Raw genomic sequence first — 283228 nt, forward strand, 5'->3', positions numbered from 1 at the left:
GAAGACTGATGTGTAGTAAGGCAAATAGATGAAAATGTTAGCTGTAGAATCTATGTAATGGGTATATGCATGTTTACAATTCTCTCAACTCTTGAATGTTTGAAAATTTTTATGGTCAAATATTGTTGGAGAGAGCTCTTCAAACCACTAAGACTGCTAGGTGCCTTTACACCTGTCACATTCTATCTCAGACTACCCTGTGACGTTGCCAATAGCCCCATTAAACTAAGGCTCAGAAATGTTCATAGGCTTAAGGCCATACAGCTTGTGGAGTGTAAGTTGAGCCTGGACTCCAGGTCTGCCAATTTGGAAGAGACTGTGTTGTAAAGTAAAAATAACACCCAGTTCCCAATGAACACTTGGCTCTCAAGGATTCAGAGAAGCAGTGATAGATTTGGGTTCCCAGTAACAGTCTTGGACTACAGATGTGTTCAGTCCCACCCACCAAACTGTTTATTCCTTCAGTTTTCTATCCAAAAGTAGGGCTTCCAGTTCTAAATGGGCCAGAAAGACCTCTTTTTATTGTTGACATATACAAGCATTACAATAAAAATTAGGAGATACTATATCTTGATTTCAACTCTAATCACAAATAATTAGAATAAATTATTTAAATCTTAAATTTATTTATTAGAACAATAAATTATAAATAATAAATATTTATTTATTAGAATACATTTTAAGAAAGAATAGTCTTAAAAAATAAAAGTCCCCAGCATTAGATTTCCAGCTGCTGTGGCCCCCCAAACACATCTTTATTCAAAAGATGCAAAATCCAGGGAACATGCAAATATCTAGGAAGGAAAACATTATAACCACTCATCCAAACAATAAAGGCAGCCCAGTCCTACAGTTCACTAGGTCTGATACTGTTTGTTGTGTACAGGGTAACCCTGGGGCAGGAAAGATCTTTGCAAGAGCCACTGTCCTCTCTGGCCACCTCTAGGGTTTCAGGACCCCAGAATGCCAGCAATGACTGGATACCACGTGTCTCCTGCCTCATGGTTCACCTGCATTGGCTAAAAATTCTGGGATGAATTTCTCCCATGGAGACAGGCCCAACATATGTCCTCCATTCTAGGGGACCCAGAGTGGGCCCAGGTTCCTTTAATATGCTCTGACATCTCAGGAACCTTCTCTCTGAGGAGCAGGAGGGATACAAGCCAGAAAGCACAGCATGGGAGAGAACAGTCCAAAAAGAAAAGCCAGTTAGTTGAATGATTTGCAGTGAAGTAACCCCAAGTGTAACTTAGAATTACAGGCTCTGTGAGCAGGAACCACCTAAAATAGGTTCAGCTCTTAGATGGCTTTTCAGACTTCTGCCTCGTTCATTTTTTAGTATAAAAGTTTCATTTTGGGCTGGGGAGATGGCTCAGTTGGTAAAGTGCTTGCCTTGCAAGCACAGGACCCTGGGTTTGATCCCCAGCACCGCAAAAAAAAAAAAAAAAAAAAAAAGTTTCATTTTTAGCACCGTACAGTTTAGGAATACACACTCTTGAAATATATCTGGAAAGTACCGGAAATGGATTGGGGAATCCTGGCCTCCAAAGGCAGAGCCATGCTCAGAACACCCTGCTGCAGCCTGCTGCCATGTCAGCCTTTTGCCACCAGGGCGATGCACTCACTGGTGTGCTTCCAGGGTGTACTTGCGCTTGAAGCTTTTGCCACCCTCAGGGCAGGGGAAGGGCTGGCTGTCAGAGGGAATGTGCCTGTGACAGGCGCAGGGAAGAGCAGGTGAAGCGGGGCCCGCAGTTGGGGCAGGGGTAGGGTTTCTCGCATGTGTGCGCCTATGGATGGCCAGCAGGGAGGTGTAGGCAAACCCGAGGCCACAGTCGGGGCATCCATAGGGCCTTTTTTTTTTTTTTTTTTTTTTTTTTTTTTGCGGTACTGGGGATCGAACTCAGGGCCTTGTGCTTGCAAGGCAAGCATTCTACCAGCTGAGCTAACTCCCCAGCCCCCAGAGGGCTTTTTGCCTGTGTGCTTGTGCTGGTGGATGGCCAGCAGCAGCAGGTAAGGGTAAGTGAAGCGACTCTTGCAGTCTGGGCAGGGGTGGGGCTTCTACCCAGTGTGGGCCCGTCTGTGGATGGCCAGGGAACCCCTTTGGCGGAAGCAGTGCCCACGGTCAAGGCATGGATAGGACTTTCCACCTTTGTAGATGAACTGATGCTGGAGCAGGTACTTGCGGGAGAAAGGGGCCTGGCATTGGTCACAGGGGAAAGGCCTCTCCCTCCGCTGATGGCTGCCAGCAGGGAAGGGTAGCTGTAGTTTCAGCCACAGTCTGAACAAGAGTAGGGTGGTCTGTATGTTGGCGTGTCCTTGGGCCAAGGCTTGATGGGGCTCTGCCTGGGGCTCCAGCGAAGATGTGAGCAGGCACCTTTGGAGGGAATAGACAGGTGACATGTTGGCTGGCAACCACTCCTTGAAAGACACTTCATTTTCCATTTCTTTTTGTTTTGGACTCTTGGCCAGCCCTTCTTTCTCCTCATTCCCATACCTGGATCCTGAGACGGGGAAAAAATAAAACCTGAAGTGTAAGTAGCATGTTCCAAATCGTCCTGCCTGGAAAGGCAGCAGGAAAGGGCGTATATGGCCTCTGGGGAGCCTGGCTCAATAGGGCCTCATGAAGCCCTAAAAATTTGCCAGGAGTGGGTTGGGGTATATAGCTCAGTGGCAGAGCACTTACTTGCCTAGCATGTGTAAAGCCCTGGGTTGGATCCTGGCACGGGATGAGGGTGGAGCCTAGAGTAAGAAAAATATCCATTTTCTGAGCACTGGAGATAGTGAAAGAAGTTGACAATTTTGAACACCTACTCATGTCTGTCACTGAGGACACGATAGTCCCACCCCTCATGGAACCACAGGATTTTTTGTTTGTTTTTTCACATCAGATGGGTAATGTGCCAATGACATAAGAAGGTTTTAGAGGGAGGCACACCTCACAACAGCGTGAACCCCCAGTCAGCACACTTATGAACGGAAAAGAATCGTGGAACTTAGAATCTTACGATCTTTGCAATACAGCCATTAAATGAACTTCCTTGGTGCCATTTGAGGTCATCTGCAAAATGTCTACACTTGGACCGAACCCTAGGATCCATGGGAAAACCTAGGAACAAACATTTACTGTGGTGTCATGTCTGCTGGGGGGAAAATTTTGCCTTCATTTTAAGATCTGATGAGGGATTCTCTACCACACTATGATCCATGTAACAACTTCCCTGGAGTAGCGTTTGCCTTCATTTTCAACACACCCAAAATCAAGTTGAATTGTTTTCTCTATTCCTTGACTTCCTGGGAAGCTCAAGATGTATTTCACGTTAAACTGGGTTTTTCCAATATGATTAATTGGTTCTCTTGGTCATTCTGCATTGAGATAACCTTTCAGGTAAGGTGAAGGGAGATACCGAAGGATCTTGGTGCTGGCGGTGAGCCCTGAGGATCTGGGTCGGGTACGGGGTGGGTTTCAAATGAAGTACCTGCTACCTTTCGTTTGCCTCTGCTCACAGCTGCTGGGCTCTCACCCTCTGGATCCTGGGTTTCTGGACTCCATGCCTCCACCTCTCCTTCCATCCAAGAGATAAAAGTAGGTTTGGGGCCTGAAAATCCTGCAGAGAAACCGTGGGCTCGGCTAACACCATAGAAGCGGGGAGGATGCTGCTGCTTCCTCCTCGCCTCACATTCAGCCCACTCGCCTGTGGGAACATCAATCACCACTTTGTCCAGATTTTTCGGGGGCGGTGGTCCTGGCAGGTTCGCCAGGTCTCACTGAGAGCGCCCAGGAGGCCGTGGGTGTCACGCATTACGTCCCAGTACAGCGCCCTCTGCGCCGGCCGCAGACTCGCCCACTCCTCAGGGAAGAAGTACACCCGCACGTCCATGAAGCTCACTTCCGCTGCCCGGGTGCATCCGCCAGGGGCAGCGCCATGAGAAATCCCCAGTGCTTGGCTTCCGAAACATGAGGATATGCTATAGCTTTCCCAGCTCGGAGAAGTCCATCAAGACCCACAGTCCTTCCCTTAACCAAGATGGCGCCTCTCGGGCGTCAACATCCCCGCCTTCCCCTCCGACCTGACCCTACGGGAGTGGAGAAACCGGAAGGGAGGTTGGACTCCACGGCGCAACTAACTGAGAGTTGACTGCGTTGATTGGACAGCGCCGGGAAGCCTGATTGGTCTTTCCGGAGCGGCCTGTTTGAAAGGCTGAGGGTGAAGGAGTGACTGGTCTGGAAGTGGCCGGCGCTGACTGGGCGTACGACCTGTCCTAACTCGCTTTTCCCGGACAGCAACCTAGGAGAAAAGTTCTGATTGCCTGGCGCAGTTCCTCCTGCTACTTAGGTGAGACTTACTGCGGATAGGTGAGGTGAGTAGAAGCCGCGGGGCGAAGACTGAAGCGGTTCAGCGACTCGAGGGGGTGAAGGGCGGCCCGAGCCACCGTCGCTCGCGGTCTCACGGCAGGGCCGGCCCGCGGCGGCAGGTTCCTGCCTCTTTCTGATTTGGCCCTTGCCTTGATCATAGATGTCGTCCCTCTTAGAGATGCAGAAGGCCAGGGCGCTGTTCCCAGGTGGCAGAGCTGAGACCTAAAGGTTCTGAATCCCAGACTCCGTCGAGTGCTTAGTGTAGTGGCCCTGCACATTGTCCAAGCCCGGCGCGGTGGCTCCGGAGACCGAGATGAGGATCGCAAGTGCCAGGCCAGTCTGGACAACTTAGCGAGACCTGTCTCTAAATAAATAAATAATAAAAAGGACTGGAGGTGTAGCTCATTGGTAGAGCATCCCAGGATTCACTCCTCAGCACCTGGTGATGAGGAGGAGAAGGAGGCGGGTGATATAATGTAATAAGAATGTTGTGTTACCTCATCCCACAGTCTCCCTTTTACTGTATTAAAAAGCAAAACAAAAACAGGCTTTTGCTGGGTGCGATGGCCCACACCTGTAATCCCAGCGGCTCAGAAGGCTGAGACAAGAGGATTGCAAGTTCGAGGCCAGCCTCACCAGTTTAATGGGACTTTAAGCAATTTAGTGAGACCCTGTCTCAAAATTTAAAAAGTAAATGGACTGGGAATGTGGTTCAGTGGTAAAGTGTCCCTGGCTTCAATCCCTGGTGCCAAAAAAAAAAAACAAAACATAACTAAAAAACAGTCTTCCTTACCCTTGATGAAATGCTTTGAAATATTTGTTTGGTTTCTTTTTTTCCCTTTGAGGTGCTGGGTGTTGAACCCAGGACTCCTGCATGCTGACAAACTCTCTACTAAGGAACCACATCCAGAAACCTATTTGTTTGCTTTTCTAAGTGAGCCTGATGCAAGACATGGGAACTTTGACTTAGTGACAGTAGAAAGGAAAGGAAGTCAGGGGAGAGAACATATGGACAAGACTTTAATTAGGGTTTCTCCTAAGAGAAGGGAGACAGAATTGACCACAGTGTCAGGCTGGCCCTGGTAACAAAGGGAGAGTTATTTTTGTGAAAAAGCTGTTTGCAAGGGAGTGAGCTGAGATTAGGAATGTTGATGGTCTTTAGGTATGTTTAAAAGTGTGCTTTTCTTTTCCTTTGAGGACATTTTAATTCCAGGGAAGTCACTGTGGAGCCAAATCTTTGTTTTTCATATCGGGACGATGGTCTGTATAAACATTTCTGTCTTATGATAAGGATGAGCTGCTGCAGCTGTTAAGAGAACAGGCAGTTGGGAAATGGAAGAGAACCATATCGTGGCAAGCAACAAGTTAAGGACCCTAGGAATTTGCCATTTTTATGGCTTCTCAACGGTTTTTTTTTTTTTTTTCCCTTTATGTTGTTTGTCCTTGGAGACTCATGGCAACAGCATCCTGCCCCTAATGATGCACCTGGTTTCTGAAGCTGACAAAGCGGTTTAATGGGGTAGTTAAAGGTGGAAGAGCTGAAGGGTGAGGGGCACCTTTTGCTATTTTTTAATGGCTGTTGGGTAATGTGTGTACAGGAGTATACTTGCCCTTTGTCCCTATGGTGGTGCCTAGCTGTCTCAAAACTATGCCTCCTGATTTGCAAATCTATTCTGTATCTGAATTTTAAAACATCTTTGCTTTTATTTTAACTTTGTCTATGATTTCTTGGCTGACTTCTCCCACACTGAAGGGTCCAGAAGATGTACCTTTCACCAATACTTTGAGAAATAGATATGTGAGGGGATCCCCAGCATCCCTGCAGAACTCCAGATTGTGCTTCTCTGTAGACCAAACATTACAATGGGAAACCACAGTACCTCAATTGGACAAATTAAATGCATTGGGAATAATCAGATCCTAGCAAGGCGGAGGCCAAGTTGCAGCACTCAACCATCAAATTAAGATGAACAAAGTTACTGTAACAGAAAGAAGAGTCAAAGCAATAATCAGAATAGTCTGATTAGTGTAGATCCATGATGTTGGCTGGTTAGTTACTCATGGTGTTCCTAGAAGTGAAATAAATAGGAAGCCTACTAAATTCTTACTTCACTTGTATAACTAGAAAACTCTCAGGTCAAGTGAATAAGAGTCTAACTTGAATCATGAAAACAACTATGTCTTAAGTGCAAAGTTCAATCATCCTTACCACTTGTTTGTATAATCATTGGCTATGCATCTAGTGATGTAATTGTGCCTTTGAAGTATTGCAGAGTTTTCAAGTTGCTGTGACAGGGATTTGAGGTTTCTATATTTATCACTGTTTTCAGAATATAGTTTTTTACAGATGCCAATCAATAATGTGATATATGTGCTGTGCACATTGAGATGCCTGATAAACTTTTTATCATGTATGAAAAGAGCCCTACTGAATGTGATATAAATAATAGAGAAAGATAGTAAATGTGATGAAAAATGCCTTGAAAAAAATAAAATAAATATAAAAACAGAATCACAGCTCATCAATCAATTCTCAGATTTGAGCCAGGTTACAGACCCAGAACCCCTTCAATGAAGTGTAGACCAGGTTGCATCCAGAAAGGATCCTGGTATATTACTAAAAAGTTATACTATTAATCTTCCTCCCATCCTTCTCCAAACAGACATACAGCCTTTTATGTGTGTAACTGTACATTGGGTAAACAGAAATAAAAAGACCTTTTTGGGGAACTACTGAACACTGGCTCTCAATGAACACTGATTCCAGGAGACCCAAAACATCACTGTGGCTCTCCAGTTAGAGCAGGAGCTAATGGAGGTCAGGTAATGGATGAAGTTTTAGCTCAGATCCAGTTGACAGCAGGTCCCTGAACCCATCCTTTGATATTTCCCCAGAACCAGAATGCATAATTGTAATTGATGTACTTAGCAGCTGGCAAATCCCCACATTGGTTCCCTAACCTGTGGAGTGAGGTGTGGGTATTGTAAGTGTGACAGTGCATATGAAGTGTTCCCCAAAGATTCATGTGTTGAAGGCTTGGTCCCCCATGTAGCAATGTCCAGGGGCTTTAAGGAAAATGATTGGATGAGGAGGGCTTTCAGTTTATCAGTGGATTAATCCATTTGATTAATAAACTATATGGAATACTGGGAGGTGGTGGAGGCAGGTGGAGCATAATTGGAGGAAATAGGTCACTGGGGGTGTGCCTTTGGGGACTGTATCCTGTCCCTGTGTCATTCCTCTCCACCCCTGCCTTCCTGGCTACCAGGAGCTAGCTACCTGTCACACCCTTCTGCCATTATGTTCTGCCTAGCCCCCAAAGCAATGGAACTAGGGATGATAGACTGAAATCTCTGAAATTGTGAACCAAAATGAACTTTTCCTCATGTAAATTATTTTCTTGTCACTGTAACTAACATGAGGAAAGGTCAACTGGAAGTCATTAGAGCTGCCTCTGCCTAAGAAAATGGTAAATCAAAACAATTCCCATCCCTAGAGGGATTGCAAAGATTATTGTCATAATCAAGGACTTGAAAGATGTAAAGGTTGGGATTCCCACCATATCCCCATTCAATTCTCCTACTTTGCCTCTGTTGAAAACATGTGGATATTAGAGAATGACTGGATCATTGTGCACTTAACCAAGAAGTGAGTCCAGTTGCATCTGCAGTATCAGATGTGGTTTCATTGCTTGAGCAAATTAACACATCTTCTGATACCTGGAATGCAGCTATTGATGTGGCAAGTGCCTTTTCGCCATCCCTGTCCATAAGGTCCACCAGATGCAGTTTGCTTTTAGTTGGCAAAGCAAACTAGTGAGCACGAATAGCCACTACTCTGGACTTTTTGGTAAGACATTTGTATATCAGAAAATGGGAAATAAATCACATGAAAATTCAGGGGCTATCTCAGTGAGATTTCTAGGGGTCCAATGGTATGGGGCATGTGAAGATATCCCTTCTAGGGCTGGGAATGTGGCTCAGTAGTAGAGTGCTTGCCTGGCATGTATGAGGCCCTGGGTTTGATTCCTAGCACCAGAAAAGAAAGAAAGAAAAAAAGATATCCCTTCAAAGGGTTTCTACAACCAAGAAGAAGGCACAGTGCCTAGTGGGCCTATTTGGACTTTAGAGGTAACACTCTTCCCATTTGGACGTGCTATTTTGGCCCCTCTATCAGGTGACCTATAAAATTACTAGTTTTAAGTAAAGTCCAGAACAGAAGGCTGTAACAGGTCTAGACTGCTATGCAAGCTGTTCTCTCACTTGGGCCATAGGATCCAGCAGATCCAATAGTACTTGAGGTGTTAGTGGCAGACAAGGGTGCTATTTGGAGCTTTTGGTAGGCCCCTACAGGTGAATTACAGTGGAAACCCTTAGGATTTGGGGGCAAGGGTCTGCCATCTTCTTCAGATAACTACTCTCCTTTTCAAAGACAGCTCTTGGCCTACTGGACCTTGGTAAAAACTGAATACGTGACCATGGGCTACCAAGTTACCATGCAGCCTGACCTGCCCATCACTAACTTCCACCAAGCCAAGAAAATTGTACCACAGAGACTTGAAGAAGTTGCCTTCCCTAAAAGTAGTGGCTCTTTACTTAGGTCTGCAGATGCCCGTTGGGTAATTGAAAGGAGGATAAAGCTTGGCATTTCTTCCTTGTATCTCTCATTCTTATTACCTTAAACTTTGTAACCTGCTCTGTATGTAGGTATATTAATCACTTAAGGAGTGTTGATCTAAAAACTATTATAGCTAATATATCTATTAGCCCTAAATTTACCTAAACAATTTGTCCACCTTCAAGACTGAAATGAGATTTTCAGGGACATTAAACTGTCAGCTGTTTCAGATTCCTGGAGTGGTGCCTATAAGTCTTCAGTCATTGTTCTACACCTTCCAGGAACAAAAGAACCTTATAGACAAATTACCCCACTGTGAGACTTCCATTCTAAGTAGGAACAATCATCTAATTTCATAGGAACTGAACTGTCCTAGGCTCACAGGTCTGGTAAATAAATATCCTAGGCAGAAAGGAGAAATTGTCTTCTCAAGCAGTAAGAATTCCAGAGCCACCTCACAGAACCAGAACTGAAATAGTGATCAACCAGACTACAGTCTAAGACTGCTTAATTATGCATACCTCTTACCCCACCTCAATTCTTCCTCTGCTTAAACTTAAAGCTTCTGTCAGCATGCTGAAGATAGGGCTAAGGTGACAGATCTCACTTTGCCTTCTTGATATGGTCATATTGATTAAAGTTCTTTTCCTGCTTTTCACCATTGCTTTTCTGGTTGGTTTTTTGGACAAGTGGCTGGACCTGGTTTGTTGGAACCCCTGGAGTCTGGCCTCTGCCCAGGACTCCAGTAACAACTGGGTATGTACAAAAGCAGTCCATTACCAAATTGATATGTGATCAGGCCCAAGCAGATCCTGAATGAACAAGGAAGTTACATAAAGAAATAGCCCAAATTCCCGTGGTTTCCACTTCTGAATTGTGTGCAGAAGGTAAATCATATCTGGAGTGTGTATTCCAGTAATGACAAAATACTACCCTGCCAAAGTGGAAGCAGTACAGTGTAACCAACCTGCCACCAGTGAGCTGACTGATCACCCCAGAGAGAGATGGTGTCATTTCAGAGGCTTGGTTACTGCTACTGGCAAACTGAGCACTCAGTGGTGGCACAGCAAATTTGGCCTTGGTGAATGGAAGTCCATGTTGCTAAGCACATGCATAACAACTTCAACCCTGCCACCATGGTCACTTGGTCCATAAGTGGCAATGACAAAGTTGATTGGGAAAAAAGGCTGACTAGTATCCATTGGACAGGCCATCCTATCCACCTGATTATTAAAGGTCATCCTTTGGTGAGCATTCACATGGGACACAGATATTTCCACATTCTTTGCCCATTCAGAGAGATCTATCCACGTACTTCTGTCAAATTCTTTGTCACCAGTTTTCCAATCACATTCCTTCCAAGTCCCCTACTATCCAACCAAAACAGTGTTTCTGTGGACTCACAGAATGCTTTATCCACCATTATGGTATTCCATGTAGCATTGCTTTTGATCAAAGAACTCACTTTGTAGCCAAAGAAGTGAGACAGTTGCCTCATGCTTGTGGATTCACTGATCTTAGCATGATCCTCTTCATCTGAAGCATCTGGAGTAGTGGAATGGCCCTTTGAAGGGTTACATCACCAGGTAGGTGACAATACTTGGCATCACTGGGTCAGGGTTCTCCTAAAGGCTGCATTTGCTCTAAATCAGCATCCAACATAGATGCTTCTTGACTTAAGATAGGGTTATGTCCTGATAAACCTATTGTAAATTGAAAATATCAAATTGAAAATGCATTTAATATAATTAACCTACTAAATATCATGATTTAGCAACACAGTACATTAGAGACTATGATTCATTTACCTTCATGATCATGTGGCTGAATGGGAGCTGTGACTTGCTGCCACTGTCCAGCATTATGACACAGTATCAGTCTGCATATTGCTAGCCTGGGAAAAGATCAATATTTTAAATTTGAAGTATGGATTCTAATGAATTCATAATGCTGCTTTTGTGCCATTGTAAAGTTGAAAAATCAAAAATTGAATCATCATAAGTTGTGGACTGTTTGTATATAGTATTATTTCTCCCATAGCCAGGATTCATGACTCCAGGAATCAAGGGGTAGAAATGGGAGTGATATAATTCACCATTACCCCTAGTGACCAACTAACCGATTTTTTGCTTCCTGCTTCTGCAACTTTTTATGCTCTTCTGGCCTAAAGGTCTTAGTGCCAGAGCAGGGATGCTTCCACCAGGAGACACATTGAACTGGAAGTTAAAACAACCACCAGGTCACTTTACAGGTGACTTATCCAGACTACCCAGGAGAAGTTGGACTGATACTCCACAATGGAGGTAAGGAAGAGTATGTCTGGAATGTAGGTAATCTTTTAAAGTATCTCCTAGTATTACTGTGCCCTGTGATTAAGATCAAGGGGAAATTACAACCCAATTCAAGCAAGACTACAAATGGCCAAGACACTTCTGGAATGAAGGTTTGATCCACCCTGGAAGGTAAAGAACCATGACTAGCTGAGGTGCTTGCTGAAGGTAAATGGAGTACAGTATGGGTAGTAGAAGAGGGTAGCTGTGGACCTGGGGTGTAATTAAGTGGTAGAGCACTTACTGAGCATGTATGAAACCTTGGATTCCATCCCCAGCACTTGGGGGCATATATAAATATATGAATAGTGACTAACTACAGAAATGAGGACAGTGATAATGAGGAATATTTTCTTACACTGTTTTGTTAAGATTATTTTTGTGTGTTTACATATGTTAAGAATATCTTTGTTTTCTGTTCCTCTCATTCTTTTATCATGTAAGATTTATTGGCTTTATTTCAGTACTTAAATGTTGTTAAATGATATCAGGAAAAGAGTAAACCAGGGCTGGGGAGATAGCTCAGCTGGTAGAGTGCTTGCCTCACAAACACAAGACCCTGAGTTCGATCCCCAGTACTGCCAAAAAAAAAAAAAAAAAAAAGGTAAACCCAAAGGACTTTACTTTCTCTTTGGGGGAAGGGATAGTGCACTTTTAGTTGTATACAGAATAGATGCATAATCTTGGGTGGAACTATTACCTCATTATTATCTTTATTTGCAGATTAAATGTCATTTAAGGAGTACATATGGGTTCCAAAATGGCAAAGGCTGAACTTGTGATGGTTAAATTTAGGTGTCAATTTCACTGGATTGAGGAATACCCAGAAAGCTGGTAAAGCATTTTTTGGCATGTCTGTAATGAAGTCTCCAAAGGAGATTGGTGTGTGGGTCTGAGTGAACTAAGTGGTGAGGATCAATGCTCAATATGAGTGGGCACCATCCAATCAGCTGAAGACCCAGAGAAAACAAAAAGTCGAAGATCTCTCTCTCTCCTGGAGTTGGTACATGCTTTCTCCTTCTCTGGGGCATTAGAATTCCAGGATCTCCAGTTTTGGAGTTCAGGACTTACATCAGTGCCCTTGCCCTGTGTTCTCATGCCTTAGGGCTGGGACTGAATCATCCTTTTGACATCCATGGCCTCCAATTTGCAGAGGGCCTGTGGTTGGACTTCTTAGCCTACATTATCTTATGAGCCATTTCCCCTAAAAAATCCCTTTTATGTGTCCATCCATTCAACTGGATGTTAAAGGAAATAATATCAACTGTCAGGTCTGGAATTTGAGGTTACCCTACTTACAAGTTAATAAATTAGTCTGTTACTGTTTCATGAATACTGGTAGAAACAAGAGATATCTGGGTCAGAGACAAAAGATCTTATAATTCAAGGCACAAGTAACGTGAGCATGTATGCCTTGGTTTCTTTTGCCTCCCAAGTCCCCCAAAGCCAACATGGAGGGGATCAGATGGATGCTCAGCATACAGGGAATTGCCCTATAGGGGAAGAACAAGGAGCTTGGGGGACCTGCTATTTTGTAGTAAGTGGTAAGCAAGCTGCTTTTTTTCCCAGTTGGAGACATTACCTCTCCCTCAAGGTTGCCTGCTGTAAACACAACCCTGAGAAAATGGCCTGGGTAAAAAGTTGCTTTGCTTATTTATTTAAATTTTTGTTATATTTACTTTGTGGTACTGAGCATTGAACACAGGGGTGCTGTACCACTGAGCTATGTTCCCAGTACTTTTTGAGATAGGATCTCACTAAGGGGATCTGTCTAGGTCAGTGAATTGGCTTAAGTGTGAGAAATGGTTGAGGGTAGTGTCTTGCATTTTTGGCATATTCACCAGGATGTGCAGGAACGTCAGGGACCCATGGCAAAGTATCTCCTAACACTTACCTCACAGGGTTCTTGTAAGCATTAGATTGGAATGTATACCAGTGCTTAATATAATACCTGGCACATCATAAAAACTCAGTCAAGCCATGCATGGTAGCACATGCCTGTAATCCCAGTGGCTTGAGGCTGAGGCAGGAGAATTTTCAGTTCAAGGCCTGTCTCGGCAACCTATGAGGCACTAAGAACTCAGCAAGATCCTGTCTCTAACTAAAAAAAAAAGGGGGGGGGGGGTTGGTGCTGGGGATATGGCTCAGTGATTAAGTGTTCCTGTGTTCAATCCCCTGTACCAAAAATAAAAAAAACCAAAAAAAACCGAAAAACTTGATCAAGTGGCTGTTAACAATATTGCAGTAGGTCAAAGAATCACCAGAAGTGGACACATGAGTATAGGCTACTACTGCAAGAAATTTAGTTGAAGCCCAGTGTAATGGTACACACCTGTAATCCCAGCAACTTGGGAGGGAAGGCAGGAGAATCACAAGTTCAAGACCAGCCTCAGCAACTTGTAAGACCCTGTCTCAAGTTTAAAAAATAAATAAATAAAAGGACTGGGGATGTACCACAGTAGTAGAACATTCCTAAGTTCAACAAAGGAGGGAAGAAGAGGGTGGGGAAGAGAAAGAAATTAATTTAGCTGAAAATAGGAGATGGAAACAGAGGCCAGAGGAAAGTTCTTTATTATTTTAAAGACAGATCTTAGCATGTTTATAGGCTGGACTGTGTGTGTCAAGACAAGAGAGGGACTCTGAAACCACAAATCTAAAGCAATAATAGATGGTGTAAAGTCTGAGGGAATAAAAGTGGATGAAATCCAGGTACAACTATGTCAATGAGCATTTTATATGGGGATTTGCCCTAAGATGACATAAAAGTAAGTAAATCTGAGTGGGTACTTATATTGGCAAGTTTAGAGTCAGGGTGAGGAGTGTAATGTTTAAGGAGTTCCTGTTCAACACTTAGTTTTCTTAGTGAGCAAGGAAGTACTTACTCACTGGTTAAGAATATCTAGAAGGGGCTGAGGTTGTAGCTCAGTGGTAGAGTGCTTGCCTAGCATGTGTGACGCACAGGGTTCGATCCTCAGCACCAATATAAAAATAAGTGAATAAAATAAAGGCCTTGTGTCCATCTACAACAAAATATTTTTTAAAAAAAGAATATCTGGAAGACAAATACTAGAAGATCAACTGAGGTTTGAGATCAGGAAAGTAATTGTGACTTTTGTCAACAGCACTGTGATTTTTTTGTTTATTTGTTTACTTTACATATAGGCATGAAGGCAGATGGGAGATTAACCCATAATGGAGCTGTATATTAGTTAATGCTTTTGCTTACAAGTAAGAGAAACTCAAACTATCTTAAGCAGAAAAAGACATTTATTGGAAGGATCACATGCTAAATATGAGTCCAGGTCACAGCTGGAATGGACCCTGGGACTGAAGTGCCTTAAGGAGTCTAGGAAGTTGTCTTTCATCTCTGCTGTCCACAGACCACATGATAGAATTCAGCTACCAATGGCTCCCAAGTTTTATGAATTACAATCCAGGCCCAAAGGAAGTTATAAAGTTCTACCAGGCATGGTAGCACAAGCTTTGTGACCCCAGCTATTCTGGAAGCTGAGGGAAGAAGAAAGCAAGTTTGGGGCCTGTCTAAAGTTAAAAACAAACAACAAAAAGGGCTGGAGATGTAGCTCAGCGGTAGAATATTTGCCTAGCAATTGTAAGTCCTGGGTTCAAGTCCTACCATAAATAAAATAAGCTTTGTACGTGAGGAAATACTTGGACTAGCCTGGTGATAACCGGTAGGGAAAGAGCTGTTTAACACAGGAGGCTCAACAGACATTTCAGTTGGTCCTGCTAGGGCAGGGCAGGTATCCTGGTCTGGAAGTTTAGCTATCCATCAGAACAGTGAATTTCTTAAGTCAAGGAACTAGATTTACATTGTAAACAGTAATTCCACAAGGAACATAATTCATTCATCAGATATTTTATGAGTCCCAATCTGGTATGATCCCTACCCAGTGTACTGCTCATCATCCAAGGAGAAACAGAAAACAGTTACAATACAGCTTGCTAAATACTGAATGGAGGTAATTACAAACCACTGTGTTCCCCTTGTGCTCCCCAACTCTGGGGCAAAGATAAGAACTGTAGGAAGAAGCAACCAGTGTAGGAGAAAGACCCATTCCAGCTATTGCAGTGAGTCATGTTTGCAAATTCCAATTTGGTACGGCTGCCCAAGGCAAAGTGGTAGGTCTCATTCACATTTAATTTAGTAAAGCTTTACTGTGCACCTGCCCACTCTTATGGGTGCTGTGGAGACATCAAAAATTAGGACACACTCCTGCCATGGTCCCTTTGGAGATTAGGAGAGGTGGGTATGGACATTATATGATGAGACAATTCTTTGTGTTGTTTCTACCCTCCTTGAATGGCCTCACTTTAGTTTATGAAAAAATGTTGACTGAGACCTCATAGAAGGTTCTGTGTTGATTCTCATATGAGAATCAGGGAGGAATAGGACCCAGTTCTGGAATTTTCAGGAACTAACTGCCTAGAGTGAATCCAAGTCCCCAGATGAAGTACAATAAGCCAGTTCCATTTTTACCTCTTAACTGCTAGACCACAGATCCTCTGCTTTTCCTTAAGATCAGTATTTCTGCTGGGTGTGGTGGTGCATGCCTATAATCCTAGCAACTTGGGAGACTGAGACAGGAGGATCACAAGTTCAAAGTCAGCCTCAACAGTTTAGTGAAGCCCTGAGCAATTTAGCAAGGCCCTGTCTCAAAAATAAATCAGTCTTTCTTCCAAAGATTAGTGTGTTTATGTTTCATACCTAACTTGAACCAGTTTTCCAAACACAGGGTAAAAATAATAGCTTCATCAAATGCCATTTAGAAAGGTTAGAGAATTTAGAGGTCTGCAACTCAAGAGAGCCCTGGTACAGTGCAGCTGCCGTAAAACCAATGCAACCTAGAGCTGTTAAAAGTATAAACCAAAGAGATGTAGAGCATACACTGTGGGTGCTGCCTTATTTTTGTATAACCCTTTAAAAAGGGACACTGAAAAAGAGCCTGTTTGGCGAAAGATGACATATGGAAATTGAAACCCTGTCTTTAAAGGATGATTGACCAAGCCAGGAACAGTGGAATACCTGTAATTCCAACTACTCAGGAGAGTAAGGATTGCAAGTTTCAGGCCAGCCTGCAGAATTTAGCAACCTTGTCTCAAAAAGTAAAAAGGGGCCAGGGGCAGTGGGATTACATCTGTAATCCCAGCTACTTGGGAGCCTGAGGCAGGAAGATTGGAAATTCAAGGTCAGCCTCAGCAAATTTAAGAAGACCCTGTCTCAAAATAAAAAATAAAAGGTGCTAGGGATGTAGCTCAGTGGTAAAGTGCCCCCTGGGTTCTATCACCAGTATCAAAAACAAAACAAACAAAAAGATCAGTGTTAAATACCTAGAAACTAGTTCATTCGAAGGGCCGCCATGTAGATGAAATATTAAATATATTCTAAGCCAGGTCTACTTAACTTTCTAAAGATTAGCTCTATTCCACAATGAAATGACCTGCCTTGTGAGGTAGTGAGCCCCCTACCTCAAGAGGGGTTTTCAAGCAAGCAGTAGACCACTTGGCAGGAGTGGTGCAAAAAGTAGGCTTTTTGGCCTGGTGTGGAGAAAGAGGCAGAGTATGGGAGGTCCTGCTCCCTATAGATGGGATTCTTCTGACTGCATGCAAGGAGACAGGTGTTCCCTGTTGGCACAAACTAAACTGGTAGCCCTCAAAATAGATAAACTTTTAGCCCTCAGATCTGCTCACATAAATTATTTTAGGATAGGGTGGCTTGCAAAACTTTTTAACAAAATGTCACCTCTCCTAATGGGACTGTGTTTTAGACACATATAGTAAGGCAGCCAGTGTGGTAGAATACACTAAAGATCAGGTATGTGAAGCAGGAGACCTGGATTTTAGTTCTGGCTCTGCCCTGTGTGACCTTGGACGACGACTCCTCTTTTCTGGATTCCTCCATGAAATGAAAGGAAGTACACAGTCCTTTCATTCTAAAGAGCATTACCCCTTTGGCTGGGCCCCCCTATAGCAGATCTAGGGCTACAGTTTTGGGCCTTGGGGCTACACTTGTGAACTGCCAAGGACCACCTCTGGCGGAAGCATCGGCCACACTCAAGGCAGGGGAAAGGCTTCTCCCCAGTGTGTAGCAGTTGGTGCTGAGCCAGGTGACTCCACTGGGCAAAGCGCTTGGAGCAAAGGTCACAGGCATAGGGCCGCTCGCCCGAGTGCACCCGTCGGTGACTGGCCAGCAGTGAGGGATAGGCAAAGCGGCGGCCACAGTCTTCACAGGCGTGCAGCTTCTCCTCGGTGTGCGTGCTGCGATGTATGGCTAGGGAACCGCTCCGCCGGAAGGCACGTCCGCAGTCAGGGCAGGGGTAGGGCTTCTCCCCCGTGTGCAATAGCTGGTGTTGGAGCAACGTACTGCGCTGGGAGAAGCGGGCTTCACAGTGCTCACAGGCATAGGGACGCTCCCCAGAGTGCACACGCCGGTGGCTGACCAGGCGAGAAGACGAGGAGAAACGGCGCTCACAGTCTGGACACGGATATGGCTTCTCACCAGTGTGGATGCGCTGGTGGATGACTAGGGCCGTGCGCTGGCGGAAGCGGCGGTTGCATTCTAGGCAGGTGTAGGGCTTCTCTCCCGTGTGTGTGCGCTGGTGGATGGCTAGCAGGGAGGGGTAGGCGAAGCGACGCCCACAGCTAGAGCATTGGTGGGGTTTCTCGCCTGTATGTGTGGTCCGGTGATTGGCTAAGGACCGGCTCCTGCGGAAGCAGCGGCCACAATCAGGGCAGTGGTAAGGCTTCTCACCGGTGTGGATAACCTGGTGCTGAGAGAGGTTCTTGCGCTGGGAGAAGCGTTTGCCACACTGGTCACAAACATAAGGGCACTCACCAGAGTGTGCTCGCCGGTGACTGACCAGCAGGGATGGGTAGGAAAAACGGCGCCCACAGTCTGGGCAAGGGTAAGGCTTTTTCAGATTCTGGGCACACTTGTGGCTCTCCAGGGCCTGGTGATCAGGGAAGGTACAGCCACAGTCAGGGCAGATTGGGCCCCCAGACGTTTGCCTGGGGATTAGTCGGGGTTTGCTGGGCCTCCGCCCCCGTTTGCCTTTTCGGGGTGCCTCCTTAGGTGGGAATACTTCCTTCTCCCCATTCTTCTTTCTGGTTTCTACAGGGACACAGGGAGAAATTAATTTAACAAATACTGGGCTTGTGTTCTTACAGTTATAGGTTGTAAAACCCATAGACTCGGCCCTTGTCCTTAATAGTGTCAGAGACAGGTAAGTGTGACATACTATTCTGGAAATGTGGATGGTATTATAGGAACTCATAAAACAGCTTGGGGAAGTCAGAGAAGAGTTTTTGGAGGGTTTAAGCTGACTTTAAAAACTGAACAGTTCCTAGAGGCTGCGGTGTAGTTGGGTGTTTTTGAAAAGGTAACAACACAGAAGAACACAAATTTAAAAACTCCCACCCTTGTCCCCATCTACATTGTAGGAACCATACTATTTAGTTTCTTCCAGTATTTTTTATGCAGTACAATATTCTCTTACCTTTCTTACATAAAAGATAATATATACATGCTTTATACATACTTTACTACAGCATTTTTTTCCACTTAATATATTTTAAGGTTCATCTTATAGAAATAATGGAATATAGAATATTAGAAGTAATGGAAATTAAAATGGCAGACCAGACAGAAGAGACAGCATGAAGTCCCAAAGCTATTATGTGCAGTGTTGCAGGGGCTGTGAAGTCTAAAGCACCTAGTGGGAAATGCCTGTAATCACAACAACTTGGGAGGTTAAGACAGGGAATTGAAAGTTCAAGGCCAGCCCCAGCAACTTAATGAGGCCCTAAGCAACTCAGTGAGACCCTGTCTCAAAAACAAAAAAAGACTGGGGATGTGGTTCAGTGGTTAAGTATCCCTGGGTTCAATCCCCTGTAACCTCACCCCCAAGCAAGAGTATAGGCAGAAATGGAAATAAATGAGGTATAAGCTGGCAGTGATGAGGTTATAAGACCCTCTAATGTCTCTCAAACTTTATTGTGATTAGAATCATTTGAAACAGATTGCCTGGCTCTACTGCCAGCTGTGGATTCAGCTAAACTAGGGAAGGGTGCAAGAATTTGCATTTCTAACATGTTTCCAAGTAATGCTGCTTATCTGAAACTCTGGAACCACACTTGGAGAATTGGTGCTGTAAGCCTTGTTAAAGTCCTTGGACTATATTTTACCCACTGGCTCACAAATCTAGGGGCACAACAACAACAAATCAGTGGGGCTATTAAAAAAGAAATACAAACTTCTAGACATCCACAAGAGTGAATCAGTGCATCTGGGATGGGATCTTGGTATCTGTACTTTTACCAAGTTCCTCGAATGACTCAGATATAAACAACAGCCATTTGATAACCTTGGCAAAAACTAAGTGAACATTTTTAACCAAGGAAATATGATCAGATCTAAATTTTAGAGATTCCGGTGGCCTTAGAGAATCTGGCTCAGAAACTCCAGCCCAGATAGTTCTGTCTGCCCCTGTGGGCTGATCTGGGGCCTTTCTACCTAAACGGGCTTCACTAGAGCCTTACTTGATCCTGAGGAGAAATGTTTTTCACCACTTAGGGTCACACTGCCATGAAAGCAGAATGAGGCTGGACAGGGCAACGCATGTCTGTAAACCCAGTTACTCCAGATGCTGAGGAAGGATTGCAAGTTTGAGTCTTCAGTAACTGAGCAAGACCTGTCTCAAAAAGGGTTGGGGATGTAGCTTGGTGGTGGAGCACGTGCCTAGTATGTTCTAGGCTCAATATGGGAGTTGGGGCATGGGTTGGGCTACATCCCAGGCAGTGTTCTCCCATAGGGGTCCCTTGCTCCCTTCCAACCAAACCCCAAAATACAGAAATTTAGGGTGTCTCAACCAGAGTCCAATTCAAAGGCCACAACAGGGATCCTAGAAAGGAAGCAGGAGAGTAGCTCTTTTTATCATTTACAGAATAGAGTACAGCAGGTGGTTAGTTTGAAAACTGACTTGGGAATCTTGCATGTGGACCAACCCCACACCACCAAAAACAAGACCCTGGGTTGGGGATGTAGCTTAGTGGTAGATCGCTTGCCCAGCATGCACCAAGCCCAGTGTTCAATTCCCAACACTGCAGAACAACCTGAGGCTGTGAAAATGAACACAACTTAAATGTAGCAACACAGAATGGATTATGGGTACCCCTAGCCAAAAAACTCTACTGAGTCATTAGACTATAGGAGGGCTGCAGGCTCTCCGTGGGCATTTTTCACTCACTTCTCTGGACTGTTAATCCTCTCCGGTACTCCTGCGGATCTAGGGCAGCCGGTTCCCAATCATCGGTATTTCGTTCCAACCAGGAGATGAGGGCCGGCTTGGGACCTGCACATCCTGGAGAAGGAGAACCAAGTCAGAGGGCTATCCCCAGATTATGCTGGTTAAATATCCACCCGACGGCTTATTCTGCCGAGACCCTGACCCCTCCCTTGACGCAAACCTGGACTCCCTGCCTGCCCCCGCCCTCAAACTCCTTTATGCCTTCGGGGCCCCGCGGAAGCGGATTGGGGCGGGCCTCACCGAGCGCGCCCAGGTGGCCGTAAGTCTCCCGCATCACGTCCCGGTACAGGGCCCTCTGCGCGGGCCGCAGACACCCCCACTCCTCCAGGGAGAAGTACACGGCCACGTCCACGAACTTCAAGGCCCTCGGTCTCCTTCCCCTTCTCCGGCTAGGTCCGGCCTCTCCTTGTCCCCGGGCAGGGAGCGGAGCCGAAGGTGGCGCCATCGGACTTGAGAAACCCGCGCCACGGCCTTTCCCTTCCCAGCCTTGGCCTCTGGGCGATGACGGACCCCGAGATTTAGGAGCCCCCGCCAGCCAAGAGCTGAGCGTGCCCTGGAAGGCCCGGAGGGAATCAGAATCGGCCGCCTGCGGGGCTGACGGAAACCTCTCGCTGTTATTCAGGAAACTCCTGCCCGAACTTGGGTGAAAGGCACCGGAAGATGCCTTCGGGGAAAATGGCGGCGCTGCTACTGCACCGCCTTTGCCTGTAACACAGGCAGCTTCCAGCTATCGATTTTATTGACCGGAGCGCCATGCCGGCTTTCTAACCTTTTTGCCCTAAAGTGCAATGGCGCTGAGATTAGGCTTCACGCCCTTTCCCCCCCGCTCCTTGTTACACTTGTTCATTGGTCCGCGACTGAAGATCGAACGTTCTGATTGGTTGCTAGCGAAGGCGGCCTGTTTGAACGAAGCTAACGGATGCATAAGGGCAGGAAGCTAGACCATTAGTGCGGTGTATTTAAGGAGTTAAACCCAGGACTTCGGACTTTCTTATGCTAGCCAAGTACTCTGTCAGTGAGCTGTACCCCTTTATTTGTTTGTTTACTTATGACTTTCTAAATTGCCAAGGCTGGTCTAGAATTTGGGATCCTCCTGCCTCATCCTCCCTGTGTCCTGGAAAATAGGCATGGGCCACAGCGCCCAAATTCCTTTCTCTTCTCCCGTGCACCCTACGGATTGAACCCAGGAGTGCTCTACCGTTGAGGAAGATCTCCAGCCCTTTTTATTTTTTTAATATTTATTTTTACAGTACGGAGGATTGAACCCGGGGTGCTTTACCACAGAGCTGTATCCCCAGGGTTTGGATAAATTGCTGATGTTAATCTCCAGCTTGCAGCTCTCCTGCCTCTGTCTCCGGAGTTGCTGGGATGACCGGCCACCACTTGGTGGTTCATTTTAGCCTTTGCTGTCATTTTGTGAGTTGATGGTTTACAGAAATGACTTAAGAGGGATTCAATAAGTTTCCTGGATCATACTGCTAGTAAGTGATGGGGTTTGAGGGGGGTCGTCAAGATTTAAACCTGGAGCTGACAAAGTTTTTATTCATACCATTTGACTGTCCTAATAACTCATGGGTTATGCTTTGAATGGAATTTGCAGTCTAGTGAGGCAAATTCACAACCAGTAATAACCAAATGCTACAAGCATGTAAAAGGCACCAAAAGAAAAAGAAAAAAAAAAAAGACTGATGAAGCCTGCCACATGTATTTCCCATAAGTCCCCACTTGTGTGTATTATGGTGCAGAATTTTGCAGTCCAATGCCATGAACCAGGGATACTGGGGGTATACTATTTGCCATCTCTCTCTCTCTCTCTCTCTCTCTCTCTCTCTCTTTTTTTTTTTTTTTTTTTTTTTTTGGTGCTGGGGATTGAACCCCCACACTTTTGCTACTGAACCAAATCCCCGGCCCTTTTTTATTTTGAGCTTTCTCTCTCTCTCTCTCTCTCTCTCTCTCTCTCTCTCTCTCTCTCTTTTTTTTTTTTTTTTTTTTTTTTTGGTGCTGGGGATTGAACCCCCACACTTTTGCTACTGAACCAAATCCCCGGCCCTTTTTTATTTTGAGACATGGTCTCACTAAAATGCTTAGGGCTTCACTAAGTTGCTGAGGCTGACCTTAAACTTAAATCCTTAAACTTAAATCCTCCTGCCTCAACCTCCTAAGTCTCTGGGATTACAGGTGTGCACCACTGTCTGGCCCATCTCTCTTAGCTGGTAACATAGACATCTTTCTAATCCTACCTCCACTTCCAGAGTTGCTGGAATTACACTGGCAATCTAATCCAGCAATCAATACTTAAAAGCACCTACTGTGATGAAAAGAGTAACCCTTTAGCCTTCACAAAGTAAAGACATAAATCACAAAATAAGACAAATTATGAGAATGATCTTTGAACAGAGATAGTAAAAAAAAAAATTAAAAAAAAAAATATCGGGCAGTTACCCTTCTACCCTTCTGTACTAACTAAATAACTGCAGTTTCAGCCTGGTGCAGTGGTGCTCATCTGTAGTCCCAGCACTCAGGAGGCTGAGATAGGAGGATCATTTGACATCATTGACATCAGTTTAAGACCAAAGAACAGCCTGGGCAACATAGAGACCCTATTTCAAAAAAAAAAAAAGCAAAACCAAAAAAAATTCATTGAGTTATTACCCAGGGATAAGTGGTTATTTATTGAACTAAATTGGGGAACTAATGGAAATCAAGGTTGCCAGGATGAGTAGCAAACAATTCTTTGTTTCAAGATTGATTCATCAGATATGATGAATTTGGCTCATGAAGGTGTGGGATTTAGGGACGACTGTGGTGCTTAATAGACAGACATTTGTTGAATAAACTGTTGAATCATGGCTACAAAGGTCTCTGACTCAAAGTTAATAATTCAGAAAAGTTCTAGGTGTGAAGGGAATGATGATATTTTTTGATGTAATAAAAGGTACTGGTGGTAAAACCAAAAAGGTTAGTTGGCACCTGACATTAGTGGATTTCATCCTGTGTATTGGGAAGCTCCTAAACAAGTCTATAGGAGTGAATGACCTACTAATATTTTAGGGAGTTTGCAGGCTAAACTGATAGGTTTGCACTACTCTTTCTGTGTACACACAGTTCAGTTTGGAAAAATATGAGTGTAAACTTAGGCTTATAAGGGAATAAAAAGGCAAACAAATAGCAGACAGTTCACTTGAAAGGAAGTGGGGAAGGAATCAATTCTCTGTAGTAGCCAGGCATGGTGTCACATAACTATAATCTCAGCAACTTGGGAGGCTGAGGCAGGAGGATTGCAAGTTCAAGACCAGCCTCAGCAAATGAGCAAGACCCTCTCTCAAAACAAAAAATAAAAAGGGCAGGGAGTATAGCTCAAAGGTTCAGCACACCTGGGTTTAATTCCCAGTACCAAAAAAAAAAAAAAATCTCTGCAGTCAGCTTGCCTTGATGCACAGCTGAACCAGAAGATGAGGTCGAATAAGAAAGGAAAGAAAGATTAAATACTGAGGTCAGAAGGTGCTGGGCCCTCTGCCCACATCCAGGCAGTGGGAAGACAGGCCAGACTTAATGGTGTAACCTCATCCTGTCCTTTCTAGCCCTCACCTGTACAGGCCCTGTTTGGCAAGGTTTGCCATCATCTGATAGGAGCCACAAAGGTGGGATCTTGATAAGCAAAATCAGATGCTCTTAGATATAGGGCAACTTCTTGAGAAAGAATTAACCAGGACTTAGTGTGAGAGCAGAGTCCCTTGCTCCCTTTTGTATACATTTCTGGATCCACACTGGGCACCAGGTGAAGCGAGGCTCCTATTAAAGTGAGATGGCGCATTGCACAGAAGGGTATAGAAGATCCCAGAAGTCTACACCAAAAGCCACACAAAAAATAAAAGTAAATGGTGTTAAGGTTCAACTAAATACCTGACACACTAATATAGATATCATTCAACACACCTTCTAGATTCCTTGTGAAGACAATTATTTTTCTTCTTCTTCCAGTACTGGGGATTGAACTCAGGAGTGCTTTACCTCTGGGCTGGTATCCCCAACCCCTGCATCAAGTCTCTTGATCATTTCTTCCTTCTTTCTCTTTTTTTCCGTAAGGCAAGAGAATTGGAACTGAAAATTATAGGGTGCTTTGAAAGCTGTCTTCTTGAATTGGACTGCTGTACGTGAGGACAGAACAGCACCTGAGATTGTCTGCTCTTTCAAGGTGTAGGACCTTTGTGCAAATCTCTCATTCAGAAAACTCTACTTACCAAAGGCAGTGGCTTCCCATTTTCAGTATCACTTTTCTAGGACTGTTCCTTACTGTGGACATCCAATAATGTACAGTATTCTCATAAGGAAGGGCAGGATTTGTTTCAGGGGTAAACTGGCACCTCTCCCTGATTAAAGATCCTAAAAATGGGCATTTCAATGAAAACAGATTTTAAAAAAAGAATCTTAACAGGAGCAGAAAACAAAAAAAGAGTATTTTTATCCTAATTGCTAAGGGCCAAGTCATCAAATTCTTTATAAAGAATGTTCTAGGAACCCTGGTGTGGTGGCACACACAGTAACCCCAGCTATTCCAGAGACTAAAACAAGAGGATCGCAAGTTTGAGACCAACTTGGGGCAACTTGGCAAGACTCTGCATCAAAAATTTAGAAAGGGCTAGGATGTAAGTCAGTGATAGAGGACTTCCCAAACACACACACGCCCTGGGCTCAATCCCTAGTACCAAAAAAAAAAAAAAAAAAAAAAAAGTATGTTCTAGGGCAGTTGGGGTGCAACTTAGTGATAGAGCACATGCTTAGTACGCATACACACAGGGAATAAAAAAAGGGTGACTGTGAATCTTCTAGGGTCAAGTTGAGGCCAATCAGAAAGGACTTTCATTAATCAAAAGTGAACATTGATTCCTCAGGCACACTAGCCACATTTCAAGTGCTAAATAACCACATGTGACCAGTGACTTCTCCAGGGGACAGAACGAATACAGAACATACCTAAGGTTGAAAAAAAGCTCTCTTAGACAGTAATACTGTGGGAACTCAGCAGAAAGAAAGCAAAGGCCCCAATCCCCACTCTGCCACCTCCCTTCCACCCCATTTCGACCAGCTATCCTGAACGTGAGCAAGACTCCAAGTCAGGGAGGGAACTTTGGAAGAGAAGATTTAGAGGATTCTTACCAACTGGGACCCATAAAGAGCTGGGCTGTGCATGAACAGGGACTGCTGGGGAAATGGGCACCCAAGAAAGGCTGATTTCCACCTCAACTCCTTTTTCCTCACCTGTCCCAGATCCTGGGTGCCTAGCCCCTTCCTTGGGATCTTGGCAGAAAGCCAAGTACAAGCCTTTAAATTGGGTCTTGGCAAAACTTTCTAATTTGCAGGAAGCTGGCAGTAGCCAGGAAGCAGAACATCTTGTCTACCTTGAGCAACATCTAGTCTGCAGTCTGGATATCACCAAGTCCAGACTTCAGGTTCACCTGCTATGTGCCTAGCACTGTGCTGGGCTTTGGGAGAGAGAAACAGCAAACCAGTGCTCAGTCCACCTTTGCCTGGGCTCCATCTGCACTGCTCTGGGCCTCTTCACTTCCTTTGTACCCAGGCTGGAACAGCATACATGCATTTATTAAGGGCCTACTAACAGCACAGTTCTAGGTGCCCAGATATATGGCAGGGAGCTAAACAAATTTTTATTCCTGCAGGTCACAATTGTCTTACAACCTTCCTGATTCTAAGTTCTCTATCACACTTCACGGAAGGCTCAGTCCTCAAGCACCAGACTGGCTCTTTGTCTGCTTTTATCTAAGCAGGGCAACTCCAAGCCTAAGACTAGGAACTGGAGAAAGGTGATTGTCAGGGTGCCTGTTCTGGGAAACACACAATTGTGCAAAGGGCACTTGCACACACCTGTGCCATATTAGTAAGCACTGATAGGAATTATGTCAGGTTCTCTCACTTCTGAGTTCTAACGCAGGAAAAGATAAGCATTGTGAATCAGTGAAGGGAAAAGGGTCAATAATAGTCACCAGCTGACTGAAATATGAAGAAAGAGGTAGAGAAATTAAATTGAAAGTTATTTTTAACCCAGGCCGGGTGACCACAGACCTGTAATATCAGTAACTCCGGAAGCTAAGATGGGAGGATGGTAAGTTCAAAGCCAGTCTCAGCAATTTAGGGGGACTTTGTATCAAAAAAATAAATAAATAAAAAGGGCTGGGGATATGGTTCAGTGGTTATGGTGCCCCTGGGTTCAATCCCCAGTAACAAAAAATAAAAACACTTATTTTCAGCCACGTAGAAGTGGTATACCTATAATACCATTGACTCTGGAGGCCAACTCAGAAAGATTGTGAGTTCTCAGCCTCAGCAAATCAATGAGCTCCTATCTGAAAATAAAAAATAAAAAGGACTGGGGATGTGACTCAGTGGTAAAGTGCCCCTGGTTCAATGCCTAGCACAACAACAACAACAACAAAAGTCTGGTTGCAAGGCAGGAATTGCAGGAAGAGATGGAATAGGTGGAGTACACAGAGGATTATTTGGGTTATCAAAACTATCTGAATGATACTGTAATTATGGCTACATGTCATGATACCTTTATCCAAAACCACGAGATGTAGGTTTCACATCAAAGGTAAACCCTAATGTAAACTATGAACTTTGGGTGATAATGATGTGTCCTGGTAGGTTCATTAATTTTAACAAATGTATCATTGGGGTGGGGGATATTGACAATGGAAGAAGCTCTGTGTTGAGAGGGTAGGGCAGAAAAATATGGGAACTCTACTTTCCCCTCGGTTTTGCTGTTAACCTAAAACTGCTATTTTTAAAAAAGCCTATTTTTTAAATGTGCTTAGGATGTGCATGACCTTGGGTTCAATAAAAAAAATTAATACTAATGCATGCTACAACATGAATGAATCTTTAAAATATTATGCCCAGGGAAGATGCCAGACACAAAAGACCACATGTTTACCAAGAGTGGCAGCACACACCTGTAACCCCAACAACTTGGGAGGATGAGGCAGAAGGATCACAAGTTTGAAACTGGCCTTAGCAAGTTATCAAGACCCTACGCAACTTAGTGGGACCACCTCTCAAAATAAAAAATAAAAAGGGCTGAGGGAGAATCACAGCCTCTGGGACAGGAGTCCCCTGTGCTTCTCCTTTATTGCCAAAGCAATAAAACTTCTTTTTCCTATTTCTCAAAACCATGTCCTCATTAAATTGGCATCAGGGACAAGGACCAAGCTTTTGATAACAAAATCGGTGACCCACAAAAGGACCTAAGAGCAGCTCCTGCTCTAGCTTTCTTGGGCAGGACTGGCTCTCCAAGCAACCCCACTTCCATGTTGAGGATGCAAGGTGCCTGGTGAACTTGAGAACCAACTGGGGGAGAGTTTCTCCATCTTGTTCCACTTTGAGGAAAAGGAAACTGAATTCAGTAAAGTTGCAACACCCTTGGCCATCGGTTCTCCTGTGACCTTGGTGAATGCCTAGGAGAGAACCTTGGACCAGACCAAGAAAAGATGACTTTGGAAATGCAAAGGACATCTGACTTGCAGGCAGATGATCCCAAATCTTGAAGTCTCCACACTCCTGAAAGTCACTGCTGGCAGAACCTAGGTGAATGGGAATGAGCCACCTCTGCTCAGAGGAGGAGATTGGTTGGAAAAGTCTGGAAAGGCATGGCCACTAAAATGCCTTTCCCTAATGGAGTAGCAACTTTCAAGCTGGGGAATCCTAAGACAGTGTATTATTTAGTGGAATTGGGACACCAGGTAGAGCTGGTTGACATGGAAGCCTGAGGACATTCCTGGGAGGTTCTTGGAGAAATAATTTTTATTATTGTAGAAAACTGTTTTTCAGCACAAGTGGGCATAGTCTAATTCCACAAGAGACTTGTGTCCCAAAATATGTTGGGGGAAAGAAAATTTCTTGCTGCACAGCCTCAAAGCAACAGATGAATTCACTCTTGCAGTTCTGAGTGCTTGGAAGAATCCCACAGAAAACCTAGGTCATCCACAACTCATCCCAGAGAAGGGAATCGAAATGAAAATACCCAAAGCCCTACCCCTAAGTTTGTGACATAGAGAGACCACCTCATGCCACCTGAGTGCTAGGGCTTGAACCATCTATGTAAATGCCTGGGAGAGAAGCTAGGACCAAGCCAGTGAGGAGATGGATTTGGAACTGTAAAGGACACCTGATTTATCAAAAGAATAGTCCAGAGCTGAAAGGCTCCACACACCTGAAGGCCAGTTTTGGCAGAACCTGGGTCTCCAAAGGATATCTGTGAAAACCTGGGAGAGAAGCTGTGACCAGGTGGCAAAGAAGATGGATTTAGAATGTTGAAGGACACCTGAGTTACTGGAAGATTTCTCTTTGAATGCCTGGGAGATAATCTAGGACCACGTCAGAAATATGCAGGATTTGGTACTGTGAAGCACCCCAAAGTGGAAGGTTCAGTGACCCAGAAGTGGAAATCTCCATATTCCTAAGAGCTACTTCTGGCAGAACATGGGTGAATTGGTATAAGCCTCCACTGACTAGGCTAAGAAGATTTATTGGACACAGCAAGGAAGGCAGGTACCAATTTAAGTACCTTGCCTTAATGGAGCAGCAGTGCAAACTGGGGTTTTCTGAGGACAATTCATCACCAAGCAGAATGGGGAAACTGGGACGGTCATAGTGGTCATGGCAGCCTGAGGCCCACTCTCACAAGTCCTTGGAGGAAAAATGGAGTAGGTGTTTGCAAACTCACTCCTAGGGAAAGAAGTGAACTTTGTATTCCTGTAGCCTGGGGACATATATGGGGCACTTCATGCCACCTGTATGAACATGATGCAATGCCTTGTGTATGTTGGGTCTTCAGACTTGGTTTTTGGCTTTAGTGATAAATAGCTCTACACTGACTGGATGGTCTGTTATGGAAATCTCTATATACATGTGCATATGTTTTTTTTTCCAGGTTCCATATTGTAAACTACGCTGAAACTTGTGGATATTTACAAATTCTCAATGTTAAAGATGTTCCATACATGTCTGTTTATCCATCAGACTAGCTTCCCTGAGTGTATTGACAGAAAGGAAATTCTTGCTGCAGGGCTGCAGAGCCAGTGATGAAACTGTCACCACATAGAGGTCCAAGGATGTCTTGTCAAGGGGGCAGTGGAAACTTGATTTGGCACAGGTGAGTTCTTGACTTATACCACTGAAGAGACTTTCAGGACATGTCCTGCCCAAAGAAAGGCACAAAGATTTATTATAGGACAGCAAAGCAAAGCACACATCCCACAATTACAGTGTCAGTTACCCATCGTCTCTCAGAGAAGACAAATGATGCAGCCAGGACTGAGCTCTATGACTTTATGTTCATTTTTCCTGGGCAGAAAATTGCAGATCATCAGGCAAGCTATTGTAAAAATCAGATGACTTAGGATTCACAAAGTTTCTTCCTGATTAAGCAGAATACCATAAATCAGTTCTGGACACATTGTGCAGGTCTTTGAATCTTATGACATTAAATGAATTAGTTGATCTAGTACAAGCATTAACTGGAGGTATTATTCATGTAACTAAAGAGATAAGCACAAATAGTCATGGTCATAGATCTGAGTCTCCATCTACTAAGGTTCCTTTTTACTGTCTCCGTGGGAGCCCACCTATCTCAAATTCACACTGGTAATTTTGTGTGTTTTAGGGAAATTTAAAAATATTTTAATCTCCATGGAACTTTTTAGTTATTGAAATAGAAATCTCCTTTAGTGATTAAAAAGGAAGCCAGATTAGCTGAATACAATGACTACAACACCTCAAAGCTTGTTTTATATTTCACATAGAAGCATACAAAGCCTACTGGGTCAGAAATTGAACTTGTTATTCACAGCCACAAGTGTCTCATTTGAAAGAAACTGAGAATATTTTCCCCCAGACCCTTGCAGGAACCTCTGATGAGGGAATATATTCAGATAGTTTCCACTTACCTGACAAAATCTGGGAGCCTTATTTCCATATGTGTACTGGTGTTGCAATCCAAGATTACAGTGTGTCACAGAAACAATTCTTCACATCATAATGGGTTTGCTGGAAGTGGGAAACCAGGATGGCAGGAGTGGGTGGATCATTCCAGGACATGGACATCCAGAAATTGTGTACTAGTGTCTTCAAGAGATCTCTATGAATTTGTCAGAAATTTGGACCAAGCCAGAAAGAAGATGGATTTGCATGTGTGAATGATAATTGAGTTTCAGGCATAGTAGTACTAGAGAGTTGGAAGTCTCCACACTCCTGACAGCCACTTCTGACTTAACCTAGGTGAATTAGAATAGGCCTCTTCTTCTCAGACTGAAAGGACATTGGACCCATCTGTGAAGACATAGACCCCTGAAACTACTTTTCTGGGGGGGAAAAAAAAAGTGACTTTGAATCCGGAGAATCCTGAGGATAATGTTTCATCAAGTAGAGTGGGGACAAAGGTCAGGCTGGTTGCCATGGCAACATGAGACCATACCTGGCAGGTCCTGGGAGGAAGAATTTATTTATTTTTTTATTTTTTTTAAATTTATTTTTATTGTAAACAAATGGGATACATGTCGTTTCTGTTTGTACATGGAGTAACAGCATACCATTTGCATATTCATACATTTACATAGAGTAATGATGTTTGATTCATTCCGTTATTTTTTTCCTTCCCCCCCAGCCCTCCCACCTCTCTTTTCCCTCTATACAGTCCCTCCTTGGAAGGAAGAATTTAAATGAGGAGAAAAGTTTTTCAGGGCTAAGTTGTAGCTCAGTGGATGAGTGCTAGCCTAGCACATGTGAGGCTGGGTTCCATCCTTAGCACCACATAAAAAACAAAATAAAGGTATTGTGTCCATCTACAATTAAAAATACAGAAAAAAATTCTTTAAAAAAGTTTTACAGAGAAGGCCTAACCCCGGGGAATGGAAATAAACTAAGCATGACTGAAGGAGAAAAAAATAAAATGCCAAGGATGTGACTCAGTGGTAAAGTACTTCTGGGCAAAACCCAGGTTTTATGATTCCATTTATATGAAAGACCCTAAATGGGCAAATGTATAGAGGAAGAAAGTAGATTAATTTTTGCTAAGGGCTGGAGAAGCAGTCAATGAGAGAAGTAGTTATGGCCAAGAAGTGTGGGATTTCTTTGGAGGCTAATTAAAATGTGCTAAAATTGATTGTAATGATGGGTTTACAACTCTGAGAATACACTAAAACTCATTTAATTGTACATTTAAAATGAGTGAATTGTAATGGTATGTGAATAATACCCAGAAAAAAGCTTTTACCAAAACAAAAAACCTTGCTGAGGAGGAATAATCAGAGACATAGAAATATGGTCATGGTAAATTACACACACACACACACACACACACACACACACACAAATAACTTTGCCAGGAGGCATTTGAGACGGTCTCTCCCCAAGCCTCAGCCAACTCAGTATTCACTTTCGTCAGTTCTCTGTCCTCTCCAAGCATTTTGGCGCCTACTATGTATTCTTTACATCTGCAGCTCTTGCCCAAGAACTGGTTAAGGAATATTTTGCATAACGGACAGGGTGAAGGTCCTAAACGGCCTCACGGAGCGCCCCCAGGTGACCATTGTTCTGAAGAAATACACGACCTCTGTGCAGCTCACGATCCTCAGCCTCCTCTGCGCGGATCCAGGATTTTGGGGCTCAGGATGAGAAACCGGGCTGGTGGCAGCGCTTTGGACCCTCCCCGGTCCCCATCCCCAGCTGAATGCTCCAGCCCCGTGAATACTGTATTTTCCAGATGAGGAGACACAACTGTGCTGGACCCGACATCTGAACCGGCCTTGAACAGGCCTCGCAAGGGGCAGAGTTGCGGTCAGAATGGAGGAATCACCGCGGCGTGGGTCACTTTGGTACCCAAATGAACAACTGAACCAAAAAATGCCCTAAGAGGATATGGCAGCGACCAACCTTTACTACCATCATTCAGATGCATTCTGAGGCTTGTCACTCATTTCCTCCTTTTGATCTTCTAAGAAGCAGCTAAACAGGTTCAGCCCAGGTTCTTAAAATTCCTAACCCCTCATTGGCTCTTGCTGAGACAGGCTTGAAGACTTGCCTTCAGACAGTGCGCGGTGATTGGACGACTGGCATCGAAATAATGCGCAGACTGGGGTCTTGGACCAGACGCTAGGACGCTGTTGCTAGGTAACGACTGACAGCTGTTTACGCACAGCCGGAGGCGGTTCAGAGGAGGTAATCTTGTAGTGAGGCCACGTTGGTCAGCGTGATTCTCCCTTGGCTCCTTTTGTTCCCTTTACCCACAAAGTCAACGAGAATGTGTCCTAGCTGCAAAATGAACTGGGCTTATGTCCTGAGAGAAGTTAATTCTTGGGTGCTGACCATATTTATGGAACTTTTACATCGTGCCTGGTGTGCAACAGCCTATCCCAGGCCTATCTGACTACACATTCAATGCTCTTCCTACTGACCTCATCACTAGGGGTTGATGTCACGCCCAAGGGTGTGAGCTGTCACGCCCTTGAGCGACTCAGATCAGGCCTAGCCACCTGTGAGACTTCAGTAAGTGTCCTCTTTTTCTCCACTGCTCTTGAGGGCTGAGTGGGTAAAATCAGAACCGTATTCTGTATTCCTCCTAAGCATCTAATACTATATAGCAGTAATAATAAGAGCAACAGCATAATGTGCCCGAGACTGTGCAAAAGCATTTCAAAAATCCCATTTAATTCCCAAAACAATGCCATGAGACTAATCATCTTGCACCCTGATTGGGAAGGCTCAAACTTAGTTTAGCAAGAAAATTCCAAAGTCACACTGATAAGTCAAGGAGCCAACAATTGAACCAATGCATCCAACTCTGAAACCCATGCATTCTAAACATTGCGCTATATGGCTATTCTTTAGCACAGCAGTTAGCAGTTGCTTAACGATATTGGATGAAAAAATTGTCCCCCCCCCATTTCCCCTGTGCTCCTCCACCCCTGTCTCCAAGAAATAGATTGTGTTTCTACTTCCAGTGGTTTGCAGTGCACCCTCATTCCATAATTCACCCACTTTACAGACCATAGGACATAGGATATATGTATGATAGGCTCAGAGTTTAGTGGAAAGAGCTCAGGTCAATCAGAGGAATATCTGTTAAACCCTGGCTCCACCTCGTGGTAGCTATGTGATGTAAGCAAGTTACTACACCTTGCAAGTGTAAGTTTCTTCATCTGTGAAATTGAGAACATACTACCTATCTCACAGAAATGTCATCTTAAATTTAAAGTATGGGGCCTACAATAGGTACTTTCAAGAAATTGATCCTCTGAGGTAGAGAGAGCTGAATTCAGTATGTGCTGCACAAAATTTGGTTCCCTGCATTGTAGCCCTCTGTCTTCATATTATTCACTGGACAAGGGGTGTGTGAAGAAGAGTCAATGGTAACTTTGAGAAAACTTTTTTTTTTCCCATTTTCCCAAAAAGTGGAAGCAATCCATTGCCACCTGGAATTTAAGAGAATGGAACTGCCTAGAAAAGGTCCTGATATTGAATGGACAACTCCTTTAGGAGATATTTGTGAGCAGTGGGCCCTTGGGGGCATTCCAAGAAGTCTGACTTTAGCTGTGCAAGAGACCTAAAGAGACTTCTGGGACTGCCTTTCATTAGTCCAGATTCAGGTCAACATAGACCTCACATCTAAGAGAAAAAGTGGTTTGAGGCTCTTAGAATTCGGGGGAAGAAAATGAGTTACAGCTGGTATAGGAGTCTCAGAGGAAGTCCCTGGTAAGGGAGGGATATAACTCTAGCAGGTCCTCAACTAAGTGTTATTAGAACCATTCTAATGTTAAGGAAATTGAGGCTCAGAGAAATTAGGTCCTTTACCCAAGTGCACACTGAATGTGAAGGATGGAGTTAGGATCAGAATCCAAGTTTGTCTGATATCAACCCCCATAGCACTTAACTACTGCTATGTACTGAGTATTCGTGTATGCAACCTTGGTGAACCACACAGTTTTAGGGTCACAGAAGCATGTCCTGTGGGGAGGGGTGGGGTAGAGTGTCTTTGATCCCAGGCTTTTCTTTCAGGAAACCCAAATGTATGTTTATTTATTCATTTATTTATTACCAGGGATTGAATCCAGGGGGGCCTTAACCACTGAGCCACATCCCAGGGCTTTTTAATATTTTATTTAGAGACAGAGTCTTGCTGAGTTGCTTAGGGCCTCGCTAAATTGCTGAGGCTAGCTTTGAACTCCTGATCCTCCTGCATTAGCCTCTGGAGCCGCTGGGATCACATGCGTGCCACCTTGCCCGGCTCTGCTACAGTCTTTCAACAACCACGTGGACTTGAAGCTGCCGGCCCTCCAGTGCCAAGAGGCCCCCTTTCGCCCCACTCGGAGTCCCAGGAAGGCTTTCATATTTATGAACCACTACAGCACCTGTCATTTTGGATCCTTATCCCAATTATGTCCCTTAGAAAACATGGCCTTGCCAGCTTCACCGTTTGTTTCCAAAAGCCCTAAGATGTCCTTTCCTCACTTAGGCAAGCTAACCTTACCAAATAAGGTACCGTGAAGCTGTACCCTCTTGGTCGCCCTTCAGAACTAAGTAAGTACGATAGGACTTCCCACTGGGACCGGCCTTGGAACTTTGTCAGCCTCTATTTTCGCGCTTGCTGGTAGGTCAGTTCTAGTCGAACCTCTAAACCCGAGGCGTTGGTGATTGGGCGGTAGAGGGCGGGGACATTCGAATGACTCCTGCGTGGGAGTAGCGGGAAGTCTTCCGGTTTAGGGATCTTATGGCTACCAGGTGAAGAGGCCCAGGTAGAAGATAGAATCGTGCCGGGCTCCGTGGCGCAGCCCATAATCCCAGAGACTCAAAAGAGTGAGGCAGGAGGATCGCAAGTTCCAGGACAGCCAGGTCAACTTAATGACACCCTGGCTTTAACATAAATAAAAAGGGAAGGATGGGGATGTAACTCGGGGGTGAAACGCCCCCCAAGCACTGCAAACAAAACAAAAAAACAAGACGCTTTCATTGTCTTTCATAACGCCGAGAGTCTCCTGTGTTCGTCCTCATTCGACCAAGGGTGCAGTGGGAGAACCCAGGGCCTTTGCACTCAGGCGATCGCAAACAGGCTCAGCGCCTCCCAATTTCTGACCTTGAAGCCCAACTGCACTAGCCGAGAATATCAAACATCCCCGCGCCTCCAGAATCTCAGCCCAATTGTGCACTGATGGAATCGGAAACTCATGTGTGAATTTTATTCTAAGAAATCCTCAATAGAGGCAGGGATTTTTTTTTTTTTTTTTTTTAAATATACCGAGGATTGAATCCAGGGGCGCGTAACCACTTAGCCAAGTCTTCAGTCCCTCCTTTTTTGGGGGGGAAGGGGTGGATACAAGGAATTGAACTCAGGGGCACTCAACCACTGAACCACATTCCCAACCCTATGTTGTATTTTATTTAGAGACAGGGTCTCACCGAGTTGCGTAGCGCCTCGTTTTTGCTGAGGCTGGCTTTGAATTCGAGATCTTCCTGCCTCAGCCTCTGGAGCCGCTGGGATTGTATATAGGCGTCCGCCACCGCGCTCGAAAAATAAATTTTTTCAGAATTCTCAGTAATAGTCCGTTTTCTCCTGTAAAATGGGAGGATGTTGATCCCTAAAGATCAATGCAAAGTATTCCTACAAACAAAAAGAATTGTGGAAGTCAAATAAAAAAATGTGTGAAAACTTAAAATGAGATGTCCAGAATAGTCAAGTCTACAGAAGGACTAGGGGAAGTGGGAATGAATGCTAATGGATATGGGTTTTTTCTTTCTCTTTTTTTTTTGGGGGGGGTGCTGGGGATCGAACCCAGGGCCTTGTGCTTACAAGACAAGTACTCTACCGACTGAGCTATCTCCCCAGTGTGTGTGTGTGTGTGTGTGTGTGTCTCTCTCTCTCTCTCTCCTCTCTCTCTTCTCTCTCTCTCTCCCTCCCTCTCTCTCTCTCTCCCCCTCCCTCTCCCTCTCTCCCCTCCCCTCCCCTCCCCCTTTTTACAAGATTTTGAAAAAAAGAAAAAAACCTTTATTGATTTGTCAACAAGGTAGTAACACATGGGACTCCTATCCCAGAGGCTGTGATTCATCCTGCCAGGGGAAAAAACAGAAATTTTAAAAGGGCAATACAAGAGCTGGGATCCAAATTTTATCAGTAGATTAATTAGTGTCCATCAAGTGTCCTTGAGAGAATCATTGCTCCAGTCCCCAGGTTTGGAGTTTTGTTGTTGTTGTTGTTGTTGTTGTTTTTCTTGTGGACAGTGACACTGTTCTGAGCTGTGAGGGACACAATTGCTTAGCATGGGAGAGGAAACATTTTACTGTTTCCTTTGCTGTTAGGGAGGGAAAGGGGGGAAGAAAGAAAAGGGGGTGTCTATTTTAAAATAAGCTGTCTGCACTGGAGCAGCAAGGTTTATATTCAAAGCATTAAGTGGACCCCTCCCTTACATGATAATAACACAAAAATCCATTGAACTGTACACTTAAAACAGGTGAACTATATGGTATCTGAGTTCTAGTTTAATAAATCTGTTTCAAAATGTGTGAAAGTTCATTGTAATTTCACTGAAAATTTGGAGCACTTTACAAACTTTCTCGCCACCCAGTTCTTTGAGGAAACATTTAAGAAGGGAACACAGGCAGGCAGAGTGGCACATGCCTGTAATCCCAGTGACTTGGAGGCTGAGACAGAAAGACTGCAAGTTCAGAGCCAGCCTCAGTAATTTAGTGAGACCCTCTCTCAAAACTCAAAAATAAAAAGGGTTGGGGATGTAGCTCAGTGGTAGAGGCTCCTTGTTTCAATACCCAGAACCAACAATAAATATAAAAATTTAATTAGGGACTGGGGAGATAGCTCAGTCAGTAGAGTGCTGGCCTTGTAAGCACAAGGCCCTGGGTTCGATCCCCATGCACCCAAAAATAAATAAATAAATTAATTAATTAAAATTAGTTTAAAATTTTCTGTTTTGAGAAGGGTCTTGCTAAGTTGCTTAGAGTCTCACTGAGTTGCTGAGTTTGGTCCCAAACGTGTGATCCTCCTGTCAGCTTCCTGAGGTAATAGGATTACAGGTGTGCACTATTTTTAATTTTCCTTTTTTTTAAAAAATGTTTTAGTTGTCAATGGACTTTTATTATTTATATGTGGTGCTGAGAATCGAACCCAGTGCCTCACACATGCTGGGCAAACAACTTATCACTGAGCTACAACTCCAGTCCCTAATTTTTCTTTTTGTTGTTTCTTTCTTCTATTAACAGCTCAATTGTGTAACACACAAATACACACACACACATACACACACACACGTATACTTTTTTTTTTTTTTGTAGCACTAGGGATTGAACCTAGGGGTGTTCCATCACTGAGCTAAACATTTTTTATTAGTTCATTATAGTTTTATAGATAACATTGGGGCTCATTTTGACATAATTATACAAGCATGGTATATAATTTGCTCCAATACAATCCCCAGTGTGCATCCCTTTTTAAATTTTTACTTTTGAGACAGGATCTTGCTGAATTGCTGGGAATGGCAATCCTCCTGCCTCAGCCTCCCAAGTAGCTGGAGTTAAGGGAAATTCGCCACAGCACCTAGCTTAGATATTCTACTTTATTTCATGCTAAGATGCTAGTATATTTGTTGATATTAAGTCTGGTCCAATCAGCAAGGAGAAACCACATGGTAATTTAAATAAGGAAAAGTTTAATGCAAAAATGATCAACTATAACAGAGAATTAAAGAAATGAAAGATTGGATTATATATCATTTTCTTGGGTAGAATCTCTTCCCTTGCCTCTTCCTAGAAGGTTGCTGGCAATTTTACTGGCAATCTTTGGCCTTCCTTGGCTTGTATCAGAGGTACCATTTCAATTTCTGCCTCTGTCATATGGTATTTTTTCTGCACTTTTGTATCTTCACATTGCAGTTTCCTTTTTATGTGTGTGTCCCAGTTTCCCTTTTCTTATAAGGACACACCAGTGATTGGATTAGGGCCCATCCTAATCCAGTATGATCTCATTTTAACTACATTTGCAAAGACTTTATTTCCAAATAAAGTTGCATTCATAGGAACTGAGGGGGAGGGTTTAGGACTTGAATATATCTTTCAGAGGGGACAAAATTCTGTCCACTATAGATAGTAAGCAGTGAAGAGAATCTTAAAAACTGCAAGAATAGCAGATGTAAGGAGCAGCCACTACCCCTCACACTGCATCCAAAAAAAATCCTGCATCCTTCTTGGGGTTGAGATCCAGAACTTTTGGCTGGAGTGCCCTTCTGGTGGAACCTGCTGGAAATCTTCCCCCTAGGGTGCCAGGAAAGGCTGTTCATGGGAAGGTGTCTCACCAGAGGTACTTTGTACTGGAGTCACTGCAAAGCTATCCAAGGAGGTACCAGAGTGAGCTGCTGGCCATTGGATGCTGTTGACCACCATGCAGAGGTTGAGGGATAGAACCCACTTGTACTGCAGGAGTCTGCCAGTAAGGCTCACTGGAACCAGGAAGTAGCTCCCTTTCTTCCTGCAATGTTTTCCTAGCAGTCTATTGACAATCCTTAACACAATGCCAGCTGACAGAGAAAAACAAACAAACAAACAAACAAACAAAAACATTTCAATGGCCCAGATCCATTTTCACAGAGCAGGAAAAAAAAAGAGAGAGAATGAAAATAAGGGCTGGGAGTGTAGCTCAGTGGTAGCATACTTGCACGTAGGAGACCCTGGGTTGATTCACAGCCCTAAGGGGGAAAAAATTGGAAATGAAGGATAATAAATTGATAACAGGCATCAGAATATACCATTGTTTCGGATATTAATAGGCAGCTCCCTTCACTCTTCTTTGTCCCCTCTCCAACCTCCCAATCTGCTTCCCTCCCAACATCTTCATGAAGTTTACCATCACTTTACCATCAACTCTTCCAAACTTGAGCCCTGCCTACCATCCCTCTCCTGGAAAAGAGAGGGACTGGACAAGGATGGAACTGACCACAGGTGGCTCTCTACACTGGGAAAGAGGAGGTGGAGCATAGGCAGGACCAGATTTCTCAGATTAAAAATAATAACAGGGCTGGAGTTGTGGCTCAGTCCAAAGCGCTTGCCTACCATGTGTGAGGCACTGGGTTCAATTCTCAGCACCACATATAAATAAATAAAATAAAGATCCATCGACCAGGAAAAATATATTAAAAAATAATAATAACAATCTGAAGTAGCTGGCTAGAGTAGAAAAGCCTCCAGAAGTGGGGCTTCAATGTTCATCAAGGGACTTAAATTGGCAGGAAAGGCTTAAACCTAGCTAAATCAAGTACCACAGAGTAGAGGACTGAAGTTGCTGGAAACATCAGAACCAATGGCAATCTCATATAGAGATATAAATGCAGGGATGCAAACTCCTGATTCTTGGGGGTCAGGCATGTCTCCCCAGGACATAGTACCTGGGAAGTGTTAAAATTTTGTTGAATGGATTAATGCAGAGCAGCAACCTAAACCCAAAGCTTCCTATTATTTCTGAGGTATGGTTCTTGACAAAGGGCTAAAATCGACCCATTCCACCCATCTCAATACCCTGGAGCCACAACCCCACCCATACTACCCTGGCTGTTTTGGAGCTCAAACTAGAAGTCTCTGAGCAGAGCAGCTAGCTGGAGAACCCAAATTAGCAGGGCACCCAGAGCAAAAAGCAGCAGTTTCTTGTTGTTTGCAGTACTGGGGACTGAACCCCAGGGGTGTTTTACCACTGAGCTACATCCCCAACACTTTTTGAGACAGGATCTCACTAAGTTGCTAAGGCTGGCCTTGAACTTGCAATCCTCCTGCCTCAGCCTCCCTAGCCACTGGGATGACAGGCATGTGCCATTGTACCCAGCTTCACTTTTTAAAAAAATTTTTTCCCTCTTGCTCTTCCTTGTCCAAGTCTGTTTTGAGATGGGCATGATAGGGCTTATTGTTCTTATCATATATATGAGACCACTGAGGCCAAAAACAGTTAAGAAGATGGGAGATTCAGGGGTCCAATTTCTGAGAGATGATAACTAAAGTGCACCAACAGCCCATCAGCAGCACACTGGAGTTTACGTGATCCAATCAGCACACATTGGTCACATGCTATAATATGTACCCAGATGGTGGGTAAGGTAGGAATTGTTGAAATGGGAGTCACAAAAAGTGCAGAGTCCAATTCCATGAAGCTATATGAGTACTCAGCCAGGCCATCATAGGCTGAGAGCTGAGACTGCTATAATCTACCTTAGACTTCAAGTTGATGAATTCTGTGCCCTAAGTTAGGATCCCAGGGTTGGACCCTATCTACCAAATCCCCAGCCCCCAGGCCTTCTCCTAGGGTTACTTCCTTTACCCTTAGTATTGTTGAGACTTCAGGCTACCTAGAGAATAAAAAATCTGATTAGGTTTGCTCTGCTCTTGAAGGCTCTTCCTGCCCTGGGGCCTCGAAAGGTCCTGTGTGTTTAAACAAGGGATTTATCAAAGTTTAGAACACTCCGGGCACTCACAACTGGATGAAGTATCACCATACCTCCAAGGAATATTTTTAGGCACCACACAATCAACTAGATTCAGGAAGAGAGAAAATGCCTCTAGCTGGAACAGCTGTTGCCTACTCACACCAGAAATCTCATAAATGATTTCCAGAGGATCCAGCAGACCTCCTGTCACAAAGAGACACTGTAGTCCTGAGAGCACTTTTATCTGGAAGAGAGTCCTTGGAGACACAGTTGGAGAATCTTCACTTTCTACGCTGCTGGTTACCAATTCTGTTCTTTCCGTATCATTCTATTTCATTACTTTCATCACTCAGTCTCCCAAAAGAAAATTATTCTAGACTTGCAGGTGCCTCTAGACCTTGATCTTAAACCTAGGACCCTAGGCTTCAGGCTCTCTTGTTTTATTAAGAAAACAAGGTATGCTTTGGAACAGGGAATCCTGGGGAAGAACTAGCGGAGGCATAGACTTTAATTAAGTGGTGAGGGCTCCTTCGCAGTTCGAGAAGACGGTATATGCCCAACAACAATCTGGCTCCTGCTAAAACCTCCATGATGCAGCTTCTCCAAGCCGCGAGAGATCATCCTTGATCCCTGACAATTTACGCCCTGCAACAGTCAGGCTCCTCCTGAGAGTGGCTCCTGGGAGTCCCGAACAAAGAAGGAAGCCGAACCCGCCCCACCGAGCAAGCTAAGGTGGGTTTATGGACTCCTGCAATGGAGCCCCTATAGTGAGCCCTTTGCACGGCTAGTAGACACCTTCACTCTTCCAGGAAGAAGCATACTCAGGCGAAATGAAGCTCAACACTCCCAACCTCTTCCCAACTTCGGCTTGGCCCAATTTCTTCAGGACACCATGCAACAACGAAGCCTGAGGTTGCACCTGCCCTGGTCTTTGACCTCCGGTGTTCGGAATCAGAGCCCCCGCAACTCCTTTTTAATCTCAGATGCTGTGCGGTGAGAATCTGGGGGAAGAACCCAGGATCGTGCCGAACCAGCCTGAAATGAGGCCTCTCTAGGATGTTGGGAATTTCACAAATCGTTAGCAGTCGGTCGACGTTTATTGGCCTAAGAGCGAAAGAACCGGAAGATGCCCTTAAAAAACGTGGAGGCACCCTAGCTTCACTATGGTTGCCTCAGCATCTCAAGAAATCTGGCTGAGTATTTGGCTACTAACTGGCCTTCAAAAAGATGACGCTATCGTGTCCACTAAGGTTCAACCCGGATTACGATATTTGCCCTCAACTATAATGGCGGTACTGCCCAATTTGGCTTCTTGCCCCTAGGGATGATGGCCGCCAGGCGGCTTCACTTAGTTTCTTACCACCCCGGAAGACCGGGACCGGCGATTGGGCGGTGCCCGGAGACTCCGAGAAGAAGGCCTCCGGCGGTTGGGCAGCGTTGGGTAAGGCTGGTTTTAAAGGAGTCGGAGGTGGGAGCTGTAGAAGACCCGGGATCCACGGGAGGCGGCGGTGAGCGGCGCGCGGGGGAGGGCACGGAGAGGCTGGATAGCGGGCAGGAGCGGGAGGGGGGGGGGCGAAATAGGAGGCTTTTGAACTGTCTGGTCCCGGGCTGGGTAGAACGCTGGGAGGGGACACGGGCAGGGTAGGGGGTGAAGGTGGGATAGTGTCTGTGGGCGAGACCTCCCCGGGTTGGAGTGAAGGGGGTATCTGCTTGACAGTGGATCCCCCGGGATCCAGACTGAGTTCTGTGATGCCAAAGCTCGGGCCGCCCCTGTCGGAGAGGAGCTTTGCAGAGCTAAAGCTCACAGGGGGAGGAGGAGCGTCGCGCGGCGTCTGATTGGAGGAAGCGCGCTGTAGGATTCTTTCCCCAGGAATCCGGTCTAAGGGATCTGGTGGGAGGGAGGACCGTCGGTGTGTGGAGTATTGCTTTGGAATCCTCGGCTACTCGCCGGGAGGGGAGAAGGATCGCTCAGGCATCCAGCGGAAACGAAGACTCCCAGGACCGGGATCCCAGCGGATCCCGGGGAATCTCAGGGCAGAATCTTCAGGGACAAAGGCCCTGGGAGGCTAGGACCGTGGGAGAACTGGGGCCTTTGCAACCCAGAATCTCGCGGCAGGTGCCAGGCAGGGCACGAGTGAACCGCTGATCAAGGCGGCAGCAGCGGGAGTACACCCACCCCGGGCTGCCAGCCGGGGGCGCCCTTCAGCGCACCAAGCCTCCAGTCCGTGGGTTACCAGGAGCCGCGGGAGGACCATGAAGGGCGGAGGCCCGGGGGAGGGGCTGGCCCTCACTCCCCGCTCCCCTGCTCCCCCCTTGCCCCAGGCCGCAGCCTGGCATCCCCCAGGGACCCCCCGGAGCCGCCGCTTCCCCCATGGACTTGCCTGGGGACTCCAGGTGAGAGCGCACCCCGCCCGCCTGTCTTGAGCCGGGGAGACGGGGGTCCTGGCGGCTGTACCGGGAAACTACAGAGCCAGCAACAGTTCCAGGCGACCGTCCTCTGCTTCTTTCACCCTCCAGCTCACCTAGCCGGTCGAGTCTGTGCCGTCAGCCCCTAGCTCGATCATTATGGGAAGCCAGGAGCCCCAAACGGCCGAGGCTGCAGCCCGTGGGGGCCCCTTCGCCCCTGGAAAAGGCCTCTCGGCGGGTCCTGGCCGTGGTGCTGGAAGATGTCATGGCTGCCCACATGGTGAGCCCCCTGGACTGCAAGACCTTCTTTCCCCCCTGCACATCACTCCTCAGTACCAAAGTCAGACTAGATTCCTTAAGAATATTCTGAGGTCCAAACACCTCATTCTCATGCCTATGGCCCAAGCACCTTCCCTAATGCTACAGTTCTGCATGGTTCCCGCTTCAACCTAGAATTGAGCAGGGTCTCCAGTGCTCATATCTTCTCCACCTTCCACATTCCTACAACTTTCAAATATGAGAAACTCTTCTGCTTTTTTCTTTGGGGAAGCATGCTGGGGTCCTTGGCTCCATTGCACAAATTAGAAAAACTGAGGCCCAAAATAAGGTAGTGACCCACCCAAGATCACCCTCTCTTTCATTTCTCCAAACAACCTGGTTGAGATTTCCCACATTCCACATCTGCAGTTCAAGATGTCTCATACTGGCACTTAATTCAGACCAATTCCCCTCTTGTTTGGGGATTTGAGTGGATTCTAGCCATGATCTTTGTTGCCTCTGTGTGAAAGGGGACTGTTAGGTAAAGGGAGACACTGTTCAGTCCAACCTCATTCCATTACCTTGCTCTTGACATCTCTCTCTCTTCCAGGTCCCCCTAATCCCCCAAGAGGAGACCTCCACTCCACAGCAATACAGCAAACTTCAAGATTCTTTCTGCAGCCAATCGCATGCCTCACCACCCCAACAGGTCAAGTGGCCTTCACAGGCCAGGTAAGCATGGCAGGATGGGGAGTAAGCTGGGGACACAGTTGAGCCCACTGATCTTTCTCTTCCCACTCTAGGCCTCCCGACCCACTGCATTTGTGCCGAGAACCCTTGAGTCGTATCCATCGGCCCTCTTCCACCCTGAGACGGCGATCAAGGACAACTCCTGTCCCAGAGGAAAACCCTTCACCAAAGGTGGGCCAGGCCCCCCAACCTACCCTGGTGGTGATGCTGGAAGATATTGCTGGTCCCAGACTCCCAGCTAAGGTATGAGAACTGAGGGAGAAAATGTCAGGGGTTTAGCTGGAGCACTCCAGCAGGGATAAAAGAGAGAAATAAGAAAACTGACTCTGGGGTTAATTTTCTCTCAGGGCAAGAACCATAGCATTTTGTAGCATACACTACCTGAGAAAAAATTATATGAGAAAATCTTGGGGACTGAAAGAGTCAGGACATGGGGAACTAAGGAAGCCAAAGAGAGCTTCCCTGCCTCTCTACAAATATCCCTTGTTTATATCCAGGACTTTGCAGATGAGAGCCCCACCTTCATCGTCCCATCACAAAGGTGAGATGGCTGGGGAAGGGATTATCAAGGTAGCTAGGAAAGAGCCATCATCCAGGTAGCCGGATCTAGGGACATCAGGATTTACTTTCCAGTCTTCCTTGTAGCACCTTTAGAAGCCTTAAGGGTCAGAGGAGCCATGCTTGTAATTCTAGAGACTTGGGAGGCTGAGGCAGGAGAATTTCAAGTTCAAAGCCAGCCTCAGCAACTTAGCAAGGCCCTAAGCAACTTAGTGAGACCATGTCTCAAAATAAAAAAGAAAAAGGGCTGGGGATGTGGCTTAGTGGTTAAGCACCTCTGGGTTTAATCCCTGGTAACAAAAATTAAAATAAATAAGTAAATAATAAATAAAAAGGGTTGGAGATATAGTTCAGTGACAGAGTGTCCCAGGTTTAATCCCCAGTACCAAAACAAAACAAAAAAAAAAAAAACCCAAAAACTAAGGAAAGGGAAGGTGGTGGCTTAGGTGGGATCTAGACCTGGAAGCCCTCACCCCTAGCCTTTACCTTGCCCCTTAACCTCAGAGTTGAACCCATGGCAATGGTTCACCAGCTAATGCCTGCACCTGAGGACCTAGAACCTTCATTCCAGCCATCCACCCTTCCTGCAAACCCTCCAGAAAGCCTACCACCAGGTAAGACTCAGGTAGAGAATTGAGACTGAAAACTAAGATTTCCTAGAAATATTAGTTGAGCTTGGAAGTGTCAGGTACAGGGGTGGGGGTGGGGTCCTTCTGGAACAGAATATAGTATATGAAAATGGGATTTAGATTTTTAGATTTTAGAGGCTTTGAAGTTCAACTCCTAATTATAAGACTTCATATTTAGAAGTGGGTTTATTCCTCTATGGACAAAGATTAGTGTTTGGGACAGAGGCCAAGGCTACTAAGTTGGGGCTTAGACACCCACAGCTGAGGAATGCCTACCTGTGACCCTCTCCTTTCCTTAGCCCCAGATCCTGCTCTGGAGCCCCCCTCGACCCCACCACCGTCCAGTCTTTTACGCCCCCGTCTCAGTCCCTGGGGCTTAGCACCCCTCTTCCGATCCGTCCGCTCCAAGCTGGAGAGTTTCGCTGACATCTTCCTCACACCCAACAAGACCCCACGGGCCCCACCCCCATCACCTCCAATGAAGCTGGAGTTGAAGATTGCCATCTCAGAGGCTGAGCAGTCCCAGGCTGAGGGCACTGCATCTGTTAGTCCCCGGCCCCCTATCCGCCAGTGGCGGGCTCAGGACCGTAATACCCCAGCACCTCTCCCTAAGCTTTCTCTGGGCCGAAGCTACTCCTGCCCTGATCTGGGGCCCCCTGGCCGAGGTACCTGCACCTGGCCCCCTGTTCCATCCCATACAAGCCGGTCCAGGCCCCGACGGCACACTGTGGGTGGTGGGGAGATGGCCCAAGCCCCACCACCCCCTCGGCCCTGTCTCCGGAAAGAGGTCTTCCCACTTGGAGGAGTGGTGGCCTCCCCTTCTCTCGCCACATCTTGCTCGTCCACTGCATCTACTTCCTCCTTCTCCGAACCAGCAGAATCCAGGTAGTGCACTCAATAAACCTTCCTCGAAGCCCTGGCCACAGCCTGGGTCCAACTTCCTTCCTTAAGTAGCCAGTGGGAAGGAGATGGGGATATTGCTGTGAATCTTGTTTGTCCCTGAGCAGACGGGGCTCTCTCTGCAGATTGGGTTCAACCAAGGGGAAGGAGCCAAGAGCCTCAAAGGACCAGGTGCTTTCAGATCCTGAGACCAAGGTAGGATTACAGATGAGGGGGAAAAGACAAATGGAAGCCTGAGCTCATGCCACTCTTTCACCACCTGCACCATTTTTGCAGACCATGGGAAAGGTTTCTCGATTCAGAATACGCAAGACACCAGTCCGTCCTCAACTAAACCTTACACCAATGGGGCTGCCTAGACCAGTCAGGTGAGAGATTCACTGGGCAGGGAGCTGCCTTGGTTAAGCAGATGGAAGCTCTTGTCCCCTGAAGTATGGCTTTGTCTCCTCTCAGGGAGCACAGTCCAGCCTGAAGGAGTCAGTTTGGCATGGACATGGTTTGTGCTTAGAACTTCCTATCTACCTCACACAGCACTCCTGGCCCTGGCATGATCCAGAAACTAAAATACAGACCAGGTCTTACCTAGCCCTTCTTCAGGCCCCACTGGCCCAAGGTTTCTCAGTGGCCTCTGATCTTTGCTCCCAGGTTAAACAAGAAGGAGTTCAGCTTGGAAGAAATTTATACCAACAAGAATTATCAATCACCTACAACCAGGAGGTGAGGAACTTTGAAAGCTTGAGGGTGGTAGAGGACAGCCAGAAAACAGGGGCCTGTTGGTAAACAGCTCCTCTCCCTACCTGGTCCAGGACCTTTGAGACCATCTTTGAGGAACCCCGGGAGCGCAACGGGACTCTGATTTTCACCAGCTCCAGGAAGCTCCGGCGGGCTGTAGAATTTCGGGACAGCAGCCTTCCCCGGTCCCGGCGGCCATCCCGTGGGGTCCGGGCAGCAGCTAGCAGAACCCTTACTCCCAATCTGGTACCCAGCCCAGATGTGGGACCCCTGCTGCAGCAGCGGCTGAAGGAGCTAGATGCCTTGTTCCTGGAGGAGGAAGAAATAGATGGGGAGCAGCCTCATCAACCCTAGAAGCTGTTTGTCTGTCCATCCATCTGGAGGGAGGAGAAACCTCTCTGAGGCAGTTATATTTTTTAATCTATATTTCTAGTAAAGTTCAATATGTTTCAGATGCTTTTGTGTCTCTAGCTGAGTTTGAAACTGACTGACAGTTCTGACTGCTATCTCTATATTGGCCCCGCCAAAGGACGAGGATTTTTTTGGGGGGTGGTGGTGGTAATGGAAATTGAACCCAGAGACACTTAGCCATTGAGCCACATTCCCAAACCCTTTTTATATTTTATTTAGAGACAGGATCTCCCTGAGTTGCTTAGGGTCTCGCTGAATTGCTGAAGGCTGGCCTTGAACTCGAAATTATCCTGCCTCAGTCTCCCCAGGGGCTGGGATTACAGGCATAGGCCACCACACAACCCCCCCACCAAAAAAAAAAAAAAAATAGGGAGGTGATGCCGGGGAAGATGAGAAGGCTTTGGGACAAAGAGGAGATGGAATAGTCATTGGATCTGCTCTCTTGATTTGAAAATTCTGTTTGGAGTGGTATCCTTGAAAAAGCTTCAGATGATACCAAAACTGGGACCCTGGTTTATATGAAGGAGTCTGAAAGGCCCAGATTAGACTAAGGCCTTGATCAAGATGGCCCTGAATTCCTCCCAATCTACAGGACAAGATCTGCTGAATTCAAGAGCTAAGTGCAACCAGCTATTATTGCACACCTACAACAACCTATGACAGGCAGTCCTGTGAGAGGGAATTATACCAATTTATAGATGAGAAAGCAAGGTAAGCATGTGAGTGCTATGTCCACATTAAACCAGTAACCCAGGCAACAAGAGGTCAGAGTGACTCTCATAATTTAGAGGCTGCACGGAGCAGGGGCCAGAGGACAGATTACGGAACGGAGACAGATCTTAGCTGTGTTCAGTTCCCCACCCTTCCTGTAAAACGAGGCGAATAATTACCAAATGAGTTAACATATGATAAAGTGCTCCGCATACAAGTGCAAAATGTTTTTTGTTAGCGTTCAGAGAGAATAGGCCAGCACTATTGAACCAAACGGTAACTGACACAATCTCAATCCCCCAACTGTGGCACTCGCAAAAAAAAGCGACATACTGAGGCCACCTCGCGCCGCTTGAGTGATCCTCCCAGAGACCTGCCAGGCGGGTGGCATTACCATGCGCGTGCGCTAAACGCCAAGCGGCGGAAAGGCAGACACGACGTAACTGGTTGTCGAACCGCACCTTCCGCAGCCACGCGCCGCCCAGCGGCCAACTGCCCTCTAAACTCCGGCACTGCATCTCAACTACTTTCGTCGACGCCGTCAGAAGGTGTCCAATAAACGAAGAGCAGGAAGAGGCGGAGCCATCTATGGGACCGCCCCAAACACCTACTTCTAACCAGTCGAGTCACAAGACTCGAGGAAGGGCGGAGCTAATCTGACGTAACCCAATCCAAGATTTGAGGGCGGTTACATATTATCTATCCCCGGGAGTTTGGCTCCGCCCTTCGCTTTGACGTAGTCCTGCCAACCTATCAACGACTGAACCTGTGGGGGGTGAGGGGAAGGGGGCGGGGAGTGGGAGGAGGCAGAGAGAGGAAGGAGGCGTAGGCTGAGGAGGAAGAGGGAGGAGGGGTAGGGAAGTCCTGGCGGAGAAGAGGCCCAAGACTCCAAAGGAGACAGCGGGAGGGTGCGCTGGAGTTCCTTCGCTCCCCAACGGCCGTTCCGGATTCCCTAACGCTCAAGTCAGACAGAGACGGAGGAAAGGAGGAAGAGACTTTTATGTCGGCGGACAGAGAAGCTCTACCCGTCACCGGTGCCTCACATCCGGGGCTTCGGAGGGCTGGCCCCGCGGCCCCGCCCCCCCTCGCACCTTTCATGGCGACCGGAGGCGGAGGCTGGAGGAGCTGGACCCGGAGGAGGCCCCTTTAAATCTCCTTAAAGGGGTGGCCACCGAACTCGGCAGACTCCAGCGCCAGCCTTAAAGGGGAAACGTCGAACAGAAGCTGACAAGTTGAGAATTGTGCTGTTGGAAGGATTGGGGGCGAGTGGGGTTTCCCACCTTTACGCCGCCTACGCAAGAAGTCCTTTAAATCCAGCTTAAAGGGGAAGTGGCCGTTTGTGGAGGACTAGAAACAAACTCCTGATCCCTTAAAGGGAGGGCCGGCTGTTTGAAGGACCCTGGACTCCTTAAAGGGGTGGCCTCTTTTAGCCGGAGGACTTGAGACACTTTTAAAGGGGAGGTCTGCGTTTCGGGTCGAGCTTTCGGCCCCTTTTAAAGGGGCGGCCCTTCCTCTTCCTCGGGGAGACTTGCCTCGACCCCTGGCAGGGGGCGGCCACCGCAGTAGGCCAGCCGGACTGTGTCGGGTAGTCTTAAAGGGGCCGGGGGCTGGACAACTTGAGGCCTCACCTTAAAGGGACGGCCGCCCGTTTTCGCCGTCTCGGCCCAGTCGGCCCCACGGGGGGGGCCCCTCGAGCTTGTCGCCCCGGGGGCGGCGCCGGCTCTCGGGGCCTTGGCCTTGGGGCAAGCTCGGGGCCAGCAGATCCTGCTTTAAAGGGGAAGCCGTGGCCCTCTCGTCCCTGTGCAGCCGCCAACGCCGCGCCTGCGACCCCGGGCCTGCCGACAGGCCGCTTCAGGCCCCGCCGCCTCCGGATGCGGCGCTGAGGGCCGTCACCATGGAGACGGCCGCGGCCCCGGGCCCGGGCTGGGCAGCTGAGGGGGAGCGGCGGCGGAGACGCTGCTCGCGCCGAGACCGAGACCGGGAACAGCGGCGCCGCCGAGGTCCAGGCGGCGACGCGCCCCGGGCCTTGTTGGCCGCCCCGCGCGGTTCTTCGTCCTCGTCGTCACCGCCGCCGCCCACCAGGCCCTGGTCGTCAGCTTCTTCTGGAGAACGGCCCGGGGGCCCGAGACGGCGGCGTCCCCGTCCTAGGCCTCGGCCCCCGCGACCCCGAGCTCGGAAGCGGCCCGCCGGCTCGGGCAGCCGCGGGGAGGAGGAAGAGGAGGAGGAGGAGGGGGGCGCAGAAGACGGGGAAGCCGAGGAGGAGCCTGAGGAGGAGGAAGAAGAAGAGGAGGACTTGATCGATGGCTTCGCCATCGCTAGCTTCGCCAGCCTCGAGGCCTTGCAGGTGGGGCCTGATGGGGCTGGGGGCCTTTTGGGGGTTTCAGAGGGCAGAGAGAAGGGTACAGTGCCTAGAGTGGGTGGGGTTGAGGGGGGAATGCTGGCACCCCAAACCAGAGCAACCGGCTCCTCTGGCCAGGCCTCTGCCCCACCCTGGGGTGGGAGGAGGTAGAGCTAGTCTCCAGGGACCAACCAGGTTACCGGGCCTGAGAGGCACTTTGTCGGCCTGGTCACCCCTAAAGAGGTGGGGAGCTTTTCTTTTTCCATCCACTTCAGTCCCACCTCCTCCTCCACAGAAGGATGCATCTCTTCAGCCCCCAGAGCGACTGGAACATCGGCTGAAGCATTCTGGGAAACGGAAGAGGGGGGGCTCCAGTGGGGCCACTGGGGAGCCAGGGGACAGCTCTGATCGGGAGCCTGGCCGGCCCCCTGGGGATCGGGCCCGCAAATGGCCCAATAAGCGGAGAAGGAAAGAGGTGAGGTGTCCCAGATCTCCATCCTTTAAAACTCTTTGGCTAGAATGTCTTTAACATAGACTGGTTTTCTGTCAGCAGTGCATCCTAAATACTAACACTAACCTTAGACTACAGGGCATAGAGGAAGGCATAGCAAATTTGACCCCCCAGCTTTCCTCTATCCAGGTCTGACTCAAGATTTGTCTACTGTCATACTCACCTGTTTTTGCTTGGTATGACGTTTGTTTCAAAAGTGTTGATAATTTTAAGAGACACATCAAAGGAACTTAGTTGAACCATAAATTAGATGTGGACCCTGCCCTTCCTTTGAGGTGGTGGCAGGTTAGTAGGAAAGAAAATGGTCAACAATCAAACTCCTAGACTTAAGATTGAGAAAAGCTATACAAGGCCTTATCTTGGGAGCGGTGTGGAAGAGATGCTGCAGAAACCCCCATGAGGAAGCCACTCATTTTGCCTGGGGATGGGAGGAGGGTTGTGGTTAGGGAAAGCCCCCTAGGATGGCTTAGTCAGGCCCTGAAGTAGTCAGAAGTTTGCTAAGAGGAGGAATGGAGACAAGTTGTTTTGGGTTAACATGCATAAATGTAAGAACTTCGTGTATTTAGGAAATGACAAGAGAATGGGGGTGGGCACTAGCCAGAGAAGCAGCTACAAAAAGAGGTTGAAAATAGACCATGAGGGACCTTGGATGCCTTGCTGGGAGTTGAGACTTTATCCAGTTACCTGGCTAGTCAGCCTCCCTTACCTCTGGACTCTGGTCTTTCTCAGGCCTTCTCCCGTCACTCTCTGGAAGCTGGATACATAGTAAGTGCTATCTACCTGTCCTGGCTCCTCCCCCTCCCTCTTGGGCCTCACTCCCTTTCCCTATCCTGACACGCATTCTCTTTCCTTCTCCAGTGTGATGCGGAAAGTGATCTGGATGAGAGGGTGAGTGGAGCTAGAACGTACTGGGCGGGCAGGGTCCCAGCCTGGAAGATGAACTGCAGCTTAAAGGCCTACATACAACAGACAGCCTCATCTTGAGTGGGGAACATGGGTTAGATTGAGCCTGAATTGGTCTTTTGGGAGAAAGATGGGGGATTGGGAGGGCACATGGCTAGCTAACCAGAGAAAGATCCATATCTTGGAGACCCATCCTTTCCAAAGCTCTCAGAGCTACCACTGGTTCATGGGAATTCAGAATGACTGGAACAGAGGTGGTCTTTCCTACTGGCCATTAGTCACCTTTTACAACATGGGTTTCACGGGTGAGAGTCTGAGCAGAGATGTTTGTCGTGGCAGTAAGGACACTAAACCGTTGTAATCAGTGTAGGAGCTTATCCTTTAGAAGTATATTTGTTTATGATTACAGCTGATTTGATTGATTTGTAGTAACACATCCTAGCAGGTAGTGCTATACACAGTTACTCTTCAAAGTAACTAAATTTACACTTTCTGTTGTATGCCTTGTTTTCCCTCAGAAGTTGGCTGGTCAGGGACTATGGTGACACAGAGAGTTGTCCACATAAAGGGGATGGCCACTATCCAATTTTAGCTGACTGTTGCCACATGAAAATGGGGACCCATTCTCAAGAAAACCTGAACTCTGGGTTTTTAATGGGGAATCTCCAGGTTTCAAAATCGTAGCAGTTAAAGATTTTTGTTAACACTGTCCTGGGGGCCAGCAGTTAGTGATATCTGACAGTTTTTTCCTTTGGTTTTCCATTTCTCTGACACTTCAATGCTGCCTTGATTGAGTTCTTGCCTAGCAGATTCTTGGGCTCAGTTACTTCACTTCTATCTCCAAACTTAGACCCTCCCTAGTACCCACAATCTAATGGATTTCAGTTAAGCTGATGGGGAGTAGACTTGCTGCCGCCACCAATTTCTGGCAGGCTCCAGAAGCTGTTGTCCTTTCTTGCCCAACTACAACTTGATTCTCTTCTTCCCTAGGTCTCCGATGATGACCTTGACCCATCCTTTACTGTCTCAACCAGCAAAGGTTGGTCCCAAGGGCTGGGATGGAAGCAAGGGAGGGAAATTGGGTGAGCATGAGCCTCAACTGAGCATGTCTGCCATCCTGCCCTCACAGCCTCGGGCCCCCACGGCGCCTTCAATGGGAACTGTGAAGCTAAACTCTCCGTGGTCCCTAAAGTGTCGGGCCTGGAGCGGAGCCAGGAGCAGCCCCCAGGGCCCGACCCGCTGCTAGTGCCTTTCCCCCCAAAGGAACCACCGCCTCCACCGGCCCCTCGGCCTCCTGTCTCACCCCCAGCACCCTTGCCGGCCACCCCCAGTCTGCCACCCCCACCCCAACCCCAGCTGCAGCTTCGGGTCTCGCCCTTCGGCCTCCGCACTTCTCCCTATGGCAGCAGTCTGGACCTCAGCACTGGCAGGTGAGTGGTCCAGGGGTTTGCTGTGATCTGGATGGGCATGGTTATTTTGGCGCCACCCTTGCACTCTATAACTGGGACATGGGATGATACCTGTGGGGTGTGCCTTGAAAAAGGATTCTGAGGCTGAAAAGTTTGAGAGACATTGGGTGAAGCAAATTTTAAAGGATTTTTCTGAGCCCTTGATATATTTATGTGCAGGGTAATCCAGTTTGTTGTGTACCCAATTTTTTATTTATTTTTTATTTTTATTTATTTATTTTTTTTGACTGGTGAGAACTTTTCACAAGGTGCATCTGCTAGGAATGGTGTCCTTTGGAACATACTTTGGGAAATGCTGACATGATGATTAAGAGTGCTGGCTTTGGTGTCAGTCAGACCTAGATTTAAATTATTGCTCTGCCACTTATTGGCTGTGTGATTTTTGACAAGTCATTTAACCACTCTGAGCCTCAATTTCCTATTTTCTGCAAAATGAAATAATAATGATATCTTCATACTAAAGCTGTCGTGAGGATTAATTCTGAGTGAATGCAGCGTTTCCCAAAGTGTGTATACTCATTTAGTGGGGACGTGGAATGATGACAGGTCTTAACCTGAGTAACCTATGAAGTAGTTGTGTGCTTTAGCAAAATACCTCAACTCCTTGATTTCAGGTGGTACTGCTCAGGGTGAGGTTAAAAAAGAAAGTTAAGCTATAGAAAGAAATAACTGGTGTAGTACAGATGGTTCGTGGCTGTGGCAATATTTGGGAAGGTGGTGTGAAATGTTTGGAGACTTGCATTAGCTTATAAAGCAGGTGCCAGCACTTGGCCTACAGTAAGTGCTCACCAAAGGGTAAGAATTATTGACGTTCTTGTTATCGATGCTATAATTGTTGTTGTCATCATCATTATCATTGTTGTTATTATTGAGAAAACTAAGGCTCAGAGAGGGGCAGTGACTTGCTCAAGGTCACCCAGGGTGTTCATGGCATGATGGGCCTAGAATTCAGGTCTCCTGAATCCCAGGACAGGCCAACGAGGTGCTGCTTCCACTGTCTTAGGGTGGGAACCCAGGTGGCCTGTTGTAATTAAGCGTCAAAATGAGTGATTTGTTTTGTGCTGTGGTTGAGTCAGAAAAGGGAAAGTCATATGGCTGGATACGGCAGAGGCAGCTGTGTGGAAGAAGAGACCTAGAGAAGAAGAGGGGGTTGTCGGGAGTGGGAGGCACCTCAGTCTGAGGATGGGTTCCCCGGGGGAGTTCCTGGGGGCCAGGTTCTGCCATCTCCTGTGTTGGAGAACCAGGGTCACGGTATCACCCAGGCTTCTGACCCCTTCCCGTCAGAGCTGGCACCTCCCAACCCCCTCACTCATCTCCCCACTTCTCTCCCCAGCTCTTCACGGCCGCCCCCCAAGGCCCCGGCCCCTCCCGTGGCTCAGCCTCCCCCCTCATCATCCTCTTCGTCCTCTTCCTCCTCATCTGCCTCCTCCTCGTCCGCGCAGCTCACCCACCGGCCCCCGACGCCCTCACTGCCCCTGCCTTTGTCCACCCACAGCTTCCCCCCTCCTGGGCTGCGGCCCCCCCCACCACCCCACCACCCCTCCTTGTTCTCCCCTGGCCCCACCCTGCCCCCTCCCCCACCCCTGCTGCAGGTGCCAGGGCACCCTGGGGCCTCAGCCGCTAACGCCCTTTCTGGTGAGTTTGGGGTCCTGGCCGGGGGGTGGGGGGCCATGGCCCTAAGCTTGGGCCCAGTTGGCTTTGGGGCATCTGGGCCTCAGCAGACAGCAAGGCTTGAGGAGGGAGTGGCTCAAGGCCAGAGGGAAGGCCAGTCACCTGGGCCCAAGGAGGCTGACTTGATGGCCACAGAAGTTGAAGCCTTCTACCCCTCCCCTCCCACAGAGCAGGACCTGATCGGCCAGGACCTGAACTCTCGCTACCTGAATGCCCAGGGTGGCCCTGAGGTGGTGGGGGCAGGGGGCTCGGCCCGGCCCCTGGCCTTCCAGTTCCACCAGCACAACCACCAGCACCAGCACACCCACCAGCACACCCACCAGCACTTCACCCCTTATCCCCCGGGCCTGCTGCCACCCCACGGCCCCCACATGGTGAGCTCCTCATTGGGCCCGTTGATGAGGCTTAGAGGCCTGGGGGGAGGGTACGGCTTCCAGGGGAAGGCCCTGGGTCCCTGGCTGGCAGCTTACTCTTCCCTTCTCTTCCCTAGTTTGAGAAATACCCAGGAAAGATGGAAGGCCTTTTCCGACATAATGTGAGTGAGTGTGTGTTTGTTTGTGGTGTGTGGGCATGGATGCATCACTGCGTGTGGCCTGACTGTTCAGGTCCAGTCTTCAGCCCCAAAAGCAAGAGTCTTGAACCTGGGAAAGCTCCTTGGGGGGTTTAGGGTGGAGGCCAGAGGACTGATGGGCAGACCAGAGCTGGGCTGCACCTCCACTCCCTGCTTGGACTAGTCCCCTTCTCTCCACAGCCGTACACGGCCTTCCCTCCCGCAGTGCCCGGGCTACCTCCGGGCCTCCCGCCGGCTGTCTCCTTTGGCTCCCTGCAGGGGGCCTTCCAGCCCAAGGTGAGCTCCCAATCCAGACACTGTTGCCACCTCCTGCCCTTTACAAACCCAGACACCCTGGATCCACATACCTTCTTCCCACTTACCCAAACCATGCCAAGCCTCCTGCCCTCCCTTTTGGACCCAGGTTTTTGCAAAGCCATGCTCCCTTGCCTGTCCCATACCCCAGCTTGGTTCTAGACTCCTTTTATGCTTGGTGCCAGCTCTCCGGTCTGATCCCTCCACTCCCCTTTCCCAGAGCACGAACCCTGAGCTGCCACCACGACTGGGGCCAGTGCCGAGCGGGCTCCCCCAAAAGGGGACACAGGTGAGGGGGGCCAGGGCAGATCCTGGGGGAGCTAGTACACGTGTTGATGGGAGAGCAGGGTTGTCTTGAGAGTAAACCACTGGCTCTTCTCTTTAATACACGATTGGGGTGTTCCTGGGTAGCTAAGGAGAGAATTTACATAAACACCAGAATTTCCCAGACATGAGGAATAGGAGTTTCTTGAGGTTGTCCCAGGAAAAAGATAATTACCAGGACAGTATTTTGTTCTTTGATTTTGTTTTTTGTGGAGCTGGGGATCAAGCCCAGGGCTTCGCCCGTGCATTGTACTGTTGAACTATACCCCCGGCCTGAAGACAGTGGTTTTTGTGGGGGTTTTCAAATTTAAGTCACAGAACTTTTAAATTTTTTCCCAAATGATATCATACCAGGAAGCCCTGGCCATAACAATTAAGCTTCCCCTTTGTGAAGTGGCTGGGGACCCAGAGCCTTCTCTTCCCCTTGGCACTTGTAGCCAGCTTAGACCCCATGGCTTTGGGAACATTGTGAAAAGCATGGAATGTGTTTCCTAGAGGGTAGACTAGACCAGAGGTTTTTCAACTTCCTTAAAAGGGTGTTTTAATCTAAAAAAATCTTAAACAAACCTCCATTACATAAAGTTATTAATAGGATGTCTTCCCTAATTGAGAAATCTGTCCTCCTGCTCTAGTCTACCCCCTAGCCATCCCAACAGGCACCCCAGGTTCAGAACTTGGTGCTGGAGGAGAGATGCCTAGAGTGGGAGAGATGGGAAAGGAGTTTTGACACAGGAAGGAAAGGTTAGAGAGAGGCATAGAGTCTCAGGGAAGTATCTGGGGGTAAGTGGGTACAATGGAGATGAGACACCCAGGTCAGTAAACAGGTCTGAATCTCCTCCAATCTCTCCTTTGCCATCCCTAGATCCCCGACCATTTCCGGCCACCTTTGAGGGTGAGTTTGGTGAAGACCTCAGGCTGCATGAGACTGGGGGCTGGTGTGTCAGCGTGTTTGGCTGAGGGGGTGGGTCCTACTGGGAAAGAATGAGTAGGTTAAGACGTGGAGGCAGCCAGATATGAAACAGTAGAAAGTGAAGGGCTTCAAAGTTGCAGACCTGAGCTCAGATGTAACTGGCCATGGGACCTTGGGCAAGACAGTTTATCTCTCTGAGCCTCAGTTTCCTAGGCTTTAAAATGAACTTAGTCATCCCTCAATTTTAGGGATGACAAGTGGGGATGTTGTGTGGCAAGGCTGGGCCCAGGACCAGGCTTGGAGTGGGTGATGAGTGAACGTTCTTTCCTTCCCTTTGCCTTTGGTCATCCTTCTGGGGCGGCAGAAACCAGGGAAGTGGTGTGCCATGCACGTACGTGTGGCTTACATGATCCTGAGACACCAGGAAAAGATGAAGGTACTGGGGCTGGAGGGCTGGGGAGTGGGTCTGAGAGTCAGGGGTGGCCTGAGCTCTGGGCATCTACCTTCAACAAAGAACAGCAGAAACATTCTCTCCTGTCCTGTCACTAATGAGCAGTTAGCACCTGTATTCTCTGGCTGATTACAGGGATGGTCAGATAAGGCTCTGAGAGAGGCAGGGGATAGCACCCAAGTCCCCTCTTAGTGCCAGCCAATCCTTGGAGGGGAGATAAGGGTGGGACAGGAAGAAGCAGGAACTTAAAAAGAGACATAGAAAAAAAAAAGCACAAGCGGCTCCTCACTCACTGCCCCTCTCCCGGTGTCCCACGCAGGGTGACTCCCACAAGCTTGACTTTCGGAACGACCTCCTGCCCTGCCTTCCGGGTCCCTATGGGGCCCTGCCCCCTGGGCAGGAGCTCTCCCACCCGGCCTCCCTCTTCACTGCGACTGGTGAGTCTGGCCAGCCCTCTCAGGGCCTGAGGTTTCCCGTTTATAGCCGAGGCCCACTTTGCACCCACTTAGCCTCATCAGAGTCTCCCACCTCTCTGCCCCAGGTGCCGTCCACGCTGCAGCCAACCCTTTCACGGCAGCTCCCGGGGCCCACGGACCCTTCCTGAGCCCCAGCACCCACATTGGTAAGAGCCAAGGGCATGTTGGGCAACCCAGGCCTTGTCTCAGACTTCCAGATGTTTTTGAACTGGGAATGGAAATCAGACTCAAGAAGTAGCTAGAATGGGGTAGACCTAGTTCCATTTGCTTTATGACCTTGGGCAAGTTACTCTATCTGCTCTGAGCCGTGATTTCCTTATCTGTGGTAGGAGTAGGGAAGGCCAGGGTGATTCTCAGCCTCTGCCAGCTCAGACCCCTATCTCTAAAGTAGCCAGTGGTAGGGGTTAGCGTGCCACCTGGGAGAGGAGGGTGGAGGAGGGAGGCTGTGTAGGCCCAGGGGAGAGCATGACCCCCTGACTCCTAAGGAACTTGGAGACTTTGGGAGAGAGTTTACCTGGGTGTCGGGGAAGAACGCTTTGAGCCTGTTGGCATAGAGGTTCCCGTGGGAGGATAGGCTAGTTGTTCTGATGGCCGTGTGATACATGCATGAAGCGCTAGGATCAGGCTAGGAAGGGCTTTGCATGTTAGAAGCCTGCAGAAGTCTGCAGGTGAATAACTTGCTAGAGGTGGGATCTGCTAAGGTGTGTCCAAGTAGCTGGTATAAGGGAGATGGGTAAAAGTTTGACCTCTGGTGTCAGAGAGGCCCTGGGTTGATAGTTTCACTCTCAACTAGATGACCGTTGGCAAGTCATTTCACCTCTCTGAGCCTGTTTCATCTTAAAAGTGAGAATGATCCAAACTGCCTCATGGGACTTGTTGTAAGGCTAAACAGCATAATGCATGTCAAAGTTCAGAGCCTTGCCTGGACCGTGAAAATACTCAGCATATGGTGGTTAAAACCAAGCAACTTAAGGGCTCTGGCCGGCTTGCCGACCTGCCTCTTCCCTGCCAGTTCTTTGCACCCGATCAGAGCTGGCTGCCCCATGCTCTGACCATCCCCCTTTTCTCCCACAGATCCCTTTGGGCGTCCCACAAGCTTCGCCTCCTTGGCTGCCCTCTCCAACGGGGCCTTTGGAGGCCTGGGCAGCCCCACATTCAGTGAGTGCTGGGTGGGGTGGGGTGGGTGGGGCTGCAGCACTGGGGTTGCATGCTCAGGCAGGGCCTAAGGGGATGCCTGCGTGGGGCCTTCCCCTCCTGGCCCCTGTCACTTTCTACTTCACCCTCTGCCCAGACTCCGGCGCCGTCTTTGCCCAGAAAGAAAGCCCAGGGGCCCCACCAGCCTTCGCTTCCCCCCCAGACCCATGGGGCCGCCTGCACCGCAGTCCTCTGGCCTTTCCTGCCTGGGTCCGGCCCCCTGAGGCCGCCCGGACACCAGGCTCAGACAAGGAGCGGCCTGTGGAGCGGAGGGAGCCCTCTATCACCAAGGAGGAGAAGGACAGGTCTGCCTCCCCTGCCCCTCTGCAGCTACACCTGCCCCAGCCTCTTCACCTCTGTGGATACCTTCATTCTCTTCCTCTACACCTGCCCCCCCCAGGGACCTCCCCTTCTCACGGCCCCAGCTCCGCGTTTCTCCTGCTACTCCCAAGGCCCGGGCTGGTGAGGAAGGGGCCCGGCCAGCCAAGGAATCTGTGCGGGTAAAGGAAGAGCGGAAAGAAGAGGCTGCTGCTGCTGCAGCCGCTGCTGCTGCCGCTGCTGCTGCAGCTGCCGCTGCGGCCACTGGGCCTCAGGGCCTTCACCTGCTGTTCGAGAGGCCCCGGCCACCCCCCTTTTTGGGCCCTAGTCCACCAGAGCGCTGTGCGGGTTTCCTGGAGCCAACCTGGTTGGCAGGGCCCCCACGCCTTGCTAGGCCACCCCGCTTCTATGAGGCGGGTGAGGAGCTGACCGGACCAGGGGCCGTGGCTGCTGCCCGCCTCTATGGTCTAGAGCCTGCTCATCCCCTACTATACAGCCGCTTGGCACCACCACCGCCACCTGCTGCGGCTCCAGGAACCCCTCACCTTCTCAGCAAAACCCCACCAGGAGCCCTTTTGGGGGCACCACCTCCACTTGTGCCCGCCCCTCGGCCCAGTTCCCCACCTAGAGCCCCTGGCCCAGCCCGGGCTGACAGGTGAGGGGAGGGAAGGGGCAGGGGCAAAGCTCTATTCCCCCTTCCTTTTGATAAGGTTCTAGGACTGAGGTTTTAAGCCAGGGCTGGAGGGCAAAGGTCATGACCTCATGGCCATCTCTGAGGTCATGGACCTGGGAGCAGAATCCCCAACCCCCATGAGGTCAAGTTTCACAAGGAGTGTGGGGTCACTGGGAGTGTAGAGGTCACAAACCTCTAGAGAGAGGTATGTGTGTACATGAGATCGGGGGTCATTTCAGAGGTCATGGCTCAGACCTGAGGTGCACCATTGCCCCCTCTAAGGGCCTCTAGGTCCTTGACCTGCCTCCCCAAGGGCTCACTAAGCCAGAGGCCAAAGTGCCCCCCTCCCCTTCACCTACCACCCAAGTCCTCATGCCCTCCTAGGGCTGGGAGAGGAGGGGCCAAAGGAAAGGGGGTTCCATGTACATATTACCCCTTCCCACATAGCCCCCCAGACCTTTTGTACATTTTTACAGGGGTGCCCCTCCCAACAGTCCCCTTCCTGGTTAATTAAATCCTCAGACTGGTGCTGTGTTCCTAGCCTCTGGCCTCTCTGTGGGGGGAGGGGGGTTTGCAGGGGGAGAGCCGGGAGGGGACAGGCAGGAACCCAGGGCTTGTCCCTGGGAATATGGGGTCTAGCAGGAGGTGGACCAACAGGGGAATGGACCTAGGGACCTAGGCTAGAGGGAAGGATAAGATCCTTTCTGCTTGGCTGACAGCCCAGGTTCCCCCCAACTTGTTCCTGTTAACTGTGTGCCCCCAGCTCCAAAAGGCTCAACCTCTAAGCCCAGACTCCACCTCTTAATGGCTCAGTCCCTCTCTTCCCAATTTCCAAGTGCCCCCAGGACTCCTGGGCCCTGCTCCACAGAACCCTGTTCTCCAGAACCCTGCCCCAGCTGGAGGGGGGGCAGAGAAGGTCACCATGTACCATACACCAAAGAAGGGGGTTGGCCCAGGGGTGGACGACACAGGCAGCTTCTTCAGCAGCCTCACGGCAGCAGCCCCAGCCTTCCCAAAGCAGAGGCACCTCCAGGCTGGGGCCCGACCTAAGGCAGGGCTCACTTTAACAAAACCATAACGTTGACTTTTTCCCCCGGTGGGGCTTATTCTGTAACATGACTTGCGGATATTTATATAAAAATGAGTGTTACAATGAGGCCCCCTGGCTCCTCCTTCAATCTGTATGGGTCGCTTGGTGGGGGTTGAACTGGGTCCTGCGGTAAGGCAAAGGATGAGAACAATCTGGCCATCTCCTGACAGCCACCCCCCTCTTGGGGGAGTTGTTCAGGTTCTTGATGGATGGTTTGGTTAGTGTTGAAAATGAAGTTTTTGCATTACTTTTCTACAACCTTAGAATTCATATAAGATTGAAATAATACAGAGACATTGAACAAAATACCAAGTTTCCCCTTCACCTGATGCCAGCCTTTCTCAAATCCACTCCTTTCCCCATGGTAGCCACAGTCGTCCTTTCTTGTCTGTTGCTCAGGTTCCTTTCTATGTGTACCTGCAAATGTATGTATGTGCATAGTAATGTTAATGTCCAAGATCTATGATTTTTACAAACCTGTTGGTTTGGGGTAAGCAAACATGGTCACTGTAAAGCAGTTCAGACAATGGAAAGTATGAAGAGAAAGTGCCCCATCATCCTACCTGTCAAGAGATGACCACTGTTAATTGTCAAGGTTAACATTCTGGGTATTTTTCTAACCATATGCTTACAATATTTTGGAAAGTGGGACTGATCTGTGAAACATACCATTGGCAACTTCCATTTTGCACTTAGCATTATTCTATAAAGTAGTCCTTAACAAGTGGACTGTTAAACTGGGCTATCTGAACTGGCTCTCCTTAGCCCCCTAGAATTAATTGGGTGGGCTTATTCCAAGTATACCATTTCCTTAGTAAAGATTTGTCTACTATTCTCTACCACAACTACTCAAGATTTCCCCAACAGAAGTCAAACAGGTGACCAGAAGGTATAGCTTGCAGGCAAGTTTTTACATGGAAGTCTTGGTTTTCAGCTTCTGAAAATCTATTGATGCTGGATATGCTTTCTCACGGTGGTTCTTTGAGATGGGATGTGATCTCTCCAGATAGCCACTGTCTACTCTTAACTTGGAGTAGACCAACATTCAGGCTATCCTTCTCACCCCATAGCCATTTTGAGTATGGAACTCTCAAATCTTTTCTTCACCTGTATACCCAATTTCCCCTGGGTATCTCCCACATACACCTCAGATATCCCAAACTGGGTCATATCCTACATGTGTTGTCTCCCTTGCCATTCTGTTTCCATCTCTGTTGTCACCAGTACCCAAATCAGAAATTTCTCTCTTCCCTCACTTAAGCTTCTGAACTATTTTTTTTATTTCAACTACTACTGACTTAATCCATTGTGCCAAGCTCAGGGGCTGGACATACAGAAGTAAGCATCAAATCCCAGCCTTCCTGGTGCTTACGTTCTGCTGAGAGAAGAGCAACAAACATTGCATGAAGAAAATTAAAGAGGCTAAAAAGCAAAGAATTAAAAAGGGCTAGGGAAGTAGCTCAGTGGTAGAATGCTTGTCTAGCCTGTGGGAAGTCCTGGATTCAGGTCCTAGTACTGAAAAATAAAAAATTGTCATAGACTGCTAATAGTAAATGCATTACTTGGCTTTGAAAACGAGCTCGGTGTAGTAACTCTAATCTTTTTTGGTTTTGTTTTTTTTTTCCCCCTCATGGTACTAGAGATTGAACCCAAGGGCACTTTACCACAGAGCTACGTCCCCAACCCTTTTTAAGTTTTGAGGCAGGGTGTTGCTCAATTTCTCATGCAGGCCTCCAACCTGCCATCTTCCTGCCTCAGCCTTCTGAATCGCTGGCATTACAGGCATGTGCCAGTAGCTATGTAACCTTAAACAGTGTAACTACCATGTTTATGATTTGTCTTTTAATTTATGAAATACAGTTTTCAAAACAACTTAATGGAGATACAATTCACATACTACATGTAATTCACCCAGGGTCTTGTAACTGGCTTCACTTAGCATAATGGTTTCAAAGTTCATCCACATTTTAGTTTGTCCCTTTTACTACCAAATAATATTCCATTGTATGAATACACATATTTGTTTATTTTTCGGTTTATGGACATTTGGGTTTTTGGAGTTTTGTTGTTTTTTTCATTTTCTGGCTTTTTTCTTTTTTTAAATTGGTACTGAGGATTGAACACAGGGGCACTTTACTACTGAACTACCTCCCCAGCTCCTTTTTTTATATTTCATATTTAGACAGGGGCTCACTAAGTTGCTAGGGCCTGAAGTTAAATTGCTGAGGCTGGCCTCTAGCTTGCAATCCTGCCTAAGCCTCCCAAATTCCTGGAATTACAGGCTTGTGCCTCTGCAGCTGACTTGTTTCCACCTTTTGATTATTAGGGACAATGCTGTAATAAATATGCATATACAATTTCTTTTTTTTTCTTTACAATTTCTTAATATGAACAAATGTTCAACTTTTCAGTATGCACCTAGGAGTAGAACTGCTAAGTGCACATGCAGTCTTTAATATTTCGAGAACTGGGGGTGTCGGTCGGTGGTAGAGTATTTGCCTAGAATGCACAAGGACCGGGGTTCAATCCCCAGCACTAACACAAAAAAGAAAGAATTTGGAGGAACTGCCAAACTGGTTTCCAAAATGGCTACACTATTTAACATTCCCACCATCAGTGTATATGAGTTTAAGACAGAGTTTTAATTGTTTCAGCACTACTGTATGGATTTTTTAAGTTAAGTTCCCAGTGCAGGACACAGGGTAGGTGCTCAAAGAACTGCTGTCATTCCTGGTGATGCCTTGCCAATCAGAAATTTTTCAGTGGCAGGTTTTGAGAGCCTCGGTGGAGAATGCTGACCTACATGCAGTTTGTGTGGGAAGTACATCTTTCAAAATTGGCTTTGAGGTGGGCAGAATCTATCTCAGAGCACAGATGGAGAAACAGGAACTTGAGTGAAGAACTCAAACTGAGGCTTTGACATCAGATGAGCCAGGGCTTAAGTTTGGCCTCCACCACTTACCACCTCTATGGCCTAGATGCAGCCTGTTGCCATGGTAGGAATGATCCCAGCCTACAGGTCCCTCATGATGGTTACATGGGATGGTACATGTAAAGGATGCTTAGACAGAATTTAGTTCACAGTAAATATTTGATACATGAGTGTATGTAGTTTGAAAGATCAGAGCTAAGACTGGGGTATAGCTCAGTGACAGAGTACTTGCCTAGCATGCAGGAGGCCCTATGTTCAATCCCTAGCACTGAGAAAAAAACAAAAACCAACATTAGAAATAATTTCTGTATATCAAATGAATTACAGAGTCCAGAGAAGAGAGATTTTTTTTCTCTTTCCACATTTTTATTGGTACATTATAGTTGTACATAATGATGGGATTTGTTAAATATTTGTACATGGAAATAGTGTACTATAATTTGGCCAATATCATTCCCCAGAGACTTATTATTTTTACACCAGTTTTAGAGTTACAGAAAGGTTGCCAAGATGAGAGTTCCCCACATACCCTATAGGTTCCTCTGTTACTAGAGTCTCACATTATTATGGTACAATTGTTACAACTAACGAATCAGTGCAGTGTTATTAAAGTATTTTATTTAGATTTCCTTAGTTTTCACCTGATGTCCTTTGTTAAGATCCCACATTACATTTAGTTGTGTCTCCTTAGGCTTCTCTTGACTGTGACCATTTCCCAGATTCTTATTTTTGATACTCTTGACAGATTTTGTTTTTGTGGTCCTGGGAATTGAAGCCAAGGCCTCTCATGTGCAAGGCAAGTATTCTACCACTGAGTTTCCTCCCCAGACCCGAACTGTATTTATTAATGAGATTAGGTGGTGTTTCTATACATGTACACATTGAGTAATATTTAAATCAGATAAGCATGTCTAGCTTCACAAACATTTAACATTTCTTTATGGTGAAAACTTTGAAATCTTTCTAAGTTTTTGAAATGTACATTATTGTTACCCTTAGTCACACAATAAAATTTGCCATTTTCCTTTCTTTTTTGGGGGATTACCCAGGATTGAACTCAGGGGCACTCGACCATGGAGCCACATCCCCAGCCCTATTTTTTATTTTATTTAGAGACAGGGTCTCACTGAGTTGCTTAGCATCTCCCTTTTGCTGAGGCTGGCTTTGAATTCGAGATCCTCCTGCCTCAGCCTCCTGAGCCACTGGGATTACAGGCATGCACAACTGCGCCCAGCATAAAAATGCTATTTTCATCACATCATATCAAGATGATTTATCATTGTTGATGTTGACCTTGAGCAACTGACCCAGGTAGTGCTTGTCAGAGTACCCCTCTTTTCTTGCTATATTCTTTGGAATAAAGTCACTAGTTCTACTTCTTTGAGGACAGAGTATTTGCATGGATCACTCAGAATACTTGATGGAATATTTGTCTCTTCTCCCCCATTTGTTTGTTTATTCAGTTTTTTATGTGCTTATTTATTTTAGCACTGGGGTTTGAACCCAGAGTTGCTTAATCACTGAACTGCATCCCAGCCCTTTTCATTTTTTGAGACAGGATCTCACTAAGTTGCTGAGGTTGGCCTCAAACTTGAAATCATCCTACCTCAGCCTCCTGCACCAACACACCTGGCTTTCAATCATTTATATTACTATGGACTCATGGGCATTTATTTTGCAGTTGAGGCTATAATATGGTGCTACTCTATTATGTCGAAGTTCTTCGAAATTTATTTTATTTATGTTTGTATATATGTATGTACATACTAGGAATTGAACACAGTGACAGGCAACAGTTTACAACTGAGCTACATCCCACTACTTTTATTTTTTATTTTGAGTTAGGTTCTTGCTAAATTGCTGAGAACCTTGTTTAGTGAGGCTGACCTCGAACTTGTGACCCTCCTGCCTCAGCCTCCCTAGACTGGGATTATAGGCCTGTGCCACCAAACCCAGCTTTTACAGTTTTAAGTTGGCTCCTGTGGCCATGCATAGTGGAGCCCAGTGACGCAGGAAGCTGAGGCAAGAGAATTGCAAGTTAGAGTCTGGCCTCAGCAATTAAGTGAGTCCCTAAGCAATTTAGGAAGCCCCTGTCTCAAATAAAAAATAAAAGGACTGGGAATGGAGCTCACTGGTAGAGGTGCCCCTGGTTTCAATCTCCAACCCAAAAAAAAAAAAAAAAAAAAAAAAGCCTCCTGTGTCTTCGTCCCTTTGACATACCCCTTCACTGTGTGTGGTAGGGCTGTCTCTAGCACCAAGACTCTTTACTGTTTATACTTTTGTATCTTTGGAAATTTGTCTCATGTGCATGTACTGTATTTTTTTAAGTTAAAAATAATAGCTAGTGTAATTAACACAGCAGGACAAGGTCCTGAGACCTGTAATCCCAGTGACTGGGGAAGCTGAGGCAGGAGGAGCCCAAGTTCCAATTTAGTGAGTCCCTAAGCAAGTTAGGGAGACCTTGTCTCAAAATAAAAAATAAAAAGGGGTGAGGATGTAGGTCAGTGGTAAAGTGCCCCTGGGTTCAGTCCTCAGTAACAAGAAAAAACAATATTCATGGCCTGAAAAAAGGTGAAAGTTTCCTTCCTTCCCCTGATCACTCCCTCCCTTGTTAAGTTTCCTCTTCCTACAGACATATTATTGATTTCTTGTTTGTTTCTCTAGGAGTTCTTGCTTTCCTCTTCTAAACAAAAGTTTACATGTAGTACACACTGTTCCTGCATACCGTATTTTTCAAGTAGCTATTTCTGGGGATTGTTCCATGTTCCATTTCAGCACACAGAGATCTACCTCCTTTTTTAACATCTGCATAGTATGCCACTGTAAGACTATACAGTAATATATGTAACCAATCTCCATCAGCAGACATCTACATTCTTTCTGACCTTTTTCTATAACAAGGAGTGCTGCTGTGAATACCCACATTGTGCGCTTGAGCAAATGAATCTGCAGGATAGATTTCTAGACATGGAACTGCAAAGTCAAATAGTATATGCTTTCAGAATTTAGGTAGATGTTGCCAATTTGTCCTCCACAAGCCTTCACTAATCTTGACTCTCAACAGCAATTCCGCAAGGACCTGTTTCCCCCACACTCTTGCTAACATGGAGAACTAATAAGCTTTTTGACCTTTGCTAATTTAGTGGGTGAAAAGTGGTGACTCATGGCAGTATTAATTTGCATTGTTTAAAATTATGAGTGATGTTGAACATCTTGTCAGATATTTCAAAATCAAGGGGCTGGACATGTGGCTCAATGGTAGAGCACTTGCCTAGCATGTATGAGGCTCTGGGTTTGATTCTCAGCACCACATATAAATAAGTGAATAAAATAAAGGTCCATCAACATCTAAAAAATATTTTAAAAAATAAAAATCAGTTTGTTTTCTGTGAATTGTCTCTTTACATCCTTTGCCTATTCCTTACTCACTTCCTTCACCATCCTGGCCTTAGGAGTTTTTATAACCTATGTTTTGTGCCTAAATGAAAGAAAGCTACTTGTTTATTTAAACCATTAACAAAATCCAAATATTTATTTGTTATCTACTGTGAATCAGAGTCTATTATTTTATTTATTTATTTTTGGTTCTGGGGATTGAGCTCAGGGACATTCTACCACTGGGCTACATGCACAGCCCTATTATTTTTTGAGACAGGTTCTCACTAGGTTGCTGAGGCTGGCCTCAAACTTGCGATTCTTCAGTCTCCCCAGTCTCTGGGATTACAAGAATGTGCCGCCATCCCTTCAGGAATCTGTTTTAGTAACCTGGCAGTGAACAAAGACTACCAGGGGGCTGGAGGTGTAGCTCAGTGGCAGAGTGCACACTTAGCATGCCTGAAACCCTTGGTTCAATTCTTAGCACTGCAAGAAAAAATGAAAAACTTGGGAAATTTTTAAAAGGTCTTCACAAGAGTTTCCTGCTGACACGTTCACACAAGGCCATTCAAATGTGTGTTCCCAAATGTTCCTGGAATTACATGGTGGTAATGGTTGTACAGCTTTGGAATATACTAAAAATCACTGAATTGTATACTTTACTTTTTGCAGTGCTAAACGTATCTCTGCAGGGATCAGTTAAATAAACTGGTACAACTATCAGTGGATAAATATCAGGGGGCAGGTAAAAAGAAGATGTGTCTGCATTTGCAGATGTGGAAATATGGACAGTTATCTGTGATTCACTCCAGGGCCTCTGGTGTGCTACAGAAGTATTCTACCATTGCACTACATCCCCAGCCCAGATTTATATACTTTAAAGGGTACATTTTGTTGGGTGTGGTAGTGCACACCTATAATCCCATAGGCTCCAGAGACTGAGGCAGGAGGATGGCAAGTTCAAAGCCAATCTCAGCAACTTAGTGAGGAGCTAAGCAACTCAGTGAGACCCTGTCTCTAAATAAAATACAAAAAAAGGGCTGGGGAACTGGGGTTGTGGCTCAGAGGTAGAACACTTGCCTAGCATGTGTGAGGCACTGGGTCTGATCCTCAACATCACATAAAAACAAATAGATAAAAATAAAGGTAATGCGTCCATTTACAACTAAAAAAAAAAAAAAAAAAAAAAAAAAAAAAAAACAGGGCTGGGGATGTGGCTCAGTAGTTAAGTGCCCCGAGCTCAATCCCTGGTACCAAAAAAAGGTACATTTTATGATATGTAAATTTTTATCACTATCGATAATAAAAGAATACTCCCAGAACCTTGTTGGGCATAGCTCAAAGACTGGAAACAACCTAAATGTATCTCCACAGGGATCAGTTAAATAAACTTGTACAACCATCAGTGGATAAACATCAGGGGGCAGGTAACAAGATGTGTCTGCATTTGCAGATGTGGAAATATTGAAAGCTGTCTGTGATTATATTTACTTCAAAAATAAGGTAAAGAACTGCATGAAGGTCTGAGGGTGCAGGTCAGTAAAAGAGTGCTTGTCTAGCACCCAAGAGGCCCTGGATTTGATCTCCAGTACTGCAAAGAAAGAATGAACAAATACTGTGTGGAGAGTATGGTTTGTTACCAATTACATTAGACAGATACTGTGCTGTGTGGGAGCAGGGCTCAGTTGCACATGCCTATAATCCCAGCAACTCATGAGTCAGAGGGAGGATTGTAAGTTAGAAGCCAGCCTGAGCAACTTAGTGACACCATATCTCAAGACAAAAAAAAAAAAAAAAAAAAAAAAATAATAATAATAATATAAAAGGCTGGGGTTGCAGCTCAGTGGAAAAGTGTCTGTGGGTTAAATCCCCAGTACTGCAAAAATTTAAAAAGAAAAGAAAAAGAATGTAACACTTGGAGGCTGGGGAGATAGCTCAGTCGGTAGAGTGCTTGCCTTGCAAGCGCAACACCCTGGGTTCGATCCCCAGCACCGCAAAAAAAAAAAAAAAAAAAAAAAAGTAACACTTGGCGTGGGATGTAACTCAGTGGTACAGCATGTATTCGGCATGCTCCAGGGCCCCCAGCACCCAAAAAGAATAAAATGTGCTCACAACAATACAGCAAAGCAGGCAGGATTGATACAACTATTCCCATTTTATACATGAGTACACTGAGGCACAAAAATGAAAAGGGCTCCTGACTTGGTGAAAAATTCAAGATGGGCAATTGTTTAGGGTCATACAGGTTTGATTCCTGGCTTTGCTATTTGTCTTTTGATGTTAAATTAGTCACCTCTCTGAGTCACTCTCTCTGAGAGTTAATCATATATATATCAAAAAGAAATAAGGCCTTGAACTTCAAAGAACTTTGAGGATTAAAATTGCTGCCAGCCAGACATGGTGGTACACAACTAATCCCAGCTACTGAGGAGGCTGAGGCAGGAAGATCACAAATTTGAGGCCAGAGTTGGCAATTTACTGAGACTATCTGAAAAAAAAAAAAAAGACGGTATGTAACTCAGTGGTAGGTGTCCCTGGGTTCAACCTCAGAAGTTAAAAAAAAAAGAGAGCTAGGAATGAAAAAGGTCTCCCACTGTGCTTGGATTATGGTAGACATCCAAGAAAGCAGCTATTCCAGTGATTACTATGTAAATGTTTTAAATAACAACAACTGCTAACATTTATGGAACTAGGTGTCAAACCTGCTGTTAGGTCCCCAGATCAGGCAGATCTCTGGTCTCTCTCTCCCTAATACCAGCTTCTCTCTTCTGAGCCCCACTGTGAGTGAGCTTGAGAAGCTCTCAGTGATGCAGATGAATGTGAACCTCCATTTAACAAAGCAATGGGTCTGTTGGAGTATACAGTAGAAATGTTTAGAATTTTGAAAGGAGAGAAATAGGTTAACAGATATATATGGACACCCACCTTCACTTGTCCTTATACATTTCCCAGAGGTTGTGGATGTTGCTCTGTGGCAGAGGGCTTGTATAACATGTGCCAGGCCCTCTGGGCTCAATCCCCAGCACCAAAAAGAAGAAAAGAGAAAACACTTCCCATGCCTGCTGGGAGATTAGACCAGACAGTCTCTAGGAGAACTGTGTCCTGTTCCTCAAACTCACCACTTTTCAGGTTAATGCAGGAATAACAGGGAGGTAAGATGCTAGGGGTTTAAGTGAATGCATGAGCAGCTTGGTATTTGCTAGAACCCTATTTTCTTACCTAAGAAAATCAGTTTATTTTATCCCAAATCTCCTCACCCCATCAGAATTTGAGGACAAGCAATTTGTAGATTCCTTTAGATTCTGAGCCCTCATGCTGGGGATCACAGAGCCACACCGTCAGTTTCCTGGGGAAGAAAGAAGGGAGGAATAGGTGTGGAATAAGACCTGAGAATGACTAGAGCCACCCCACAAGGTGTGAGAACAGGCCAATTAATAAAGAATAGTTAAAATACACACAGTTTTTCCATATGTGTGAAGATATTCACTCCAAAGGAATCTACTGAAATCTTGTTTGTAGATCTAGAGAATGGAAATGACTCGTGTTCAAACCAAGGAATCAGTTAAGTAAATCTTTAGAGGCTAGTTGCAGTGGCTCATGCCTATAATTCCAGCTACTGGGGAAACTGAAGCAGGAGGATTGCAAGGTTGAGGCCAGTCTGGGTAATTTAGTGAGACCCTGTCTCAATTTTTTTTTTTTTTTTGCACAGTGATTTTAATTCAGCAGTGTTTAACCACTGAACTACAACCCCAATCCTTTTCATTTTTTATTTTGAGATAGGATCTCAGTAAGTTGCTTAGGGTCTTGCTAAGTTGCTTAGGACCTCAAACTTGGAATCCTCCTGTTTCAGCCTCCTGAGTCATTGAAATTACAGGTATGCACCACTATTCCCTGTGTCAATTAAAAAAAAAAAAAAAAAAAGGGCTGGGGGCATATGTAGCTCAGTGTTAGAATGCCTGCCTAACATGCACAAGGTCCTGGGTTCAATATCCAAAACTACAAAAAAAAAAAAAAAAGTCTTGAGAAAGTCACATAATGGATTAGTATGACCTTTAAAAATGTGAAGTGTAGCTGCACCTCATGGCGCATACTTGTAAACTCAGAGACTTAGGAGGCTGAGACAGGAGGATTGCAAATTCAAGACCAGCCTCAGCAATTTAGCGAGGCCCTAAGCAACTCAGTGAGACCCTGTCTCTAAATAAAAAAATACAAAAAAGGGCTAGGGATGTGGTTCAGTGGTTGAGTGCCCCTGAGTTCAATCCCTGCTACCAAATAAATAAATAAATAAAATTAAAATTAAAAATTAAAAGGACTGGGGATGGAGCCCAGTGTTAAAGCACTCCTGGATTAAATCCCCAGCACCCCCAAAACAAACAAACAAACAAACAAACAAACAAAACAAAACAAAACAAAAATAAGGTAGATCCCAGTGTGTAGATCTCCAGTAGTATTCAAGAATTATCATTAATAAGTAAATGGTGATGTCTCATGTTCCTGAATAGGGAGACTCACTATTGTAAAAATATAGATTCTCTCCAAATTGATCTGTAAGAGAAAATACAATGGTAAAAAAAATTACAACAGTGTTTTCATGAAATTTGCCAAGTGGATTAAGAAAATATGAAGGGAAAGATAAAGAAGAACAAAAAAGATACTTTTGAAGAAAACTAAAGAGAGAATACTTGCTGTATTAGAATTGTTGTAGTTGTAGTGACGAAGACAATGTAGTGCTACCAGGGAAAGGAATTTACCAATATTGACTAATTTTTTTTTTTTTTTTGATAAATGACAGGAGTGGCACAACAAGTCAAAGAAGGGACTATTCAATAAGTGCAACTGGAAAAAAAAAGTCATCCATATGGGAAAAAATGAAATTAGAGCAGAGCTTCACACTACGCACAAGTCAATACCAGATATGAAGACTGCACCAACAAAGCAAAATTAAAACTTTTAGAAGAGAAATAAAGAAATTTGGGGGCTGGGAATAAATAACTCCATGGTAGAGCACTCACCCAGCATATATGTCAGGCCCCAAGTCCAGTCCCCACAAGTGGGTGGAAGGATGTGAGGGGCAGGGGGTGAAGAAGAAGAAGCAAAGAAAGGAAGGAAGAAAAATAAAGGAATGAATTTCTGATTTTGGAATGATGAAAAATCTTTTAGAACACAAAAGGTAAAAACAAACACAAAAGAGTAACTGTAAAAGAAAACTAGGGAGTTGGGGATATAGCTCAATAACAGAGGGCTTGCCTGGCATGTGCAAAAGCCCTGGGTTCCATCCCTCACACTGCTTAGAAAAAGAAAATAGTAATATATAAAACTGTATTAAAGAAAATAAAATTAGGACTGGGGATATAGCTCAGTTGGTAGAGTGCTTGCCTAGCATGCACAGGGCCTGTGGTTCAATTCCCAGCACCACCAAAAAAAAAAAAATTATAATCCACAAATCTAAGAATATACATTGAATACAGATAAACATTCAAGGGACTAGGGTTGTGGCTCAGTGGTACAGCACTTGCCTTGCATGTGTGAGGCACTGGGTTCAATCCTCAGCACCACACAAAAATAAATAAATAAAAGTTATTGTGTCCATCTACAACTAAAAAAAAATTTAAAAAATTCAAGAACATATATTGAGATAACCTAAATGCCTTCTAAAAATCAATAAAGGACAAAAGCCAGTAGGAAAACTCAGCAAAGTCTTTTTTTTTTTTTTTCGTTTGTACCAGAGATTGAATCCAGGGGCGATTAACCACTGAGCCCCATCCCCAACCCTTTTTAACTTTTTATTTTGAGACAGGATCTCACTAAGTTGCTTAGGGCTTTACTGGATTGCCAAAGCTGACTTTGAACTTGTGATTCTCCTGTCTCAGACTCCCTAGCTGCTGGGATTACAGTCATGTACCACTGCCTGGCTCAGTTGAAGTCCTGAAAATACATTTCAAAAAAATTGGAGGGGCTGGGGGTATAATAGCTCAGTTGGTAGAGTGCTTGCCTTACAGGCACAAAGCCCTGGGTTCAATCCCCGGCTCCACCAAAAATAAATAAATAAATAAATAAATAAATAAATAAATAAATAAATAAATAAATACATACATACATACATACATACGTACATAAATAAAATAAAAATTGGAAACATGGCTTAAGAGCTTATGAAATATTCAACATCATTAGTAATCAAGGAAATACCATTTTATACCCAGTATTTGGGGAAAATTAAGGAGTAGAACATAAACTTTATCATCCTTTTGTAAAATTGAACATTTTCATACCTTTCGATACCAGAAATTGAACCCAGCTGCACTTTACCACTGAGCTTTCTTTTAAACAAGTTTTATTTTAAGAGAGGATCTTGCTAAACTGGTGAGATTTACCTTGGACTTGTGGTCCTCCCACCTTAACCAGTCCAAGATCTGAGACTACAAGTGTGTGTTACCATCCCTACCCTAAAATTCTTTTTTGGGACTCACCATATAACTGTGGTAGAGTGTGTGCTTAGCACACAAATAGTCTTGGGTTCAATTCCCAGCACTAAAACATAAACACACACACACACACACACACACACACACACACACACACACACCAATAAACTTTTTCTTTAAATTTTTAAAAATTGTCAATGAACCTTTATTTTATTTATTAATTTATTTATATATGATGCTGAGAATCAAACCCAGTACCTCACACATGCTGGGCAAGCACCCTACCGCTGAGCTACAAACCCAGCCCCACAAAGTCCTTTAAGAAAAAAAAAAAAAAAAAAGCATATGATATGCTATCTTTTGTGTCATAATCATTACAAACACCCATTGGCCATACACATAAAATTCTATATTCAGCCAGGTGGACTGGTACACACCTATAATCCCAGTGGCTTGGGCGGCTGAGACAGGAGGATGGCAAGTGCAAAGCCAGTCTCAGCAATTTAGCAAGGCCCTGAGTAGCGTAACAAGATTCTGTCTCAAATTAAAAAATAAAAAAGGGATGGGGATGTGGCTCAGTAGTAGTAAAGTGTCCCTGGATTCAATCCCTGGTATAAAAAACAAACAATAACAACAACAAAACACCTCTTAGTTTTACTCAAGATAGAAATGTACATGGTTGTCCATCACAGTATTGTACAAGGTTTGCTATACATCATGGTATACCCATACCACGGACCATTAGGCAGCTATTTAGAAGTATGAAATACATCTTCATGTATTAAGATGTTATATGTATCTGTAAGATAAAAAGGCAAAATGTAGAACAGTATATTATTTGTAGGGATAAAAGACACATACTCATGGACAATTTCTGGAAGGAAATACAAGCAATTAGTAATTAATATTGGCTACTTCTGGGCAGACTCACTAAGGAGCTGAGAGGAAGAGAATTATTTTTAGACTTATACTTCCTAATATTAAACTTTATTTTTACAAGGATTTTATACCTCTATAATAATTATTTTTGCACTGTAGGGGCTTGAACCCAGGGTCACTCTACTACTGAGTTACATCCCCAGAAGTTTTAATTTTTTTTTTAAATTTTAAGACAGGTTCTCATTAAATTGTGAAGGCTGGCCTCGAACTTGAGATCCTCCTGCCTCAGACTCCTGAGTTTCTGGAATTACAGAATTCTTCTCTCTAGCTGTCATATATAAGAGAAAGCCTACAACTCTTGACCATCTTTTCAATATATTTATTGGACCCTGGAGTTTCCTTGTCCCCCCACTACTTTTTCCTATTCTTCCTTTATTTTTTTTTTTTGTTGTTGTCGATTTTTTTTTTTTTTTTTGCTTTTATACATAATGCTGTGATGATTATCTGTGCACATGCATTCATGGTTCATTTGATTCTTTCCTTAGGGTGAACTTCTAAAAGTGGAATTTCTGATGCAATGATATTTTAAAAATTAAAAATTTTAATGTTCATTATTTATCTATTTGTTTATTTTGGGTGCCAGTAAACCAAGAAGTGCTTAACTACTAAACTACATTCCTAGCTCTTTTTATTTTTTGAGACAGGGTCGCACAAATTGATGAGGATGACCTCTAACTGGCAATCCTTCTGCTTCAGCCTCCCAAGTCCCTGGGATTACAGGATTGTGCTACCGTGCCCTGCAATATTTTTTAAGAAAAGTTTTTCAAAAAGCCAATCAAAAAGATCACACACATTCACCAGTCCCTGTGGCTGCATGAGAGTGCCTAACCTCCCATATCCTTCCTAGAACAGGGTGTCTTTAAAAATTTCTTACAGGGTTTTTGGATGTTTTTGACTGTTGTGTTTGCTTAAGATGTGCTGAATTCAACCTATGAAGGTTCTGGAATTGGCTGTGTTCTCAAGGGTTCCTTGCTCTCTCAGAGCAGAGACAGGTGTTCTAGCAGTTTCCACCCTCTCCTAGCCCTCTGCAACCTCAGACACTCTACAGTTTCCCACTGGCAGCTCCTTCCAGAGGTCCCTTCCCCTGGAAGAATTATTTGGTAAATCTGGAAAACCAACCTCCAGATTCCATTTCCCCTTAAAGATCTCAATCTTCATCACCTCTCCCCTATACTATAGCAATCACTTGTGAATCTAACTCCCATAGTCCATTCTCAACGCAGCGTATCTGGCCTTTGCTCTCAACTCTGTTGCTACACTTATAATTTGATCCAAAACTCTTTAGCTTGGTCATCAAAGCCCTCTCCTTTCAGATCGCATCTCCTGCTGCTCCCCTGTACCATACAGTGTCCTGATTAAATCATGTCAGGATAGGCTGGATGCAGTACTTACCTCTGCTGAGAATGCTTTCCCCGCAAAGCATCTCTGTTCAAATATTATACTAGAGAGGCCTTCCCAGACAACTTTGTCCCCTGCCTCTTACCTCTTCTCCTCTATGTGATTTTTCTTTTTGTGGTACTAGGAATTGAACCTAGGGATGCTTTTACTACTGAGCCACATTGCAAGCCCCCCGCCCCCGCCCCTTTTTAAATTTTGAGACAGGGTCTCACTAAATTACTGAGTCTGTCCTCAAACTTGCAATCCTTCTTTAGCCTCCTAAACTGCTGGAATTACAGGGATATGCCCCCAAACCTGTCTTATTTTTCATTTTGAGAGGGAGTCTCACTAATTTGCAGACACTGGCCTTGAATTTGCGATTCTCCTGTTTCAAATTCCGAGTTGGTGGGATTCCAGGTGGAAGCCACTGTACCCAGCTCTCTACCACCCCCTGGCTTAAATTTTTTCATAATACATATTACCCATTGCTATTTTATACTGTTGTTATGTTTGTCCTTTATTTTCCCCTACCAGGAACATAAACTTGATAAAAACTGGAACTTTGAGTTTTTTGTTTTCCCAATATTATCTCCCCAGTGCCTAGGACCATGCCTGGAAAACAGTAGACCTAAACTTTGTTAAGAGCACAAATCAGTCTTTCTGTCCCCATTTTCCTTTCCACGTGTAGAATTTGGGACAAGATACTTGGGCATCCTTTTTACCATCTGTAAAAGGCAGATGATAATCTACTTAATAGGGTTATTGTTAGAACTGAAATCATTTATATAGAAAAAGGTTGGTGTCCCCCATAGGTGGCACATGCCTGTAATCCCAGCAACCGGGGAGGCTGAGGTAGGGGGATCACAAGATCAAAGACAGCCTTAGGAATTTAGAGAGGCCCTAAGCAATTTAGGGAGACCCCATCTCAAAAGAAAAACTAAAAAGGTCGGGTGTGTGGCTCAGAGGTTAAGTACCCCTGGGTTCAATCCTCAATACCCCCCAAAAAAGATTAGTGCTTGCTGTTTGTCATTATTTTGTGAGTGAATTTAACACACAGAAATTATTGCTATCATTTACACATAACAGGCATCAACCAAGTCCTAGCTACTGATGTTTTCAATGTGCCTGGCACTCCCTCAGACAATGGGTATAGGCCCCTGTACTGATATGAACAAGGCAGATGTGAACTCAAGGGATTATTTCTAGCATTGTTCAAGTGCTGAGAAGCAAAAAAGCACAATGTTATAGAAGACTTAATGTAGTCTAAGGGCAGAGAAGGCTTCTGGAGGTAGTGGGACGTAGACCCTGGGACTTCGGATGTGTGGGTTTTAACTGGGTGGTGGAAAATAAAGAAGCAGTGTGAAAAAGCCCAGAGTGGAGAAAGAGCCAGTAAAGAAAATGGATGAAGCATAGAGGGCTGGGAGCAATGAGGCTGGAGAACTGGGCAGAGGCTCTCCATGCTGGGTGTTGGGGGGGTCTCAGAAAAAAATTTTTTGAGAGGCAGGAAAAGACTTGAAGTAGAGTGACTGTTACATTTGCAAAACTAACATTTGTTAGAACTAAGATTTCCTTGGTTGTTGTATGGAGAAACCTTTGGGTCTCTGTTCAGCTGTCACCTCCCAGAAACCGTTTTGTCTTCGATAGCATCGCCCCTGCCCACTCCAACAGCTTTATGATGTTATGCATCCTCATCAGTCCTGATATTATGTTACACTCTCACATGCTTGTTCTGTTTCACCCTTTGAAATGAAAACCCCACAGGAACTGGGGACTTTGGTGGGTGGGAGAGACTGGCCACCAGATCAATTAGGAGGCTGCTAGAGACTGCCAAGGACTAAGAATGCTTACTTGCCAAGAGGGTTAGAAGCAGCTAACTGAATGGAAGAGCAAGGAGCTAGAAAACTCAATTCATCTAGAAGCTTTATTTGCATAATACTTTACATAAGACTGAGGAAACATCAAGTATACATATGAAAAAATGGGTGGGGAGGCAGAGGCCAGGGCTAATGTTCTCACCAGTCAGTTCTTTATTATAAATCATTGAAGGGTTAGGATTTAGGGGGGCTGGCAAGAAACGGATAGTATGGAGAAGTTTAAGATTTATTTAAGATTTAAAGATTTATTTTAAGATTTAAGATTTTATTTAAGATGCTGGCTAGGCACAGTGGTGCCCACCTGTAATCCCAGGGACTTAGGAGATTGAGGCAAGATGATTGCAAGTTCAAGGCCAGCCTCAGCAACTTAGTGAGGCCCTAAGCAACTTAGTGAGACAGTCTCAAAATAAAAAATAAAAAGAGATGGGGACATAGCTCAGTGGCAGTGTCCCTGTGTTCAATCCCCAGTAAAACCACACACACACACACACACACACACACACACACACACACACAAGTGCTTGCCTAGCAAGTGTGAAAACCTGGGTTTAATTCCCAGCACAGCAAAAAATGAGACAAAACAAAACCAAAGAAAAAAGGGAGATATAATTGACAAAGCTAGGTGCCTGGATGATGGGAGTTAGAGTGAAAGGGAAAATCTTTTTATTTGGTACCGGGAGTTGAACCCAGGAACACTTAAACATTGAGCTGCTGCATTCCCAGCACTTTTTACTTCTTATTTTGAAACAGGGTCTCACTAAGTTGCTTAGGGCCTTGATAAATTGCTGAGGCTGGTCTCTAATTTGCAATCCTCCTGTCTCAGTTTCCCAAGTCACTGGGATTACAGGTGTGTGCCATCCTGCCTGGCCATTTCTAGCTTTTCTAGTTATGTGTAACTGGGTGAATGCTGGAGAAGAGGTGAGGAGGAACAGGTTTTATGTTTCAGATCATGAGTTCACATTTGGACATGTGAATCAAAGGCTCTTAAGTGGCCACCTGTAGGAGGAATATGGGAGAGAGAGGGGAACCCAAGTTTAAAAAAAAAAAACAACACTGAACAATTTTAATCTTTATCTGATGACTCAAGACATTTCAGAATTTTTCACTAACTCTAGGTCACCATTACAAACCTCAATTTTCACTATGCCCAGTGAAGCATGGGTATATCAGGGAACCCAGTCCTAAGCTAGGGATAATTCTTGGGAATTATTTGCTTAAAAGATGGTAATTAGAATGCACAAGAATAAAATGATAAATTATGGGAGACTTAGAGATTAGTGTTCTTTTCTTCTGAGATGTTTTTAGACAAATTACAAGAAATGCTTCCATGCAAATGCTTTCCGGTTACAATCTGGCTTCCCTACCTCACCGAGATGTTTTTTATACGTCCTAGTCATTTCTAGCTCATTAATGAAGGGTCCATGTGAGCGTCCTGGAAACTTAAGCTTCATTAGTTTCAGGCTATTTACCTCTGTCCCTGAGAACACATTGGATGAGAGATGTCAGCTGAGGGAAGAATTCTTAGGCACTCCAACAACTGACAGCAGGGTCCAAGGGAAGGGTCCTGTAAGAGAGACTTGGAAGGAATAGCCAGGAAAGTAGGAGGAGCTTGAGAAAAGCCGGCTTCAGAGAAGGAAAGGGGAATGCTTTCAAAACCTCATCAATGCCAAGTTCTAATTTTCTTCCTCCTCTCTTTTTTTCCCCATCTCCACTGCCACCTCCTGGTGAAAGGTTTCCATTACACTGGGTGATGCTCACTCCCTACACCAACCTTCTCCAGCCTTGAGGTATCCAGGTATTCTTAAAACCATCCTGTTAGATTAGTCTTTGTAAAGCGGAGCTTTAACCATGCCAATCCCCTGCTCAACAACTTTCAGTATTTCTTTCTCATTCCAAAAGGCTCATACCTAACCGACGCATGTGGATCCAAGTGACTTCCATAATACCTTACTGAATATCCAACCCAACCTTTGCTGAGTTCCTTAACAACTCTTCTCCTGAGGTAGCAGACCATTCTGTCATGATTCTTATCAAGCTCAAGGCTTATCCCGCAATGAGAACAAGTTTTTTCTTTGAACTGGGGTCTTGCTGTGTTGCTGGTCTCCAACTCCTGGGCTCAAGTGATTCTCCTGCCTCAGCTTCCTGGGTAGATGGGACTATAGGCGTGCGCCGTCACACCCCGAAAGATGAAATTCTTGAGAGCAAATACTGTGCCATCTTCCTTCATGTCCATGTCAGTGCACCCTGTGGGGAGTCTGACATCAAGTGGGGTAGAGAAAATGCTGTTCAGGAGGGTGTACTCCCGGACATCAGCAAATTCCACTGCTTTCAAGAGTCAGACAGATATGATAAATGTGTTAAGTGGCCCAGTGCAAAGGAATTGGGAATGGTGAGGCGCAAGTAAGTTAGAGATTCATTCTCCTCCTGCATCTGCTGCTAATACCAAGAACATTTAAACACTGTGTAGCAGGCTGGGGATATGGCTCAGTGGTTACATGCCCCTGGGTTCAATCCCCAGTACTGCAAAACACACAAATTACTATTTAAAGCATACAGACTGTAAGTTTGAGACTGTGAAATATAGGTTCTAAAAACATTCTGCATTGGGGTGATTATTTAGAGATTTCAAATAATTTTACATCAGTGACTCTATCCCCATGTTTCAGATGAGGAAACTGAGGTTCAGAGAAGTGAAGTGAATTGTTCAAGGTTATATAACAAGAAATTAGTAGCACAAAGCTAAGTCCAACTCACTCAGACTCTGCCTGACCTCCTGTCTTACAAGGGTGATGGGAAGAGGTCTATAAAGATGGGCATTGCTGGGGATGTAGCTTAGTGGTAGTGTGTGCGAGAAGCCCCAGGTTCAAGCCCCAGTACTCCTCACATCTAAAAACAAAAAACAAAAAACAAACAAACTGGTATCATTCACTTTTCATTAATCTAAAACATCTGTTAAAATGGGACCAATAAGACCTTCTTCACAGGTAAGGGCTAAACTGTATAAAAGGGAAGAGCAGAATAAGTTTTTTTTAGGGCTTTCTAACCTGGTCTCTTAAGGTGGACTTCAGGTAGTAAAATTTCGTGAGATCAAGAGCATCGTTGCTTGGCTACAGGTGTTGGCTTTGGGCTCTGTCACTGTGGTTAACCTCTGAGCCTCAATTCATTTGTAAAATGGAGAACTGTTTTAAGAAATGTTGCTATTAAGAGAGTCGAAGTACAAAATAGTTTCACTTGAAGGTAGCTATTCTGGGGTGAGTGTATCAGATTCTCCAAAGAGTTCTGAACCTAGAGAGTTTGCGAACAAACTTTTTGACATAGGTGTTTGGGAGCTATCGGTAAACCATCCTCACATTTAAGGAACGGCTCTGTAAAAGTAGGCTTCCACAGAAGTTGGGAGGCCCTGGGTTCACTAACTTGCTGGGTGGCGTGTTTTTTAAAAAAAGGTGATGGGCGGAGGCGATGGTGATCTGAGTTGGAAGCCGCAAGGTAGCCTGAGACAGCTTCAGCAGCGAGAATTAAGACGCTCTGATAAATACCGGTCAGCGCGGAGTCCCAGGAGGACTACATCTCCCAGAGTGCTTTGCGCACCAGGCTGCGCCCTACGCTAGAGAACGCGAGCCTTCTCGTTCCCCCAACCTCCAGTTACTGTGTCTCGCGAGAGGACGGGCCGCGCCAGCGGTAGCGATAGCGAGCAGTGGTGGTTGTGGTGGTGGTGGCGGCCGAGACGGCGGCGGCCATTTTGGTGAGGCCTCGGGAGCGGCGGCGGCGGCGGCGGTTCGCTGGGAATAGCGTCTCCTTTTTTTTTCCAACCCACGGCTGACATCTCTGTGCTGTGAGAAGAGGCAGCAGAGACTAGCGGTGGCAGGAGCCGCGGCCCCCAAGGGAATTTAAAGGCTGTGAAGGCGGCGGCCAAGAGGGGGCCCTCCCCCCTCCTCGGCGGGAGGGGGGTGGTGCACACGCCCCCGAGGACGCAGGTAAGGAGAGGGAGACAAGATGGCGGACGCTCCGCAGTTCCCCCTCCCGTGATGGGTGACTGCGCGCGCATCTTTCCGCCACCGCCTCCCTCCCACCTTCCCGGGGTGCTGCGCGCGCACCTTCAGCCGGGGCCCCGGGGCCGGTGCGCGAGGCTGTCGGCGCGCGCCCATAGAGACAGACTGAGGGGGCCAGTCCGGCCAGCACTGGGCCCCAGCGCGTCTCTTCTCCTCTCCCGCCCTTCTGCGCACGCGTGCCTGAGCGAACAAGCCCTGAGAGGACGGACCCAGGTGCGCTCCTGCCCGCCCACCAACCCTAGTGCCCCCTCAGGGGCGCGCGGGAAGAGGAAGGGGGGCGTGGGACGAGTGGTCGGGGCGCGAGACCACCATATCCAGTCATTGGATTAAGGCCTGGTGGCACGAACCCTCCCACCTCTTAGCTTTTCGCAGTCTATTGATTGGGGGGGGGGGGCTCCCTGACGGGCGTGGACCAGGGACTTTCCAGTCTTGCGACCCTTGTGTGCGTGGGTTTGGGTTCTGGCGGGAGCCCCCGGGCGGTGCGCGCTGCCGGCTCACTCCGCCTCCAGGCGCGCACGCGCGGGCCCCTCCCCCAGTCTGGCGCGCACGTTGGGTGGGGTGGGAGTCTAGGAGGGGGCGGGCCTATCGGTGCTAGTGGCAACTTGGGCAGAGGTCAGGGGTCACGCTGGGTCAGTCTTCTGGGAGGGGTTGGGAGACGGTAATGAACACTGGGGTCAAGAGTTCAGGCTTCTTGGAGTCTGGTTAACTTGGGTCCTGGGAATCTGTTGTGGAGGAGGAACTGAATCAAAGGAGGCACCATGGTTAAGGAATTTCCTTAAACACTAATGGGGATACACTTCCGGGCCTTTTGTGGGTTAACCTTGCCAGTTTCCGGAGCATGGTTCTTCATTGTGGGCCTTCCTCACTTCTTACTGCTCCTTAGTGCCTTGCTATAGTTCTTGGGTCTGGGGAAGTGTCTAATGGCCCAGGTGTGAGATTCAGGGTTTGTCCTAAATACTGAGTAGGTCTTATGACCAGCACGTTTGCTTGCTCTTACTGGGAATTCCATTCTTTTTCCTGGCTGTTCAGTCCACTGAAAAAACAAGTAGGCTGCTAGGCAGCCAGCATCCTTTTGAGCTTCTGAATGTGACAGCTAGTTTTGTTTGCTTTCATTCTGTGGTTGGAACCTTTTGCATTTAAGCTATTTTTAATTGTTATTTTTAATTTTTCATTAGTTGTTGATGAACCTTTATTTACTTATCTGTATGTGGTGCGAACCCAGTACCTCATGCATGGTAGGCAAATGCTCTACCACTGAACCACAATCCCAGCCCTACATTTAAGCCTTTTAACTTTTTTTTTTTTTTTTTTTTTTTTTTTTGCTTTTGCTTTACTACTTCCCTGTTCCTACTCCCCAGCCAGAATTTATTCCCTAAGGAATTCTGTTTTTATGAAACATAATTTGCTTTTGTTTTTCTAAAATGTGAGTTTTTCCTACTACTGTAAGAACTGATTTGGGTATATTTAAAAATCTCAAAAAGCTGGAATAAATAATAAGATTTTGGAGGAAGTTGGCAAATGTAAATTGTTTCCTCACTGCTGCTATTCTCCCCTTCTATTTTAGGTGTGATTCCCCTCAGTACGGCGGCACCGTGGAAGTGCAGACTTTCACAGGGGGTGTGGTCTCAGCTCACACAGGTGAGGGTTCAGATACCATTTTGTGCTGACCGGAAGAAATGTGTGAGATAACAAAAGAAATTATAGGTTAATGCTTGTGAATGCTTTGCTCTGAAGAACTATGGGAATATTTGCATGTGAATTTTCTTTAGAGTTTGATGATAGTTTGATGATAACAGCAGAACTGGGGCTATGGATAGAGGAAGATCTGGTCACCCAGTTCTATCAGTGAGAGTAGCAAGTTCTCCATGGTTTTGGCATGAGACAATTTGGATTTAATTTTCCGCTTCCTTAATGTATGACCTTATTCAAGTCATTTGATCTGTATCTTTGTTTCCTAATTTTTGAAATAGAGATAGGATTGAAATATAACTTCCATTTAGGTCAGGGATCTTTTCTCTATGACTTTGTTCTTAGTTCTTAGTGGACAGAAGGAAATACACATGGCACCTGATTCATAAGGGAGATTTGAAGATTTTAGAACACATTAAACATGCTTTTTAAAATATCTGACACATAAATAGTAAATGCTTAAGAAATATAAACTGTAAAGACTGTTTATTGTTAATGTTTTCTTAGCTTTTAAAAAAGGTTTTTAAAATTTCCTTATCTCTCTTTTACTCAACTTTAGGTGCTCCAGAGGCTGGTGGACCTGAGCGGAGACTGGGACGCCCTGGTGGGCCCCGGGCCCTGGAAGGTGGGTCCCGGTGGCCGGTGGCCCAGAATGAGGCCAGCTCCCAGCATGCCCTGCAGCCGGACGCCAGCCCCTCGGCGTGCAGCAGTGGTGATAACGACTCAGTCATTCTTCAGGCATCCAACAAGGAGCCTGGGAGTGGGACCATGCAGAGCAGCCCCTCCTCTGCTCATGCTCAGCTCCCAATCCTACAGACACAGGTTTGAAAGTGGAGAGGGTTCCTTTTCTGCTTCTGCTTTGTGGACTGCTGGCTTTGAGGCAGAAGAAATGTGGCAGAGCCTAGCTACCCAAATAGCTGAGTCTGGAGAATCTTTAGCGCTCACTCAGGTGGACTGGGCTGTAGTATGTCATCAATCCTGTTGGATACTCACATTCTAGTTGACATAAATGCAGTATTGATCTCCAAGAGTACAGAGCTCCTTGCTGCCTCAAAAAGGTTGAATTAGACCAGGTTGGAAATGGAGGTTGGGCCACGAGCTTCCAAGACTATGCTTTACCAATGATTTGACCTCTCTGGGAACTGGAAGAGAGTAAAGCTTTATGTATGGCATTCACTTTTTTAGGATAACAAAGGAATGTGTAGGGTAGGAAAAGAGCATTACCTTTTTTTTTCCCCCAATATTTTCTAGTTGTAGATGGACACAATACCTCCATTTTATCCATTTATTTCTACGTGGTGCTGAGGATTGAACCCAGTGCCACACACGTGATAGGCAAGTGCTCCACTACAACCCCATCCCCCAGGAGGCATTACTTTTGAAATTCACTAGTTCTCGGTTTATGAACAGGTTTTTGTTTGTTTGTTTTTTCCTTTTCTTTCTTTTGGTACCAGGGATTGAACCACTGGCATTTAACCACAGCCACATCCCCAGACCTTTTTTTTACATTTTATTTAGAGGTGGTCTTGTTAAGTTGCTGAGGCTGGCATTGAACTTGAAGTACTCCTGTCTCAGCCTCCTGAGTTGCTGGAATTACAGGCGTGTGCTACCATGCTCAACCCTTTTTTTTTTTCTTTTTTTTTCAACCAGTAGGTTTTTGATGTGTATGGATTTGGTATTTTTTTCGTTCTTTTAAATAACTTTATTTTTGTATATGGTGCTGCAGATTGAACCCAGTGCTTCACAGGTGCTAGGCAAGTGCTCTACAACTGAGCCACAATCCCAGTCTGGATTTGGTATTCTTTAGCATTTCTTTAGCAATTGGGAAAATGTGTCACTTAGCTGAGGTAAGAATTTGGTGTACTTTGAGGCTTGTGTGTTGGAGTGAAATTTTATGAGTTCCCTGAGAATTCATAATTTATGGAACTTTTATTTTCTACTTCTTGTGCATTACTTTGTAAAGTAATATGTGGATGTTTGATAGCAGTATCTATCTCCAGCCCCATTCAGTCCTTCATTCAATCCCCAGTGTGAAGAGTTTTAGGTGCTTTTTTCCTGGTGGCTCTTGAATTTAGTGGTAGGCCAGATTTTTTGCATAGGATTATAAAATTGCTACCACCATCTTGAGCTTTGTTAAACTTCATTTTAATTGTTTATTTTTAAATGAAATTGATATCTTATTCCAGAGTTTTGTATGAAAATAGGATGGAATAATATACTTAAAACACTTACCATGGTGCATTCATTTTCTTCATCATTTTTCCCTTTTCTAGATGGTGTCGGACGGCATGACAGGCAGCAATCCTGTGTCCCCTGCCTCATCTAGTTCCCCAGCCTCTAGTGGGGCAGGCGGCATCTCTCCCCAGCACATAGCTCAAGATTCTTCTCTGGATGGACCTCCAGGCCCCCCAGATGGTGCCACAGTGCCCTTGGAGGGGCTCAGTTTACCCCAGTCTGTTGACCTGGCTAACAAGGGCCCCAAGTGGGAAAAGAGCCATGCTGAAATCGCAGAGCAGGCTAAGCATGTATGTATTGGGAAGACTCACAAGAATTTTTGGGAGTCTTTTCTTAGTTTCCATGTCCCGTGGGTATATTATGTGTGTGTTTCTTGTCATTAGTTTAGTATGGGTTCTTTCTTTATATTATATTGAGCAAATTGCTTGAGCTTGAAATCTAAGCCACATTTTCCTTTTTTTGGAGATGGGTCCTCACTTTCTTGCTCATGCTGACCTTGAACTTGTGATTCCTCCTGCCTCAGCCTTCTCAATAGCTACAATTGCAGCCATGCACCCAGCTGTCTGTTGTGAGATTTACTGTGGAATTTTTCTTTTTCTTTTTTTTTTTTTTTTGTACTAGGGATTGAATCCAGGGGTGCTTAAACATGAGCCACATCACCAGACCTTTTTTTATATTTTATTTAGACATGAGATCTCACTGAATCACTTAGGGCCTCACTAAGTTTCTGAGGCAGGCTTCGAACTAGCAATCCTCTTGCCTCAGGCTCCTGAGTCACTGGGATTACAGGTATATGCAGCTGCACTCAGCTTCTTTCTTTTTTCTTCCTTCCTTCCTTCATTTTTGAGCAGAGCTGGGGATTGAGCCCAGGGTTTCATGAGTACTAGACAAGTACTCTACTACTCAGCTACACCCTAGCTCAGTCATGCGGTTTAAATAAAAGAAGGAGTTAGACACGAAAGTGCTTTGTAAATGGTGAGGCTCTTAAGATTCACTGATTTCTACTTATCGTTTCTGTATTGTTACCTGTTATATTTGTATGTGGTCCCTGGACTAACATCATTTGGGAATTTGTTAGAGATGCAAATTTTTTTTTCTTCCCCTACCTACCCATTTAAAACTCTTGGAGTAGGGCCCAGTAATCTGTTTTATAATGCTCTACAGTGATTCTGATGCATGCTCCAATATGAAAACTATTGGGGTAATATCCATATTTTTCTTGTTGGTTCCTTCACTATCAGGCCATTTATAAAGCTCTTTGTTTCATCTCTGACTGTTGTTTTATTTGATTTTATTAGTAGAATACAGAATTCAGCTGTTTGGAATTTTTTTAAGCCGCCTCTACTAAAACATATTTGAGGTGGTTTTATTCACTATCTTACTACAAATTTAATCAATATAGAAATTTTAGTAATGATGATTACCTCACTGTATTTCTGTTATACCTAACCACTGTTAATTTTTTCATGTGTAACTTTTCAAAGTATTTTTCACATTTACTTTTTTTTTTTTTTTTTTTTCTCCTTTAGTGGTGTTACAGATCAAACCCAGGGCCTTGCATGTGCTAGGCAATTGCTCTACTACTGAACTACATCGCCCCAGAATGAGTTATTTTTTTTTTTAGTCTTCAACGGACCTAATATTTACTTACACGTGGTGCTGAGAATTGAACCCAGGGCCTCACACATACTAGGCAGGTGCTCTACCACTAAGCCATAACCCCAGCCAGAATGAATGTTTTTAAATACAGAAACATGATTGTGTAAATTGGGCTGTATAGCATATTTTGAAGCTTAATACAACTTGAACATACCCTGAGGAAATAGAATTCTATAGTAATAAAGAGCCTTTGTATCTAGAGTTAAGAAGGAAGCAGCCAGGCATGGTCCTGCAGCCTGTAATCCCAGCTACTCAGGAGGCAGAAATGGGAGGATTGCAAGTTTGACGCTGGTTTCAGCAACTTTGACTCTTATCTCAAAAAAGAAAAAAGACTGGGAAGTGGGTATTTTTCAGTGGTCCCTGGATTCAATTTACAGTACCAAAAAAAGAGAAAGAGAGAGAAGGAAATATACTCTGTGCTTGGGATATGGTTTTTTTAGGTCTCACCTGTGTCCACAGAGTACGGAGATTGTGTGAAAGAATGGAAATCACATGAAATGTTGTCTGTAGTCCTTAGACTTATTTTTGGTTGCCAACTCTTCTTACTTTCTGGTTGTATGATTTCAGACAAATTAAAATCTTGCTGATCTTTTTTCCCCCTCATCTGAAGAGAAGATTGGTATATGGACAAAATATAAGCATAGCATACTCAGCCTAGTCAGTGCTCAGGATTTCAGCCATGGTAATGAGATGGCCTATATATCTAGGAGCTGTTGACCTAACTCTCCCTCCTTAGGAAGCTGAAATTGAGACTCGGATTGCTGAGCTGCGGAAAGAAGGTTTCTGGTCACTGAAGAGGTTGCCTAAGGTGCCAGAGCCCCCTCGCCCCAAAGGCCACTGGGACTATCTTTGTGAGGAGATGCAGTGGCTCTCTGCTGACTTTGCTCAGGAGCGCCGATGGAAACGGGGTGTGGCCCGTAAGGTATATCCTCAATGGCTTGTACCTTCCATTTATTCAGGTGTGCTTTTCCTTAATGGGTGGGTTAGTTGGAAGGAAACCAAACAGAATGGTGTAGACCTTTTTTTGTTGTTGTTGCTTGTAGAATTAAGAGGCAAGCCTCACATCCCATATTTCTTTTTTTTTTTTTTTTTGGTGCTGGGGATTGAACCCAGGGCCTTGTGCATGCGAGGCAAGCACTCTACCAACTGAGCTATATCCCCAGCCCCAATCCCATATTTCTTGACCTTTGATTTTGGTTGGGTGAGTATGGAGGTTTGGCTTTGAGTGTTATCTTTTTTTTTTTTTTTTTTTTTTAGTTGTTGATGAAACCTTTATTTTATTTATTTATTTATATGTGGTGCTGAGAATCAAACCTAGTACCTCACATGTGCTAGGCAAGCGCTCTACCACTGAGCTACAAACCAGCCCCTTTGAGTGTTTTCACTCTGGGTCTTTATTCTTAGGTGGTGCGCATGGTGATCCGGCACCACGAGGAGCAGCGGCAGAAAGAGGAACGGGCTCGGAGGGAAGAGCAGGCAAAGTTGCGCCGAATTGCTTCCACCATGGCCAAGGATGTCAGACAGTTCTGGAGCAACGTGGAGAAGGTAAGTGATGGGAATTGGAAAAAAGGAAATGGCCCTGGATCAGATTGAAGGATGGTAAGGTAATAGGAATGATGAAAACTTCTCCTTGAGGGAATGAATATTCTAATTTCAAGAAACTAATGACATTTCTCTTTGTGTGTTGGACCTTTCTGGCATTGAGTGCCGTGAAGAAGAAGGAACTATAATGGCAAAATAAGGTCCATGCCTCTGGGGATTGTTAATAGGACTCCTTGGCCCCTCTGGCCCATTTGTTCTTTGAAAGGCTTATAGTGTGCTATTACTTTCCTTTCCTCCTCCTCCTATTTTTTTTTTTTTTTTAAGATCTATGCTTGCCTTGCAAGCACAAGGCCCTGGGTTCAAATCCTCAGTACCGCAAGAAAAAAAAGATAAGCTCTAGCTAAGTTGCTGAGGCTGAGGCTGGCCTTGGCCTTGAATTTTGAATCCTCCTAGTATTTAGAATTACAGGCATGTACCACCACACTTGGCTAGCATGGTTTTTCTAAAATACATTTGTGTTATTTACTTGCTAATTTTGCTTGAATACCATTAAAATTCCTACTGCTTGTGTATTAAATTATAAATACTTCTCAAGTTCTATTTTCCCTCAATATCCACAGGGAATTGGTTCAAGAAATCCCTGGTGGGCACCAAAATCTGGAAATGCTCAAGTCCCATATGTAAAAGGCCATATAGTATTTGTATATAACCTACCTACATTTCATATCCATTAAAAAAAATCTTCAGGTTGCTTGTAATAACTAGTATAACATAAATGCTCCATAATTAGTCATTATAATGTATTCATAAATACTACATAAATAGTTGTTACGATATATCATTCAGAGAGTAGCAATGAGGACAGATGTACAAATTCAGATTTCAGTACTTGCCCAGTTTTGTTTAGATGGGGGTCTCACTATGTTGTACAGGGTGGTCTTGAACTTATGAGTCCATATGTTCCTTTCATCTCAGCCACCCAGGAGCTGGGACTACAGACATGTGCCATCATGTCTGACTGCAGTACCCCTACCACTGAGCTACATCCCCATTCCTTTATTTTCTATTTTAAGACAGGTTTCACTAAGTTGCTGAGGTTGGCCTAGAAGTTGCAATCCTCCTGCCTCAACCTCCCAAGTAGCTAGGATTTCAAGCATGCAACACCATGCCTGACTTTTTTTTTTTTTTCCCCCCTTTGGTGCTGGGGAATTGAACTTAAGGTTTTGGTTTTGTGCATGCTAAGTTCTTGCTCTGCTACTGAATTGTGCTTGTGGTTTTTTTGTTTTTTGTTTTTGTTTGTTTTTTTTTTTTCTCTTTCGGCAATCACCATTAATTATATTCTTACCTTATGCAAAATTATTTTGTAACACTTTTCAGAAACACATCTATTTCTAATTTTATCAATTTTTTTTCAACTCCAGTGAACAAGGACATAACATACAGATTTATTTTAAATAAGTTAAGAATCAGAATTAAACTGATAAATGAAGTCATCTGTTGAAAAAGTGTTATTTGACATCCATTTGGGAGAAATATTATCTCAAACTAAAAAAGCAGAATAATATCATTTGCCAGTATTTTAAAAAATCATGTCCAGATACAAATTAGTTTTAAAGTTCCTCTCTCACAGCATTGCAGAACTCACTCTGAAGGAGTTTACAAAGGACTCTTTGTAAAGCCTGAAGTTTCTGTGGTGGTACCTTTCCACTCCTTTGTAGTTTTTCCAACAATTCAGTTGCTCTACAGATATCCCTCTCCAGGCATACAGGTTCTCTCAGTGCCGCCATCTTCTCCCTTAGCAATACAGAATGACAGGAAGTGACCTGTGGTGCTTTTTTTGAATCTTTTTTCATGTGAGGTGAATGCACCTTCCTGGCCATTTTACACATGGTCTTTCTGCTGCTGGGAATGCTTTTCTCATTTGTACTTAGGTAACATCCACTTTTTTTTCCCCCTTTCCGTTCTATTCTGGGGATTGAACACAGGGCTTTTTGCATGCTGGGCATGTGCTCTATCACTGAGGTACCACAGCCCACATATTTTTTAAGATCCAGCTCCAGAGTCATCTGTAAATCATCCCAAGCTGATGAAGGCTAAATTCTTGTATTCGCTTTATTCCCTTTATGCTTTCCTTAGAAGCATCCTATTAAATCATAAGGGCCTTCAGGTTATTTAGGATTTTTTCTTGTTTTTGTTTTTTTGTGGTTTTAGGGGTCAAACACAGGGCTTTGTGCATCCTTGGCAAGTAGACTACCACTGAGTTATACATCTCAAACCTCCTAAAGGTTATTTAGTTCTTCTTGAGCAGTCAGTCTGGGATAGAGGATATTTTCCTACATTTTTAGGTAAAAGAGTATATACATGGTTATTTTGGTGAGCACTACCTTTCATGATGGTGGCAGGTGGTGCAATTCAAGCAGCAGTCCCGACTTGAGGAAAAGCGCAAAAAAGCCTTGGACCTCCACCTGGACTTCATTGTTGGGCAAACTGAAAAGTATTCAGACCTTCTGTCTCAGAGCCTCAACCAACCACTAGCCTCCAGCAAAGCTGGCTCTTCCCCTTGCCTTGGCTCTTCCTCAGCTGCCTCCAGTCCTCCACCCGCTGCCTCCCGGCTGGATGATGAAGGTGTGTGTTCTCTTTGGCCCTGTTACTCTTCGCTTCATACCCTTTCCAGAGCTGAAAAACCCACCCTGTGGCTTGCAGGGCCCGTGGACTTTGTGACCTTGTTCTCCTGCTATAGATGGGGACTTCCAACCCCAAGAGGAGGAGGAGGAAGATGATGAGGAGACCATTGAGGTTGAAGAACAACAGGAAGGCAATGATGCAGAGACCCAGAGGCGTGAGATTGAGCTGCTTCGACGTGAGGGAGAACTGCCACTGGAAGAGCTGCTCCGTTCCCTCCCCCCTCAACTGCTGGGAGGGTCTTCTAGCCCCTTTCAAACACCCTCCTCTCATGATAGTGACACACGAGATGGGCCTGAAGAAAGTATTGAAGAGGAACCTTCTCAGGTGTTGGAGGTATAGGCACAGGAGGTGAAAGGGAGGGTTCAAAGTAGAAGCAGAGGGAAGGGTTCAGGTCTGAGTCCTGGGCTGTGAGGTTGGTTGTGTTTTCAAGAGTCTTTCCTGGTTAAAGACAGTTGAGTTCTCATTTAGGGATGACTGGAGAAGAATCTGGGTTTTTAGCAAGTTTTAGTCTACAATTGGCAGTTTCTATGCTATGGTGAAAAGAGTTTAAATTATAGTGTGATGTTATTTTGGCCATTCCTTGCCACTTCTGAGAAATGAGCATAATACTTTCTAGTTTGTAAGTTGAGTGTTGGGATGGTCATCTTGAAGTCTTTTCTGGACCTGTGTGCCTGTGTGCTGTGCTTGTCCATATGTCCATTTGTTGGGAGCTGTTATTTCCTAGCACTTTCACAGATCCTCCCCTAGCAGTGGGGCCAGGATTTGGTAGCTGGTGCTGAGAGAAAACCCTTGATTGCATCCTTGCCCCTGGTACTGTAGCAGTGGCAGCTGTTACTCTTTGGAACACGGATCATTTTGTGATGTCTTACTCAACATTGTGCCTTCCTCTTGCTCCTCTAACCTCAGGTCCTCCTTTTCATCCACTCAGGTGAAGCCCCCGCCTTCCTCTGTCACACAGCACAACAAACAGTCTTGGCATCCTGATGAAGATGATGAAGAGTTTACTGCTAATGAAGACGAAGGTCAGAGGCCTGTTCTCTTTATCCTGTTGCCCCTTACCCCTTGAATTAATTGTTTGGACCTAACCTTTCAGGCTTTTTCACTTTTTCTCTTGAACTCTTGTGTCTCTTTCTTGATCCTGCTTCATTTTGTCTCCTAGCGGAGGATGAAGAGGACACTATAGCCGCTGAGGAGCAGTTGGAAGGGGAGGTGGATCATGCCATGGAGCTGAGCGAGTTGGCTCGAGAAGGTGATAGTCCCCAGATAACTTACTGAGCATCCACTTGAAGTAGTGTGTCTAGAATAGAGAGATGAATAAGATACTTTCTATTTCTCTGGTATAAGTCCAGGCCTAATGGTAAAAGTAGACTTATAAAGGAATTATGAAGTAGAAAGTGATGAATACTTATGATGGAGGTTTGGAATTTGATATTAGAGTTCACTGGAGGGAAGAGCTACTTTAAGAGGATATTAGCTGGCCTGGAGTTGTAGCTCAGTGGTAGAGTGCTTGCCTAGCATTTGTGAGGAAGTGGGTTTGATTATTAGCACCTCATATAAATAAAGATCCATTGACAATGAAAAAAAAAAAAAAAAAAAAAAATATATATATATATATAGGAAAAAAAAAAAGGATATTGGCAATATTTGACCTGAGCTTTGAAAGGAAGGTTTACCAGATTGATAACATTCTTCCCAGAAGAAGGGAGCACCACTGTTGGTGTAGCACAGGTTGGACTTGGCTTTGGTAGCTGGTACTGTTAAGTACACAATAGTTTTCCCTTAGTCTTGAGCCTGGTAATATCTACAGAGATTTAGGCAAAATGAATTGGTAACACTCGAACCCTTTTTCCCTTCCCCTCAAAACAACCAGAAACATACACTTCTTTTTTCCCACCAGGTGAGCTGTCCATGGAGGAGCTATTGCAGCAGTATGCAGGAGCCTATGCCTCTGATGCCTCTGCTCCAGGCTCTGGGAGTAGTGAAGAAGATGATGAGGAGGAGGTGGAGGCTAACAGCTCTGACTGTGAACCAGAGGGTGTAACAGAAGCTGAAGAAGCTCCTCAAGAGGATAGTAGCAGTCAGTCAGGTGAAGGTGTGGTCATGAGGCAGGAACTAGGGAGGGCAGGTGTTGGCAGTTATAGTGAGCACTAACTTAAGCCTTGGTCTGGTGATTTAGACTCCCCTGAGGAGCAGAGTGAGGATGAGGAAGATGAGCATTCAGAGGAGGAAGATACAAGTGGGAGTTCAGAATCAGAGGAATCGGAATCTGATGAGTCTGAAGATGCTGGATCACAGAGCCAAGCAGATGAAGAAGAGGAAGAAGATGATGATTTTGGGGTTGAATACTTGCTTGCCCGTGATGAAGAGCAGAGTGAGGCAGATGGAGGCAGTGGGCCTCCTACCCCAGGGCCCACTACCACTCTAGGCCCTAAGAAAGAAATTACTGACATTGCTGCTGCAGCTGAAAGTCTACAGCCCAAGGGTTACACCTTGGCCACCACCCAGGTATCACCAGGCCCATGTTCTGCTTTCTCATATCTTGACTGTGGTTTTCCAATAATAAATTTCTCACTTTGACCATGATGATTCTTTTTGTTTCCCCTCCCTCTCAGGTAAAGACACCTATCCCCTTGCTCCTGCGGGGCCAACTCCGGGAGTACCAACATATTGGGCTTGACTGGCTGGTTACTATGTATGAGAAGAAACTTAATGGCATTCTTGCAGATGAGATGGGACTGGGGAAGACCATCCAGACCATCTCCTTGCTTGCCCACTTGGCCTGTGAAAAAGGTAAATAGCAGGTCCCTCTTTGGGCCCTCTTAGCCAACTTAGAGTTTATTTGGTGGTGACTGGACCTGAAGGATGGTGAAGTACTTATTTTCTTAATAATGTCTTTGTAGCTTCCTTAACTCTGGTTGATAACCCTGTAGGGAGAATGGTGTGGGTTCTAGGATTCCTAGGAAGGGGTATTAGGAGAGGGTGGTCAGGGTTATACCTAAGGAACCAGAACTGCAAACTTACATGTCCTTACTATGTCTTAATTCTTTTTCTAAACAGGTAACTGGGGGCCCCACTTGATCATTGTTCCTACCAGTGTGATGTTGAACTGGGAGATGGAGTTGAAACGCTGGTGCCCCAGCTTTAAAATCCTTACTTACTACGGAGCCCAGAAAGAAAGGAAGCTCAAGCGGCAGGTTCGATCCTCCATGTGGTTACTGTCTTGCATTGATGCTTCCTACAATGTTGGTCCTTTCCTCAGATAAAGTTTTTCTCTCTTCCTGTTGTTCAGTTTTCTTTCAACCTGATTTCTATCCCTTGAGGACCTTAGCATGTCGTCCTTTACCCTCTTTATTTTCTTTTCATCCCACTATCGACTGCTTTTCTCTTTGATCCCTCAGGGCTGGACCAAGCCCAATGCCTTCCATGTGTGTATCACATCTTACAAGCTGGTGCTGCAGGACCACCAGGCCTTCCGCCGCAAGAACTGGCGCTATCTTATTCTGGATGAGGCTCAAAATATCAAGAACTTCAAGTCCCAGCGCTGGCAGTCACTGCTGAACTTCAATAGGTACAGATTTGAGATGGGCATTGATGAGAGGGTTGGCTTGGCCTGAAGGGTGAAATACTGGGTTGAGGAGTATGTTAAGGATGCTTAGAGGTTGGGACTTTGCTGACCATTCTTCTGATTCCCTTTGTCTCTTTGCAGCCAGAGGCGCCTACTCCTTACAGGAACACCTTTGCAGAATAGCCTCATGGAGCTGTGGTCCTTGATGCACTTTTTGATGCCCCATGTCTTCCAGTCTCATCGTGAATTCAAGGAATGGTTCTCTAACCCCCTAACTGGCATGATTGAGGGCAGCCAAGAGTATAATGAAGGTCTAGTCAAACGCCTCCACAAGGTAGGGCCTGCAGTAGGGTCAAGGGTATGGGGTATGGTGAAGAGCTAAGGACAATAACCAGAAAACACTGGGGGAGAGGGGAATCCATACTAGACTGAACTTGGTTGTCAAACTCTTAATATGATAGTGACTCATTCATTCAAATAAATGACCTCACTTGAGTCATCATTCTATTGGTTTTGAGTGGGGGTGTTTTTGTCCTTATTTTCCTTGAGTGAAATGATGCGGTTAATCAGGCCCATGCTTGGATTTCTCTACCTGGGTTTCTTCACCTGAGTGTTTGGTGTTCTTTCATTCTTGTTTTCATATTTATTCACTCACATTTTCTTTCTTGGTCTGTTGTTTGTGGTTCCTTCTCCTCTTCCCACCTTGTCAACCATGTCTTTCAACATTCTGATCCTTTTCTTTTCAGTCTATATATTTTATATGCATTACCATTCCCAAGACTATGTGATCATAATTCTTCTGACACCTTGGGTTTCTAGATCACTTGACCTGAATTTTGTTTTCTACATTTATTTAAAAGTTCCTCTCTTTTTTGGGGGAGGGTATTTTGGTGCTGGGGAGTAAACTGAAGGTTTTGTGCATATGAGTCAGATACTCTACCCTAAAAGTTTCTCTTTAATTCATTCTTTTCTTAGTCAAGTCAAATATCTGTGGTCTTACACCTGTTATTTCTTAGCCAAATATTTCTTAATAATTCTTTGGTCAGTCACATCATTGTTTTATAAAACCAAGCTACAAATCAAGAAATCTTGGGCTGGATTCAATCCTCAGTACCACATAAAAATAATAAAATAAAGGTCCATTGGCAACCAAAAAAATGAAAATAAAAAAAAGTCTTCCTAAGTATTACACTTAATTCATTTTCCTCCCTTCCTTTACTTATTCATATCACTAGACATGGAAGATTGTGTCCTTTACTAGCTTTTATATACTTATATTAAAGATTTTTCTTTTTGGGAGCTGGGGTTGTAGCTTAGTGGTAGAGTACTTGCCTGTCATGTGTGATGCCCTGGGTTCGATCCTCAGCACCACATATAAATAAATAAAATAAAGGTCCATTGACAACTTAAAAAATATTACTAAAACAATTTTCTTTTTCTATTCTGTGCAAGCTATGCTTTATTGAACTTGGTGCCTGATGCATGCTAACTACATTTTGCCACTGAACTATGTCTCAGCCCTAAGACCACAGTATTCTCAACTTCTCTCCTGGGTTTATTTTTGTAGTCTTGTAAGCTTATAGTCACTCCTTGAAATGTAGTTTTGAGTCATCTCTTGTACAGGTTTGGTTTGTTCTCGCTGCTTCCTGTTTATCTTTGTTTTGGTATGGTTATCTTTGTCTCCTTCAGTGGATAGTGAGTTCTGTGAGAAGAGGGCTTACTTCTAATTTATCCTTATCTGATTGGTATCTGGCACGCTGCATGACTCCATGATAGGTAGTTGGTTAAGTCAGTACTCACCTGGCATGGGGCCAAGACCCAGCTAGAGGGGCTAGGCTGGGGCTTAGTGCCCCTGTTCTCCTGTCAGCCTCCTGCTTACTTGCTTTAGGTTTTACGGCCTTTTTTGCTGCGCCGAGTTAAGGTGGATGTTGAGAAGCAGATGCCTAAAAAGTATGAGCATGTTATCCGCTGCCGGCTCTCCAAGCGCCAGCGCTGTCTCTATGATGACTTCATGGCACAGACCACGTAAGGAAGGACTAAGGGTGAGCCCTGGGACCCTGGAGTGCAGATGGCTGTCAGAATGTCCTGTTTATTTTTCTTTTATCCAGAACTAAGGAGACGCTAGCCACAGGCCATTTCATGAGCGTCATCAACATTTTGATGCAACTGCGAAAAGTCTGCAATCATCCAAATCTGTTTGACCCGCGACCTGTTACCTCCCCCTTCATAACCCCAGGTATCTGCTTCAGCACCGCCTCTCTGGTGCTAAGGGCCACTGATGTCCACCCACTCCAGGTAAGTAGTTGTCCCCCCAAGGTAATTGGCCCTTAGAATCTCATACCTTTCTTCTTTGGGGTCTGACCTTTTGTATTCTTCCTAATTTCTTCATTTCATCTCCTTTCATTTGTTATCCTTGCTTCATTGTTTTCTAGGCATGTGACTTTTTGTAAATTTATTAATAACCTCTTTGTCTAGTATTTCTTAACTCTTCAAAACAAGGATTATAAGGCCTATGTTGCAGTGTGTTTGAGAATTGAGTTAATATTTTTACAAGTGCTAAGATCTATAGGCCTGGCATACTTACAGATATTGTGTAAATGTTTTATTTTTCCTACTTCTTTCCCACTTTTGACCCAATTCACCCCCCTCCAATTTTTTTGTTGTTACAATGAAATACATTTAACAATTTATTTCTTTTACCCCCTTTTTTCCCCCCAGTGCTGGGGATTGAACCCAGGGCCTTGTGCTTTCAAGGCAAGCACTCTACCAACTGAGCTATATCCCCAGCCCATATTTTACCGTTTTAAGTGATACGTTTCAGTGGCATTCAGTACAATTACATTGTTGTGCAGCTATCACCACCATCCATTTCTAGAAATTGTTTCATTTTTCCAAACTGAAATACTCCATACCCATTAAACAATAACAGTCCCTTTTCTCTTTCCAGCCTCTAGCATCCACCGTTCTATTCTCTCTTTCTGTGAATTTGACTAGTCAGGGTACCTGATAGAATTGGCAGCCATAAAGTACTCATTCTTTTGGGAGTGGTTTGTTTTACTTGGCATGACATCTTTAAGGTTCATCCATGTTGCAGCATGTGTGAAAATTTTCTTCCTTTTTTTAAGACTACATAATATTCCATGTGTGGATATACTATGTTATATTTATCTGTTTGTCAATGAACACTTGGGTTGTTTGAACCTTTTAACTGTTGTGAATAATGCTGCTATGATTGTGGGTATACCAGTTCCTGCTTTCAGTTTTTAGGGGGTGCATATGACCAAAATGCATATTTTGCATTTTGGTATCATAGTACCAAATTACTGTATTATATGGTAATTCTTATTTCTGATTTTTTTGAGGAATACCCTTACTGTTTTTCCATAGCAACTAGACATTTTACATTCCCACCTGTGGTGTACAAGAGTTCTAATTTCACTGAGCATGGTGGTGCATGCCTGCAATCCCAGCAGCAAGATCCTGTCTCTAAATTAAAAAAAAAAAAAAAAAAAGCTCCGGATGTGGCCCAGTGGTTAATGTACCTATGGGTTCAATTCCTAGTACCAAAAAAAAAAGTTCTAATTTTGCCACGTTTTCCAAAGAATATTTTGTTTTGTTTTTAGTTGTAGAGAACACAATACTTCATTTCACTTATTTTTATGTGGTGCTGAGGATCTAACCCAGTGCCTCACAGGTGCTAGGCAAGCACTTTACGACTGAACTACAACCCCAGCCCCAAAGGATATTTTTTGATAGTGACCATATTAGTGTGTGAGAAGTAGTATTTTATGGTGGGGTTTTGGGATTTTTTTTTGGGGGGGGGGGTACCAGGGATTGAACTCAGGGGCAGTTGACCACTGAGCCACATCACCAGCCCTGTTTTGTATTTTATTTAGAGACAGGGTCTCACTGAGTTGCTTAGCGCCTTGCTTTTGCTGAGGCTGGTTTTGAACTCCGGGATCCTCCTGCCTCAGCTTCTCAAGCCACTGGAATTACAGGCATGCACCACTGTGCCCGGCTCATTGTGGTTTTGATTAGCATTTCCCTGATGATGATTGGTGTTCAGTATCTTTTCTTGTATTTATTGGCCATGTGTATTTCTTTGGAGAAATGTCTGTTCAAGACCTTCACTGATTTTTTTCAAACCAGGTTATTTTTGTTGTTGTGTTACTGTTCTTTGTATACTTTGGAAATTAACTCAGTTTGAATGTATGATTTGCAGATATCTTATCTCACTCCATGGATTGCCTTTTCATTCTGTTGATGGCATCCACCAATGTACAAAAGTTTTACATTTTGATATAGTCTACTTTATTAGTTTATTCTTTTATTGCATGTGCTTTTGGTGTCATATCCAAGAAATCATTGCCAAATTGGTCCCTTTGACACCATGCTTTGTGTTCCTTCTTGTGGCAGCGGATAGATATGGGTCGATTTGACCTTATTGGCTTGGAGGGTCGTGTTTCTCGATATGAGGCTGATACATTTCTGCCTCGGCACCGTCTCTCTCGCCGGGTACTGCTAGAAGTGGCCACTGCTCCTGACCCTCCACCCCGGCCCAAGCCAGTCAAGATGAAGGTTAACAGGTACCAGGAATAAGGGGATGGGTTCTTAGAAAAAGTAACTACAGCTGACTGGAGGGGATTGGGGTAGAAAAGAAGTGTTAGAAGCTAGGCTAGAATGTTTATGTGGGAAAGGTGCAAAGTTTTATGGAGGGATTGGGGAAGAAAATAACTAGAAGGGGATTCTGGGGGTGGTTCCTACGTTTGTTACTGATTTTTTTGTTTGCCTTCTCTCTTTGCTTGGTGCTTTCTGATCATCTTGGATTTCTTTCTCTTGTTCTCCTTTGGGTCTCTTTTTTTCCCTCTTTGCTCTTATAATCTTTCTGCCTCATCTTTCTTTCTTTTGCTATTCCTTTTTCCCTCTCTACCCACCCCCTTGATTTTTCCTCATAGGATGCTGCAGCCAGTGCCCAAGCAAGAAGCCCGCACAGTGGTGGTGGTGAACAGCCCACGGACACCCCTTGGCCCTGTCCCAGTCCGACCCCCTCCAGGCCCTGAGTTCTCAGCCCAGCCTCCCCCTGGCCCAACCCCCCCAGTACTGCCAGCACCACTGATGATGTCAGCCTCACCTGCTGGACCCCCGCTTGTTCCTGCATCCCGACCCCCTGGACCTGTTCTTTTGCCTCCCCTGCAGCCAAACAGTGGTCCTCTCCCCCAGGGTGAGTTGAAAGGGAGCCAAGGGTTATGAGTGGAGTGGTACTTCAGGAAGATTGTTCAGACTAGGGACTAATGAAATGAGTTTGAGTACCTGATTGGAAAGCAGGGGGTGTGGTGTTTCATAGGCGAGAAGGGGAAATAATGGAGGCTTCTGGGACCAGGTTAATGCTTTAGTCAGGATTTATCTGACAGGTGTTTGGTTTGTATCTACAGTTTTGCCATCCCCCTTGGGAGTCCTGAGTGGGACCTCACGGCCTCCCACACCAACCCTATCCCTGAAGCCGGCCCCACCTGCCCCAGTTCGCCTGAGCCCAGTCCCACCCCCAGGCTCCTCCAGCCTGTTGAAGCCCCTTACAGTGCCACCAGGCTACACCTTCTCTCCTGCTGCTGCCACAACCACCTCTACCACTACAGCAACTGCTACTACCACAGCAGTGCCAGCTCCAACTCCTGCACCACAGCGCCTGATCCTGTCTCCTGATATGCAGGCCCGTCTGCCCTGTAAGTACCCAGGGCTCTGTGGTTGAGGGACTTGAGATCAAAGGTTTATATTTGAGGGAACAGGAGAATAAAAGGGACATAAGTTGTGAAGTTTTAGGCAACTAATATATATTAGGTGTTTTTGTCACTACTGATAAATTATAATTAAGATCCCTCAAGGAGTTTAGTCTGGTTGAGAAAGTGACCCATGGGTTGGTAAATAGTGATAAGCCTCCCGATAAAGTAGTTGTGGGGCCAGTGATACAGGATAAAGTAGTTGTGGGGCCAGTGATACAGCTCATTGATATAGTACTTGACTGTCGTGCTTAAGGCACAGTGCCCTGGAGTAATCCACAGTACTGCAAAACGAAAAGCAAAAAACAACAAAAACTAAGGGTTAAAGGACACAATCAATTCAGTCTGATAGCTGAACATTGGAGAATGTAAAGAAGATTACTAACTAAACAGGTGGACTTGGAAGGATCAGTACCTCAAAAACTGAAAGGCTGTGTGTGGGGGCTTTGTTGAGACATGGCAAATTATGGAGAAACTAGAGACTTGTTTGTGTTCTTCAGAAGGTTCTGAGAAATGATGTTGAACAGTATGACCCTGTGAACAATATGACCTTCTCTTGTTTGTAGCAGGTGAAGTGGTCAGCATTGGGCAGTTGGCTTCACTGGCGCAACGTCCAGTGGCAAGTGCTGGGGGAAGCAAACCTCTCACCTTCCAAATCCAGGGCAACAAACTGACTTTGACTGGTGCCCAGGTGCGCCAGCTTGCTGTGGGGCAGCCCCGCCCGCTGCAAAGTAGGTAAAACCCACCCCCTGTCCTGCCCTTTTCCTTCTCTTCTCTGTCCCCTTGTTTTTGTGGCTCTTTTTAGATGTCAGCCTTTGTGTTTCTTTTTTTAGCTTTTAGTTGGTGGGGCCAAGGGGAATGGTTGGAAAAGGGATCTTTTTATTAAAAATAGTGAAAAGGTCCTTCTAGAGATATAATTCCCTGTGTTTTCCCTTTCTTGCTCTTGCCTTGGCCTCCTTTGGCTGATAGCTGCTTCTCTCTCTCTCTCTTTTCCCTCAACCCAGGGAATGTGGTGCACCTGGTGTCAGCAGGGGGGCAGCACCACCTCATCAGCCAGCCTGCCCATGTGGCCCTCATCCAGGCCGTGGCCCCGACCCCTGGCCCCACCCCTGTCTCTGTGCTGCCTTCTTCGACCCCCAGCACCACCCCTGCCCCCACTGGCCTCAGCCTTCCGCTTGCTGCTAACCAGGGTGAGGCTCCTGGCCTTCTTACTTAGTCCTTGCTAGCCTTGGTCCTTCTAGGCATGTCCTGGGCTACTGTCTGTCCAACCTTCCCTTGTCGTTTTCCCTTGCCAGCATCTCCAATATCTGTCTGCCACCTGCCACCACTTTTTCCATCCTTTGGGTCTCTTGCTTTTTTTCTACCTTCCTCTCAATGTAGCTTCCTTTTGCAGTGCCACCATCCATGGTGAATAATACAGGCGTGGTGAAGATTGTGGTGAGACAGGCCCCTCGGGATGGACTGACTCCTGTTCCACCATTGGCACCAGCACCCAGACCTCCAAGTTCTGGGCTTCAAGCTGCGTTGACTCCACGCTCCACTTTAAGCCCTGGACGGCTACCCACACCTACTCTGGGTACTGCCCGGGCTCCCATACCTGCGCCCACTCTGGTGAGGCCCCTTCTCAAGCTGGTCCACAGTCCTTCACCTGATGTCAGTGGTGAGTCCAGATTGGCTGATGCCATGAATTTTTGCCAGAAATAGAGATGAGGTGGGGTGATCCTGAAGATTTCTTTGTCATAACAGAGCCCCTTGTTATCAGCATGCTGTCTTAAGTTGCACATAATTTGCCCAAACCCTAACCTAATTCCAAGATAAATTTATTGGAATCTTGAAGGAGAAGGAAATGATCAGTTGTCCTGTTCTGTTAGTATTTTGGTGTCATATTGTATAAGTGATTCCTTTCTAGAACTTAGGTTAAGTTTGGGGTGAGAGAAAGTGGGTAGTAAAAGGATCCAGAAAATAATTCTGGAGTTAACTTGTCCTCTGTCTCCACAGCTTCAGCACCCGGAGCTGCTCCCATGACCATCTCTTCTTCTCTCCATGTGCCATCCTCACTCCCTGGGCCAGCCTCTTCTCCGATGCCAATTCCCAATTCCTCTCCCCTTGCTAGTCCTGTGCCCTCTACAGTCTCAGTTCCACTGTCATCTTCACTCCCCATCTCAGTCCCTACCACGCTTCCCGCCCCAGCCTCAACTCCACTAACCATCCCCATCTCAGCCCCCTTGCCTGTTTCGGCTTCAGGCCCAGCTCTATTGACCAATGTGACTCCAACACTGGCACCTGTTGTTTCAGTGTCTCCTGGACCTCCCTCTTTGGCACCAGCTGGGGCTTCCCCAACTGCATCAGCCTTGACTCTAGGTTTGGCTACAACTCCAGCCCTGTCCCCACCTCAGACACCTGGCCACCCTTTGTTGTTGGCTCCCACCTCTTCACATGTTCCAGGGTTAAACTCAACCGTGGCCCCAGCATGTTCACCTGTCCTGGTACCAGCTTCAGCTCTGGCCAATCCCTTTTCAGCAGCACCAAATCCAGCTCCTGCTCAGGCTTCCCTTCTGGCTCCAGCACCTTCTGCATCTCAGGCTTTAGCCACCTCTCTAGCTCCTATGGTGGCTCCACAGACAGCAATCCTGGGTCCTCCAGCTCCTCTGGCTCCTCTTCCAGTACTGGCTCCATCACAGACTTCAGTTCCAGTTATGGCTTCATCACCAACAGCAGGAGCCCCGTTAGTCTCATCCTCACTGGTGCCCACTCCACCTTCTGTGTTGGTTTCATCATCAACTCAAACTATGGTACCAGCTCCCGTTCCATCACCTCTCTCAAGCCTGGCTTCTACGCAGACACTGGCTCTAGCCCCAGCTTTAGCATCCACTCTTGGTGGCTCGTCTCCATCTCAGACACACTCTTTAGGAACAGGGAACCTTCAGGGGCCCTTTCCAGCCCAGACTTTGTCATTGACTCCAGCATCATCCCTGGTACCTACTCCATCCCAGACACTGCCTTTGGCACCAGGAACACCACTGGGTCCAACTCAGACACTGTCTCTGGCTCCAGCTTCTCCGATGGGCCCGGTCCCAGCTCACACGCTGACTTTGGCTCCAGCAACATCATCTGCTTCACTCCTGGCCCCAGCTTCAGTGCAGACACTGACTTTGAGCCCTGCCCCAGTTCCTGTGCCCACCCTGGGTCCGGCTGCAGCTCAGACCCTGGCACTGGCCCCAGCCTCAACACAGGCCCCAGCTTCCCAGGCATCTTCCCTTGTGGTTTCGGCATCTGGTGCCGCTTCCCTGCCTGTCTCCATGGTAAACCGGCTGCCTGTTCCCAAGGATGAGCCTGACACACTGACATTGCGCTCTGGTCCCCCCAGCCCTCCCTCCACTGCTACCTCGTTCGGTGGCCCCCGACCTCGACGCCAGCCCCCCCCACCACCTCGTTCCCCTTTCTATCTGGTAAGTTTACCTCCCCAGAGGAACAGAAATACAAAATTGGGTTTATTTGAAGTATTAGTAATTCGAACAGAATAACGTCACTTTTAACCTGGTAAATTACAAAGCCTAGTGTTAGCAAGTGCTCAACTGAAATTTGGACAAGTCCCTTCTTGGGTGTGTATAACCTTATCTGTAAAGTGGGAATGTTAATTCATGTCCTGCCATTTTCAGGGGTAAGAACCAGGGGGTTGGGGTTTGGTTGTTGATTGCTTGTTTGTTTTCTTTGTTTTTTGGAGCTGGGGGATTGAATCCAAGGCCTCATGCATGGTAAGCATGCACTGTGCCACTGAGCTCTACCCCTACCCTCCAAATGTGCTTTATTTATTTTTATTTTTTTGTGGGAGGGTCTCACTGCATTGCCTAGGCTGGCCTTGAACTCCTGGACTGAAGAGATCCCTCTTCCTTGGTTTCCTTAGTAACTGGGACTACAGGTGCACACTTACCACACTTGTCTCTTTGAATATACCTCTCTCCCCTCCCATACTGGGGATTGTACCCAAGTCACCTCATGCATGTTAGGCAAGCCCTCTCCTGGGCTGGGGATGTAGCTCAGCAGTAGTACACTTGACTAGCATGCATGAGGCCTTGAATTCAGTCCCCAGCATCATCCCTGGTACCTACTCCAGCCCAGACAAAAACAAAACAAAGCAAGCACCTATAACTTGAGCTACATCACCCTAGCCCTTTTTATATTTGGAGACAAGGTCTTTCTGAGTTGCCTAGGTTGGCCTGGCCTCCCGCATCAGCCTTGAGTAGCTGGAATTATAGGCATGTGTCACCGTGCGTGATCTCTTCGTTTTGTGTGGGTTGGTTTTGTTTTTTTTTTGGATACTGGGGATTGAACCCAGCCAGGGGCACTTTACAACTGAACTACATCTCCAGTCCTCAGTTGCTTAGGGCTTCACTAAAGTACTGAAGCTAGCTTAAAGCCTAAAACTTGGAATCCTCCTGTCTCTGCCTCTTGAGTTTCTGGGATTATAGGGGTGTGCTACCACACCTTGCCATCCATGAGCAATTTGTTTTTTTGGTACCAGAGATTGAACTCGGGGGCACCTAAACACTGAGCCACATCCCCAGCCCTTTTTTGTATTTTATTTAGAGACATGGTCTCACTGATTTGCTTAGCACTTCACTAAATGGCTGAGGCTGGTTTTGAACTTGTGATCCTCCTGCCTCAGCCTCTCGAGCCGCTGGGATTATAGGAGTGTGCCACGTACCTGGCTCATGAGCATTTTGATAGCCATATTTTCCCCCTTACTATACGTACTTAGTTTATCGAATTCCTCCAGGCCCTCTGTCTTTTGAATTAGAGCTTCTGCTTATTCCTACTTTCTACCAGAGCCACTGACTCCTAATGCTGCTGTGTTGGGCCTATTTTGTTAAAAACAGAGTGAAGCCAAGTAGGGGGTAACTGCATACTTGTAATCTTACTTAGCACCTTGAGAGGCTGAGGCAGGAGGATCAAAAGTTCAAGACCAGTCTCAGCAACCTATTGAGACTCTAAGCAACTGAGTGGGACCCTGTCTCAAAAAATGAAAAGGGTTGGGGATGTAGGTCTGTGGTAAAGAGCCCCTGGGTTCAAGCTCCAGTATCCAAAAAAAAAAAAGAGTTCAAGGCCAGCTCGGGCAACATAGCAACATACCAAACTTTTGTTTGCTACCTGGGATTGAACCCAGGGGCTGTTAACCACTGAGCCACATTCCCCTCCCCCCCCTTTTTTTTCCCTGAAGACAGGGTCTCATTAAATTGCATGGGGCCTTGCTAAGTTACTGAGGCTGACTTTGAACTTGAAATCTTCCTGCCATAGCCTCCTGAGATGATGGAATTATAGGAGTGTGTTACTATGTATGGCTGCAAGATGCTGTCAAAAATATTTTTTAAAAGGGTTGGGGATATAACTCAGTGGTAGAGCACTTTCCTAGCATGTGCAAGGTCCTGGGTTCATTCCTTGTGGTTCATGCCAAATTTTGGTTGCTCTGCAAGTAGATAGTAGCTTCTCAATACAATATATCTTTTTCTTTAAACCGTTTAAGGTGTAAATAATCTTACAGTTCACCCATTTAAAATGTACACTTCAGGATTGGGGTTGTTGCTCGATGGTAGAGAAGCCTGGCACATGGAAAGCCTTGGTGTAATCACCAACATAGCAAAAAAGAAACAAAAGCAAACAGTTTGGTAGTTTTTAGTATATTCAGCGAGTTGTGCAACTATCACCACTATCAGTTTTATTACTTTTCCATGGTTCTTCAGAAAGAAACTTTGCACCCCTTAGCTTCCCAACCCCTCCATTCCTCCTGTCCCAAGACAACCATTGATTTATTATTTGTTTCTGTTTGCCTGTGGGCTCATATATAATCCTTTTAGAATGACTTCTTTCTCTTAGCATAATGTTTTTCAGATTCACTTATGTTGTAGCATATATTAGTATTTTGTTTCTTTTTATTGTTTAATAATATCCCTTTGTATGGATATGCTACAGTTTTGTGTATTCATTCCTCAGCTGATGGAGACTTTGGATTATTTCTGTTTTGCTGTTATGAATAATGCTTCTTTGACTTTAATATACAAGTTTTCGTATATACATAGGTTTTTAATTTCTCTTAGATGTAGACTAAGAAAATTGCTAGTTACATGGTAACTGTTCAACTGTTTTGAGGAATTGCGAAAGTGGCTACACTGTTTGATATCTTCTGTCTGTGAGGGTTTTAGTTTCTCCACATTCTTACCAACCTCTATTGTTTTTTTAATTACAGCCATCCTAGTGGGTTTGAAGTGGAATCTCACTGTGGTTTTGATTTGCATTTCCCTGTTGGCTAATGCTAAGCATCTTTTCATGTGGTTTTTGACCATTTGTATATCTTTAAAGAAATGTCTGTTCAGATCCTTTGACATTTTTAAATAGAGAATTTGACTTACTACTGAGTTGTAAAAATTCTTTAATATTCTCGTTACAAGTCCCCTTTCAGATGTCTGGTTTACAAATATTTTGCTACTGTTTTTCCTCTGTTAGGACATTTTCCTTCTTCACTTAGAGTACCTCAGGCCAGGAAATAAAGCTTAAGATAGTAGTTAGAAACAAGTATTTGGGGCACTGCTTTTTCAGGACCAAGTCCTGGGATCCAGTTTACTTTGTTCATTTTGAGCAAGACCAGATATTGTTCATTTATATGAATCTTAACAGTTTCGTAAAAGACATTAATCATGCAAATGTAAAACTACAAGCATGGTAAATGCTTTTACAAAGGAGAATTAGTCGTTTTATAGACTGAAACTGGAAGCACAGAGATAGGAAAGAATTGGGTCAAAGTCATACAGGTTTCCTAACTGTCAGGATGTCCTTTTTCTCTCCTAAATATCTGGTTAGCAGTTTCTATCCCACCCCATTTCTTTCTGGTTCTTGGCAAAAACCTGCTGTGGATTTGATTAGCCCTTTTGTTTCTCAGTGATTTGAAGACGTCTTCTTGTTTTATTTTATTTTTTTTCAGTGCTGGGGTTGGAATATGGTAATAAGTGTTTCACCACTGAGCCACACCCCCCGCTCAAGGAAGGCTTCTAATGTTTTGGACCCACAAGAAGATGAATTAAGTTAGGTGTTCTGGAGTTCAGTGTTACATAGGAAAATTCTCACAAACCATCCATGTTACAAAACTCTTGGATACGCAGATCTTAATTTTGAATATTCAGGCATTCTGCTTTGGTAGCTTACAAGGGAAGATGAGTTTTCTTTTGTATAGAGTTACTCATTTTGGTTAACATTAAAAAAGGAACACTTGTCATTGACAGCTTGAATAACTACAAAAAGTATAGTATAACTTTTGGATCTCATGGTTTCTATAGACTATTTCCATTTGGGAAGAACCATCAGGTTTTCTGTAAGGTTTTGTTTTTTTTTTTTTTTTTAAATACTGTAAGGTTTTGATATGAACTCTTGAGAACAATGATTACTTTCTCTGTTTTGTTCTCATCCATAGGAGTCTCTGGAGGAAAAGCGGAAGCGGCAGAGGTCTGAACGCCTGGAACGGATTTTCCAACTTAGTGAGGCTCATGGGGCCCTGGCACCTGTGTATGGGACTGAAGTCCTGGATTTCTGTACCCTGCCCCAACCTGTTGCCAGCCCCATCGGCCCTCGTTCTCCTGGCCCCAGCCACCCCACCTTTTGGACTTATACCGAGGCTGCCCACCGGGCTGTACTGTTTCCCCAGCAGCGACTAGACCAGCTGTCAGAAATCATTGAGAGGTTGGCAGGGCTAAGTGCTAATGGGGAGTGGATATAGAGGTTAGGGCTGGTGAAGGTGCTAACTTTTGGGGTTTTTCAGAGTCCCGTCTCTTACACTGCTTGCCTTCTTCCTTTTCACAGGTTCATCTTTGTCATGCCTCCTGTGGAGGCACCTCCCCCTTCCCTGCATGCCTGCCACCCACCTCCTTGGCTGGCCCCTCGTCAGGCAGCCTTCCAGGAACAATTGGCCTCTGAGCTCTGGCCCCGGGCTCGTCCTTTGCACCGTATTGTGTGTAACATGCGCACCCAGTTCCCTGACTTGAGACTCATCCAGTATGATTGCGGTGAGTTCATTGGTTAGTGCAGGACCCTTGATCTTGTAGCAGGACTGTAACATCTGAGGAATATTACACATCATATCTCTCAGAATTTCTGTACATTATAGGCAGTTTTTTAGATTATGCTTATGGGTAAAATGGAGAATTATAGGCCCTCTGATGGATTTATGGCATTCATGAATTTGACTTCCTTGAAAGTTGAAAGTATGCTGCTCTTTGATTTATTCACACAGCGATTGTTTTGCAAACATTTATCATATTTTGCAAATTATCTTGGATACAATAATGAGTGAGTCTGCACAGCATGGTTTTTAAATTTATGGGGAAAAGGTATTTGGTAGTATAAGACGGTACAGTAAATAATTTTTTGCTAGGTATGGTTGGCACACACCTGTAATCCCAGCGACTTGGGAAGCTAAGGCCGGAGAATTGTGAGTTTGAGGCGAGCCTTAGCAACTTAGTGAGACCCTGTCTCAAAAATAAAAAGGATTAAAGATACAGCTCAGTGACCCTGGGTTCAGTTTCTAGTACCAAAATTAAAAAATAACAAAATTAATATTGGTTTGAAAAAAGGAATCCTTGTATTGGATAGAATGCATTTGACTGCAAGTAACAGAACCAGCTAACAGTGAATTAAACCACAGGGGCATTTATTGTTAATGAGAAACACTAGTGTGTTTTGGGTTCAGCAGCTTGCTATCTTCACCAACCTACAAACTTTTAATCTTTCTACCTTGCATACCATCCTTAGTTTTTATCTTTTTATTCTGCTTGTTTCTTCAAGGTATTGAGGTAGCTGCCATTGCTCCAGGTAGCATACCAATTCTTTAAATGCGAATTATGGAATTGAAATAAAAACACTTAATCCTAGTAAGTCTTTTTTTTGGCAGGGAGGATGGCCCTCTCCATTGACTTTACTTCATAACTCATTGGTTCATACTGAGCCATGTAAACAGCTGTAGGGCAATCACTGACAAAGGGAACAGCAAAGAACAACCATGGTTTATTAGAATAATCATGATTTATTTTCTGGTTGGATTGGGGCCTGCTACCCCTGTGCTCAAAGGCTCTCTGCCAGGTATCCACAATGTTTTATCAGGTTCTGTTCCAAATAATGGCTCTTGAACAGTAGTGATTAGTTTCTGCCATAAATATGGAGATATTTTTATAGTAATATATTTGGAGGTTTCCTATGTCTTAGAGTGTAAGAAAACGAGAATTTTTATTCATATGTGTGCAATAAATTTTTTTTTTGGTACCCGGGATTGAACTTGGGAGCTTAACCACTGAGCCACATCTCCAGCCTTTTAAAAAAAAAAAAATTTTATTTTCAGAAAGGGTCTTGCTAAGTTTCTTAGGGCCTTGCTAAGTTACTGAAGGTGACTTTGACCTTGTGATCCTCCTGCCTTAGCCTCAAGCTGCTGGGATTACAAGCATGTGCCACTGTGCCCAGCTCAATAAATATTTTTCTAAAAAGATTTTAAACATTTGAAACCAGAGTAGATGAATTGAAAACCTTTGTTAAAAGTGGTAAAACTGAGGGCTGGATTGTAGCTCAGTGGTTGAGCACTTGCCTAGCATGTGTGAGGCACTGGGTTCATTCCTTAGCATCACATAAAAAATAGAGGTATTGTGCCCATCTACAACTAAAAAAAAATTTAAAAACTAAAACCAGCCAGGTACTAAGACACACGCCTATAATCCCAGTGACTCTGGAGGCTGAGGCAGGATCATGAGTTTAAAGCTAGCTTCAGCAACTTATTGAGGCCCATAGCAACTCAGCAAGACTCTGTCTCTAAATAAAATACAAAAAAAGAATTGGGGATGTGACTCAGTGGTTAAGCATCACTTGGTTCAATACCTAGTACTCAAAGTGTTTAAACTGAGGGCCAGGTATATAACTCAGGTGCTAGCATGGACAAATTCAAACTATCTTCTCAGAAATGTTGTATAAATTATTTCTGTGTTGATGGGAGGTATACTAGATAACCTCTTAAGGTCCTACTTTGCTCTTTTTTTGAACTGTGACCTTAAATCTCTATAGAAGTCATGACCATAGATTTATCAGTGTCTACCTTGTGAATCATCTGATTTCAGTTGGTATAACTTTTATCGTACTTACCAGATTTCTTGCTCATTCGTAAACCACTGAGTATTCATTCCATTGATGATCTGTCAATATTTGCATCCCTAGTTAGACTCAGAGAAGATAGATCCTAGAAATATTCTGAAGATGGGAACCTTTAAAGGGAGGAAAAAAGTATGGAATTAAATATTTTTGATTCCCTAGCCTAATTGAAAACTTGGCCTAAAGCCTCGATTGTCTTTTTTCTTGGCAGAGGGGGGAGTACAGGGGATTGAACCCAGGAATGCTTAACCATTGAGCCACATCCCAACCCCCTTTTTTTTTTTTTTTTTTTTTTTTTTTTTTTTTTTTTGAGACAGTTGTTAAGTTACTTAGGGCCTTGATTTTGCAATCCTCCTGCCTTACCCTTCTGAGCTGCTGGGATTTACAGGCATATGCCACTATACCTGGTTACCCTTGATTACTTTTTTTTTTTTTTTTTGGTAGTAGTAGGTGGACAGCATGACTTTATTTTTATGTGGTGCTCAGGATGGAACCCAGTGCCTTACATGTGCTAGGCAAGCGCTTTGCCACTGAGCTACGCCCCCACCCCCATTCCCTTTTGATTACCTTTTAACCACAGCCTTGAGTATTCTCCCATTCCAGCTTGTAGCTAGTTCCCTGTACCCCTTCATATCTCTTCAGGAAAGTTGCAAACATTGGCAGCACTATTGCGGCAGCTCAAGGCAGAGGGCCACCGGGTGCTCATCTTCACCCAGATGACCCGAATGCTGGATGTTCTAGAGCAGTTTCTCACCTACCATGGCCACCTCTACTTGCGTCTGGATGGGTCTACTAGAGTTGAACAGAGACAGGTAACCCAGGCATCTGTAGCCTTTTAGAGGCTCTTCAGCTTCTCTCTCCTTTTCCCAAGCCTTGGGCTTCTAGAAGGGACCCTCCCAAGACTTAAGAGATTTTGGGGGTGGAGGGGGGTAAGTTTCCCAATACCATCTTTTTTTCCTTTCCCTCTAGGCCTTGATGGAACGGTTCAATGCAGACAAACGCATATTCTGCTTCATCCTTTCGACTCGAAGTGGGGGTGTGGGCGTGAACCTGACAGGAGCAGACACTGTTGTTTTTTATGACAGCGACTGGAATCCCACCATGGATGCTCAGGCCCAGGATCGCTGCCATCGAATTGGCCAGACTCGAGATGTCCACATCTATAGGTATTACCCAGTCTTCTCTCATTTTACTTCTTTTTTATTGATAGGGTTTCTTTGATATATTTGGCTATTTACACCTGATCTCCATCTCTTAGACTTATCAGTGAACGGACAGTGGAGGAGAACATCCTAAAAAAAGCAAATCAGAAGAGAATGTTGGGAGACATGGCCATTGAAGGAGGCAACTTCACCACAGCCTATTTTAAACAGGTACATAATAAGATCTTTTAGCATAGGCAGAAGAAAACTGCTTTGCCAGTAGAAACTACTTCTGCTTATTAAAGAGTTGCTGCTTTGGTTTTGACAGACTTACTTTTCAACTAGTGGTATGTATGATATTTTCAGGAGCTGTCAACTTCACAATTGTAGCCCTGGGACTAGCATTTTTTTTTTTTTTTTTTTTTTTTTTTTTTTTAGGTACTGTGAATTGAATCCAGGGCCTTGTGCTTGTGAGGCAAGCACTCTACCAACTGAGCTATATCCCCAGCCTGACTAGCATTCTTTTGGCTGATACTTTTCCTTCTGTTCTAATAGCAGACCATCCGAGAGCTGTTTGATATGCCTTTGGAGGAGCCATCTGGCTCATCTGTGCCCTCTGCCCCTGAGGAGGAAGAAGAGACTGTGGCCAGCAAGCAAACCCATATTCTGGAGCAGGTAAAAAAAAAAAAAAAAAAAAAAAAAAGAGCAGGCAGTCCTAAAATAGAGCTATGACTTAAAGTATTACTTGTCTTTCATTAGGAGGTTGAGTTTGGGGGAAAGAATTGTTTCTGTTGCTTTCTAGACTATAGTCAGCCTTTGATAGTTTTAAGTTTATTGCTTATTGGTTCACATGATTTAATAAGAAAAAAACAGGGTTTGGAGTTCTTGAGTCCTAGGTTCACATTCCAGCAGTGCCATTGCTCCTCCCCCCCGCCACCTCTTGAAATGGGGGTCTTGCTGTGTTGCCCAGGCTGCTTAAAACTCTGGACTCAAGCTATCTTCCTGCCTCAATGGCAGTGCTTAATAATTGCATTTGTTAAGCCAAATCACAAATTTGTTACTTTTTGAACCCTTCCACTTAAGTGGAATGGGAAGGAAATAGTAACTTTTATGATTAAGTGATGTAGTACTTGTAAGTGCCACCTTGTATGTGATATGAAACATTGTTTGCTAAGCATTGAAGCATAACATGCTCTTGGAAACCTTTTTTGTTTTTAATAATAATACCTGGTTGGGCACAGTGGCACATGCCTGTAATCCCCACAGCTCGGGAGGCTGAGGCAGGAGGATCTCGAGTTCAAAGCCAGCCTTAGCAAAAGTGAGGCACTAAGCAGCTTAATGAGACCCTGCCTCTCAATAAAATATAGGACTGGGAATGTGGCTCAGTGGTTAAGTGGCCTCGGATTCAATCCACGGTATTAAAAGAAAAAAAAAAAAAAGCCGTTCGAATCTGTGACTTCTATGACTGCTTGTCTGTCTTTCTTTCTCTCTCTCTCTCTCTCTCTCTCTCCCCCCCTTCTCTCTTTCTCTCTCTCTCTCTCTCTCTCTCCCCCCTCCTTCTCCCTCCCTCCCTCCCTCTCTCTCTCTCTCTCTCTCTCTCTCTCTTTCTCTCTTTCTCTCTCTTTCTCTTTCCCCCTCTCCCCTTCTCCCTCTCCCTCCCTCCCTCCAAATTAGTGGTTTTCCCTAGTGGGAGTACTAGTGAAATCTGTTTCATCCCATATGGACCACTGAGTTGCTTTGGTAACTCTTGAGGTTCTAGATGGTTGAGTTGTTTTGCACACCTTGTTTTATGTAAACAATTAATTTCTAATAATTTAATTAATTAAATTATTAATTTCTATGGCTAGAAATTAATTCCTAGAGTTAAGTCTTATGTTTTTTGTTTTTATTTTTCCACTGTACACTCTTATAGGCATTGTGTCGGGCCGAGGATGAAGAAGATATCCGTGCTGCCACCCAGGCCAAGGCTGAACAAGTGGCTGAACTTGCAGAATTTAATGAGAATGATGGGTTTCTTGCTGGTGAGGGAGAGGAGCCTGGTCGGCCTGGGGCTGAGGATGAGGAGATATCCCGGGCTGAGCAAGAGATTGCTGCCCTTGTAGAACAGGTTAGTGTTGAACGACCTATTAGTTCTTGCCTTCATCCTTCATAACTTTCCCCCCTGGACTCAGGACCCTTTTAATCTGTCTTCCCTGATGGTAATAAACTAGGGTACTAGAGCCCTGGTCATGTTCATCACCTCTGCTCCTCCCTGCAGCTGACCCCCATTGAGCGCTATGCCATGAAATTTCTGGAGGCCTCACTTGAGGAAGTGAGCCGAGAGGAGCTTAAGCAGGCAGAAGTAAGTATCTCTGGTGGCTGAGGCTTGCTGTTAATTTCTACATACTCCTTGCTCTGCTTTCCTCCTGCTGACCACCTTTGGGTTCTGTTATTGGTAGGAACAAGTGGAAGCTGCCCGCAAAGACCTGGACCAAGCCAAGGAGGAGGTGTTCCGTCTACCCCAAGAAGAGGAGGAGGGGTCAGGGGCTGGGGATGAGATTTCCTGTGGGACTGGTGGAGGCAGCCACCGGCGCAGTAAGAAAGTCAAGGCCCCTGAGAGGCCAGGGACTCGTGTCAGTGAGCGTCTTCGAGGAGCCCGGGCTGAAACTCAAGGGGCAAACCACACTCCTGTCACATCTACCCATCATACCCGCAGCACCTCCACGCCTCCACGCTGCAGCCCTGCCAGGGAGCGAGTTCCCAGGCCAACACCTAGGCCTCGACCTGCTCCAGCTTCAGCTCCTGCTGCAATTCTTTCCCCAGTCCCTGTCCCAGTACCCTTTTCAGCCCCCAATCCAGTAACCATTCTTCCTGTCCATATCTTGCCTTCTCCCCCGACTCCTCCACAGATTCCTCCCTCTTGTTCTCCTGCCTGTACCCCTCCTTCTGCCTGTACCCCTCCACCACCTCATACCCCACCACCCACCCAAACCTCTCTCTCAACTCCTTCCTCTCCTCTCCTGCTTGGTTCACCTTCTGTGCCCATCTCTCCCCCGGTCACCAACCTCTCTTTGGGATTGGGGCCTGAGGCAGAACTCCGTATACAAGCATTAGCATCTACGGAGTCCCTGGAACTGGCTGGCATGACCAGTTCCAACATCTCCCCGCTTCCTGTTGTGCCCCCTAAGGATCTATTGCCAGTTTCTGTTGAGCTCATGCCTGTGTCTGAGAAGAACCTTCCTCTCATCCCTTCTGCACCTAGCCCAACCTTGGAGGCTGACAGCATCCCCAATGGTCAAGAGCAGGGGATACCAGCTTCTGCTGAGGGGACCATCCTTACAGTGCTGCCTGATGGTGAGGCGTTGCCCTCCGGTCTGAGAGAGAGCAATGGACTGGAGCTCCCACCCTCAACATCTGATGAGCCACTTCAGGAGAAACTGGAGGCTGACAGGAACTTGGAAGAGTTGGTAGAAGTTCAGACCCCAACCTCCAGCCCAGAGAAGCCACAAGAACTTGCTGCAGCTGAGGTCACAGCCCCATCAACCTCATCTTCAGCCACCTCCTCTCCTGAGGGTCCTTCACCTGCCCGACCCCCTCGGCGTCGCACCAGTGCTGATGTAGAAATTAGGGGTCAGGGGGCTGATCGTTCAGGGCAACCTCCAGGCCCCAAAGTGCTTCGCAAGCTGCCAGGACGGCTAGTAACTGTGGTGGAGGAAAAGGAACTTGTGAGGCGAAGGCGACAGCAGCGGGGAACTGCCAGCACCCAAATACCTGGGGTCTCTGAGACTAGTGCCAGCCCAGGAAGCCCATCTACCCGCAGCTTGTCAGGGCCAGAATCCTCACCTCCCACCAGTGGGCCCTGTGAAGCTGCTCCCTCATCCTCGCTGCCCACCCCAACTCAGCAGCCCTTCATAGCTCGTCGTCACATTGAGCTGGGAATGACTGGTGGGGGCAGCCCAGAGAATGGAGAAGGGGCACTGCTTGCTATCACTCCACCTGCTGTGAAACGTCGAAGGGGGAGGCCCCCCAAGAAGAACAGGTCTCCAGCAGATGCCAGGAGAGGGGTTGAGGAGGCACCCTCATCCACCTCTAAGGGAACAACCAATGGGGCTGATCCAGTCCCTGGAGCTGAGACCCTAATTGTTGCAGAGCCTGTCCTGGAGCCCCAGCTTACTCCTGGGCCTCAGCCTCTTGGACCCCAGTCAATTCATAGACCAGAGCCCATCATCCTGTCACCTGTGGAGAAAAGAAGACGTGGGCGGCCCCCTAAGGCACGAGATTTGCCCATCCCTGGGACTATGTCCTCTCCAGGGGACAGCAATTTAGAGAGCCGGACACAGCCACTCCCACTACCACCACCCTTGCCACCACCCCTACCACTTCTAGCCTGTCCCACTGCTACTGTCGCCAACACTGTCACCACTGTCACCATTTCAACATCCCCACCCAAGCGAAAGCGGGGCCGACCTCCCAAGAATCCACCATCGCCTCGGCCCAGCCAGCTCCCTGTCTTGGACCGTGACAGCTCTTCTGTCCTTGAGAGCTGTGGATTGGGGAGACGGCGGCAAGCCCAGGGCCTGGGGGAGAGTGAGGGCAGTTCTTCTGATGAGGATGGAAGCCGCCCCCTTACCCGCCTGGCCCGCCTGCGGCTTGAAGCAGAGGGAATGCGGGGACGAAAAAGTGAAGGGTCCATGGTGGTGGCTGTAATTCAGGATGATCTGGATTTAGTAGATAGTGGGCCAGGCGGATTAGAATTGACACCTCCTGTGGTTTCATTAGCCCCAAAACTGCGCTCAACCCGGCTGCGACCAGGGTCTCTAGTCCCCCCACTAGAGACTGAGAAGGTGCCTCGCAAACGGGCAGGGGCCCCAATTGGTGGGGGTCCTGGGCTGGCAAAGCGGAGCCGTCTACAGCCCCCAAGTCCCCTGGGGCCTGAGGGTTCAGTAGAGGAGTCTGAGGCTGAAGCCTCAGGTGAGGAGGAAGAAGGGGATGGGACCCCACGCCGTCGGCCTGGCCCCCGCAGGCTTGTTGGGACCACCAACCAAGGGGACCAGCGCATCCTGCGCAGCAGTGCCCCTCCCCACCTGTCTGGCCCTACCGTTAGTCACAGAGGCCGAAAGGCCAAGACGTGAGTGGGCTGCCCCTCCACCTAGGCTTTCCACCATGGCTGCTCTCCCTCCATGACTAGGCCTGACTCTGTTAACCACTACTTGAAGTCTTTTGAGGGGGAAAGCCTCCAGGGAGACATAAGGGCCTTCTCCCTTCTTTCCACCAAAGTAGGGGGTAGGCAACTGGTTGTCATGGAAACGGGGCTCATCACAATCCCCCCTTCCCTTCCACCCCACATGGCTGGGCAGTGTTAAGGGTGGCAAGATAGTCTGTCCCCACCCCCTTGTACTTGATTCCCCAGCTATCTTCATAGCCCCACACCCTTAGGGGAAGGGGGAGGGGCTTCTCTACAATGAGTTTTTCTTTTTCTTTTTTCTTTTTTTTTTTTTTCTTTTTCTCTTTTTTTTTCTTTCTTTTTTTTTTTTTTTTTTTTTTTAAGAAGAAAAAAATAATAAACTTAGTTTCTGTACGAGCATCCGCGTAAGGAGGCTTCTGATTTTCTGGTCTGGTGGAGGGTTGGGTGGGAACTTGGGCATCATTTTTTCTACTCTTGCTCTTGGGAAGGCCCTCATACTTAAGTGGTCTCTAAACCAGGATTGTATACCTTTGAGGCAGAAATCACCCTCAAGAAGAGGAAAAATTGGCAAATCTGATTTGGCAGGGTGTGTTTCCCAAAAGTCTCAGTTTTAAGTCACTCAGACACACTCTTTCTCTCCCTTCTGTCCCCTTGGCTCTCTGTCTTTCCCGCAGCATTCTCTAGTGCCTCAGCCTTTTCCCTTCTTTTAACCATCTTGCTTAGGTGCTTCTCTTCCTTTCAAAAGAAAGCAGGCATCCTACTTCCACTTGCTTCATCCCCTGGCCCTCCCCTCCTCTCCTAGCCAAACTGGTTTGAGTCAGCCACACCCCCTTCCCAGCTCCTGGGGCTCTTCAGATGGTGGCTGGCCACCCAACCCCACCCCTGGGCTTGGCTTGGAGCCCTGAGTCAGCTCTACCGCCCAAGCCAAATCAAACCTGAGGCAGGAGCCGAAACTCACAGTCCCGCAAGACTTATAGCCAGGTAAGAGCCCCTTGTTCATGTTTACATTTTCTGATCTGGACACCTTGGGCCCTGGGGTGGTTCTTCCCCTGCTGACTTGGCGTCTGTGTTCTCCTCATCTGACTTTTTTCTTCAGTACCTGTTCCCCTGCAGCTTTGTGACATACATCATTTTTGGCTCTCTACTTGTCTTGCCTTTTTCACCCTTTCGTCTTGTTACTATGTGGAACTACAGGTGGTTTATTTTGTTCAATCTATAGGGTAATGATTAGGCATTAGGATGGAAAAGTGATTTGATGCTAGAGCTTTGAGGGCCTGAGAAATAGGGAGATGAGAAAGAAGTAGGGCATCATTATGCAGGTTTCTGTGTGGATAATGAGGTCATTTGAACTCTTAATCTGATTGTGTTGTGTGGCTTGGGTTAAAATGGAGAGAAGGTGGCAAGTATGGCATAGAAAAGGAGGCCCCAACTTGGGGGAGTAAGATCTTTCTGATGTTTCTTGAGCTGTTAAAAAGAGTTTGTGTAATTTTTCCTTCTCCATCCCCAGGCATGGTAGGTTTGGTTTTGGGTACTGAGGATTGGACCAGGACCTAGCACAAGCTAAGCAAGCACTCCACTACTGAGCTCCATCCCCAGCGCCCCGTTTCTGTTTTTCAGTCTTTTTACTTTGAGGCAGGGTCTGAATTTCCCAAACTGCCCTCAAATTTGTGATCCTCTTGTCCCAGTCTCTGGAATAACTGGGCTTACAAGTGTATATGATCAGAACCAGTCAGAATTGTTTTTTCATGTGAAGTCGCTGCTTGCTTGAAGTGGGGTACAGGGCTTAGGGTCCTGCCCTCTGGTTCCTCAATACTCAGAGGCAGACTCTGGGGAACTTCAGGTAACTTTAGGACCCTTTGAAGTATAGTTTTAAATCACTTAGCCTTAAGCTTTCAAGATTCTGTTCCTTCTGCTTCTAGGTATGCATTTATCATTTTGCTTCTCCCCACTTGTCAAAACAGTAAGTAATATGTTCACATTTGCTTGCCTTCAAAGACTCAGAATCTTAAGCTGAAGGAAAAGGATTCTAGTCATGCGTTTACTCTCCTGGTCTGAGTCACTAGAGGAATTTCCCAGTAGGGCAGCATTCCTGAGAATTGGGTTAGGCCATGAGGACAGCATACTCTGAGGGGTGGAGTCAGAGCAAGCCAGGCCAAGAGCTCATTTGTTGGGCTTACAAGTACCTTGACTGTATCGCCCACAGGTGATGGAGGACGAGGAGAAGGCAGTGGAGATCATGGTGAGCAACACGGGAGCTGCTCATTCTCCATCCCCCATCCGCTGCTGCTGGCTCCGCCTCCGCTACTTGGCAGCTACTAGCATTATCTGTGGCTGCTCTTGCCTGGGAGTCATGGCTCTTGTGTTTGCCATCAAGGTGAGGAAAGCAATTCCTATGGGAGCAGGGGAGTGGGTATAAGGCAATGGTTTTGTGTATCTGACCTGTCTGTATTGACTGAACAGTTACTAAATACCTATTGGTGCTTGGCTTTGGGCTAGTGCCAGAATAAGATATGGTTCCTATTGTCAAAGGACCCATAGTCTAATGAATGAGATGGCAGTGAAAATGGATAATTATTAATAGAATTTAGTTCATCAATACTGTGATAGAGGAAGTACAGGGTACTCTGGGAGCCAGAAGGGATGTGTTTGTGTGTGTGTTTGTGTGCACGTCTGTGTTGAGTAGGTAGGGCTGCCTAGGGGGGTGACAGGAAATTAACCCTAAATAAAAGATGAGTGGATAAGGATGAAAGGTCACTCCATGTAAAGGCAGCAGTGTACAATGGCCTTGACTGTTCGTTCGGCATGGCAGGTCCAGTGAAGAATAGTGACAGATGAAGGCAGAGGATCCACATTGCTGAGGGCCTCACATTCTGTTTTTAGGAATTTAGACTTTATCTTTAAAGTACTGGGGAGCCATTTAAGGATTTTTTCATGGGAGAGTGGCATGGTAAGATTTGTGTTTCAGAAAAAATTCAGTTCTCAACGTCTGGAGAGTGAATTGAAAGGGGCAAGTCTAGAGGCAGCTGAGCAACAATGAGAGCAATCTATAGGAGTTTGGAAAAAACAGTGAGGTCTTTTGAGAGGGCCTCACCTGCAGATGTACCCTTTCTTTCTTTTTTTTGCAGTGCTGGGGATTGAACCTGTGGCCTTATACATCCTAGGCAAGTGCTCTACCATTGAGCTACACTTGTAGGCTGCACATGTACCTTTTGAAAGACTAACTTAAATATCATGCTGGAATTAATAGTCGGTATTTCTATTACCATAAGAATTTCTGACTTTCATTAGAGCAAAATTATGAAAAATATTCTTTTTTTTTTTTAGCCACTGAGCCACATCCCCAGCCCTATTTTGTATTTTATTTAGAGACAGGGTCTCACTGAGTTGCTTAGCACCTGGCATTTGCTAAGACTGACTTTGAACTTGAGATCCTCCCATCTCAGCCTCCTGAGCTGCTGGGATTACAGGTGTGTGCCACCACACCTGGCTATGAAAAGTATTCTTAATGGTGAAAAAGATGACACCGACTGGGCTAGGAGAATCAAGTTTGGACATGAATAAAAAGTCAAGAATTCCACATTCTGAATGAATCTGGGATGAATAGAAAAGAATAGAGAATGAAAGGATTAAAAAGTACTTTTCCTGGCTCATGCCCTATAATACCACCTACTCTGGAGGCTGAGGCAGGAGGATCACAAGTTTGAGGCCAGCCTTGGCAATTTAAGCCCCTGTCTCAAAATTTATAAAAGTACTGGTGATATAGCTCAGTGGTAAAGCACCTCTAGGTTCAATCCCCAGTACCAAAAAAAAAAAAAAAGTATTTTTTCCATATGTGATCTTGACTGCTAACCATGGCCACCTTGAAAAGATGGGTACCCTATTTTCCAGGTTAGGCATGAGAGAAACAGGAAAGGAAGGTGAAATATTTGGATGTGAGGTTTTGAGCTATGAAGGATGGGGGAGTGGAATGGGACAATGGGCCATTTTGGGCAGAAACAGGGGGAGAACCTAACCAAGAACCTGCCCCCACAGGCAGAAGAACGGCATAAGGCAGGCCGGTTCGTGGAGGCAGTACACTGGGGGGCCCGGGCCCGGAGGCTCATCCTGGCCAGCTTTGCTGTTTGGCTTGCTGTCCTTATTCTGGCCCCCCTGCTGCTATGGCTGCTCTCCTACGCCATCGCTCAGGCTGAGTGACCCTGAGTGGCCTCTGCTAAGAGTCAGCTGAGACCTGGATCCAACAGTTTGATGACAGCAGTGGTCCTTCCTGGTTGGAAGGATGGTGTCTCTCCCAAGGGCCTTTTGAAGAGCTCTTTTAGCCCTTTATAAAGAGAGCAGCAGCTGAGACTGATGAAGGGAGGTCAGCCTGCTCTGTTCTTTCAGTGCCCTCCACCTTCTATCTCCTTACCCTGCTCCATCCCAGGGCCTCTACCCAGAAGAGGGGTTGAAGACCAGGCCTGATTTTATTAGAATTTGTTTTGTAATAAAAATCTTTTTTGGTGGTGAAATGTTCCTGTCTAATTGTTCTCTCCCTACTTTCCCCTGAGCCATTTGTGAGAGCCAGACTGAACATCTGATTAATGGCAGAAGGCTACGTATAGTCTTTGGCCTACCTAGGAGCTCCAAGAGAAGAAAATTATTTTTTCTTCTTCTGGAAGTTTCCCTTCTTGGAAAAAACGCAGCTTCTCCCTTATATATAAGCAGAAACCTTGAGGCCAGAAAGGAAGAGTAGTAGCAGCAGCTACTGTTTATTTATTGACTACTTAATGCTAGGCTGTGTTCTAAGCAGTTTATATTTCTTCTTCAGTACTCACAATGACAGAATAGCAGGTACCATCATTTTCACTTTACAGTTGAGGATATAGGCACATATCTGCCGAAGTCACTCAGTTTGTAAATGGCAGAGCTGGGATTGAATCCAGTTTTGACTCCAGAGCCAAGAGAGGAGTGAAAGGGATGAATGGCAGACAACCATCCTGTGTATGACTTTTGTATGATTATAATGAGCTTTTATATCCTTTATATTAGACTTCATGATGATAAACATTTTTCTAAGTTGTGAAATATTTCACACAGGAAAGTACCCAAATATACAACTCAGACATCTGAAAAGCCACCATTCAGTCAAGAAATTCATCATCAGCACTCAAGTCTTTCTTTAAAATTTTGTTTTTGTTGTTGATGGACCTTTATTTCATTCATTTATTTATATATGGTGCTAAGAATCGAACCCTGTGCCTCACACATGCTAGGCCACTGAGCCACAACCCCAGCCCTCCACAAAGTCTTTTCCAATCACTATTACTTCCTTTCTTTCCACAGGTAACTACCATTCTGAATTCTATCAGTGTAGTTTTAATTTTGCCCATGTTTGAACTTAATATAGGATGGAATCTCATTTTTTTGTATTAACCTCAACATTGTGAAATTCATCAATATTCAGTATAGTTTTTGTTGTATAGTATTCCTTGTATGAATATGTAGAAATCAACTAATTTTCTTTATATTTTTTTAAGTTGTCGATGGACCTGTATTTTATGTATTTATATGTGGTGCTGAAAATCGAACTCAATGCCTCACATACTAGGGAAGTGCTCTACCACTGAGCTACAACTCCAGCCCTCAACTCATTTTCTGTTGGACTTCTGGGATGTTTCCAATTTGGGGATATTATAAATCATGCTGCTGTGGATGTTCTTGTACATGTCTCTTGGAGTACTTGTGCCTTGAGAATGGAATTTTGGGGTTATCTCACCATAATTCAGAGACCAGAAGAGCACCTACAGAAATTAGAGATGTGCACACTGAAGAAAGAGAATTAGAGAGAAAAGAGTTCAGTGTTCCAAAGTACTCTGAGAAGGAAAAGTGAAGAGAATTCTTGGTGGCCCCAGAAGTTATAATTCTAACAGTGGGTTGGGCACAGTGGTGCACACCTGTAATCCCAGCAACCAGGGAGGCTGAGGCAGGAGGATCAAAAATTCAAAACCAGCCTCAGCAATTTAGTGAGACCCTGTCTCAAAAAATAAAAAAGGTTGGGGATGTAGCTTGGTGGTTAAGTGCCCCAGGTTTCAATCCCTGGTACCAAAAAAAAAAAAAAAAGACAACAGTGGGTGACAATGGTTCTCACCCTTGACTTCACTGTGAAGTCTTAAAAAGTACTTAAGCCTTGACTGAACTGATTTAATTGGTATGAGGTGCTGCCTGGGTATTGCTCTTTAAGATTTTATTGCATTCACCACTACTTTCTAAATTGGGAAATGTGTTAACATTATATTTTTGTTTCTTTTTTGCGGTGCTGGGGATTGAATCCAGGGCCTTGTGCATGGTAGGCAAGCTCTGTACCACAGAGTTGGCACCCTACAGTCCAGAGTAATACATTATAGGAAGATTTTTATGGAAACTTTTTGAAAGAATTTTGATTAACCAGCAACTTCAGTGTATTCAAAGAGACTATCCCATTCTCCCAAACTGATTAAATGAGGTTTTGCTGTTTGTTGTTTTATTAAAAATTTTTTTGTAATATATATATATATATATATATATATATATTTTTTTTTTTTTTGTAGAAGGACACAATACCTTCATTTGTTTATTTTTTATGTGGTGCTAAGGATCGAACCCAGTGCCTCACATGTGCCAGGCAATCACTCTACCCCTGAGCTATAACCCCAGCCCTAATTTTTTTTTTTTTTTTTTTTTTTTTTTGGTAGTTTTAGATGGACAGAATGCCTTTATTTTATTTAGTTTTATGTGGTGCAAAGAATAGAGCCCAGTGCTTCATACGTGCTAGGCAAGTGCTCTGCCACTGAGCTACAGCCCCAGCTTTTTTTTCAAACATTTTGGAAGACATTTCCAAACAATAAAGTCATATATACCCTTTACCTAAACTGATAATTTTTAATATTTCATATTTGTTTTATTGATGAACCATTTGAGGGTAGTTTTTGTTGGTTTTTGGGTTTTAGCAATAGAAATGGAACAATTCTACCACTGAGCAATTCTACCACTGAGCTACATCTCCAGCTCTCCCAGTCACCAAGGGTGACCTCAAACTTGAAATCCTCCTGCCTCAACCTCCCAAGCTGCTGGGATTGTGCCATGTGAGGGTAATTTGTAGAACTTTTATGGTCTATCTCCTAAGAACAAGTGCATTTGTTCATATAACTAGAATATAATGATATAATTCAGAGAAGCTAACGTATACAGTTTTAACATTACAATAGGAAATATGTAGTCCATATTAAAATTTGCCAATTTTCTCAGCAACATCATGGATTGCAGTGGATTTCCTATTTTAGGATCCAGTTGAGAACCCTCACTATTTTCCCTTTAAGTCTGCTTCAATTTTGGATAGCTCGTCATCCTTATTTTTGTCTTTCATGATGTTTTTGAAGCAAGGCCCCATCAGATCAGAAGGCATATGCATATGCTGTCTGTCTCTTATTGGTGTTAGCATTAACAAGGTAAAGATCCTTCTTTTCTTTGTAATTAAAAGCAATCTATGTAAATATCCTGTTCAGCAAATTTTCACTAATGATTTTAATGCCTACTAATTTTGCCCAAATCACATATTATCATGAAACTTGCAAAATGTTGATGTTCTAACTTTATATCATTCTTTCTATATTAGTTGGCACTCAACTAAAAATCTGGGGCTGCAGATATAGCTTAATGGTAAGTGCTTACCTAGCTTGTACATTTATTTACTTAAACTTTGTGTTTGGTTTTTGTTTTTGTTTTTTTACACAGTATTGAGATTGAGCCCAGGGTCTCTCATATGCTAGGCAAGCACTACTACCCTTGAGCTACATCCCCAGCCCTTTTTATTTATTTATTTATTTATTTATTAAATATTTTGTTTTAGTTGTAGATGGACACAATACCTTTATTTTATTCTTATGTGGTGCTGAAGATCCAACCCAGGGCCTCTATGCATGCTAGGCGAGCACTCTATCATTGAGCCACATCCCCAGCCCACCCTTTTTATTTTGAAACAGCCTCGTAGAGTTGCTGAGTTTGGCCTCTAACTTGAAATCCTCCTGCTTCAGCCTCCAGAGAATTCTCCCTGGTTTTGACCAGTGGAAACCTCTTAAACATGGTTGTTGTTTCTTTCTGTAAGACCACAATTTTTTTTTTTTTTTTTTTTTTTTTTTTTGCCATTGCAATTGAACTCCAAGGACGCTTAACCACTGAGCTGCATCCCCAGCCCTCTTTATTTTTTGAGACAGGGTCTTACTGAGATGCTTGGGGAATCGCTTAAACTGCTGAGGCTGGCTTTGAACTTGCAATCCTCCTGCCTCAGCCTCCTGAGCTGCTGGGATTACAGCCCCACTGGATGCCCAGCAAGACCACATCATTCTTTAGCTACTTACTGATATACATTATTTCAGATGATTATACTTTCATTGCTGCCACCAGGGTAGTGGGCATTTCTCCCAAGAGACTTATTTAGAAATCAGTGTCCAGACACCTGGTGTGCTCCTCCTGGGTTGTTATTGCCTATGGTTCCTTTCAGAGGCCAGACTTAGAAAACGTTATTTTATTTATTTTAAATCTATTTTTAGTCGTTCCTCCAATTTCATTCATTCATTCTTCCTCTCCTTTTCCCATTACAGATTGCATATTCCCAAATAACAAACCTTGGCTCCCAACCTACATTATTAATGTATATTTAACTTACTCAATTTCAGAATCATTATCCCATTGCGGTTACCATACAGCAAAACTACTTTAGTAAAGCTTATAAAATTTCTTCGCAGTTTTTGTCTTTAGATTGATATAAAGCCAAAGTACACTGTAAAAAACTATTTGGATTCATTTTTCTCCCTTTATGTAGAAACGTCTTTCAAAATGACATTTTTAAGATAGCTATTGAAAGATTCATTCGTTTTGTTACTCTTTTGCTAGAACATAACATCCACAAGGGTGTGTTGACTTTTTTCATTGCTATTGGTCTGGAGTCTAGGCGTCAGACACTCGACACGTATTTGTTAAATAAGTGAGTGCCAGGCTAAACTGACTTAATTCACTCCTGGCAGAAATCTCCACAACCTGATGGGCTTGGAGCAGAGTTTGATAAATCCCCGCCCCCACAGTATGTGGAAGGCGGAGCAATATTGGGAAAGTGTACAATCCCGGGTGGTAAACACTAGGACTTGGGAGATATTCAAGAGGAGTGAGTGGCCACAGTACCAGAAGACCTCCTCCGGCCAAGTCCACACCAAATGGCTGAGCAAGTGTTCAAGCGTTTCAAAGGCTGGAGTTCGCCCCACGTAGCAGGCGCTTTGGACTAGGCTGCTAATATGAAAAAGAGCCGAATTCAGATAGGGATGTTGGGAGAAAAATGAGAGAACCCTACTAAACCCAGGAACCTAGCGCAGCCAAGCCCTACAACTCGGCTGCCCAGAAGCTTCCGGGTTCCATTCCAGGCTTCTAACATTGCTTGACAACAAGCTCCACCCTCTGCAGCAGACGCCATGCGCTGATTGGCTGTCTCTAAAACCGCGGCCCTATGGTCGCAGTCTTAGGTAATTTCGAGCTCCAACGCCGACTCCTGCCCCGGGACTCTCGGCTTCCTATTAGACTACCAGTTTCCAATCAGAAGGGTTTCTGAACCTCAATCTTTCGAAGGCGCTGGCCATTGGTCGCAGGATCGGGGCGGAGCCTCAGGTCGCTGCCGGCACCGCCAGGGGCAAAGCAAGGGACTAAAAGCGAACCCTTTCGCCTAGCTGCCTCTCGTGGACCCTAACCTGTCTGCCCTTTCCAGCGGGTGAGCCTGCGCGAGACCCCGCGCCCCCTCCTAGCGTCCGCCAAGTGCGCCTGCGCGGCAACAGCCGCCAGCCCTTGTGCCGCTTTCCCTTTTTCCTGACCACCTTTTCCCTTCCCCTCCCCCCGTCCCCCTTCCCCTGTCCCCCTCCCTGTCCTGCCACCCATCCCGTCCCCTAGGCCCTTCTGTAGGTTTTCCCCAGTCCCGATCCTTACCCTACCCCCGCCCCCATCCCCCAGGACCCTGGCGCCCCAGCCGCAGGGGCTGCGCCTCCGCGAGCCGCGATGTGCGTCGTCTCAGAGCCTGTGGGCCTCCCTTCCCTCACTGCCCTCCGTTTCCTCTGCACAGGCCCCCACCTCCCTCAGAATGACGCTGGACGTGGGGCCGGAGGATGAGCTGCCCGACTGGGCTGCGGCCAAGGAGTTTTACCAGAAGTACGACCCAAAGGACGTCATTGGCAGGTGAGGCCGCAGCCAGGAAAACGGAGGCCCAGAGAGGTCAGGTCCTAGCCAGGATACACGTTTCCATCTGAGGGCTGGATAGATGGGAAAGGTCAGTCAATGGTCGGTGGAGAGCATTTGGTGATTAGATTTGTATTCTGGGTTAACCCCCATTTTCTCACTAATTCATTCATGTTTTAAACAATCATAATTGAAGCATGTGTGTGTGATAGACAAAGCTAAATGCGCGGAGGGTAGAAAAGATGTGTATGACCTGGAGGTACTCCAAGTGAAAAAGACACATGGATGTTCCAAAAGGTATCTAACTAGTTAGGCAGAGGTCTGCGTAAAGTGCTGTGGGTGTCCCAGAAAACTCGGAAGGAGTCATCTTTGGGCTGGGTCCTAAAGTATGCATAGGAGTTTAACATGCAGAGAATAGAAGGAAGAGCTTACGTGTAGAGTCAGTGACAGACAGTTATTCATCAAAGGTTTCCTAAACGTAGTAGGTATATTATTATTTTAGACACTGGGGATACCCAATGAGAGGTGACAGAAATCCATGAATTCTGCCTTTGGAGTTTACAATTTAACAGTAGAGATAAATAATAAATGTAAAAATAATAAAGATGAATGTAAGTGCTAGGGAGAGAATAAATAGGTCAATGATATGTGTATAATTAATGATGCCACTGCAGATTGGGAAGCCTGAGTGATCTCTGAGGAAGTGAGAAAATTTATTTGTTTATGATGCTAGGGATCAAATCCAGGGCGGTGTGTGTGGTAGGCAGGTGCTCTAACACTGAGCTAGATCCCCAGCCCCAAGGAAGTGAGTTTTTTTGTGGGGGGAGGGTACCAGCGATTGAACCCAGGGGAACTTCACCACTGAGCTACATCCTCAGCATCCCCATTGTGTGTGTGTGTGTGTGCATGTGCATGCTTGCTGGGAATTGAACCCAGGACTTTGTGCATGTAAGGCAAGCACTCTACCAACTGAGCTAAATCCCCTGCACCAGGAAGTGAATTTTGAGCTGAGATCTGAAGGCTAAGGCAGGACATATTCTCAGCAGATGGAACAGTAAGTGCTAAGGCACTGTCAAGTGTATGTGTTGCGGAATCAAAGAAGAGAGTTGAAAGGGACTGTAAATTTAGGAGGCATCAGCATATAGATCCTGGCAAGGGAGACAGAGAATAGAGAAGGGAAAGGAACGTAGGCTCAGGCCCTGAGGCATGTCACCATTTAGAGGTTAATTAGAGGAGGAACCAGGAAGGGTGACTGAGGAGATGCCATGTGTGAACGAGAAAAAAAAAAAATAACAAAATCATGAAAATATCCTTTGAGAAGGTTGGCAGAGTCTGCTGTGCCAAATGTTCCTGGAGGCCAGGAAAGCAGGTAGAGGTGTGACCATTAAATTTGGCTAGGCATCATTAAGATATCATATGGTATATCAATAAGGAAGTTAGAATCAGGAATTCTGGAGAAAAATCAAGGATCAAGACAATGTAGTGAGAGTCATTTGTACAGAATAGATGTTAGGCCCCTAGAACTGGTTGAGAGAGTATTGGGAAGAGAGCTCAGATCCAACTCCTGGGGAGCTGCAGTGTTTGGGGGCTAGGATGCATCAAGAAGATGGATAAGAGCCCATAGGAAAGAAACAAACTGACTTGCCTGCCAAAGGAAGCAGAAGACCAGTTTTGTAGTACTCAGATCAGAGGGAAGGGACCTTATGTCTTCTCCTAAGATTATGGTAGTATCATCCCTTGGTTTTCACCTCTCTCTTTCCCCCATTTCCTTCTTGTATTTGCTGCATAGTAAATTACTTGCACAGTCTCACTAAATTACTTTCCCAAGTCACAATTTCTTCATGGATAAAGGCTAGAAGCTTTAAAAGAACTTGGCACATTCTGTTAAATGAAGGAAAACCAGATGCAGATGCAAAAAATCACTACCATATGGTTCTATTTTTATGAAATTTTTAAAAAATAACTCTGTAGAGACAGAGAGTAGATTAATGATTACCTGAGATTGAAAGTGGGAATAGGGATTAATTGGAAATCCTTGTCTAGGACTTTCTCTTAGGAAAGCCCATCTCTACCTCATTAATGCCTCTCAGTATCCCTTCACGATATTGTTGGCCACATTTCAGAGTTGCAAAAGCTAAAGCCCAGAGCCTTATGTCAGTGAGTCACTTGGAGGTTAATTGGTGGCAAATTTGGGTTCTGAACTAAGATCTAATTTTCAACTTTGGTCTTTCGGCCTGTGACTCCATATATTTATTGGTGCCTCCTACACTTGAAGTGTTGTAGGGGATCTTTGGGATTTGGATGGAGTAATCAGGGAAGTTTGGGTGAAATATGGAAGGAGACTTGAATTGTTTCTTCCCATTTTCTGTAAGAGGTTCTGGGTCTCAAGTGTGGAAAGGACTTATGTAGGCTTACCCCTGGAGGGAATGGCAGAGTGTAGATTCAACCAGGGCCTATCTTCCTGTAAGTTTTGTGTTGCACCTTGCTGGATACCCAGGTTGCTGAGGCCACTGCAAAGCTACTGTAGGCCAGGGTGAGTTCCTTTGGCAGTTGCCCTGTTGTACGGATGGATCTTCAGAATCTGGCATAATGGTTAGAAGGATGCTAACACTACATTCTGGGTGAAAATGAGAAGACGGGAGGCCTTGACTTGCACTGTTGTCTGGCTCTGGCAGAGGGGTGAGCTCTGTGGTCCGCCGTTGTGTTCATCGAGCCACTGGTGATGAGTTCGCGGTGAAGATCATGGAGGTTACAGCTGAGCGGTTAAGTCCTGAGCAGCTAGAGGAGGTGCGGGAAGCCACTCGGCGAGAGACACACATCCTTCGCCAGGTCGCCGGCCACCCCCACATCAGTGAGGCTGCATTCCCTGTTCCTATTAGCTAACCCCCTGCCCACACAGCCCACTTTTCCCACATTGCCACCAGGCCTCTCCTCCTTTCCTCCTGGCTCTGTTCTACCTTAGAGTGGCCAGCCTTTGGGTCCCTTCTGCCTCCTTCAGTTTTCCTTCCTTCCCAGTAATAGCCCACTGCCTCCTCAGGGTGGAAAAGCCCCTGTAATGTGTATCTGCTCCTTTCCATCTCTGTTTCTCTGCTTTTCTGCCTCTTTTCCCAGTCACTCTCATCGATTCCTACGAGTCTTCTAGCTTCATGTTCCTGGTGTTTGACCTGTGAGTATTTCCCTGCCCCATCTGAGAAGACTGATTCCCACCTCCATGTGGCCCCATGCTTTCAGCTTAGTGGGCTCCCCTGCTCATACCTTCCTCTGCTCCAGCTAGGGCCCTGTTACCACAGCCTGCCACTGGCCCATGGCTCTGGCTCTCTCCCTTTGTGCCATGATTAAGGAATGTTCTTCAAGGGTGATAGTCACCAAAACCAGAGTTCTGTGACGCAAGAAGTCCCTGTCCCTGTTCCCCTTTAAAAAGGGAGATAAGATTATAAATTGAGCAGTGAAAAAAAAAGCTATTTTAAAAGGATAGTGTTCCAACAGTGAACTGACCACTTATAAAACAGATCCTCACTTAACCACTCTGTTACTTAACCCAGTGCCTTGTTCTGTCTCTGCTCATTGGTTCTTTTTTGGCCAGTCAGAATTCACTTCAGTATATTTATAGAATGGGGACTGCAGAAATATGAAAGGAAGTAGTCTCCATTACACATATCTACAACTTTATAGGACAGTGACATTATTTTGAGGATTAATACAGAATTGTAATAACAACCTCAATTTTAAAGACATGATAAAAGAAAAAAATTCAAAATAAAGTCCTTGTCAGTCTTTTTGCCATTTTTGGCTAAAAATTTTGATCCATGCTCTAAATAGATTTTTTTTTTTAGTTGTCAACGGACCTTTATTTTATTTATTTATATGTGGGGCTGATGATTGAACCCAGTGCCTCACACATGCAAGGCAAGCACTCTACCACCGAGCTACAACCTGCAGCCCTAAATAGATTCATTTTTAAGAGGACCTTTCCTATCTTTCTTTTTTTGTACCAGGGATTGAACCTAGGGTTCCTTAACCACTGAGCCACATCCCCAGATCTTTTTTTAATTTTATTTAAAAACAGGGTCTCAGCTAAGTTGCTTAGGACCTCGCTAAGTTGCCTTCCAAGCCACTGGGATTACAGGCATGTGCCACTGTGCCCAGCTAACAGGACTTTTTTAGGTTTAGCTATTCTCAAATACTTTACAAGAAGTCACCTATTCTTGTAAAATGAAGCAGTTTGCCCCATTTTGGCATATTGCAGGTATTTCAACCAGCTCACTGAGTTAAACTGTCTCTGGGATCTTGGTCAATCTCAGAGTGCTCTGTCTTGAGCACTTTGGCTTGTCTGCAGAGGAATCTTGTTACTGGCCTCTTCCATAGTATTTTTTAAATATTGGACCTTTATTATTTATTTGTTTATATATGACACTGAGAATCAAACCCAGTGCCTCACATATGCTAGGCAAGCATTCTACCACTGAGCCACACCCCAGGCCCTTCCATAGTATTTTATGGGAGCTGATTCATTTTCTCAGTCTCCCACTGTGGGGTGCATCTGCCTCCTCTGCCCCTCCTATTCCTTAGGATGCGGAAGGGAGAGCTGTTTGACTATCTCACAGAGAAGGTGGCCCTCTCAGAAAAGGAAACCAGGTAATGGCACAGCCTGCAGCCCCTGGGGTGAACAGGGAGTGGGTGGGGCAGGGAGAAGCAGAGGAGGAGACTACGCCTCCCTCAGGTCCATCATGAGGTCTCTGCTGGAAGCAGTGAGCTTTCTCCATGCCAACAACATTGTGCACCGAGACCTGAAACCCGAGAATATTCTCCTAGATGACAATATGCAGATCCGACTTTCAGATTTTGGGTTCTCCTGCCACTTGGAACCTGGCGAGAAGCTTCGAGGTGAGGGGACCTTGCCCTAAGTGGCGTGGGAGGGAAGGAGACCCAGGCCTGAGGTTGGTTGACTGGCTGGATCTAATTAGTCAGTCCCAGGTACCAAAGAAAGGGAAGTCAGTGGGCATTTGCCAAGCACCCTCTGGATGCATACACTGTGTAATTCTGAGTGGGCTTCCTGACCTGGGAGGATGGAGACAGACAAGTAAGCAATTGAGCACACAGCTGGCGAAGGACCACAACCAGGAAAGCCAGGAGGAAGGAATTCTAATTCAGCCTGAGGGATCCACAGAGGAGAGGCCTCTGGGGTGGGGCCTTGTCCCAGCAGGAATGAGAGAGTAGGGGCTCAGCAGCATGTTTGGGTCCTGGATAAGAGGACTGCAAGAAGCCTGATATGTCCTGACCACTTGATGTAACTTCTCATCTGGGACCCTGGGACTTAGGCTTACTCAGTCTTGATATATTTGTTGTGTCAAATAAGAATAAAAAAAATAGCCTAGAGCAAATGGGAAACTTTAAGCAAAGTTCAACTGCAAGAATCCTCAGACCCTTTAATATGCTACTATGTGTCCCTCAATGGCATTGCACTGCAATTAATAGATAACATATCCTGGATACTTGCCATGAGGCAGGTACCACACCACGCCTTTACATGGCTTATTTTTCTAAATCTTCTCAAGAACCCTTAGAAATAGATAGTATTTGTGTCTCCTTTTTAGATTGGACTTAGAGATGAAATGATTTGCCCAAGATCATTCAGCCAGGATTCAAATGAGGATTTGGGCAGTCCTTTGTGGACTTAACACTTCTTGCAGATGCTGTGCTTTATTTCCCTTTGGGCTTTGACATATACTTTTCCTCTTTCTGGAATCATTTTTGCCCCTTTCTACTCTGCCCTCTCCCTTGGCTTGAGTAATTAATTTCACCGTAAGCTTCCAGGTCAGGTCCTGCTGTTGGTTTTTTGTTGGCGTTTTTTGCTTTTTAGTGGTACTGGGGTTTGAACCCATGGCCTCACAGATACCAGGTAAATGTTCTACCACTGAGCTACATTGCCAGTAACCCCCTTTTTTCTTTTATACTCCCTTTATGACACTTGTCTTGCTCTATTATTCTGGGAGAGATGAACTTAGTAAGAAATTCCACATTTTGCCAGGCACAGTGGACACACCACCTGTAATTCCAGCAGCTTGGGATGCTGAGACAGGAAGATCATGAGTTCAAAGCCAGCCTTAGCAACTTAGTGAGGCCCTGAGCAACTTGGCAAGACCCTGTATCTAAACTTAAAAATATTTTCTTAAAAGGGCTGAGGGTGTGACTCAGTGGTTAAGTGCCCTTGGGTTCAATCCCCAGTACAAAAAAAAAAAAAAACAAAAAAAAAACCAAAACTTATTTTGCTGGGTAGACACAGTGACACATGCCTGAGATTACAGGTATCAGCAACTCAGAAGGCTGGGCAGGGGATCATAATTTGAGGGCAGCCTCATTAACTTGGCAAGATCCTGTCTCAAAAAATAATTTCCCCCAGTACTGCCAAAAAGTGTGTGTGTGGGTGCAACTGATAATGCAACTCAGTAGTAGCCCTTAGATTCAATCCTTAGTATCACACACACAAAAAGAAATCCCATACTTCTACTTGCTCCCTTTGGGTTGAGTGTAGTTCACTAACAGAAGGGAATTATAATTTGGAGGCAGAAAGAAATGCCAAAAAACATTTAGTTTCCCATATGTGTTATGTATGTCAAATGTGGGTAACATATTGTTTGAGGAACAGATAGGTTAGCTTGGCTGGAATGTTGGAACAGATAGGTTAGCTTGGCTGGAATGTTGGAGAAGGCAAATGATGTTTGGGTAGGACCTTGAAGTCAGTCCCCAAACCAGGTTTTCTCAGCAAGGCAACCAGGCATCTTGGTGGGTTGAGTTGTTCAGCAGAGACAGTGTCTAGTTCTGAGGCTCAGTAGGAAGCAGGCAGGAACAGAGTGGGAACACTGCTAACTCCAGCAGAGATCTGGTATTAAAGGCCTTGGAGGGGGCTGGTGGCATCCCCTCAATCTTTGCCATCTCTCCCCAGAGTTGTGTGGGACTCCAGGGTATCTGCACCAGCGATCCTTAAATGCTCCATGGATGAACCCACCCCGGCTATGGCAAGGAGGTTGACCTGTGAGTGTCTGGTCTTCTCTCCCATGTGTACTGTCCTTCACATTGCTTGTTACCTAGGCCTGCCTGATTAACTAGTCTTTTTCTCAGCTGGGCCTGTGGGGTGAGCTGTTCACACTCCTGGCTGGTCACCACCATTCTGGCACCGGCGCCAGATCCTGATGTTACGCCATGATCATGGAGGGCCAGTATCAGTTTAGTTCACCTGAGTGGGATGACCGTTCAAACACCGTCAAAGATCTGGTGAGCTTGGGGCTATGAGAGGACAATGGGGAAGCCCCAGGATCTGCCCCTCATGTTCTGGAGTTTCCTCTAGATCTCAAGGCTGCTACAGGTGGATCCCGAGGAGCGCCTGACAGCTGAGCAGGCCTTGCAGCACCCCCTTCTTTGAGCGCTGTGGAAGGCAGCCAACCCTGCGAATCTCACACCCCGCCAGCGGTTCCGGGGTAAGCCTGAGGACTATCAGGGTCTGCACCTATGCCTGACCTGTTACCTTTCCTGATGGGTGCTCCACTAGAGCTCACACTGCCCTCATCCCCCAGGTGGCAGTGTGGACAGTGCTGGCTGCTGGACGAGTGGCCTTAAGCACACACCGAGTACGGCCACTAACCAAGAGTGCACTGTTGAGGGATCCCTATGCACTGCGGCCAGTGCGACGCCTCATTGACAACTGTGCCTTCCGGCTCTATGGGCACTGGGTGAAGAAGGGCGAGCAGCAGAACCGGGCAGCTCTCTTCCAGCACAGGCCCCCTGGGCCTTTTCCCCTCGTGGGCACTGAAGAGGAGGGGGACTCCACTGCTGTCACTGAGGAAGAGGCAGCACTGGTGCTGGGCTAGAACCTTAGCCCTGGGCAGTCTCAGAAAGCAGGATTCTCCAGGAGGAGACTTTTTTATCATTCCAGCCCCTCTGGGCTCTGACCTCAGGCTCCCCTGCCTAGCAAGGTCCACCACTGATCATGCCACTGTTGTAGAGAACAGCCCTGTGCACCTACTCCCACTGGCCAGGGCTTGGAAATCAGAGCTGGGGTGGAAGGGAGCCATTCTGAATGCTGTGCCTGGCCTTGTCCATGCTGCTTGTGCTGCATCTGAAATAAAATCTGCTCCATGCTAGGAGGATCATGTGCCTGTCTGTTGAAGGTGCTCAGAGGGTGGCCAGGACGGGGCACTCTGGCCCAGGCTTTTATTGGGGAAAATGTTGGGGGTCACTTAGTCTTGTTCTTGTTTTTGCTGGAGGTAGCTGATGAGGTTCGCTCTAGAGCAGTCAACTGGTGCTCAGCCTTTCCCTCACTGGCCTTCAGTCGTTCCTCCACCCAGACTGCTGGAGCTGCCCCAGCTCCTTATTAAGTTGGGTCTTGATGTAGGTTCGGAGGACGCAGACCTGGCCTGCAGGGAAGGAAGGGGCAGGTCAGTAGAGATGCAGTCTAGGAATGAGAGACTGTCCCTACTGGGCGAACACAACCCCCAAGGTGCCCCCCCATGTGGATGACAATGTTATTTACTTCAGTCTAGGACATATTCAGCCCTTTTAGAGAGACTGGTGGGCAGAGTGGTTATGTTGGGCTTTCTGGATTCAGATTCTGAATACAACTTAGTAGTAACCGTAGGCAGGTTGACCTTTCCATGTCTCATTTTCCTCATGTAAAATACAGCTAGTGCTGAGCATGGTGGCACGTGCCTGTCATCCCAGCTACTCAGGAGGCTGAGGCAGGAGGCTTGCAAGTTAGAGGGCAGCCTCAGCAACTTAATAAGATCCTATCATACAATAAAATTAAAAGGGCTGATAATATAGTTCGGTGGTAGAGCACTTGCCTAGCATGCACAAGGCCCTAGGTTCTGGGTTCAATCCTCAGAACTGAAAAACTAAGAGTGGACAGTGATGACACCTAGCAAGAGAGGACTGAGTGAGTTAATATACATAAAACTGTGCAGGCTATCATTGTCATTGCTTTTCCAATCATCTTTCTAGAGCCACCTCTTTTGCCACCTCTCACCCCTTCCCTAGCAGTTGTGCTCTTATCAGTTCAACTGGGACTGCATAAGGATTCTTCTGGAGGATGGACACTGTGACTAAAACTAAAAGTCTGAAGTCCTGATGTGGTCCACAGCCTTTATTCAGAGTCACACGGCACCCTAATCCCTCCAGGTGCTCACTTGATTCTTGCTCTGGCTGGGCCACTATCTCCAGTTCTTCCTCCTGTGGGGTGAGTGCCTGTTCCTCTGCCTCCTCTCCTTCTTTCTCTGCAAGCCAGAAGCAGAAAGAGACCTCAGCCCCAGCCTTGGGCTTGGCCCAGCCCTGGCCCTGGCCTCTTTGGTACCCATCTTACCCTTTGGCCAGAGCTTGGGTGGCTGTAGCCCCATGTAAGTCAAAGATAGATCCAACCGTACCTGGGAAGAGAAAAGAACAAGGTGAAGAGAAAAAACAAGGCTAAGAGAAAGGCATCTGCATTAAGGGAAAGGGAAAGATGAGGGACAGTTCTTTGCAGTCCACATCGCAGTACCTGGGGTGTGAAGACATATTTGTAGAGTTTGAAGTGGCGAAAGTAGGTGTTGACCACGTAGTCTGCCAGGGCCAGCAGCTGTTCCTCCTTAAAGAGGTCGATGCTGAATGGGGGCCGCTGTGGTGACAACTGGGAGTTACAGCACTGAGAGTGTCCAGAAGTCCTGGCCCTTGCTCCAGGAGTTTAGAGGAAGAAGAGGGGGATAGTGGGAGAGAGGGTAGGCGACTGGGCTAGACCTTGTCTTGGGGGACAATGATAGTTTTGTCCTAGGATACTGACCCTGACTCCATGGCAGAAAAGAACACTGGTAAAGTAGCGGTAGCATTCCTCCACGTTGCCCAAAGGAGTTGCTGGTAGGGAAAGCAGGGTATGGCAGTGAGGCCCTTCCTGCTATCCATCCCTCCAGTTCACTCCCTACTTAAGGAACACAAGCTTCAGAGGTGGAACAGATCTAGGATTAAGTCTTGGTTCATTTCCTTAATTCATTCAGCAAATACTGAATCCTCAGTATGTAATGTTGTAGGCACTGAATAAGACAGACAAGGTCCTGCCATCAGGAAGCTTATATTCTAGTGGAAGTAACATATAATAATCCAAGAAATAAATAACTTCAGTGTTAAACATTCTGAATAAATCAGTCCTGGGAATAAAAGGGATTGGGGGAAAATGCAGAAGTCATTTTACTGAGCACTGTGCATGTATTTGTATATATTATTTCTCAGAACAGTCTCACATAAAATTAGTGCTATTGTCTTTAATTTACTGGTAAGGAAACAGGATTTCAAGATGATAACTGTACACAATACTACTGTTAGTACTGATTGAAACAAAGATTCCAGGTGGTAATCCCCCTACTCCTGTTTCCATGGCCAGTTGTGCCAGGCCATCTCTTCTCCCTGGGGCCTCAAACCTGGTAGCCACCTCCCTCTCACCAGCACAGGCCTTGTGAAGATCTTGGAGCAGGGCACAAGCCACCGATGTCTGCTCCAGTGAGAAGCCCTGCTGTCGGCAGAAGATGAGTGCATGGGAGTAAAGGTCCAGGGTGATGGCATCCCGCAAGTTCTGCTCAGGACAACCAATCTTCAACAGCTCAGCCAGAACTCTTAGGAGAGAGAGGGAAGGATTGAGTGACAGTAGAAGACTTGTTTCACCACCCTTCACTCACCATGTTTGAGCCAGCCATTCCTCATATCCTCCTCCCCAAGAGCTTTCCCCTCCTTGCTCAGTCCCATACTCCCTCATCTCCTCAACGTTGGAGGTCTTCTCCAGCCGGTGCATGGAATGGATGTCCAGGTATTTCCTATCACAGGAAAAGGAGAAACAGTATTGTATGGCTGATACACGTTGGATTCATGATGGGACTGATTGCTCAAGAGACCCGAGTTTTCCAGGCTGGGGTCGTGGCTCAGTGGTAGAGCACTTGCCCAGCCTGTGTGAGGCACTGGGTTCAAACCTCAGCACCACATATAAATAAATGAATAAAATAAAGGTCTATCAACATCTAAAAGCATGTATTAAAAAAAAAAAAAAGAAAAAAGAGACTTGAGTTTGAGGCTTGGTACTTTCACTAACTTGTGTAACCTTTGGCAAGTAACTTACCTATGTGGGCCTTGCTTCCTGTCTCTGTAAATGGCCTATATGAAATCTTACGATTCTCTCCATTAATGAGTTCTTGTCTCTGTTCTGCCACTACCTTGCCATACGATCTTGGTTAAGTGCCCCTATGATCCTCAGTATCCCCACTTGTACAATGCTCCATGAAAGCTATGATATTCCTTTTGCTTCCTCACACTGCCTCTTTGGACTGGGGAACCTGGGAAGGTGGCTACCACCTTGAGTGATGCATCTCTGAGCCTCAGTCTCCTCATCTTTATGGGGATGCCCTGGTTGGGAAACACTAAAGGGACAATTCAAGTATGAAGTGTACCTTTTCCTCAGGGCTACTCACACTCACCACATGCAGATCCGGGGTTGGGGAAGAGGCGGCTGCGGAGAGAGCGCATTGGGGAAGAAAGAGCTGTATTGTATCTGGCCCCTAGTCCCTGGTCCGTCGTGAATCTCCAGCTGAGAACGCGCTATAATTTGCCTTCTCATCTCTAGAACTATGTAGAGCAACGCGGGATTGGTTGGACTTAAGCAGGCCCCAAGTACTATTTGTGAACTTAATTTGGGCTACACGTTCTCTCTCCATCAAGGCAGCCAGGAAAACGTCCCGAACATAAGGAAACGTAATGACGGGTGACGCCCCGTGGGAAAAACCATTTATAAATACTCGTGAGCGGACCACTTTGTCCCACCCTCACCGGGAACAAGTTGGCTCCTGGATCTTCGTCCGCTTCCATACAGGCGGAGCCCACTGGAGCTGAATCGGACCGCACACCTGTTCCCATCATGGCCGATCCATTCACTGAACTGATATCCTTCTCCGGTTCCCGTCGCAGTTCAGAGGGCTGTTCAAGCTCCGACTGCACCTTCACTCCCAGGTACGGGCTGGACTTCTGGCTGGGCTTCATCTCCTCGGTGTCTCAAGTCAGCACCAGATCTCTCCAGTCTGGGTTTCTGAGAGCCTATTCTCTGGCAGCGACTGCCAAGGTCTGACCCTCTAGCGACTTTCCAGCCAATGTACGCTGCAGCTAGGCCGGGTGCAGCCAATCCGCAGGGCCGGGAAGGCGTCTTCCCGGTCTCCACGGTGATCATTGCTAGGGGCTTGTGAGAGAGGGGGAGGGGAGGAGAGAGAAAGGTAGAAAGTGCAGGCTTACGCCAATCAGCAAGAGGAGAATGCGCATGCGTGATAAATTGCAAGCTGTAGGCCCCCTTCGAAGTTCCTAATAGGCGGGCTTGCGCTTTCCTCTGGGCTGGAAACTGGGAGTTCGGTGTCAGTTGCCATGGGAACTGCCTATTGGCCAATCACCCAGAGAAAGAGGAGGTGTTCAGGAAGAAATCAAATAATCCGAGAGGCGGGACCAAGCGCGACGAATAAAAACAGGAAATGAGGGCGTTTCGCCACATCCGGTGTCGTCTCTGGCGCCTGCGCCCTGTGCAGGAGGTCCGGTGACGTCCGGTGAAATCCAAGATGGCGGCATTAGTCTGACCCTGCTGTCGGTGAGGGCGCGGGGCTGGCGGGGGCGGGATGTATCAGGTGTGTGCAGGGGACCGCTCCGGGCTGTGGAGCATCAGTGGCTTCCACATCTCTGCTCTGTCTTCTGCAGGTGACGGAAGTGCCGCTCTCGTCCGAGCCCCTCGGGGAACCCTACGCCGCTCCTCGCTGCCGCAGCTATGTCTGGTCCCGGCAATAAACGCGCAGCCGGCGACGGGGGCTCAGGGCCCCCAGAGAAGAAGATGAGCCGCGAGGAGAAGACCACAACTACTCTTATCGAACCCATTCGCCTTGGGGGCATCTCTTCCACGGTTCGTAGTCTTTTGCCTTAGTCTTCAGAACTGAGCTGTCTACCTCTCCTATCTGGTGTCCGCCCAAACCATCCAGAATCTTAGTGCCAGATTCCCAGTCTTAGAAAAGTTCCCTTTATAGCATGTTTTCTTGAAGGAAACCAAGAACACGATATCTGCCTTCCCTTTGCAGTTACAAAAACAGGTCCCAGAGGGCGTGTGGTTTCTCAAAAACTTCAGTTGGGGACAGAGGCAGAAGCATAACTTGAGCCTTCTTATAATCAGGATGCTTTCTCTGTGACATCTGAAATTCTTTAAATTCTGTTCCCAGATAGTTTGGGAATACCACCCTTCCATCCACTCCAGTTGCTTTCCTTATCTGTTCTGTGGTGATTTATGAGCCCTGCTTGACACTCTCCTTGACTCCTTTGTTTTTCTTGGCAGGAGGAGATGGACTTGAAGGTACTGCAATTCAAGAACAAGAAACTGGCAGAGCGTTTGGAACAGCGACAAGCATGTGAAGATGAACTTCGAGAACGAATTGAAAAGTTGGAGAAACGTCAGGCCACAGATGATGCCACACTCCTCATTGTCAATCGCTACTGGGCCCAGGTGGATGCCTTCTGCTTTCTTTTCTGCTTTCAATTAACCTTGATTCAGTTGCTGATTCTCAGTTTAACCTGCTGGGAAAGGAGTTTTGTGCCGGAAAGCACTGAGGGATTCATAACATTTCTGGTGCTTTCTCCCTTCAGCTGGATGAAATTGTAGAAGCTCTTCTCCGATGCCATGAGAGCCAGGGGGAGCCATCTGCAGGGACAGAGGCACCTGGGACTCAGGAGGGGCCGACACGTGATGTGATCCCTCTCACAGAGCCAGGGACATCAGAGCTGAGGGGTAGGACCAGAGCCCTAGGATCTGAGAAGCTTAACTTCTGGGAAAGGTCCTGGGGCATGGGAGACTTTGATGTTGGGTTCCTGGATTTCCCACCCTATACCCCCCCCCCCCCCCCCCAGAAATTATTTTCATGTTTCGGTAGCAAATTGCCATGGATGAGAACAAAGACTTTAGAATTTGGCTTTGTTCATAGTGCCAGTTGTGTTGATACTCATTAAGTCCAAAAAGTACTCAGTGTTAACTGTGTACTTAACACTATTTTGAATTAGAAGGAATCAGAGACAGGTAGAAACAATATCGTTCCTGTTATCGTGGAGGAAATGACTAAAAATCATAAGTAAAAATTATTGGCTCTCCTGAAAGAGAATAAGTATAGGTGCACACGTGTGTGGTACTGCTTTGTACTGAGAAGATAGAGGGCTTCCCCGAGGAATTAATTTGGTAGCTTTGTAGTCTAGAGGAAATGACATTGACTCTTTAAACTTCAGTTGTCTTACTGTCAAGTTGGGGATAACAGGGAACTAATTATTGTGTTAAGTGAGTCATGGCATATTGAGGTGCTCAGTCTAGAAATTGGTACAGGTTGGTAGTCAACTGCTGCTATTACTCTCATGAGGATCTGTCCATCCTTCTCAGAGCCCCTGCCAATGCAGCTGAGGCCCCCTCTCAGTGAGCCAGCCTTGGCTTTTGTGGTGGCGCTGGGTGCCAGCAGCAGTGAGGAAGTGGAGCTACAACTGCAGGGCCGGATGGAGTTCTCTAAGGCAGCCGTGTCCCGGGTGGTAGAGGCCTCAGACCGCCTACAGCGCCGGGTGGAGGAACTGTGTCAGCGAGTATACAGCCGAGGTTAGTCCTACCCTAGGGGTGTCTGTCTCCACCTATATCTTTGTGGTCCTCCTATCCCCCAATCCATTAATGCCTTGAGCCCGGAATTCCCCAAGGAATGTTTTGGGGGGAATGTTTTGGGGGAAAATGGTTAGTCTGTAGATGGGGATTCCAGCTTTGATTCCCTGGATGGAGGAGTTGTTGATGCTGATAGTGCCATCTTCTTCTAGCTAGAGACCTATCTAGAATACTTTTTGTAAATCTCGATGGTAGCTATTGACCCACAAGGCAGAGCAACAAGTGCTTAGGCTTTGCAGGTTGGCTGGTTTCTCCCAGCCTTAGTTCTGCCTCTGTAGTGTGGGCTTTCTAGGCATATGGCTCCTCTCTCTGAGCTAGTTTCCTCCTCTGTACAGTGGGGATAAAGACTCCTGGCTTTGTCATGAGAAACTGGCAAGACAGCTGGTGGATCACACTGGGCACATAGCAGACTCCAGAATGAGTTAGTACTTTGCCCTGTTGCCCAGGGCTTGATTCTTACCTGGGCCCTGCCTTCCCAGGGGACAATGAGCCCCCTGGTGAGGCAGCTCGGGCACGTACCCGGGAGCTGGGCCGTGAGAACCGACGACTACAGGACTTGGCCACTCAGCTGCAGGAGAAGCACCACCGCATTTCATTGGAGGTGGGAGTCGGGCTTTTGGGGTGGAATTAGAACCTGGGTAGGGTTTGGGTTAGATGGCACACAGAAATCTTACGCTGCCAAGTCTCTTTATCCAAGTATCTGTCCTGTCCACTGCCCCCAGTACTCTGAGCTCCAGGATAAAGTGACATCAGCAGAGACTAAGGTGCTGGAGATGGAGACAACAGTGGAAGACCTACAGTGGGACATTGAGAAGCTGCGTAAGCGGGAGCAAAAGCTCAATAAGCACCTGGCAGAGGCCTTGGAGCAGGTGAGGCTGAAGTGCTAGGGCAGGTGGAGCCAGGATTGGGTACTTGGGACCCTAGCTTCTGCCCTTCATATCCATCACCTCTCTCTCTTCTCTCTGCAGCTCAACTCTGGCTACTATGTGTCTGGGAGCTCCTCAGGCTTCCAAGGAGGCCAGATCACACTCAGCATGCAGAAGGTGAGCAACATCATTCTTCCCAGTCCGTTTGTCTGGCCCTCCCTTGAAATTTCCCTCAGGACCAAGGGCAAATGTCTACCTCAGAGCCCCTTCCCTGTCACTTTTGGAGCTATTTTTTTTTTCACTTATTTATCTTCTTATTTATTAGGACTAAGTGTTAAGTACTAGGCAGATTGGAGAGACAAAAATCAATACTTCCATGGATCTTAGGTTCTAGCTGGGGGGAGTAGACAAATAAATAAAATAGTACGTCAGTTGGTTATAAGTACAACAGAGAAAAAGCCCAGAAAGAGATAAATGGGAATTTATAGAGTCCCTTGGCATCCCAGGGTCACTGCTCTGTTTGCCTTTTGCTTCAGCTGGTTTTTCAGGTCTTTTGGGAATGCTTCCTTGACTCCCTCTCAGTTAAGAACTTTAGCTCCCAATGTTCAGTACTCCATGCAATATTGAAGCCCTAAACCAGACAGGTGGGAGATCTGAGGAAAGCCCTTGGTTTGGGGCTACAGAATCCATCAGTGCACTGCACAGGGTAGTTTGGGTGGAGTGTGTGACTGTGGGTAAGGGGAACATGCCACCTGTCCTGGCCCTACAAACCACAACCTCTCCCACTCCTTAGTTTGAGATGTTGAATGCAGAGTTGGAGGAAAACCAGGAATTGGCCAATAGCCGCATGGCAGAGTTGGAGAAGCTGCAGATGGAACTTCAGGGTGCTGTGCGGACCAATGAACGCCTCAAGGTGGGCTGTGGTTGGGGCTGAGAAGGCCTGGGCCTACAAGATAGGGACTGAACCATAAGCCTGTTTCTGACCTTTCCCCTAGGTGGCCCTGCGGAGCCTTCCTGAGGAGGTGGTACGGGAGACAGGGGAGTACCGCATGCTGCAGGCCCAGTTCTCACTACTTTACAATGAGTCTTTGCAAGTGAAGACCCAGCTGGACGAGGCCCGGGGACTGCTGCTGGCCACCAAGAACTCCCACTTGCGACACATTGAGCACATGGAGGTATGGCATTGTGAGTGAAGGCCAAGCCCATAATATTGAAATATTAGTGGGCTTCTGAGGCCCTGTGTACCTGCCGGGGGTCCCTTGGGAATAAATTCTTCCTGGGACACCAAGGCCTGAGGTGGGGCTGAGGGGTTGTATGGGTCTTTAACACCTCAACCTATAGAGTGATGAGCTGGGGCTCCAGAAGAAGCTGCGCACGGAAGTTATTCAGCTGGAAGACACCCTGGCCCAGGTACGCAAGGAGTACGAGATGTTGCGCATCGAGTTTGAACAGAACCTGGCGGCCAATGAGCAGGCGGGTATGTGGTGGAAAATGGTGAAGTGGGGCCTTTTGTGGGGTGCTGGACCCTGCTGGAGCTGCTGCTATTCAGGTGCAGGAAGCAGAGCCCTTTCTTTTTGCAGAGCCTCAGTTCCCTCGGAGAAATAGGACTGTACTACCAGGCTCTTAGGCTTGGTGAGGGTCATAACCAGCCTAGGTGTCTGATGGAGCAGGTTCAGCCAGAACATGAACTATCAGTTCCATCTGTTTTTCTGATCTTCTGGTGTCTCTTTCTCAGATATTTATTTTATAGAGATTGAATACCACCTGTGAGCCAGGCTGTGTTCTAGGTTTTGGGGTTATGATAGTGAACCAGGTACAAAGAATTGCTGCTATTATGGAACAGGGTTTTGGTAATGGGAAGACAGATGGTAAGGAAAAGATAAAGTGTGTACATTAAATAGTGATGAAGATACCAAGCAGGAAAGGGAGAGGGCATATAGCTTGGACTGGGGAGCCCAGACAGATGTCACCTAGAGGGACATTTGTTTAAGTATCTAATGAATGTTAGTTATCTCTTCCATACAGGGAAATATGGAGGTATTAAAAAAAAAAGAAAATCTATCGGGGCTGGGGAGATAGCTCAGTCGGTAGAGTGCTTGCCTTGCAAGCACAAGGCCCTGGGTTCGATCCCCAGCACCCCAAAAAAAAAAAAAAAAAAAAAAAACTATCTTAGCAAGAATAATACAAATAGGCAGTATTAAGTTACCTTTTGGGGAAATTTTCATCAATAATTGCATTAGTTACACTCTAGACCTCATTTTACCCCTCCTGCACAGACAGAGTATTGACTCTGGCTCAGCTTCTTTTCCCACTGAAGGGTTAGGACCCTAACATAGGGACCAGTTCAACACCTTTACTTCCCAACCCTTCCCCAGGGCCCATCAACCGTGAGATGCGTCACCTGATTAGCAGTCTCCAAAATCACAACCACCAACTTAAAGGGGATGCCCAGCGGTATAAGCGGAAGCTTCGGGAAGTACAGGCTGAGATTGGCAAGGTGAGGAGGTGACTGCCTGGGAAAAACTTCGGCTGGACCCCAATAAGCACTGGCTCACCACATTCCTCTTCCTCTCTCTCAATAGCTCCGGGCCCAGGCCAGTGGCTCAACTCACTCCATCCCAAACCTGGGCCACCCAGAGGACTCTGGCCTCAGTGCTCCAACCCCAGGGAAAGAAGAGGGTGGGCCAGTCCCTGTTAGTACTCCTGATAGCAGAAAGGAGATGACTTCAGTCCCTGGTGCCACCACTACTACCTCTTCAGTGAAGAAGGAGGAGCTGGTCCCCTCCGAAGAGGATTCACAGGCCCTAACCCCTGGGGCCCAGGGCCCCTCCTCTCGGGGCCGAGAACCTGAGGCCAGGCCCAAGCGGGAACTTCGGGAACGGGAAGGGCCTGGCCTAGGACCTCCACCTATAGCCTCAGGTCTCTCAAGGGTAGATCGGGAGAAGGCCAAGGTGGAAGAAGCCAAGAGGAAGGAGTCAGAGCTGCTGAAGGGTCTCCGAGCAGAGCTCAAGTGAGGCCCTGTTGCTCTCTCTTTTCATGCCTGTCAAGTGACCTTAAGCCCTACTTACCATTCCTTCCTCCTATACCTTCCCCCAGGAAGGCCCAGGAAAGCCAGAAGGAGATGAAGCTGCTGCTAGACATGTACAAGTCAGCACCCAAGGAGCAGCGGGATAAGGTGCAGCTTATGGCAGCTGAACGCAAGGCCAAGGCTGAGGTGAGGGCAGGTAGGGCATGTGGGGCATGCAGGGAGACTGGCCCTAGGTCAGCAGGAATCAGTGAAAAGAGCTCCCTTCTGTGGCTGTAGGTTGATGAGCTACGGAGCCGCATCCGAGAACTGGAAGAGAGGGATCGAAGGGAGAGCAAAAAGATTGCAGATGAGGATGCCCTGAGGCGCATTCGGCAGGCCGAAGAACAGATTGAACACCTGCAGCGCAAGTTGGGTGCCACCAAACAGGTATAAGCCCATTCGTGGTCCCCTTGCTTCTGACATCGGGATTCCCTTAGCCCTTTGTTGGATGCCTTTAGCAGATGTGACACCTTGATGTCCTGGGTCCACTGTGGTTCTTAGCTTTGCCATGTTTTCTTGTGGTTTCCCCCCCACACCCTCCCCCCGACCCCCAGCCATTCTGTCCACCTAGCACTTTCCATCTTGTTCCTACCCACTGGCTGCAGGAGGAGGAGGCTCTGCTGTCAGAGATGGATGTGACAGGTCAGGCTTTTGAGGATATGCAGGAGCAGAATGGGCGGCTACTCCAACAGTTGCGGGAAAAGGATGATGCCAACTTTAAGCTGATGTCAGAGCGAATCAAGGCCAACCAGATTCACAAACTGCTACGGGAGGAGAAGGATGAGCTGGGCGAGCAGGTTCTTGGTCTCAAGTCCCAGGTATGGCTGGCCCAGGAGCTTGCAGGGTGGAGTGGGAGAGGCAGAACTCCTAGCACTTAACAACCTCCCCCTTGCCCCCAGGTTGATGCCCAACTGCTGACTGTGCAGAAACTGGAAGAAAAAGAACGGGCCTTACAGGGCAGCCTAGGGGGCGTGGAGAAGGAGCTGACACTGCGCAGCCAGGCCCTAGAGCTTAACAAGAGGAAGGTGAGGCTGGGCCTATAGGGGGCCCACCTAGGTCTCTGGCTCACATCCTCCCCATTCTGCTTGGAGAACCTGATGCAGGTGGCCTGGGGCAAATTCCCTGGCTCTGCCTCTTCCATAGGATAGCTCACAAGTATCAAAAGATTTCCTGTGTGCCATGCTTGACATGTGTGGTTACATTTCTATCACAAAACCTACCAGAATGGTTTTCGTTATCATCCCCATTTTATTTTGTATATGAGGAATCTGAGACTGAGGAGGTCAAACTGACTTGCTTCAGAAAGAGTAGAAGGGCTGGGGTTGTGACTCAGTGGTGGAGCAGTTGCCTAGTATGTGTGAGGCACTGGGTTCAATCCTCAGCACTACATAAAAATAAATAAAGGTATTGTGTCCATCTACAACTAAAAAAGTACTTTAAAAAAAGAAAGAGTGGAGCTAGGGTTTGGGTCCAGCTCTTGGCTTCATGACCCACATAACCACTCACTGGATAACTGTCAAATGGGTATGGGGATGGTCTTTTTTTTTTTTCTTCTCAGTGCTGGGCATTGAACACTTGGGACCTTGCACCTGCTCGACAAGTGCTCTACCACTAAACCACATCCCCACCCCAGGGATGGTAGTCTTTTAATAGTTTTACTAAACATATAAGTTATTTAGCTTATACTGAAGCTGTTAACATTGATTTTCATCCTGTTTTCCCTATTGCTCTACCTTCTCCTGTTAATTCATTCATATGACACGGTATTTTTTTTTTTTTTTTAAATGCCTCTTGTCTTGTGCTGACCACTGCAGAGACTGGGAACAAGAGGGTCCCTGCCTTTCAGTCAAGGCTGGAACTCCTGAGGGGTAGATGGCAAGCCAATAAACAGTAAAACAGTGCCAGTTCAGAGCACAGTAAGTTTTATTAAGGAAACTAAGGTGGTATGAAAAACGGCAGGGAAGCCCCACAAGAGGTGACACTTGGAACTGAGTCCTGGAAGGAGTTGCTTGTATGTTGGGGGAGTTCAGGGAAATAGAAGAGCCTGGTGAAGGCTCAGAAACTAGAGAGAGCATCTTGTAGGTGAGGAACAGTGTTGGGAATGAGAGGGAGAGTAGGAGGTGAGGCAGGATCAGGAGGTGGGACCAGCTCTGGTGCAGATACCAGTGAAATGTTTGAGAAAACATTGGTGGAACACAGCTTTGTAGGCTCAAAGGGTCTCTCTTTCCTTTCCCACCCACCTAAGGCTGTGGAAGCTGCACAACTGGCTGAGGACCTGAAGGTACAGCTGGAGCATGTGCAGACTCGGCTGCGAGAGATCCAGCCCTGCCTGGCAGAGAGCAGGGCTGCTCGTGAGAAAGAGAGCTTCAACCTCAAGAGGGCTCAGGTGTGTGCCTTGGAGAGAGCGGGTGGGCAAGGGTCCCCAGTTGGACTATGAAGCACATGGTTCAAGGGTGAGGACCCTTTCCCTTAGCCTAGCCTTTCTGCTGCTCCAGGAGGACATCTCACGGCTGCGGCGCAAGCTAGAAAAACAGAGGAAGGTGGAGGTGTATGCAGATGCTGATGAAATTCTTCAGGAGGAGATCAAGGAGTACAAGGTGGGGCTGTGGGGCTGACTTGTGCCCCCTCAAGTCAGGAATTTTAGATGGGTTGGAGAGAGTTGTAGTGAGTAGTCTGGGACCATAGAAATGAGATAGGATGGCAAAAAACTGTCCACTGATTATGAAGTCCGACAGTTGGCATGAGTATTTGCTGGACACATGCCATGTGCCAGGTACAGTGCCTAAGGAGGTGGGGGCTGGTAGGGCTTAGATCTCTTGAGATTGACCTTTGGGGACATTTATTCCTCCTGGACCAGTGATAAGTAATGTGATGACAGAAGCCAGAGGGACTGTGGGAACTCTGGGGAGGCCCTTGAAGGCCCTGGAGGTCAGTGGGCTTCCTGGAAGGAATGTCACCTAAGGCAGGACCTGAAGAGTGAGTTGACTATGCAGAGTCAGGAATGAAAGGACTCAGGTAAAAGGAAAGGCAGGTGTGGAAGCCCCCATTTGGGAGAAGTGTGGTGGACAGACTGTCAGTGTGGTTGGAGGGAAGAGTGGAGAGGATGGGCAGTGGCAGATCCCAGAGGGTGTGGGAGCTGGGGTGAGCAGCCTGGCTTACCTGAAGACAGTGTGGAGACATTGAAGGGTTATCTGGCGAGGGGTAGGAAGTTCTAGGGATGGAAACCATGGCCTTTTGCAGGGCATTTAAAACATACACACATACACTGTCTCTGAACTACACTCGCAGCCCCATAAAAGGTTTTTTAAACAGGAGAATAACATAGTCAGGTTTGCTGTTGGATTTGAACGGGAAGGTGTAAAGGCTAGTGGCACCAAGATTGTTATTACAGTCACTGAGGTGAAAACTTATACTTAGCTAGCTTAAGGTATCGTTTACGGTAGAGGGGTTCAGGAGATATTTAGGGGATAGAATTGTTTGGATGCAGGGATAGATAGAATACATAGAGTTCAAGAAAGGGAAATACTGGAGAAGATTCCTGGTTTGAGAAACTAGTCGTGGGGGTAACATATGACTGTGGTCACTCAGCAAGGGTTTGTGGCATGAGTAGAGACAAGAGTCATTCTCAGGAATCTGGAAGCTTAAGTGACAGGCAGAAGAGAAAGCCTTAGTGTTGGGAGGAACGAAAGTCATGGGGAGATGAGGGAAAGGCAGTGAACCAAAAGACATGAGAAATGCCACTAGGACTTGGTGATTTGGGAGGGAATGCTTTTTGGGCAAGGGTGAGGGTAAAGCCACTTAGAGTGAGGCGAGTGTAGGAGTGAGTCAAAAAACAGATAATTCTAAGAAACATTTGGACCTTGAAGAGATAGCTGGAGGCAGCCATGAAGTAAAGACGATGAAGACTTGAGAACCTGTTCAGTGCTGATGGCAGGGTCTGAGAGATAGGGAAGAGTGATACTGAGAAATTTCTGAGGCTGTCTCCTGGTATTCCAAGAGCACTGGCAAGGCTGAGTTGGGGTAATTCCTGTCTGGAGTTGAGGGGGAGACCCTCCTAGTGGCAGATGGGAGGTCCCAGGCTGAGAGAAGACCCACAGCAGCATGTCTGGGTTGCACCATCGCTGGGCCCAGTTGAGGCAGAGGTAGCACATTTCTAATGGCACACCATGCTGAGGTGTGACAGTAGGTACAGTTGAAGAGAAGGTAGTCAGGATTGGGATTTTACCAGAGGAAGCCAGAGTGACAAGAGAGAAACCCAGGTGGAAGAGGCTAGGCTGGGTCTGTGGAGCCTTGTCCTTGGGAGAATCCAGACTCTGCTATTTTAGTTTTGAGACCTTGGCTTCTGAGTCTCAGTTCCTGTGTTCATAGAGTGCTCATTCCACCTCCCAGGGTTTTGGTGAGGATTATACTTGTCTGCTGGTGAGCTTAGCCTGAACCAGTTCCTGCTGTGAACCACTTCCTGCTGTCAGCTTAGGGTCTGGGCTTCAGCAGTTATTCCAAAGCTGATGCCTTTGCCTGATCCAGGCGCGGTTGACCTGTCCCTGCTGTAACACCCGCAAGAAGGATGCAGTCCTTACCAAGTGCTTCCACGTTTTCTGCTTCGAGTGTGTGCGGGGTCGCTATGAGGCCCGCCAGAGGAAGTGCCCCAAGTGCAACGCAGCTTTTGGTGCCCACGACTTCCACCGTGTCTACATCAGCTGAACCTGAAACTCAGGGGACTTTGGAACACCCGTGGACCCTGGGGGCTGTGCCCCCAGCCCTTCCCCACCCAGGTGCAGTGGTCCCACCCTTCATTCCAGACCCCATGGGCCCAGCCCCTGCCCACCTAGTTGGTTTGGGGTCCTGGTGCATGCTATGGGAGTGGGATCAGCTAGGCTCAGTTCCATCTTTTCCTGAAGGTTTGTCCTGTAGCCTAAGGGGTGCTCCCATGGGGCTCAGGACACTCAACTGAGCTTCCCAGAAGCTGGCCCTAACCCTGCTCCTATTGTCTCCATGGACCCATCCTATCCCTAAGGGGGATATTCTCCAGGCTGTGACCACCCACCCAAGAGGAGGTTCACTACCTACCTACACACCCACAGTGAGGACCAGGGTGGGCCAGTCCTCACACCTTGCTTGAGACTGGGACATGGGCCCCAGGGAGACTTTCTTCACCCACTGTCCCCTAGGCCTGGGCAGGGCTTCTGTCCTTCCTGTGGAGTTCTCTGGATTCTGGTCTGGCTCTTGTGCCAAGGGCTGAAGGAGCTACCCCTGGGGCGACTACCCTCTTCTGGGAAGCTCTACAGTTGCTGCAGTCACTGCCCTCATCTTGGGAGTGCTGAACCAAGATCATCAATTTCTATTCTAATCAGGCCCTTCCCAATCTCTACTTCTCTCCCAAGCCCACATACCCACTACCCCATGTATCCCATGGCTCCGCTGGGTCCCTGGCTCTAAATGTGCTTTCATCCTGGTGGCCTTAACTGTAGTGGAGTTGGAACTTCCCAGGATGGGAAGGGACAGACCAGCCCCAGTCGCTGGGCCAACTTTCAATCATTCCAGGTAGAAAAGCTTTGGCCAACACACTCTTGACAGCTTGTACCCAGGATGCTTCCCATACTGCCTGCCCAATACACTCTGTGGACTGTGACAATAGCACCCAGAGGAGCCTGGGAGGTGGAGCTGCCGACAGGTGCAGGGACTTATTTGGTTGCAGCCTCTGCTCTAGAGATGTCTTATATAGGCTGTTACTTGTTGTGAATAAACGTCCAGCCCTCGGCCTACAGTCAGTATACTGCCAGACCTCTTGCCCCAAGCGTAGTACTTGTTGGGCATCTCCCTGACTTGCTGTGGACCTGGGGAGGGAGGGGAAGTGCCTATATGAGAACCCATTTCTGCCTACCCCAAAGGCTGTTATGCTTAGGTGTAACAGCGGCCAGGGATCCCAACTGTGCATTGGCGGGAGCGCATCTACAAGCAGCACTAAGTGACTGGAGTCAACCGATCAGATCCTTCTATTGGGAAGGCTGTCACCCCCTCGCGGTCTGTACTGGTCCCGCCTCCGGCAGTCATTGGCCGTTGGGATGCTGGGAAGTCTCGAGCTGCATCTTGGGAAATGTAGTCCCATATTCGTACCTAGCGAGACCATCCTCCCAAATGTATGAAGAGACCAGGTTGTGCTGGCCAAAGACTTGAGCGTGAACTCAAATCTGTTGGCCGGCCTTCAGCGGCTTCACCCGCCCCTCCCCTATGGACGCACAGATCGGTACACATCAGCGGGGTGACTTCCTTCATTGCAACCTGCTCAGGCCGCTGACCGGGTCCTCGGGGTTGCCCAGCGTTGTTTCTGGGTTCAGCTCGCTGTCTGCCTTTCGGGGGGAACCCTTACAGAGGCGGTGCTGAGTCGGGTTGAGGTTGGTGCCGGAGTAACAGTCCCAGCCATGGCTATGGTTGCGGTTGCGCCTTCTCGGGACCCCGGAGCCTTGTCAGCGGGCGAGCCTTCACGGGGACTCGCGCTCTTGTCGGCTTTCGGAGTCCACCTGGGGCCTAGAGTTTCGGCAGGGCCACAGCGGCTGAACCAAATCGGACTGGAGACGGAGACGCGAGCTACGGAGATTTCGGGTGCGGGACTGGTGGCAATGGGCATGCTCGCCGAGGCACGGGCCGCGGCTGGTGATGACATCTGGTTGCCAAGGAAGTGTCGGTGACTGGTGTACAGTGGGGCGGAGCGGGGCAGGGGTGGCGGGCTCAGGGTATTACATCACAGAGACGCGGCCACCTGCGCAGGTGGATAGGACCGGCGTCTGAGAGGAGCCTTGAGTCTGAGCGCAGGTGGAGACCAGCCTGTTCTTTGCGAGCACGACCCTCTTTCTTAGGAGTCAACTCCGTGTGGGCTCTTTAAGTAAAAGGAAGTACCTAAATATCATCTCTCGGGATATTTTCCCGGTCTCCGTATTGGAGGGAGGTGCTAAAAACTTGTGAGTCTTCCTACCTAAAAGAAAAGTAGGAATCAAACCGCTTTCTCAAGCTCAGACCAAAAGAGAATAGGGTAGATGTCCCAGAATCTCACTATAGCGGTGGCCAAAAGTTTCAATAAACCATGATTTACCATGAGCGTGCCAGGTGCTGGCAGGGTCTGTCTTAACGACTGGTCTGGCCTTTCCAACCGGAGGCTTGACTCCTTACTACTGGCAGTAGCTCCTCTAGTCTCTGGCTGTGGTACCCAGGACCACAGGGATAGGAAGACCAGCTCTTTGGCCAACACTGACCTTGGCTGTTATTTCCTAAGCGAGCAGATGACATCAGTGATGGACTAGGGCTACTACCTGCAATTGCCAGCATTTAAAACGGACCACTCCCAGAGCTTCCCTTGGGTCCTGCAGCACTGCACTTGCTTGGGTTTCCTGGTACTGCCTTCTGCTGGTCCTCTTTCTCTACCCCCTAAACTGGACTCTTGCTGCTTTGCCACTCTCCCTGAGTGTATTTTTCTGTGACCATGACTACAGTTGAGCTGTTTAGACCACCAAATCTCTTTCCTGAGCCTGAAAATAACCCCTGTTCATAAAGTGGGGGGAATCATGTCATTCTCAATTCCCTAATATCGCACCTTCTGTAGACTCCTCAAACAAGACACCCCACTCTGGCCTCTGCTCTCTAGTTTTACATCCCTTAATTCCCACTCTGCTTTAAGTCAATAATCAATTGTTTGTGCCCTCTATTGCCCCATCCCACACCTGGCCTCTATACATTTGATTTCCTGTTCCTGAGACCCCCCATCTTCCAGGTCACTTCTTCCAGTAATATCCGGCCCTCTACTGTGGCAGGCACCATCTCTGGGTCCACAGCCACTTTTGCTGTCTCTGAACCAGAGTGTTTTAAGTCACAGCATTCCAGTATCTGCTCTCTCCCTGGAGTTCCCTCACCTTACTGACACTAGTTCTGATATGCCTTAGTGTCCTTAGTGCTGGGAACCCACAGAATATGGAGTTTTCATTAATCTCCCCTCTATGTAGGCAAGTCCTTTCCATCCCTTTCTACCCTGCCTACTTTCCAGGTGGGAGAGAGCCTGTCCTGGGGTCTGGGTAAGAGTGGCATCTGTGGAGACATGCCTTTCTGACTAGGACAAGAATCCCCTGGCTGACAGGGACAGAGGCAGGTGACAGGCTAGAACAAGTGCTGACCTCAAGCAGCCACTCAGGGGCCATAGCCAGGCTCAGGAGATAGAGCACTGAAGTGAACCTGGCATTGAGAATTCCTTGGAGCAGTCCCACCTGGCCCAGAAAGTGGGGAGCCCAGGCCAGGCCCAGGCAGGCCCAGCCATAGGAGGAAAGGCTTGGCTGGGTGCAGAGCCACTCAAATCTTGACCATTCTGGTTTCCCTCATTGACTTTCTGTGGATCTTGGGCAAGAAGCTGCCTTTCCTTGAGCCTCAGCTTTCCATATGAAGATGGCCTATGGGCTGACATCCTGGAAGAAATATAACAAGCCAGAGCTCCACCCACCTCTCAGGGTCTAGGAGGCCCCAGTCCAGAGGAGTGATTGAGCCAGGCCAGGACCCAAGAGAATCAGGAATAGTAGCTGGAACTAGATCTTAGGAGCTTTCCCCAGTGGCACCCTGGGGACAGTGTGGGTATTACAGCTACAGAGGCCTCCCTGCACAGCTGGGCCTGAGCTGGCCAGTGCCAGAGTCACCACGCAGCCATCTAGTAGTCAGCATACCACCAGTTCATCAGATTTCTCCTGCTCTCTTGTAAGGGTATGGATTTAATTTTTTTTTTTTTTTCCAGTGCTGACAGTGGAACCCAGGCCCTTGCACATGCTATGCCAAGGCATGGCACCCTACCAATGAGCTACACCCCAGCCAGCAGGATTTTAAAATTTCATAAACTCTACTGGACAGGGATTTTAGAGCTCCTAGGAAAAGGCTAGGCCTGGGGCTGGGCTGAGCTTTTGTCACTTATGAGCCCTGGCTCAAGGAGAAGACAAGCTCTGAGTTTGCTTTAGGCTGAATGAGAAAAACAAAACAAAACAAAACAAAAAAACACACTGGGAAATCTTATTCCCTTTATTCTCTTCAACTAATCAACATGACCACCAGTGACACAACACTGTTATTGACACACAACACTCAAAAGTGGGGCCTCTCTTCACAGGGACAAATCAGGTGAGTGGGGCTTCCCTCATGGGGGCAAAGGAGTCTGGGAGCTGCTCACCTCAGGGTGGGGGTCATGGAGCCCCACCTCTTGGTTGTGATGGTTTCAAGTTCCCCCCAACTCAGGATTCATGCCCAGTTCCCATCTGACCTCCATAGCCACAGCAGTTTCTAGTTTCACCCTAAGCTCAGATCAGTTTCTACCCTCCCCTCTGCTTTTACCAATGACTCCTTGCCTCTGGCTGATGGGCTTCTCCATTAGGGCACTTCTGAGGGCTCTGGGACTGGCATGGAGTTGGATAAGAGAGTTTGACTACATTAGGCTTTCCAGACTGTTTTGGTGGTCAGGTGTCTCGAGCCCTGGCCCTGTCTGAGCCAGTGAGGACTCTAGACACTGCCACCTCCCTGCTTAGTTCTTCCCCCAGATGCAGCTGGCTCCCGGAGTCACCTGGCTAAAGAAGTTTGGGAAAGTGAGCAAGAGAGAACAGGCCACACCCAGAGGTCTGACTCTTCCCCTTTCCTACTAGGAAGCCCCAGGGTCCACCAGTAGTGTCCATATCATCCATTCAGTACCTGAGCCAGGACCCTTAGCCTTCACCTGTCCCCACAACATGCGAGCATCCTACTATGTACGCTACACCCTAGTCCTCAATAGGCTACAGTCGACCTCGACTAAGACCACCTCCCCCCAGAATGGCCTCTGAGTCCAAAAGCTGTTCCTCAGCACTCTTCTGAGGTCAGATTCTCAGACCTGTGTCTGAGGGAATCTGCTCCTAGCTTTAAGGAGTTTGTCTCTGCAACTGAAGTTTCTGCTACCATCTCAGAGGGGGACAAATCGGCTGAGACTTGGAGGACTTATCTCCTCTTAGTCTTAGAGGGTTACCCCTTCATGGACATTTCTGACAGAGATCTGCAGGCAGGCTCCTCCCCTCAGTGGCCCTCTCCTACCTGGCACTTGGGTGGGGTGGGGCTTAATGCAGATGTTAACAAGGCTTTCCTCACAATTATATAAGGCCTGCCTTTTCTCTCTCCAACAGCAGGCCTGGCCTTTTTCTCCCACAATGTTCTAGATTTTGATCCTTTTAGATTGAGGGTTATCCCTCTGTGGACAGGACAGATGAGGGTGAAGGGTTTTCACCTTTTGAACTTATAGATAATGGAATTAGAGGTCTCTTTCACAGCTTTGTAGGAATCCAGGGTGCCCCTCTGGGCATGTGACTCCTGAAGATCACCTCACCTTGGCATCTCAGTCCTCGTACTCCAGGACAGCGTATCGCTGGTGCCAGTGTGGGGTCAAGGGGCACTTCCTTTCCGATTGGGCACTGAGCAGAGTCCTCCCCATCTTTAAGGGTTTCCAGGGTTGGCGGGGGGTGGCGGGAGATCTTGTTGCAGATGCTTCTCTCCAGAGTCTTCTCTCTTCAACCATTTTATAGGGCACCCATCTCTTCCCATCACAGCCCCAGTCACATGAGCAGGATTGGCTGGTTTATGAAGTGTTAGCTGTGTGGTGTGTGAGAAGAAATGTGCCTAGCAGGAGAACATTTGTCATCCTTCCATTTCCCTCCTGTGGTTTCCAGATGAGGAGAAGAGAAGAGCCAAGAGGGGTGGGAATCTTCCCTTCTGAAGGCTAAGATCACCTCAGAGGGCTCCAGATACCAGGTGAGGAAGGTGGTTGGGCTTCTGTAGACTTTTTGGGGACTTCTGGTCCAGTCTGTGGGGGGTCTGGGCACCGACCACTGCACGTGGGTAGTCTTGCCACCAGCTCACATGAAAGGCTGAGGTTTAAAATCAGGTTGCTGGCTAATCAAAGCTTTCTATTCTGTCGTTTTGCCATCCCTTGTTGCCACAGAGAGCCCTCAAGTGGCTCTCACTGACTCAGTCTAGGGAGGACAACCACATACAAGTCTTGAGTCTCTGAAGGGATTTATTCTTTGGAGGTCGACTAGCAGCGGTTTTCCCTCTCCACTGAGGACAGAATTTGAGGAAATAAGCTGCCACTGCAGCAAGACTGGGGGCAGTTAGATTTCAGGAAAAACCTCCTGACCATGAGACCTGAGAATGTGGCAGAGGCCCCCTCCAATCCTGGAGGCCTCTTGGAGTAGACATTTCCAGCTGGGCTGGGGAAAGTGGTCCTGCCTGGCTCAGGGAGAACCCTGGCAGCCTGGGCTGGGATCTGCTTGCATTTACAGTTTAACAAGCTCCTGGAAAGGGGAGAATCTGGCCTAGAGTTTACTGGGTTCCATCTGAACATATTCTCCACCTTGCCTCCCTCCAAGCAACCTAACAGAAATCCCCCTAATTTTTGTGGAGGTTTCTCAGTATTCTTACACATCAAGTTTTTTATGCACCCCAAACTTCAGCTTTTAAAAAGGCTTGACATAATTTTTCTCCCTCTTTTTTGGGTTCATGTTAACAGATTCCATGGGCCTCCCCTAACACACAATTCATCTAAGATTGGCCTTGTACCCCCAGTGAAACAAGCTACACCTTTTCTCTACCCGGTCTCTGTATCTCATCTTCTCTGTGGGTTCAAAAGCTCACTTATTTTTCTCCTGGTTTTGTTTTCTTCTTTTCCAGTTCCAGGTCATTCCCATGCTACTCCCCAGCTGTGAATTCTCTCAGTGTAATGGTCCAAGGCTGCTGGGAGAGGGGCTTCTCCCATTGGCCAGTAGGAGAGGACACTGCAGAACCAGCATTGTGGGAGGCATTTCCTAGACCTTCTTAGTCACCATCCCGAGTCAATGCCATGCTGGGTTCCCTGCACTTCCTGACCCTACAGGATTTTGATACAGTTTTATGGGGGTGTCTAGAGACATATTGGGACCTCTTCCTACAATTAATAGGGCTTTTATCCACTAAGGTTTATAGGGTTTTTCTGCTACAGACTTAAAGGGCTTTTTTTTTCCTACATATTTATAGGGTTTCTAACCCAACAGTTTTTCTCTACTGCATTATAAGTGGCTCCCACCAACAATTTTATAGGGTTTCTTATCACTGATGTAAAAGCACTATTTTTCCCAGGGTTCTTTATCCTCCACTTCTCTACAATCTGATAGGGTTGTCCTCCTTTCCCCCACATGATTTTTTGGGGAGCCAGTGGTCCTCTCAGGAGAGGCAGGCCCCTGGTCTCCACAGCTATTTCACAGGGAGACACCTGGATGGCAGCTTCTGTGGAGAAGGAGGGCTGCAACTTCTGTGAAGCCATCTCCACACTCAGGGCACAAATAGGGCTTTCCTTCCAAGAGAGTTTTTGGGCTCTCTCCTTCCCTGTGGCTGCTGCTCCCTGTGGGGGTGGGGGCCTCTCCCTCACCTTCCTGGCTTGTGGACAGGGTGGCTGGCTCTGGCAGGGGGTCCTCAGGTCTGGGGGACTTTTCTTGGCTATGGGTTTCCTGGTGTCGGATGAGGGCCAGGCGATCAAGGAAGGAGGCCCCACAATCAGAGCAGCTGTAGGGTCTGGCCCCCAGGGGGCTCCTGAGGTGCTCCAGGAGGACAGAAGAACTCTTTCCCGGCTCAGAACTCTTCTGGGACTTCCCACCTGCATGGACTTTCTGGTGTAGCAGCAGCTCAGAGCTGAGGCCAAAACTTTTTTTGCATTCAGGGCATTTAAAGGGCTTTCCACTCAAGAAGGGACTGGGCCCTGCCCCTTCCCCTAAGCCAATCCTATAATCCGGAAAGTGAAAAGGCTTTTCATTGCCATGGGTAAGCTGATGTTGGAGGAGCACAGCGCGATCCAGGAAGCTTTCTCCACAGTGGGAACAAATGTAGGACTTAGAGGAGAGCAGCCCCAACCTTTGACTGAAGCTCTCCTGCCCTTCAGGCGCTTTAAGGGGCTGTCCTGGGGGGTCAGCTCTGCCTTCCGCAGCACCTGGATAGGAATTCCCTCCAAAAGGGAGCCTTGGGGGACGGAACTGAGGTGGTTTGGGGGCCGGGTGTGCGATGAGACCGTCTGCATTTTTGTAGGGGTTTTCTCCAATATGGATTCTCTGATGCTGCATAAAAATGCCCTCATCATTGAAGCCCTTTCCGCAGACCAAACACTTGTGGGGTTTGGCTCCAGGAGGCGGGGTGAGCAGGGCGGGATCCCCCAGCCCCAGCAGGGTGTCGCCCTGAGCTCTTCTGGCAGGAGTCTTGCCCCTCTCGTGGATCACCCGGTGCTGCTCCAGCTCATGAGCCTCCAGGAAGGCCTTCCCGCAGTCGGAACACACAAAGAGGTTCTCATCCATGTGGGTGCGGACGTGCGTGATGAGGTTCGAGCTCTGGCTGAAGCTCTTGCCGCACTCGGGGCACTTGTAAGGCTTCTCGCCAGTGTGGGTGCGTCGGTGCTGGATGAGGTGCGAGCTGCGGATGAAGCTTTTGCCGCAGTCCGAGCACTTGTAGGGCTTCTCCCCCGTGTGGATGCGCTGGTGGCGGATGAGGGTGGAGCTCATGATGAAGCTCTTGCCGCAGTCGGCGCAGATGTAGGGCCGCTCCCCGCGGTGGATGCGCTGGTGGTTGATGAGGTTGGAGCTGACGCTGAAGCTCTTGCCGCACTCGGGGCACTTGTAGGGCCGCTCGCCCGTGTGTGTGCGCTGGTGCCGCAGCAGCGTGGCACTCAGGGTGAAGGTCTTGCCGCACACCGGGCACTTGAAGGGATCCTCGCGCAGGTGAGTCCGCTGGTGCTTGATGAGGGTGGAGCTGTGGCCGAAGCTCTTGCCGCACTCCAGGCACTCGTAGGGCTTCTCGCCGGTATGCGTGCGCTGGTGCTGGGTCAGCTCCGAGCTCTGGATGAAGCTCTTGCCGCACTCGGTGCAGCGGTAAGGCTTCTCACCGGCGTGGATCTTCTGGTGTTTCAGGAGGTTGTGGTTCTGGCCGAAGCGCTTGCCGCACTCGGGGCACTTGTAGGGCTTCTCGCCGGTGTGAGTGGCCTGGTGCTGGATGAGGTCCGAGCTGCGGTAGAAAGCCCGCCGGCACTCGCCGCACTTGTAGGGCTTCTCGCCAGTGTGGGATCGCTGGTGCTTGATGAGGTTGGTGCTCTGGGTGAAGGCCTTCTCGCACTCGGTGCACTTGTAGGGCTTCTCGCCTGTGTGCGTGCGCTGGTGCTGCACCAGGTTGGAGCTCCAGCTGAAGCACTTGCCGCAGTCGGGGCACTTGTAGGGCTTCTCGCCCGTGTGTGTGCGCTGGTGCTGCACCAGGTGCGAGCTCTGCGTGAAGCTCTTGCCACACTCAGAGCAGGTGTTGGGCCGCTCACCCGTGTGGATGCGCTGGTGCCGCAGCAGCTTGGACCACTGGCTAAAGCTCTTGCCGCACTCGTTGCAGATGTAGGGCTTCTCGGCCCCAGAGGGGCGACCCTGCACCAGCTCCCGCAGGCTAGGCTCATTGGTGGGGACCACCTGGGGGCTGTTCCAGGTGGTGAGGGTCCCCCACTGCCAACTGGCCTCACAGGTCTTGGTCCAGTCAGACGGGGTAGGGACTACCTCCGGGGCTGAGGTGTCCAGGGAGGTCTGGTGGTCCAAGGGATTGGAGGGACCCAGTGGGGTGGGGGAGTCCTGGGGGGTTGAGGGATCCTGGGAGGGGCTCTCCAGGGGCATCTCTGGTGGGTCCTTGGATTCTGGACTCTGAGCTGGATCTCCCAAGATGATCTCCTCCCCAGAACTTTCCTGCTGAGGGCTCTCCTCTTCGTTCCCACTCTCGGCACCTACAGACAGAAAGGGAGTCTCCAGCCCCCATCTCCTTTCAGAACACAGGGTCTGGTTTCTCTTCCCTCCCGTTTCCCTCCAGATCTGGGCCCCGCCCTAAACCGAGGCTACTGTCTTGTCAGGATCACAGTCCCTTCTTGTGCCCCTCACCTCTGTGAGCATCATTCAGGCTCTCTTCAGGACCCTGCAGATCCGGGCCCCACAGCACTGTCTCAGGCTCCATCCCAGAGCTCAGGACTTTGAGGGTTCCAGGGACCCTGGGGAGAAAGGGAGAGACAGCACACAGCACAAGGTGATTTTGCACTTTCTTTACTCCCCCTGAGCCTCACTCCTCCTTATTCCTACTAATGTGAACTTCAGTATCCTACCACCTCATTTTTCTGGGCTCCCGACCTGTGGTCCCCTTTCTGCCGCAGGCCTGATTCTTGCTCCAGATCTTAAGATCACAATTAAGCAAGTAGCTGAATTTAAGAGTGCAATTAAAAACTCATCAGTCATGACCTTTTGAACTCAGACTGGGGGCTGGAGAAGTACCTGACACCCACAGGGTAGGGAGGTTCTTACCAACACTCTGATGCCCAGAGGCTGGGAAACCTGTTATTTTGGGAATCAGAGGAAGCTCATTAAGACTCCAATTTTCCTCCCTAATGGGGCTGCTAATTGAGACCAATAAACTTTTCCCTTATGAGCCCCAGAGAGAACTGAGGTTCACACTTAAGGGTTAAAAAAGGAAACCACCCCAATTTCCCAGAGGGGACAGAAGTCCTCCAAAAGGATTGGGGCACCTTCCCTTTTTCTAAGCACAGAAAGAAGATCAGGTCAGAGGTGGGGGGAGGGGCAGTTTAAAGTCAGGGGCTTCTGCAGGAGCCTCAAGTGAGATAAACAAAGGAAGAGAGAAGGAAGGAGTATGTGGAGAACACACATACTCCTATGTGCAGAGGACTTGGTGCCTGCCAGGGTGTCCTCATTTCTCACACCCAGTCCTCTTGCAAACCATGAGAAGACCCAGGAATCAGGTTGTCCATTTTACAGATTAGTAAAATCAATACAGGGGGAGACGTCCCAGGTTAGGATGTGGCAGAGCTATGATCATAAATGCAGGGTTCTGTGTTTTCCCTGCCCCTGTCTCTGAGAGCATGAGGTGACCTTGGGAGTCATGTGAGACTCATACTCGTGGGCTGCTGGCAGAAGACCAGTGACAAGGAAAGCTTAGACAGAGACTGCTGGCTGCCTGTGAAAATGGGTTGGAGAAATTCCTGGGACCATAGTTTCCTTGGCTATAAAAGGAGGGGTTGAACCCAGTGACTAGGCCTGGAGATATGTGTCTATGAGCTCAAGACAATTCTGTTCGCCAAAGCCTTCCATCACCAGTACCATCTTCGGCCCCCTTCTATATTCCTTTTGTTCTGTTCTGATGCTGTATCACATGCCCCGGACAGTGCCTAGCACATAACAGATGCTCAATAAATATTTTGTTGAATGAATGAAAGATGAACAAATGAGCTAGATGCTACTTGCTCCTGGAAAACCTGTTTGTTCCAATGCCTTTAAAGATCAATTTGCAAGGGGATGGCAGCAAAGGAACCCAAGTTCAGAGTGACCCCCCCCCTCCGCCCAGGGGAAAAACAGCAGTTGTCATTCCCCCAAAGAGATGATTTCAGGGAACAGGGCCATAGAAGCAAAGTGCTAGGAGGACTTCCTATCACATCTAGACCCTGATGGGAATCCCTGGGAAGGGCCTGGGCTTTGGGTGGCTGTGTGGATGGGCACTGTGTACACAGAGGCAATGGTGCAAAGCAGACATGGCAAGGACTCAAGAGGAGGCAGCCAAGAGGTGACTAAGGTGAAGCAAGAGTCTGCTGAACCCTGCCAAAGAGCAGTAAGATATAAGTTAGTTTTTAGGAAGTAAATTAATTTCTTCATCTCTGCAGCCACTAGGGTTCTGAGAATCCCCTCCCCCACCTGTGAGTGTCTTTGGGGAGGTGGAAGCTGAGACCCCCGGCTGGCTGTCCTGAGGAGGCCAGGAAGAGCTGAAGGTGCCCTGCTGTGTTTGCTGAGGACAGGTAAGAGTTTATGTACCTTGATCAGCTGAGAGAGGCAAACTCAGTGGTCCAGAGCAGAAGGGAAAGGGTTAATGAGCCGGCTGACATGGAATATGAAAGTGGGAAGATTGAGGAAGGCAAGAAGTGCTTGGAGCCAGCCCAGGCCCAGGAGCACCAGCCTCGGACCTCTGGACGGCCCCACTGCGGAGGGCGCGGAGGAGACCGCCTCCCGGAGAGGTGTAGGAGCGGCCCAGGGTGACCCTGACATGGAGGCAGCGGGAATGCGGCCACCCGTGCCCCGGCCCCCCCGCGCCCGCACTAGGCCAGACCCCGGACTCGTGCTCCCCCCGCACAGCGACCCCCTTTCCGGCTTCCAATCCCGAGCCCGGGCATCCTCCCCCGCCCCCGCCCGGCACCGGGGTTCCCGGCTCTCCCGCCGGCGCCGGGCTCCTTCCAGAGCTACGGCTCTCGGCGCCCGCCGGCCCCCGGCCCCGCCGGGCCGAATTCCCTCTTCCCAGAATGCTCACGCCTCCCCCTCCCCCACGGCCAGACCCTCGCGCTCTTCCCAGAATCCTCCGGCCCTCCGCGGCCCCCTGCCCCGGCCCCCACCCCGACCCCGGGCGGACGAGGGCGGGGCGGGGGGCTCGGGCCCAGTCGCGGGGCCCCCGCCTCCCGGGCCCCATTGTTCCCCGGCGGCCGTCCCGGGCCCTCCAGGCCACCCCCCAGGAACCCAGGCGTCCCCAACTCACGGCTCTGGGGTCTGGGAAAAGCCGGAAGGCAGACTCCAGCCCCAGGGGACTTAACCCCTTAAATGCCCTGCCTCGGGGGGCGGGCTAGACGCCGAGGACTCTGGGGTCCTTCTCAAGGGGTAATTCCAGGCTGAGGACCCGGGGACCAGTTCAGGGTGACTGGGACGGAGCAGGAAGTGACCCCAGCTTCCCGGGCCCCTCTAGCCTGGAGTCAGAGCATCAGCTCTATGGGATTTAACCCTTTGCCTCCCACAGCCTGGGAAAAAAAGGGGACGGCAGGAGCGGGGAGGTAGCCGAGATGACGCCCCTCTCCCGGTCTCAAGTGGGAGTAGGCGAGTCAGGCGTCTGGGGGAAGCCCAGGTGCCAGGGAGGGTCTCCGGATTTCTGGCCATTCTCCATCCCGCAGGAGCAGGGGTTCTGCCGGCCTCGCCAGTTAAGCCCTATCTCGGATTTGGCAGCTGCTAGTCCCCTGGGGCCGGCCTTTGTTTGGACTCACCCTGGGATGGGGCTGGAATGCCTGGGTTCTGGGGTGGGAGCAGAGGCTGGCAGGGTGGAGCAGAGGGAGAATCGGCTACAAACCAAAAAGGGCTTAAATGAAATAAGTCGTGGCAACAATGAGGACAGCAAGGCCAGGAAGGGTTGGTGGCAGCCTGTGCTCTCGGCTTCTTTTCTTTTATTAGCTCCCCTTAGAAGAGGAAACCGAGGTCCACATGTCAGGTGAGAAGTCAGAGGGGGTTCCCCTGGAAAAGGAGGGCAAATATCCTTCCCAGCAGCTCAAGGAGCGCTCAGCTCCCAGCAGGAGAAAACTTTGAAACCCCAGGAACACTGGTGACTTTCCAAAGCCCAGGTTATCTGAACTTCCAATTTTTACGGTCTTTATCTCATTCCTTCTTCAGTACAGTGAGGCAGGACTGCATATTTCTACTTCACAGGTGAGGAAACCAAGGTGTGAGAAGTGAAGCAACATGCTTAAGGGCACATTCTTTGAACATAGGGGCAGGAGAACTTAGAGTTGAGTGAGAATCAGGTTTTCTACCCTCAAGAAGTTTGATAATAGCCAGGCAAGGTGTCACTGCCTGTAATTCCAGTTACTCTGCAGGCTTAGGCAGGAGGATCTGAAGTTCAAGGCCAACCTAGGCAACTTAGACCCTAGCTCAAAAAAGGGACGGGAATGGAGCCACTAGGCAAGTGGTCAAGCACTTGACTAGCATGTGGGAGGTCCTCAGTTCAATTCCTAGCACCACCAGGAAAAATAAAGAAATAAATAAAGGTTGTGTTACAGACACAAAGGAATCACAGAGTGCACAAAGGGTTATCTGTCCAGGGAGGGGAGGGATCTAGGAATGGGATGAATTAAATGTCCAGAATTGTTAAAGAATGAAGTTTCTTTGGGCTGGCATCTGGGATTCAGAGTGTGTAGCCATCATGAAAAGAGACCCAGCCCAGCCCTGCCTCTGCTTTCTTCCCAGTGCCATCTCCTTTCACTTACATTGCCCTCCAGGCACATCTCCCCCTTATCCCTGGCTGCCATGTCTTCAACTCCTCACTCCCACCTCAGGGCCTTTGCTCCTCCTGGTCCTCTTACTTGGTTATTTTTCTCACAGCCCACAATGGGATACTTCTGTGTTCACTATCTACCCCATCTGTCCCTCCATATACCCTCCCCTGCCTTTGTGTACACATTCTGCTGACAGTCACTCCTCCTGGGAAGGGGCTTTATCTCTTGCATTCACTACTGTGTCCCCAGTACCTAAACAGCAATTGGCATATAGTCCATGGGGCAGTGATGCTAAAGGAAAGCTGTACCCTGGAGGCTCACAGGAGTTTAATCTGGCCTACAAATTTTTGTTTGTTTGCTTGATGTTTTAACTGAATTGCCACACTTAAAAATCAGTACACAGAAGACCTGCACAGTGGCATGTACCTGTAGTCCCAGCTCCTTGGGAGGCTGGGACAGAAAATTGCTTGAGCCCAGGAGTTCAAGTCCAGCCTGGGTAAGTCTCCATCTCAAAAAGCAACCAAACAAATGAACAGTATGTTTCACATAAATATCTGAATTTCCTGCTTCCTTGGAAAATCCAAAGATGTGGCAATATGATCCAAACATTCACAAACTGGGTTTGGTGGCCCATGCCTGTAATCCTAATGACTCAGGAGGCTGAGGCAGGGGGATTGCAAATTTGAGGCCAGTCTTGGCAACTTAGTGAGACCCTGTCTCAAAAAAATAATAAGGGCTGAGATTGTGGCCCAGTGGTTAAGTGCCCCTGGGTTCAATCTGCCAGTACCATAAATATATTAATTAAGTAAATATAAATAAGAAGTAAAGACAGACAGACTGGGTATGTAGCTCAGTAGTAGAGTGTCCCTGGTTCAATACCCAGTCCTGGAGGGGGAAGGGAGGGACTGATCTTAGTGTGGCAGCAGCTTCCTTCTATATAGGGGCTTTGACATCCCAAAGTTTCTCTTTTTTTGTCTTCAACGCTGAAACTGAGAGGATTTCATTATCTGAATGGCCTTTGCTATTGATGCCCCAACAGCTATTTAACTGTAGGTATTGATACCCCTTAGTCTGCATTCCCCAAATTCAGAGTAAGCAAACCTGAAATGATGTCTTCTGAAGGGGTTGCCTTGAAGGCACTATGTGCCAGGTACTGTTCCAAGTGTGGGCAGGTTAAGATTCCTTGAACCTTCATTACGACTCATGATATTACTACGAGCCCAGGATAAAGAGGGTAAGTCCCTTGCACACAGCTTACTAGTGACAAAACTAGATTGAAACCCAGGAGTAGAGGCTCTGGAGCCATGGTTCCTAACCATCACGGTGCTACTTGGAGGAACCCATGTGTGTTTGGGATCAAAGGGTAAACCTCTCAGTCCTTCCATGCTCTCCCTTGTCTTGTTCTAGGAGTTAGAGAGAGGAATTGAAAAAGCAGGGAAGCCCTGTTTGAGTCAAGTCCTTCCCAGGCACAGCTTGGGGATCCTGCTCCTAGGAAGGGTGCTGTGATTATTGACAATAGTGTGAAGTCCTCTTGCCTACAATAACCTGGTCAGGGCAGCCAGGAAGGTGACACTCCTGGCAGGGGAACTCTCAGAAGGATGAGGGTGACAAACACCCCACCACCATGTTCTTGGTCATAGCTCACCAACCTCCTGCAGAGCTCTTCAATACAAGTCCTTGTGCCCCAAGGCCCAGGTTGCTGTGAGGTACTTGAGCAGACCCTGGTCCACACCCTGTGCCATCCTCACTGGGGTGTTCTTGGGCAACTGACTTTGCCTCTTAGAAATTCAGCTTCCTCTTCTTTGATTTCTGCTATTTTTTTTTCCCCTCTAGAGCTGGGGATTGAACCCAGGACCTTGCACATGCTAGGCAAGCACTCTACCACTGAGTTACATCCTCAGCCCCAGCTTCCTCTTCTTTGGAAAAAGGAAAAAGCTTGGTACCCAGGGGATGAGAGTGTTAAATGAGATAATGCATTTCTGAGCACTTGACAAGAATTTGTCTCCTTTCCCAGAAAGAAATGACCATCTCTAGCCAAGTCTGCATCATACTTCCTCATCAGGCAGGGGAGCCTGGCTCAGGGGATGTTTAACTGGGAGAACTTAGGGACCCAGATGATATACATAGTCTAACCCTCTGCTCCTGGAAGGGGACTTTATAGAGAGCAGGATGCAAAGGTCAAAAGTGAAGCTGACTACTGGGAATGTAGCTCAATGGTAGAGCACTTGCCTTGCATGTGCAAGACCTGGGTTGGATCCCTGCCACCTCCAAAACAAACAACCTAATGTGAAGCTGGAGAGGCTGATGCATTCACCACTTGAGCTGCCTTCTCACCAGGATAGCTGCCCAACCACAGGTAGGGAAGGCTGCCATTGGGAAAGAATGGGGTTTGGAGATGTCCATGCCCCTGCAGGGTGTGTTGGGGTCTGCTTTTCAAGATATGGCCCTCAGATGTGGGACAAGAGCTGGTCCAGAGGACCTGGAAGGACTCTTCCACCTCTGAGAGTTGGAGATTCCAGGGCCAATTACTCCTCTGCTCAAGAACGTGCAGTGGCTCCCTAAGGCTTCTCACATCAAGCCTACCTTCAGGCTGCCTCATCACTGCTGCTTTCCTAAGGCTTAGACATAAGTCCTTCCCCTACGTAGTCTTCCTCAAAATTCTCCTCCTCAGTCCTTAGATGACAGCTGCACAGCCCTACCCTCTCCTTGCCTTGGTCTTTCTTTCCATTTGCCTCACAGATCTTCCCCAGACTCACCAGCTCTATTTCCCTACACCAAACTTAGGCATCCTGCTCTCCAAGATCCTCATATGTACCCACTTAGCCAGAATGTCCTCAGGCTTGTGGCAGTCTGCCCACCTCTTCTCTCCAGGGTGCCCTTCTCTTCTGCCCCTGCCACAGGCTTCAACCCTTCAATTCTCATTCTCTATATGTTTGTGGTACTGGGGATTGAACCTGGGGTGCTTTACCGCTGAGCTGTATCTCCAGGCCTTTTTTGTTTTGAGACATGTCTTGCTAACTTGCTTAGGGTCTCTTGAAGTTGCTGAGGCTAACCTTGAACTTGGTATCCTCCTTCCACTGTGCCCATCTGCCCTTGGACTCTCATTCTTGAATTACCAGTTACTTTCTAATTGATTATCCTGCTTCCAGCCCCCTTCACTCCTTCCTGTCCCTCTGGTACCCCATGGATCTTCCTAAAAGCATTGCTGTATTCTCCTGCAGAACACCTCCATAGTCTTTATTATCAATTGGGGGGGGGGGGCGGTTAAAAAACATTTTTTTGAAATTATGAATTTTTTTTTTTTTTTGAGGTACTGGGGATTGAACAACTCAGGGCCTTGTGCTTGCAAGGCAAGCACTCTACCAGCTAAGTATTTCCCCAGCCCGAAATTATGAATTTTTATATTTTTAAAAAGTAAAAATAAGTTGGGTATAGTGGTGCATTCCTGTAATCCCAGTAATTTGGGAGACTGAGGCAGGAGGATCACCTGGGCAACTTAGCAAGACCCTGCCTCAAAATCAAAAATAAAAAGGACAAATGATGCAGCTCAGTGACAGAGTGTCTCAGGCTCAATCCCTAGTACCACAAAGGAAAAAAAAAAAGTCAATCTTAAACTATAGAAAACCATATATAATTGGTCAAATAAAATGTGTATTGTATTAACTAAAATAAATATGAATAAAATTAAAGTATTTATATGATTTTATAACCAAATATTTGTAGTAAGGTGTGATCTGAAATAACCCTGTCACATTTCTGGGCCTCAGTTTCCTCATCTGCAGAATAACAGGGTCAGATGAGATGTTCTCCAACTCTTAAGAACTTGTGACTCTATCAATAATTTTGGTGTCTATCTTGACTATCTGGGGTGGGTATTAAGTGCCTGGAAATAGTAGTTAATCCTGGGAGGAAGGACTGAAGATCTGGGGGTAAGAAGGAAATTTAATTTGCAACCTTGTTTTCTGTTTGATAATTTCTAATTAAAAATACTTTTTAAATGGTAAATATTTGCAGTATGGCTTGGGATATAGCTCAGCTGGTAGAGTACTTGCCTCACATGCACAAATTTCAATCCCCAGCACCATTAAAAAAAAAAATTGTAGTGTAATGTTGGGAATGGAGAATGTGGGATTAAACAACATGTTGGTTTCCTTTTCATATTTGAACTGATCCAAGTTAGATTGAGACAAATATGACTGATTTCCTAACCACAAGTGACATATGACCTAATCTTCTGAAGAGGTCCTTAATCACCTCCAGGAATAAATGGCCTAGTGTAGCCTCAGGGTAGGAAAGAGGATTGAAGGCAGTTGGAGGAGAGTATTATGTTGTTGCACACAATTAAGAATACTTGAAAAACCTAGGAAATCCTTCAAAACACTTTTTAATTCCAAAATTTTTAATTTTTTTAATGGCATACCCCAAGGAACCTTGAATGCCTATAAAACAGCAAAGGCCCAACTCCCTAAGGGCCTGTTCCTAACAAAAGTTGCCCTTTCTGCCTGCCTGAACGATACTTTCCTGGTAATTCTCATTCTCATGTGGCACTACACACCCCTCCCCTGGCAGTCAGGACCATTCTGCTCCTGGGCCATTAGCTGAGCCAGGCCTCCCTTCACTTCCTGCAGAACTTCTCTTTTGTACTTAGGCAAATTTTTCATCTCTTAGGGTCCTGCTCAAATGCCAGCCTACTTAAAGTCTAGGCCCTGGTATTAACTCACATTTAGTTTACATTTATTAAACATTCTACAATTTGTAAGGTACTTTCATACACATTAAGTCATTCATTTCTTTTATTTTTTTATTTTGTTTTGTTTGTTTTTGGTGGTGCTGGGAATTGAACTCAAGGCATCAAGCATGTTAGCTAAGTACTCTACCACTAAGCCACAACCCTAATCCCATATGTTTCTTTTGATTATCTCTAAGAGGCCATTATTACCCTCTCTTTATTCATGAAGAAGTGGGACTTCAGACCGATGAGATAACATGTTCCCCAAAACATGTGAGGTCTTGGTATCTGGGGGTCTTGAACTTTCTAATTCAGGCCTGGAGCTTCCCATTTTCAGAATCCAGCTGGATCCTACCTCTTCCACCAAGCCTTCCCTGACTACTGTCTCTCCTAGATAATCACTCTTCTTCATTGCCCTGGTCTGACTGCAGGAACACCCATCTTTGCCATACTCAGCTTCCCTCTTGTGTTGTTATTTACTTGATATTTTTCTTCAGTTTGACTCATTATTTTTTACTGAAAGAAACATCTGAGAAGGAAGCTCAACATTAGGATGATAAATAGAAAACTGCTTGCTATGTCATGATTATAAAAATAAATACAATTCAAAATCAATTCCAAATGGATCAAAGACCTAAATTTAAAGTCTAAAGTTATAAAACTTTAAGAATATAACAGGTCTGAATCATCATGACCTTGGATTTAGCAAGCACAAGCAACCAATGAGAAAAATGTATATACTGGACTTCATCAAAATTTAAAATCTGTATATCAAAGGAAATTATCAAGACAACTCACATTCATGAAAAAAAGACAACTCTCTGAATGGTAGGAAATATTAGCAAACCAAATATCTGACAGTGTTCTAGTATCTAAAGTTTCTCCAAAGAAGGTATGCAACAACCAACAAGCACAAGAAAAGATGTTCAACATTGCAAATCATAAGGAAAATGCAAATCTAACCCACAGTGAGGGACTAGGAGTATGGCTTAGTGGAGAGGGCTTGTCTAGAATGCACGAGACCTTGGGTTGGGTCCACAGCACTGCAAAAACAAAGAACGGTAACAGCCACAACAACAAAAAACCCCAAACCACAATGAGATACTACTTCACACCCACAGGGATCATTATAATAAAAATAATAATTAGGACTAGGGATGCGGCTCAGTTGTAGACTGCTTGTTTGGTCTTGGGTTCAATCCCCAATAGTACAAAATATTAAATAATTAAAAAACTGAAAATAAAGCCAGGTGCAGTGGCACACATGTGTAATCCCCATGGTTTGGGAGGCTGAGGCAGGAGGATTGCGAGTTCAAAGTCAGCCTCAGCAAAAGCAGCGTTAAGCAACTCAGTGAGACCCTGTCTCTAAGTAAAATACAAAATAGGGTTGGGGATGTGGGCTCAGTGGTCAAGTGCCCTTGAGTTCAATCCTGGGTCCCCCCCCCCACCAAAAAAAAAAAAAAAAAAGGAAAATAACCAGTTGTGTTGAGGATGTGAAGAAATTAGAACCCTCACACATTGGTGGTAGGAATGTATAATGGTATAGTAGGTATGGAAAAGAGTTTCATAATTCCTGAAAAAGTTAAACACAGAATTGTCATATGACCTAGCAATTCCACTCCTAGCTATATACTCAAGGTAAATGAAAACATATGTCCACACAAAAACTTGTTCATGAAGTTTGTGAATAGAACTGAAAGCAGTTCTATTAGCACAATAGCTAAAAGATGGAAACAACACAAATGTCCATCGAGGAATGAGTAGATAGACAAGTTGTGGTATATCTGGTATTTTTTCCTAAGCATTTTTTAAAAACCTAGTAGTTATTTCTTGTTGCATCATTGTCTTCACAGCCATGATTTCATTGGCTGTACATAATTGCTACCACATATCCAGTACTTTATTGAGCAATTGCCAGGGCCTTGCACCTGCTAGGTAAGTGCTCTACCACTGTGCTATATACCCAGTCTGTACCCCTATGTTTTCATCTTGTAAATAAAACTTCAATGAACATTTTTGGGAGTACTGGGGATTGAACCCCAGGCTACTTTATCACTGAGCCACATTCCCAGCCCTTTTTAAAATTTTTTATTTTGAGACAAATTCTCACTAAGTTGCTTAGGGGCCTTGCTAAGTTGCTGAGGCTGGCCTTAAACTTGCCATCCTCCTGTTTCAGACTCCCAAGTTACTGAGATTACAGGCGTGAGCCACTGCACCCGACTGATGAAGGTCTTTGAGGATATACATTTCCTACTTTTTAGAGTTTTCTTAAAATACAGTCCCAGAAATAGAAGTAGTGGGTTAAATCTATGAATATTTCTCTAACTTTGATAGTGCCTAATTTTGAGTGGTTGAGTCTTAATGAAGGATAGTTAGCCTGTATCTTTCCATCATCTCTAAAGGATTTGAGGACAGAGTTTATTACATGGCTTGCTGGAAGCACACTAGATGTATAAAATTTCCCTGACCTTATAACCATAGAAAATAGTTTCTGCTTCGTAGAGTGCACATGTGGGCAAAACTTGTAGGTGCATGGAAGCTCTTAGAATGGTGCCTAGCTGGGAGTAAGCACTCAGCTGTCATAGGTGATGATTCTGATCACTCTATAAAGGGCATGCAATTAGTTTGCTACTCTGATTCTTTGCAGATTCCTCATTGAAGTATCAGGGGTTGAGTTTTGGTTATAATCACTAGAAGACTGGCTTCTGACCACTATGAGATTTATTTTGCTTTATAAGTTTGTTTCTTTTCAAACACAGGTCAATGAAGAGAGCTACAAGGTCAAAAGTGTGCAGCCCATCTCTAGTGTATAAGGCCTGAGACATGAAAACCCCGTCTTTGAGTGGGCACCATAAGATGATGAAGGAATTTTGCAGTTGTGCTTGCTTATTTATACCTTGCTTGGTTTCAAAAAGAATGGGAGGCATTTATAGAGCTGCATATTATACGGTGCTTGGTGTCTAATAAGACTCATGGATGCTCCATGTTGGCCATTGTTGCTGATAGTAGCAGCAGTAGTCAAGGAGTATCAGTAATGAGATAAAAAAAATTAAATAGCAAAGAAAAATTGGGGAAATGATGGCCTGAAGCCAGCTAGCTGCTGGTAAGCATCCGGTAAAAAGTTCTGTTTATGCAATTGCTAAAAGTGGGTTATTAGGGCTGGGGATATAGCTCAGTTGGTAGAGTGCTTGCCTCACAAGCACAAGGCCCTGGGTTCAATCCCCAGCACTGCAAAAATAAATAAATAAATAAATAAATAAATAAATAAATAAATAAATAAAATTAAAAAAATTTAAAAAGTGGGTTATTGTTGAGCTTTCTAGAGGCCCAGGCAAATATTGGTTATATAATTCATGGGAAGCTTCAGGTAGAGTTCTCCTGTGGGGACTCATCAAGATGATATTTTGTGGATTGGGGATGTACCTCAGTGATAGAGTGCTTAGTGCAGTCTCCAGTGCTAAAAAAGAAAAAGAGGTATTCTGTGATGCAGAGGGCCACATCTTCAACCCCATCCCCTACTTCTGGATCCAGTCCAACAGAGACAGAGGGGCAGATGAAACTCCAAGGATGTGTCATACAGAGTATGGCTGACACTGGTACAAATCACATCCCAGTCTTAATTCCAACAGCAGATTAATAGAATGTCAAATTTTAAGCAGTGTTGAGCTCAAAGGGGGGGAAAGAAAAACTAGCTACTACATGTATCTTTTGGCTCTATGGGGTTACTAGCTAGATACAGAGTACCTCTTCTAATCCTGTTTCTGCAGCCATTCACAAAAAAAAAAAAAAAAAAAAAAAAAAAAAAAAAAAAAAGAAAAGAAAAGAAACATGGTGGTTATAGAAGTATCCAATTAGTAAAAAGATGGGTTCTGTCTCCACCCCCTGGTACTGGGGACTGAAACTAGAAGCATTTTAACACTGAGCTACATCCCTGCACTTTTTATTTATTACTATTTTTTTGTTTTTGTTTTTGTTTGTTTGGAACCTGGGATTAAACTCAGGGGTGCTGAACCACAAAGCTACATCCCGAGCCCTCTTTAAAAAATTTTAATTTTGAAACAAGGTCTCACTAAATTGCTGAGGCTGGCTTTGAACTTGCCTCCTCTCAACTGGAATTATAAGTGTGTGCCTCCATTGGCTAAGAAGATGGGTTCTGTTACATACTATAAAGGTGTAGTATTTGGAGGTTGGGGTGGTGGCATTTGTTTTTACTCAAGATCTGCCCACTAGGTTTGGTGAAAGCCTGCCTTTTAGAGGGGCAATCAAGTTGTACTGGCCTCAAGCTATTCTAGTTCCAGGTCGACCATCTGCTGGGCCTTCTTCCCTTTTGCTCAGAGGTCAAGGACTGTAACCTCAGAGGGTTTGAATCTGACTTTCTTCCTTCCATTTTCATTAACACCCATTGTATACCAAGCATTTTGCCTTCTAGGAATTGAGCTTAAGACCTTGCTAAGTTGCTGAGGCTGATCTAGAATTTTCCATCCTCCTGCCTTAGCCTCCTGAGTCCCTGGGATCACAGGCATGCACCGCCGTGCCTGTGGCTGCTATTCCTATTTCATGCTGAAGAAATTTAAGTTCAGAGAAATTACTTTGCCCAAGGATGCAAGCTGCTTTGAACTATGGCTTAATGCAGTCTGCAGGGACCAACATGAATTTGTATTTTCAAAATATAAAAAGAGGTGAAAAAAGAAAACCTCAAGTGGGCTTGGGTTGTGGCTCAGTGGTAGAGAGTTTGCCTAGCCTGTGTGAGGCACTGGGTTCGATCCTCAGCACCACATATAAATAAATAAATAAAGATCCATCAACAACTAAAAAAAAAAAAAAAAAAAGAAAACCTCAAGGAAGCTGAGCATGGTGACGTACACCATGCTCCCATGTTGTCCCAGCTACTCAGGAGGCTGAGATAGGGGGATTACTTGAGCTTAGGAATTTGAGACCAGCCTAGACAACATAGTAAAGACCCATTAAAAAAAAGAAAAGGCATGAAAAAACATAAAAAAAGTATATATAATTTATTGTCATGCAAAACTAAAAAGAACCAATAAAAAATCAAAAATATAGAAAAACAAAAAAAAATAGATGTATATGTATACACACACACACACACACATTCCCTGTATGGACATGATTTTCCTTATAGACGAAAGTGTACATAGTCTTGGAGCCTAGGGACATATCATGCTCTGGAGGGGTCCTTATGCTTTCTATGGGATGCTCACTGCCCTGACCTTGCCCACAGGAAATAACCTGATGCAAAGTGAACCACTCCACCAACAGGGAAGCTTTACAAAACCACTCACTTGCGGTCGTTCGGGGAAAGTCCCACACTGTCTCAGGGTTAGGGTGCTCAGAAGATGGGATAGGCAATGTCCTGCCTTCTCAAAACTTGAACCAGACAGAGGTTCATGACCAAAAGCAAGGAGGTGAGAAATTCCTCCCCGCAAACCTGCCCTCTTCTATGACTAATCCCTAGGGCTCAAGATCTGCGGAGAATGAAAGGAAGAAAGGACAGCCTGACCATGTTCTCCAGGCCTCCAAACTAATGGAGCCCTTTAGAGGCTCTAACATGGAACCATGTGGAAGTTGTTCAGAGGGACCCTGAGCAGGAAGAAATGGCCAGTAATGATGTCTGCTCTTCCAAGGACTCCACTGGTTGGGTGAAATGTCAGGCTTGCACATCAAAATGTGCTTTTATTGTATCTTTAAAATGCATACTCAATGCCTTTCTCTCTTTGTCCACCTCTTGCTTGGTTTCAGGGTCATAAGATCTTCAAGCAAGGTTGGGGTCCACTCTGGGGCAGTGGCACCATTCCTTATGGATTTTTATCCTGCTGTAGGAATTAGGTGACTTTGTACAGCCTCTTCAGCTCTGACTAACTAGACATCCATGTCTGTGACAGCCCGGTGGGATGAATGCTTTAGTCTGGGGTTATCAGAAAAAAGTTTCCCAAATCACAGATGCAGTGTGGGGAAGAAAGACCATGCATTTTAGAATCAGGGACCATGAGTTCAGAAGAGACTCTGACATGCACTCCATTATTAACCCCAGTTTCTTCATCCATGAAATGGGACTGATAAAGCTCGCTTCACAGAAGACCCTGTGGTTAGAGATAATAGAAATATGGTAGGTAAGGAATCTAGCAAATAGGAAGCACTCACCCACAAGCAGGTACTAGGATTGAACCCAGGTGTGCTCTATCACTGAGCTGCATCCCCTGTAATTATTAATTATTATTATTATTTTTGATTATTTTTATTGCTGTTAATTATTAATTATTATTATTATTTTTGATTATTTTTATTAGTACCAGGTATTGAACTCAGGGACACTTAGCCACTGAGTTACATTTTCAGTCCGTTTTATTTTTAATTTTGAGACAAGGTCTCTCTAAGTTGCTTAGGGCTTTGCTAATTGTTGAGGCTGGCTTTGAACTTTTTTTAGTATATGTGCTTCCCAAGCGAGCACATGGCTTTAAACTTTTGATCTTCCTGCCTCAGCCTACCAAGCTGCTGGGATTACAGGTATGTGCCACATCGCCTCCCATGACCTTTTATTTTTGCTGTGAGACAGGGTCTGGTTAAGTGCCCAGGCTGGTCTCAAACTTTCAATCCTCCTGTCTCAGCCTCCTGAATCTCTGGGATTATAGGCATGCATCACCATGTCTTGGTTCATGATCCTTATTCTCAGGTCACAAAACTGACCCTCCATCAACTGTCCTTTTGAAACAGTAAAAATGATGGCAATCACGATATCTCGGGGATGGGGTTGTGGATCAGTGGTAGAGCACTTGCCTAGCACGTGTGAGGCACTGTGTTCGATCCTCAGCACCACATAAAAACTAAACGAAATATAATTTAAAAAAAGAAAATAATGATATCTAGCATTTATTGAGCACTAATTATATGGCACTCTTCTAAGTGCTTTACACAATTTACACGTGTTAATTACAGCAACCCTTTGAAATAGATACGATTAGTTTACATATGAGGAAGCAGAGGTCAGCCGGATGGTAGTGCAGGCCTGTAATCCCAGTGGCTTGGGAGGCTGAGGCAGGAGGATCCCAGAGTTCAAAGCCAGCCTCAGCAACAGCGAGGCGCTAAGCAACTCGGTGAGACGCTGTCTCTGTATGAAATGCAAAATAGGACTAGGAATGTGGCTCAGTGGTCGAGTGCCCCGGAGTTCAATCTCCGGTACCCACCCCCACTCCACCCCACCCCCCAAAAAAGTGAGAAAAAACAAAAAAACAGAGGCTCAGAGGTTTAATAACTTAGAGGGGATCACAAGGATTTCCACGTGAAATATAAATCGGGCAGTCGGGCCCTGCCCTACAGGTGCAGGCCCTAGAATCATCAGGACGGTCCCCGAATGGACACAACAGACTGCTCTGCTCATCTCGGGAAGAAAGTGAACGAATTTCTCCAGAGAATGACTTAGCCCTCTGGAGCAGAAGGGGTTATTCCCACTGAGACGCCAGCCCCGGGCTCCTAGAGAGGCCCGATGTGGGCGGGAGCAGCGCGCGCTTCCTGCGAGTGGCGGGGACTCCGGGATTGCGACCCGCTGGCTCTCGGCTCCATGCTGGACACTTGGGCCAGGCTGCACGCCCGACTGAGGCCAGGGGGCCCCCATCCTGGAGGGTGACGGGAGGAGGCTCCCCCAGATCCTCCCTGCCCACCTGAACTCCAGAAAGGGAGGACGAGGAGCCGGGAGCGGAGGCCGGGGCGGCTCAGACCCCGGGCGCAGGGGGCGCAGGCAGCGGGGCGGGTCTCTCCGGGGACTTCGGCCGCCCTGAGGCGGGCCCAGGCGGCCGCCCGCAGCGGCAGGGACTTCTTCTGGGAGGACCCAGCCCGCTGCACAGGGCCCTTCAAGTGACACTGAGCCTTCCAGAGTCCCTCGGGTAAGGAACCATCGTTCCTCCACCTCCCAGGGCGGCCTGGCCGCCTCCTTGTGACCCTCATAACCGCCTTGCCGTGGTTCCGCCATCGGGTCATGGCGAGGTGTCCTTACGGGTTGTTTGATAAATGGTTTGTCCAAGGTCGCTCCGCCGCGGGGCAGCAGCCGAGTGGGACCTGTGCGGCGGTATTCAGCTTCGGGCGCAGCACCTCTCCACCAGGTGTCATGGCCCGATCCGGCTTCTCTACACCCAGCCGCCCTGAAACCACACTGGCTGGCCCTTCCCTTTCGCAGCTAGAGGACTCATTCTCAAATCGAAACCTGTTACCTTTCCTTACCAACCACTCTGAACCACTTCCCTGGTCTCCACCTTATCATACTTTTTAGTCTTCATCTTTTGCATCTAACCTGGCTTTCCAATCCTACTGCCACCATCTTTGGACCTCACTGTCACAAGCTTCTGTCACTAATGTAACCTGCCATCTTGACTGTTTCTCCCTTTTTTCACAGGCCACTTACGTAGAGGAGTCCCCAACCCTGAGTGGCTCCCTAGTTCTCACACACACACAAACAAACAAAAAACTTTTAATGATTTGCTCATTAAGTCCAAATCAACACTCCTGAACTTAGCGTTCAAGGTAATTTGAAAGCTGGCTCCAGTTTCCCTTTCTAACCTGACTCTTGGTTCCCTAAGTAGAGGGCAGATTCAACAGAAAAATGAGCATCAACTGGCCAGCAGAATTTCTTTTCTTTTTTCTTTTTTTTTTTAATTAGTTGTTGATGGACCTTTATTATATTTATTTATACGCAGTGCTGAGATTCAAACCCAGTGCCTCACACATACTGGGCAATTGCTCTACCACTGAACCACAAGCCCAGCCTTCAGAATTTCTTTTAAAATTTAAGTCGATATTTGTTTTAAATTCAGGAGATTTCATTCTTTAAAAAATCCAGATTTTCAGCTGGGTGCTATGGCCCACACCTGTAATCCCAGCTGTGAGAGAGACTGAGGACCTAGGTTCCTGAGTTCAAAGCCAATCTCAGCAATGGTGAGGTGCTAAGCAACTCAGTGAGACCCTGTCTCTAAATAAAATAAAAAAATAGGGCTGGGGATGTGGCTCAGTGGTTGAGTGCCCCTGAGTTCAATCTCCAGTACCCTCCCTCAAAATCCAGATTTCCACCAGGCACGGTGGTGGACCCCTGTAATCCCAGCAAATCAGGAGACTGAAGCAGAAGTAGTTCAAGGCCAGCCTTAGCAATTTACCAAGACTGTGAGCAAGTTAGAACTGTCAAAATAAAAAATAAAAAAGAACTGGGGATGTGGCTCAGTGACCCTGGGTTCAATCCCCAGTACAAAAATAAAAGTAAAATAAATAAAATAAAGCAGGGCAGGGCTACTTCTTGGGAGTGATATTGGCCAAGTTATATTATTGCATTGTATGCATGTATGAATATGTAACAACAAATGCCATCATTATATACAACTATAATGCACCAACAAAAAACATGAAAACAAAATTTACAGCTTTTTTTAAACAACAGTTCCAGAACACCTGGCCCATATTCTTGCATTCAGTAACTGGCTTAAGTTGGGAAGTGGCTGCCCCCTTTAGACAGGTCTATGTCTCCCAATTTGCCATAGTCCTCACCACTCCCAAGTACCTCCCATCTCTGAGCCTAAGAGTCAGCTGTTGTGTTTGCACTGATGTTTTTTATATAATAGTGAATACATCTGGAACTCATGTCTCTACCAAAAGTACACATGTGGAAGTTAGACCAAGAGGGATGGTGCGAAAGACAACTGGGAATGTACCCAGTTTCTTTAACTCATTTTATTTTCTTTTTTGGACCCAGTAGCTGTTTGAATCTGCCATTCCAGCCTTACAGGAATCAATATAGCTAGTTTAGATGCCTCACAGCTTTGCACATCTGCACCATCTTCTCCAGCAGGGTCCTGAGCTAGTTTTATTCTGTAAAGGCTTCCCAATCAAGAAACCATCCATCCATCATCCAGCTACCCACCTCATCAACACTTTTGGAGTCCAGGAACTAGGTTGGGTGGGTATGACAAGATCATTATCACCTCTCCCTTCTCTGGATTTCTGTTTCTGTGCTTAAGTCACAGTATTACAGTTAAATATAAGATAATAAATGTTATATAATGTTGTACTTGGTAGGTGTATCTGGTTAAATAGCATATTTGTCTTCTAGTTTATAAGACCTTTTATCTGTCTTTGCACTGCCCTAGTGACTAGCACAGTGCCTGGCACATAGTGAACATAGTGATGCGGGAGGAAATGGGCTGTAGCTAGGTGCCCAGACAAATTTTTGGTGCCACAGTTGGAAACAGCCCACCCACCCACCTGAGCCTTCATAGTACAGAGGAATAAAGAGGAAACCCCAGAAAATAGAGCAGAGGCCTTACTAGTCCTGAAAGCAGGAAACATGTCACGACCCAATGATTCTGCTCAGGATTCAGCCGAAGCTACCTCCAGAGCTTAGCTGTATCCACGTGACCTAGTGAGCAAAACACCAGCTGGATTCTGATTCTGAATTCCAAACTCTAGAATGACACCAAAGGTTGATAGTACTGAGGCACTCTCTCAGCCAAACACTTGCAAAGAGCTTCATAACTGTGACCTCCTTCTGGCTTCCATGCCACAATACTATGACTATGTCTATTCTGCAGATGAGAACGCTGAGGTTCCTGTGCCTGGGAGCTTGCCTAAACCCAAAGAGTGACAGACAGCCAGGATTTCAAATGCACACAGACCCATTCCAGGGCCCCCATGCTCCTTTAAAACATTGAGGACTGGGGTTGTGGCTTAGTGGTAGAATGTTTGCCTAGCATGTGTAGGGCACATTAAGGGATGATGAGGGATGCTGGGCAGGACTCAGAATTGTCAGATTATTCAGGTTCTTGGTGGTGCCAACCCCCAGCTCCTTTCCCTCAATTTTCTCTACCATCCTTCTTTAACTCCCCCCCCCCCCAAGAGAGATCAAAAAATATATCATCAGAAGTAAGAAAACATTATGGGCTAGGGAGATAGCTCAGTTGGTAAAGTGCTTGCCTTGCAAGCAGAGGGCCCTGGGTTCGCTCTCCAGCACCGAAAAAAAAAAAAAAAAAAAAAAAAAAAAAAAAGGTAAGAAAACATTACAAAGTCCAAAGAGAACACTTCAGATTTTTATGATTTTATTTTATCAAACTGATGATGTAGCTTCAAAGTCTAGAATAACAAGCCTATATATTTTTAAAATATTTTTAGTTGTAGGTAGACAAGATATCTTTATATTGTATGTGGTGCTGAGAATCGAACTCAGTGCCTCACACATGCCAGGCGAGCACTCTACCACTGAGCCACAATCCCAGTCCACAAGCCTACATTAACAGAGGGAAATCATGAGAGGAAGAATCTGCTTCCCAAAGAAAGGGCAGAGAGGGAAACCATATATTTATTGAATACCTATTGTATACCAGGGACTGACAGATGCTTTCATATTATGTCTTATAGAATACTTATAAATATGAAAGTATTATCCTATTTCACAGAAGAGGGAAGTGAAGCCTTCAAATGTTATGTAATTTTTTAAGCACTAAGCTGACACTGAGGGGGAGAGCTTGGATCAGATACCAGTCCTGGTGGTCACAAAGTGCCTAACACTTACCCTCTGTGTCTCTGTATGAAATGGTCCAGACAAAAAAACCCATGAGTTTTAGGGCTACCACCCTAGTGATGACTGCCTAAATGTTATCCTAGGCTTTCTCTTCTTGTACTTCAGTGTTCTTTTAGATGGGTCTGTGGAAGGAAAAAATCAATGCCTCCTAACCACAAACAGGTAGGTTTTACAAAATATCCTTGTAAAACTTTTATCACAAAAGTACCTGGTCATTAGTTCATTCATTCATTTATTCATTCAATAAACACTTATTAAGGATTTACTCTGGACTCTCTTATGCACTGTAGGTATAGTTATTTAACAAAACATGTAAAAGGTTAAAAAAAAAATCCTGCCCTTCACAGCTTAAATTCTACTAAGGCAGACACATAAAAACAAAACAAAAAAGTAATGAGAAAATAAAGTGAGAAAGGAAGATAGGAAATGTGGGGATCAGGGCAAATGTCCAAAATTTGAATAATTTGGCCACTGGGTCTTCTCTGAGAAGGTGGACTTTTAGTGAAGACATAAAGGAAGTAGATATTTAATACCTGGCTACAGGAATAAACAAATTTTCTTTCTTTTTTTCCCCCTTATACCAGGGATTGAACCCAGGGTCACTCTACCGAGCCACATCCCCAGCACTTTTTAATTTTTTATTTTGAGACAGGGTCTCACTAAGTTGCCCAGGTTGGCTTTGGACTCGTGATCCTCCTGCCTCATTCTCCTAAGCTGCTGGGATTACAAGGCATGTGCCACTGAGCCTGGCAAGAATAAACTCTTAAAATGATGCTCACTCCAGGAACTCCTCCAGAAAAGAAACCACAAAGAAAGCTACTTCCACATGATAAGCCATCCCTGAAGTGGTCCTGAAGCAAGAAAAATCACAAAAATGGAAGTTCTTTTCACCATTCCCTTTGTTCTTTGCGATTTTTCCCTAGGAAGTTTTTCACTCCTCTGACTGTATGCTGGAGATGGACAGACTCAGAGATTTGGAAAACCATCTATAGGGCCAGAAGGTCCAGAATAGCACCCCAGATCTCCCAAGAGTGAAAGAGAAGAAACAAAAACACGTGGTTCTTTTTATTTTTGTTTTCTGGGATGTTGCTTTTGATGTAACAGCTTTACTGAGATGTAATCACATTTCATATTCTTCATCTACCTAAAGTGTAAAACACACTGATTTTTAGTATATTTACAGTTGTGCAGCCATCACTATAATTGATTTTAGAACATTTTCATCTTGGCACTGGGCACTTTGGGATAAAAGTTTATTTTCATCCAAAAAATTTTGCGTCTGTTAGCTGTCACTTCTTGTTTCTTCTCAGTCCCATCTCCACCTCCACCACCAAGCCCTAGGCAACAGCTAATGTACTATCTCTGTAAATTTGCCTAAACTTGACATTTTGTATAAATGACACATACTGTTTTTTGCTTTAATTGGCTTTTCCCCCCTTTGCTTTTTTTGGAAGGTGGATGAGTGATCAATTAAGATTATGTGAAGGTGTGCTTGGAGCCTCTTTTGGAAGGGACAAGAGTAACAGGAAAAACAAAAAGAGATCTGTTTTATTTTTTGTTGCTCTATTTTTGCTTTGAAAGTCACCCTAAATGTAGGCAGGATAGAAATCATAAGTAAGCCAGGAGTGATGGTGCATGCCTGTAATCCCAGCAACTCTGGAGGCAGCAGGAGGATCCCGAGTTCAAAGCCAGCCTCAGCAATTTAGTGAGGCCCTAAGCAACCCAATGACACCTGGTCCCTAAATAAAATAAAAAAAGGGGCTGGGGATGTGGCTTGGTCGTTAAGCACCCCTGGGTTCAATCCCCAATATCAAATAGGAAGAAGAAAAAAAAAAAAAAAAAAAGAAAAGAAAAGAAATCCTAAGTAAATGAAAGTGGGAAGTGCTGCAAATTAAATTGTTCCCATTTCTGTGGGCAATTTTCTTTCCCTGTTTTTATACATTGCCTTCTGTTTGCTAACACTGTGTAAAGGAACTAATCATGAAGTTGGACAACCTGGGTTCTTTAAAAAAAAATTTTTTTTTTAAATTAGTTGTTGATGGACCTTTATTTTATTTACTCATTTATATGTGGTGCTGAGAATCAAACCCAGTGCCTCACACATGCTAGGCCAGTGCTGTACCACTGAGCCCAGCCCCAACCTGGGTTCTTTATATTGTGACTCAGCTGCCGTTCAATTTACTCTTCTGCAAAATGAGGGGATTAAAACATAGTGGCCACACCACTGTCTTCTCCAGCAGCATCTCCTGAGTTGCAGTCACCATCTTTCAGGGATCTGTTGATAGTCCCTATTTTATTTTTAACTGCCAACCTAGACTTGACTTTTCTACTCTAGAAGTTAAGCTTACAGAAAGTGCAGGTGGCTGAGAAGATGTGAATTACTAACGATTTGTATAACAATATCAAACATTTACAAAAAACTTACATTATCAAAACTGTTTGCTAGAAAGGGCCTTAGAGGACATCTAGTCCAATGCCTACACAATATGAAAAGGAAACAAGCCCAGAAATAGGATGTAATTTAATCAAGGCATCCAGCAAGTGAGTGCCAGGGCTGGAGTCAGTTTTAGGCTTCCCCATGCTTATTCATTTACATAAGAGGAAGCCCAAGCCTCCAAGAAGTCTAAGGAATTCTATAAGAATGGGACTTGTCAACCAACCTCGGTGATTTAGTGAGACCCTGTCTCAAAATAAAAAATTAAAAGGACTGGGGGGTGTAGCTCAGTGGTAAAAGGCCTCTGGTTTCATTTCCCAGTACCAAAAGAGAAAAAGGGAAAAAAAAAAAAAAAAAAAAAAAAAGGACTGTAGACGGACAGGATCCTTGAAGATCACCTGGTGAGTCCCATTCCTCTTTCAACAGGCTTAGACTAGGGTCCGAGGTTTCTCGGAATTTCCTGGACCTCGATCCTCCGAGCTGGCAATGCGCGTGAATGAACAACCCGGAGGGGTCCCAGGAGCAGAGGCATCTTTCCCAGGGCCGGGCCGCGACGATTACAACGGGCAGGGCTCGGGTGTCCGCGCCGTCGAGGACCAGTCTCCAACCTCCTCGGCCAGGCCCAGCGCTTGGGGGCCCAGCGCTTGGGAACCCGGTCCCCGCAGCCAACGGCTTAGGGCGCTGAGCGCGCCCGGGTTGAGGGCGTGGTCTTACGACAAGCCACTCCCAGGCCACGCCGTGCTAGGGGTGGGGCCAGGTGGCCCCACCCCTCCCCCTCAGCTTTTCGCGGCGGAAACTGTGCGGTGACCCAGGCAACCGCCGAAGCTAACCGCTCACCTACGAATTGCCTGCCATCCGCCCGTTTGGAAACAGCCGTTCGCGAAGTCAAGGTCCTTTAAGGGACAAAGAGAACAAGGAATTTAACTGGTTAGTTGAGTAGCATAAGCTTGTAATTGAGCAGAGGAAAAGGATTACGCGGACCGAAAATTCGGTGTCTCCAAAATACCTGCTGTCAGAGGTGTGCAAGAAGCCCAAGAATGCCCGTGGCCTGGGTCCCACTACCTGCTGTTGTTAGTAGTCTTTTTTTAGTAGATAGGCGTTTGATTTTTACATTTAACGTTTTTAAAAATGTATCATATATAATGATAGTGGTAGATGGACAAAATACCTTAATTAAAAAATACATTTTTAGTTGTAGATGGACACAATACCTTTATTTTTACATGTGCTGAGGTTAGAACCCGGTGCCCCACACGGGCAAGGCGAGTGCTCTACCACTGATCCACAATCCCAGTCCTGCATTTAACATTTATTGAGCACCTGCCACGTGTGAGGCACTGTTAGAAGGTCTGAGGCTCAGTGAAGGAAACAGATTCCTGCATTCTTTTTTTCTTTTCTTTTCTTTCTTTCTTTCTTTTTTTTTTTTAAGTTGTCAGTGGACCTTTATTTTATTTAAGGATCGATCCCAGGTCCTCACACATACCAGTCAAGCATTCTACCACGGAGCCACAACCCCAGCTCCAGATTCCTGCATTCTTGAAGGTTACATTCTAACAAAAGAATGTCATACATTATATGGTGTGTTAGAAGGTGGTTACAAGGTTTGGGTGAGAAAGAAGTAGGGCAGATCACATCGTTAAATAGGAGGCCAGGTTAAACACCAGTGGGAAAGTAAGATCTGAACAAAGAATTGGAGAAGGCTGGGAGAAGAGCATTTCGGGCTGAGAGAATAGTTGACACCAGCAAAAAAAAAAAAAAAAAAAAAAAAAAAAAAAAGAGTGGCTTGGAGAGAGGAGAAGGTGAGAGTACAGATTTTGCAAGGTCCTGTATGCATAACTGTTACTCAGGAATGGGGAGCATTGCAGGATTTTGAGCAGAATGACACCATCTGACTTATGTTTTAAAATAATTGCTCTGGTTGCTGTGTTGAAAACCGATGGAAGAGGACATTGACAGAAGCAGGGAAGCCTGCTAAAATGTTAGTGCAACAGTGCATATTTCAGGGTGCAGGAGATGAAGATAGCTTGGACCAGGTTAGTAGTGAAAGGTGCTCATATATATGTAGATCTATCTAGATATCTGATATATCGATATATCTAAATATATAGAGATCTATCTATATATCTACATCTATCTATCTATCTATATATATTTTTTTTGGGGGGGGTACTGTGAATTGAACTGAAGTTCTCTTACTATGCTTGAGTGCTCTGCCACTATGCTACACCCCCAGCCATTTTTATTTTATTTTGAGACAGGGTCTTGCTAAGTTACCAGGGCCTTAAACTTGTGATCTTCCTGCCTCAACCTCCTTAGTAGCACAATTACATGCATTTACCACTACTGGCTGAAAGTGGTTAGGCTGAATGCATTTTGAAGGTAGAGCCCACAGGATTTCCCAAAAGATGAGATAAAGAGAGGAATTAAGAATTTCTGTTGATCGTGGTGGCATACACCTATAATCCCAGCAGCTCAGGAGGCTGAGACAGGAAGATCATGAGTTCAAAGCCAGCCTCAGCAAAAGTGAGGTGCTAAGCAACCCAGTGAGACCCTGTCTCTACATAAAATACAAAATAGGGCTTGAGATGTGGCTCAGTGGTTGAGTGCCCCTGAGTTCAATCCCCAGTATCCCCTGCAAAAGGGAATCTCTAAGTGGGTCTGGTGGTCTGTGACTGTAGTCCCAGATACTTGAGAGGCTGAGGTAGGAGGATTGATTGAGCCCTGGAGTTCTGAGCCAGACTGAGCCATATATCAAGATCCCATGTTAAGGGGCTGCAGTTGTAACTCAGTGGAAGAGCATGTGTGAGGCACTGAGTTTGATCCTCGGCACCACATAAAAATAAATAAATAAAATGAAGGTGTTGTGTTCATCTACAACTAAAAAAATAAAATAAAAAGATCCCATCTCAAGAAAAGAAAGTCCCTTTAAGGATTTGGTGTGAGCAATTAAAGGGGCATTTGACATCAATTGAAATAGAAAAGGCTAGGAGTGGAGGAGCAGGTGTGGAGACTCAGGAAAATAAATATTTATAATATTTTGCAAATAGAATCTTTTAGTCAGAGAAGCATAAATTTAACCAGAGCATGTAACAAGGTTTGCTAATTTAGTTGAGGGTCAAGAAGGTGTTCTCTCACCCCATATGGATGATGTGTGTGAAGCGGGTGGGTAATGGAGATTGAACTCAGAGTTCTTTACCACTGAGCTACATTTCCAGCCCTTTGTATTTTTTTGAGACAGAGTCTTGCTAAATTGCTTAGGCTCATCTTGAACTTGCAATTCTCCTGCCTCAGCCTCCCCAGCAGCTGGGATTGCAAGTACCCTGTGAGACCAAAGGAATTTTTAAAACAGGCTTAATATACAAAGAGAAGTTGAGAGCAGCCAAGAGATAATGGAAATTTTTGAATGCTTTCTGGTGCAAATTGGTGGCCACTCAGACCCATTTGCTCACTGAAAACAGTAAGATTGCAGGATGAAGGGGCTTTGTACAACAGCCGGAGCAGTTGAGAGTTCAACTGCAAGTTTCAAAGATGCTGCCCAAAGGAAAGAAAAAAGTGGTTCTGGAAGAGGGGGAGGGAAGGGAAGAGCAGCCTCTGGAAGTGACAGTGATGATAAGAAGGCTCAGGATTCTGAAGATGGTGGCAATGTAAGAAAAGTCAGACACATTCAGTTGAAAAACATGGCAAAATCGTGGAAGCCATGGAAAAGTTAAGGTCTGGAATGAGGTTCAATGACATGGTTGCACAGTAGAGTAAGGATAAAGCCAGGCAAGGGTTAACTTGGGTTGGATGACCAGAGGATTCATATTAAGCACTAATATTTGCCTTGCCTGTAAGTAGGATGGATAAGCCTGTGTTTACAGACCCTCTAGCTAAGACAAGGAAGAAAATAAAATCATGTAAGAGACTTAAAAAAGATATATGTAGAGGCATGGAATGTAGTTCAGTGGTCGGGCACTTGCTTTGAATGCTCAAGGCCCTGGGTTCAATCCCAGTACTGCAAACACACTCACACACACACAGGAGTAGTAAGGAATCACCAGGCTAAATCTAAGTGAAAGTGTGAACCCAGAGAGAATCTAAGCACTTATTCTGTGACCCCAAAGGCATTTGCCAAACCAGGTGAACATGCACTGGTGCAAGTGGATAGGTGAATGTAAGCAGGCATTATAGAACAAAGAACTAGCCCTGGGTCTGCTGAGTGATTAAGAGATGTCCCTTGACCAAGGCTGGGAGCCCAAAGCAGTAGAACAAGAGTAATTTGACCCAGGTTCCTTGCCACCTCAGGGGATTGGAAAAAAAAGGTTCCTGGTGAGGAAGAAAGAAGGAGAGGGAAGAAATTTTTTCTGAGATGTTGTGATGACACACCAGCCCTGGGGTGGATATGTAGCTCCAGATTATATCAATTTTGCAGTTAAAAATACCCTTAAGCGGGCTGGGGGAGATAGCTCAGTTGGTAGAGTGCTCACCTTGCAAGCACTAAGGCCCTGGGTTCGATCCCCAGCACTGAAAAAAAAAACAAACAAAAAAAACCGAAAACCCTTAAGCTATAAGTTTAAAGTGTCTGCAAAAACAGGACACTGCGGTGTGCACTTGTAGTCCCAGCTCCTCTGGAGTCTGAGGCAAGGGTTGGCAAGATCAAGGTCAGACTGGGCAACTTAGTGAAACATTGTCTCAAACAAAAACAAAAAAATGAACCATGAAACGAAAATAGAGTGCTTGCAGACTGGCTGCCTTTAGATAACTAGAAGAAGCAAATACAAATCTTGCAAAACATTTTCAAGGAGAATATAAAATCAAAATATCCACATAGAGAAATAAAAGAAAGCAGAATCTGACATGCGAACACTTAGTATATTGGAATTATATTTAAATGATAAAATATCTGATTATATTGTTGAAAGAAATAAAACATGGGCTTGAAAAATATTTGTAAGGAACAAGAAACAACATTAAATGACCTATCAGATCTGAAAAGAAACAGATAAAACTTTTTTTTTTTTTTTTTTTTTTTTTTTTTTAGAACTGGGAATTGAACCCAGGGGTGCTCTATCTCTGAACTATATCCATAAACCTTTTTTCTTTTTTAATACACACACACACACACACACACACACACACACACACACACACATTTTAGTTGTTGATGGAACTTTACTTATATGAGGTGCTGGGAAATGAACCCAATGCCTCACAGATGCTAGGTAAGCACTTTATCACTGAGCTACACACCCAAGCCCACATAAACCTTTTAATATAAAATTGAGACAAGGTCTTCCTAAGTTATGAAGGCTGGCCTTAACTTGCAACCCTCCTGTCTCAGCTTCCCATGTTTCTGGTAATCACCATGCCTGACCCAAATGGAACTTTTTAGAAATTAAACACAATAATTGAAATTTAAACTCAATAGAATGGAACATCTTTATCTGATAAAAGATATACCTATAGACAAGTTCACAATTGTGAAACATTGAATGCTTTCTTTCCAAGATTGTGAACAAATCAAAGATGTCCACTCTCACTACTTCTGTTTAACATTGTACTGAAATTTTTAGCCAGTGCATTAAGACAAGAAAAAGGAAATACATAAGAATTAGAAAGGAAGAAGCAAAATCTATAAAATTACTAAAACTGATACATTAATTTGGCTCTGGAATACAAGTCAATATGCAAAAATCAGCTTTATGTTTTTCAGTTGTAAATTTTCAGCTGTAAATTTTAGCAAAAAATGGAAAACAAAATTTAAAGGATGTCCACATTACTACTCTCATTTAACAAAGTGCTATAAGTTTTAGATAGTATAATAGGGCAAGAGTAGAAATAAAGAGGCATAAAGATTGGAAAAGAAATAAAACTCTAACCATTTGTAGATGACATAATTGTCTATAGAAAAAAAAAATGAAGGGATTTACCAAGAAAAATACTACAGGGTGGAGATATGACTCAGTGATAAAGCTTCCCTAGCATGTATAAAGCCCTGGGATCAATCCTGGTACCACAAAAGACAAAAACAAAACAAAACAACAACAACAACAACAACAAAAACTCCTAGAACTAATGAATTCACCAAGGTCTAGGGATTTAAGATGAACATGTTCAAAAGCACTTATATTTATTTATACTAGCAATGAACATGTGGACATTGAAATGAAAAAAATACAATATCATTGCCAGGTGTGATGGTGCACAACTGTAAACTTTGTGACTTGGAGGCTGAGGCAGGAGGACTGCAAGTTTAAGGCCAGCTTCAACAATGTAACAAGACCTGCCTCAAAAAAATTTTTTTAGAAGTGCTAGGAATGTAGCTCAGTGGCAGAGTGCCTTTGGGTTCAATACTCAGCATGGGAAAAAATCATCTGCAATCTCTTAAAGTATGAAAAAAAGAAATAACCTAATAATTAGTAACCAATAAAACATATACAGGACTTCTATGACCGAAACTTTACAACATCAATGAAAAGAAATCAAAGGAGAAATCTGTAAATGGAGAGAAATTAAAAAGGAACAGAAGACTCAATCATTATTCCCTATCTGGTGCATAGATTTAATGGAGTTCCTATCAAAATCCCAGCAATACTTTTTTTGTAATAGAGATAAGATTATTCTAAAATTTATATGAAAAGGCAAGGAAAGTAGATGAGCTTGAACAAAAATTGAAGAATGAAGAATAAAGGGGGCCAGGTTGTAACAGTGGTAGAGCGCTTGCCTAGTATGTGTGAGGCACTGGGTTCAGTTCTCAGTAACACATGTAAATAAATAAAGGTCCATCCACAACTAAAAACATATTTTTTGGAAAAAGAATAAAGAGGAAGGAATCATTTTCCAGATGTTTTATCTAAAGTTAACCAAGACTGTGGAATGGAATACAGAACCTGGAAGTAGACTCACACAAATATTCCCAACAGTTTTTTGTTTTTTGCTATTGTTGTTGTTTAAGATGGAAAAACAATTAATTGGGGTGTTATGGTTTAGATGTCCCTGAAGAGCTCACATGTAAAACAGTGGAAGCAGGTTCAGAGGAGAAATGATTGGGTTGTGAGAGTCTTAATCAGTCAATCAATCCCCATAAGTATCAGCTGAGTGGTAACTGAAGCAATGGGGTGTGGATGGAGGAGATGGGCATTGGGGGCGTGGCTTTGGGGTATATATTTGTATCTGGCACGTGGGAGTCTCTCTCTGCTTCCCCATCACCATGATGTGAGCTGCTAGCTCCATGACCCTCTCCTGCCATGATGTTCGGCCTCACCTTGAGCCCTGAGGAATGAAAGTGGCCTTCTATGGACTAAGACCTCTGAAACTGTGAGCCTCAAATAAACTTTTCCTCCTTGTTCTGGTCAGATCTATTAGTTGCAACAGTGAAAAAGCTGACCCAAATATAGGCCTTTTTCAACAGATGGTATAGTATAATTCAACATGCATAGGAAAAAAGAAAAATTATTTCAAAATGAATTATAGAATTAAAAGTAAAATGTAAGAACTAAAACTTTGAGAAAAAATGGGAAAATCATCAGGATCTAGTGCTAGACAGAGTTATTTGACAAAGCATGAGTCATAAAGGAAAAGGGTGATATATTGAATATTACAATTATCAACTTTTAAAAACAGCTTTATTGAGCTATGTACAATATAATTTACCCATATATACATACTATGTACTTTAAGTATATAGTTCAATGGTTTTTACAATACACTATTAATGTAAACTTTTGGGGGGCGTTCTCAATCACTGAGCCACATCCCCAGCCCTATTTTGTATTTTATTTAGAGACAGGGGCTCACTGAGTTGCTTAGCACCTCATTTTTGCTGAGGTTGGCTTTGAACTCAAGATCCTTCTGCCTCAGCCTCCTGATCCACTGGATTACAGGCATGGGCCATTGCACCAGGCAACTTTCTATTTTAACTATTTTTAAATTCAACAGTACTAATTACATTTACTGTGTGGTGCAACCACTGAGCTGTACTTGTTATGGGGTTTGTTATCCCTGTGTAGTGAGATCACTAGAGACTAAAGTAGGAAAAAAGTTTATTTTGGGGAAAAAGAAAATACAGACTGACGTCAGGACCACCACTCCAATTAAGGGGAGCAGTAGTGGAGAGTGACTTCAGCAAGCTGGTTTTTAAAGTGAAAACCACAAAAAAAATCTTGGCAGACTCACAATAGGGGTCTTTCTTTTTTTCTTTTTCTCATGGAATACAAACAGCAAGCTTCAGTTTATCTATTTCAGGCTGCACCTGGCAGGTTAGGAGGGCAGGCTAGGCGGGGGAGCTAGACTATCCATATCTGAAACCAGCAGCTTCTGGGTTCAGAGGGATGGGTTGCTTCACAGAAATGGTCACAATGTCCTTAACTCATGGCCACATTATTTTATCTTGGGTATTTCTGTCCTTGTATTTACCACAGTCAGCACAACTCAAAGATTTTATTCATGCCCATTTTGGTTTGGTCAATCTTACCTAGATATATTTGTCTTATATCAGAGGGTCTCTACCTTTTTCTTTTTATAAGTGGGTCTCTACTCTTTCACAGTACTCCCAGTCCATTTTACTTTGAGACACGTCTCCATAAGTTGCCTAGGCTGACCTTGAACTTGTGATCCTCCTGCCCCAACCTCACAAGTACCTGGGATTACAGCTGTGTGCCACCACTTTTTTTTTTTTTTTTTTTTTTTTTAAATCACACCAGACAGAAGCTCTGTGTTGTGTTTGAAGGTGTCCTTTCCAAAATTGAGATGTTGAAACTGAATGGCCAATGTGACAGTATTGAAAGGTCGGGGCTTTAAGAGGCGATGAGGTTTTGAGGACTCCTACCTTGTGAATGGGATTAGGTGCCTTTATAAAAGATCTTGGTGGAAGGAATTTCTCTTTTTGCTCTTCTGCCATGTGAATATGAAGTGTTCCTACCCTTTGGAGTACTCACTCTTCCAGGCATCAACACATGCTGGCAGTCCTTAATTCTGGGCTTCCTAACCTCCAGAACTATGAAAAATAAATTTCCATTCTTTATGAGTTACCTAGGCTCCGGTATTTTTTTATAGCAGCACAAATTAGCTAAGACACTGTTCAACTCTAGAGCTGTGAAAGCCCCAGCACAGTGATCCCAAGTTCTCGTCCCAAGGAAAGAACTTGGAGAGGATTTGGACATTTTATGACTCACGCACTCCATGGTGACAGCAGGCTAGGACCATGGAGGGCACGATGCACTTACAAGCTGGGGGAATAGATACACAGGATGGGTTGCGTGCCAGCTGTGCCTGTGAGTTTCTTCAGATGTTTTATGAGGACATGCTTTACTTCAAAGCCAAGGTTCTTCTGCTTTGATCCCCATCCTGAAGATTGGAGATAAGGAAAGTGGCCAGTTTGCCTCCTCCTTACCCTCCCTTCTAGCACATTCTTTGAAGTCCTTCTTACCTCCTGGAACAAGCATTCCTAGGCACTGACCAGTGTTAAACTCTGCAGACACTCTAAGTAAGAACTCCCCATGTTTCCCTCCTGTCAGGTATAGGTTACCCTTTGGTGATCTTTAATCTCCTTTGTCTTTTTGAATTTGTTTATTCTAAGTACCTCATATAAGTGGAATGATAAAATATTTGTGCTTTTGTCTCTGGCTTATTTCACTTAGCCAGATTGATCCATGTTATAGCATTTATCAGAAGGAACTTCATTTTTTTTAATTGCTGAAAAATAATTGTATATAAGTATATACCACATTCCTCTCTTCATCTGTTGATATGCTTGGTTCCATCTTTTGGCTATGTGGATAATGGTGCTTGAACCTTGGCACACAAGTATCTAAGTCCTTGATTTCTATTCTTCTGAGTGGAATGTTAGGCCATATGGATATTTAGTATTTTGATGAACTATTAAACTGCTTTTGGTAACGACTGCAGCATTTTACATAGCCCCAGGCAATATACAGGGTCACACTCCCCCCCACCCCACCCCAATCAAATCCGGGGCTTTACAGACATTCCAGGCACTTGCTCCACCACTGAGCTATTATATCCCCAGCCCCCAAGGATTGTAATTTACTCAATCCTTGCTAACATTTTTCATTTTTGTTTTAATAACCGGCCTAATGTGTGTGAAGTGGAATTTGATTGTGGTTTTTATATACTTTCCCCTAATGATGCTGTGCATCTTTTTCTTGTGCTTCTTGGCTGTTGTCTTCAAATCCTTTTCCATTTTTAAATTGGGGTTTCATTTTGTGGTCTCTGAACTGTAGAAAATCCTTATATATTCTAGGTATTAATTCTTTATCAAACATGATTTAAAAATATTTTCTCCCATTTAGTGAGTTGTTTTTTCACACACTCTGTCTTTTGCCCCTCATTAAGCTTTTGTTTTCATGGGTCAAGATGTTTCCATTAAAAAGTACTGATTTCGGAACTAGGGAAGCAGCTCAGTGGTGAAGTGCCTGCCTAGCATGTGCCAGGTCCTGAGTTCAATTCAGCACCACAAAAACAAAACATCATCAATAAAAAATGCTTGCATCCTCATTTCTTTTAAAAAAAAAAGTACTGATCTAAAAAACTATTAACTTAAGAACTGGGGCTGTAGCTCAGTGGCAAAGTGCTTGCCTAGCATGTGTGAGGCACTGGGTTCAATCTTTAGCACAACATAAAAATAAATAAAATAATTATAAAAAAACCCCTAATAATTGAAAACTGCCATACAAAAAAACCAAATAATCCACAAAGCATTCTCCTTTCCTTCTGAAGGTTTTACATGCATTATCATCATTGACCAGTCTTTTACTATTAAACTTAAATGGTCAATTGAGACAAACAATTGAGGGACTGTTCTGCCACTGATTAAGACTGGTGGCAGCTGGGCGTGGTGGTGCAGACCTATAATCCCAGTACTCAGGAGGCTGAACCACGAGGATCTCAGTTCAAAGTCAGCCTCAGCAACTTAGTGAGGCCCTAAGCAACTCAGTGAGATCTGGATATAGCTTAGTGGGTAAGTCCCACTGGGTTCAATCCCTGGTACAATTAAATTAAAAAAAAAAAAAAAAAAAAACAAACTGGGGCAGCAGGTGTTTGGGGTAATATTCACTTATCTTTTGGGGCAGACTTGGTGAATTTGCCAGCTCCAGCAGCCTTCTTGTCCACTGCTTTGATGACGCCCACAGCAAATGTTTGCCTCATATCATGAAGAGCAAAATGACCCAGAGGAGGATAGACAAGCTCTCAACACACATGGGCTTTCCTGGAACCCTAACAACAACGTCAGCATCACCAAATTTCAAGAATTTAGGACACCTTCCTGCTTCTTACTAGAATAGCAATCTTTTTCTTTCTGCTCAGCAAACTTGCAAGCAATATGAGCTGTGTGACAATCCAATGCAGGGGCATAGCCAGCCCTGATTTGGCCTAGGTAGTTCAGGATAATCACCTGAGCAGTGAAATCAGCTGCTTCCCCTGGTGGGTCATTTTTTGTAGTCACCAGTGATATTGCTATGACAAACATCTTTGACAGACACATTCTTTAAAAAAATTTTTTGTTCTTTTTAGTTATACATGCCAGAACAGTGTATTTTGACATATCATACATACATGGAGCATAACTTCCCATTCTTGTGGTTGTACATGGTATGGAGTTACAATGGTAGTGCATTCATGTTATGAATATAGAAAATTATGTCAGATTCATTCTACTGTCTTTCCTATTCCCATCCCTCTTCCTTCTCTTCATTTCCATTTGCCTAATCCAATGAACTTCTATCCCCTCCCTTATTGTGTGTTAGCATCCGCATATCAGAGAGAACATTCAATCTTTGGTTTTGGGGAATTGACTTATTTTGCTTAGCATGATAGTCTCCAGTTCCATCCATTTACCAGCAAAAGGCATAATTTCATTCTTCTTCATGACTAATATTCTACTGTGTATATATACCACATTTTCTTTATCCACTCATCTGTTGAAGGGCACATAGGTTGGTTCTATAACTTAGTTATTGTGAATTGAGCTGCTATAAACATTGATGTGGTCGTGTCACTGTAATATGCTGATTTTAAGTCCTTTGGGTATATGCAGAGGAGTGGAATAACTGGGTCTAATGGTGGTTCCATTCCAAGTTTTCTGAGGAATATCCATACTGCTTTCCAGGTTGGTTGCACCAATCTGTATTTCCACCAGCATGTATGAGTGTACTTTTATCCCCACATTCATTGTTACTTATATTCTTGATAATTTCCATTCTGACTGGAGTAAGATGAAATCTCAGTGTAGTTTTAATTTGCATTTCTCTGTTAGAGATGTTGAACATTTTTTCATATATTTGTTGACCGATCATAATTCTTCTGTGAAGTGTCTGTTCAGTTCTTTAGCCCATTTATTGGTTGGGTTATTTGTGATTTTTTTGGAGTTTAGTTTTTTAGTTCTTTATGTATCTTGAAGATTAAGGCTATCTGAGGTGAAGGTGGCAGGATTTTCTCCCATTCTGTAGGCTCTCTCTTCATGTTCTTGTTTCCTTTGCTGTAAAAGAGCTGTTTAATTTTATATCATCCCAGTTACTGATTCTTTACATTTTGTGTTTTAGGAGTCTTGTTGAGGAATTTGGTTCCTAAACTGATGTGATGGATATTTGGGTCTACTTTTTCTTTCAGTAGGTATGGGGTCTCTGGCCTAGGTCCTTGATCTACTTTGAATTTTGTGCAGGGTGAGAGATAAGGGTTTAATTTCATTCTGCTACAAATGGATTTCAAGTCTTCCCAGGTGTTGTGGGGCACAACTTAAGAACAGGCCAATCACCAGTGAGAAGTCCAAATTTGAGAGTCTTCATTAGCCAGCCAGCTGACTGTCTCACACAATGCCCCAAAAATGGCTATTGGGAGAAGCCCCAAACATAGAGTTGCAGGGGTTTTTATACCATAAGTCAATACATCAATCATAAGTGTCTGTTGCTATAATTCAAAACTACAAACTAACATCATGAGATCCAAAATCATTAGCAGAGGGGGAAGTGGGTCAAAATGACCTTAGTTGGGTGTAAGTTAAAGTATGGTTACTAACATCTAGACAATCACTGTTGACATCACTGTTGACATGGTACATTGTTTAGGAAAAATAAGAATCAAAAAGAGAACAATTGTTCATTATATAAGAATTGCCATTTTGTGTTGACAAACATGCTATGCTAAGCAACCGTTGATGGCTACAGAAGCGAGGTATTCCCATGGGAGAAGCATTTCCTACATAAAACATGGAGCCTCAGGGTAAAATAGTCTTTTTGTCATTGCCCATATAGCCTGGTCTATAACATTTCCATGGAGTCAAATATGTCAGCCTGTCACATCAGCAACATTTGTTGAAGAGGCTGTCTTTTCTCCAATATATGTTTATGGCACCTTTGGACAGACACATTCTTGACATTGAAGCCCACTTTTTTTCCAGGAAGAGCTTCACTCAAAGTTTCATGATACATTTCAACCAACTTTACTTCACTTGTGACATTAACTGGAGCAAAGATGACCACCATGCCAGGCTTGAGAATAGCAGTCTCCACTGGACCCATAGGGACAGTACCAATACCACCAATTTTGTAGACATCCTGGAGGGACAGATGCAAAAGCTTGTCAGCTGGATGAGTTGGTGGCAGGAGAAAATCTAAAGCTTCCAGCAGTGTGGTTTACAGTTGACTTTCCATCCCTTGAACCAAGGTATATTAACACTTGGTTCCAACATATTGTCACCATTCCAGCCAGAAATTGGCACAAATGCTACTGTGTCATGGTTGTAGCCAATCTCCTTAATGTAGGTGCTGACTTCCTTAATGATTTCCTCTTATCTCTTCCTACTGTAGAGTGGCTCAGTGAAATTCATTTTGTTAACACCAAAATTAGTTGTTTCATACCCAGTGTGTAAACCAGAAAGGCGTGCTCAGGGATTTGCCCATTCTTGGAGATACCAGCTTCAAATTCACCAATACCAGCAGCAACAATCAGGAGAGCGCAGTCAGCCTGAGATGTGCCTGTAATCATGTTTTTGTTAAAGTCTCTGTGTCCTGGGACATCACTGATGGTCTTGCGGGTCTCAGCTTTCAGTGTATCTAAGACCCAGACATACTTGAAGGAGCCCTTTCCATCTCAGCAGTTCCTTCTCAAATTTTTCAATTTTTTTTTTTTTTTTTGATTCCACTACATTTGTAGATCAGATGACTTGACAGAATCTACGTGTCTGATGACAACGATGTTCATGTCTTTCCCTTTCCCATTTTGGATTTGACTTAGCAGTGGTTTTTCATGACACCCTCTGGTGGCAAATCCATTGCAAAAAAAGCCTTTCTCGATAGTGGTTTTTTTTTTTGGGGGGGGGGTGGGGCGGGCGGGGAAGGGAAGGGGGATACCAGGGATTGAACTCAGGGACACTTGACCACAAGCTACATTCGCAGCCCTGTTTTGTATTTTATTTAGAGACAGGGTTTTGCTTTTGCTGAGGTTGACTTTGAACTCATGATTCTCCTGCCTCAGACTCCTGAGCCGCTGAGATTGCAGGTGTGCACCACCATACCTGGTGCTTCGATAGTGTCCTTTGATACATAAAAGTTTTTAATTTTGATGAAGTCTAACTTACCTATCTTGTCTTTTATTACTTGTGCTTTTTGGTGTTCTATCCAAGAAATAACCACCAAAACCAATGTCAGATTTTTCGCTATGATTTCTTCAAAGTATTTCTAATTTTAACTCTTAAGTCTTTGATCAATTGGGTTAATCATTGTATACAGTTTGAGTCCAACTGAATTTTTTTTTTTACTTCAGACATTTTATTATAATCTTAATAAATTTGAACTTGTATTTATTTGGGTTCAGTTATAATATAACATAATAAAAATCAAAGCACTGGTCCTCTGAAATAAAGCAGGCAATCACCGTTCAATAAACACACTTGATTTATTTTGTAAAAAAGGGTTAAGTTTACAACTAAACTTTTATAAAAAGTTTAGCATAAGTACATCATCACACTTTTTATGCAGAAATATACATCTCTGCCACTATACAAGAAAAAACTGAATTTTTTTACATGTAAATATTTTGTTTCCCCAGCATCATTTGTTGAAAAGATTGTCATTTGTCCACATTTGTCCACTGAATGGTCATGGCACCCTTGTCAAATATCAATTGATGGTCTGAGTGGAGGTTTATTTCGGGGTTCTCATCTTTATTCCATGGGTCTATGTGTTGTCTTTATCTAGTATCACAGTTTTGATGACTACTTAAAAAAATTTATAGTCATATATGAACACAATACCTTTACTTTATTCTTCTGTGGTGCCGTGGATCCAACTCAGTGCCTCACACATTCTAGGCAAGCACTCTGCCACTGAGCCCCAGCCCCAGCCCTGATGACTGCTGCTTTGTAGGAAGTTTTGAAACCAGGAAGTGTGAGCTCTATAACTTTTTTTCTAAGATAGTTTTGTCTATTTGGAGTCTCTTAAGATTCCATGTGAACTTTAGGATGGACTTTTCTTTCTAGAAACACCACCATTTGGATTTTTAGAGGGTTTTGAATCTGTGGACCACCTTTGTACTGTCGCATAGTATTAAGTATTCTAATCAATGAATAAATGAATATAAAATATCTTTTTGTTTAGGTCTCAGTTTTTCTTTTTTTTCTTTTTTTTTTTAGATGCAGTCTTGCTGTATTGCCCAAGCTGATCTCCAACTCTTGAACTCAAGTGATCCTCCTGCCTCCACCTCCTGAGTAGCTGGGACTACAGGTGCATGCCACCTTACTCCATAATTTTTGATGTACAAATCAGTCCTTAAATCTATTCCAAAGTATTTTACTCTCTTTCAGCTACTGTATTTAGAATGGTCTTTAAATTTCCTTTCTGGGTTGTTCACTGAAAGTACAAAGAGAAATAAAATTGATTTTTAAAAAATAGTTCAGATGTTGATAGATCTTCTATTCATTTATTTATATGTGGTACTGAGAATCCAACCCAGTGCCTCACACATGCTAGGCAAGCGCTCCACCACTGAGCCACAACTCTAGCCACAATTGATATTTGTGTGTTGATTTTGTAGCCTATATTTTTGTTGTTGGGTTTTTTGTTGTTGTTGTTCTGTTTTGGTAATGGGGATTGAACCCAGTGTCTTTTCCATGCTAGGCAAGTACTGTACCACTGAGCCACAACCCCAGCCCTTGAATTCACTTTTTAACAGTAAAAATATGTGTGTGTGTGTGTGTGTGTGTGTGTGTGAATTCTTTATAGAGTTTTCTACATAAAAGATGTCCTCTGCAAACGGATATTTTTCTTTCCAATTGTGTGCCATTATTTATTTTGCCTAATTGCTCTAGCTAAAACTTCCAGTACTAAGTCAAACAGAAATGGTAGAAGTAGAGCTACAATGTAGCTCAGTGGTAAAGTGTTTGCCTTGCCCTGGATTGATCCCCAGCACTGAAAAAGTGATGAAAGTAGGCATCCTTGTCTTTTTCCTAATCTTAGAGTTAAAGCTTTCATTCTTTCACCACTGAGTATGATGCTAACTGTGGATTTTTCATAAATGTACTTTATCTTGAGAATAAAACATGTAAATTTTTGTTAAACTTTTTTCAGCATTGAGATTTTTTTCTTTATTAGTTAATTCTATTATATGCATTGTATTATTCAATTTATATTTAATAATCTGCATATTCCAGGAATTAATCTTTGTTATGATTGTGCAATTCTTTTAATTTGCTGCTAAATTGGGTTTGCTAGAGTTTTGTTGAGAATTTTTGCATTTATCTTCATGAGATATTGGTCTGTAATTTTCTTGTTTTTGTTTGGAACTGTTATCAGGAACTGTTATCATAGAATGAGTCAGAAAATATTCCCTCTTCAAATTTTTGGAGGAGTTTGAGAAAAATTGGTTTTAGTTTATTTAAGTAATACATCAGTAAAGCCATCTGATTCTGGACTTTTTCATTATGTTGGGATATTTTTTGATTACTGATATAGTCTCTTTGCTAGTTATAGATTTTTCTATTTCTTCTTGAGTCAGTTTTGGTAGATTGTGTGTTTCTAGAAAAAATTCCATTACATCTAAGTTATCCAGTTTGTGGGAGTATGACCATTTGTAGTTATTATCTTATAATCTTTTTATTTCTGTAAAATCAATAATAATGTTTTTACTTTCATTTCTAATGATTTTTTGAGTTACAAAACAGTTCTAATTTTATTCATAAGATTATTAATCAAAACTACAAAAGCAGATTTACATAGGCATAGACCAGTAACAAAGCAGGAGGACAATGAAATGTTCCAGAGACATCCTGAAAAGTTCCAAGCAGTACATACTATGCTAAACATCCAGTTAAACCACAGTTGTGCAACAGCTTCTGTGCGTTCCTGCATTCTCTCCATGAACTCTTCCCTATTCTTGCCTTTCTTTTCTAACTTGCTGAGACTTGGCTTTGCATACAAAAGAAAAAAAAAAGTTTTTTTCTATCTTCGTCAAAGTGATAACCACCTTGCTTGGGTGGATGCCCATGTGGACGGTTGTACCATTAGCCTTCTCAGGCTGCACCCACTCAGTGCAGATGACATATTTTTCTGTGCACCCAGACTACCTTGCTGATTTGCTGATCCTTGCAGTGTCTTCGAACCACCTGAACCTTGTTGCCCTTGCACATGGGCACCTGCAGGACTTGTCATTCTGTCACAGCTCTTTGGGGAGTGGGGAAACAAAATCTTCCTGAGCATGTGCTGTTGTGGTTTTTGTGGTGGTCAGACATCACCAAGAGGTTGAACTTCAAGCAGACCAAGGGCACCAGCAGTGTCAGTTCATTTCTGACTTTAATAGTTTGAGTCTTCTATTTTTTTAAGTTAATCTGGCTAAAATTTTGGCAATTTTGTTGATCTCACAAACCAGATTTTAGTTTTATTGTCTCTGTTGTTTTTCTATCTTCTATTTGATCTCCAATCTAATGTGTATTATTTTCTTCCATCTGCTGAATTTGGGTTTTGTAGACTCTAAATTCCTTTCCATGTATAATAATGTTATTGATTTGAGATCTGCTTTTGTAATTTCTGCTTTTGTGGTTATAAATTTCTCTCCCAGCACTGCTTTTGCTATATCCCATACGTTTTTGAATCCATGTTTTAATTTTCATTCATTCAAAATTATTTTTTAATTCTCTTGGAAATTTTTTTCCTTTGACACATTAGTTGTTGAAGAATATGTATGCCATGGCGCCCACCTGTAATCCCAGTGACTCCCAGCAACTGGGGAGGCTGAGGTAGGAGCTTCACAAGTTTGAGGCCCGTCTCAGCAATTTAGCAAGACCCTGTCTCAAAATAAAAAAAATTAAAGGTCTGGGAATGTAGCTCAGTGGTTAAGACCGCCCCTGGGTTTAATCCCCAGTACAAAAAATAAAAAAATAAATCAAGGACTAGATATTTCCTGTAGGAACTTGTCTGCTATGCACATAGTCCTAGTGAATACAATCACACACAAAACACAAAATGATCTTCTGATATGATCATTCTGGCCTTAAACCATTCTCGCATTTCCTTCTCTCTGCCTTTAGTCCAGTGGCTAAGTATAGGCATATGTAATGTTTCCAGATGGTTGAATAAATCCATATTCAGAAATCACAGAGAACAAGTTTTCTATGAATTTCAAATGTGCAACTTTGCAACTTTGTCACACACTGGCAACCTCTTTAACATCCAGAAACTAAATGTTGCAAAATTGGGACTCCTTTGTCCATTATTTATACTACATACCAGCAAAACAAAATGTACAAAGCCTACAGAAAAACGTTTGAAAATGCCCAACTGTGAATGCACCTAGCAAATTACCCTTTGCCACTGCTCCCCTGCTGTCACCTCCAACCAGTGAACAATACAGGCAGTGATATAATGCACGCAGAGGTGGTTAGATAATTCCATTCCCAAAAGATAATATTTCATATGAATTTTAGAAAAAAAGATATTTACAAAGTGATACTTTACTACCTCTACACTTACCATACACTGGCACTTCTAAACATCTACATAACACTAGATATTTCAAGTAAAGACTCAATTTGTCCACTAGGTACTCAATAGTCTTGAATAAACTGCACACATGTCACAATAGTTCTAATTAGAAAGTGTCTTCAAATATGAGCATTCTGGCCCTTCACAATTCAGTGGGCTACAATGCTCAAATTCTCAGAAGACAATCTTTCCTAGGTAGTTCATTTTATTTACTTTTTAGGTACTGGGGATTTAACCCAGGGACCCTCTACCACGTGAGTTACATCCCTAGCCCTTTTAGTTTTTTATTTTGAGGCATTAAAAAAAAAAAAAAAAGTTACTGGGGCTGGGGTTGTGGCTCAGTGGTATAGCACTTACCTAGCATGTGTGAGGCCCTGGGTTAGATTCTCAGCACCACATACAAATAAGTAAAATAAAGGCCCATTGACAACTAAATATTAAAAAAAAAAAAAAAAAGTAACCAAATGCATTAAAAAAAAAAGTTACTTAGGGCCTCTAAGTTGTTGAGGTTGGCTTTGAACTTGTAATCCTGTCTGAGCCTCCCAAGTCACTTCTAAAGTCAAAATACCAAGTTCGTTTAAAAAGTCACTTCCAATAGACATTTCTGAACTTTTAAAACAAATGGACATTTACCAGAACCGTTATTTTCTAACTCTATCTTAAGTCCAGCCTCTTTACATCTAGGATGTCCAGATGTAGGAAAAGTTTTCTTTTAAAAGGATAGGGAGAAAGTTGAGACCAGCTTTTTCATACTGGATACACAGGTCCTCTACAAATGGCCAGTAAGCCTTCCCAAAGGGTGGTGGGCATTTCCAGCTGGCCAAACGTGGCATGTTCCTTCACCATTTCTTTTTTCTTTTTCTTTGTGGTGCTGGGGATGGAACCCAGGTCTGGCACACGCTAGGCAAGTGCTCTGCCACTGTGCAACCCTGCGCCGTTTCTCTTTGGTAGAAGGAAGACACACTCGCGGGCGCTAACCGGTCCCCACGTCGTAATGAGGGCTCCGTTCACCTTCCAGCACCGTTAAGGTCTTTGTTCATGGCCATCGGATGGGGCGAGGTCTCGTCCAAATGGCACAGGGCGGCCACTCCAGGACACAGAACTGTGCAGCCGGTTGTGTAAAGTGGTAGCTGAGCTTTGGGGCATCCACCTGCCTCCGGCCCTCTAAGCCTCCAACAGCCTCTGCGGCCTCATTCTTCTCGCCACGTGACGTCATAGAGACCCAGCAGCCCCTGGGGTCCGTGCTCGGTCAGGTCATCAGGTAGTGGAGGAAGGCTCGGGGAGAGGTTGGCCACGCCCTGGGCAGCCGGCAGCTGCGGCGCGGCTCCTGGTGTCCGCAGGGCCAAGACCGCACCTGTCCCGGGCCCCAGCTCAGGCGGCCCCGGGAGCAGGTGGCACTCGCTGTCTCACCGTGCTTTTAATTCTGTCGAGAGTTCTTGTATTGAGCCTTTTACTTTTTCTCCCTTCAATTCTGGTTCTTTTTTCCATCTATTTTAGGAACTCTACTATTTTTGTTTTGGGAGTTGATCCTGCCTTGTGCATGCTAGGCAAGCACTCTGCAACGGAGCCACATCCCCAGCCCCATAATGTGCTTTATAACCTTTTTAACGAGAAGGAAGTTTGAGAAGTTCACAAATATTTGGTAATTAAACAAAAACTCTTAAAATAACCAAACGGTTAAAAAAAAATTAGAATGAAAATCAAGAAATATTTGGAAATTAATGAAAATGAATACATTACCTACCAAAATGGGATGCAGCTAAAGCTTAGAGGGAAATCTATAGCTGTAAACACCTACATAAAGTCCGATTTATATAATTTTTTTTTCTTCTGGGAATTGAACTCAAGGGCCATTTGCCAGTGAGCTTTTTATTTTTTCTTTTGAGACAGGGTTTTGCTAAGTTAGTGAGGCTGGCCTTGAATTTTCGATCCTTCTGCTTCAGCCTCCCTAGTTGCTGGAATTACAGGCTATGCCACCATGCCTGGCTCTGAAAAAAAAAATTTTTTCCCTCATGATTTCATTTTGTGTCTAAGATTCCAATGCCAATCCCAATGTCATGAAGTTTTACCCCTGTGTTTTCTTCTAAGGATTTTATACTTTTAGCTCTTTTATTTAGATCTTTTTTGTTGATCCATTTTCAGTTAATTGCTGTATATGGTGTGGGAGATGGGTGGGTTCCACTTCATTCTTTTGCATATGGGCAGCTAGTTGTCCTAGCAACTTTTCTTTATAAATTGAACAGTCTTGGTGACTCTAGAGGCTGAGGCAGGAGGATTGCAAATTAGAGCAAGCCCTGTGTCAGAATAAGAAAGGCTGGGCATGAAGCTCAGTGGTAGGGCACTCTGGGTTCAGTCCCCAGTTTGAAAAAAAAAAAAAAAAATCATTAAATGATTTTGGCACTCTTGTCAAAAAATCAATTTGCTGTAGATACATCATTTTACTTCTGAATTCTCGATTCTATTCCATTTACTTTTATATCTGTCAAATTGCTAGTGGTATTTTGATTATTGTAAACTCTATAGCTAAGTTTTATTTTTCTAGTTAAGTTTTGAAACTGGTAAGTGTGAATTCTCCAACTATTTTCTTCTTTCTGAAAATTATTTTGGTTGTTTGGGGCCCTTGTAATTCCAAATGAATTTTAGGATTAGTATTTCCAATTCTACAATAAAAAACTATTAGAATTTCAGAGGGATAGCATTGAATCTTTGAATTGCTTTGAGTATAATTACTAACCTCATCATGTTAAGTCTTCCAGTCCACATGTGTTTCCATTTACTTAGGGATTTCTCCACTTCTTCCAGCAATGTTTTGCAACTTTTTTTAACCAGGAATTGAACCCAGGTCACTTAACCACTGAGCCACATCTCCAGACCTTTTTAGTATTTTATTTAGAAACAGGGTCTTGCTAAATTGCTTAATACCTCAATAAATTGCTGAGACTGACTTAGAACTCATGATACTCCTGTCTCAGCCTCCCAAGCCACTGGGATTACAGGCCTAAGCTACTGCACCTGGCTATTTTGCAATTTTTAATGTCTGAGTCTTTCATCTCCTGGGGTAAATTTATTCCTAGATATTCCTTGTTATTTTTGATGTCATTGTAGATGGAATCTCTTCATCAATTTTCTTTCCAGATGGTTCATTGTTGATGGTAAAAACAGGTGATTTTAAAATATATATATATATATATTTATTTAAGATATAGGTGGACACAATACCTTTAATTTATTCTTATGTGATGCTGAGGATTGAACCCAGTGCCTCACATGTGCTAAGTGAGCACTGTACCACTGAGCCACAACACCAGCCCCAACATAGTTGGTTTTTGTGTTGGTCTTGTAACTAGTAACTTTGCCATACTTTTTTTAATTAACATTTTTGTGGAACGTTTGGCATTTTCTATATAAAGGTCCAGTTATCTTTGAATAGGGATAGTTTTGTATCTCTTTTCCTCATCTGAATGCCTTTTATTCCTCTTCCTTGGCTAAATGGTTTGGTTAGAATTTCCCATCAAAGTGGTGAGAGTGAGCATCCTTGACTTGTTCCTGAATCAATCTTGTGTTATTTAATTTCCATGCATTTATGAACTTTCCAGTTTTCTGTCTACTATTGATTTCTAGCTTAATTCCATTGTGATCAGATAAGATACTTATTTTAAGATTAATTGAACATATCCATGTGCTCTTGAGAAAAATGTTGTTGTTACCGAGGGAGTGTTCTGTATATATCTGTTAGGAACAATGTTTTTTTTTTTGTCTTGTTTTGTTTGTATGTTTCATTTGTTGGGAATTGAACCCAGGACCTTGTGCTTGACAGGCAAGTACTCTACCAACTGAGCTATATTCCCAGCCCAGCATAGTGGGTTTATAATGCCATTTAAGTCTTCTGTTTTCTTATTCTTCTGTCTAGATGTTGTTTATTATTGAAAGTGGGGGTGTTGAAATGTTACAACCCATGCAGCATCAACAAAGGATCTCAAGTAGGGGCAACTGGAAATGGAGGGAAAACACAGACATTTTCAAGTAAAGCTGGGACTCTGATGGAGGAATAGTGACCCAGAACTAGCTCTGCAAGTTTATTATCTAGGGTCTCATGATCAGGAAGTTAAACTATAGGGGCATTGTAAATTGTTCAAGGCTTATGAGTTATCAAGAGGCTTCTTTGTGGACTAAAAAGTTACAGAGCTAGAAACATTTTTGCAGTTATTCTTTTGCACCTAGTAAGCCCATTGTAGTGGAAGGACTGATAACTGTGAGCATCAGAGCCAAGTGTCAAGGCTGTTAACATTCTTGCCTTTTGGCAAGGAGTGATTCCCAGCTTTAGTTTTTGCTGACACAGCAGGATCAGCCAATGACTTGGAGGCTCATCGCTCACACATTGAAGTCTCCAGCTACTACTATTTCTCCCCTCAATTCTGTCTTTTTTTTTTTTTTTTTTTTCACGTTTTAGGAACTCTACTATTTGCTACAAAGATGTTTGCAATTGTTATATCTTCTTGAGTAATTTATAATCTCAATCTCCCTCTCCTGTTGATGTGTAAAAACAGCTGATTTAAAATATATATATATATATATATATATATTTAAGTTATAGATGGACACAATACCTTTAATTTATTCTTATGTGATGCTGAGGATCTCCTCTCCCCTCCTTTACCCCCTCCCCTCACCCCTCCCTCTCTCTGTGGTACCGGGGATTGAACAATGGATGCTCTACCACTAAGTCACATCTCCAGTCCTTTCTAAGTTTTGAGACAGTGTCTTGCTGATTTGCTGAGGGTGGTCTCAAACTTGCAATCCTGCCTCAGCCTCCTGAGTCATTGGGGTTGTAGGTGTGCAGCACCGTGATCCACCTTCTTTGTCTCTTGTAACATTTTTTTAACTTAAAGTCTATTTTGTTTGATGTTAATATAACCACCTTAACTCTCTTTCAGGTACTAGTTGTTAGTAGTATCTTTTTCTATTCCTTTAATTTCTTTTTAAAAAATATTTTTAATTGTAGATGGACTCAATACCTTTATTTATTTGATTTTTATGTGGTGCTGAGGATCGAACCCAGTGCCTCACACATGCAAGGCAAATGTTTCACCACTGAGCCACAACCCCAGCCCCACATTGTTTTTTTTTTTTTTTTTTTTTTACTCAAAGACATTTATAAGTGCACATTACAGTATTTTAAATTATAAGCAAAGAATTATACAAAAATATCTAGAAGTACTTTATCTTATATAATTAAAATTGCATATCCATTGAGGAGCAGCACCCCACTTACTCTAACCCAATACCATGGCAACAAACAGGGATACTTTGTTTCCATGATTTTTTTTTTTTTTTTTTTAACCAGGAATAGGACCTAGGGGCATTTAATGACTGATCCACATCCCAGTCCTTTTTGTATTTAAGGATGAGGTCTCACTGAGCTGTTTAGTGACTTGCTAAGTTGTTGAGGCTGGCCTGAAACATGATCCTTCTGCCTCAGCCTCCCACACTGCTGGGGTGTTTCCAAGAATTTGACACTTTTAAATACCTAATGTAAGTAGTAGTATACAGTATTTGACCTTCACTTAGCATAATTTTAGTCTTCTTAATATTGACTCCAATGCCTGGTTTCCAATATTTGTAAGGGCCAAATAATATACTCCTTTAATTATTCAGCCATTGTGAAAATAAATTGTTTCTCCACCTTGACCCTTGTTCATGATGCTGTTATCAGCATGCAAGTGGTGATATCTCCTAAAAATCCTGATTTCAATTTACCCACATTGCTTCTTTTTTTTTAAATTTATTTTTATTGTAAACAAATGGGATACATGTTGTTTCTGTTTGTACATGGAGTAACAGCATACCATTTGCATATTCATAAATTTACATAGAGTAATGATGTTTGATTCATTCCATTATTTTTTTCCTTCCCCCCCACCCCTCCCACCTCTCTTTTCCCTCTATACAGTCCCTCCTTCCTCCATTCTTGTCCCACTCCCACCCCCCATTAAGTGTCATCATCCACTTATCAGTGAGAACATTCCTCTTTTGGATTTTTGAGATTGGCTTATCTCACTTAACATGATATTCTCCAATTTCATCCATTTGCCTGCAAATGCCATAATTTTATTATTCTTTATAGTTGAGTAATATTTCATTGTATATATATACCACAGTTTCTTTATCCATTCATCAACTGAAGGGCATCTAGGTTGGTTCCATAGTCTGGCTATTGTGAATTGAGCCGCTATGAACATTGATGTGGCTGTATCTCTGTAGTGTGCTGATTTTAAGTCCTTTGGGTATAGGCCGAGGAGTGGGATAGCTGGGTCAAATGGTAGGTCCATTCCAAGTTTTCTAAGGAATCTCCACACTGCTTTCCAGAGTGGCTGCACTAATTTGCAGTCCCACCAGCAATGTATGAGTGTACCTTTTTCTCCACATCCTCGCCAACACCTATTGTTGCTTGTGTTCTTGATAATCGCCATTCTAATTGGGGTGAGATGGAATCTTAGTGTAGTTTTGATTTGCATTTCTCTTATTACTAAAGATGTTGAACATTTTTTCATATACCTGTTGATTGCTTGTAGATCTTCTGTGAAGTGTCTGTTCATTTCCTTAGCCCATTTGTTGATTGGGTTATTTGTATTCTTGGTGTAGAGTTTTTTGAGTTCTTTATATATTCTGGAAATTAGTGCTCTATCTGAAGTATGAGAGGCAAAGATATTCTCCCACTCTGTAGGCTCTCTCTTCGCATTGCTGATAGTTTCCTTTGCTGAGAGAAAGCTATTTAGTTTGAATCTATCCCAGTTATTGATTCTTGCTTTTATTTCTTGTGCTATGGGAGTCCTTTAAGGAAGTCTGATCCTAAGCCAATAATGTGAAGATTTGGACCTACTTTTTCTTCTATAAGATACAGAGTCTCTGGTCTGATTTCAAGGTCCTTGATCCATTGTGAGTTGAGTTTTGTGCAGGGTGAGAGATAGGGGTTTAGTTTCATTCTGTTACATATGGATTTCCAGTTTTCCCAGCACCATTTGTTGAAGAGGCTATCTTTTCTCCATTGCATATTTTTGGCACCTTTGTCTAGTATTAGAAAATTGTATTTATTTGGGTTTGTGTCCCTGTCCTCTATTCTGTACCATTGATCTACCTGTCTATTTTGGTGCCAATACCATGCCATTTTTGTTACTATTGCTTTGTAGTATAGTTGAAGTTCGGGTATTGCGACATCCCCTGTTTCGTTCTTCCTGCTAAGGATTGCTTTAGCTATTCTGGGTTTCTTATTCTTCTAGATGAATTTCATGATTGCTTGCTCTATTTCTGTGAGGTACGTCATTGGGATTTTAATTGGAATTGCATTGAATCTGTATAGCACTTTTGATAGTATGGCCATTTTGACAATATTAATTCTGCCTATCCAAGAACATGGGAGATCTTTCCATCTTTTAAGGTCTTCCTTAATTTCTTTCTTCAGTGTTTTGTAGTTTTCATTGTAGAGATCTTTTATCTCTTTGGTTAGATTGATATCCAAGTATTTTTTTTTTTTTTTGAGGCTATTGCAAATGGAGTTGTTTTCCTCATTTCCCTTTCAGCTGTTTCATCGCTTGCGTATAAAAATGCTGTAGATTTATGCATGTTGATTTTATAGCCTGCTATTTTGCTGAATTCATTGATGAGGTCTAGAAGTTTTCTGGAGGAGGTTTCTGGATCCTCTAAATATAGAATCATGTCATCCACAAATAGTGACAGCTTAAGTTCCTCTTTTCCTATTCGTATCCCTTTAATTTCTTTAGTCTGCCTAATTGCTCTGGCTAGAATTTCGAGGACAATGTTGAATAGAAGTGGTGAAAGAGGACATCCCTGTCATGTTCCTGTTTCTAAAGGGAATGGTTTCAGTTTTTCTCCATTAAGAATGATGTTGGCCATGGGCTTAGCATAAATAGCCTTTTCAATGTTCAGGTATGTTCCTACTATCCCTATTTTTTCTAGTGTTTTCAGCATGAAGGGGTGTTGTATATTATCAAATGCTTTTTCTGCATCAATTGAAATAACCATATGATTCTTATCCTTAAGTCTATTGATGTGATGGATTACGTTTATTGATTTATGGATGTTAAACCATCCTTGCATTCAGGAATGAACCCCACTTGATTGTGGTGCACAATTTTCTTGATATGTTTTGGATACGGTTTGCCAATATTTTGTTAAGGATCTTAGCATCTATATTCATCAAGGATATTGGTCTAAAATTTTCTTTCCTTGATGTGTCTTTTCCTGGTTTGGGTATGAGGGTGATATTAGCTTCATAGAATGAGTTTGGTAGGGTTCCCTCCTTTTCTATTTCCTGGAATACTTTGAGAAGTATTGGAATGAGTTCTTCTTTGAAAGTCTTGTAGAACTCAACTGAGAATCCATCTAGTCCTAGGCTTTTCTTGGATGGTAGATTTTTAATGGCTTCTTCTATTTCATTGCTTGATATTGATCTGTTTAAATTGTGTATGTCCTCCTGGTTCAGTTTGGGAGGAGCATATGTCTCTAGAAATTTGTCAATGTCTTTGGTACTTTCTGTTTTGTTGGAATACAGATTTTCAAAGTAGCTTCTCGTTATGTTCTGTATCTCAGTGGTGTCTGTTGTGATATTTCCTTTTGCATCATGTATTTTAGTAATTTGAGTCTTCTCTCTCCTTCTCTTTGTTAGTGTGGCTAAGGGTTTATCTATTTTGTTTACTTTCTCAAAGAACCAACTTTTTGTTATGTCAATTTTTTGAATAGTTTCTTTTGTTTCAATTTCATTGATTTCAGCTCTGATTTTAATTATTTCCTGTCTTCTACTACTTTTGCTGTTATTCTGTTCTTCTTTTTCTAGGGCTTTGAGCTGTAATGTTAGGTCATTTAATTGTTGACTTTTCATTCTTTTCTGGAATGCGCTCCATGCAATGAATTTTCCTCTTAGTACCATTTTCATAGTGTCCCAGAGATTTTGATATGTTGTATCATCATTCTCATTGACCTCTAAGAATTTTTTAATCTCCTCCCTGATGTTTTTTGTTATCCATGTTTCATTCAATAGCATATTATTTAGTCTCCAAGTGTTGGAGTAATTTCTTTTTTTTACTTTGTCATTGATTTCTACTCTCAGTCCATTATGATCTGATAGAACACAAGGCAGTATCTCTATTTTTTTTTTTGCATTTCCTAAGGGCTGCTTTGTGGCATAACATATGGTCTATTTTTGAGAAGGTTCCATGTGCTGCTGAGAAGAAAGTGTATCTGCTCGTTGATGGATGGAATATTCTATATATGTCTATTAAGTCTAGGTTATTGATTGTGTTATTGAGTTCTATGGTTTCTTTGGTTGGATTTTGTTTGGAAGATCTATCTAGTGGTGACAGCGGTGCGTTAAAGTTGCCCAGAATTATTGTGTTGTGGTCTATGTGATTCTTGAAATTGAGAAGGATTTGTTTGATGTACAGGGATGCACCATTGTTTGGGGCATAAATATTTACTATCATTATGTCTTCCTGATTTATGGTTCCCTTAAGCAGTATGAAATGTTCTTCTTTATCCCTTCTGACTAACTTTGGCTTGAAGTCCACTTTATCTGATATAAGGATGGAAACCCCCGCTTTTTTACTGGGTCCATGTGCGTGGTAGGTTTTTTTCCCATCCTTTCACCTTTAGTCTGTGGATGTCTTTTTCTATGAGATGAGTCTCTTGCAGGCAGCATATTGTTGGGTCTTTCTTTTTAATCCATTCTGCCAGTCTATGTCTTGATTGATGAGTTTAGACCATTAACGTTCAGGGTTATTATTGAGAAATGATTTGTATCCCCAGTCATTGGGCTGATTTTTGGTTTTTAAGTTGGCTTGGTTTCTCCTTTGAGTGGTTTTTCTCTAAGGTAGTTCCTCCCTTTGCTGACCTCCATTGTTGTTTTTCATTTCCTCCTCATGGAATATTTTGTTGAGAACATTCTGTAGTGCAGGCTTTCTATTTGTAAATTCTTTTAACTTTTGTTTATCATGGAAGGATTTTATTTCATCTTCAAATCTGAAAGTTAGTTTTGCTGGGTATAGGATTCTTGGTTGGCAACCATGTTCTTTCAGAGCTTGAAATATGTTGTTCCAGGCCCTTCTAGCTTTTAGAGTCTGGGTTGAGAAGTCTGCTGCTATCCGTATTGGTCTCCCCCTATATGTAATCTGATGCTTTTCTCTTGCGGCCTTCAAAATCCTATCTTTATTTTGAATGTTAGGCATTTTCATTATAATGTGCCTTGGTGTGGATCTGTTGTGATTCTGTGCATTTGGTGTTCTGTAAGCCTCTTGTATTTGATTTTCCATTTCATTCTTCAGGTTTGGGAAATTTTCTGATATTATTTCATTGAATAGGTTGTTCATTCCTTTGGTTTGTATCTCTGTGCCTTCCTCAATCCCAATAATTCTTAAATTTGGTCTTTTCATGATGTCCCATAGTTCTTGGAGATTCTGTTCATGATTTCTTACCATCTTCTCTGTTTGGGTGACTTTATTTTCAAGATTAAATATTTTGTCTTCATTGTCTGAGGTTCTGTCTTCCAAGTGGTCTAGTCTGTTGGTGATGCTTTCCATTGAGTTTTTTATTTGGTTTATTGTCTCCTTCATTTCAAGGATTTCCGTTTTTTTTTTTTTTAATTTTTTTATTTTTTTGAGAATCTCTATCTCTTTGTTGAAATGATCTTTTGCTTCCTGCAGGTGCTCTTTCAGCTTATTGGTATTATCATTCATTGCCTGCATTTGCTCTCTTATCTCATCCTTTGCTTCGTGAATCATCTTAATCATGTATAATCTGAAGTCCTTTTCTGACATTTTTTCTAACATACTGTCATTGGATTCTATTACTATAGAATCTAGATTTGTTTGGATCATTTTCTTCCCTTGTTTTTTCATGTTGTTCATGTATCTTCCCCTCTAGTGCTGCAGATCTGGGGTATTGCAGATTTCCCCCTATAGGCTTATAGTGGCCCTATAGGTTTCTAAAACCCTTTCTTTAAGGGGAGATCAATATTAGCAGTGCCCAAACCAGACACTATGCAATCCTAGACCAAATAGCCCCTATGGGGACAATAACATCATGTAAATAAGGGAGAAAGCGACTCTGAGGGAACAGGTAAACAGAAGGAAAAGAAAGCAAGAAACGTAAAGAAATAAAAGCTTAAATATTTTTTTTAAAACAGGAGAAAAAAGAAAATCTACTGTATAATAGACATATTGTAATGAAACCTCCCAGTGTTCAGTAGCCTGATGTATGAGAGGTACCTGAGAATGAGCTTCAAGCCTCCAGCAGGCGTCGCAGGATGGGATTTGCCCCACCCAAAGATCGGAGCTATGGCTTCCAGGATTATCCAAGATGGTTGCTCTGGCTTCCAAATCTGTTGGCAAATGGGGAGCTGCAGCTCAGGGGTGGACGTGGTCAGCTGGAGGTCCTGGAGACAGGATGCAGTTGGTCCGGCAGGGGTCCTGGAGGTCCAGTGTGTTTGGTGTGATTGTGGGATCCTGGAGGCCGGGTGCAATCAGTGGGTCTGGGGTCCCAGGGATAGGGCACAGTCAGTTGGTCTGGGGGTCCTGGCAGCAGGGAGCAGTCAGTTGATGTGAGGGCCCCAGAGGCAGGGAGTGATTGGTCGGGCTGAGGGATCCTGAAGACGGGACTCGGTCAGTCCGGCCAGGGGTCCTACAGGGCCTGGCTGTTGTCTCAAAATGGCGGCAGCCACGTGTAATCAAACCTGCAGGTACTGTGACAGTGAACTTCCAGGCAACAGCAGGCAGCTGGTTCTCCACTGGCGGTCTGCGGTCAATCTGCTGGCAGCTATCGGGCAATCGGGAGGTGAACCTCGAGCATTGGGTGATCGATAGGGGTAAGGCAGGCGATGGATAGGCGAGAGGCAGGTAAATGGCAGATGATAGACGCCTGACAGTGAGCAATCTGCTCTCAAAAAAGGCGTCGATATGCTGGCAGATTGCAGGTCATCACAGCAGACAAATGGGGTAAAGAGCAGGGGATCGATAAGCGGCAAAAACTGCCTCACCGAGAAACAGATATCCTCTGCTTAAATCTGGCATTGCGGAGCGACAAGGAACGCAGCCTCCCTCTAGACCGCCCCACATTGCTTCTTTAAAGTGACATCTTTTGGATATTTGGTGGGTTTTCAGATGTGCATATTCTTGATGGCCAGAGCAGTTTTATGGGTGTTCTTAAAGTGAACATGAAAACTTGAGCCTCCTGATATGCGTGATTTGTGGGGGTTTCTGGGTCAGGAGAATAGCAAACCATTTTTGAAAGATCACCTCAGATCACTGGCAGGGAGAACTCTAGCTCTCTTTCTGTTATTAATGTCTGGTTTAATTCCATTTGGTTCTGAGAGCATACATCATAGAATTTCTACTCAGTTAAGTTTGTTCCAGTGTGTGTTGTGATCTAGAACATGGCCTGTCTTGGTGAAAGATTCATGTGAACTTGAGAACAATGTGTATTCTGTTGTCATTGGATGAGGCATCCAATGACTGTCAATTACATCTAGTTGACTTGATGATACTGTTGAGTTCAGTCACATCCTTACTGATTTTCTGCTTATTGGATCTGTCCGTTACTGATAGAGGGGTGTTGAAGTTGGAGTCTGTGGGCTCCACCTCACTTCCTCTTCCACATGCTGCACACTAGAAACTCTCTCAATGCAACAAGCTGGGGCTATTTTAGAATTCTTTTTGTGTGTGTGTGTGTCAATGGACCTTTTTTTAATTAATTAATTAATTAATTTATATGTGGTGCTGAATATTGAACCCAGTGCCTCACACGTTAGGCAAGCGCTTCACCACTGAGCTACAACCTCAGCCCTCGGATTCCTCTTATTCCCACCTTTCAGGAATCATTGTCCTTTATTGCCTGATGACCGAGATCTTGAAAACTTTGAATTTTGTCTTTTTAATTTTTCTTATGTCATCTCAAATGGGAGGATAGTCTAGTCATAGTTATTTCACCTTGGTCAGAAGTGGAAGTTAAGGCAATGCTTTAAAAAAAATGCAGTGAAGTGTACATAATAAAGTTTACCAACCCTTTTCAAGTGCATAATTCAATAGTATTAAATATATTTGCAATCCCAGCAGCTTGGGAGGCTGAGGTAGGAGGAGTGTGAGTCCAAAGCCAGCCTTGGCAACTTAGTAAGGCCCTAAGCAACTCAGAGAGATCCTGTCTTCTAAAAAAATTTTAAAAAGGTCTGGTTGGTGATGTGTCTCAGTGGTTAAGTGCTCCTGAGTTCAATCCCAGGTACTGAAATGTATATATAGTTGTTGCCACCATGACAACATTGTTCTTGTTCTTTCCACTTCAAAAACTTCATCATCATGTCAAACCCTATACCTGTTAAAACATAACTCCCTGTTAGCCCTTCCTTCTATCTCCTGGTGACCTCTAATCTAGTTTCTGTCTCTATGGATTTGCTTATTCTGTGTACATCATATAAATGAACTTATACAATATCTGTCCTTTTGTGTCTGACTTATTTCATTTGGCATGTTTTCAGGATTCATCCATGTTTCATCAGAATTTCATTCCTTTTTTAAGACTGAAAGTATTCTTTTGTACATATATGCCCCATTTCCTTCATTAAGTCACCTGTCTGTGGACATTAGAATACTTCCTCATTTTGGCCATTGTGAATACTGCTGTTGTGAACATGGGTTCACTGCCCTCTTTATTTTTTTAAGTTCATTGCTTTTTTTTTTGTATTGGGGATTGAAACCAGTAGTACTTTGCCACTGAGCTACACCCCAGCCCTTTGAGACAGGGTGTTGCTAAATTGCTGAGGTTGGCCTTGAACTTGCAATTTTCCTGCCTCACCCTCCTGAGTTGCTGAATTATAGGCATGTGCCACTTTGCCTGGCAAATTCATTGTTCTTTTTACCAAGAGAATGATGTGGTAGACATCCAGAGTTTTTAATCCAGCCCCCCCTCCTTTCCCCCCCCCCCCTTTGGTATTGAACCCAGGGATGCTTAACCACTGAGCCACATCCCCAATCCATTTTTGTATTTTATTTAGAGACAGGGTCTCACTGAGTTGCTTAGGGCCTTGCTAAATTGCTGATGCTGGCTTTGAACTTGTGATCCTTCTGCCCCAGACTCCCGAGTTGCTGAGATTACAGGCGTGTGTTAACACATCCAGCCCTCCTGTTTTTTCTTTTCTCTCTCTCTCTCTCTCTCTCTCTCTCTCTCTCTCTCTCTCTCTCTCTCTGTACCAGGTATTGACCCTAGGAATGCTTAACCACACATCCCAATTCCTTTTTATTTTTTTATTTGGAGACAGGGCCTCACCAAGTTGCTCAGGCTGGCCTGAAACTTGCAATCCTCCTGCCTTAGCCTCCTGAGTCATTGGGATCATAGGCATGTGCCACCATGCCCAGCCCCTCCTATTTTGTTGTTAAATCCCTCTCTTGCTAAGAATAGAAGAAACTCATTGAGGACTACAGCAATGGCCTCAATTGTCCTTATATGACTCCTTTGCCCCATGATGACCATTTGGTCCCAAACTGGACAAATTTGGGACAAAGTTGAGGAAAGGTAGGCAATTGTATCTCTAGCTACATGGAAATACTATTCTCAAAGAATAAAGCAGACATGAATAAAACATATAGTTGAGAAGAGAATACTGATGTTTTGTTTAATGTCTATGATTCCAGTTGCTTCTTGGCTTCTTTCCTTCTTTTGATTATTTACATACTGCAGTATCCTTCTGATTCATCACTTTCTTGTCTAAGCTAGTACTTTGAGGGTTATGTCCCTTGTAACCAAATAGTAACAATTACTGTATTCCATTTCAGAATTTCTCTTGTTCAGGAGAGTGAAGCAGTTTGTCTTAGCTTAGATTCTTCTAGAAGCTGACCCTGAACCAAGGATTAAAGGGCAAATTATTTATTGAAGAAATCTTCCTGGGAAAAACCAACAAGGAAATATAGGATAAGAAAGAATGCAAATCTGGGAGAAGTCCTGGAGTATAAATGACACATTAGAGTTTGTCCTACTTCAGGGCAAAGGAGCTGGACTTTTGAAGTTATACACCAATCACTGAATATATGCTCCCCTGAAAGGGTAAAGTGATTCAGTATCCAGCAGCAAGCATCTGAAGGTTGTGGATGTAAGTCACAGCAGAACATAGAGAATATGGGTTCACAGTGCTAGTAAAAGAAATTTTGAGAATATGAAAAGACTTCCCATGTTTGTGAATAGGTAGAGTTAATATTCTTCACATGGCCATAATACCAAAAGCAATATACAGATTGCAATCCCCATCAAAATACCAATGACATTCTTCAGAGAACTAGAAAAAAGTCCTAAAATTCATTTGGAGGAATAAAAGGCCCAGAGTATCCAAAGTAATTCTAAACTAAAAAACCAATGCTGGACACACCATAATACCTGACTTTAAATTATACTACAGAGCTATAGTAACAAAAACTGCATGGTACTTACATAAAAACAGATACATAGATCAATGGTGGAGAATAGAAGACATAGAGACAAATCCACACATCTACAGTCATTTAATCCTTGACAAAGGTGCCAAAAATATACAGTGGAGAAAAACAGACTTTTTAACACATGGTACTGGGAAAATTGGTTGTTCCTATGTAGAAGAATAAAACTAGACCCTATCTCTCACCCTGCACAAAAATAAAGTCAAAAATGGATTGAAGACCTAGGAATTAGACAAAAACTATGCAAGTCCTAGAAGAAAATGTAGGGTTTATATTCTAGCATACAAGCACAGACAATGCCTTTCTCAATAGGAACTCTAAAGCTCAGGAAATAATGCCAAGAGTTAATAAATGGGATGGCATCAAAAAGCTTCTGCATAGCAAAAGAAACAATAATGTGAAACGAGAACCTACAGAATGGGAGAAAATCTTTGCTAGCTACTACTCTGACAGAGGATTAAAATCTAAAATATACAAAGAACTCAAAAAATTAACACCAAAAAATCAAATAACCCAATTAATAAATGGGCAAATGAATTAAATAGACACTTCCCAAAAGAAGAAATACAAATGGTCAACAATATATGAAAAAATGTTCACATCATTAGCAATTAGGAAAATGCAAATCAAAACTCCACTGAGATTTCATTTCACATCATCCAGAATGACAGTCATCAAGAGTACAAATAATAAGTACTGGACAGGATGTGGAAAAAAACCACTTTTACACTTTTGGTAGAATTGTAAATTAGTATAAGGACTATGGATATCAATATGGAGATTGCCCAAAAGATTAGGCATGCCCCAGATATACTACTTCTTGATATTTATCCTAAGGAATCAAAATCATCATACTGCAATTATACATGCATACCCATGTTTATAGCAGCACAATTCACAACAAACTAATGAGCCAGCCTAGGTGCCCATCAATGGATGAATGGATAAAGAAAATGTGGTATGTATATACAATGGGGATTTATTTGGTAAAAAAGAGAAATGTACATGTCATTTGCAGGAAAATGGATGGAACTAGAGACCATTATGTTAAGTGAAATAAGCCAAACTCAGAAGGTCAAGATTCATATGTTTTCTCTCATATATGGAAGCTAGAGAGGGAAAAGGAAAAAAAAAGTGAGTGTGTGAGGAGAATCTCATGATAATCAAAGGGAGATCAGTAGAGGAAAGGTACCAGGTGGTGGAAGATGGGGAGGTAGGGGAGGAAGTGCTGGGAAATGATATTGGCTAACTTATATTGTTATATTGTGTGCATGTATGAATATGTAACAAAAATCCCATCATTATGTACAACTATAAAGCACCAATAAAAAATGTGGAAAGAGGGGAAAAAAAAGATATCTGAAGATTTGAGTGGGGCATAGGGTCCTGTACATCTTGGAGAATTTTGGGCTTTCCTTTATTCCTTTCACCTTAGACCCCTACCCCCAGGCAAAGTTGGAACTTACCACTGATATATTCTTGTGCCAATCTATGGGTCTCCCTCATGATCCTATCATTAAAAATAAAGTATTGAGTGTTGGGGGGGGCGCTGTAGCTCAGTGGGGGAGCACTTGCCTAGCATAGGTGAGACCTGGATTCAATCCCTAGTCCCCTCCCTGGAAGTGTTTTTGAGAGCTAGGAAGCTGTCAACTTTTTCCCTTCCTTTTTTTTTTTTTTTTTTTTATAATGCCTTCTAATGTTCTATATGAGGCACCCTGTCTATCAAATATGTTTTGGATAGATAAGAAAAGAGGTTCCTAAAGACTATTTCTATCCAAAGGCCTCAGTGCCAATAATGGTCAGGCAGCATGAGAATGATCATAATACCAACTAGCTTTATTGAGCACTTACTATGTGCCAGGAAGTACTCTGAGTGCTTATATTCATCATCTCATTTAATATGAGAAGTTATACAGAGAGATACCATTATAATTTCCATTTTATGGAGAAGAACCTAAGCTAATAAATGGGAGAGCTATGATCTAAATCTCTAGGCTAGTTGAGTACAGAAACCAAACTCTTAGCCTCACTCTCTGAAAGGTATAATTAACAGTGAAGGGATTTAATTTCATATGTGTTAAATAAACAACAAAACCTGTAAAATAAAATATTAACAATGCAAGGAAAGGGCTGGGGACAAAGCAGAGTGCTTGCCTAGCACATGGAATGCCCTGGTTCAATTCTTAGTACTGAAAAAAAAAAAAGAAAAAAACATGAGAAATGATTTTATTAGAAATATTCTAACACATTTTCTGGACAAGTAATCAAAAAATAAATAAGGACATAGAAGATATGAACATATAATTTTTTTACTCTGAAAACAACCAGTAAAACTCCTTTTTAAGTTTCATGGATAGTGACAAAATTCAATAAATATTAAACTACAGAGAACATTTCAGTTTTGGAAAGTAGAAATTCTAGTAGTCATTCTCTGATCAAAATGCAGTATAACGAACAATAATATAAAACACACCACTTAGAAATTTAAAAACAAATAGTATCTCAAATTATCCTTCAGGAGTACATCAAGATTAAAAATGGATTATTTAGAAAATAATTTAAACAGCCAAAGTTACATATAGAGGTAAATTAACAGCATTAAATGCTTTTTAGTTTCAAAAAGAACAAAAAATAAAATGAACAAAATTAAACATGTAGATTGAGATTTTGGAAAATAGTGTAACAAAGTGGGAGAAAGGGACTATTTGACATAGAAAACAGGAAAAAACAAAACAAACAAACAAAAAAAACAACTAAGAGTAGGTAGGATGTCTTTGTGCCCGTGAATAGAGAAGTACTTGGTAGTGTCCACGTGAACTTGGTCTTCTGACATGCATCTCTAGACTTTTCCACATTTGCAATGCTGTACCTCTGTTGTGGCACTGTACAGTTGCTCAAGAGTGAATTTTTCCACTTATGACTACAGAGTCATAAGAGAGATTAGATTCGACAGGACAGAGACCATGTCTCCATGCTTGGGCCTGGTGTGTGGTGGAATAGAATGAGCGGATGGGTTCAAGCATTGACGCCTGAGTTGTATCTAGTCCCCAGAGTTCCTTTTATCCCCACTGCCTAGCCATAGGCCCCAAGCCAATATCATGAGGTCTAAAATGAATCATTCCAATAATAAGGGACAAACAATGGAGTATTTGCCTCATGGAATATTGTGTAACCAATAATAATTGTGTTGACAATGTGAATAAAATATGAAGATGTGGGGTTTTGCTTTTCTTATTTCCATGTACCCACTGAATGATCAAATATTTCTTTTGTAAAATGGCGAACAGTCTTCTTTACCCTCCAGTCCCAGTTCAAATGCTGCCTTCTCTGGGGACCTACCCTGATTTTTCCTATCAGAAAAAAAAAGTTAGCGTTTCCTGGGCTTCCACAGCATCAGCCCCTCCCTCCGGTCTCTTAAAATTTCTGCTTTATTTGTGTCTGCTAAGGAGTCGACAGCACCCCCTAGGCAGGATTGTGGCTTTCCTATATACCACCACCCCTAATAAGAAGGCGCACTATGAAGTCCCTCCAGACTTGGAACTCAACTCCCATGGTATGAGGGGGTTGGGTGGGATGGGGAGGGCACAGTGCCCAGGTTTGAAAGGGTACTTGCTTGAATGACAGAAATCATGCTGAACTCAAAGCATGCCAAAGCAAATGATCAGAGTCCCCAAACAGACTTCAGCAATGCTCAGGGACCAGTCCATGCACACTCATCTACATTGTACCTGGCTGGGAAAAGGTCCCTAAAGCAAGTTGTATGGCATCAGCCAAAATAAGGAAAGAAGGGGGGTGGGTGTGCTGTCATGTTACCTGGGGCTGATAAATGCAGTTGAGACAGGTGTTTTGATCATCGTTTTTGTGCCCAGATGAACAAGGAGCACATTCCAGGCATAGGGACCCAACTGAGAAATCCCCAGTGACTAAAGACAAGCATAGTTACTTTAGAGCCACAGCATTAGAGAGCCCTCCACCATCTTCACCTGGCTGTCAGAACAATCTAAAGTCATCCCTGTCACTCACTCCTCTGCTTAGAACTCTTCAGTGGTTCCCCAGAACACTCAAGAATTGGCCTAATATCCCAGGCTCATGTGTTCTGGTCTCCACAGACCTATCATCTCCTACCATGCACCTCTACACACCCCAAACAGTGAACACTTCAGGAGTCCCAGTCTGTCCCCTTTTGCTCCTCACTCCAATGCCTGCAATTCTTAGCAGTCAGGGTGGCCTTACATGCAAATTGAATCATCTACTTCATTGAAGTAGAAATGAAATTCATGCTTCTAGTTTTAAAGGGTTTCCATGGCCCAATCTGGGGCAATTTTGGCACTAAGATAATTAAGGTTACCAATTAATCATAAAATCACTGGAAAACAATAGAAATCCAAGAGCCCCTACTAACAGTAAATATATAAACAAGTGGGCAAAAGAAATGTCAAATGTTGACTAATAAACATGAAGTGAGTCCTAGAGTTAAGGAGTTAGCATCTTCTAACCAACATGGTATATGTTCAGGCAAGGATTATCTATCAGTAGATAATAAATCTATTTATGACCTTTGACATGGAGTGGGATATCTCTGTGGTCATAAAGTATCTCCTCATGGATTGCTTATTTGTTACAAGGGAAAAACAGTAATTCTAGATTGGGAAATCAGACTATGCCTTGACTAAGTGATCAAAATTTAAATCACCAAAGAGGAAGAAATAGATATTGTGTATCTCTTGTTGCACTGAGAAGGACACAATATCACATACACAGTCTTAAGCCATGAACGCATTACGCATATAAAAAAATGAAGAAACAGCAGACAAACCCAAAGGGAGAAACAGTCTATTAAAATAAAGGGGAAGATTGCATTCTTCAATAATGTCGACATCATAAATGACAAAGAAAGACTACCTATTCTAGATTAAAGGATACTAAAGAGAAATAACAACTTAATGAAACACATCATTCCTAGACTGGATCTTGCATTACAAGGGAAAATGCTATATAAAAGACATTATAGAGACAATTGACAAGAGAGGTGGTAAATTAGCTGCCACGTTGCATCCATGTTAAATTTAGTGAAGTGGGCAATTGTATTATGATAGGAAACAGACGAAATATTTAGGGGTAAAAAAACAAAATGTATGTAACATATTCTCAAATAGCTCAGAATAAAGGCAATTGTATGAATGTTCAGGATAGAGAGCAAGTGATAAAACAAATGGGGTAAATGTTAACAATACTCTTTTGTACTAGTCCCACAATGTTCTGAAATTTTGAAATTATTTTAAAAAAAAGCTAAACCAAAAATTCCAAGTTCTTTACCATGTCTCCCACCCAGTCTGCTCCTGTCACAGCCCCAGCTACACAGACTGCATTTCAGTTTTCCCAACATATGAAGCTCTTTCCCACCTCTAGGCCTTTGTGTGCCTACTGGTGCCTTTATATAGAATTCTCTTCCCTCTAGCCAGGTCTCAGGAATATAGTAATTGTCACTTTTATCAAAATGGCCTTCTTTGAACCCCTCCCCCACACTTAGATCTATTATATTCTTTCATACCACCTTAAACTTTTCCTTCACAACACTTAACACAGTTTTATGTAAGAATTTGTATTTGGAGAGTCTTCCCTAGTAGCTTGGAAGATCCCCGAAACCAGGGATTTACTCACGAATACATCCTCGGCATGGGCTATTGAACCTGGCACATCACTGGGTACTCAGTGGACAGGTGACTGATTAAATAATGGATTCTGATCTCCAATTTACCTCCAAACTGTTGGTAGCTCTGAGAGAATGTACCCTGCATTCCATCTCTAGCCCCAAGAACTTATTCAAGAGTCTTCATCTTTGAAAGCTTCTTAGATTCCCCACCACATTAGTATTTGAAACTAGGAGGCCCTGGTAAGGAGCGGGGAACTCAGGAGACGCAGGTTAAGGAGAGATGCTGAATCAGTCAGGAACCTGGAATCTCAGAGGAGGCGTTATCAAGGAGGCAGTATGTTGATCAGTCTGGTGCTCAGAAGGAAAAGTCTGGTAATGAGAGATGACCAGTAGCTGAAGCTGTTGGCATAAAGAAGAAATCCCACCTGTGTGCAAGAAAAAGAGTCCAGGGATGGGGCAGAGACCCCACCTTAAGGGCTAAGCAGAGAAAAACAGCAAATAAGCAGCAAACAAGGAAGTAGAGTAATATTGGAAGAAAGAATGATTACTGAAGGTAAGAGTGGAGGACACTTGGGCATAAAAACCATATACACTTGAACTTCTTTCTCGTTCAAGATCAGCAATCTGGCACCTGGTGGGTTGAGGAAGCTCAGAGCAGGCGAAAGGCTTGGACTCCGTCTGAATCCTGACTCCACAGCATAGAGCACTGTATCCTCAGGCACTGAATTAACCTTCCCAGACTCCAAGCCCTCATCTGCAAAATGAAAGTCGTGCTAGTATTTATTTTATGGGGCTGCTGTCAGGATTACCTGAGGTCATCTTTGGAAGGCCCTCTGAACCACATTTGGTCTAAGGTCTAGGGAATGAATGACATCTCATGTGCATGCACAGCAGGAGAGGACACACTGGATCCAACTAGTAGGACTATGCCCTAAGTTCAGCCTTTCCCCAATAAGAATTTCAGACAAGAGTCAGACAGCCCTCCTTACCACCTTTTGTTACATGTCCCTTTCCTCTGATTTGATCCCCTATTTTAATAAGTCATATGGTGGGGAGATTTCTTTTAATGTCATCTTTCCTGCAAAGCCTCTGTCTGAAATCAGTTTTCTCTCTGTCTCCAACAGTCATACTATGCTGGAGTTTGCCCCCTTGATTGCAATTAACCCTCACCTAAGAGCACTTTGCACCCTGTTTTTCAGTTAACCATGATGACATCTCCTCAACACAGCTACTTTCTGTGAATATAAGAATCATCAGGCCCCCTACTTGGGGGTGCCACTAACTTCTGCCCATAGCTTCTGACCATCTCATCTCTGAAGGAAAGAGAGATGTGTGGATACTACTTCACAGTTTAGAAGTCACTTCCCCAGGATACCCCACTTCATCCTCACAACTGCCCTGTGAGGTAGATACAGCAGATAATGATAACTACACGTCCACATTTACCAAGCATTTACAATGTACCATGCTCTGTGTTAAGCATTTTCATGTGTGATCTCATTTAAACTCAACAAAATCCTATTAAATAGATTCAATCAGTGTCCCCATTTTACAGAAGAGAAAAATGAAGTGGTTAGAACTTGCCCCAAATCAAAGAGGTAGTAAGTAATGGAGCTAGGATTTGAACCTCAGACTGTCTGACTCCAAAGCCACACTCTTAATCCCCCTGTAATATTGCCTCACAAAGCAAGCATATTCTTTCCCAGATGTTAGTCTGTTAAATTGAAAGTGAGTAAATTGAAAGAGGTAAAGTGATTTTCCTAGTCTCACAACCAGGAAGTGACAGAGCTAGGATCCATATTTGGATCCTTTGACTCTAAGTTCTCTGACACCAGGAAGCTTTACTGATTGAACTTGACACACTAGGTCATAGCTGGTTGTGGTGGCACATGCCTGTAATCCCAGTGGCTGAGGCAGGAGAATCTTGAATTCAAAGTTAGCCTCAGCAAAACAACGAGGTGCTAAGCAACTTAGTGAGATCCTGTCTCTAAATAAAATACAAAATAGGTCTAGGGATGTGGCTCAGTGATCGAGCACCCCTGGTTCAGTCCCCAGGACCAAACAAACAAACAAACAACAACAACAACAACAAAAACACTAGGTCATATTTCTGCCCAGACTTGCCTTGCCAGTGCTGCCCAGCCCAGGGAAGTGTCTATGCAGAAATTCCTTTCTGGCATTTACCGGGAAATTTATGTTTTTCCAAATCTCAAAGACAATCAGTGAAGAAATTGCCAAAATGGGAAAAAGTACTATAATTCTCCTGTGAGAATGAATGCTTAACAATACAGAGGAATTCAAAAGCAAGTCAAAAGCAAGAAAAGAAAATGCTGACACATGGAAACTGAAGTTAACATAGACATTTCTGGAACTTGGGATAGGAGCACATAGGAAAAAAGTTGTCACAATCCAATTCATTCTTTTGTAGTTGTTGACATATTAAAAGTGTATTTATGCCAGGTGTAGTGGTGCACACCTGTAATATGAGGCAGAAGGATGGCAAGTTTGAGTCCAGCCTGGGAAACTTGGTGAGACCCTGTCTCAAAATAAAATTTAGAAAAGGGGTGGAGACATTTCTCAGTAGCAGAGCACCCCAGAATGGGGGAAAAATTGTATTGTGGGTCTGTGTACAGTTAACAGTGAGTCACCTTCGCAAATAAGATAACATATTTACATGCATAGTATATTTTATACAAATCCTGTGAATGATGTTCCAAGAAATAAAATGATTTGTAAACAAGTCTTATATTGGCAATTTCAATTCATGACTGTGAAGTCATGAACTAGATTCATGAATGTAGTTATTTAAAACACTTTGTTATTTAAATGTTACCCAAAAGTGTTTGCTGGTATTTCCAGTTTTGGAATACCTGCTATGGCCTACAGTTTTGTTTTGTTTTGTTTCATACCAGAGATTGAACCCAGGATGCTTAATCACTGAGCAACATCCCCATCCCTTTTTTATATTTTATTTACAGACAGGGCCTTGTTAAATTGCTGAGGCTGGCTTTGAACTTGTAGTCCTCCCGCCTCAGCCTCCTGAGCCTCTGGGATTATAAGGGTGCACCCAGCCGGGACTACAGTTCTTTTTAACAGCTACTAAATGTGTATTTACTTGTTTTTAAAAATACAAAAAGTTAATGAAAAATACAGAATAACAGATTTCAGGAATTCCTTAGAATTCTAGTTTTTCCTTTCTAAGTTCTGATGATTAATATCTGTTGGAAATTTGGAAACCTTAATTAACAGAACTTTGTTATTTGAGCTTCCCAAGCAACTCAGTGGGATAGCAAATGGTGCACAGAGGCCCTCTTCCTACACCTCCAGGAAGCTCCCACACAGGAGCTGGTCCTGATTTGGGCTTCCTTCACCAACATCACTCTAGAGAGGTCTGAAAAGAGGTCACTTCAGGGATCCATGGGTTGAACCGGAAGCACTAGTCTTAAGCATCAAATTTCTACGCGATCTCAATCATTGGTACAAATGTTTGCTTTCCTCCCATCAAGTACCTAAGTATGAAAAGTGTTCTGTATAATTTACCACTGAGAAAAATGGATGCTCCATAAATGGATGCCTTGTCAAACTCACAGCCTTAATCCCACCGTGTCCAGCACAAGAAGTGGCATACTAGCACCAGCTGTGGAGTCAGACAGGCAGACCTAGGTCTGAATGCTGGTTCTGCCACACACTGGCTGTGTGACTTCGGGCAAGTCGCTTAACCTCTTGGAGACTGTTTCTCCATCTGTAAAATGCTGATAATATCTATGATACAAGGATGTTGTGAGGATTAAATGAGATAATTCCCATAAACCACACTGCTTGGCACAGAGTAAGCTCTTGATAAATGGGAGCTGCTATTATTTCCTAGTATGATAGGCCCAATAATAAAGTCAGGAAGCAAGAGGTTGGTGAGAGCCCTTGGACCATTCATTCACCATGGGTTTCTCCAGGTGGGGATTTTCCAGGTAGGGTGGGTTGGCTTAGGGCTGCCCCAGAAGTCTCCATCCGTCCCTCCATGTGGGTCCTGCAGCAGGAGGTAGGGTGGAAGGCCTGTGGACCATGTGGGTTCCTAGGTTGGCTGGCAATATTAGCACCCTGGTGTAAGTTCCAGCAGCTCAGAGGCCAGGCACCCACAGGCTCTTGGGGAGGCGCCTGCAGCACCCAGTCCCCACGCATGCGTGGCGTCGCAGAGCCGTGTGGGCATCACGTGATGGTGCGGGCAGCTCAAGGCCAGTCTTTGGCACCTCCAGCACCCCTCGTGATGGTGCAGCCCCTCACCGGTGTGGTCCCTGCGGCACGGCACCAACAGGACAGGGCCCCTCTCCAAGAGTCAAGGCCGCGACCGCGTTGCACGCACACTCGGGCCATTTGGCGCGTGGCGGGGCTGGTGTGAGGAGGCTGGCAAGGCAGTCTGGTGTCCAACTTCCGGTGCGCTCCAGGCGCCGCTGGGTCTCCTCGAGGCGTCCTCAGGCGCTTGGTATGGTCCGATGTCTGCCCTAATTTCTTCCCACACACTAAGGCGCAGGTGGGGAGCAAGATGGGTTCCGTGACCTTAGGTTCAGGGCAAGGGTAGAAACGCTTGCCCTTGACGTTCCCGCGGTGGGTGTTAAGCTGGGAAGCTCTGCCCGCAGGGTACCGGTGGGTGGCTGAATCTTGGGGTGGCCAGGGGAGCCCCTGAGGGCCTCGCCTTGCCCGGGGAGCAGGCTCACCTCCCCTTCCCTTGGGGGATCGTCCTGGGTGCCCTAGGGGTCTTGCTTCCTGCCCCGGGAGCTCTCGTATCAGGCCCAGTGGAATTAGGCCGGGCATTTGTCCGGAGGCCCCTTCTGGGTAGGAGCCTTCTGAGGGGCTCTGTCTTCAGGCCTTTCTCATGGAGGGCTCTCCTTGTCATTCTGACTCCCGAATCCTGCAGGGAGAGAAGAAAATCTGGGTAGTGTTTCCTTTTCTCCTCACCCCTCCCAATGCTAGCAGTACCCTTGGGAGTCCTAAATGAGAGGACTTGGTGGAAGTCTCTTGGCAATGACTAAGTTCTGTGTTTCTGACAGCAGACAAGAGGTTGATGGCAGAGCTGTTTCTGAAAATAGTGCTGGGTGAATTCCAGCCACAACACTTCCTTGCAATGTGATTCTGGTCAAACCAAATAATTTTGTGCAATCTCCGTTCAGTTGTTAAATGGACTTAATGATAACATCAACCTCAGTGTGGCTGGTGAATCCACGGACCATCAGGAAGGCAATGCCCAGCAGTGATATGTTAAATCGGAAAGATGAATATAAATTTTACCTTAAGGACAACTTTTTCTAACTCTGTCACCATTTGAGGTCCTGGACTTTACGCTCTACTAACAATGTCTAATACTATTTATCACTTAAATAATCAGAGCTTCTTGGAGTGTGACTGATTTAATTCCTTGAGACAAGGAATAAGGATGAGTCTGCAGCATCCTTTTTGATACCAGAAAACAAGGATATTTTAAAGACATCAGGGGTGGTGATAAATGAACTCTCACTGTCCAACCTGTTACAATTTGGGTACCCTAAAATATTTACTCATCAATATGCTTATGTAAAATATCTGGGAAAAGCTGTGAATCTATAAGTCACTCCAAAGTAGAAAGCTATGATAAAGTCTTTAAAAAGGTAGTTGTACCCAGAAAAGTGATGATGTATCATTTTGATAATAGTTATGTTAATATATGGATATTTTGTTTCTATATTTCCTCTATAAGGAATAAATATTAACTAGTATCTTCCTGCATGAGGAGGAAAGACTAGAACCAGAGAACTGGAAGTCTGGTAACACCAGGAAAGCAAGAACCCTAACCATGACTGCACAGCACTGATAAACACATAAAGTCACCAGGTGGTAGAAGACTCGTGCATCCTAATGAGAACTAACTTAGACAGATTACCTAATCTCCTAATAAAATAGCCCTCCGCCTGGGAAGCTTAAAAAAATATTGAGTGCTAGATCCCATCACAAAAGATTCCCAGATTGTATGATAAGGGGTTAGTATCTAGAATGTATTTGTATGCTTAACAATGCCAATTTTAAACCAATTAAAAAATGTTAAAGGAGCTGGACACAGTGACACACACCTGTATCCCTGACTATTCAGGAGGCTAATGCAGGAGGATCACAAGTTCAAGTTCAGTCTGGGCAATTTATCAAGATCCTGTCTCAAAATAAAAATTAAAAGGACTGGGGATGTAGCTCAGTGGTAGAGCCCCTGGGTTCAATTCCCAGTATTATGAAAATAAAAATAAAAATAAAGGTGCCCCACAAGGTGGTACACACCTATAACTCCAGCTTCTTTGGAGGCTAAGCTAGGAGGATGGCTTAAGCCAAGTCATTCAAGGCCAGCCTAGGCAACAGAGCAAGACACCATCACAAATCAAAAACAGCAAAGGACCAAGAAGATATACAAGGCCCAACAAGCACATAAAAAGATATTCGACATATCACTAATTAAGGAAATGCAAATCAAAACCACAATGATATCCTTCACATCCATCAGGATGGCTACTATCTAAAGAAACAAAATAATAAATGTTGGAGAGAATATGAAAAAATTTAAACCCTTGTGCACTGTGAGCAGAAAGATGAAGGGGCGCATACATTGTGGAAAGCAGCATGGCAGGTTCTCAGAAATATCCAGCAATTCCAAAAAGAATTAAAAGTAAAGACTCAAAGACATACTTAAACACCCATATTCATAGCAGCATTATTTACAATAATCAAGAGATGGAACTTATCCACATGTCCACTGATAGAAAAATGGATAAACAAAATGTGGTATTTATATACCATGGAATATTATTCTGTTTTGAAAAGGAAGAAAGTTCTGACCCATGCTACACCATGAATGAAACTAGAGGATATTAAGTAATCTAGTCACAAAAGGACCAAGACTGTATGATTCCACTTGTATAAGATACCTAGAATAGTCCAATTCATAGGGGCAGAAAGTGAAAAGGGCGTTGCCAGGGCCTGGGGGAAGAGGAGAATGGGGAACAGTTTACAGTTTCAGTTTGGCCAGATGAGAAGAGTTCTAGAGGTGGACGGTGCTGGTGATTCACAACAATGTGAATATACTTAATGCTACTGACTGAGCACATAGAATTTTATCTATGATATCTGGGATTTGCTTCAAAATAATAAGGGGCAAGAGTCAGTGGCCACAAGTTGATGATTGGTAAAGTTGAGTGGTGGTTTCCTGTACTATGAAATTTATTTCTATATGTTTGAAATTTCCATAATAAAACTTTTTTTTTTCAGTACTGAGGATTAAACCCAGGGCACTCTACCACTGAACTATATTCCTGGCCCTCTTGGATTTTTATTTTGAAACAGGGTCTCACTAAGTTGCCCAGGCTGGCACTGAACTTGTGATCCTCCTGCCTCAGCCTTCTGAGGATTACAGGAATACACAGAGCCTAGCTTAAAATGTTTTTTTAAAGCATACAAAAGGAAGACAGAAAACAGATAAAGAAAGTTAAAAGCACCACATGGTAACAAGAAAAATTTCACCTTAAAAAAGTGCTAGTGCTAATGATGAGCAGCTCAGATTTGAACCTTAGAACCACTCAACCTGACAACATGTCTTTGCCCAGAACCTGCAACCACAGCCTGTTCTGGAACAGTTTCCTTATTCTTTTAGATCTAGTAGGATCACAGAAACTCTAGGAAAATACATAAATAATAACTGGTAGAATTACTGAAATCTTAGAAAGGCCCCAGGAAAGTGTTGGAAGAATAAGCAAAGATTAAATCCACAGGGGCTAGAGGTACAGCTCAGTGGTAGGTCACTTGCCTAACATGTGTGAGGCCCTGAGTTCAATCCTCACCACCACATAAAAATAAATAAAATACATAAAGGTACTGTATTTAGAATTAGGTATTTAGTTCTTTATAACTAAAAACTTTTTTAAAAAATTAAACCCACAGTTTTTATAAATATTATAACCACTTGATGGCAGGTTTGAATATATTCTCTGTTTGTATGTGACTGTCTGTCTGTCTGGTGCTGGGAATTGAATCCAGGGCTTCACATTTGCTAGGCAAGTGCTCTACCACTGAGTATACCCCCAGCCCAAGAAATTCTATACGCATTGTATTTGTGTATGCTTAAAGCAAATGAAGTAGCTAAAATAAGCAGCCATATTGAATTTGTATTTGCAGTTTAAATTACTTAAGATACTTTAAATTTGTATCAAAGCCTAATTCCCCTATGAACAAAAGGCTTTAATTTTTTTTTCTTTTTGTTAAATACAGCCAATTTAAATTGACCAATTTAAATTGAGTGGATCTTTCTTTCCAGCTCAGAAGTCTTTCAAATATGAAATAATCTGCTGTTGGGTTCTTGTGAGGACTTCAAATAAGAAGAGGTGTATAAAGCACTTGGCAGAGGGCCAACAACAGATGCTCTCGAGTCCAGTTCCAATGAGTTAATTTACTGGAAAGGGTAGGGGTTGATAGCAGAAGCTGACATCAGAGGTGCAGCCTACAGAGGAGACTTTGTGTGGCATGCTGTCCACTGGCTGATCAGGAAGGCACCTGGTCACTCAGCATGCGGTGACTGAACACCAGCCAGGAACCAGGCACTGGAGATAAATTGGTGAGCAGGGCCCTATCATTCCCAACGCCTCCAAGTCCCATTGGCTGCCTTCTTTTACCCACAGACAGCCCCCTATCACCCTTTTCCCTTCAGGCCATTCCCATGAATAGGACCAGGACATGCCAGGACTCTTCCCTGTCCCAGATTGGGACATTGGCTTCACCACAGAACAGACCTGGCTTCTATTCAGGAGGCACAGAGCAAAGGTCGCAATTCAGGACACTAATCTCCACAAAAGTGGTTAGGAGCACTGACTTTGGATTGGTGGGCAGAGGTTTCAATCTGACTCAGCTTCTTATTATCCCTGACCTTTGGTAAGTAATATAACATCACTGAGCCTCACTTTTCTTATCTATGTAGTACAGCTAATAATCCCCACCCAAAAAGGGTTCCTGTGAGGAGGATATTATGTATATATGTGACTGTATGTGTGTGTATGTGTGCGTGTGTGCGTGTGCGCACAATGCACAGTTATTGATCATATATATCTTTGATCTGTATCTATACATGGGGTTGGGGTGTAGCTCAGTGATGGAGCACTTGCCTAGCACGTGTGAGACCCTGGGTCCCATCCCTAGCACCACAAAACAAAACAAAACAAAAACAAATATATATACTTATACATGTGGTATAGATAGAGACAGTAACATTAGTGACTTATTTTATTACCTTAATGTTGCTGTTACTTCAGAGTTTGTTTCTTGCAGGATCTTGAATATTTGTGTATGAATATAACAAAATACTGGATTAGACCAGTGACAATTTTGGGGGGATACCAAGGATTGAATCCAGGGGTCCTTTACTACTGAGCTACGTCCCAGCCCTTTTTATTTTTATTTTGAGACATGGTCTCACCAAGTTACCTAGAACCTTGCTAAATTGCTGAGCCTGGCTTCAAATTTGCAATCCTCCTACCTCAGCCTCCTGAGTCGCTGGGATTACAGGTGTGCGCCACTGTGCCCGGCCAATTGATGGTGATTTCATTTCACATTTCCCCTGTGTCACCAACAGAAAAATAAATCAATGAAAAATGTCATAAAGAAAGATTCTGGGGTCTGGTGTGGTGGCACACATCTATATCCTAGCTACTAGGGAGGCTGAGACAGGAGGATCACAAGTTCACCAGGGCAACTTAGTGAGACCCTATCTCAAAAGCAAAAATAAAAGGGGCTGAGGATAGAGCTCAATGCTAAGGCAACCTGGGTTCAACCTTTTGAAACACACACACACACAAAGGTCAGGCATGGTGGCAACACCTATAATTCCAGCAACTTGGGAGGCCGAGGCAGTGAATCATAAGTTCAAGTCATGGGGCTGGGGTTGTGGCTTAGTGGTAGAGTGCCTTCCTAGTATGTATGAGGCACTAGGTTCGATTCTTAGCACTGCATATAAATAAATGAATAAAGATCCATCTACATCTAAAAAATAAATTTAAAAAAACAAGTAAGTTGAAGGTCAGCTTCAGCAAGTAAGCGAGGTCTTCAGGAATTTAGGGAGACCCTATCTCAAAAACAACAACAACAAAAAAGGAAAAGATAAAGGCCTGAGGATATACCTCAGTGCTAAAGTAACCTGGGTTTAATCTCCAGTACTCAATTTAAAAAAAGATTCTGAGGGCTGGAGTTGCAGCTCAGTGGTAGAGCTCTTGCCTAGCATGTGTGAGGCACTGGGTTCGATTCTCATACCACATATAAAAATAAATAAAGGTTCATCAACAACAACAAAAAAGATTCTGAGGGATAAATGTCTCTATAGACAAAAGCCAGGGTGGGCAAGTGGTTGGAATACAGAAAGTGTATCTAAGACCACAGGATCTAATAGGATTAGGGTAACTGCTCATAATTGTGGATGTCATACACCCCACAACTGAAGATGCCATTCGATTTTGGGTGAACATAGTTTTGTATAGTTATTACAAAAATTTTCTGGACTGGGGATAAAGCTCAGTTGATAGAGTGCTTGCCTTGCAAGCACAAGGGTTTGGGTTCAATCCCTAGCACCGTAAAAAAAAAGAAATTTCTGATAGCAGTAAATTGTTTTAAGAAAAGGGCCCCTTTTTCCAACTCACACAAAGTTGCTAAGAATTTATAAACCAACTGAGGAGTTGACTGTAATTGTACAGGGGATAGAAACTGTACCACAATTTCTTTTCTTTTGTGCTGGTATCTAAGAAACCTGTGGCAGGGGCTGGGTTGTGGCTCAGTGGTAGAGCGCTTGCCTGGCATGTCCATTGACAACTAAAAAAAAAGAAACCTGTGGTGGAAGAGACCTGCTTTCTCTCAAGGTCTGGGGCAAAGACAAAGATTCCTTAGGGTGGTAGGCAGAATTCTGAAGAATTCTCCCCCAGATTCCTGTTCCTGGTTATTCAAAAACACACTAATCTAGGTACTGCTGTGAAAGGATTTTGCAAATGTAAAGTTCCAAGTCAGTTGATGTTAAGATACAAAGATCAAGACCCCATGGGGTTCACCATTTTTGTTTGTTTTTGGTGCTTGGGACCCAGTCCAGGCAGGGTCTTGTGTACACTAAAGCACATACTCTACCACGGAGCAGTTTTCCCCAGCTGGAAGCAGAAGAGGAAGTCAGAGATTTTTATTTTTTAAATATATGTTTTAGTTGTAGGTGGACATAATACCTTTATCTTATTTTTTTATGTGGTGCTGAGGATCGAACCCAGGGTCTCATGAGTGCTAGGTGAACACGCTACCACTGAGCCACAACCCCAGCCTGGAAGTCAGAGATTTGAAGCACTGTGGACTTGAAGATGGAGGATGAGCTCAGAGGTGGATTCTTCCCAGGAACTCTACATATGAGCCAACACTTTGACTTTGGCCTTCCGAGATCCTGAGCTGAGCACCTAGTCGAGCCCATAAAGTCTGACCTGTGGAACTATAAAATAATAAATCAGTGTTGTCTTACACCACTTGTCTGTTTGGGAGAACCCAATATCCTGTTCTAACTGCCAAGAGTCAATAAAATCAGAAATAAAGAAAAGTTAACCACCCATCTAAAGTACTCAGAAACCAGAAGAGAGAACAATCTAGTCCCACAATAAAATGGTTCCAACTGAAGTAAAACTGATCGAGAAGAACTGTTTCAAAAACAGATTACAAGAGCTCAAAAATATTTGTGACCAATCTTCCAGTCCTATTCCTTTCAAATTCCTGTCTAACCAAACTATTAGCAACTGTCCTCAAATCAATAGAGATCTGTGCTTCTGCTCATTTCTCATGCCAGTTAGAGTAAACAGTCCATGCCCTGCCCCAGACTCTGTCCACAATGAGGATTTCACCACCTCACTGTCCTTCAGTTTCACCCAAGCAGGGCTGTGGTACTACAGTTGTCACTGCAAGTTGTAACAACAGATCATGCACACTCATCTGTAAACAGCCTTGAGTTTGTTCTACCTGGTCATAAGAAACACCCAGGAGGTCACAGACATTAACTGAGGGAGACAAGACAATGAAGCAGGAGTTGGTATTGAAGATGTCTAGCTGCCTGCTCATATAAATGGCTCACAGCTTCTGGACCTTTCCAATCTCGGTAACCTATACACCATTTCCACTTGCTGATAGATTGCTGCTGTACACAACCAACCCTATGGTTGGATCAGTCAGATGACATTCCACTCATGAGGAGAAGCTCAACTCACATGATCACCTGATGTCTCTGGTTAGACCCCATCAACACCCAGTAGCAGGGTTTCTCAAAAGTAGGATAGTTGTCTGCAAAAACTGTCTTAGAGGGCTAGGGCTGTAGCTCAGTGGCAAAGTACTTTCCTAGAAGATGTGAGGCACTGGGTCGGATCCTTAGCATTGCATAAAAATAATATAAAGGCATTCTGTTCATATAAAACTACAATTTTTTTTTTTAAATTTAAAGTCTGAGATTTACTAAAAATCTTGGAATCTGTGATTTGAATTTCCTATTTGTGCATGCTAGAGGTTCCAAACAGCATCTCTATTTGCCATGGAAACTTTTAGTATCTGGGATCTTCTGCAGAGCCTTTTTCTGCTCTGATCCCTACTCAAAACTGGCAGCCCTTTAAGTGATTCTATTGATGAGGCAGTCTTTTGCCTCTGACATTCAAATAGGGTTTCTTTTAGGGAGGAACAGGCTGTATGGAGTGCAACTTGTCTTTCACTTTGAAGGAAATATCTTTTCATACTCTAACCACTGAATCTGCAGAAACTCCCCTTAGGTGTGGGCCCTGAATCCTTAATGAGGTTTATAGTTTGCGTATGTCTTACTAAGGCAATTAAAGTACTTATCACTTCCTGCTCATCAGCTCCAATAATGTCAAAACCTCTGTGGATTGTTTTATGATAGAGCAGATTTGACAGAACCTTGAGGCAACCTGAAGATCCGTGGTGGCTTCACCAGCTAAAAGCAAAACTGCTCCTGGAAGGTGTTGCATTTGGTATGGATAAAAAGTCAGGTTAACTACACACCTGAGTCATATCAATTTTCACCCAAGAAAGACCTGTAGCTGACAGCAACTGCTGTTGGAGTCATGACCTGATAAAGTGCCTGTTCTCCAAGATCCATCTGACTTCTGCATAGGCCATACTGGTGAGTATACTGCCATAGGCCATACTGCTTTTTTCCATTCTTCCATGGTGCCATTAATCCTTGCACTTTTCCCAGGGATATGTTATTTCACTGGTCTTTGCAGGAAGAGGAAGTTTCCAGAAGTAGCCATTCCTAACGTATTGGCTCTCAGTATGTGGGTCTATGTCAGTTTTTAATGTATTCCTTCTCAACTCCAAATTCATCTTCAAGTACTCGCTTTGAGATAATGGGCTCCATTAGTTACGTGTTTCATAGAGCACTATGCTGAGTTTTGTCGGTAGAGGGCGCTGAAGGGACACTGCAAAAAGATGGGATGCTCTTCGAGGTTCTGGTCCGGAAGAGTTTTCATTTATCTTGCTGTAGTTTTGCTAGGACGTGTAATGTGAGGATATCTCAGTGGTTCTCTGCCCTAGATGCATGTCCAGAGTGAAAAGCCCTTAGGAAGCTTGCACCCACCTTGTCACACCCCTCTCCTAATGGTGTACATCACAAACCCCAGGCCTCATGCTGCCTTTGCATGAGTGGACTTCTGACACTTGGATGGTCTTTGCACACCCACCACCAGTCTTGACCTTCACATGGCTTTCTCTAGTACCGAACTCTGGCACATCAATCTTCCTCCAGCACTTGACTTTTGTAGCAATCTGGTTTTCTCCAGCACTGGGTTAGCTGTATTGGTACAGATTTTTCCAGTACTAGGTTCTTACTGGGAATACATGCTCTAGGGCTGGATTCCTGTATTAGCATGTTTTTCTAGAGTGCTCAGTTCCTTCCAAGAGTACTCTGAAAGATACACAGGCAGACAGGATGGTAGAGTATTGGTAAAGCTCTCTCTAGCACTGAGATCTTGCAGAGTATACTTGCTGTGGTTCTTGGTTCCAGCAGTTCTCAGTGGTCAGCAGGTTCAGTGACAACCCAGAGTGCAGATTTCTAGGAGGACCCATTGGTGAGACACACCAGTCACTTCTCTGCCATGCCTTTACTGGGAGAGGACTCTTCCTTAACACTCTCAGCCCTAAGGACAGTAACTGATATTTATATCTGTTATTTCTGTATTCTTTGGAATTATCTTTAGCTCTCGTTAGCCAATTCCCCATTGTTCCAATCCTTTACTAATAGTTCTTAGTAATTAATTAACTATTCTAATGTTAAACTTTATCATTGTGGTTTATAGCTCCTACTTGGACCCTGACTGATAAAATAATTGGTATTGGGAATAGTCCCAGATCCAAAAAGATAGGATTTGGGGATTGATCTGGTAATGCCCTTGGACTTGAGCACAGTGCTAAGCGCCTTGCCAATGGGAAATGGGATGCCAGTAACCATGGTGTACAGTGGGACCAGTTAATCCAGGCTGTGGCTTCTTGTGAGGAAAGGCCAAGTGCAGCAATTGCTACCCTTGACTGCTAACACAGGTGCTTTTCAATACATTTGAATGATTGCAGAGAAAATCACAAGTTCAAGTCTATTAACTTTCAGTTCAAGTCACAATCTAAGAACCAAAATGCTTTTACAACAGGCCTAAAACAGTCTGTTGCTTGTGTAGACCCAGGGCAGTTATTGCTAAAAGTTAAGCACAGAATTTAATTGTTTGGTTTGCTGAATTACAGTGACAGTGGAATTCAGTCTCAACAAATTTGTCATGGAAAAACTAAGAAACTGCTGGGTGTGGTGCGCACCTGTAATCCCAGTGGCTCAGGCGGATAAGGCAGGAAGATCATAAGTTCAAAGCCAGCCTCAAAACTTAGGGCCTAGGCAATTTTCGAGATCCTGTCTCAAAATGAAAAAGGGGCTGGAGTTGTGGCTCAGTGGTTAAATGTCCCTGGATTTGCTCTCAGTATCAAAGCAAAAACAAAAATCCCAAAACACAAAACTAAGATATTGATCAGGAAAGAACAGAAATTTGGAATGGTTCTGGACCCAGAGGAAGCAGACAATATTGAACTCCTAAAACATTCAGTCTCCCTTGTGAGTGGAAGTAGCCCACCCTTCAGGTTTTAGGAAACTAAGGTTTTTTGTTTGTTTGTTTTTGCTTGTTTATTTGTTTTGGTACTAGGGATTGAACCCAGGGATAACTTACCACTGAGTTACATTTCCAGTCCTTTTTACATTTTTTTATTTTGGGACAGGGTCTCCCTAAGTTGCTGAGGCTGGTCTTAAACTTGAGATCCTCTTGCTTCAGCCTCTAGAATTGCTCAGGATTACAAGCCTGAGCCACCGCACCTGGCCGTTTCCTCTATTTGAAAGCCCTGGATTTCCTCACCTGGGCAAAAGTGGATGTTCATTTCTCTCAAAATCCACCCAAACCACCCTTTTGCCATTTTGTCTTTAACTGGGGTCAAATCTCAGCATGATCCAGCGGGGAAGGTACACATTATGTAAAAATAATGGAGAAGGAAACAATTTACATCAAAGGAATTGCAGAACGTTAACTTGTTGGAGAAACATGGGGAGTATGGAAAAAAAAATGGATTCGAAGGGTGTTAGACCAGTGAGAATAGAATATGACACTCCAAAGGGCTGCATTCACTGATATGGGTGCATGTATTTGGCAGATTCCAGATTTAATATGTTAACTTGCATGTTTAAAGTTAGCCCTAAGAGTTTATTTGGTTGGCTGAGTTTTGGACTTAATGGTGATTTATAATTAGTGAAGGAGATGCTAGAACTTTCCTGGCATCACACAGAAAAGGAAATTGAAAGGATTGGCATGATAGATGAATGGGAAAGCTAGGTCCTGGGGTACTTGGGCTCCTCTCCGGAAAGGGGAATTCTCAGTTCTGTTTCCTAAGTAAATACAGACTACCTTTGGAGGGTCCCAATACATAAGGAATGCAAAAATATTGTCACAAATGATGGGTAAAATACTCCTAATGTATGTTTGAGAGTGCATATTCTGAAGTCAGACTATGTGTGTTCAAATCTGCCTTTACCAACTAGGGAACAAGTGACTTAACTTCTCTATGCTTCTGTTTTCTCATCTGTAAAATGGAAATAATAATAGTACTTACCTCAGAATTGAAATGATTTTGTGAGTGTGAATGGAGCACTCTTAAGAAACTAGTTCTATTGGAAATTGGTTGTGAGTTTAATGGGCTGTTAAAGCCAACAGTGAAGGAATAAGACATGGAGTAGGGTTTGAGTGTAGAGGCAGAGGGTCTTGGTGAAGGTGATAGATAGCAAGGGATGGGAAAGTCCCCTGGCCGGTAAGGGAAGAGAGGGAGCCCTGGCTCATGCCCCAGGGCTGTGATCCAGGGAAGTGCCAGCCCTGAGATCAGGTGGCTGGCTAACATTCCAGAAAATCTGAGACCCTATGTACAGAGTCCTAGGCAGCCCAGAGATTCAGTGCCCACGGAAGCTATGGATTTAGGGAACCACTGTGGACTTGGACAGTGAAGCCAACAGAAACCACAATGATCTAGTGATTAGACTCCACCCACTCTCACACATGCTGGATACCCAGGGAACACCTCTAATGGTCAGGAAGGCAAAAGGAAGAAAGCCCAATGGTGACTGAATTAGGATTTCTGTTTAGAGGCATAAATTAAACTGTTTTATAGAAATACTTGAATATCTGTTTAAAGGGGTACCCAGGACTACTTAGACAATCAGGCATTCACATGTTTTGGTCTAATTGTTCAGTTTTCTCTCAAGACTGCTCTTCCATTCCCCAGCTCTGTCTACTTCCAGATTTAGTAAGGAGGTGGTTTGGGGAATCAGACAGACCTAGGTCCTGTCACCAGCTGTGTGACTTTGGACAAGACACTTACTTCTCTGCTGAACTTGCTTCCTGTTGTTTTGTTTTGTTGTTTTGCATTGCAGAGCTTTGTGCATGCTAGGCAAGCATTCTACCCCTTAGCTACACCCTCAGTCCTGACTTTCATCAGTAAAATGATGTACTTTCTCACAGAAGTTATTAGTAAAGTAAAATTAAATCAGAGAGTTGTTTTCAAATTATGTCCTGGGGAACCTTAAGTCAAACAATCTAGTGTTTTCCAAACTTCATTCGTATCCCATCTCCTCAATCTTTGATACATATTATATTCATTACTTTTTAAATTTGTCCTTTAGAGTTATCAACTTTTTTGGGGGGGGATTGAACCCAGGGGGTGCTTTACCAATGAGCCACATCCCCAGCCCTTTTTATTTTTTATTAGAGACAGAGTCTCACTAAGTTGCTTAGGGTCTCACTAAATTGCTGAGGTTGGCTTTGAACTTGCAATCCTCCTATCTCAGCCTCCTGAGTTGATGGGATTACACGTATGCACCAGCAGACCCAGCATCAACTTACTTTTTTAGGCAAATATGTTTATTCAAAAAGAGAAATTTTACTACCATAAATAGGACATGCCTATTATTTACACTAGAATGGTGAAAATACATGGGACAAAATCAAAACAATGCTGTTCACTTATAGTTAGCTATGGTGACAAGCCAAATCTTTGAGTTCAAGGCCTGAATTTTGTTTTTTGAAGATTACCTCAGCTGGGCATGGTAGTGCACCTATAATCCCAGCAATTTGGGAGGCTGAGGCAGGATGATCGCAAGTTCCAAGTCAGCCTCAGCAGCTTAGCGAGGCCATCAGCAACTTTGCAACCCTGTCTCAAAACAGTAGGGATGTAGCTCAGTGGTAACACATACCTGGGTTCAATCCCCAGTACCAAAAACCAGAACAAAACTTAGGAGGCTGGGGACATAATTCAATGGTAGAGTGCTGCTTAGCATGCTCAAGGCCCATTGCAAAAAGAAAAGAAGGATACTTCAGTCACCAAAGGCTACATAGGCCACATATAGACATAATAAAATGCTCAAAATAGTCAAACCTATATAGACAGAAAAAGTCAAATCTATAGATTAGTGATAATCTGGAAAGGAAGAGATGGGAGTAATTGCTAACAGTATATATTCTTTCAGAGGTGTTGACAATGTTCTAAAATTGGCTTTGGTGAAAGTGGAAACTGAATATAGAAAGAACCATTGGGTTGTACACTTTAAATGGGTGAAATCTATGGTGTGTGAATTATATCTTAGTAGAGCTATTGTTTTAAAAAAATATGAAGAAAGGTATAAATCTAATAAAGGGAAGAGGCTTTATACAATTGATCACATTTTGGTTTATCCTCATTAAGAATATTAACCCTTGTACTGACTGGGGTTGTAGCTCAGTGGTAGAGTGCTTGCCTAGCATGAGGCACTGGCTTCTATCCTCAGCATCACATAGAAATAAATAAAATAAAGGTATTGTGTCCATCTACAACTAAAAAAATAATAAAACCCTCTTTTGTATTATTTCTACATTAATTTGTAAACATTTATTTATTGTTAGTTGTAGATGGACAAAATAACTTTAATTTATTTATATGTGGTGCTGAGGATCAAACCCAGTGCCTCACACCTGCTAGGCAAGGGCTCTACCACTGAGTCACAACCCTAGCCCTGTAAACATTTATTTTTACCTGCTTTTGTTTTTAATTTTTCATGTCAAAATTGTTACACTGCCCTAATTTGTCAAAATAAAGATTCTCGCATTAAAAAAAACCACTATGTTCATGACACATTTAAATTTCTCATGCTTTATAGCTTTGTATTAATAAAGCCCTTAAAAAAAAAAAAAAAGGTAATTAAAGGAAATCAAAGACACCCGAACCAGGACCTCTATTCTTTTAACTTAGCTAGTTAGGGTTAGCTAGTTCTGTGGACCAGTGATAACAATCCTGCTCATTGTTAAACAGGATCCGATAGTAAGAGCTCAGTGTTAGCCAAAAAAAAACACGTGCCAATCGGGTCAGACAAACTTGGGCTTATACCCTTCCCTAACCACTGACCTGCATCTTGACACCAGAGAAATCACCCTGAGCCTCAGTTTTCTTATCTGTCAAACGTGGAAAGGAGGTCCCGCCCCATGAGGTTAGTTAGCGTAAGAATGACAGATGATTTGTGTAACACGCTTGATGCTATGAGCTCGAAATCGTGGCTGTTACCAGAAATGTTGGGGGTATGGCTCAGTAGCAGAGCGCTCGTAGGCAGGTATAGGGCCCTGAGTTTCATCCCCGGCGGCAGAAAGAGAGGGACAGCGCGCGACCGCGCTGGGTGTCCTGGAACAGCAGCGCTAGGAATCCATGTGACTAGGCAGGCGGGTGGGAGAGATGCCTTTCCAACTCCAAAGTAACTTCCTTCTCGGCCTCAGCTTCCTTGACTGTGGATTCCAAGGCGCAAGCGAGTTTAAAACACCGAAAGTCCCCAACTAGCCCCAGGATCCTCACGCCCCTATCACAGCCCAGGAAACTAACGCCCGGAAGGGGCTGATATGCTGTCCAAGATCAAAATCGCTGGCGCTGACCCCTGAGGAGGAGACGCGCGGGCAAGGCCAGGCCTCTGCCCACTCTCCCGGTGCGGCCGGGGCGGACGCTGAGCTACGCCGCCTTCCACGTTCCACCAGCACACGCCGGCGGCGGGCGAGCTGCCACCCCGATCCCGCCCCGCCGGAAGTCCGCCCTCCGCCACTCTAGCACGCCAGAGGCGCGTCGGTGGCCTTAACCCTTCCCACGGCCGCGCCCGGCTCTCGCGGCGCCGGGCTGCGCCAGGCACGCTGTCCTCCTTTGTTTCCTCGCGGCTTCACAAAAGGCCGCGCGGGAAGCAGGGGCTGAGGTTCCCACGGTACAGAGGAGGCGACCGAAGGTACACAGCAGCTGACCTAGAACCCAGCCCTTTCGGGGCTGTTTTCTTTTAGTCCGATAGCATCTCTCTGGCTCCCTCCCGGATCTTTAAATATACATTAAAACCTCAACCAGGGTAACGACCGATTACAGATTACAACGGAGTTTTGCTTCCTTTGGCACTGCATTTCCTAAAGCCCCTAAAGTGCCTGTAATACTACTACGTGGGTTCTAAAAAATAAAGGTTGAAAATAGTGACTTTACAAAAAAATTGTTTACATACAGCTCAGGCCAGGACTCGTGAAGGAAAAGATTGCTAATTTCATTTTTCAGTGGAGGCAACGAGGTCTAGATAGGGGAAGGTGACTTGCTCAAAATCAGTACAAATCAGTTTGAACCTCCTTTCCTATCCTGCATCCAGACCTTTCGCCACACCACAGCTGCCTAACTGAAGAGGAACAAAGGAGGGGACAGCAAGAAGGACATTTGTCCTGAAAAATGGACACATATAAGACAATGGAAAGTAAGTCACTGTGTTCTGACCTTGAGCCTGCCCTGCGTGGGGCTTTGGAGTCACCAAGCAGAATCACCCCTGCCTTCACAGTCTTGCAGAGACATTGTTAACTGGTGTGGAGATTCTGCCAGTTCCTGAGTGTCTGTTCCAGACATACATTCTGGAACTGGGGAAATAACCACAGGATGAGTTTGGGGGACCCACTGGTCCCACTGTAAGATGGATCCTGAGCTAACACTCCATTGTTCACCTGACCTTAGTGAAATTCTGGGTCTTCAGAAGTATAGAGTTGGATGCTGTAGTACAAATAAAACCAGAAAAGGAATAGGATTTTACCAGTGAAGAAAGAGAGATGTACTTGTTTTTGTTCTTTCTTTTATCATTAATGAAAAATAATTTACCCAAACTACACTAGACCCTAGAAGGATAGAGGTAAAGGAGACAGATGTGGTCTTATTTCTAGCAGGGGAATGGAGATGTCCCAGGCAAGAGGAAGTATGGTGACTAAACTGGGACCTGACCAAGTTTGAAAGACAAGGAACCCTCCTGGAGGAGGCAAGATGGAACCCAGAGCCTGAAAGATAAGCAAGCAAGCACTGTCTAGGATGAGAGAAGGGAAGAGAGAGGAAGAGAAGCACTTCCCAGGCAAAAGGAGTAGCAAGTGCTGAGTGGGAATAGCCTGGCCAGCCTCGATGTGTTGGAAGTTAGGAGTTAGATGGTGGAGAGCTTGAGGAAGAGGAGCAAGGGAGATGAACAGGGCCCCAAATAAACAAGGCCTTGTGTGCCATCCAAGGAAGTTGGTGCATGGGCAGAGGCAGGTGTGACAGGGCATCAAAAAGCCCATGTGGCCAGAGGGCAGAAGTGAGGTATTACTAGGACTATAAGTGAGGAGGCTGAGAAGGGGCACAGAAGCCAGTGCCTGGAAGGCCTAATTATGGAGCTGGACCTGTAGGCTACGTAAAGGAACATGAGAAGACTGTAAGACTCTAGGAAGCCAGGTGTGGGGGTGGCAGATGCCTGTTATCCCAGTGACTCAGGAGGCTGAAGCAGGAGGATTGCCAGTTGGAGGCCAGCCTGTGCAACTTAGTGAGACCCTGTCTCAAAATAAAAAATAAAAAAAGGGCTGGGGGTATAGCTCAGTGGTAGAGCACACCTGGGTTCAATACCGAAAACAAAGAAAAAAAGAAAACGTAAAACACTAGGAGAGGTAGGACTGTGTGAACCCAAAAGCACATGTTCCATCTTCAAGGGTGGCCAGTGTTCTGCTGCACTCCCTTGTGATGCCCTCTTCGGGAGGCAAACTTGATGTCTCAGTACTTCTAATTCCAAGGGTAGCTGGGAGTCCAGATTTTTTATATGAAATTACTTGATTTTAAATGTCATTCAATAATGTGTAAGCCAAGCAAATCACTTCCACAGGCCAGTGGTCCCCAAGTGTCACAGCACATTAGTGTCACCAGGGGTGCTTATAAAAACCCCAATGCCCACTATACCAATTAAAAATATCTGGAATAGGAGCCAGGCATCAGAATTTTTAAAAGATTCCCCAGGTGGTTCCAAGGTGCAGCAGTTCAAGAACCACTGTCATAGTCTAAGAATGTTCTTTGGGTTGCCAGCCATAGGAAGCCATGAAGGTTTAGAACAGGGGAGGAGTAGACCAGTTTGGAGTGTTAAGGAAAACCAATTCTTTGGAAGAAGGGAGTACCACATGGGGTGAGAAGGGGCCTGAAGCCCCAGGGGCAGGATCCTGCAAGGGTGACCAGTCATCCCAGTTTGCTGTGAACTGCAGTTTCCTGGGACATGGAGCTTGACAGGGCTGGGCAAATTGGGTACTTGTTCATCTAAGATCCTGTCCCTGGGGATGCCATAGACTCTCTTTTCTATAAGGTTTCTGGAAAAAGGCTACCTTCTCAGGGGGCACTCACCTGGGTCTCTGAACCCTGAGCTTAACAGGCTAGTGGTGGGAGAAAGAGGGAGGGAGGGAACCTGGACCCATCTGTTCTCACTCAGAGAGTGATCTTGGTCAAATCCAGGTTATAGGATGCAGCACAACAATAGAAAGGAACCAACTATTGAGCCATAAAACAACATGGATTATTTTCAGGAATATTATGCTGAATAAAAGAAAACAGATGCAGACTAGTACATACTGAATAATTCCATTTATAGGAAGTTCTAGAACAGGTTCACCTAATCTGTGATTTAGAAACAAAATCCCAATAGTGGTTGCCTGCTGGGGAGTTGGAGCTGGGAAAGGGGAATTTCCTGGGGTGCTAGTGATGTTCTGTATTTGATAATGGTTTGCATTATGCAGATATTTGCATTTGTTAAAATTCACTGAGTTGTATAGTTATCTGTGCATTTCACCATATGGATATTTTACCTCAAAGGGAAAAAATACCTGGACTCTAGTTAGTGGTGTGACCCTGAAGTGTTTAGAGGGATATGTATTATCTGCTGCTTATTTTGAAATGTATCAGGGAAATAAGATGGAGGGCTATGGATATGTGATAAAGCAAATTCGGTGAAATGGTACAGGATCTAGGTGGCAAGTGTATGTGTGGACCATACAATTCTTTAAATAATTGAATTATTTCAATTCATTCAAATTTTTTTCTGTATGTTTAAAACTTTTTATAATAAAAAAACCTAAGTCTGATCATGTTGACCCTCTGCTCAGAATCCTTCAATAGCTCTTTGTCACATCCACAGCAAAAGCCTGAGTCCTAACAATGACTTCTAAGAAGGATGATCAGACATTCTGGTTGTCCCAGATTTCACCTGTTATCTAAATAATTTTTAATACTACCCTGGTTTTATTCTCAAAAATCTCCCAGTTTGAATGACAGATTATGTGCTTGCCCTTGCCTGTGAGGCTCCGCCTGACCTGAACTCACTTCCTCCCATTCTCGCTCCAGACACACTGATCTTGTTGCCAGCTCCAGCTCAGGCCTTTGCATTGGCTGTTCCCTCTACCTAAAATGCTCTTTCCCTAAATACTTGCATGGCTTTTCCCCTCACCTTTGAGCTTTTCTTCAAATGTCTCCTCAGTAAGGCCTCTCCTGATCTCCCCGTTTAAAAATTGCAACCTGCTGTTTCTACATCTCCCAAATTTTGCCTTATTTTTTCCAAAGTTCAGTCAACAACAGACTGCATGATGGTTGATCCCAAAAGCTGATATCACCTCATGACATCGTAGTCATCTTAGCTTGTGTAAATATATTCTCTGATGTCCCACAATGATGAAATTGCCTAAAATACATTTCTCAGAATATAATCCCTGTCCTTAAGCCACCATGATTATACTTATAACTTCCTACTTAGGACACAATTTGCTGAAAGTAGGCTCCATGTTTTGTTTTTTGTTTGTTCATTTTTGCAGTACTGGGGATGGGACTCAGGGACTCACCCCTGCTAGGCAAGTGCTGTACCACTGAGCATACTGCCAGCCCTCTGTTTTCTTTATGCTCTACCCCACAGGGCCGACAACAGTGCTGTGATTCAAGGAAATTCCTCTGCCCTCCTGAAGGAGGTGCTGAAGATGTGAGCAGACACAGACCATTGTGAGGCAATTCCCAGCACTCCATGCAAAGGCAGAGCAGGAGGTGGGGGACATGTTCAAAAGGAGAAGTTGCCACTGGGAATCTGTGGTTTGAAAACCAAGAAGGCATCTGCCAGGTGAAGAGGGGAGGCAAGCAGAATGCTCCTGGCTAAGCAAAGAACATGAATAAAACCCAAGCGAGAGGACATGGTGGACTGCATTTTGGGGTGATTATAAGCAGATCAGAGGGTAGCTGGGGTTGGGTAGAAGCAGCAGAGCATGAACTCTAGCATGCAGGTAATGAGAACCAGAAGGCTTAGGCCAGGGGCAGCATCATGGGCAGATGTGGGCTTCTGAAGTGTTGCCCACGGCAAGGCAGGGAAACCCACTAGGAAATTGTTACAATGGTTTTCTTGACATGCAAAGAAAGTAAAGCAGTATGGCCCTGGAGAAAGGGGCCGACTGGAGAATCATTTAACACAAAGACTTAGGACACGTTGGCTGGGAAGTGTACTCAGACTCCTGGGGCTAGGGAGCCATTTAAGGGCACAGGAGACAGTGGGAATGGTTGATGGGAAGATGAGCTGAGGGTCTCCAGACATCCAGTGGAAGTGTTGCAAGCTATTTAGTTTTTTGAGGCTGGAGATTGGGGACAGAACTTCAAGGCAGGGAATTAGGAAATACTAAATCAAAAGAAAGGTGGGGGACTGCAGGAGTCTACTCAAGAACAGAAGAGCTAGACCAGGGCAACAGATACTAAGGATCAGGAAGAGGAGAGAGAACAAAGATGGACAGGACACAGAGCAGAGAAAGGGAGAGTACTGGAGGCCAAAGCCCAAGACCCAGGATGGAAGAATTTCCAAAAGGAAAGTGTGAACATGGGGAGGAGATAGGGAGAACACAGCCAGTCATGAATCACGGTTGTGACATGGGAGAGGTGGCTTATTAAAGAGGTCAGAGAATTAGCCACAGAGAAGGTGGGGGCAGACCTGGCTTGGGGATACTTGCCTGGAGCCTGTGACCAGGAGATAGACGAGAATGGTTAGACTCAAACTTTAGCCTCTCAAAGATATTCAGAAATAGACATCCTATCCAGAACCAAAATTCTTCCTAGCCTGACTTGCAGGCATGTCTATGGTATCCTCATCTGTAAAATAGGGTAATAGGAAAAACAACTGCCATTTATTGAGTACTTACTATGTGCTAAGCCAAAGGATTTCTCTCCAGGAATTGTCTCCTTTAATCTTTAGAAGAGTCTCATCAGGCTGACATTACAATCATTCCATTTTACAGATAAGAAAACTGAGGCAAATGAGAATAGCAGTTAAGTCACTGGTTAAGGTTACGCAGCAAATGAATACATATGCTGAGATTCGAACACAGAACCTGAATTCTGGGCCTTAATACCATACCACTAACTACACAAGGTAGAGTTTACAGAGCACTCACATCACTTCATGGGGTCATTAAGGGTGTAATGAGATAACTAACACACCCAGAAAATGGCTGAGATTACCACATCTGGTAGGATGAGGTGTCCACATCCTAATCCCCACAATTTGTGAGTATGTACTTCACGTGGCAAGTGGGATTTTGGAGACTGAAAAAATTCAGGACCTTGAGAAGGGAAGAGGATCCTGAACTGTCTGTGTGGACCCAATGTCATCACAAGGGGCCTTATAAGAGGGAGGCAGGAAGGTCAGAGGAGAAGAAATGATGGAAGGAAAGAGAGATTAGAAGATGCCATGCTGCTGGATTTGAAGATGGAGGGAGAAGCCACAAGCCCAGGAATGCAGATAGCCCCAAGAAGCTGGAAAGGTCAAGAAAACAGATCCTCCCTCACAGACTGGGAGGAAACAGCCCTGTGGACACCTTCACTTTAGCACAGTAAGTCTAATTTTGGACATCTGACTTCCAGAACTGTAAGGTAATAAATTTGTGTCGCTTTAAGCCACTGACTTCTGTGGCAACTTGATACAACAGCAATAGGAACAAATACATTACATCACTACACGCCTCACTTCCCTGGCCACCTCTGGCTGTGCTATTATTACAGGAAACATCCTTACATTTTTAAATGGCTTGTTAAAGTTCCAATTTTGTCCTTTCTGAATCTTGGTCTCTTCATTAAAAATAAAAACAGGACTAATACACCTGACCCTACCTGTCTTGCAGGAACAGAGGGACCTTATATGATATGAAGTTTCCCATGAAGCACTGAGGCAGGTAAGGCCTAATTATTGTCCCCATTGCTCAGGTGAGCAAACTAAGCCTCAGAGAGTAGAAATAGCTTGCCTAGAACCAGAAGGATAGTAAATGACAAAGCCAGGACTTGAACCAGGGCTTCTCAAATGCCACTTCCTTAGAGAAACCTCCCTGGATAACCCTAGACCATCCACTTATTCATTCATTCATGAAGCAGTTGCTAAAACTACCCTGTTCCCAATGTTGAGCTAGGCAAAGCTGGGGACCCAGTTCTGTCCTCAAGGTGCCCACAGCCTAGTGGACAAGACAGACACGAAGACCAGTGACCCCAAAACAAGAGAGATAAATGTTGAAACAAAGGGAAGCAAGCCTGAGGTGTTGGGGGAGCTCAAGGAAGGGGACAAGAATTGAGCCTAGGGTCAAGGAAGGCTTCTTGAGGTGGAAATGGAGCTGGGGATATGGAGGGCTCAACCAGAAGTGTAGCCGGGATACCAGGTGGAGGAAAAGCTCAAGAAAGGCAGGGGAGCACAGTGCTGTAGCCTCCTGAGGGCCAAAAATAGGTTGGGTAGTCCCAGGCCTCTACATCCTTCTAGCCCCATGTTCCTGTGAATGAACTGGGAATCATGGGCCTCACTGCTCAGAACTGTGACAATTCCTGGGCCCAGGGGAGGGCTGAGCAGGAAGAAGAAGGGTCCTGGGATTCCGAGAAGAGGAGGGTGAAGGTGAGGGAAGGTCAGGGAAAGGAGACAGGGCAGGGTAAGGGAGTGTTGGAGCAGGGTCCTGGCTCAAGCCCCTACTGCACATCTGATCACATATGACCATCGGAAGGTCCTCTTAGAGCCTCGGTGAGCCCATCCGAGGAATGGAGCATGAGACAAAACTGTCTCCAAAGACCCTCCCCAGCCCTGACGGGGAAATGACATGACACAAAATTACAAAAGGGTCTTTATTTGTAAAAAGCCAAAGGGGGCCCTGGGACAACAGGACAGGCAGGCCGGCTTCTCAGGGGTCAGGGGCATTTGGGCAGATGCGCTTGAGTGGGGGGGCGCCCTCCGAGTCCTCTGTGTCACCCTGGGCTGCCTCAGGGACAGGTGGCACTGGCTCAAAGACGGGGTAAGCTTCGGGGGCCTGGAGAGGAAGGGCGGACAGGCATGAGCTCCACCCAAACCCAGGAGTACAGCCTCCTAGCCTCTGCCTTCTCCAAAGCCTCCACTCCACTCCCCTCCGGACCTAGGAGTCTAGCCCAGGGCCAGGTGACTAAGATGAAGATTAAGAAGGACACCAAAAACTATAACAATGGCAACACTGTTCGGGGGAATTTGATCTTTTTGAAAAATGCATAAAGGTAGTCCTCTGAGAAAAGTCAAGTTTATGAGGGACTTTTGTAAGCTAATTTTAGGATTCACTTTGTGTGTGTGGTGCTGGGGATAGAACCCAGAGTCCGTGCATACTAAGCACGCCTTCTACCACTGAGCTACATCCCCAGCCTACAATTTTTTTTTTTTTTTCTTTTTCTTTTTACACATGGAGAAGCACCATGATCATTTCAGGCTTTTAAGGGTCTTAAATCAGCCCTAATCCAGTCCTCAAGACTTCGTCTATTCCTTTTTCAGTCCCAAGAATCCGGCCTCTAAGCCTTTAGCTGGGTCCTGGGTTCCGCATCTCCCTCCTGGATCTCAGGATGCAGCCGCCCAGTGCCCAGAGCCCCCATTCCCTCCAAGACCCGGGAGTTCAGCCTTCTGGCCACTCTCACCTCAGCTTCCAGCAATTCTGGAACAGGCTCCTCCTTGGTCAGCATTGGGGGTTCATCAGTACTGCCTGCAGGTGTGCCCCCGGGATCTAGAAGGTCAAGTGAACACACATCCCCTGAGCAGCCACTCTGTGCCAGTAGCATAGAGGGGAAAAAAAACACAGACAGGCACTAACCATGTAAGTCACGACTGCGGGAGCAGCAAGAGGGAGCCAGACCCCTGGCTGCCATCCCAGATGCAGAGGAAGGAAGATTTAGATGGGACCTTGAAATGTGAGTAGGGTTTTATTAGGTAGACAAATAGGCGGGGGTAGAACACAATTAACACAAATGCTTAATAAGCACAGATTCTGCAGTTGAATTGCCTACATTCAAATCCTGACCTTGGGCAAGCTACTTAAAGTTCTGTTTACCCATCTGCCCAATGGAGATAATGACAGTAATTACCACAACTATTGTGAGGACTCAATGAGATAATATAGGTAAGGCCCTTTGCATATTGTTTGGCACACGATATGTACTCAATAAATGCTAGAAATGATTTTTTATTTATTTGCAGTGCTGGGAATCAAATCCAGGACCTCCTGCATGCCAGACAAGATCTCTACCGTTGAGCTACACTCCCAGTACCATGATTTTTATAGTAGCAAAGTGCTTGGCACAATCTGGACCTGGCCAGTAGGTTCATGGTGTGGTGTTCTTGCCAGGGAATAAAGGGGTCAGCAGGGAACAGTTCCTGAAGACCCCAGTTGTCAAGCAGAGGTGTCAAAGGCCATGGGGAACCTATGAAGGTTGTGAAGCAGGACAATTACCATGTCAAACTTGTAAATCAGAAAAAGCTGTTCTGGCAGCTGTATGGAGGCAGTGTGGAGGCTGGAGCAGGGACAGGTGAGAGGGGATGGCCAGAACTGGGCAGGACTGGCGAAGCAGGGGAAAGTGAGATATGTTCTGACCAGACAGGGGACTGACTATGTGGAAGACAGAGTTGCTGAGGAGGACTCAGGCTCAGGATGCTGGTTTAATGGCTCTGTGAGTGTGGGCACCTTACTTAACTTCTCTGGGTCTCAGTCTCCTCTATGAATAGGAATTATAACAGGATCATAACCTGTTATCTGATTAAATGAGAAAAAAAAAAACATGAAGTGCTTAGAAGGGTGCCTGGTACACAGAAAGGACTCAATAAATATTAGTTGTTGTTATCCCTATAATTATTCATCACTTTTGTGATTATCACTATTATTTATTCACTTAAGAAATATTTACTAAGCACCTATTACTGAACAAGATCAATATGGGTCCAACATTCATGAAGCTGACATGGGATGGGAGTAGGGAAGAGAGGCAATAAACAAAGAATTAAATGTATACAAAAATCTCAGACGATGATATGTCATCCACAGATCCTAAGAAACAAGAGGGAGAGACAGACAGCAGCTAGAAGTAGTTTCTTGCAGGGGTGAGAGGAAGCCCCCCTCAGGGGGCAGCAGGGGGAGTGGAGACAGGTACAGGGATAAGCTGATAGGCTAAACTTTGGAGAAAACAGGACTCAGAGGAGAGGCTCCTGGGAAGGCACACTGTCCTACCTCTCTCTTGGCCCAGTCGTGGAGGTTGAGTTTCCTCCGGGACCCCTTCTGCAGGTCCAGCAGGTGAAACAGGGCGGCTGGGCTGAGGGGTGCCACCAGGGCTGGGCTCAGTGCCCTTTTGGAGGGAACCTTCAGAATGGAAACTCTGGTTGCTGTTCTCATCTGTGGGAGCAAAAACCAAGACGGTTGGCGTGAGGCCCCCAGTATCCTCCTTCAACCTCCACAGTCTCCCCAAATCCCATGATCCTTACATACCATTGAGATCCAGCAGGATGAGAGGGCCACCTGCTCGGGGGCTGGCACCCCTACCCCGTCGGTCCCGGCCACGGGATCTTTCAGCCCCTCCACCTGCCCGCCTTCGCTCCTAGGGGTTAGAGGGATAAGGGTCAGAGCCAGCTTTCTAGTTGGTTCCTGCAAAGTCCCCCTGTAGAAATAAGGAAACTAAGGCATAGAGAAGCAAAAGTCCCTTCCTGATGTGGCAGAAATTGTGTACACTGGGTTACATCTTGATCATGGGTGTCTGGAACAGGAAAAAGGGAAAAGGGGGAGGAGTTGCTGATAACCGTTAACATCTGTCTGGGCTGCCACACTGGAGGTCTCAGAGTGGGGACTGGAAGTGGAGACCAAGGGGGGAGGGGCTTGCTCGAGGTTGCACAGATGCAGGGCCTGGTGGGGGGGGGGGCTTGCTCACCTCCTCTTGGGGGTCCACCACTGGCACCCACTTGAAGATACGAAGGGAAGTGTCGCCCACAGTCACCCAGCGCTTCTCCCTGTGGGAGGACAGGGGACTGGATCAGAGAGGGATGAGGGGAGAGCCACCCGCCCCCTAGAGATGCAGACGTGGGAGAGATTCAGTAGGATAGGGGCAGTTTCGCAAATGGGGTACAGTGAGAGGGAGAAAAACAGCCCTGAAAACCCCAGGACACAGATGGGAGTGATTCCAGACAGTATGACTAGGGGGCGTGGCTCTGCAGACCCCTGGGGCACACATGGTGGTCCGGGGCTGGCTGGGAACCCTGGCTGTTAAGATTGCGGGGCATACTTACGCGAGGAGTGTCAAAGCTTTAGGGGGCGGGACGTAGATGAGGGCTCCCGCTCCGGGAGGGCACGGCTGGGGATCACGCTTTGTAGACCCCCAGGAATAGCCAGGGAAAGGGGGACAGAGCCCTGTCCAGCCAGGGCACAGCGGGTGGGCGAGGGACACACCTAACATCTGAGGCCACAGCTGGCGAGGTGGGGGCTGGCACAGCCATGTCCCGTCCCTGGCACCGGGGCAGGACTCACCATCTCCGGACCTTCTCGATGGTCGCCATCACCTTCTTGATGTCATCCTTGGCCCGGCTCCGGGTCTCGGCCCGTACGGTCCGGCCGGCCATGCTGCCGGGGCTGGGGCCGGGGCCGAGCCCGCGGCGGGGCCGCCTGCCGTCCGGCGGGCTCAAGCTCGGCGCCAGGCCGAGGCGCCGCTCTCTCGGCCTGCCGTCCCTCCGGGAGTTGGCCGCGCCCTCCCTCGCTCCTCAACGCCTCCGCGAGTCCCCGCCCCGCTTCCTGCTGCCGCGCCCCGCCCCGGCCCGTCCCCGGAGCGGCCGGGCGGCTCGGGCGGCCAGAGCCCAGGCCTGGAAGCCCGGCCAGCCCCGCCCCGCCCCGGGCCCGCCCCCTCGGGGCGCCGGGACGCGCAGCGCCCCCTGCCCGCCTCCCAGAGGGAGAGTCTTGGGGCAGCTGGGCGGCTAGACACGCGCAGCAGGGCCTAGCGGAGCGTTCAGACCACGTGGGTGCTGGGGGGCACGAGAGGGTCTGTGTCCCGATGTGCGTCCGCTGCGGGTGGGCGTCCCTGAAATGCTGGGTGTTGTTTTTACGCTCGCGCGCGCGCGCATGTGCTTGCTTCCATTCTCACCAGTCTGATTCTACACTGCTTAACTTACTCATCCATTCATTCAACAGTCTATTAACTGAGTGCCAAGTATATATCAGAAACTGCGAATACGAGTGGGTCTTCCCCAACCAGAATGACCAAAGTGAAAAAGACATACCATCCCAAGTGTAAGCAAGAAGTAGAGCAATTGGACCTCCTTATATGTCTGCAGGACTGAAAATTGGGAGAGACTTTGAAAAACTGGCATTTTTCTAGTGAAGCCGTACACATGCCAACCCTCTGTTTCATGGGAAACAACATATGAACAAGGAGAATGGGAATGGATTACAGCCTATTCCCATCATGAACATACACACAATAAGGAGTATGACTAGTGTCCTGTTAACCCAACAATATAGACAAGTCTCTTGGAAAAATCTTGAGTAAAAGAAGCCAGATATAACAGTAACCATTAAGTAATTCTGTATATGAAGATCAAAAACAGACAGGCTTATGGTGTGAGAAGTCAGGATACCGGTCACCCTTGGGACAGGTGAGAGTAGGAGTGGGGCTTCTGGGAGCTGGTCTTGTTCTTTTTCTTAATCTGGTGCTGATTCCCTCAGCATATTTACTCTCTGAAAAGTCATCGAACTGTACATTTGTTATGTGTGCACTTTTCCACACGTGTATTACTGTTCAATTAAAAATATACTTAAAGAGTGTGACTATGTCTTTGTTAATTTTGAGACTGGTCAGTCAGTAGAGATGATCAAGTCTAAATTTGTGATACTGTGCTTGGGTTTGCATTTCAAAGATGTGTCTGTGAGTCTTGGTGTGATCATGTCCAGAGGGGTTAAGGGGGGCTGTTTATGACAGCATTTCTAGAGCCAAACTATAAATAGATAGATAGACAAACAGACAGACATTTGTACCTTATGTATCTTATGTCTTACATGTCTTACATATATAGATACATATATATCTTATATCCATGCTATAGATACATGTATACATACATATAATACATATATTATACATGCATATACATATAATATACATATTAGGACAGTGCCTAGAAGACAGTAAATACCTAATAAATATTAACTGTTGATTACTGTGTGACTGGTTGTGACCCCTGACAACAGTCTGGCTCCAACTACATCTGTGCTATGCTCTCTGCCAGTGAACTCCTATATTTTGGCAATTGTCTGCTTGAGGAAATATCCTCAGACACACATACATCCTTTTCAGTCCCTTGGTTCACAAACTGTGCTACCTGCCTTTGTTTATGGTCTCCTCCATCAGACTGTGAGCTTAAGGGGCCAAAGACCAAATGTGGATCATCTCTATCCCAGAGTCCAAGACAGAGCAGATACTTGGAAATCAGCTGTGGGATAAGTGTGTACAATCCTTTCAGTGGTTACACCAGGCTAATTGAGGTTGCTGTTTGAGCTTGACCTCCTGTACAGATCTCTCAAACCTGTTCTCCCAGGTGTGAGCATGCGTGTCTGAATACCTTAACTCTTCAGGAGATGCTTGTATGTATGGAGGGGGTGATTGATTAGTGAGCCTGGTAAGGTGAGGTGAGGCAGTATCTGTTTCCCTCCTGGTAGATATGAGGAGAATGGAAAACATCTAAGATTGGCCAGGAGGTGTATGTTTAGAAAGGTGTTTCTCAAGCCAGACGGGCCCCCACCGCTGCCTTTCTAGCGCCTTAGCCCCCAGTCAAGAGGAAGGGCCTTCACATTACTGTCAGCCCGCAGCTTCCTTCTCCTGTCCCTGCAGCTTTAATCCAAAAGCAACCTGGGCGTCTTGTCCTGCCTCAGGTGGGAGCCTGAGAGTTCTCTTCCAGCGGGATACAAGGCTGTCTTTCAGGCCCTGACACCCCCAGCCCCTAGGTCAGGTCCACAGGTCAGACTACCTGCTTCCCCGGCGGGGCCCCTTCCCTAACCAGGCCGCGCAGGCTTGTTGCTGAGCTCAGGGCCAAGGAATCTTGCCTAGAAGGGCTGGTGGGGCGGGGGGGAATGTTTGGGGTCTGGACTATGATTGGCTGCGCCCGAGCCACGCCCCTACCCCTTTCCCCCTTCCCCCCCCTCGGAAGGGGGGCGTGGAGGGAACCGGGATCAGCCAGGGGCCAGCATGAGCCAGAGGGAGGGAAGTCTGGGTAAGGGGCTAAGGACGTTGGGTCCCCAAGGGGAATAGGAATCAGAAGGGCTGGCAGCTGGGGTCTGGGTCTCCGCCACCCCTGGGTCCGGGAGGGAAGCGGCCTGGGCGGGGGAAGGCAGGCTCCGGTGTCAGGTAACGACCGGGTGAGTTGGGAAAAGGGGCAGGCGCAAGGGCTTAGAGGAGGCCTGGGGCTGAGGCCTCAGGGGTGTGGGCTCAGGGCTTAGATCACCGATTACACCGGTGAGTACACCTTGTGGGAGGGCTGGGGTCGGGGATGGGGCAGGCGCCAAGGTCCTCTCCGATTATTGGGAAAGATTCAGAGCTGGAGAGCCGGAGGGAAGGGTAGAGTTAGGGAAGTAATTTTTTGAGCCACAGGAGCTAGTGAGTGACTACAGGAGTCGAAAGTCAAAGCTGCTGAGGATAGGGACTGGCGGTGGGAAACTCAGGCGGGGGGCGGGGCGGGAGTTGCCGGGCCAGGACTACACTCCCCAGCATGCACTGGGTGCTCTGTTGTGCGTCGCGGGAAATGTAGTCCTCCTGGAGCGCCACATTCTGGCTTGTGTCAGAAAAGGTCAGGCGTTGCTGCCCCCCACAGAAGGGGCGTCAGAGAAGGAATGGGATTTCAGTCTCACTATTTGTAAAATGGGCCTTAAAGTTACATTCAGTGATGTTGAATTCCTCCAGCAGTCACGGAGTTACCCATGTATAAGGACCTATTCACAGAGGGATCCCAGGCTAAGGCAGATACACACAGGTAGAGAGCTACCTTGGAAGTACGAACAAATGGCCTTCAGTCGAAGGGAGCAATTCAGTTAAGGGAAAAGTAAATCTGGATTCTGCACAGAGGTGACAGAATTTGAATTTGACTTTAATAGGATTTCAACAGTGATTGGGGGACAGGAGACACAATTCGTGTAGAAAACTGTTTGACAAAGGTCTGGTGCTCCGTTTTTCCTCAGTTGTACTCACCGGTGTACAGTGATCTAAGCCCCGAGCCCACACCCCTGAGTCAGCCCCAGGCCTCCTCTAAGCCCTTCCTGGCTTGAATGCTGGAGCATTCAGAGTCGAGTTTCTGGGTACAGGAAAGAAGAGCTGGCTGGGTGGTCAGGGCGCAGGGGTTTGGGCTGCCCTGATTCCTCCCTCCCTTTCCCACCAGAAGACCCTCAGGCTGACGATTCAGTCTCACTCCTTCCCCACTTGGAGGCCAAGATCCGTCAGACACACAGCCTTGCCCGCCTCCTCACCAAATACGCAGAGCAGCTGCTCCAGGAATATGTGAGTGGGAAAGGGGGTGGGGATGCCATGGGCCTAGGGAACAGGGAAGCACAGGTCACAGAGGTCCTCCATTACCCATTTTCTCAACCTCATTCCCAGCTGTGGAAAACAAGCCTCCTGAGAGAGACAGCAAGTACTCCTGGCCACAGAGCAAATTGGAGGAGGCAATGATGCTCTGCCTCAGATTGGAGGCTGCCTTTCTTGGTGCCTGAAGTTAGCCTGAGAGAGCAAAGGAAACTCTAGTCTAGGAGTCAGGAAACCTGTGTGACCCTGTCACTTTTAACTCATGGGCCATAAAAGGAGGCAGCTAAACAAGATGAACTGTGAAGTCTTCTACCTAGAACATCCAGAGAGACCAAGAAGGAACTGATACAGAGAAGACAGTTCTATTAACACCTTTGATTGGGCTGAAGCCCCTGCCCTGCCCAAGAAGAGAAGGTGTAGTGGAAAGAGACTGTAGTTTTGTTTACTTTTTAATCTTTATTTTATTTACTTATTTTTAGGTGGTGCTGAGGATCACACTCAGTGAGTGCCTCATGCATGCTAGGCCAGCTCTCTACCACTGAGCTACAACCCACACCCCTAGACTGTATTTTGAATCAGACCAACTACAGACCTACCCACTTGTGACCTTGGGCAGTAATGTTAACGTTAAAATAACAATGAAACAAGTTTGACAGTGGATAATGGGGTAATAGAACTAGCTTTGTAGTCCTACCAACTTTGGTTCAAATTCTAGCTCTGCCACTTCCTAGATAGGTAACATAGGCAAGTCACTGTTTTCAGCTCAACTTTCTTATTTACAAAGTCATCATTATTATCATCACACCTAATATTGGGAAGACAGTGTTTTTAAAGCAGCAAAAACAATGCTTGGATCAGAGGTAAGATGTTTGCAAAGGAGAAATGTTATCCTTATAGCATTTGACAAGTTGTAAATCACCTTTATCTTTGATTTGTTCATCATGTGAAAACTGTTCAGTGAATACCTGCAGGTACAGAGGTTGGGAGGATGGGAGAAGAGAATGAAATCCACTGAGTCCCTCTGATTTTCGAGAGAACCCTGGTAGAAAGACAAGACAGGGGAGCTGGGCCAGGTTGTGTATACCTGTAATCCCAGCAACTCAAGAGGCAGGAGGGTCACAATTAGCAAAACTGTCTTAAAATAAAATACAAAGGGCTGCGGTTGCAGCTCAGTGGTAGAGTGCTCCCCTAGCATGCAGGAAGCCCTAGGTTCAATGTAGTGAGGCCGATGAGGAAGGGGAACACAGGACAGGGAGCTGTTCCACCATATTACAGATGAGAAAACTGAGGCTCGGAGAAGGGAAACCTTTGCCCAGAAAAGCACAGCAGAGACAAGATTTGACTCCGGATCTGTAAGATAACATTAATGAAAGATCTAATATTTATTGAACCCTTCCTGGAGGTTAGGCCCTGTCTTAAGCACTTTATATGCTCATAACTCCCTTATGAAGTTGATAATGTTACTGGTTCCATATTAGAAACGGAAAACAAAGGCACTGGTGTAAACCCATGCCATTTTTTGGTTTTATCTCAAACACAACGGCCCCCTTGGGAGGGGAATTATTTCCAGGATGAGGAAACTGACGCCCCAGGAAAAGGGTGGAGGGCTCCGCTAAGAGTGGACGAGCCCCCAGCGCAGCCTACGGTACCCCGCCCCCAGCGAGTCCCCACCCACCCCTGCCCGGGCCCCCGCGCTGACCGCGGCCGTGTCTCCGCAGGTGCAGCACCAGGGAGATCCCTTCGGGCTGCCGGGCTTTTCACCGCCGCGGCTGCCAGTGGCCGGCCTGAGCGCCCCAGCACCGGGCCACGCAGGGCTGCCGCTGCCCGAGCGGCTGCGGCTGGACGCGGCGGCGCTGGCCGCGCTGCCCCCGCTGCTCGATGTCGTGCGCCGCCACCAGGCCGAGCTGAACCCGCGCGTGCCGCGCCTGCTGCGGCGCCTAGAGGACGCTGCGCGCCAGGCTCGGGCTTTGGGCGCCGCCGTGGAGACTGTGCTGGCTGCGCTGGGCGCCGCCGCCCGCGGTCCCTGGCACGAGCCCTCCGCTGCCACCGCCGCGGCTGCCGCCGCCGCCAGCGCTGCGGGAGTCTTTCCCGCCAAGGTGCTGGGGCTCCGCGTGTGCGGCCTCTACAGCGAATGGGTGAGCCGCACCGAGGGCGACCTGAGCCAGCTAGTGCCCGAGGGCCCAGCGTGAGTGCGCGCACAGGGGCGAGTTCGCGCTGTCGCCTCCTCTCCGTCAGTCTTCATCTCCAAGTCTGTCTTCACTTCTCTCTCTCCCCATGTCTGCCAGGGTCTTTTCGCGGACTGTTTCCATTGCTCTAACTCTGTAATCTTTCTTTCTGGACCTCCTCGTCTCTTCGATGAACTTGCCTGTGCCCATTATTTTCTCACTTGCCCTCTCTTTTTCTCCATCCTTGGGCCTGCCTCAGTCTCTTTAGGTCTCCCCTTTACCCATCTCTGGGGGTCTCTGGGTCTGTTTCCCCATCTCTTGTCTCCCTTTGGTCCCATGTGAGCGTGTGTACATCTCAGCCTCATCTCGAGGAGGCGACACTTTGTTTCTCTTCCTCTGTCCTTCTTTTTGTCCTTTCCTGGCCAGGAAAGTGCCTGTTGGTTCTGTGATGGGTAGGCTACTGCAGACAAAATTTAGATGCCTTCCCCCAGGGTCATCCCAACTGCTACCCTCATTGTCCCCATCCCATATCTTTGGGCTCTGCCCCTTTTCCCTTTATGACTTTCCTTTCCTTCACCTTGCCCTGCCCTACCCCTGCACAGTCCTCACCCCCCAAGCCAGGTCTGTGGAGAGGAAAAAAAAAAAAAAAAAAAAGCGATGCCTTAAAAGAGTTTTATTTGAGAATAAATTAATTTTTTGTAAATAAAATGTTAAAAATAAAACTAAAGTTACCTATATATACATTTGTTGAAAATGGGAGACAACTTTTGAGAACAGGGTCCTTGAGGTACAAATTGCTCCCACACACCAACCCAAAAGGCACAGTATGAATAGAAGATTCATGAAAACCCCAGGACAGGGATGCCACCTGTCACCCCAAACAGGAAGTGAGTGTACCCTGAGCAGGAAACAGATGTGATGTGACATGAGTCCCTAGTTCTCCCAGATTTATACTTCCATTGATCAGGAAGCAAAGCCTCATTTGGAGGTAAAGTGGAACAATGACCCAGATAGGCAAATCAGGAAAGGAAATGAACTCTATCAAGAAGGGAGACCTATCTCCTCAAAAAGGCCATATCTTCACATAGGAATGGAGGTAGTCAGAGACAGGAAGATAGCTCCTGAACTTCCTCAAATTATAGAAAGGAGAAAGTCTCAAGAAGAGCCCAGGAAGGAGACCAACTGTCCTCTCCCTAGAGGGAAAAGTGAAGCCTCTTTAGGGGGCTTTTCTTTCCAACCAGGAAGTAGGAAAACAAGTACCACTGGATTGCTAATCCATGACACATGGAGACCCAACCAGATCTGGAATGGAAATCATAGAACCTGGGCAAGAAGGCCTAGGCAATAAGGAATGGAGGCCTGGCTTCCAGATAATATTCCCAAAAACATGGCACACAAACCCTGTTTCTAAGAAGTTGTAACTCCTCCATCCCAATAGCAAGGCAAAACAGTTCCTTGTGAAAGAGGAAGTATTGCAGCATCTGACAGGAAGCTTCACTCTATGCTGGGTATTTGGCCTTGAGTAGAGCCAAGTCCCTCACAGCTCTATCTGTCCAGTGGCCATATTCCCGGGTCACTACATATCCTCGACATTTTCTCTCAAAGGCAGAGGCCCCAAAGGCAACAAGCCCAAGAGTGTCTTCTTCTGGGGGAATTGGCAGCCCCAAAGCAGTCATGATGGCAGCCATATTGCCCAACAGGCCTTGGGCCCGGAGTCTTGCAGCTCCAAGCTGTGCCAGGAGGATGGGACTTCCAGGATTCAGGTCACTCTGGTCATCTCCCACAAGCTGGAGGTGCTGGGTCAAGGCCAGGAAGGCTCCCTGGGCACGGCTCAACCTCTCCCCATCATCCAGGGCATGCCAGGTCTTGAAGGGGACTGCAGCAGGAGGCAGGCTGCTGAGCTGGAGCTCAGGGGCTGAGAAGCCAGGGTCACTAAAGGGGCTGCCCTGATGCTGGAGCTGCATGAGGGACAGAGACAGATAGAAGTAAGGGACTAAAGGGATATGTGACACTGACTGACTCCACATCTGCTCTCCGAGACTGGCATCTTCCCAGGAGAAGCCACCATTCACCACCCTTCGAGGAGCTGGTAGGATGTCCTAACAGAGCAAGAGCCTTATTAGGTTCCAATTTGTTGTCTTCCATGTACTATGTATGTGATATCAAACTACAAACTTCTGTAATTCCCTTGTGACAATGTTATTGTGAAGATGATAGAAAAAATATATATCTATAAATGTGTGTGTGTATATGTGTGTGTGTGTGTGTGTATATATATATATATATATATATATATATATATATATAAACACAGTACCTGACATACAATCATACAATAAAGGCATAAAAAGTCATCATTAACTAATAATATATAGATATCAATGAATTCTGTGACTAATTTTTATAATAGTTTAATAATATTTTCAATCCAAGTACATTACTGACAATGTAGTTTAATCTTTTTATTTATAGTATTTAATTGCTTGTTTGTTAATTTTATTATAATCATTAATAAATAATTAACATGTTTAATGTGGTTGAGAGTTTTCTCCATCAACGTTCTGACCCCCCACAAACCAAGACCCACAGAATCTTAATGTACACTGATAGAGCTCCTAATTGGCATATAACTTAGTTCCACATCCTCATTTTACAGGTGGAGAAACTGAGGCTGAAGATGCCCAAGACTGTCCAGGGAATAGAGATGGGTATAGTACTAGAACCTAAATTGTGGAATTTCATAAGATCCTGGAGTATAGTACAGTGGAAGAATTGCAAACTCCAGGACTCCCCAGGGCCAGGCATATCATGTAATTTGGGGAAAAAGCAAGACTATGATGGAGGATGGACATTTTGGTCAACAGGATCCCTGTGTTTTAGGCACCCACTTTCATTTGGTCATGGTCAGCAGACCCAGCAAGCAGGCTGCCAATTTTGTTTCTATTTGGTGGGGTCAGGGTAAGGGATGGAGGGTTGGGGTGTGGAATTCCATACAGCTTGTTTTGGATCCTGGCACTGCCAGTTATTATGTCTGTGTCCGTAGGCAAATTATTTACCCTCTCTGGAACTCAGTATCCTCATCTGTAAAATACATTCTAATTCCATCAGTTAGAGTGGCTTGAGGAAGCAATAAGATAATGGGCATAGAGTGCCTATCATGGTGTAGGGCTCAAGTGGGCACATGGCATGAGGTGGTTATGGAAATCATCATCATCATCATGATGTAAAGCACCTTCTAGGTGCTTCCTTTGTGTAACAATCCTGAAAGGTCACCCAAGACAGGATTACCATCTCATTTTGCAAATGAGGAAGCTGGGACCAAGAGAGGAGGGAAGACTTGCCCAAGGCCACTCAGCCACCTATGACAACACTGGAGGATGTCTCTAGTTAACAGAACTCCTATGCCCTTGGACCCACTGAGGAGAATGCTCCTGAGCTTGCTCTGCTTCCCCCACCCAGGGCAGTGTCCCCCTCCCCTCATCCCCTGCTTGTGCCCGGTGTCACTCACGTAGGTCTGAAGCAGTGTTGATGTATTCTTCTGCATGTAGAGGGCCAGGCTATAGGCTTGACTGATGGGCTCAGCTGGGGAGATGGGGGCTGCAGAACTGAGGGGTGGCAACAGTAGGCTCAGTAGGCAGAGCGGGGCTGGCAGAGGAAATCAGAGATTAGCACCAAGTCCCTGGCCCTGCCTGCTGATTCATTTGTTCATCCTACAACTCTTTCAATAGGTACAGTTCTTGATGCCTGTGATATCCTGTGATTATTAGGATTTGCAGAATTGCCCTGTAGGTAGATTATTTCCAGCTCAGAACTTCAGTTGAACTTCCCTTGAACTCCAAAACTCAGATGTTCTACTTTCTATTTGATATTTTCCCCTGGATATTAGTAAGCATCTTTTTAAAAAAAATTTTTTTTTAGTTGTAGATGGACACAGTACCTTTATTTTTATTTATTTGTTTTTATGTGCTGCTGAGGGTCGAACCCAGTGCCTCACACATGCTAAGAGAGTGCTTTTATCACTGAGCCACAACCTCCGCCCCGATTAATAAGCATTTTTTTTTTTTTTTTTTGGTGGTGGGGAAAGTACCAGAGATTGAACCCAGAGGCACTTAGCCACAGAGGCACATCCCCAGTCCTTTTTATATTTTATTTAGAGACAGGGTCTCACTAAGTTGCTTAAGGCCTCACTAAGTTACTGAGGCTAAATTTGAACTTGTGATCCTCCTGCCTCAGCCTCCCAAGCCGCTGGGATTACAGATTTGTGCCACTGCACCGGCATTAGTAAGCATCTTTAAACTCAATACCCAATACTCAATTCTGGATTTCTCTCACTTCTGCATTCTTCCAGTTGCTTAGACCCAAATCATGGGGTACTCTTTAAGACCTCATTTTGTCTTACTCTACACATCCAATACCATAGTAAACCCTGTTGGTTTTGCCCTTAAAAGGTAGCCAAGGCAAATGTGGAATGTGCCCAGTGTGGTGTCACAGGCTTGTAATCCCAGTGGCTCAGGAGGCTAAGGCAGGAGAATCGGAGGTTCAAAGCCAGCCTTAGCAACTTACTGAGGCTTTAAGCAACCTAGTAAAACCCTGTTTCAAAACATAAAATTTAAAAAAAAGAACTGGGAATGTGGCTCAGTGGTTAAGTGCCCCTGAGTTCAGTCCCTAGTACCTAAATAAATAAACAAACAATAGCTGGGGAGATAGCTCAGTTGGTAGAGTGCTTGGCTTGCAAGCACAAGGCCCTGAGTTCGATCCCCAGTACCGCAAAAAAAAAAAAAAAAAAAAAAAAAAAAAAAACAATAAAATACAGCATGTTTTACAAATATGTGTGTCATCCTTACATAGGGATCATGCTAATTTTCTCTGTATCATTCCAATTTTAGTATAAAAAGCAAGTGCAAGTTGGGTGCTCATTACCAGGTATCTATTTACTGTATGAGAATTAATTGAGCACTTTTCTGTGTATTTGTTACTTTCAATAAAAACTTTAAAACGATGAAACAGTATATCCAGAATCTGACCACTTCTCCCTCTCCTTCCTCAAGGAGGCCAGCCTAGGCAACTTGGTGAGATCCTGTCTCAAAAAAAAAAAAAAAAAACCAGAAAGTGCTAGGGATGCAGCTCAGAGTTAGAGTGGCACTGGGTTCAGTTCCAGTAATGGAAGGAAAAAAAAGAAAGAAGAAGGAGGAGGAGGAGGTGGAGGAGGAGGGAGAGAAGGAGAGGAAGAGAGGGAGAAAGGAGAACGAGGCAGCGCAAGTTGTTTCTTAATCTGAATGTTCACTATAAGGTCTATGCTCTGTGAGAATCAGCTCCCACTCTGGCCTCTGCTTCTGCAGACCCTTCCAGCCCAACCATGTCCCTCCCCTGCCCAAGCATTCCCATGGCTCCCACCTCACTCAGAGTAAAAATCAAAGTTCCCAGTGTGATCTGCAGTGTGATCTCTAAACTGGCCTTCTTTATGTTCTGCCACATTCCCTGTGGGGACCATCCCCAAAATCCCTCCAAGGCTGTCTGCTTCCTGTTCTTCAGGTCCCAGCTCAGCTAAGCCCTCCTGATGACCATACCCAAAGTCCCGCCCACTCCCTAAGAGGTTTTTTGAGTTTTTTTTGTTTTTTGTTTTAATTCGAAGTTATCTCATTTGTTTGTTTATGACTTGTTGCCATCTCTTCCACCAGAATGACAGCTCCAGGAGAGAGGAAACTTCATCTGGTTCATTCATTGCTAGTTCTGCCTACTAAATATTTGGTGAATGAATGAATGAACAAATGCTGCCCTGGTAACCTTACTGTTGTTTTGCTTTTGTGGTGCTGGAGGTAGAACCCAGGGCCTTGCATGTGACAGACCATAGCTCTACCACTGGGCTGCATCCCCAGTCCAGGCCACACAGGTTTCTGTCTGTCACTGTTGTATTTCCAAATGCTTAAGACAGCACTGTCAGTCCTCTGTGTTTGCAGGATCTGTAGCCACATATTCAACCAACTGCAGGTAGAAAATTGCATCTGTACTGAACGTGAACAGACTTCTTTTCCTTGTCATTAGCCCCTAAACTATACAATCACTATTCACATGGCATTTACATTGTATTAATTATAAGTAATCTAGAGATGACATGAAGAATATAGGGGAATGTGTGTAAACTACATGCAAATATCAAGCCTTTTTACATAAGGGTCTTGAGTGTCCTCAGATTTTAGTATCCTCTGGGGAGTCCTGGAACCAATCTTCCATGGATACCAAGGGATGACTCTACCTAGCACATAATGGGCACTCAGTAAATATTTGTTGAATGAATGATGAATGAAGTCTTCTATGTGTAAGGATTTGGAGGTTTCCAGCAAGTGCAAAGTCACTAGGCACATAAGTCAGAGCAACCAAAGAGGTGGTCAGGCAGGGCCCCCCACCCCTTCTGGCCTCTGGGCTCTGGTGCCCAGTCCCCTCACTCACCCAGGCGACAGCTCATGCTCTCTCCTTGGCTCCTTCCTCTCTGCAATCTCTGGGTCTTTCCAGGGCACCTGTTCTCCTGTCCCTTAGGTAGCTTTATACCAGATCTGAGCCCTGGAGCCGCCCAGGAGGGAGGGAAGGAGTACACCCTAGGGAGAGGGGGCGGGCAGTGGACAGGGTCCTGGCAAAGAATAAGGTAGACCCAGCCAGGGGACTGGACAAGGAGAGGTTTGTGAGGGACCCAGAAGAGGGTATATATTTCAGGCCTAGTGGTCCGGGACTCAGGATAAAGAAGCACCCTCCACAGGAAATAGGCAGGAATGGGGACACTGAGGTGACACCCTGAACCCTTACAAGCCCCAAACTCAACTTTAAACCCTGGTGGCTGGGAGGGAGGGGGCAAGGGCGGGGAGGGGATTATGGGGGACAAAGGGGCCGCCCTGCTCCCTGCTGCTCTGCACGTCCTGGGATCCAGTTTCCCCTGAGGAGGCGGCCCCCTGCTCCGCCCACAGGGACCCAGGCATTGGGCCCTGGCTCCCAAAGAGTTTGGAAAAGGGGCAGGAGGAGTGGTGTGGGGGCAACATCATCTAAACCCAGGTGCACCCTTGGACACAGAAGCACGCACACATCCACAGACATGCAGGCACAGGGATACACGGCAGACTTATACACGAGCTTTCAAGCATTCATTCATTTGCATATTCATGAACCCTACTGTGTGCCAGTCCCTGTTCTAGGTGCTGGGGATAGAACAGGAACAAAACAGACAAAAATCCCATTCTCACGAAACCAATACTAGTAGTCATGCCTACATCATATCATGCCAGGCCTTCACATGATACATACCCTGAGTCCCAGACAGATGAGTGCTCACATGTACGCAGATGCACACAGACATGTGAACACACACTGCACACCTGGAGGCCCAGGCAGAAGCACCTGCACAGAGCAGACATGTGCACATGGGACACACTTCATGCCCACACATGTGCATACAGACACACATGCAGCAAAGGAGTGGGAGTCCTGGATGTCTCAGCCTCTGACAGACTAGGAGACCTTGTCCCCTGCCCAGGCACAACACACTGGGACACACACACACACACACACACACACACACACACACACTCCTGAGGTCCTCCTACCCAAGGAGCTTTGAGGCAGAGGGGCAGGGTTGGTGGGGAGATGCTGGGTTCAGATCCCTGCCCAGAGTTTTCCCAACCTCTCACTGTGATCAGTGAGAACCCACCCTGACTTCATTCTGGGGGCTAGAGTACTGCTTTTGCCTATTGCTCAGGTGAGGGGGTGACATGGGAAAGAAGTGCCATACATTTGTTCAACAGATATAACCCAGCACCTACTCTGTGTGGCACTGAAATGAATGGAAAGGCAGGTGAGGTCCCTCCTCACAGGGTACATAATCCAGTGGGGGAGACCAACAATAAGCACATGAACTAATAAAAACCAGTACTTCTAAAAATGACAGGGGCTGAGAAGGAGCAAAGGGGGTTGATGTGATTAGCTGGAGGTTGTTCGGGGAGACTTAACTAAGGAGCCTAAGGCCCAGAAAGGTCAGCTACTTACCTGGAGTCACACTGCAAAGCCAGAGCAGATCCTAGGTTCTATCCCCTAACTTGCTGCTAGAGGTGGGGTGTCCCAGATCTGAACTGTGAGCTGAAGGAGGGAGGAGGTTGAGGATAAAGATGGTTCTGAGTTGGGGTTTTCTAAACAGCATCTCTAAGGCTGGGGGCCGCCAGGCTGGCAGGTAGGGCCTGTGCTGGGCAGAAGGTGATGTCAGGGGATTAGAGTAGCCCCATTGAGTGGGTGCACTGAGGCGTGGGCTGGGCCATGGGAGTGGAGTATAGGGAGGAGGGGAAGGGGGAGGCAGATACTCGATCTGTGCTATTCACAGGTGGAGGTGTACGTGGGGCTGGGCCTCACCCAAGAGGGCAGGAAAACCCCCACCCAATCTCACCATCACCTGCATCTCTCAGGGGCTGCACTTTTTCTCTCTGAACCCCTGTGTGCCATTCACAGCTGGAGGAAATCAGTCCCCGGGCCAGGTCCAAGTCCATTTGTCCAAGCTCAATGTCTTGCCAGAAGTCAGTAGTTCTGCTACCCTGCCCTGCCCCACTCACTATGGGTCCACCTGTCTCCATCTGTATTCTGGTCTCACTAGAAGCTGATGTCTTGGGGATCCCAGTAGTACTGGAGGGAGCAGAGTTGGGTTCAAGTTCTGCATTTATTCATCACTAACTTGGACAAGTTACTTCATCTCTCTCAGCCTTTTTCTTTTTACCTCATCTAGAAAAAGAGATGGTAACTCTTGCAGACTCCACACTGTGGAGTGCCTTGACCCCTGCTGTGAGGCCCCCCGAGTCTCTCCAGTAGTGCAGAATGCTCCCAAGCAATGGCAAAAGTCTAAATATCCCACCATCCTATGCTTCTGAGTGCAGTCCCTGTCCCAGTTATACATGTAGTCCCAAGAGATCTGATGCTCGGCCATTCCCCAGGACCCTCAAGTATGACCCCAGCATCCTCCAGAAAACATATAATGAAGACCATACAGAATACATAACTATGAACTCAAGTCAGGCACAATGGTGCACGCCTGTAATCCTAGTTATTCTGGAGGCTGAGGAAGGAGGATTCCAAGTTGGAGGCTAACTTGAGCAACTTAGTGAGACCCTATCTCAAAATAAAATAAAAAGGTCTGGGATGGGGGAATAGCTCAGTGGTAGAGCACTTGCTTGGCATGCTCTAGACCCTATTCCATCCCCAGTACCACAAAACATAAACAAACAAGCAAACAACCAGATACCCTATCCCCAACAGTAACTTCAACCCTGTCCCCTGACTATAGATCTTCACTCCTACCCAAGGTGGGAACATAGCTTGACAGGTTTCAGAAATGAGCAAGGCAGGTAGAGAGAGCAAAGAACAAGTTTCCTTGGCCCCTCCTGTTGGGGTCTTAAGCCCCCTTGCTCTTCTCGACCAGCGGCAAGGGAAGGGGACACTCCCCAACAAGGTCAGACCGGGATAGGTAAGGCCGACTGACCGCCCGCTCCCAGCCCTCTATGCAGAGGACAATCAGACGCGTCAGGGAGACCCGTCACAGCAGGAACTCGTTTATTGAGGAGATCACACAGCTTTAGTAGGGTGGGGGCTTGGCGAGAACCAATCAGCTTAAAGGTCAGCAAGGCATGGGGTGTTCACGCAGGTGAGAGTGCCATAAGACTATATGGCAAGCACGAGCTGATCACGTTCAGGGAACTATTGTTAACCAATCCCTGATGGTGGTCCAATTCATGGTCATTAACTATTGAAACCGCCTTTGAGGACTTGATCTTGCTCACTCGCCAGGAAGTAAGGAGTCAGCCTGAGTTAGTTAACGTGTCATTAGTCCCAACACCTCCCACCACCCTATCCCTTTCCTATCCCCAGTGCCCTCAGAATAAAGGTCTGACCTTCAAGGCCTTTGGTCCCCTTGTCCTTGGTACAGCCTTGAGCCTCATCTTTTGCTGTTCTCCACTTCTCCAGTCACACAATTTACTCTCAGTTTCTGCTGAACACTAGGCCTTGGCTCATGTCATTTCCCGCTGTAGAAATCTCTCCTGCTGTCCTTCACCTGACTTAACCCTCACATCAGAACATTTCACGATTTCACCTCCTTTGTCTCCCTAGCCTCCAGCTACGTTGGGGAACTCTTCTGGGCTCCCCAACCCCTGTTTCACCCCTGTTCATTTACTGATCACTCTGCATTGACGTTCTATCTCCCAGTCTCTCTCCTCCACCAGGCAGAAGGCATGGTCCTGTCAACTCCACGTCCCCAGCACCAGACCATGCACAAAGACAAGATCTCAGTGGTATGGAGAGAAGAAATGTGAGGAAGTAATGGTTCCAGCTGGGGGCTCTGTCAAGCCATCTCCAGGAGTCTGATCTGCGGGAAAGAGTGCCTGGCCTTAGGAAATGTCCAAGTAAGCTCCTCCTCCCGATGGGGTGATGGGCCAAAGGGACAGCTAGTATGAGGCATGGAAGAGAGACCGAAATGCTGTGATCAGCAGGGTGAGGAGCCCGACCCACTCCACTCAGGAACTCCATGAGTCTGCTCAGCGCCGTTCCAGAGACGGGGAGATGGTGTTGAATAAGACCAAGAGGCCCTGCTCTCCTGGGATGCACAGCCTTGCAGCCTTCTTCTTAATCATTGTCATTATTGTCACCCACGTTTCTTTTTTGTTGTTGCTGTTGTACTGGGCATTTAACCCAGAGTGCTCTACCACTGAGCTACATCCCCAGCCCTTTAAAAGATTATTTTTAATAGGTTCTCACCAAGTTTTGATAAGGCTGTCCTCCAACTTGTATTCCTCCTGAGTTGCTGGGATTACAGCTGTACCACCACGATACCAGGCTATCATCACTAACATTTCTTGAGTGCTTACTAGAGGCCTGGAGTTGCTCTGAGCCCTTGCTCTACACTGACTCACATTTTCTTTACTAAACCCTTTGGAGTGTAGGATTGTTTCCCCATTTTATAGATGAGAAAATTAAAGCACAGCAAGGTTAAGTGATGAGGTCAACATCACACAGCCAGGAAGCAGTGCTAGGATTTGAACCCAAACTCTGTAGCTAGGGCTCTTTACCATTATCACTATTTCTAACATCTGGGCCTTATATTTGCCAGTCTTTGAGCACTTTTCATGGCCTTTGTTGTCCTGGGTTCCCTTCAGAGTTATGTGACAAGGACCTGTCATTTCCATTTCTCAGATGAGATATGAGGTAAGGAAAAGGAGAATTTTTTTAGTCTCTTTTATGTTATCTATCACTTTAGACACATATATGACCTAATTTAATCATTTTTTTAATTTTTAAATTAATTTTAAAAAATTTCGGGGTGCTGTGGGTAGAACCCAGGGCCTCACACATGCTAAGTAAGTGTTCTACCACTGAGATACATACTTAGTGCATTTAATCCTTACAAATTTTGTTTTTTGTGGTTATTTTCATCACTTTTTTTCCCCAGTGCTTTACTACTGAGCCACATCCCCATCCCTATCATCCCCACTTTTATAGATGGGGTCCGGAGAGGTTTGGGGACTTTCCAAGACGACTCGTAGAAGGAGCTGTAGAGGACATGAACTCAGGCCTGGGTCTAGGGATTGAACTGCTCCTTTCCATCCCAAGATGAAACTCCTTTGCTGTCCCAATGTGTGCAGCACAATTTGTCCCCATGTTGGGGACACATGGTTGGACACCATGATGACAAAGTAGAGGACACAGATATGGCACTGATTAGCACACTTCCTAATCCAGTCTTTGCCAACTTTGGGGATGCAGATAAGCTGTGCCCTGGCTTCATGAGAGGTCCTAGGATCATAGAGTCTGATGGGAGATTAGAGCATTGGTTTTAAAATTGAGAGACAGCAGCAATAGACCCAGTAGGACTGTCCTCTATTCAGCAATTACACATGAATGGCCACTGGGTGACTTGAATTTCCCATAAAAGTGACACATGAACAGAGTCTAATTAGATGAGTAGATTTCATCAAATAGCTACCTTCAAACTATCTTAAATAAAACACTGTGTTGTGGGTTTGGCGGTCACAGTTAATGGGGAGGCGTTAGTCCTATTTACTGGGGAGGCTGAGATAGGAGGATAACTTGAGCCCAGAAGTTTGAGGAGAGCCCAGGCAGCCCAGTGAGACTCTGTTTCAAAACAAAACAAAGCAAAAAAAAAAACAACTGCATGACAATGATGCAGAACTAGATAAGTAGATCAATAGAACACCATAGAAAGGACAGGACAGACCCATGAAAAAAGTAACATTTCAAATATGGGAGGATAAGAATACACTGTTTAAGGATATAAAATTAATACCCATAAATCAATTGCATTCCTATATATCAGTGATGAATCAACTGTAAAGAGAACTTAGGAAAATTACCCCATTCACAATGGCCAAAAAGGAAAAGAAAAAATACTTGGGAATCAATCTAACAAAAGGGGTAAAAGACCTCTACAATGAAAACTACAGAATGCTAAAGAAAGAAATTGATGAAGACCTTAGAAGATGAAAAGATCTCTCATGCTCTTGAATAGGCAGAATTAATGTTGTCAAAATGACCATACTATCAAAAGTACTACACAGATTTAATGCAATTCCTATTAAAATCCCAATGACATTCTTCATAGAACTAGCAAAAGCAGTCATGAAATTTATTTGAAAAAATAAGAAACCCAGAATAACTAAAACAAATCTTAGTGAGAAAAGTGAAGCAGGAAGCATCACAATACCAGACCTTAAATTATACTACAGAGCTATAGTAACAAAAATGTCATGGTATTGGCAAAACAGACACAAATATCAAAGGTACAGAATAGAAGACACAGAAAAACCCACATAAATACAGTTTTCTCATACTAGATAAAGGCACCATAAACATACTTTGGAGAAACGATAGCCTCTTCAACAAATGGTGCTGGGAAAACTGGAAATACATATGTAGCAGAATGGAACTAAACCCCTATCCCTCACCCTGAACAAAACTCGAAGTAAATCAAGGACCTAGGCTTTAGACCAGAAACCTTGCACCTACTGGAAGAAAAAGAAGGCCCAAATCTCTATCATGTTGGCTTAGAAACAAAATTCCTCAACAAGACTCCTAAAGCACAAGAAGTAAAATCAAGAATCAATAAATGGGGCACTGGGGTTTTAGCTCAGTGTATGAGCACTTGCCTAGCATGTGTGAGGCATTGGGTTCAATCCTCAGCATCACATAGAAAATAAATAAATAAAATAGAGGAATTGTGTTCTTCTAAAACTAAAAATATTTTTTATAAAAGAATCACTAAATGGGATGATATCAAGCAAAAAAGCATCTTCACAGCAAAGGAAACAATCAAGACTATGAAGAAAGAGTCTACAGAATGGGAAAAAATCTTGCACCTCAGATAGAGCACTAATCTCCAGAATATATAAAGAACTCAAAAAACTTAACATGAAAAAAAAAAAAAAAACAAATAACCCAATCAATAAATGGGCTAAGGAACTGAACAGAAGAAGAAATATGGTCAGTCAACAAATATATGAAAAAATGTACAACATCTCTAACAATTAGAGAAATGCAAATTAAAACTACACTGGCTGGGGTGGTGGCTCAGTGGCAGAGCGCTTGCCTAGCATATGTGAGGTATAGGGTTCCATTCTCAGCACCACAGATAAATAAGTAAAATAAAGGTCCACTGCCAACCCCAAAAATATTTTTAAAAAAACTACACAAACCCAAATAAATACAATTTTCTCATACTAGACAAAGGTGCCAAAAATATGCAATGGAGAAAAGATAGCCTCTTCAACAAATGGTGCTGGGAAAACTGAAAATCCATATGCAGCAGAATGAAACTAAACCCCTATCTCTCACCCTGCACAAAAATCAACTCACAATGGATCAAGGACCTTGAAATCAGACCAGAGACCCTGCATCTTATAGAAGAAAAAGTAGGTCCAAATCTTCAACATGTCAGACCAGGATCAGACTTCCTTAACAGGACTCCCATAGCACAAGAAATAAAAGCAAGAATCAACAACTGGGATAGATTCAAACTAAATAGCTTTCTCTCAGCAAAGGAAACTATCAGCAATGTGAAGAGAGAGCCTACAGAGTGGGAGAAAATCTTTGCCACTCATACTTCAGATAGAGCACTAATTTCCAGAATATATAAAGAACTCAAAAAACTCTACACCAAGAATACAAATAACCCAATCAACAAAAGGGCTAAGGAAATGAAAGACACTTCACAGAAGAAGATCTACAAGCAATCAACAGACATATGAAAAAATGTTCAACTTCTCTAGTAATAAGAGAAATGCAAATCAAAACTACCCTAAGATTCCATCTCACCCCAATTAGAATGGCAATTATCAAGAATATAAGTAAAAATAAATGTTGGCAAAGATGTGGGGGAAAAGGTACACTTATACATTGCTGGTGAGACTGCATTTTGGTGCAACCACTCTGGAAAGCAGTATGGAGGTTCCTATGAAATCTTGGAATGGAACCACCATTTGACCCAGTTATCCCGCTCCTCCACATATACACAAAAGACTTAAAATCAGCATACTATAGTGACACAGCCGCATCAATGTTTATAGCAGCTCAATTCACAATAGCTGAGCTATGGAACCAAACTAGGTGCCTTAAACAGATGAATGGATAAAGAAAATGTGGTATATATACCCAATGGAATATTACTCAGCCATAAAGAAGAATGAAATCATGGCATTTGCTGGTAAGTGGGTGGAACTGGAGACTATCAGGATAAGTGAAATGAGCCAAATCCCAAAAAACAAAAACTGAATGTTCTTTCTGATATGTGGATGCTAACTCACAATAAGGGATGTGGGATAGGGAAGAATAGAAGTACTTTGGATTAGAGAAAGGGGAATGAAGGGAAGGAAGGGGGATAGGAATGGGAAAGATGGCAGAATGAATCAGACATCAGTTTCCCATGTTCACATATGAATACACGACCAGTGTAACTCTACATCATGTACAACCACAAGAATAGGAAGTTATACTCCATGTATGTATAATATGTCAAAATTCACTCTACTGTCATGCATATCTAAAAGGAACAACTTGTAAAAAATATACTGTTTAAATAAAGGGGGAATGCATAAAACAAAACAAAACAAAAAGCACCAAGTGGGTCTTGGTGCACACCTGTAATCTTAGCTCTTCTAGAGGCTGAGGAAGAAGGGTCACAAGTTCAAGGCCAGTCTGGGCACCCGTAATGAAACTCCCTAATTAAAAAAACAACACCCAGGGCTGTAGCACCCAGAGCACTCCTGGGTCCAATCCCTGGAACCACAAAACAACATCCAAAGGCACTGGGGCAGCTGGAAGATGATATGGAAAAGTTCAGTTAGATCCTATAGAGAATGCAGCAGGTGCCCTGCCAGATCTACAGCACCGGCGGTGCACTCTCCCCAGCTGGTATGGTGTTGGTTGCTAACAGCTCACAGCTGCCTCCTTCTGCAGTGGACCAAGAAACCCACCTTCTAGTAAAGGCAACGTGGCGGAGGACATACTACCATTTGTTGCATGTCCAGAAGCTACTGGCCTGTTGGGGTGATGGGTTAGCCTCTGGAAGGCACCGCTGACAGGTCAGAAAGGGGAGGACGCAGTGCCATCCTTCAGAAGGCTTAAACTCAGGGCTGTTTTGTGATGCTGGGTCCCAGGATGAAGGTATGTGGGTCTGGGAGCCAAGGGGTGGAAGCGAGAGTAACCCCACACACTACCACTCCCTGTGAGACCCAATTAGGGAATTTGTGCTTCTAGTACTTCCCAACTTTGAGACCTGTGGGTCTAGAGATCCAAGCACCTGGTTCCCAGAGTAGGGAAGGATAATTCCACCGGGGGACATGGCAGGGCATTTTGAACTATAGCTGCTGCCTAGTCACTTTGTTGTCCTTGGGACCAACAAAGAAAGAAAGGGCTTGCTGTAACTGGCAGGGTACTAGGGCATGACCATGGTCATCACCAATGATAGGAGTGTGTTAGCAACTAGGCAGGCCACTGAGACATTTCCAAATACCCATGCTGAGCTTTGTTTGTACATGAACAAGTACAGTAGGTCCTCTGGACCCATGGGTTCTACCCACAACTGAAGATTGCAAATATTCAAAACAAAAATAATTACATATGTACTGAACAGGTACAGACTTTAAAATATCATTATTTCATAAACAATACACTATAACAACAATTTACATGGCATTTACATTGTATTATTATATTATAATTCATCTAAAGATAATTGAAAGTATACAGGAGGATGTGCAGAGGTTATATGATGTCCGGAGCCGGCAGGTCACGCGCCTTGGCTCATGGTCACGCGCCTTGGCTTTATTATTAAGAAAGTCCCTCACTGTCTGTCTACTAAAAGCAGCTGCCATTGCTAAGCCCTGCTGATAAGAAGGTCCTATATCTGAGCACAGATGAATATATCCTGTTAAATCTGTCTTCTTTCTGTATGGTCTTATAGCGGCTTGGCATGCAGGATTGGCATTTTCATAAGCAAGTTGCTTGACAGTCAAGACCTGCATCAGAACTGCCAAAAATACGACCAGCCGTTGTTATAAGTCTGTGAACAAAGTCAGCAAAGGGCTCATCAGGGCCTTGTTTGACTCCTGTAAGAGACATGCTGATGTCTCCCTTAACAGGCAATTTTCTCCAGGCCTTAGTGGCTGCCGCCTGTATCTGAGCATACGCTCCAGGGTCATACTGCATCTGATTGTCTGTGGTTTCATAATCACCTACTCCAGTGAGCATATCAAAAGTCCACCCATTTCCTGCTTGTTGATTTCTTTTAGCTGTCTCTTTGCAATTTTCAAAATATTCAGACTTCCAAAGCAAGAAGTCACCTCCAGTCAAGGTGGCTCTAACTAAAGTATTCCAATCCTGTGGTGTTAACCAATTTTCTGCTATGGAGTCTAAAATAGCAAGGGTGTACGGCGCTGTAGCTCCATACTGAGAAACAGCAGTTTTTAATTCTTTTATGATAGTAAAATCAAAGCCAGTGTGGTGCCTCCAGGGTTGTCCCTGGTTATCCCTTGTCTCAGTAACAGGGAAAGCACTTAGCGGAGGGGGTTTTAAATCCCTGTTGATTAAGGGAACTCCTCCTCTTGGACACTGTTGTCCAGATAGAATTTGAGGGCGAATATCCCTTTTAAATCCATCAGGACTGGGCACTGATTCATTGCCTGTCTTTAATTTTTGTAACCTGGTAATCAGAGCTTGGTATTGTTCCTCTAGATTTATTTGTTCCTTCAAATGTTTAATTTTTTCTTTAAGGTCTTCCTTTGGATCTATCACCGCCATTGCCATAGGAGCAGAGTGTGTGCGATAGGGAGGTGGATATGAGAAAACAGACTGTCCTTGTTTAAGCGGGCAGTCAGGATTAGGCTATTTTGAGGCTTCCTCATTTATGAGGTCCAAATCAATTTCCTCATCATCTATTTTATTCTCGTTTGAAGGGTCTTTAAAAGGAGTCAATGAAGGATAAATTTTAGGAAGAAGTAATTCTACCATGAAAGGTTTACAAGTACTCCCAGGAGTTGTAGATCAAGATTTCTTGGGAGAAATTAAGATCATGGCTAAAACAGATAACAACATTATTACTGTTACTCAGGGAGAAAGAATAGCACAGCTGATACTGTTACCATTAGTTCCAACCAAACACCCAGTTCAAAATCCTAGGAGAGGAAATGGAAGTTTTGGATCCTCTAATGTATATTGGGTACAACACATAACTGATCAAAAACCTTCTTTGACCTTATGGCTAGATGGCAAGTCCTTTACAGGTCTAATAGATACAGGAGCAGACGTGACCATAATTAAACAAGAGGATTGGCCTTCTTCTTGGCCTACCACAGAAACTGTGACTAATCTTAGGGGTATTGGTCAAAGTACAAATCCAAAGCAGAGTTCTAAATACCTCACTTGGAGAGACAAAGAAAACAACACAGGTCTCATTAAGCCTTATATCATACCTCATTTGCCTGTTAATTTGTGGGGAAGAGACCTATTATCTCAGATGAAAGTAATCATGTGCAGCCCCAATGAAACGGTTGCTGCCCAAATGCTATCTCAGGGATATACACCAGGAAAAGGGCTAGGAAAGGCTGAAAATGGTATTTTACATCCCATTCCCAATGTAGGACAGATTGACAGAAAAAGCTTGGGAAATTTTTGATTTCGGCCATTGACATGCCTGCACCCCAACTGTGTGCAGATCCAATAACTTGGAAATCAGATCAATGGCCGCTAACTTCTGAAAAACTTGAAGCTGCTGGAATGTTAGTGCAGGAACAGCTAACAGCCAGACATATCATAGAGAGTAATTCTCCTTGGAATACTCCTATATTTGTAATTAAGAAAAAATCTGGTAAATGGAGATTACTACAGGACTTAAGGGCTGTCAATGTCACTATGGTGCTCATGGGAGCCCTGCAACCAGGGCTGCCATCTCCTGTAGCCATCCCTCAAGGATATTTTAAGGTAATTATTGACCTCAAAGACTGTTTTTTTACTATCCCTCTACATGTAGATGGTCAAAAAAGATTTGCTTTTAGTCTACCATCAATAAATTTTAGAGAACCTATGAAAAGATATCAGTGGAAGGTATTGCCACAAGGAATGGCTAATAGTCCAACCTTATGCCAAAAATTTGTTGCTCGTGCCTTACAGCCTATTAGAGATTCTTGGAAACAAATGTATATTATTCATTATATGGATGATATACTCATAGCAGGACAATCAGGAGAACAGGTGTTACTATGTCTCACACAACTTAAACAGCAGCTGACTGCAGTAGAACTACAAATTGCTCCAGAAAAAGTTCAGCTACAAGACCCTTATACTTACCTAGGTTTCCTGCTCAATGGGCCTAGGATTATTAATCAAAAGGCAACAATCAGGAGAGATCGTTTAAATACACTTAATGACTTCCAGAAGCTTCTAGGTGATATAAATTGGCTTCGACCATACCTTAAATTAACCACAGGGGAGTTAAAACCATTGTTTGAAATATTAAAAGGAGACCCTAATCCACAATCATCCAGGACTATATCTCCTGATGCATTAGCTGCTCTTAAAAAGGTGGAGGATGCTATTGCAGGTCAATTTGTTACCAATATTGATTATTCTCATCCCTTAACGCTCATTATATTTAATACTTCCATCACTCCAATGGGTCTTTTCTGGCAAGATAATCCTATTATGTGGATTCATCTTCCTTCCTCACCCAAAAAAGTGCTATTGCCTTATTATGATGCAGTAGCTGATCTGATTATCATGGGGAGAGAAGATTCTAGAAAATATTTTGGAATAGAGCCATATAAGATTATTCAACCCTACACCCAATCTCAGGTCAATTGGCTGTTACAAAATACTGACACCTGGCCTATAGCTTGTGCCTCATTCACAGGTGATATAGATAATCATTATCCACCAAATAAATTGGTTCAGTTTTGCAAACTACATCCTTTTGTGTTCCCTCGTATTATTAAAAGGGAGCCTTTACACAACGCTCTTGTTGTCTTTACTGATGGGTCATCCACAGGAACAGCTGCTTACACCTTCCTTGATAGAACTGTCACTTTCCAGACAAAATGCACATCTGCCCAACTTGTTGAATTACAGGCTCTTATTGCAGTTTTATCTGCCTTTCCCAATCAACCCCTTAATATCTACACAGACAGTGCCTACTTAGCGCACTCGGTGCCACTCCTTGAAACTGTCTCTCAGATCAGACATGTTTCTAAAACAGCATCACTGTTCCTTCAATGTCAGACACTCATCCATAATACAGGGGAGCCTTTGTTTATTGGACACATCAGAGCTCACTCTGGCCTTCCGGGGCCATTGGTTAAGGGTAATAGAATTGCTGACACAGCCACCAAAATGGTTGCAGTAGCTTTTTCAGATAATATTAAGCAAGCTCAAGACACTCATAACCTACATCATTTAAATGCCCGCTCTCTTAGGTTACTCTATAAAATCACTAGGGAACAAGCAAGGCAAATAGTAAAAGGCTGTACCACATGTGCTACTCATCTACCAGTTCCACATCTAGGAGTTAATCCTAAAGGCCTTGTTCCTAACATGGTGTGGCAAATGGATGTTGCCCATTTTTTAGAGTTTGGTAATCTAAAATATATTCATGTTTTCATAGATACATTTAGTGGATTTATATTGGCTACACTTCAGGCTGGAGAAGCCACGAAACACATAATTGCCTATCTATTACATTGTTTCTCAGTCTTGGGCATACCTAAACAAATTAAAACAGATAACGGCCCTGGATATACAGCAAAAACCCTCCAAACATTTTGTGAAAAATTATAAATTCAACATGTCATCGGAATTCCTTATAATCCTCAAGGCCAAGGAATGGTTGAGAGAGCACATCTCTCTCTTAAAACTACTATTGATAAAATAAAAAAGGGGGAATGGTACCCAATCAAGGGTTCTCCCCATAATATACTCAATCATGCTTTACTCATTCTCAATTTTTTAAAAATGGATGATCATGGGAAATCTGCCGCTGATTGTTTCTGGCACCCGGAGTCTCAAAAGCATTTTGCCATGGTAAAATGGAAAGATCCATTGGATGGTTCATGGCATGGTCCAGACTCAGTCTTAATCTGGGGTCGAGGTTCAGTCTGCATCTTCTCTCAAAAAGCTGATGCAGCCAGATGGCTGCCAGAGCACCTTGTACGCCAAGTTAATGAAGTTACCTCCTCCAGGGATAAAAATCATCCCTGAGAGTCTTTTCTTTTCCTTCCACAGGTATGAACAAAACATTGCTTCTCTGGATGATGGCTGCCTGTTCACTGCTCTTCTACAGCCATGCAGGGTTTGAGGACCCTGCTAAGGCTCGTGAGTATTTACTGGAGCTCAAAAACAAACCATGTAAGTGTGAGGGAGGATTTATAATGAGTACTGATGAGGCAAGTTACAAGCCGTCATACATCGGTAATCTCCCGAAACAACGCATAGAGATAGATTGTGGCAGTCACAAAGCATTTTGGACGACACATACACTGTGGTACTGTATCGAAAAACCACAGATTATTCCCTCAGTTAATGGCAAATCTGCACCTTGTTCTTGCACGACCTTTCACACTTCCTTCCATAGCTCTTGTTATTCCTCAGCTCAGACCTGTTCTTCAGGGAACAAAACCTATTTTACTACTACCTTAATAAAGTCCCATCCAGGATCAACTGGAGGGGATTGGTCTAATAACCCTGGAAAATTAAGTGTTGCCTCAT

General features: G+C 45.0%; 11 protein-coding genes, 2 long non-coding RNA genes and 1 pseudogene across 24 annotated transcripts; 8 read left to right on the forward strand and 6 right to left on the reverse strand.

Moving 5' to 3' along the window:
- Positions 1-1929: 1929 nt before the first annotated feature.
- Positions 1930-29516, forward strand: LOC306650145. Of its 2 annotated transcripts, XR_013760817.1 has the most exons (3): positions 1930-4359; positions 21963-22106; positions 27544-29516. It is a non-coding gene; the product is annotated as an uncharacterized lncRNA (long non-coding RNA). The 2 variants fall into 2 exon arrangements; XR_013760818.1 differs by lacking the exon at positions 1930-4359 and having other exon boundaries at positions 21607-22106.
- On the reverse strand, positions 14552-21408 carry ZNF689 (zinc finger protein 689). Its single transcript, XM_079121955.1, has 3 exons — positions 20866-21408; positions 20566-20679; positions 14552-18431 (listed from the first exon to the last, which is right to left on the reverse strand). The coding sequence occupies exons 1-3, from the start codon at positions 21068-21070 to the stop codon at positions 17254-17256; spliced, it is 1497 nt and encodes a 498-aa protein (XP_078978081.1). The 5' UTR covers positions 21071-21408; the 3' UTR covers positions 14552-17253.
- Positions 29517-42373: 12857 nt separating the features above from the next.
- PRR14 (proline rich 14) lies at positions 42374-47789 on the forward strand. Its single transcript, XM_079120941.1, is given in 12 exon segments — positions 42374-42406; positions 42408-42610; positions 43620-43788; positions 44377-44498; positions 44570-44759; positions 45014-45057; positions 45579-45688; positions 46003-46588; positions 46729-46798; positions 46880-46971; positions 47249-47320; positions 47410-47789. Coding segments are annotated over 12 exon segments (1956 nt in total). The 5' UTR covers positions 42374-42388; the 3' UTR covers positions 47690-47789.
- Positions 47790-49252: 1463 nt separating this feature from the next.
- Positions 49253-61717, forward strand: FBRS (fibrosin). Of its 3 annotated transcripts, XM_079120925.1 has the most exons (18): positions 49255-50801; positions 51091-51270; positions 52036-52071; positions 52165-52194; positions 53200-53248; positions 53339-53639; positions 55012-55313; positions 55518-55723; positions 55840-55884; positions 56101-56196; positions 56435-56503; positions 57401-57430; positions 57813-57884; positions 58219-58336; positions 58441-58521; positions 59450-59533; positions 59667-59874; positions 59970-61717. In XM_079120925.1, the coding sequence occupies exons 1-18, from the start codon at positions 50352-50354 to the stop codon at positions 60544-60546; spliced, it is 2934 nt and encodes a 977-aa protein (XP_078977051.1). In that variant the 5' UTR covers positions 49255-50351; the 3' UTR covers positions 60547-61717. The 3 variants fall into 3 exon arrangements, with proteins under 3 accessions (XP_078977052.1, XP_078977053.1, XP_078977051.1); XM_079120926.1 differs by lacking the exon at positions 55840-55884 and having other exon boundaries at positions 49253-50801; XM_079120927.1 differs by lacking the exons at positions 52036-52071; positions 52165-52194 and having other exon boundaries at positions 49254-50801.
- Positions 61718-82477: 20760 nt separating this feature from the next.
- On the forward strand, positions 82478-119226 carry SRCAP (Snf2 related CREBBP activator protein). 4 transcript variants are annotated; one of them, XM_079120922.1, is made up of 34 exons: positions 82478-82546; positions 84186-84259; positions 84870-85132; positions 86584-86835; positions 88941-89126; positions 89609-89749; positions 92149-92371; positions 92487-92764; positions 93360-93453; positions 93591-93680; positions 94329-94523; positions 94608-94936; positions 95044-95221; positions 95489-95625; positions 95830-95999; positions 96138-96330; positions 97885-98021; positions 98105-98291; positions 100413-100582; positions 100952-101217; positions 101429-101716; positions 102337-102501; positions 102775-102960; positions 103164-103430; positions 103769-105219; positions 109230-109495; positions 109616-109818; positions 112583-112752; positions 112910-113106; positions 113199-113313; positions 113638-113757; positions 114995-115189; positions 115340-115423; positions 115521-119226. In XM_079120922.1, exons 3-34 carry the CDS (start codon positions 85079-85081, stop codon positions 118191-118193), a joined length of 9660 nt encoding a protein of 3219 aa, XP_078977048.1. In that variant the 5' UTR covers positions 82478-82546; positions 84186-84259; positions 84870-85078; the 3' UTR covers positions 118194-119226. The 4 variants fall into 4 exon arrangements, with proteins under 4 accessions (XP_078977048.1, XP_078977049.1, XP_078977046.1 ...); XM_079120923.1 differs by lacking the exon at positions 102775-102960 and having other exon boundaries at positions 94329-94517; XM_079120920.1 differs by lacking the exons at positions 82478-82546; positions 84186-84259 and having other exon boundaries at positions 84945-85132; positions 94329-94517.
- Positions 119227-119236: 10 nt separating this feature from the next.
- Positions 119237-136610, forward strand: PHKG2 (phosphorylase kinase catalytic subunit gamma 2). Its single transcript, XM_079120945.1, is given in 18 exon segments — positions 119237-120206; positions 120450-120620; positions 128358-128470; positions 131146-131321; positions 131582-131636; positions 133040-133105; positions 133191-133354; positions 135414-135434; positions 135437-135466; positions 135469-135502; positions 135590-135603; positions 135606-135626; positions 135629-135669; positions 135671-135742; positions 135816-135878; positions 135880-135897; positions 135900-135944; positions 136042-136610. Coding segments are annotated over 18 exon segments (1437 nt in total). The 5' UTR covers positions 119237-120167; the 3' UTR covers positions 136336-136610.
- LOC306649732 (cilia- and flagella-associated protein 119-like) lies at positions 136333-138184 on the reverse strand (annotated as a pseudogene). Its single transcript, XR_013766960.1, has 3 exons — positions 137823-138184; positions 137650-137736; positions 136333-136881 (listed from the first exon to the last, which is right to left on the reverse strand). The product of XR_013766960.1 is annotated as a cilia- and flagella-associated protein 119-like (transcript).
- Positions 138185-138744: 560 nt separating this feature from the next.
- On the reverse strand, positions 138745-140858 carry CFAP119 (cilia and flagella associated protein 119). Its single transcript, XM_079120944.1, is given in 5 exon segments — positions 138745-138919; positions 138921-139098; positions 139231-139296; positions 139951-139982; positions 140300-140858. Coding segments are annotated over 5 exon segments (558 nt in total). The 5' UTR covers positions 140510-140858; the 3' UTR covers positions 138745-138847.
- Positions 140859-140991: 133 nt separating this feature from the next.
- RNF40 (ring finger protein 40) lies at positions 140992-152874 on the forward strand. The gene is made up of 20 exons (XM_079120924.1): positions 140992-141098; positions 141206-141404; positions 141828-141995; positions 142136-142277; positions 142914-143120; positions 143657-143778; positions 143900-144046; positions 144146-144220; positions 144837-144956; positions 145039-145218; positions 145385-145520; positions 146419-146540; positions 146626-147053; positions 147140-147257; positions 147348-147497; positions 147716-147928; positions 148010-148135; positions 149356-149496; positions 149606-149707; positions 151635-152874. Exons 2-20 carry the CDS (start codon positions 141273-141275, stop codon positions 151809-151811), a joined length of 3006 nt encoding a protein of 1001 aa, XP_078977050.1. The 5' UTR covers positions 140992-141098; positions 141206-141272; the 3' UTR covers positions 151812-152874.
- A 3263-nt stretch (positions 152875-156137) lies between these two features.
- On the reverse strand, positions 156138-165182 carry ZNF629 (zinc finger protein 629). Of its 2 annotated transcripts, none has more exons than XM_079120928.1 (3): positions 164706-165182; positions 162065-162171; positions 156138-161913 (listed from the first exon to the last, which is right to left on the reverse strand). In XM_079120928.1, the coding sequence occupies exons 2-3, from the start codon at positions 162135-162137 to the stop codon at positions 159380-159382; spliced, it is 2607 nt and encodes an 868-aa protein (XP_078977054.1). In that variant the 5' UTR covers positions 162138-162171; positions 164706-165182; the 3' UTR covers positions 156138-159379. The 2 variants fall into 2 exon arrangements, with proteins under 2 accessions (XP_078977054.1, XP_078977055.1); XM_079120929.1 differs by lacking the exon at positions 164706-165182 and adding an exon at positions 163994-164312.
- Positions 165183-178335: 13153 nt separating this feature from the next.
- LOC306649734 lies at positions 178336-220501 on the forward strand. Of its 2 annotated transcripts, XR_013760700.1 has the most exons (5): positions 178336-178840; positions 185365-185859; positions 186876-186965; positions 200558-200648; positions 218729-220501. It is a non-coding gene; the product is annotated as an uncharacterized lncRNA (long non-coding RNA). The 2 variants fall into 2 exon arrangements; XR_013760701.1 differs by lacking the exon at positions 218729-220501 and having other exon boundaries at positions 200558-201210.
- Positions 220502-227273: 6772 nt separating this feature from the next.
- On the reverse strand, positions 227274-256075 carry BCL7C (BAF chromatin remodeling complex subunit BCL7C). Of its 2 annotated transcripts, none has more exons than XM_079120942.1 (6): positions 255755-256075; positions 255162-255240; positions 254726-254834; positions 254471-254632; positions 252891-252976; positions 227274-229938 (listed from the first exon to the last, which is right to left on the reverse strand). In XM_079120942.1, the coding sequence occupies exons 1-6, from the start codon at positions 255844-255846 to the stop codon at positions 229741-229743; spliced, it is 726 nt and encodes a 241-aa protein (XP_078977068.1). In that variant the 5' UTR covers positions 255847-256075; the 3' UTR covers positions 227274-229740. The 2 variants fall into 2 exon arrangements, with proteins under 2 accessions (XP_078977068.1, XP_078977069.1); XM_079120943.1 differs by lacking the exon at positions 227274-229938 and adding an exon at positions 252070-252265 and having other exon boundaries at positions 255755-256059.
- Positions 256076-258407: 2332 nt separating this feature from the next.
- CTF1 (cardiotrophin 1) lies at positions 258408-262101 on the forward strand. 2 transcript variants are annotated; one of them, XM_079121752.1, is made up of 3 exons: positions 258408-258483; positions 259642-259760; positions 261503-262101. In XM_079121752.1, the coding sequence occupies exons 1-3, from the start codon at positions 258459-258461 to the stop codon at positions 261971-261973; spliced, it is 615 nt and encodes a 204-aa protein (XP_078977878.1). In that variant the 5' UTR covers positions 258408-258458; the 3' UTR covers positions 261974-262101. The 2 variants fall into 2 exon arrangements, with proteins under 2 accessions (XP_078977878.1, XP_078977879.1); XM_079121753.1 differs by having other exon boundaries at positions 258413-258483; positions 259645-259760.
- A 1347-nt stretch (positions 262102-263448) lies between these two features.
- LOC306649538 (cardiotrophin-2) lies at positions 263449-265598 on the reverse strand (the record flags this gene model as incomplete). The annotated part of the gene is made up of 2 exons (XM_079120543.1): positions 263449-263907; positions 265458-265598. Coding segments are annotated over 2 exons (600 nt in total), but the record flags the coding sequence as incomplete, so codon positions are not given.
- Positions 265599-283228: the final 17630 nt, after the last annotated feature.

Source organism: Sciurus vulgaris (genome assembly GCF_902686455.1).
Source record: "Sciurus vulgaris genome assembly, chromosome: 18".
Taxonomy (NCBI): domain Eukaryota; kingdom Metazoa; phylum Chordata; class Mammalia; order Rodentia; family Sciuridae; genus Sciurus; species Sciurus vulgaris.

Coding starts and splice junctions, on each gene's coding strand:
- ZNF689 (XM_079121955.1), bottom strand. CDS start 21,070: ATGGCGCCACCTTCGGCTCCGCTCCCTGCCCGGGGACAAGGAGAGGCC. Junction 20,680..20,865: donor CGGCCACCTGGGCGCGCTCG/GTGAGGCCCGCC, acceptor CTCCTTCTCCAG/GATGTGCAGGTCCCAAGCCG. Junction 18,432..20,565: donor AGGATTAACAGTCCAGAGAA/GTGAGTGAAAAA, acceptor GTGTCCCTGTAG/AAACCAGAAAGAAGAATGGG.
- SRCAP (XM_079120922.1), top strand. CDS start 85,079: ATGCAGAGCAGCCCCTCCTCTGCTCATGCTCAGCTCCCAATCCTACAG. Junction 93,454..93,590: donor TACTGCTAATGAAGACGAAG/GTCAGAGGCCTG, acceptor TTTGTCTCCTAG/CGGAGGATGAAGAGGACACT. Junction 98,022..98,104: donor GACTTCATGGCACAGACCAC/GTAAGGAAGGAC, acceptor TCTTTTATCCAG/AACTAAGGAGACGCTAGCCA.
- ZNF629 (XM_079120928.1), bottom strand. CDS start 162,137: ATGGAGCCTGAGACAGTGCTGTGGGGCCCGGATCTGCAGGGTCCTGAA. Junction 161,914..162,064: donor CCTGAATGATGCTCACAGAG/GTGAGGGGCACA, acceptor TTCTGTCTGTAG/GTGCCGAGAGTGGGAACGAA.
- BCL7C (XM_079120942.1), bottom strand. CDS start 255,846: ATGGCCGGCCGGACCGTACGGGCCGAGACCCGGAGCCGGGCCAAGGAT. Junction 254,835..255,161: donor TGGTGGACCCCCAAGAGGAG/GTGAGCAAGCCC, acceptor TCTAACCCCTAG/GAGCGAAGGCGGGCAGGTGG. Junction 229,939..252,890: donor CAGAATTGCTGGAAGCTGAG/GTGAGAGTGGCC, acceptor CTCTCCCTGCAG/GATTCGGGAGTCAGAATGAC.
- RNF40 (XM_079120924.1), top strand. CDS start 141,273: ATGTCTGGTCCCGGCAATAAACGCGCAGCCGGCGACGGGGGCTCAGGG. Junction 141,405..141,827: donor TTGGGGGCATCTCTTCCACG/GTTCGTAGTCTT, acceptor TTTTCTTGGCAG/GAGGAGATGGACTTGAAGGT. Junction 141,996..142,135: donor TCAATCGCTACTGGGCCCAG/GTGGATGCCTTC, acceptor TTCTCCCTTCAG/CTGGATGAAATTGTAGAAGC.
- CTF1 (XM_079121752.1), top strand. CDS start 258,459: ATGAGCCAGAGGGAGGGAAGTCTGG. Junction 258,484..259,641: donor CCAGAGGGAGGGAAGTCTGG/GTAAGGGGCTAA, acceptor CTTTCCCACCAG/AAGACCCTCAGGCTGACGAT. Junction 259,761..261,502: donor AGCAGCTGCTCCAGGAATAT/GTGAGTGGGAAA, acceptor GTGTCTCCGCAG/GTGCAGCACCAGGGAGATCC.
- FBRS (XM_079120925.1), top strand. CDS start 50,352: ATGGAGACGGCCGCGGCCCCGGGCCCGGGCTGGGCAGCTGAGGGGGAG. Junction 51,271..52,035: donor ATAAGCGGAGAAGGAAAGAG/GTGAGGTGTCCC, acceptor GGTCTTTCTCAG/GCCTTCTCCCGTCACTCTCT. Junction 53,249..53,338: donor TACTGTCTCAACCAGCAAAG/GTTGGTCCCAAG, acceptor CTGCCCTCACAG/CCTCGGGCCCCCACGGCGCC.